Source organism: Wyeomyia smithii, chromosome 1 (genome assembly GCF_029784165.1).
Source record: "Wyeomyia smithii strain HCP4-BCI-WySm-NY-G18 chromosome 1, ASM2978416v1, whole genome shotgun sequence".
Lineage (NCBI taxonomy): Eukaryota > Metazoa > Arthropoda > Insecta > Diptera > Culicidae > Wyeomyia > Wyeomyia smithii.
In genome coordinates, this window is record NC_073694.1 from 32,411,982 (window position 1) to 32,700,339 (window position 288,358).

The 288,358-nt window shown below is 38.2% G+C and overlaps 2 protein-coding genes across 2 annotated transcripts; both read left to right on the plus strand.

Moving 5' to 3' along the window:
- The first annotated feature begins 19,754 nt into the window (after nt 1-19,754).
- LOC129717131 (uncharacterized) lies at nt 19,755-169,942 on the plus strand. The gene is made up of 5 exons (XM_055666976.1): nt 19,755-20,500; nt 135,522-135,675; nt 135,805-136,144; nt 136,279-136,564; nt 169,446-169,942. The coding sequence occupies exons 1-5, from the start codon at nt 20,419-20,421 to the stop codon at nt 169,520-169,522; spliced, it is 939 nt and encodes a 312-aa protein (XP_055522951.1). The 5' UTR covers nt 19,755-20,418; the 3' UTR covers nt 169,523-169,942.
- Nucleotides 69,086-71,067, plus strand: LOC129717130 (uncharacterized). The gene is made up of 2 exons (XM_055666974.1): nt 69,086-69,764; nt 69,821-71,067. The coding sequence occupies exons 1-2, from the start codon at nt 69,117-69,119 to the stop codon at nt 71,045-71,047; spliced, it is 1,875 nt and encodes a 624-aa protein (XP_055522949.1). The 5' UTR covers nt 69,086-69,116; the 3' UTR covers nt 71,048-71,067.
- Nucleotides 169,943-288,358: the final 118,416 nt, after the last annotated feature.

The window sequence follows — 288,358 nt, forward strand, 5'->3', positions numbered from 1 at the left end:
CACACCGCAACATAAAAACAGTTGGACAATTACTCACAAAAGTTAAAGACCCCGTCCCCCAGGAGCACCAAAACAACGTCATATACAAGATACCATGCAAAAACTGCGACGCCTGCTACGTCGGAATGACAACAAACATGCTTAAAACAAGAACCAGCGGACACCGAACGCACTACAACACTTGGGACAAACTACTACAGCAAGACTACAACGCAACAGATCCACAAATTAGTTCACTAAAGGAAAAAAAAGCACTAATGTACCACAGCATCACACAAAATCACAGATTCGATTTTCACCAAACGAAAATTATAGACAGACACGATAAACCGCACGCTCTACCGTTTATAGAAGTATGCCATATTGCCAACACAGAAAATAGTATCAACAAACGCACAGACACTGAGGGACTCAACACTATATATGCTCGTATTATACACACAATAAGAAATATCAATCACAACAAAACCGATAAACACGACAACCAATATGCAACCACAATCTAAAGTTTTAGCGTAGCTCTCCAACACACTCACAACAAACTATCAAAAAATAGTAGACTACTGGAAAAGACACAAAACCTATTGCTCTGATTAATTAAATACCGCTCGAAGTTATATAGTGTTAGAAGAAGCAGTGCTAGAAAAAAGTGATAACTGTTATACAGTATAGTGCACACAAAAATAGAGACATATGCAGTGAGTACAGTTTGTTAAGAAACAGTCGAATTTAAATTTAAGAAAATCTATTTTTACACATAGCCAAATTAAGACGCCATTTGCAATACACACCAGACAGCCTATGTTGGACACCAACACACTGAACAATAAAACGATAATCTTTTCTGTAAGTACAAACACATACAAAAAACTCAAAACAGCAACAGAAAAAGGAAAACTACACGTATTGTATATTTTTAGACTCCTTGAAAAAGGTGAAATAAAGTCACCGAAACTGTCGGATTAAGAAACAAAAAATCGTTTTTGCTTCTATACACGGACTGATTAAGCCGATAAATCTACAAAATTAAAAATTCACTTCGTATATAGAATTAGCGAAAGCCTATCGATTTTTCTATTTGAACAATCATTGTTTCTGATTGTAAATTCATTATAGTCTTAGTTAAATTACTGGTCCTATATATCCCCTCGTGAACTACATTTTTTTTAAAAAATAGCACATATTTCAATTGCAAAAACACGTCACTCCGGTTTCGATACTGATAGTTTAAGTGCTATTCGATCATTTATCAAGCATCCAGCAGAGCGAGCGTTACGCTGTGTTTCGTCGCTATGTTAGTAAATAACATTATTTTACGACCAATCTTGTAGAGTGAGCAAGAAAAAAAAAACCGGGAAGAAAATGCCAATCCGGATGGCACTGTCGACAGGACTGTTGTTTCGTGTCATGTAAGTTAGTGCACTTTGCCGCCCATATTGTGTGTTGTTTCAGAACGTTTTGATAAGTTAAAAAAGTATTGGTTGTTACGAAACTGTCATTTGTGATTGAAGCTGCTCCGTCACTATATAGTTTAAAATTTTCATAAAATTTAGTTATTTGGTTTGAGAAGCATACGAGCAATCAAAGCGAAATTTAATCTAATGTGTACATGAATTCAACAGTGGAAGTTACCAAGTGATAACTTTTCTCTGCTAGGGTAAAATGTTTGGTTTGTCACGAAATAAAGATGAAAGGAACGCTTTCTACAACTACACGATAACAACATTTTGTACAATTTATCTCAGTAAATACTCACATTGTGTTAGGAACGAATCAAAACAATTTAACAAGCTCTGCTCTTTTTACCTCAAACCGCTCAATCTGACTCCGGATGTTATCCGATAATCCAAACCCGGCGAAAATCGACCGTATACCCCGAGAAGCACACGGCAGCAGAAGGGACAGTAGCGCCAAACCGGGCCACCACGACCGATGATTAATGCCTTCCAATAAAGCTCTCCACTTGTAAGCTGCTGCAAACTTTCGACCCCCTCTCCCCTGCCCCCATTCCTTTGTGGACATGGACCCCTCTACCCTGCTTATCGTGACCATCCGGTCGGACTTTGAGAACTCTTCTCGGTAGGGCAGAGCCATACCAGGGGTATGCTTTTTCGGCCGTTTCGGCTGGTTGGCGATGGTTTTGTATTGTTCTGCTCGTCAGTCGGAATGTGCTGCTGCAATGCTGATGGCATTCGCCTCTAGAGGGCACCAGCAAGCGAACCGGCGAACGTTGCAGTGCTACGGTTTGTGTGTTTGTGTGTTCCGTCTGGGCTGGGCTGTTGAGTTCCGAACGAGCCAGAGGACCTAAAGTGTGAACTGCCACTGATGGTATGTGATGGAGTGCGGCAAATGGGGTTTTTGGTCAAATTCCGATGATTCTGATGAGTGCAGGCTGTAGTATCTTGAAATTGGTGGTGAGTATCTAGTTTTTTTCTCTATCCTGTGGTTGAACGATTCATGACGAGTAATTGAGAGCAAATTGAATATCGATAGTTGACTGTACATAATAGAATCAGCACTAAAGTTTACTGTTTTAATTTCTCTAACCATAACTGATAATATAAAATCCAACAGTGACAATACCTGTTGACCTCAGCTTTATCTACACAAACACCGACAGAAAACCAAAACAACTGGGAAACGGTTTGTGCTGATTTCGCTAAAAATACTGATAACTCTCGGGAGAATTGCTTGAATAATAACAAGCAAAAGTTAGCCTGCAAAATTTGTCCATCACTGGTTTGTACACCCGTTTGTATGCTGCCGTGTGGGGTCCGGCTTGTGTATGATGGATGTTTTTCCAGTTGCGGTTCTTTACCAAACGTAAACACAGTTTTTTCTTCTCGACGTGGGAAACATGGAAAATTGAATGAATGAATTCGTTAGTAGCGTTGTGGTTCAAATATTCTGCAGGAAGCATGAAAAAAAGAAGCTGTGCGGCATTCATGCCTTCCCACCATTTGGCGTTCGCTTAATAACAACAGACTTGTATGGCAGGACATTTTTGTCATTTTTAGCTTTGCTATATTTTTTATTATCGCCATTTCTGATATGTTTGTAATATATAATATTTTCGTAATTTGATCATTTGTTGCCAGTTTGATCGTTTCTGTCAAATTCGTCAATTTTACCAATTTTTCTAACTCTTGTATTTTTTACCTCTTTTGTGTTTCCATTCATCTCTGTTAAATTTAACTTCTTCGTAAATATTGAATTTTCAGTTGATACAGTAAATCAAAAATTGGACTGATCAAACTTAGGTAATTCAATCAATAAAAAGAGTCAAGTTATAACGATTTTTATTTGACCATAACATATGTTTATTTCTGAAACATCATTCAACTCTTTTACAAAAATATTCTAGTTTATTTCAAGACAGACAAAATTAAAATATACGATAAATATGTTTATTTCTGAAACATATTTCAACTCTTTTATAAAGTATGCTAGTTTATTTCAAGATAATGACAGACAAATTAAAATATACGATGAATGTGATTAAATTCTCCAATAAAAATGATATATTTTGTTTTGTTTGCATATTCCTAATTAATCATCATTAAATAATTGGTCATAGTTTTTGCCTTCAACCTTTTTGCTTTTCTACAATTTTGACTTTAAACCGTTTTGGTTTCTTTGCTATTTTCCGTTTTCGCTGTCTTTTTGTCTCTATTAACTTGAGTTTTTTTTTGCTCTTTTTGCTCTATTTGTCCTCTGTATAATTTTGCAGTATTTTCTTTTATTTTATTACCTTTTACCTTTTTATCTCTTTTCTTTTTTTTCTTTTCCATTCTCTATCTTCTCAACTTGGTGACATTTCTACTTTTTGAATTATTTATGTTTTTTTCCTTTTTGCCGCTTTTTCCTTAATGTTTCTTTGATTTTGTGTCCTTTGGCCTTCAGTTCAGGCTCCAGCTGTTTAGCATTTCCCCCTTTTTGCCTCTTTTATTTTAATTTTTTTTGCAATTTTTCCGGTATTTGCTCCACTTTTTAAGTTTGAAAGATCATCTTTGGCATATTTCTTTAGTTGTCTTTCGTTTTCTGGTTTTTTGGTTTTGCCATTTTATCTTTTTTGCATTTTTGCCTTGTAGTCGCTTGTTTCTGCTACACTGTCTGCTATTCTGCCTGTTTGCTGTTTATACCTGATTACCTCTTTCCTGTTTTGGCTTTTTGCTTTTTTAGCCCTTACACTATTTTGTAGTTTCTTGTTTTTGTTTGTGCTTTACTATTATAATGAGCATTTACTTTTTCGCCTTCTTATCGTTTTTACCAAGGTGACTTTTCCCGTTGTTTTTGCTTTTCCGCTATGTCGTTGAAGCTTTTGCGTCTTTTTTCCGTTTTTATCTCTCTAACACTAATTTTGCCATTTCAGCCTGTCATTCATTTTTACCATTTTTCTCTGATTACCTTCTTGCTTATGATCTCTTGGCCTTTTCATTTTTCGAGTTTTTTTTACTATCTTCCACCTTTTAGCTGTTTTTATTTTTCAAATCAATTCCTTTTTCCCTGGTTATTTTCTTGCTTTTCTAACTTGTTGGCGTTCATTCTGCTATCTGTTACTCTAATGTTGCCATTTTGCCTTGAGCCGTTTTTGCCTGTTTTTCTCTTTGTTTTTCTCTGCGCGATAATCGTTTTGCAGTTACGTTTTTTTTTTACTTTTCTTGTCTTGTTGTATTTTTGCATTTTGACCTCTTTGCTGTTTTGACTTTTTATTTCTTGTTTCTTCGCGTTCTTGCATTTTTTCTTTCTTACATTTCTTGTCTTCTACTCTTTTTGCTGTTTGTACATTTTTGCCTCTTGAATTTTGGCTTGTGTCCTGTTGGGTTTTTGCACTTTAGATTTTTTTTAATTTTGGCCTTTTAGGCGTTTAACTTTTCTAGCATTTTGCCCATATGTCTTCTTGCCTTTTTCATTTTTCGCTCTCTGGTTTCTTTCCTTTTTTTTGTTGTTTTATCTTTCCGTTTCTCCGCTTTTTTGTTTCATTATCTTGTTTGTTTGTTGTTCTTCACTGCCTTTTTGACCTTATATATTCTTGTTGTTTTAGTTTTTTCCTTTTTGGCTTCTTTGCTGTTTCCACTGTTTTGTTGTTCCGTCTTTTTTCCTTTATGATTTTTTTCTCGTTGTCTTTTTTACCTTTTGTTTTTCTTTTCAGGGTCCAGCCGTTTAGCCTTTCTTCCTTTATTTTCATTTTTTTGCAATTTTCCGGTATTTGCTGTTTCCCATTTTTGCATATTTCTTTGTTTGTCTTTCGTTTTCTGGTTTTTTCGTTTCTGCCATTTTCTGTCATTTCTCTCGTTTTGCCATTTTTTCTTTTTTGCATTTTTGCCTTATAGTCGCTTATTTTTGCTGCACTGTCTGCTATTCTGCCTTTTTGCTATTTATATCTTATCACCTCTTTCCTGCTTTTGGGTTTTTGGTTTTTATAGCCCTTCCACCTTTTTGTAGTTTCTTGTTTTTGTTTGTGCTTTACTATTATATTGCCCATCTACTTTTTCGCCTTCTGATTCTGATCGTTTTTACCACGTTGCCTTCATTCTTTGTTTTGGCTTTTCCTCTATGTCGTTGAAGCCTTTGCGTATTTTCGCCGTTTTTATCTCTTTAACTCCAATTTTGCCATTTCAGTCTGTTTTTCATTTTTACCACTCTTCTCGGATTACCTGCTTGTTTATTATTTCTTAGCCTTCTCATTTCTCGCGTTTTTTTCACTATCATGCTTTTTTGTCTTTTGTATTTATTCCCTCTTCCACCTTTTAACATTTTTTTTTCAAGTCGATTGGTTTTTTCCTGGTTATTTTTTGTTTTTCTATTTTGTTGGCGTTTTAGCCCTTACTCATTTTGCCTTCTTTTATTCTATTGTTGCCATTTTGCCTTCAGCCGTTTTTGCCTGTTTGCCTCTTCGTTTTTCTTTGCGCGATAACCGTTTTGCAGTTAAGTTTTTTGACTTTTCTTGTCTCGTTGTATTTTTGCATTTTGACCTCTTAGCTGTTTTGACTTTTTATTTCTTGTTTCTTTGCGTTCTTGCATTCTTTCTCTCCTACATTTCTTGCTTCCTACCCATTAGGCTGTTTATGAATTTTGAGCCTCTTGAATTTTGCACTTTTTTTTAAGTTTGGCCTTTTTGGCGTTCAACTTTTCTAACATTTTGCCCTTATATCTTTTTGATTTTTCGCTCTCCGGTTTCATTGCTATTTTGACTTTTTGTTGTTTTATCTTTTCGTTTCTCTGTTTTTTTGTGTCATTGTCTTTCGTTTGTGTTCTTTACTGTCTCTTATCAATTTTGTCTTTTCTTCTTCTCATTTCCCTTCTCACATTTTTTTTACTCTGCCGTCCCTCTCTGTTTTTATTTTGGTTTTTTACTTTTCTAACATTTTCGCTTTGTTGTTTTCTCGCGCTTTTTACTTTCTGGTTATTTTTTTTATTTACCTTTTTGTTGTTTTCTAATTTTCTTTTACCTCTTTGCTTTTTTGTCCCACTTCTCATTTTCGTTTATTGTACCTTTGTCGTTTTCGTATTTTCTTCTTGGCTGTTTTACCTATTTTTACTTTTTTTTCTATTTTGCCATTTTCTTTTTTTTAGTTCGGCTTTACTTCCTTTCTGTTTGCGCTATATTGCATTTTTGCTGTTTTCATTGTATTTCCTTTTCACCTCTTGCCAATTCCCATTTTCCCCTTTTTTTTTGGTTTTTTTTCCTTTTTCTTAATAAAGTCAATCACTTTTCCCCTTTCGATTTTTCTATTTTTCGGCTTTTTTTGCATCTCTGTTGAGTTTGTCGTTTTTCCATTTGGCCGTCACAGTCTGTTTTATGTTTTTTTTATGTTCTTTTTTTGCCTATGCGCCTTCTGCCTTAATGTCTTTTTATTGGTTTTGACGGTTTTACCTCTCTGTTTTTTTTCTTGGTTTACCGTTCGCCTACTGCATTTTTATCATTTTTGCTAAAAGCTAATCTTTTTTGTACTTTTTATGTCTTCGACATATTCTCAAAGACCTGTGTGCTGCCGCTACCCTTTTTTTTGTTACCGTATTTTGTTCTGATTTTTTTCCTCTTTGTCTTAATGCAGTTTTTATCTTCTCGCTCTTATATCTTTTTGCTGTTTTAATTTTTTTTTTGCTTTTTGGCTCCTCTGCTATTTTAATTTTTGTGTTGTTTCATCTTTTTTCCTTCATGATTTTTTTCTCGTTGTCTGTTTTACCTTTTGTTTCTCTTCTCATTTTCTTGACGAATTTTGCCGCTTTTCTTTGTTTTGTATTTGGCTGTTAACTTTTCTATTGGTTTCACTTTGTTATTTTTTGGCTGTTTTTACCTCTTTTCTTTTATTATTTTGCTAATTTTACGTTTTGGCCTCTTTACTTTTTTTTTTTTTTTGTTATTTATATTATTGTGGCCCTCTCTGACTGTCTTTGTTTATTTTGCTTATGAGCCATTTTGCTTGTTGCCATTTTAACCTCTTTGCATTTTGGTTCTTGCAGTAAATACGAAAATTTTGGGTTTTCTATTTTGTCTTTCTGCTTTGCTGCTATTTGACGTTATTGTCTTTTTTCCATTTTACCTTTGAGATTTCGTGTGTTTTTTTAACTACGTTGTTTCGTCTTCTTTGCATTGCACCTTCTGTCTTTATGCATTTCCATTGCTTTGAATGGTTTTGGCTTTTTATTTGTTTCCTTGCCATTTCCGCTATACTGCGTTTTTGCTGTTTTTATCTCTCTCCCTCTTCTTCTTTCGCCAATTTCATATCTTTGTCGTTTTTATCTCTCTATTTTACCTCTATTATTTGTTCTTGATAATCTCTATTAGATTTTCGTCATTTCTATTCCCTGGCCTTTGTTGCCTTATTTTTATTGTTGTGCTCATCTTTTCCTTATTCAGACGTCTTTATCTGTTTTGCCTTTTAACTTTTCACTTTTCACTTCTGTGCCATTTTTCTTCGTGCTTTTTTTTAAAGCAAAGCCTGGGTGCTACATTCCGATTCGGAACTTGACCTTCTGTTTATTTATACACAGCCTTTTTGTTTTGTTTTCTTTCTACCTCTATGTCTTTCTGTTTTTGCTTTTTTTCCTTTGAGTCTTCGTGTTTTTTTTTGTTTGCTATTTTAGTTTACGTTGTTTCCTTTTTTCATGTTTTTGGTTGTGCAGTTATATATCTTCATACATTTTTATTGTTTTTTATGGTTTTGCTGGTTTTATTGATTACCTTATTGTCTTCTGCCTATTTATCGTTTTTACTAATAGGTAAGTTTTGTCGTAGTTTTATCGTTTTCGAACTATTTTTTTCATACCTTGTCTTTTCTGTAGCGGTGCCATTTTCTCCTACATGCCTGTTTATCTTTATGCAGTATTTACTATTACGCTTGGAGGAATATTAAATGTTATTACTTTTTTCCGTTTTTTACTTTCAATGGTTTTTTGTGTGTTAGTGTCCTGCCCTTTTTGCTTTTCGTCTCGAAAGTTTCTATTTCTTTGATTTTTTTCTGTGTGACCCTCTTTTTCTGTGTGGACTCATCACTGCGACCAGAGATTAGATCTATTGTGATATTGCCCAGGTGTTTTCTGTACTCTGCACTTCATATTAATAGCAGTATCACTATTGAAGTGTGTGATACGCTTATCATTCATATCCGTGCTTGTGTGTAAGTTTTACCTTTCCGTTTCAAGCTTACTGCTCTACTATACCGAGCCTCTATCCATCCTAACAATATCGCCTAATTACAATTCCCTGTAGAGAATTTGCATTCGTTACACACACCAGTTTTATCATTATTTTTGTTAGAAGTAGAGTCAACAGGGATACTGTAGAATCCAGATTTAAGGAAGGGTACGTGTTGGGTAGCCTGAGAACAAACCCATGCTAAAGTCCTTTGACAACCAAATGGTCTGATTTTACTAAGATTCGAACCCACGACTACCCGCTTACCTTGCGACTACGGAGCTCCCCTTGTATGTGTGGTCCTTTTGTATTTTGGCTATTTTGCTGTTTTAGTTTGTGTTTAAATTAGTCATTCGGTCGAAGAATTTTCGTTATTACTAGGGGTCTCTCACTCTCTCTCTTTCTCTCTCTTTTTTATTTCAAAGGCACAAATGATTGAAAGAAAGTTTAATAATTGCTACGTGTAACTTAGACAAAACTGCTTTTGGATAAATTAAAATTAAATAGTTGAAGAGGTTGTTCATAAGTCTCGACCGCATGGTTGGCATAACGTTACGATAGCATGTCTTTTATCAACTTTTTCGTTGCAATAGGTTTGGGAATACAGTCGATTGGGCTAATCAATTTAATGGTATGAAGTGGTGAGTTTCAATCAAAATTTAACTCACACTTTTCTATTAATTGATTATTAATCTTGAAGAATAGCTTTGACGGGGAAGAAGCGTTGATTTTGAATTGCCATTTTCCGATGACACAGAACGATTCTAGTTCTCTTGTCATTCTTTGCTCCGCGCACCCTGCAAGCGAGCAAATGAGATATACCGATCATACACACGCTACCGGCCCACCCACAGCTATTAGCAGTTGCGAAATGACATATCGGATCAAAACTACTAACGTATCCAGACATGTTCAGCAATGCTGTGTAGTTCGTTGGTTGGTCCGTCTGCTGTGGAACGCTGCGATCGAATTAGTCGCTTGCTTAGCCTTTTTGTAATGAAATCAGCCGCCGCTCTGCCGGCCGAGCCGGGTTGAGTCAGTTTTCAATAAAAAGCAGCCGTCCTCTCCCGGTAGTAAACGGTTATTCAATATAGACTAAATTTCGGCATGCTAGCTTTTATACGAGACTACTGAAATTAAAAATTCCGGCTAGCCGTGTCTTTGAGTAAAGTAACAACAACAACAATTTCCGCATTTTGGTAGACGCATAGCTAATTTTCCAATCGATTGCTGTAGGAATGAAAGCAATCCGCTGGAAGCTGACGGAGTTTTAAGCATTTTAAAGTGGAAACTTTACGTGACGCTCTCGATCTTATTGGTTTTTTAATTTGTACCCCTTTTTGACATAAATATCTTTTGACGTAGCTCTACGTCAAAAGATATTTATGTCAAAACAGGAATATTCAAATCGAAACTAAAAACGATCACAATTTTCGAGTTTTTACATTACGGACATCAATCATGGACGCAGGAAGCTGTTGAATCGGTCACAAAGGGGTGAACAGAATTACGACACTCTTACCAGCAGAAAAAAACTCCACATGAAACTGCTAATTTCCATCCACCAAGAGAACCACTGCACCGAAGACTGGCTGCTTGCAAAATCGCAAGCATCCACTTAGACATTATAATTCATAATTTTGCCGACGTTGTTGGTGTTTGGTGCTTGCTGGATTTACATAGTAAGTGATAAGTGTTTGCCCGGAGAAGGATAACAAGAGGCTAATCGATTGGCGTCGGCGTCGCCACCGTTCAGATGCTAATCTAGGTGCGGGAGAGCAGTTTCACTACTCGAAGACTACTTTAAAAATGATATGTTAATGATGAGAACCTGATTGCTACTCTTAGTCTGACACTTAACTGAAACTTTAAATTTGGCTTTGCTGATCAACAGAACACTCTAATTATAAAAATAAAACTGAACACCGTTGTGTTGGTCCATATTTTGGTCAATGATTGAAAGGGCCGCAGCGAGATAAGATACCATCTCTGTACTTGCGATGGCGATGGCCACATTTTATCTTCGCCTTCGAAAGAACCGCTCTGGTGTTGGTACCAGAAGCAAAAGAGATATAAAATGTTCTCGCCAGTGTTGCATACTAAAAACGACCATGTTTTCCACCGCTCGTCTCTCTACCAGCATCTGGACTGCGCGCCTCAGTCCACCGCCGATAACAATCTAAACGCGTTTCGATCTCGTTCCTCTTCCGAGGATGGATGGGATAAGGAGCTGATTGCGAGAAGAAAAGAAAAAACCGATACGCCGAGAACAGCCCCGTCCAGCGCCATCCGAGGAAATAATGTGCAAACGATAATGGTCCATTGGATGGAGGCTGCAGTGCGGTCGGAACCAGAGGCTCCAACTGACGCAAGTACGCAAGTTGCCAGAGGAACGGAGAAGACAAACGACAGATTACTGCAGCACGTCGGAGAAGATGATGGTACCCAACTATGCTGTAGAAGAAGAAAAAAAAATCGAAAAGAATAACGGAAAAGGAAACCGGTTCGGTTAAGGTCAGCCCTGCCGCCGCAGACACATCCGCTGGGTTCCGTGGGCAGTAAAATGCCAATCGGAGAAGTTTTCGACCCTTCCTCCTCACACTCCCGAGCAAACAGAGGCTCGCGCAAGTGTGATCCGGGGAGAGCGGAGAAGACTTGGGTAATTAAGGCGTAACAAGGCTGGCATCGCAGAGATATGGGCCGAAAAGTTGGCTATCCTTTATTGCTATTCGATGCATTACAGTTTGAGTGGTGTGCTTTCGGGCTGAATAAACTTGGAATAAAGGTCGCAAGGATTTTGATGAAATCCTTGGAGGTGTTTTTTTTATTCTTCTTCTTCCTCCTCTAGCAACGGATATAATAACACGGTTTTTGGGTTGCTCGATGGACTTCGGACGCTTTTTGCGTCCGGTTTGATGGATGTACAAGGATATTATAACTTTTGGCTTCTGCGGGCTTGAAGGGTAATTTGATGGCAAGAATTTCGCGCAAGCGCTACTTTACGTAACTTTTAATCAATTTACCAGCAGCAGGAATCATCATTAAAGTGGAAATCGATTGTTGAACTTTAAAATGATGTTGTAGAAACAGATTTTAATGCTGTGCGAATTTGCGAGCCACATTAAGAGGGGGGGTTTTTAGGGTTAGAAACATAAAACAAGGGGTTAGAAACATAAAACAAACATAAAATTCTATATAGATGAAGAAAAAAAAACATAAAATTCTAGAACATGAATATTCTAGAAAAACAAACTCATCAATTTAATGCTAATTGAAGTGCAGAAAATTACGCGACTCGAAAAATTTCGTATGTATACGAACGAAACGAAAACTTCGGAAGTAAATTTAATTAAACAAAAAAAAACCTTTAGATTAGCCTAAATAAGTAAGTTCTGAACGAAGCAAAAATTTGAACGATATTTATATCAAGCAGTTTGTGGCTTTTTCAAGGGAATGTTTTTTAGGTTTTTTTTCGAAATATTACATCGCATACTAAACAGCCATATTCACAATAATTTTGGGCAATCTAGGTCATGTAGGGGCTAATGAGGAATAAAATCCACAAAAAAATAAGCAGCAAGGTGAGTTCGATAAAAATATAGATGATATATAGTATTATACCGACTTTAGGGTAAAGTAAAGGAGATCAGAAACAACATTAGTTTAAAATGAAAAAACTCTGATCTAATGTTAAATAGGGTGTCGGCTCTATTATTGTCAGGTTTTACCTATTTTCGTCTGGGGGGTTAATGAAGTCATAGAGAACTAATATTTGCAGAGAGGTACTCTGCATTATGAACAACCATCAAGCAAAAAACATACGCTCTAGAACATCATTTACCCCCCGGACGATAATAGGTAAAACCTGACGAAAATAGAGCCGGTACCCTAATGAAAAAGCACAAATGATATGAAGGAAAAATCTCCAAAACTTTTAAAAGTAAGTAGAAAAATGTAAAAGGATCGATAGACATGTAGGCGAACCGAAAAAATGTAAAAGATTAATAGGCGACCTGTTAATAGGGACCTGTCACAAAATGAAAGAGAAAAATCCGAAAAGCGAAGAAGTTGAGAAGCTTATAAAGCAGACGAGCAAAAAGGTAGAAAGGCAAAATGGCGAAAACACAAAATCGTGATAATTTTTAAAAGGTGAAAAAACACAATAGTAAAAGTCTAATAATATATGCAAAAAAAAAAAACAAAAACGAAGAAGCAAAGAGCAAAAAAATAATAAGCAGGAAATCAGAGTAAATTGCAAAAAACGAGAGTAAAAAAACTAAAAATCAAAAGGCAAATATATAAAACCAGAAGCAAATAAGAAAAATGCTACACGCGAATAGCAAAAAGTAGAAAATCAAAAAGCGCAAAACAAACAAAAACAAAAAGACATAAAAGGGAAGTGAAACGGCAAAGAGAAAAAGTACAAAACGATATGTAAATTAAAATTTATAAAAAAAGCTGAAAATAAAACAAAAAATTGCCGAAAGAACCGAGAGACAGAGAGATCGAAACACAAGGAGGCAATAAAGGTATTGTAGACAAAGGATAAAACTTAAAGAAAAACCTTCAAACCTTCAATTAAAAAGGTAAACGAGCTTGAAGGAAAAAATAACCCAAAGATGTAAAAAGGCAGAACGGAAAAATAATAGTGAAAAGAAAAGTTTCAAAGCGAAATGCGGAAAGCAAAACGCAAGAGATTAATATCAATAATAAAACATAGGAAATCAAATGCAAAAATTAACAATTCGAAAAGGCAAAAAGCGTAAACACAAAATGGACTAATTTATGAAAGAACAAGGAGACAAAAAGGCGAATTAAGAAATGGTTAACTTCAAAAAGGCATCAAGACAGAAAAATACATACCAATGAGGTAAAAACAAAAAAATCTGGAGAAAAAAAGAAAAGAGACAAGGAGATTGAAAGGCAGAAACGCAAAAAACAGGTAAACAGGTAAAAATAAAAAAAAACAAATCAAGAAAAAATGTTAAAAGAAGGAAAAGGCAAGAGCAAAACGTTAAAAACAGTTGAAAACCCAAACGGTCAAAATAGTAAAAGGATCAAAAGATATACAAACAAAAATTAACAAGCGACTATCAAAAATTAATAAGCAAGAAATGAACAAAATGCATAAAACCGGAAGGTAAAAAACAAAATGGAAAAATCGAAGAGGACATAGGTTAAAAGTCAAAGAGATAAAAAACCAACGAGGCAAAAAGTCAGAACGAAAAAAAGATAGTAAAAGTAAAAAATAAGGAGCAAACATCAAATCACCTAAAGAGTGGCACAAAAAGCAAACATCATAACAAAGCGAAAAAAAATTCTAAGAGCCAAAAAAGGTAAAATAGATCAGAAGGAAAAACGACAAAGAGACAAAAACACTAATTAAGGAAGTCAAAAAAGTTAGAAGACTGGAGAGGCAACAATAATGCATTTTACCAAGAGGAATAAAAGGTAAAATTTATAAGTGAAAGACAAACACTTTACAATGAACAGAAACAAACCAATATAAAAGCAGAGAATGAATATTTAAAATCAAAAAGCTAAGAGTACATTTGAAAAAGCAAGAGCAAAAAGTTCAAGTAGACGAGAAGGTAAAATGGCAAGCATGCAGAATAGTAAAAGAGTAAAAATATAAGTAAACAAATTATTATTAACAAAAAATAGCAAAAATTAAAAAAACAAATGTAAAATGAAGGAAAATATACAGAAGGAGTAATAAATTTAACATTTAAAAATAAAAATGCTGTAAGAAAAAGGAATATAGCGAAGGAATCAATAGCAGAGAGTTGAAAATCGAAACGCAAAGGGGTAAAACGGTAATAATGGTAGTATAGATAGAGACACAGATTGACAAAGGGGCAAAGTTGCTAAAACCAAAAAAAAAACTAATGGAGGCGAAAAGGTAAAAAGCCAAAGAGGCGAACAAGTAGAAAAGAGAAATGATAGTAAAAAGAACTTTTGCTAACAATGACTAACAATGAAGAGTAAAGAACAAAACATAAGAGGCTAATACCAATAAAATAATGGAAATAAAATGGAATTAAATAATTATAAGAGAAAAAAATCGCAAAGGTAGAATAAATCAAAATAAAAAAGAACAAGGTAACAAAGACGCAAGTTGAGGATGGGCAAACACGGAAAAAACAAAGAGGCAACAAGACAGAAAATCGTAATGGCAAAAAGCTAAAAACAGAAAAAATGTCGATAGAAAAAAAAGTAATGAAAAGTAGTCAGCAAAATTAGCCAAACAACATACAGCCAACAACAACATAAAAAAGTGAACAAATTCAACTACCTACAGATAACTGGAGCACGAATAAACATAATAAAAGCATTTGCTCCCTAATTCTATAGTGGAACTGAAACAAGCAAAAAAGGAAAAGTAAAAAGCAAAGAGCAAATATCTAAAATAAAAAAAGTAAAGAATGAAACTAAAAAAGCAAGAAGCGAAGGGCGCAAATCAAAAAGTAAAAATTTTACATTACAAAAAAAAACACATGTACAGCTGGACAAAAATAGCAAAAAAGCAAATAAAACATAAAAGCAACGAGGTTAAAAGAATAATATTTGAACAGGTAATAGTCAATAAAATAAATAATTAGAAATCAAAGCTCAAAAGAAATAAAGGTAAAAAAAGTCAATAAACACAAATAGAGACAGAAAGGGCAAGAGGAAAACACAAACAAAAGATTGAAACTGAAATGTCACAGCGGCAAGAAGGCAATATCAGACAGAAAAGATTACAAAAAGTAAAAAACCAATAGCAAAATCAAAAACGTCAGACATGAGTATTGATAGCGACTATTAGTAATATAATTGAAAAGAAAGCAACAAATCAAAGAGTTTACAGGCAAAAAAGATTAAATGCTGGAAAAACAAAAAGGCAAAAGAACAAGGAGACAAAAAGGTGAATTAAGGAAAGGCAAAAATGCAAAGAGCAAGACAATAAAGTAATTCATGAGCTTAAAGGTAAAAACGGTTAAAGAAATAGAAAAAAAATAAAACCATAGGGCACTAAGGTAAAATCGTGAAAGAAACTGCAAGGCCAAAGCAAAGCAGCAAAGGGGTAAATCAGGAAAAAAAGCCAACAACATATAAGCAAAAATAAAAGGGAAGTGAACAGAAAAAAATCAACCATTTTTCTAAAGTCTAAAGTAAAAAAAAGGAAAATATATGAAAGTTGAGGAGCAAAATGTATAAGGAAGTAAGAGAAGTAAAAAAGATGAAGAGACAGAAAGATATAAAATTAAAAAGGCAATGTGGCAAAAAGAATGAAAATGCGGAAACTTATGAAGGCGAAACCTTGAAATAAAAAAAAGGCAAAGGTAGAAATGAAATTTCAGAAAACATAATGTAACAAGCATTAAGCAAGTAACTCCGTCGTATTGGGTTCGAAGAAAGCGGTATCTGTGCCTGTGGTGAAGGTTATCACGACATAGAGCACGTTGTTTGGTCATGCCCTGTTCACCGTGACGCCAGGTCTAAACTTGTAGCTTCCCTTCAGGCCGGAGGTAGACGGCCAGCTGTTCCTGTTCGTGATGTCTTGGCGAGCCGTGACCTACCCTACATGACCCTTATATACGTTTTCCTTAAATCCATCCATGCCCCAGTCTAGCCCCGTTCCCCTCCGTCTACACCCAACAAAACGACAAGAACACGTTTGAACCTTAAGCACAAAACCAGCAACCAGACCCCGCACAATAGAACCAGGACCCAAGGACTACGAGCCTCTGTCCCAACACACGACATCGTGACTCAGCAGTACGAATCCATACATGCCATTCGACGATTATCAGACGACCATTGAACAACAAAACACAGATTGGAAATTCCATGCTAGTTTTAAGTTAGACTTAATTTCAGCTCGTAGTCGGCAGCGAGGATAAAAAATTTGCTTTAGTTTTTAAGTCATCAGATATAATTGGCGCTGTTAAACATTAAATTGTATTTGTGCCGTGTCAAATAAATGTTATGTGAAGAAAAAAAAAAAGCATTAAGCAAAACAACAAAACCTTGAAAAACATAAAGTAAAATACAAATACAAAGTAATAAACAAAAAATATCAAGTGAAAAAAAGCAAAAAGTAAGAAGGGAAAAAATATTTGAAATCAAAGATCATAAAGCAAAAGGCGAGTAGAATAAAGTAACATTTAAAATACAAAAACATAAACACATGAAGACACAAAGGTAGTATGGCAAAACGGCAAAATGCCATTACGAAAAATGATGACAAGGATACTAGGTAAAAAATATAGCAGCAACAAGGCGAGAAGTAAAAAAATGGCAAACAGTAAAAAGAAAAGTTGAATAATCTAAAAGCTAGAATATAATAAATCCAAGTACAAAATGGTAACAGGCAACAAGACAGAAAAACAAAATGGTAAAATGGAAAACAGCAAAAAACGCAAAAAATAATCAACGAAAAAGGTGAAAACGGAAAAAAGACGCAAAAAATATGGACGAATAGGAAAAGAATCCATGTAACATAAAAACAAAAAGGGTTAAAAAAAGTAAGCCAAGTGTAAATAGCAGAAAAAAAAACAAAAAGCAAGAAAGCAAAGCACTCAGCAAATAATTAATCAGGAGAGTACAAAGAAAAAGAGGAGATAAGGTAAAAAAATAATCAATGAAAACCAGAAAGGTAACAGCAAAAAGCAAATGCACAAAACACAAAATGAGAAGAATAAAGCAAGGAGTAAAGAGTAAACAAGCAACATATATAAAGCAAAAAAGTGAAAAGGTAAAAAACAAAACAGCGAAAGAAATAACTAAAAAGAAAAGAAGTAAAAATAAACAAATGGGTGAAAATGGCCAAAAGTGGAAATTCGATAATCGAGATGAAAAGTTACAAAAACAATTAGAAAAAGAAACCAAGCTATTTAAAAACGAAAAGGTTAGAATACAGAGAGCAAACAATAAACAGCAAAGAACAAGATCAAAAAGCATAATAAAACAAAGAGCAAAGCACAAATATACAACAAGCATAAAGGAAAAATGCCCAAAATTAGAAAGAAACAAAGCAACAAACAAAGGGCGAAGAATAAAAAGAAAAAAGTAAGCAGGAAAAAGCGAGAAGCGTGGAATAAAATGACGAAATAGACCTAACGGAAACCAGCAAACAATTAATAGCAAAATGCTTTAAAACGCAAGCAGCAAAAACAAACATAAAATCAAACTTCGGGAGCAAAATAAAGCACCTTGAGGAAAGGTGAAAGCTACCTACTGGAAACAAGTAAAATTGTAGGAGGCAAGAAATGGAGTAAAAGGCAGTCCTGTGGCAAAGTAGGTTAAATTTTGAACCAGTAAATCACAAATGTTTTGACTGGTTATCAAGGAATCCAAAGTTTAGATATAACATTACGTCACTTTCATTACGACCGTAGATATGTTGACCCAATAGAGGTAACGAAAATAATAAAACTAGAGAAATTAGATGGAGAGTCCCAGACGAAAGAGCTGAGAAGTTGAACATAATGTATGCGAAATATTTACGGTCAAATAATTTAAAATCTGAACAAATTACACTAAACTGATATATTATTGTCATTACTTGATATTTTTGTCTCTAGTTTGGAAAGCAAATACAACCAAAGCTCTTGAGTTTTTATCTGCTTATTTTCTTACGCAGTTGAGAAAAGAAAAAATTATAAATCTTCAAAAGTTGTACAGTTTAAAACTACATCGAATTGGAAATAAGCAGGAAATATTTTGTTTGCAATTTTTCTGACGCTTTTATTTTCTGGGAGAACAATGCCGTTGAGTATAAACAGAGAGATGAAGCTCCTAAGGTCCCAAGTTATTTCTGTGCGATCCATAATAAAAAATCCCGGATGTGGCTTTTGTGGGCAAAAATGAAAACCTGCTTTCAAAATATCTCTAAATTTTATGAAGCAGACATAATTTATCAAATATTGTTTTGATTACTGAAAAACAAGTTATTTTACCTTTTTCTTGGAAAACTATTTCTTTGACTTTAAATACATGGCACGTGAAACCCGTTCGAGGAATTCTAAAAGTGTTTGAAATAAATTTATTGCTGATAAATCCCAATTCCGTATTGAACTATTTTTTAATTTCCTCCATCTCCACATTTCCAGTTGGTCAATCACGAAAACCAATCAACCCAACACATTGATCCCCCCTTCCCCTTGTTGGATTGTAGAAAGTTCGTCTTTAAGTTTGCTCCCATTACGGGATGGCGTCTGGCCTAATTGTGCCCCATCAAAACAATGTCGGCACGTCGGCAATCGATAATTGCCAGCAAGGCACCCAGCGGGGAAGCAAACCCGCCCGTGTTGTTTCGCGCACAGATGCAAAAAGAATACATACTCTTGTTGGTTTTCCAGTTCGCAACGCGACATATCAACTCATATGCATACAAAACGCCTGTTTTGCATGAATAAGCCATTGCGGGAGAAAGTGGAAAAAACAGCAGTTTTGAACGGTGCAACCGGAACTAGAAGGGGGAAGGTGTCGTGATTTTTTTCTCTTGACTTAACTTATTCTAAAAGGAAAAACTAATTGATGCTTATCCTGCCGAATGGTTTTGAGTTCGGTCTTTCCTATCAGAAAAGCTTCATTTGGTGCACTGACTGACTGAACGACCGATTTCACTGCGCTCGAACGCCTTTGGGTTTTCTGATTTGGAGCAGCGGAGGGTGGCGTACGGTGCAGTACAGTGCAGTGCAGCGAAACAATGAAGGCCGGTTGTACGGTTCCCGTCGTGCACAATGGGGACATGTTTCAGGAAAATTTCCATCATTTCTGATTTTTCATTTCTGCTTTATTGTGCTTTACTTCCTCCGGCTCTCTCTCTCCTGCATGTGGCTTTTGTTTTTCGCTCGCTACGATGGGAAACCGGAACCAGGAATGATCTCTCCAGCTGCCGATTTTGGCCTCGTTCTCGGTGGGAGAGCTTCGAGGGATCTTCTCTCGCGGGAAGCTGATTACGTTGATGATAGTAGTGCTGATGTTGGATGCTGCTACCGATGACGGTGACGATGTCGATGATGGAGTTCTCTTCTCTACAATGACTGAGTGTTGTAATAAATGATGGATTCGCCTCCGGAGCAGCAGCGTGTGCAGATGCTGTGGATGCTCTCGTGGTTCTCAGTTGCATTCGAATCTTTGCGTATGACGGCCGGTTTTCGACTATCGGTGTGTGCTTTCCGAAAAAAGTTCCGCGTCGTTCGGGGTTGACTTGACTTGGCTGGCTGGCTGGCTGTGTCGTCATCGTTCTCATCCTTTCGCCCGCCCGTCGGTATCGGCATCCCATTTCGTCGTTGTCGCTTCCGCAGCACCGTCGCTGCCGTCGTCTTCATCGTCGTCGTCGAGGGTGTCTTTGGGATAGAACGATACTGGGTTGAGAATGAAGAAAAGTACCACGCCCCACGATTGCATGTAAGGATGAATACTGGCAGCCTTTCGATGGGTTTCGCAACGGTGTTGTAGCCAATATGGCATAGGACCATTGTGAAGCTGGCCAGCGACAAAAGTCATGAAGAATGCTCAGCTGTGAGGAACAGCTGTCAGGAGCACATTTTCTCGGATGCTTGTGGTTGTGGAACGGACGGAAACACGAAATGAGCGAAACGATGGACGTTCTTTTGCTGAAAAAAGTTTTTTTCCCGACAAGGTTTGCTTCGAAAGTGAGTGCGTTGTAGTTTGTTGTTGAGCCTGCTCGAGAGGGAATCCTGTGAAAAGAAGGATAGATTTGTGAGTGGGTTTTTTCCCTTTTTCGGACGATATACAGACCACACCGGAGCTACACAGACGGTATGATACGGACAACAACTTCAGTGACGCATCAACGCTTGCGACCTTGGATGTTCTTTTGGATTTTTGGGTTGCTAGTGGAAGGTAAGGTTCATCTGTTTTGGTACCACTACGAAACGTTGTCTCCATTTGATTTGTCAACATTAAATACAGCTCTCGGTTATGACAAATGTTGAATGCTGAATCATTTATATGATGGGGTACTGAATAAAGTATATATGTGGTAGCAAATTTACGTAATTCATGAAAACGAAGGTGATGATTGGTGAATATCATTTAAATGAAAAAGAGAAGGACTCATGAGTTTTTGAATAAAAGATTACTTGGGACGCACTATATGTGCCCATTTTGCCGGTCGGTCATACATAAGTAAACTACCAGTTTGTTTTGTTTGTCAGCTGTGGAAGGTATGCAGGGCTTATGGCTGGACACAATTGATGATCGCTAAACTTACCCAAATACGTACGGGAAGTTCAGTTATCATGTTCGATGTGGTGTTATCGATTTTATATTTATAGGTAGGTGAAATCAAATCGTTGGTATGAAATGGGTCATCACGATTAGTTTGTACGGTATCGTTGTTTCCATCGCGGGGACTTTATGCTATAAACATTGTGCTGGCCACAGTGACTTTTTAAATCATGATTAAAGTTGCACTACACTATTGAGTTTGATTTTGTTTTGTGATAATTATTGACATTTATGACGTGGGTGTTTATTTTGACTGGGGAATTTTGAAATATTTGCCAAGGCATTAATGATACAATACACGAGGTGAGGTAGGTTATTTAGAGCTGACGGGAACTAACTTCGATTTGATACGCAATGTTCGAACTACAAAAATCCAGTCATATTTTTTAAAATTTTTAAATAATTTTGTTTTAAGAACTCAATGTAGTAAACCGACAGATATAGAAAAAAATATGGGGGAGGAAGTATTTTACAATAAGAGTTACGCAAACACCCAAGCATAACAATACAAATAAATCACCTGAAATTGAAAGAAAATGCCTAAGCGGATGTTACTAGCTATGAGGCACTGAAGGCACTCAAGGTCCTAATTATTTCAAGGAATCAATGCGCTCATACACTAAAAATCACTTGATACGGATTTTACAAAGGTTATTGTTGCACAATCAGAGCACATAAAAATAAATAGAAAAATGAGCTGTTTTAAAACTATATTTTTATTTTGATGAATAAGGAGAGAGATGAAAAGGAAATAATTTTCGAATTTATTTCAGGATAATTTAGTCTGTGGTCGAAATTTTTGTAGCAATAGAGTTGGTCACACAATCACAAAAACAAAATTTAACCCATAGAAAATAATTAAATAACTGCCAGCAGATGTCAAAAATGGAGGTGACAAATCACAGTTAAAATGTGTTATGAAACTACTGGAGGAAACTCTCGACCACATAATTAACAGAGCGTAACGAACAGGGCCGGATTTAGTCGCTGGGTGGCCCGGGGGAAATATTTTCCTGGGGCCCTCTTTTCTTAAAAAAAAATTTGATATGACACGAGGGGCCCCCCTTGTCCTGGGCCAGACGTGAAGACAGGAGCGTTAAGTCATATCAATTTTTTTAAAAAAAAAGGACCCCACGAAAATATCTGCCCCGGGCCATCTAGTTCTGATCTGCCCATAATCCAAAAATTGGCTAATATGCCACAGGCATGAAATCGAGAAAAACGCATTTTAAAGTTTTTTGTCGGTACAACATATTTTGACTGTCCATGACAACTTTTTTATTGAGTGTATCACCCTTCATATATGCTGGAACCTTGCCGTTGAGTTGATGCAGAGAAATCTGCAGGAAACCCCAATCCACCACGTATTTTTAACGCAGTAGCCCTTTCTTTTCAATTATAAACGAAAGGTCAGTCGACAAACCGGTGTGCAATTTGGCTAATATCCATACGATGTGAATTATATCGTGCTCGTTGGTGATGAAAATGGTTTCAAATTTAGTAGAAAAACACGGAAGCACAAGTGAGGACGGAAAGGACGACGAGACAATTGTATCGTGCAACATTATAACAATACAACGAAAATATTATCATTCATGATAATCTCACAATCCACTTTGCTATTTTTCTTCATCAAATTTAAAATGAAATCTGACTCTTCTCTTTAATATTTCTTCTAATCAAAGAGCTAAATAGTATTTTTAAGAATGTAAAGATTTATGACAGAAGGAAACAGTCACGCGTTTTGATCATTGGGTTTCGCAGAACCGCAAATCAATTCTTGTTGCATCAAATATATTGTTCGTAAAAAAGTCAAATTTGATGCAAGGGCCTTACGATCGCTTCTCTGTCGCCAGTAACCGACAGGTTACAACACACTTTCAAAAGTTTGATGAAACAAAGTACAGTAATAATACACTGGTTCGTGAACATGCCGTAGGGACCTTGTTTAGGGTATTTACCGTCACGAGAAACTGTTTTCTCGATTTTGGTGAAAAGGGCATATTAGCCAATTTTTGAATTATGGGCAGTGATAACGAATACTAAAATTGATTATAACATTAACAGTTAAAATTGAAAAAACATTTAAGTTGTGTTATAATGTGATTGTGTGCCAAAAAATGGCCTTTGGCGAGAAATGTTATTTTTCTTATTTCGTCCAAAGAAAACGGCAACTGAAGCGCATCGGGAGTTGAAAAAAAAGGTTTACGAAAGTGCTGCTTCAAGTAAAAAAAAATAATCTACCTAGCGGTCAGACTCAGCCTTTCTCATTCAAACTTATTTTTTGTAAAAATAGATTTACATTAATGCTTAAATCCAAAAAGGTATATTCACTCTTTGGGTTCTAAAATATTGATGTTGTAATTAAAGTATAAAATATGAAATTTGACGTAATGTTAGTGCTTCAAAAATAGCGAAATATAAGAAATGACTCTTAATTTCGAACAATTTAATCACGAGCGATACCGGGAACGTTCAAATAGTACGATACCACATTTAAATCATGTTGAGGCCATATATATTGTTCAAAGCAGCTATAGTGTTGAATAGTCTTTGAATTTCTTTTCTTTACAAAACTTTTGAACAGTATATCAAATTTTTATGAAGTTTGTTATTTGTAAGTTTGAGAGATGACTCGTTTGTATGACACTAGTTATGTTCAAATAAGTCGTGTAATACTTGAGATAATAGACTTTCGTTGTGTTACAAATTAAAACATAACGGTTGCTTAAGTTTGATAACAATCAAATGAAAAGGGAACGTATGGGGGAGCCAAACTTTGAAACCACGTGTTCAATCATAATTCATCAGTTAACCCTTAACTATCCCGTTCATTCGATATCAATATTGTTCAAATCGATTGTGTAGTTTCTAAGATAATGAAGTTTCGTGATTTTCACATTTCGATACATTACAGACGAAGTTACATTCCGACTACAGCAAAATTCAATAGGGTGTTATGACGCAGCTAGACCTTTCATTTGATACTAATTCTGTGGAAATCGGGTCAACCAACTCTGAGAAAAGTGAGTGAGCTCAAGTAGTCACCAGAATATGTTTGTTTTCATAGCTGGATTTCACATTTTTAAACATAACAGGAAATGTAATAATCCGTTCGCAAAAAAAATCATTAGGGTCTTATGGAGCAACAAGACTTTCCATATGACACTGATTTTATGAAAATCGGTATAGCCATCTCTGAGAAACATGAGTGAAATTAAACAGTCTCCAGAACACGTTTCTTTCTTTAACTTCTGAACCATATGTTCAATCTTCATACAATTCAAAAGTTGAGGGTTTTTAGGTAGCCCGTTCATTTGAAACCAATTTTGTTCAAATCGGTTGTGTAGTTTCTGAGATATTGATGTTTCGTGATTTTTACATTTTGATACATAACCTCTAAACTAGAAATCAGATTACAATAAAATTCAATAGGATCTTATAGGGCATCTAGACCTTTCATTTGCAATTGACTTCATTGAAATCGATTTAGCCATCTCTGAAAAATCGAGTGAGATTGGGAGAGCGTTACACACACACATACACACATGCAGAAAATGCTCAGCTCGTCGAACAGAGTCGAGTGGTATACGACATTCGGCCCTTTTGAGCACTTTTATACCTTTAGTTTTTGTAGTGATTGCTATACCTTTCTATGAGAAAGGCAAAAAGTGAAATGATAGAAATGACTTTTAATTTCAACTTCAATCCCGAGCAAGGCCGCAAACATTGAAATAGTACAATATTAAATTTAAATGATTTTGAGGCCACATATTTTGATTGTAGCTATAGTATTAAACAGTCCGCGGGTTTCGTTTCTTTCTATAACTTTCAAACCACATGTTTAAACTTGTAAATTCATTGTTTAAGGGTTTGAAACCCATTTATTTGAATTCAACTATGTTCATAGCTTCTGAAATATAAGAGCGTTTTAGACATTCTGACGCAGCGCCAAAACTAAAAGTTTGATTACAATGAAATTCAACAGCAACCTAGGCGGCAAATAGACCCTTCATTTGGCACCAAGATAGAGAGAATCGGTCAGACCATCTCTGAGAAAAGTGAGTTCGAAAGAAAGGTGCACATACCCACGTACACACACACACACACACACAAACATATACACCTATACATGCATATATGCAGAAAATGCTCGATTCGTCGAGCTGAGTCGAGTAATATATGACATTCGGCCATTTGGATCACTTATCTACATTTTAATTAGCCAGTGATCGTTACGAGAAAGTCAATATATTTACTTTTATTATGTGATTTCACATTTTTATGAACAACGGACACAGTTACAATCCGATTGCAATGAAATTCAATAGCAACTTATGGGGCAACTAGACCTTTCATTCGACACTAATTTTGTGAAAATCGGTTTAGCCATCACTGAGAAAAATGAATGAGTTTAAACAACTTCAGGATAACTTCTCTACACATGACTTTTGAACCGTATGTTCAATCATAACGAAATTCAAAAGTTAAGGGTTCTGGGGACAGCCCAATCATTTGAAACCAGTTTTATTGAAATCGGTTGTGCGGTTTCTGAGATATTGATGTTTCATGATTTTTACATTTTGATACATAACCTCTAAACTAAAAATCCGATTACAATGAAATTCAATAGCAACCTATGGCGCAACTAGACCTTTCATTGGCAATTAATTTTATGAAAATCGGTCCAGCCATCTCTGAGAAAAGTGAGTGAGAAAAAAAAGTTGCACATAAACACACACATACACACATACACACATACATACATACATACAGAAAATGCTCAGTTCGTCGAAAGAAGTCGAGTGGTATATGACATTCGGCCATTGGGACCACTTTTATACCTTCGGTTTTTCCAGTGATTGCTATACCTTTCTAGGAGAAAGACAAAAAATAATGGGGACTGCCCGGTCATGTATCATGCGTCTGCGCCAAACACAATTTTCCAGTTTGCCGTCAATGTTTGACCGCAAGATTCTACGCTCAAAATCACGGAGAGTTCTATTTCAGTTCCATGTTCATACTTCATAGCTATAGAGGGCCACCGAGAGAATCAGTGTTTTTTTTTTTTTTATTCTAATTATTATTAATAAAATAAAGGCCCAATCGCAGAGAGCATAACGGGGCCGGAATTTCCGTTGGAGTAGGGAAAAGCTTGCTTGAGTAGAATCAATAAATATTTCTGCTCAAACAGGCATAAAAACCCTCTCATCTTTTCATATATAACAATACAATTACAAATAAATAACAAATCACAGCACTCAAAACTAGAAAATCTTCAAAAATATGATTCTTGCAGCTTTAAGAGTCCAAAATAATGAATTCAGGAGCATTCACATTCTAGTTGAGCCCGTTGAGCACATAAAATCTGAAAAGAAAACAAAAATGTACTAAATAGGATAATATATATAAGGGAAATCTAAATTTGCATATAAGGGAAATCTAAATTTGCTAAGACATCACGAACAGGGACATTAGGTTGCTTATTCCGAGCTTTAAAGAATTTTCTAAATTCGATCTAGCTTCACGATATAACGGACATGACCAAACAACATGTTCAATATCGTGGTAACCCTCCTCACAGGTGCAAAGGTGATCCTCTGTGAGTCCTATACGACGAAGGTGAGCATTGAACCAGTAATGATTGGACATAAGCTGAGACATCACACAAATGAAATCACGACCTACGTCCAATTTCTGGAACCAAGGTCTTAAAGAAACTTTAGGAATAATGGAATGACACCATCTTCCTAGTTCCCCATTGTCCCAAGAATTTTGCCAGTTCATGAGCGACCCTCGACGTATAGAACCAAAAAATTCATTAAATTGAATAGGTCTTTCATATATGTCACCATGTACCGTGCCGAACTTAGCTAATGAATCTGCCATCTCATTGCCCTCAATTAAAGAGTGAGAAGGGATCCATACTAATGTAACTTGTGATGCAATTTCGGATAAAGTACTCAAATGGTCGCGTATTCTATTTAAAAAATACGAAGAGTTCTTTAAACTTTTTATCGATCGGAGAGCTTCAACAGCACTGAGGCTGTCCGTGAAGATGAAGTAATTGTCCATAGGCAAATTTTTAACAATACTCAATGTGTATTGAATAGCAGCCAGTTCTGCGACGTAAACAGAAGCAGGGCTTTCGAGTTTGAAAGCGACGGATGAATTATTGTTATAAACACCGAAACCGGTAGATCCATTAAGAAAATATCCATCAGTATAAAATGAATTATTACAGTTTATATTTTGATATTTTTCACGAAATAGATTTGGAATCTGTTGTATACGTAGTTGATCTGGGATACTACGAATTTCATTCAACATGGATGTATCAAAAAATAAGTTAGAATCAAAAGTATCTAATGAGTGAATATTATTTGAAGAATGTGATGCAGGGTTAAAATTTTGAGACTTGTAATTGAAATATACAGTCATGAAACGAGTTTGAGATTGAAGTTCCACAAGTCTGTTTTCTTTTTTTTATTATCATTGGGTTTGAAATTTCACTTTTCACAAGAATGCGATAATTAAAAAACGTTCTTTCAAGGGGAGAACGCCCGCTAATACTTCTAAGCTCATTGTATGAGTTGAGTGCATACAACCTAAAGCAATGCGCAAACAGCGATACTGTATTCGTTCCAGTTTTATTATATGAGTTTTTGCGGCAGAACAAAAACAAAAACATCCGTATTCCAGTACTGATAGAATTGTAGTTTGATAAAGTTTAATAAGGTCCCCTGGGTGCGCTCCCCACCATGAACCAGTTATTGTGCGCAAAAAGTTAACTCTTTGTTGATATTTTTGAAATAAATATCGAATATGACTTTTCCAAGTGCATTTTGAGTCAAACCAAACACCAAGATATTTGTGAACTAAAACTTGAGCTATGGGTTCTCCCACTAACATAAGTTGGAGCTGAGCTGGTTCATGTTTTCTAGAAAAAACCACGAATGCAGTTTTTTCAACTGAAAATTCTATACCTAATTGTATCGCCCAATTGGTTAAGTTGTTCAAGGTATCTTGTAAAGGTCTTTGTAAATCGGATGCCCTGGGACCTGTGGCAGAAATCACACTATCATCAGCAAATTGTCTAATAGTACATGAATTTGCCAAACAGGCATCAATATCATTAACATACAAATTGTAAAGTAGTGGACTTAAACATGAACCCTGTGGAAGACCCATGTAACTTAATCTAAACGCTGACAAACTACCATGAGAAAAGTGCATATGTTTTTCTGATAATAGATTGTATAAAAATTATTGAATTTGGGAGGAAGTCCTTTTTGATGAAGTTTATCAGAAAGGACATTTATAGAAACATAATCAAAGGCTCCTTTAATGTCTAGGAATACAGAAGCCATTTGTTCTTTTTGAGCAAATGCAAGCTGGATTTCTGTTGAAAGTAATGCAAGACAGTCATTTGTTCCTTTAGTTCTACGAAAGCCAAACTGGGTATGTGATAATAAATTATTACTTTCGACCCACTGGTGTAAACGATATAAAATCATTTTTTCAAATAATTTACGAATACAGGAAAGCATCGCAATCGGACGATATGAATCAGGTTTTTGGATAGCAATTACCTTTACTTGTCTCCAGTCATGTGGAATGATGTTTAATTCAAAAAAATTGTTGTATAAATCTAACAACAGTTTTCTAGCATTGTCAGGTAAATTTTTCAGTAAATGAAATTTAATTTTATCTAGACCAGGGGCATTATTATTGCAAGTAAGAAGGGCAGTAGATAGTTCGGTAATTGAAAATGATAGTTCCATTACTGATTGTTCAGAAAAAACATCACGAGTAATTTTTTGAGCAGAAACAGTGCCTGGACAAACTTTTTTTGCGAAATTTAATATCCATTGATTTGAATATTCTTCATTTTCATTAGCCACAACTCGATTTCTCATTCTCCTAGCAGTGTTCCAAAGAGTACTCATGGATGTTTCTCCAGAAAGCTCATTAACAAAACGTCGCCAATAACTACGTTTTTTGGCTTTGATCAAGTTTTTGAACATGGATTCTAGCTTTGTATATCGTACAAAGTCTTCGATTTTTCCTTTTTTCCGAAAAACCTTATACACCCTAGATTATTAATGTAAATTTTTGAGCACTCTTTGTCCCACCAAGGAGTAGGAGGTCGTCTTTTAGTTGAAACGCCAAGATATTGTTTCTTTTGGGCTAGTATTGCAGAATTCAAAATTAAACCCGCAAATAAATCATATTTTTCAAGTAGCGGAAGGTGTTGTACTGCCTCTAGAGCTTCTGTAATTTTTGTTTTATAAATTTCCCAATTAATATTTAATGTAAGGTCATACGGAATGTCGACTGATGGAGTAATTTTTGGCCCTTTGGTAATTGAAATTAAAATTGGTAAATGATCACTAGCATGAGGATCGCAAACAACCTTCCAGGTGCAATCTAATCGCGATGACGTTGAACATAATGATAAATCTAATGCGCTTGGACGAGTCGGCGTTTCGGAACACGTGTCATGTCTCCATTGTTTAAAACAGTCATATTGAAATTGTCACAAAGATTATATATCAAGGTGGAGCGATTATCGTTGTAAGATGAACCCCAAGCTACACCATGTGAGTTAAAATCTCCCAATATTAAACGCGGTGAGGGTAGAAGTTCAAAAATGTCAGAGAGCATTCGTTGTCTGATTAGTGCTTTAGGAGGGATATATACAGAAGCAATGCAGAGATCTTTGTCATGTATTTTAATTTGACAAGCTACAGACTCGATGCCTTGAATTGAAGGTAAGTTAATTTTATAAAAAGAATAACATTTTTTTATCCCTAAAAGTACACCTCCATAAGGAGCATCTCGGTCTAATCGTATGATATTGTGATTATTGAAATTGAGATTGATATCTGAAGTGAGCCATGTTTCACAAATAGAAAACACATCACATTTCAAATTATTAATCATAGCTTTAAACGAATCTAGTTTTGGTATGATACTCCTGCAATTCCATTGTAAAACATGTATAAAATTATTAGTTTCGGACGATAAGTTAGTCATCGAAGGATATTAATGTTGAAATGAGGGGCCATTGAAAGGTAAGCTGCTTCAAAAATGTTTTGAAAACAGGGAGTAGTGAAAGAATAATTTTTTTAGAGGGTCCGGTATGTTTAATGATTCAAGGATCCAATTTATTACAGTAGAAAATTTCAGAATTCCTGATTTTGTTTGATTAAATGAAGGTGTGAATGAGTTCTCACAGTTTTTGGGTGATAGTGGTGGGAATTCTTGTGTTGAATTTAGGTTTAAAATTTTAGGAGGAGTTTGACTCAAATTTTCAACATCATGATTGGATTTGGGAATATTAACTTTTTTATTAAGTGTTATTTTAGGACCTTTGTTGGGAAGTTTCGGAGGAGAAAGATTTTTTCTTTTTCTAGACCCACCAGGATTAGAAAAAGAAGGACCAGCAAGAGGATTGTCACAGTCTGTCTCATCAGAGGACAATAAATCATAAATATTTGAAGAAATGAGAGTACTTGCTTCGGATTTTTTGAGGAGATAAGAATAATTACGTTTAGAGTGGTCTTTAAGAGACCGTTTCATTTTAGTTTTATGATGAATGTATAATGAACATTTCGTTAGTTCATGTTGATTTTCACCACAATAATAACAATTTTTATTCTCTTGATTGCAAGATTCATCAAGATGATTCCCCCCACATTTGCCGCATCGGCTTTTATTGCAACAGTAGGCAGAAGTATGGCCTAGCTGTTTGCAATTGATGCAGTTCATGACTCGTGGAATATATAGGCGAATAGGCACGAGGATATTGTGAATGGAGATATGAGATGGTAAAGCAGATCCAGCAAAAGTGACCCGGAATGAATCTGAAGGGGAATATATTTTCTTTCCTTCTACAAAGGATACGGATCTCAATTGTTGACAATCGAGAATTTTAACCGATGGAATTGAAGAGTTTTTGAAATACCCAAGTCCGTCTTTTAAAAGACATTCACTGGATAAGCTGGATTCGGTTACAACACCGTCAATTTCTACATCTCGTGCGGGAACATAAACATGATATTCCCTGGTAAAAAATTCTGATGTAGCAATTTTATTAGCTTGAATAAGGTCCGTAGCCACAACTCTCAACTTGTTGGGCCTGACCTTAGAAATTTCAGTGATGGACTTGAAATGAGACTCTAAGTCCTTGGATATCTGAATAATGTTTAAGGGCTTTGATTTAGGCCCTATTTTAGGTCGGAAATAAATAATGATTGAACCAGTCGATCCGTCTGGATAAAGTTTAACGCGCGGGGGAATTGAGGCAACAGAGGATAGAGGATCAGGAGGTTTTGGAGTGGCGGGAACAGGATCGTTCAAATTTTTCTCATCCACTTCCATTGTGTGTAATGCACACTATGGCAGGGCAACAAAATATGGAAATAGATTATAAATAAATGAATTAAGTCTAATACTTAGCTGTTATAAAGTTACAGAATTCTTGATTTCTATATAGCTTGATGAACTTGAGTTGTTCCTAATCTCTTGTAATCATCAAACCCCTGGAGAACTTTGAACAGGGTATCCTGAATAGCTGTGAAACTTGAATTGTTCAGGATCACTTGAAATATTCAAACTCCTCAAAAACTCTGGTCACGGTATCTTGCAGAACTGCAAATCCTGTTATTTCCGATATTGAATAATACTTTAGATCTGAAATTATAAGAGAATTTAATGACGGTAGCAGCTGTAAATAAATGCGACACTTCCCAAGCGAAGGTTGCTGAGCTTATGAATCAGTGTTTTGTAGTGTGCTAGTTTTGTACGGGTTTGCAGGCTGCGGGACCTCAGCTGGTTACGGAATCCGTAGAAGACACGGCTAACCTCATTGTAGCACGTCATCAATGTGAATAAATTCGTCGACTATTTCAAATGATTCCCCATCTATAACCACTGCAGCGCCAACAACCGACGGGCAACCACGCTCCCTATTAGCCACAATATACTTCGTTTTGGCAGAGTTTATGTAAAGCCCAATTCTCGCAGCTTTTCTCCTGAGAGATCCAAAGACCTCTTTCATTGCCCTACGGTTAATACCAATAATGTCAATATCGTCCACAAAACCTTGGAGCGTGTAAGACTTCGTCGAATTGGTGTCTCGTTTTTGCACGCCAACCCTCCGTATAGCACCTTTCAATGCAATTTATCTAGTTATTTATTTATTTATTTACTGCCAACAGACATAAAATAACATGTCTTAATGGCTACTAATGTATGCAGTAAAAAAATGGACTTTTTTCGGATGGTGATCAAAAATTACTGAGACAGATAATTGAGTTTGATAAATTTCACATGGAAGGTAATCATGTTAGGTTCCTCGAAAAAAAAATTTACGTACTTGCGTGCGGCCTTCTGGCAGTTAACTGGAACATTCCCCATGTCGAACGAAAACATGCGTGTAGGCATGTTTTTTAATTCTTTCGTCGTTTTATTTATCAATTCATTCTCAGTTTTCGCGACAAAATTGTTGGAGTAGATCCTAAGCTTTAGGCTTGGCTAGAAATTCTCGATGGGACGTAACTTGGGGACGTTGGGCGGGTTCGCTAACTTGGGTACCACATCGATATTCAGCAGCTCCATCTCCTCCAACGATCGCTTCGAGTAGTGGACCGACGCACAGTGGGGCCGTTTTGAAAAAAGACGGTCAAAAGTCTTTTCTCACTTTTCCTTACATTTTAGGGGTTTGGTGTCTTCGGAAGAATTGTTCAGAATACTGATTAGAATTATCTGACATTTTATTTAATTGCTTATTAAGCTAGTATCACACTTGGAAAAATTAACTATTTTATTTTACGAGATATTCAATTTTGGTCTTCGACAAAGTTGTAGAGCTATCGCTTTCATGAAATTTTGCCGAAGAAACAAAATTCCTATGTCTTATCTCTGAAGAAATATAACCGTTTTATTTAAAAGACTGCCTTAAAACTAGTTTTTTCACTTAAATTATATCTTAACTACTTCTGATCGACTTGAGATGTTCTAAAAAATTTTAGATAATAACAAAATAAAAAAGTTTCTAAAAAAAGAAGCTAATTCTGTTGAGCCAACTCCGAGATAGATCGATTTTAAGGTAAAATTATGTCAATTTTAAAAATCAAATTATTTAAAATTGTGAATGTTTGTGAAGTATTACTCAACTTCATTTGTTTTGGCATGTTTCGAGGTATAAGTACACATATTTTTCAAAATCGGGACTCTTCGGGAACTTCATATTTTCATAGTTTTAAAATATCGCTTTTTGACTACTTTTTTCTACTAAATACTGTCCAAATACTAGTTTTTCCTCTTAAATGATATCTTAACTATTTTTGATCAACTTATGATGTATTAGACAGATTAGAAAAAAATAATTTGATTTATGTGTAAAACATGTTGCGCCAAAAATCAAATAACTTTTGAATAGGCAGAAAGTGGCAGCTAAAGTTAGGTTTTTCGGATAGCTGTGACTGAAACCTATATGTTTAAGAAGAATATAGCGGGGGTACTCGCAGGTAAATAACTTTTTCTAGTGTCTAAAGTTAGTGAAAAATTGTGTTTTTATGTGTGTGATACGTTGTGTCCTGTCGTGACGTGGTAAGATATATTTATCTATCTAAGTTTTTTTTCCGTTAACATAACGCATATTGAAGAGATATGAAGCATAATATCATAATTTTTTGGAAAAACCAGGATTTTGTAGGGTGACAGGTATGATCGCAATATTTTTCCTAATTTTATCAAAAGTTAAACCTCAACTTTTCCTAACTCACGATGTGCTAAAACATGCAAATCGGTTGGCATTCTAGTTTCTGCAGAATATCAATTTTGAGCCTATTTCAGGAAAAAAAAATTTAGGTTTTGTCCAAGCTTTTGTATGAGGCTGCCCCAGTGTGCGACGCCAGATCCGGCCAAAACACCGCGTTTTCGGCTTTTTGGTATTTCTTGATGAACGACGCAACTTCCGGCAGGCACTTCGTACTATGAATTACCCCGTTCACGGCCAGTCCAGAGAAATTTTGACATACCTTTCTCGTTGAATGTCAGTCACAGGAGCCCTTCTTGGGGAACCTGGTGTGTGAAATAAACTTCACCTCGGTGCCCACTCCCTTCGTGGGAGAGGTAAAATGCGAATTGCCCTGCCAGTCATTGCCATCCAGGGTGAGACAGGTCTCGTCGTCCATCACCTCCGCCACGTCCTGAATTGCCGGAAAAATCGACTGACCATCTTAATCAGGCGATGCCGCTGCGTCATTGCCTGCAGCTTCGAGACTAGACTGCTGCTTCCTGACATGTATGTCTATGTTCGCCAGGTCGTTTTTTACTGTTTGGCCGGTTGCACCTGGCTGAGCGCACGCAGTGATGTAACCACTTTTCCCTCGGCCTTCCTCTTCAGCACTCCACTGTTTCTGCCATCACGGTTAAAGTTCGACTGATAGTTAGAGCTGCCATTTTTTTTCTGCTGACTCATGGGTGAATATAATTGATGCTGCATGCGCATTATCGCCAGGGCGTGTAGAGGTAAACCCGTGAAAAATCGTTGAATTTTGTCTATTTTTTTCAACGCAAACGTTAATATAAAAGTCGACGGAACAGTAGCAAAAATTCCAAGCGTATAACACTAAATAATAAATGATAATCAAAGGCTTATGATACTCTGTTGAAAGTGCGTTGTATACCAATAATGGCAGTTAATAACCGTTGAATATTCAACCATATGAACCATTGATCTCGATTTTAATACGTTGGACAATCGGACGCGGTTTATGGATACCTCGAGATAGTGATCCGAGGTAACGTTTGGTTCTCTGAACGACCTTACGTCTGTCTGTAACGTCTGAAAAGTGCCGCTCATCGATCAAAATGTGGCGACCTGAGAGCAGGCCACCCCAATTGGGTGTATCCAGGTGTGCTTACGTATTTTCCGACGTGCAAAATGGGGCTGCCGTTTTAGATATAGCTGGTGAGGCATCGCGTTTTATGCTTCAGCCGCCCATTCCGGATCAGACGCTGTTGTACGCCACCCCTAAGTAGGGAAATAGCCGCGTACGACTTCTTTTCACAGTCAGCATACGACCAAAGTTTCCAACGGAAGTTGTTTACCCGATCTCCTCTTATGTTACTCGTATCCGCATCGGTACCTCGTGGAGGTTGGGATAGAAGTTTCTGAACAGAGGTGGATGACCACAATAGGGTCTCGAGTGACACGTGCCAGCCGTTTATCAACCTTGGATAACAATCCCAATCTGAAAATTATGATACACACTGTATTTTTTCAGTTCTGGAAGGTTCAAGACGTACCATTTAATTTTTTTATTCTTTAGAAAATTTCACTTAAGATACCAAATGTCAAAGGATGTATATTTTATTTTATTTTCTAGTGAGAACTTTTTTTTTATACGTAATATATATAAATATACACTTTTTTTACTCGCTTCGTTAGTGTGCGTCGTTTTTGCTCGTAGGTTTTCGCTCGGAAATGTAGAACGACCGTCGGTTCTCGCACACAGAAAAAAAGGTCGAACAACATTCGCGCATCAAAGAGATGCACACTGTCATTAATTTGGCGAAGTTTTACAGTGCTTTTTCGATTTTATCACGCTCAAAAATAATTTTACCGTGAATTTGGCGAAACCGTGAATTCAGCGAAATGATATAAATTGATTTTTTTGTGTTGGATTCAATTGAAATTTATGGTATTCTGAGTGAAATGATGTACTTGCATAGTTGAATGGAATATAAGTTTAAGATTCAAATGAATAAACAAGAAAAGGTTAGTTTTTTAAATTTTTCTCTATTGAATTTTCGCGGACGGCTATTATACATGCACAATATACAATATCTCACGGCTATTATACATGCAAAATCAATACGATTTGTACTGCTCATTCTTTACAATAGCTAGCAGAGTATAATGCTTGTTTATTTGAAATTGTGGAACCGCTAGATTTTATTATTTTTAAAATTACGCTCTATGAGGACCGAACTGTAGGGATTTTTTAGTTGTTAACAAATCTTCTTTCTCAACTGCTCGAATAATACGTAATTTTTGCTTCAAAGTCAATGAATTACGTATTTTAAGGTTCATTTTTTTCAAAATTATGACACAAACTATTCGTAACAGATATGACACTTGGGTGCCTCAGAAAATTGATCAAATAAATTGAGTTTATAAAACTATACACATGCAAGGACACAAGGCACAAATCAAAATGATGTTTCGAATACATTTTCTGCAACTGGAAGTACATTGCTCTTGATTTGAAGTTTTGAAGTAGAATACTTCTCTCAGGAAGTTCGGCTACATAGGGATGTGAAATGAAAATCTAAAACCGAAAAAAGTGAAAAGTATGTCCAATTTCAAATGCTTATAAATCGGTTAGTATTCGATGGATTTCATTCGTTCTTGCAGCAATAGATTGGAAAATCTTCTAAGATTCTTTCCAAAAGGAGATAATAGTAATTTCATTATATACACTATTGTACTATTGAAAATAGTCAAGCCTTGTCAAAACGAAAAATTCGACCTCTGATTGGTCGTTATATGATAGCTTTCTAAGAACGGTCGACAGAATCATATACATTGCAATTGAAAATATGCTATTTGGCCTATATAAGAGGCTGGTTCAGCCGAAGCCGCTCATTATAGTTCTAGACAGCGACAACAGCAGTCATCCCTTAGTAGCAGCAGTAGCAATGCAGTGTATCCAGCGATAGCGGATATCGGCCACAGCTGTGACATAACAATGGATAGCGCACTAGTTGCAGCGGATCTCAGCATCGATAGCAGCTGGGCCAGCTAATGCAGGAGTAGCGGATACCAATGGCAGCGTATAGCGCCACAACTATGGCATGGCTACGCATAGCGTAGCAGTTGCAGCGGGTATATTTGATCATGAAGCATTTATGCAATAATTGAATGAATATTGCAATTACAGCGATCGGCCTTTTTCAAGGCTACTAAATGATTTTGGAAGAGTATAATGAATGGTTATTAATAAACTGCAACTGAGGTTTGATGCTGCTGCAAATGCATAGCAATGTGATGTTTATTACGATTTGTTGATACTGTGCTTAACAAGCGGCATATACGAAACAAATCCGATTTCAAACAGTTCGGCCCGTACTGCTCACGATGCTAAGTCCGTTTTAGAAAATTCACAACACTTTATTAACAAGGATGTAACGTCTTGAAGAAGACGGTTATAGTTTGACATCACAGCAGAATTTCGACCCTCATACTCATATCTACCATCGGCAATATCAAACACGAACAAACTGCTTCCATGCGACTCGGGGACGGGAACATTTTCTTCTTCCAAGCCGCGCAACATGACACAATACATGTTATTTCGTTACCTTTATGAGAGCTCTATCGGTCCGGCTCGACAGAATGTCCACAAGAAATCATTTTTGTACATCCGTGTTACGAAACTGAGAAAATCTGTAGGAACTGAAAATAAAGGCGGGGCCAGACTGAATGAGATGGATTTTTCGTACATTAGTATTACGACATAGTAAATAAAATTTTACGAACGTTGTAGAATGGTATAACGAGAAATAATTCAGTCACACCTATTTTTCCAGTTATACCTTTCCGCAACATTCGAAAAATTTTCTATGTCAAAGCGGATATCGCACGCTATCTGACCATGAAGCATTTATGCAATAATTGAATGAAAACTGCAATTGCAACAATCAGCTTTTTTCAAAGCTACTAAATGTATTTGGAAGAGTATACTGAATGGTTATTTATAAACTGCAACTGAGGTTTGATGCTGCTGCAAATGCACAGCAGTGTGATGTTTTTTACGATTTGTTGATACTGTGCATAACAAGCGGTATATACGGAACAAATCCGATTTCAAAATGACTGACACGCAAGCAGCCGGGTTATCTTTCTTGTAAAAGTATTCTACTTCAACCTTGCGGTCGTGGCTTTGCACACAACCCTCCTGTGTTTTTTTTTTAAAAAAAGGGTGATAAAAACGGAAAAAAACCGTGACAAAATCGAGCGAGAATTTGTCGAGTAGTGATAAAAACGACTGTTGATAAAAGCGAAAAAGCACTGTATTGGTTTATTTTTTTCTATTTTATTCTATTTCTGTTGAGAAATATTATCACAGGATCAATGATATAAGTAATTTCAAAAATCTCCGCACACAACGTGTTCAATTCTCATTTCTAGCAAAAAAAAAGTCATAATACGGTAAGCGAAAAAGCGTGGTGCCGAGTATTCGTTTACAATATTCGTTCACAAATGTATTAATACAGCGAGCCTTGCCACCGTCAGAAGTAAAAGACGACGATTGTCACAGCGGAAATTCATTCTACCGTAACCATTTTCAAGCCTGGTCAGAATCATCTGTGAAACATCATGCGTCTCCCTTAGAAAAAAAAAAGTAGGAGGGTGGTATTCAAGACACGACCGCATGACGTTGACTACCGTATTCTTAAAAAAAAAAAATATTCCATTGAAGCAAATAGTATAGGGAATTGCAACGCTTCTTTTACAAAACTTCTGTAACAAAATTTCGAGGCTCCAAAAGGTACCAGTTTCCGATTATTTTCGTCCAGAATTCCAGCCATTTTAGTATTTTGCAGTAGCCATTTATTACTAACAGCCACCAGCATAACGGGTGAAACCGGCACGAGATGACCGGTACTATTTTGTCTTTCCTCCTTTCAGCTGCTAACACCTAGCGCTGTCGTGAAATTAACATCAACATGAACATGCATTTTTGCAAGATTTTTTTTCCGCTAGCAACAGCAATTGTAAAACATAAATTTCAACTAACCGCTTCTATTATAAAACTGCGAGGCACCAAAAGGTGCCAGTTGCCGATTTCTTGTTTACTGGTTTCCGTCCAGAATTCCAGCCATTTTAGTACTTTGCAGTAGCCACCAGCATCACGGATCAAACCGGCACGAGATGACCGGTACTATTTTGTTTTTCCTCCGAGCGTCCGTATGTATCCGGTACGGTTTAATAATGAAACTGATGGGGTGAAATGTTCGAACGATACGTTTTATACCAAGGCTTCGTCAGATAAATAGAAAGAGGTGTGGGCTACATAGATGATGAAATGGCAGAGACAAATGTTTCTTGAAAGCTGCGCCGGCCGCTGTCGTAATATTAACACCAACACAAACATGCATTTTTGCAAGGTTTTTTTCCGCTAGCAGCAGCATTTGGTAAAACAGAAAATTCAATTAGCCGCTTCTGTACCAAAATTTCGAGGCACCAAAAGGTGCCAGTTGCCGATTATAGTTTCCTGGTTAGTCTGTCCAGAATTCCAGCCATTTAAGTGTTTTGCAGTAGCCATTTACTACTAAAGCCACCAGCATTACGGGTGAAACCGGCACGAGATGACCGGTACTATTTTGTATTTCCTCCTTTCAGCTGCTATCACCTAGCGTCCGCATGTCACTGGTGCGGTTTTGGAATCAGAATGATGGGGCGCCGGCCGCTGTCGTAAAATTAACACCAACAAAAAGATGCATATTTGCAAGGTTTTTTCCGCTAGCAGCAGCATAAACATCGGAAACAGAAAGTGACAACAACAATAACAACAAAGTCAGATCGATTGTATCCGTTAGTGTCGACTGTGCTTGGGAAGAGAGGTAGTGATTGGCTGCGCGGTATGATTTAGACAATCGATATTAATTACCAATTTTTCAATAGTGTATCTCAAACAATAGTTTGTTTTTGTTACATAAATTTAACCGTAAAAGAATTTCTGATCGATTGATACCAAAACCTCGAAAACCTGATTATAGATGACTGCAAAATAAGCGCTCAAAACCTGACCACTTTTCTCTGGTTTTCCCTGGTTGAATTACTAGATTTTTAAATTCAGGGGCCTAACTTCGATATAGACGTTAGTCAACGTCAAAACCTTCAGCGTTGGATTATCTTTCGTTAATAAATATTTTCCTTTGAAAGGCCCATCAATTACTTGTATTCCAGTGACAAAAAAAATTAAAGTCAGTTAATCAGCTCACACGGTACAATTTTTTATTCTCAGTGTTTTCTTAATAATGTTCTCTTTTCATGAAAAGTTGAAGTTTAAAAAATATCTTTTGATAAAAAACTCAGCACAAAGAAATGTGTGCACCGTTCTTAAAAGTTAAATTTCAGATCAATTTTTCATATCACACTTATTCAAAAATAATTATTTCCTATTTCCAATTACAGTAATCACGATTATATCACGCCCTGATTTTATCTGCCCCGATTGTATTACTGTTTTCACCCGATTTTATGATCATATAAGGGAGCATACTTAAATGACGTAGCATTTTTTTCATGATTTTCAATCCCCTCCCCCTCGTAGCATTTGGTCACAAAATCTCAACCCCCCAGAAAAAACAACGTAGGATTCGATGAGACCCCCCCTCTCGTTCTTAGAAAAACGTAAAAAAATCAAGTTATAATATTTATAAAAAACTGAATTAATCCACCAAGCGGTCAGATTCAGCCTTTCTTATTCAAACTTATTATTTGTAAAAATAAATTTACATGAGTGCTTAAATCCAATGCAAATTCTGGAACCGGTCTTTGAGGCATTGTTTACCACCAAAAGCTAAAAAAAATGAATTGTGTCAACCCTATATTCAACTAATGATATATGCGCCCTGTTTCACGATAACTTGGGAGCGATAAAAACCCTTCATACCTCAAAATCATACAAATCACAATTTTAGCTCGCAGTCATCAATTAGAAAAGAGGTTTTTTGTCTTAGAAGGAAAAGGTTGACGATTTAGGCTAAACATAGTTTATAACTTTGCCAAAGATATCCCGGTACACATGGACAAAGACGAAGTATATCAGAAATAATTATTCTTATAATAAATCGTCGATAAACCAAATTTGAAATCGGTGGTTGCAAACTTGTAGAAAAACACGTTTTTCTGATAAAATCCAAAATGGCGGTTATATCCAAGATGGCTGCGAATTCTTCAAATAAAAATTCCATCATTTTTCATTCAAACATGGTTGTAGAGGGTTTATTGACAAATTCATGAGAAAGAAAACCAATAAAAGGATCAAAATTGACTCATATTAAAACTTTTCCACGAATCGAGTCAAACGGTAGTTTTCCCATTTTTTTCACAACTTTCGATCATTTAGACACAAAAATATCCTTTTTGAAAGACCTCGTATTACTAGCTTGACGGTTACTACGGGACTTGCTCATATTTTAAAATTAGGTTTTAAAAATTTGAGTTTTTTGTGGAAATACGCCGTTTTTGTAAGTTATTCGTGATTCTTCAGCAACAAGCATAGATTACTTCTCAGACGGTAGAGATGGTCGGGTTTCGGGTTTTTTTTAGATAATGATGTCTTATCTCTTGCAACTGTAAAAATCACTAACATTTCAATATCATTCGAGGCTCAAAGCTTCAGGGCAGCCTCAAATTGGTACAAGAAGTCGACCCCCAAAAAAAATCTCTGATTCGAGTTTCACTATTTCGGGCTCAGGTCGGGTTCGGGTTCAACCGAAAAAAAAAATTCGGGTACGGGTTTGAAAAAAGTCAAACCTGACCATTTCTATCAGACAGCAAAAATATTGGATAAAAAGATCGTTATGTTCACGGTCAAGGAGATAACTGATTGTTTGCAAAAAGACTGGTTGAGTAATTCGATGGATAGAGAAAAAATTTTGAATTCTGTATGACTTGGAATCAATAACAAAAACCAACAACAAAAATTTGTGCTAAAACTCAGTTTTTTATGTTTTATTTATATTTTGGTTTGCATATTTTTTAAATTTTTAGCCAAATTTCAAAAAAAAAATGAAAACGGGTGTATTAAGGTGTATGGTTTTTTTAATATAACATCAATGGAACAAAACGATAAAAATAAAAAAAATGCTTGAAAACATAACCCTTAAAATAATTTTGTCTAAAATTTTTTCATCCTGGAATTTGACCTTAAACATTTTATTAAAAAACTAAAGAGATCTTAAAGATTTTATTAAAAAAATAAAGAGAATTTTACCTCTTCATTTTTAATTGAAAGTTAAATTTTCATTTGTATATTTTTGCTGGAAATAATTGTATTTTGTCTCAAAGCACATTTTTACGCAAAGCATTGCCAATTCCCTACAACTTATTTTAGAAAATTATTTTTGAGTTTATGGTTTTTTAGTCAGAAGCTCTTTAGTGGCATTGATAAATCTATCTGGAGAACTGAAAATAAATGAAAGCTTACAGCGTTTTCTCGTAAGCAAACGTAGAAACAACGAACCTGGCTTTACTCCGCGGCTATTTGACGCACTTACGAGCTTGTTAGGGACACTAAAATTCACCAAAACTGGTTAGAAGTTATCATCAATCATATTTTACCAGTTCGAGCTCTGGGGCAAAACCTGTGTTGCTCGGTGTAATATAGAGAGGCTCTGGTAGCACGGCTAACGTTGTGCGCATGTGAATTGTCTTCATAGTAAAAGTTTGCGTTCGAAGTGTATTTACCTTTGCTTTTTGTTAAATCGAATTTGTGATGGGTTGAGTTTTGAGCACATACCCAGTCAAAAAATGATCGACGCCCTATTCGATTGCCGCTCTGACAGCGTGTGCAGTTTTTTTTTAGTGTTTCACCTCTTTTCATTATGTTTTTCATTTTCATACATTCTTTATGCGTTTGCTTGTAGATTTAAGTGTCGTATAGGTTTTTTTTTTGTTTCCCTAAAACTATGAATTATCTCATTTCATTGTTCCCATTTGTTGGTACTTTTATCGATAACGTTTGTGGTTGTCAGCGGGCTTTGGGGTTTGGTAAGAAAGTAAATGTGTAACCGTGTGGATGATCTGTTTGGATGTCTTTGCGCGGTGAATGGTTGCAGAAGGGAGCGACATCTCTCAACAAGTGCTGCGGTCTTGAAATAATTTTTTTCGATTGATATTTTAAATGCTAAAAGTAGCATCACAACCACTGTTTCATGTCGGAAATTTATATCATAACAGTTCATTTTTTTTATTACGACACAACATAACGGACACTTTTCATATGTTTTTTTAAATTTTTCTTTTTAGTTTTTTAGCATGTTCTAAGTCAAAAATCAAAAATTAAGCTTACTTTATACATACACGATTATATCTATATTATTATATCAATCCAATTAAATCATAGTCATATCCATTAGCATAGTTAATCCTGATTAAAAATCCACCCCACACACAAAAACTTCGTTCCGTAGTCTTTGTAGTGATGCAAAGTCGGCCTCGGTCTCCGAAAAGAAAAGACTACATTTTAACATTCGTTCCATATCGTCGGTTTTGTGAAGCACTAGTGCGACTCGATGTTCATAGTGTCTAAAGAGGCGTGTTTGCGTTTAAAATTACTTTATCCATTGCCACGAACATTTTAATCATTTACTCTTCCCATTCTCACTCAACCTATTTGAGTCGATTACGAACATATCATGAGCAATTTATACGAGTAAGTAGTTAGTTTCTATCATTCTTTTTAGGATCTTTTTGATTTAAATTGCGGAGTAACGTCTACTCTTATTTTCGGTGGACTTTTTGTGAATTTTAAAATGTCTTTATTGAAATGATACCTAACCCAATCAGTCAAAACTATCAGGATTATACCCATTTGTTATAAACGTTAGATCGTATCACTGTTTGACGTAAAAACTCAGAAGTGTAAAAATTTTGAGGCGTACCGGTATTGCACGAGTCCGATAATATCCCTAACCGACAGTAAAGACGTGACCGGCGCCATTAATGGTCTGTGAAATAATGGGTCATTGATTGATGACCACTCCCAGTCGTTCTTTCAGTTGATTTATTGTGCATCTTCGGTGGCTCTAACCCATCACGAAGTAGCAACCATTCGATGGGTATGATCAGAAATAAGCTTAGCTCAAAAATCTTGAAAGATATAACGCAGTAAATCTATGCCTAAGATAGTGTTTTAATCGGCACTTGTTACTGAAAGTGCTTGTAAGTATGCCTACTAACTAAAAAATAGGTTTCAGCAGCGATAAAAGCTTTAAGTTGAGTCAGATAGATAGGGAAGGGTATATTCAAAGGCGGAAGCAAGAGAAGTACAAAAGGTTGAATAAAAAGAGCACAAATATTGAAGGATGAACGTTGCTATTAACAATAAGAAAAAAAAAGTCTGCAGAAGACTTAGCAAATCATCAGCCCCTTTAAAATGATTCTGACAAAAATTGTAACCTTCACTATTAACCTTTTGGTTTTCATTGTGCATTTGTTGGTTTCTCTTTCGTGAGCATGTTCAGACTGGTAAAATCGTCCTTTATCCACAGCATCCGAGTTGTTTACTTTAGATTAGTTGTAAACAACATTAAATGCTGGCTCGCCGTCAGAAAAAAGCGGCCTTGTTCGGTTAATTCGTAAATTTGGTATTCTTGGTAAACAAATCTGAATAACCACGTAGCTAAAAACGCACCCTTAATTGGTCAAATTTTTCACAAAAGAAAACCTCGATTTCCAATCAACTTCTTTCCACGCACTTCTCACGGAATTCCACGAGGCGGAAGGACAAATTAGCCCATCACTACTTCAAGCCGCGATTAGAGTGTGTAATCAGTGGTGAACATTTGACGAACAACGAACAGGACCGTGCTCCAGCAGCGAAAGTCCCCTCCTCGCATGTCGCAACGGACAAGCTCTTTATCGCCACCTGCTCGTTGGCTGACGACCGCGATAATAACGATTATTACGACAAGGATTCCCTCCATGTTGCTGCGTCTTGTTTCCTCGCACAGTCGGTACGGGGGTGGCCAAAATGATGAATCCGGCATTCATATCGAAAGCCACAATTCTGGCCAGTTGTTTGTCGTTTCACAAACCGCGGTTCGTTGTCGTGCTTTTTATGAGTGCAAACTCGTTCTTTTGTCTCTCGATTACGACGCCAAGAGTGGTGTGTCTGAAATAATTATCCGGAGTGTTCATCTTACTTAGCCTTAGCCTAAGGTCTGAAGGAGTGAGTGACTGCCTGGCTGACTGACTGACTGACTGACTGGTGTCACGAAGCGGCAGTTGCTAGTGGGCGGAGGGTGCAGACTGCCCACAGCACCAAACCGGTAAGGTTTCTTCGCTCTCTGTAAGAACGCTAATGAGGGATTTTCTGTGCGAAATTGGGGGAAGGTCTAGACAACCGGAAGGGGACGGTGTGGGCGTACGGAGTAGTAGGCAGGTGACAAAATGGTGATCATGATAAATCGCTTCATTCTGCGAAGGTATTCGCAAGGTGTGGGACTGGTAGTAAAAATGTGCTGATATTAGGCAGTCCCTTTATCGGCAGCCGCCGTAAAATAAGTGTAACTGGGCATCACGACGAGCTGATTCCTGCAGATAAATAACAATTACAGGTTGCGCCGGTGTGGCGTGGTTGTGTTTGCTTTACCGACAACGAGAGAGAGAGGGAGGGACGCTATTCGAACTCTAATTCCCGCGGTTTTGATGTACTTAAGCTGGCTGCCATTTCAAGTTAGGAAAGAGCGACTGGAGGTAACGGAGACAAATTGCAACCATAACTCTTCATTTAATTCATCAAGCACTTACGACCTCGGCATTCATGTGCTTGTGAGAATGATGCGTGTGTCGTGCCATTTCGGGGAAATCTACTAATGGACATAGGTTTTATTGTCCGGAAAGACAAATGTTGTTGCCCCAGAAGAAAATTAAGTTTCATCTATCACCAGGCCGTTCGGTAGCAGTGCTGGAAGAAAGGGATGTTATTGATTGGGTTGTTAGATTTTTACGACCAGTGATTTTTCAATAATAGTTGCAGAAGTGCCGCAGTAAACAAGGTGTAGAACGACAGGAACCAGTTCATTAGCGAAGTGTCTGCTGATGGCGGCTCAATCTATGATTATCAGATTTATTCAGATTAATGATGCTTTGAGTAACGGAAATAATTCCAATTCGAGAAGATAAACCATTTAAAATTCTCAAACGATTGATCAAACTGTCGAATAAACTTTCGAAAAAATGTTGCTTAAGTGCTTCACATTTTATCAAAATATGACGGCCTTCAAGATACTGCAACAGTTCATTATAACTAAAGCAATTTTTACCTTTCCGAGCTATTAGCCAGCAAAATAGAGCCCACTCATCGTTCCGTACGACCGCAAACGGAAAACCCCTTTTCACTGCAACCTTTCGCATTCAATCAAACCCCAACGGAAGCCGGCAAATTTGCTTGATCGAACAACCGGGAGCCGCTTGAACCAACGGACTCGATTCGGTTCCTGGTGCCAGCAGAGGACCTACGACAAGATGAACAACAACACAGTGAATGAAAACAGTCCGTAACTTCTTCCGATGATGACGACGATGAACGGACCGACGACGGATGGACCAACGGAAATGTGTTTGGTGTCCTCTTGCTTTGGCAGCTTAACCCCAAAGTTCAAGTGTCACTCGAAGCATTTAAACTTTTCTTCCCGTTCTGTCCGGTTTCTGGAGACTCGGTCCCACAGCATCGCAAATCAATCCGTTCCGAGTCGAACATCAGACGCAGCCCTATTTTGAAGTGCATCAAATCATAACAAAGAGACATGGGGCAAGAGAGTAAAACAAGGCAGGAACGGGGAGAGGGGTCTCACTAAGAAAGGACTTTCCGATCGGTGCTGATGATGGGAAACATACTTTACCGGATTGAAACTCTGCTGGCGTATTGCATTCTACTTCCGCCTGGTGGTGCCTGTCATCTGTTTTGCGTCTTTCACTGGGCACCTTTTCCGGGGTGACGACGACGACGATGACGGTGCAACTGAAGTATCCGCTCGAAGGAACGGTATTTATGGCTTGCTTCAAGTTTAATCAGTCAATAAGCACTGAACGAGGTTTGCTGTTTGGGTGTAAGGGTCGGGGGGATTTGTTTGCAGGAAATCTGGCACAAAGCGCCACCACCCGGGTGTGTACTAGCGGGGCGTGCAAATCTGCTGAATAAATAATCACCGCTTAAAGCGGCTTTCAGCCAGAACGTATTTCGTACTGCTGCGTCAACGGAATGTAAGCCGTTCGTAAAGATGATGTATTGAGCTGAATTGACAATTCAAGCCAAGAGCATTTATTCTGCTATAAATTGTAATTGGATGTCGATACACATTCGATGGAATTACAGATGATGAATTGATTTCTGTTTTTTTTTTTATTAAATAGTTATTTTTTAATTTTTAGCGAATTTCACAAATCTGTAATTGTTCTTAATGTCTCTGCTTCTGTAATGGAATTTTTAGTCACAGAAATTCAACTTAATTTTGATCTAATTATTTGCTTTGTACATGAACATTTTTCCATTACAGATGTTTTGAACTTTGCATTTATTTTCTAGTAGTAATACAGTAGTAAGTGTACAGGACAATTGCGGGGCTAGCGCTACGATCCTACTGACACCAACAGTTTCTCCCGAGTCAAGACTCGAACCTACGACGACTGGCTTGTTAGGCCAGCATCGTACCTCAAGACCAGCTGGAGAGGCAATTTTTTTAAATTTCTCTTACTCATTACTTATAAGCAAACTTCCTAGATTTTTCGGCGTGTGAGTAATCAAAATATTAATAAGGAACGTCTAAGAAACAAAACTTACAGAATGATAATGGTAAATTATTGAAATATTTTAGGGTTAAAAGTGGAGAAAAAACGTCAGGGCTGTAATAATGAGAAAAACCATTATAAATCATTGCGATTCAATGTTCAATTAACAGTTAAAATTCAAAAAAAAAAAAAAACTAAGGAGTGGTAAACGGTAAAAGGCCAAAAATAAAAATATAATGTGAACAAGACAACATTAAAACACTTTCCTATGTTCCTGTAGACGCCGTTGACATGAATGTTTTCAATATCAGTGCTGAGATGGTTGTTATGGTTCTTGCGAAGTTGAAGTCTTCATCTCTTGCTGGGTCAGTGGTTGTTCCATCGTGCGTGCTTAAAAAAGCATTGATGTTTTGCAAGCAATTTTCAATCTTCCAATGCAAAGTTTTTCACATTTCTGAAGTGTTCGTGTATGACACTAGTGCAGTGTACCAGTAAGGAAACGAAACGGATAATACAAACTATAGTGGAATAACTTCGCTGTTTGCTGGATCGAAGTGATTTGAGGTCATTTTAAACAAGACAATTTACCTTCTTATGCATCAGCAGTATAGACAGTAGGGTGCCAGCCAAAATGGTCATCTCGAATTTAAAAGAAAAAACCCTATACAAAATGATCACCTGCTCGAAAAAACACCCTGTACAAAATTTCAGCTCAATCGGACTTAAAATGAGGTGGCGCAAAGCGATTGAAGTTTGGCTTTCTTTCTTGAAAACCGAAAAATCACCCAAGGTGGGGGGGGGGGGGGGCGGTAGGTACGTGAAACTTCGGTTTTCGAAATTTTTTTTTGATGCCAAATGACTTAAAAACGCATGAAACGTCGAGGATAGGTGTCATCTGAAAAATAAAATTTTTTTCAAAAATTTACTCTCTGGGACTTAGTCGTTTTTTCAATTGTGGAAGGCGGAGTTCAAAATGTTTAGAATTTATCTTTTGAAATTGATCACTAGTCTCTCGAAATAGCTTGTATAATGATTCACACAATAACTAGCATCGAATACATTATGTTTCATTAGGGTGGTTCATTTATTCGGCATAGGGTGGTTCATAATATTGTGAAAAATGAGTATAAAATACAAAAAAAGCACTTCGGTTCGTTTGATTGGTGTGACGTCTTCGACAAAGTTGTAGATAACAATTATGTCTTTCCAAAAAAAATTCACTCAAAATATTATTAATTCAAAAGTTAGAAGAAAGATTAAAAACAATTATTCAAAAGGGCTCATTTTTTAAAAACTTGATTTTTTACATAAAACCTACGAAAGATTACCAAACCAATGAAACCAGTCCGATCATTTAGAAATAAAGAAAAATAAGTTATCATATTTTGAAAGAAAATATTTTTTGAAAAATAAAAAAAATTATTTAAAAGGCATATTTTATTTTTGAAAGCACAAAATATTATCTACAACTTTGCCGAAAACACTATGCCGTTTCGACTGTAGACATATTTTTAATTTCCAATAGAGCACTCTATGAGGAATCAGGAATATTTCTACGGTCAAAACGGTTTATCTGATTGGCATAGTGTAGCTGGCAAAGTTGTAAATAATAACTTCGTTCCTTAAAAATAATGTACCCTGTGAAAAGAAAATTTAAAAAATATACCTTTTTATCTGATTTCTCCACAACCGGTTTCGTTGTTCAGGTAAATTTTCGTAGTTTTTATAAAAAAAATCAGTTTTTTTAAATGGGCTGTTTTCGATAATTAATTTATAGCTTTCTTTTATTTTTTTTTAAATTAGTTATTTGTTTTTAGAGCGTATGTTTTTTTTTTGAAAAACAAAACTATTATCTACAACTTTGCCGAAGATGTCACACTTGTCAAACGAACCGTGTTGGCTCTAAAAATTTTGTGTGTGCAAATGACATGAAAGCATTTAACATTTTCTACGAAACACAATCTTAATTTTGGTTGAGATAATTTTTTTTTGCACAGAGTAGTTTGATACATTTTGTAAATTTGTTTTGTAATATTTTGCCATTTTACTAATAATTTTTCCAATTCAACATTGCCACCCTAACGACAATGATATAACAAATATAATATTTTTAGGAATTTTTCTATTCGTATTCAGTGAAAAAGTGATTTTTTTCATTTATACTCATTTTTACTCAATATTATGAACCACTCTATGTCGAATAAATGAACCACCCTAATGAAACATAATTTCGAGAGACTAGTGATCAACTACAGAAGATAAATTCTATACATTTTGAACTCCGCCTTCCACAATTGAAAAAACGACTAAGTCCCAGAGAGTAAATTTTTGCAAAAAAAAAAAAATTCAGATGACACCAATTCTCGACGTTTCATGCGTTTTTAAGTCATTTGGCATCAAAAAACAATTTTCGAAAACCGAAATTTCACGTACGGTGGGGGGGGGGGGGGTACCCAAGGGGGGCTTGGGTGATTTTTCGGTTTTCAAAAAAGCCAAACTTCAATCGCTTTGCGCCACCCCATTTTAAGTCCGATTGAGCTGAAATTTTGCACAGGGCGTTTTTTCGAGCGGGTGAACATTTTGTATAGGGTTTTTATTTTTATTTTCTGGTCACTTTTTTCCATACGATGATTGGCGCCCTAATAGACAGTAGTGCGCAAATTGATGCGATATACATATATGGACATTGAAGCTTTTGACACGGTAAACCATGAAATATTGAACGCCAAATTTCGAGGTCTCTGCTTCTCGGGTAGACTTTGTAATTAGCTGAAATCTTACTTGACAAACTGAAAAGCTAAGCTAAATCGGCAACAATCAGTCCGTAGCGTGGTGTTCCTCAAGGAAGAATTTTGGAACAAATTTTATTCGCTCTCTTTTCAACAATGCCTTTTTGATTCTACCAAAGGGGTGTGTGCTGATCTGTGCGGATGATTTGAAGGTTTACCTCGTCACCCGCAATGTAACCATCTATAAGATATGCTCGACAACTTCACAAAAGGATGTCAACTGAATCATTTTGTAATTAGTATAGCGAAGTGCTGTGTGTTCCCATATCCCCCCATTGAAGAACCCTGTTGTGTTCAATTATTCCATCGACGAAATTGTTTTAAATCGAGTCTACCATATTAGGGATTTAGGCATTAAGTTGTAAGATTACCAAGTACCTATCAAAATGCACTATTTATCTATCGTGGAGAAGATCAACCGCCAATTTTGTTTCATTTCGAAGGTTGCTGCTGACTTTTCCGATCGACTTTGCCTAAGCGCATTGTACTGTCCTTTAGGGAGATCTATTCTTGAATTATTTTCTAATGTGGATTTCCAGAATTGAATCAGTGAAGCATAAGATTGTCCGATATGCGTTACGTATTCAATCTTCAATCCGAGATTGATAGCCCCACTTGGTCAACTACAAATCTACGCACCGCACCGCACTCTAAGGTCCAGATTAGCAAGAGCCTTAACTGAATATAGCAATGAAATCCGGAAATCTAAAAGGAGATCTTGGGTTCAAATGTGTGAATCTATAGAAAGAACTCCAGTTGTTTTCAGATTACAAAAGACTCTTGCCAAAGATCATATCGTTGAGCTTGGTGCTCTAAAGCGTCTAGATGGAATCTATACTAGTGGTCCTCGTGATACCTTAAATCTAATGATGTAAACGCATTTTCTCGGTTCTATTGAAATGACGGATTCAGCCAAAATGGAGGGTAGTAAGAGTAATCTTCTTACCTAAAACTGGGAAGCGTGATAAGACGCATCCTAAATCATTCAGACCCATTAGTCTTTCTTCGGTTTTGTTGAAGACAATGGAACTTTTTCCTGAATGATTTCATTCATACATCTTACATGCAAACAAAACCGCTTTCAAAGTTCCAGTTTGCCTATCAAACTGGAAAATCCACTATCACAGCGCTTCATACGCCGCTCATGAAAATTGAAAAGTCACTTTCAGCTAAAGAAATTGCTCTGTCTAGTGCAATGAGGAAAAAAGGATTTCACACGAGTATTGTTGACTGGATTCGTACCATGCTTGCAAAAAGAGAAATCACTTCTGAGTTTGGAGGTTCGTCTATCACGATAAGGGCAACGGAAGGATGTCCGCAACGAGAAGTTCTTTCGCCACTTATGTGGTCTTTGGTGGTGGACGATCTTCTCAAAAGCTTAGAAGCAAAAGGTTTCGAAGTTGTGGGCTTTGCAGATGACATAGTCCAAGAGGTAAGAGGAAAGTTTGACAATATAGTTTCGGAAAGAATGCAAGTAGACCCAGTGTTGGTGTATAAAGGAGGGTCTTAGCATGAATCCGTCAAAAGCTGTAATCGTACTTTTAACTAGAAAGAGAAAATTCAATCTAAAAACTCTCAAGCTTGGAGGAGTAGAAATTCCATTCAGTGAACAGATTAAATACTTAGGAGTTATCCTTGATGCCAAGCTTAACTGGAATGCACATCTTGACTATGCAATCAACAAGGCGGTCAGAGCATTATGGTTGTACTCCAAAACCGTTGGAAGAAAGTGGGGTTCGAGACCGAAAACGGTGATGTGGATATTCACATCGATTATACGTCCAAAACTGACCTACGCTTCGGATGGCACCTCAGGATAATCATGATATCCCCTGCAAAACGTCACGTACAGACTGGGAAGTCGGAGTTCCTGATGTCCGTCCCGGTTCAACGATATTTTTCACAGATGGCTCGAAAATAGGTACAAAATATGGTGCAGGAATCTTCGGCCCTGGAATTAATATTTTTTAGTGGACATGGGACACTGGCCAACAGTGTTTCAAGCAAAGATTTTTGCAATCCTTGAATGTGCGTATGTTTGTCTGACTAGAAAATACAAACATGTAAATATTTGTATTTTCTCTGACAGTCAAGCAGCGCTGAAAGCACTTGATGCTTAGAAATGTACATCCAAGATTGTTCGGGAATGTATTCTCACATTTCGACATATGTGTCGAACAAACTCAGTAAATTTGTATTGGGTTCCAGGACATTGTGGCATTGGTGGGAATAAAAGGGCAGACGAACTTGCAAAACAAGGATCTAACTCACAGTTTATCGGCCCAGAACCTTTCTGTGGTATATCAAACTGTGCAGTGAAAATGGAGCTTAAACGCTAGGAGAAACAAAAAGTGATAACCAATTGGTTGGATGTCAAAAAGTGTTCCTAATCTAAAAGATTTATAACACCAAACGAAAACCATTCCAAAAAGCTCCTAGAGCTCAACAAAAGAGCTTTTTGTACATATGTCGGCCTAGTAACGTGGCACTGTCCGAGTAGATATCATTTAAAGAACATTGGCCGGGTTCAGACAGAAATCATTCTGTCGCTTTTGTAATACGGAACGCGAGACATTGGAACATCTGCTTTGCAGTTGTGGTGCATTATTTAAACGCAGATCAAGGCTTGTTGGCAGTGGCTTCTTACAGCCCAAAGAGATTTGGACTTTTTTTGGAAATCCTGGGAAGGCGATTGGCTTCATAAATCATATTTTACCTGACTGGGAGCATGTCGGTGCAGGTACCTGATCACTCACAACAATAGTGGTCATTGTATTTTGCAAAAGGACACGTACAGCAATTGACTGGGACATATAACAAAAGTTCACATCAATGGACAATGTAATCCTAATTCCCCAACAAAAAAAAGCACTGGCCGATATCGTATCGATACTTACGGTATCGATACCTTGGGGCCCAGATATCGTTATTTTTTATCGATGCAGGCGACTTCGATATCAAGCTGGATTGATACTTTCGCCCCGATATCTTTTCTATACTGAAAGGAAACTATAAAATCGGAAAATATTGTTGATTGCTAAAAATTGTCAAACGAAAAATCCTTGTAGAAGTGCGCGGAAACGATGCATTGCGTTAAAGTCTTCTACAAACAGTGCAGAAATTTGATTTGTGCTTTTTTTTTAAAAGATACCAACAGGATTGAATATACCCACTCATTTACAAGGCCATTTTTCATGCCTCTTGCGAGAAAAATTCTCCCGCATTTGATAATACTGTCTGTGCAGAGCAAAATCGGGAGCGTCGAGTTTTTGCAAAAAGGCAGACAGAAAAGAATAAGAAGCCAAATTATTCGTGCTTCCCTATATTTTGAATAAGGCCGCAGATGCGCTTATGCTATTGCATTGCATTATTGCATTGATTGATTTTTGAAATATGCAGATTTGTAGAGTCGGTGTGCAGATTTTTATTGATTCGCAGATAATTATATTTTGTCCAGAGTTTCTGCAGATTTTTGTCATAGTTTCTTCATATTTACACAGACTTTCTCAACATCTGTGAAAATTTTTGCAGACTTTCGCCTGCGCGAACGCAATTTTCTTAAATCACAGACAATTTTTTATCAGACTTCAAGCAGATTTTGTCGGTTTTTCGAGTAGTTGCTTATATTTTTCGAAATCACCTGGCATCTCTGATTTCCTGTATTAATTAAGCAAAAATGGTAGCTTTTAATATACCTGTTTCAAGCAGCAGGCAAAGTATCGATACAGCTGGTATCGATGCTCCTCTCCGATATCAGCCTGGTATCGATACCATTAAAGAAAAATTATTGATACTCGAATATCGACCCATCTGCAATTTCGGCCAATGATAGTCAGTAGAATCGTAGCGCTAGCCCCGCAATTGTCCTATACACTTTAACAGTTGGCTGCGAAGTCTGTGTATAAGAAACAGAAGGTCGAGTTCCGAATCGGAATGTAGCACCAAGGCTTTGCTTTGCAATTGGTGATAAAAGAGTTGAAAAAAAAAACACAGGAGGGTTGTGTACAAAGCCACGACCGCAAAATTGAAGTAGAATACTTTTACAAGAAAGATAGCTTTGGAAATACACTCGATTATGTTGCAGTGTACAACGCAGCAAGCAATGCAAATCGAAGTTATCGCTACATATAGCAAAGAGTTAAAAATCATTTAGTTCGAATCAAACAACCGTTGAATAAAGACATACTTTTAAATGGTTCTTCAATATATTTTAAGTCCAGTCCGATTATTCCACTTTGTCAGCCAATAGATTAGGGTTATTAATTTAATGGTGTCAAGCGGTATAATTTTTCGTATACTTTTCGTATATTATTACATGTGTATGAAGGTCGAAATTCTGCTGTAATGTCAAACTTTAACCGTCTTCTTCAAAACGTTACATCCTTGTTAATAAAGTGTTGTGAATTTTTCAAAACAGATCGTGCAGAATCGTGAGCAGAACGTGCCAAACTTTTCTGTTTGAAATCGGATTTGTTTCGTATATACCGCTTGTTAACAACAGTATCAACAAATCGTTATAAACATCACACTGCTGTGCATTTGCAGCAGCATCAAACTTTAGTTGCAGTTTATTAATAACCATTCATTATGCTCTTCCAAAAATATTTAGTAGCCTTGAAAAAGGCCAATTGCTGCAATTGCAATTTCCATTCAATCATTGCATAAATGCTTCATGGTCAGATATACTCGCTGCAACTGCTACGCTATTCGTAGCCATACCACAGTTGTGGCCGCTATACGCTGCCATTGGTAACGCTGCTTCTGCATCAGCTGGCCCAGCTGCTTTCGATGCTGAGATCCGCTGCAACTAGTGCGCTACCCATTGCTGTACCCCAGCTGTGGCCGCTGTTCGCTATCGCTGGTATCCACTGCACTGCTACTGCTGCTGCTAAGAAATGACTGCTGTTGTCGCTGTACAGAATTATTATGAGCGGCTTCGGCTGAAACAGGCCAAATAGCATGTTTTCAACTACAAGGTATATGATTCTGTCGACCGTGCTTGGGAAGCAATCATATAACGACCAGAGGTCGAATTTTTCGTTTTGATAAGGCTTGACTATTTTGAATAGTACAATAGTTTGAATAATAAAATTACAATTATCTTCATTTAGGAACAATCTTAGAAGAATTTCCAATCTATTGCGGTAATTATAAAGGAAATCCATCGAATACTAACCGATTTATTAGCATTTGAAATTGGACATATTTTTCCCTTATTTTGGTTTTAGATTTTCATTTCACATCCCTATGTAGCCGAACTTCCTGAGAAAAGTATTCTACTTCAAAATTATTTTGTCTAACCATCTCCATATATGCGCTGAATATGAATATGAATATGAATATGAATATGAATATGAATATGAATATGAATCTGAATATGAATATGAATATGAATATGAATATGAAAATGAAAATGAAAATGAATATGAATCTGAATATGAATATGAATATGAATATGAATATGAATATGAATATGAATATGAATATGAATATGAATATGAATATGAATATGAATATGAATATGAATATGAATATGAATATGAATATGAATATGAATATGAATATGAATATGAATATGAATATGAATATGAACATGAATATGAATATGAATATGAATATGAATATGAATATGAATATGAATATGAATATGAATATGAATATGAATATGAATATGAATATGAATATGAATATGAATATGAATATGAATATGAATATGAATATGAATATGAATATGAATATGAATATGAATATGAATATGAATATGAATATGAATATGAATATGAATATGAATATGAATATGAATATGAATATGAATATGAATATGAATATGAATATGAATATGAATATGAATATGAATATGAATATGAATATGAATATGAATATGAATATGAATATGAATATGAATATGAATATGAATATGAATATGAATATGAATATGAATATGAATATGAATATGAATATGAATATGAATATGAATATGAATATGAATATGAATATGAATATGAATATGAATATGAATCTGAATATGAATATGAATATGAATATGAATATGAATATGAAAACGAAAATGAAAATGAATATGAATCTGAATATGAATATGAATATGAATATGAATATGAATATGAATATGAATATGAATATGAATATGAATATGAATATGAATATGAATATGAATATGAATATGAATATGAATATGAATATGAATATGAATATGAATATGAATATGAATATGAATATGAATATGAATATGAATATGAATATGAATATGAATATGAATATGAATATGAATATGAATATGAATATGAATATGAATATGAATATGAATATGAATATGAATATGAATATGAATATGAATATGAATATGAATATGAATATGAATATGAATATGAATATGAATATGAATATGAATATGAATATGAATATGAATATGAATATGAATATGAATATGAATATGAATATGAATATGAATATGAATATGAATATGAATATGAATATGAATATGAATATGAATATGAATATGAATATGAATATGAATATGAATATGAATATGAATATGAATATGAATATGAATATGAATATGAATATGAATATGAATATGAATATGAATATGAATATGAATATGAATATGAATATGAATATGAATATGAATATGAATATGAATATGAATATGAATATGAATATGAATATGAATATGAATATGAATATGAATATGAATATGAATATGAATATGAATATGAATATGAATATGAATATGAATATGAATATGAATATGAATATGAATATGAATATGAATATGAATATGAATATGAATATGAATATGAATATGAATATGAATATGAATATGAATATGAATATGAATATGAATATGAATATGAATATGAATATGAATATGAATATGAATATGAATATGAATATGAATATGAATATGAATATGAATATGAATATGAATATGAATATGAATATGAATATGAATATGAATATGAATATGAATATGAATATGAATATGAATATGAATATGAATATGAATATGAATATGAATATGAATATGAATATGAATATGAATATGAATATGAATATGAATATGAATATGAATATGAATATGAATATGAATATGAATATGAATATGAATATGAATATGAATATGAATATGAATATGAATATGAATATGAATATGAATATGAATATGAATATGAATATGAATATGAATATGAATATGAATATGAATATGAATATGAATATGAATATGAATATGAATATGAATATGAATATGAATATGAATATGAATATGAATATGAATATGAATATGAATATGAATATGAATATGAATATGAATATGAATATGAATATGAATATGAATATGAATATGAATATGAATATGAATATGAATATGAATATGAATATGAATATGAATATGAATATGAATATGAATATGAATATGAATATGAATATGAATATGAATATGAATATGAATATGAATATGAATATGAATATGAATATGAATATGAATATGAATATGAATATGAATATGAATATGAATATGAATATGAATATGAATATGAATATGAATATGAATATGAATATGAATATGAATATGAATATGAATATGAATCTGAATATGAATATGAATATGAATATGAATATGAAAACGAAAATGAAAATGAATATGAATCTGAATATGAATATGAATATGAATATGAATATGAATATGAATATGAATATGAATATGAATATGAATATGAATATGAATATGAATATGAATTTGAATATGAATATGAATATGAATATGAATATGAATATGAATATGAATATGAATATGAATATGAATATGAATATGAATATGAATATGAATATGAATATGAATATGAATATGAATATGAATATGAATATGAATATGAATATGAATATGAATATGAATATGAATATGAATATGAATATGAATATGAATATGAATATGAATATGAATATGAATATGAATATGAATATGAATATGAATATGAATATGAATATGAATATGAATATGAATATGAATATGAATATGAATATGAATATGAATATGAATATGAATATGAATATGAATATGAATATGAATATGAATATGAATATGAATATGAATATGAATATGAATATGAATATGAATATGAATATGAATATGAATATGAATATGAATATGAATATGAATATGAATATGAATATGAATATGAATATGAATATGAATATGAATATGAATATGAATATGAATATGAATATGAATATGAATATGAATATAAATATGAATATGAATATGAATATGAATATGAATATGAATATGAATATGAATATGAATATGAAGATGAATATGAATATGAATATGAATATGAGTATGAATATGAATATGAATATGAATATGAATATGAATATGAATATGAATATGAGTATGAATATGAATATGAATATGAATATGAATATGAATATGAATATGAATATGAATATGAATATGAATATGAATGTGAATATGAATATGAATATGAATATGAATATGAATATGAATATGAATATGAATATGAATATGAATATGAATATGAATATGAATATGAATATGAATATGAATATGAATATGAATATGAATATGAATTTGAATATGAGTATGAGTATGAATATGAACATGTATATGAATATGAATACATGTCACTGGTCGGGCCAACGATTCTGATTACCAGCTTAGCACGTCCGGCATTGGATCTATTTTGTACTCTCTCTCCGAATTCATTCTACTGGCTGCAGTGTGCGTTGTTACCTTGAATTTTAAAGTTGCGTCTGCGGTCGAATTCCGACCTCTAAGTATCATCCTAGTTCCGCAAATATCCATTTTGAGTAGTATTTGGTCATTTTTGGTGGTTTCAGATGTTGGAAGTCATTATATTAAATTTGAAAATGGCGGCCTGGAGGTGATTTCTTGTTTCTCGGCATCATCTACTACTCTCATACAATAACAATTTTCTACGGTGGCGTGTAACTAATTTTCAATCATTTACCGCAAAAACGAAGGAAGTTCGTCGAAAATTAACCAAGTTATAACCATTTGAAATTGGACAAAAATATTAATAGTTTTTTTCTTAAACCTTCATTTCATACTCGCCATTTTTTCCGTGTTGGGTATTTTATCACTGCGACCAATTTTTTGATCTTTTGTGACATATGCCCTTTTTAATTTTGCTAAGTCAGGATAACGTACCACTATTGGAAGTGGCCGTCATGATATGACCAATAGCATTAGTCCAGTCTGGTATTACACTTCGCATGAAGCGAATAACCGTACTGGGAGTTGTTCTCCAGATTTCAGTGGGTTCTAACAGCCCCCTATTGAAGAACTTATGTCTTTTATTAATATTTGCCGAACATCGGCATAACAGGTGTTCCGAGTCTTCTCTTTCCATGCCACATAAGCGACACGTATCATTTTGAAGTTTTTTCATAAGCTTCCAGTGATAACGGCTCGGACAATGTGTATTCAGTATATGTGCTTAGAACTTTCTTTGAAAGCTCCAGTATTTTGCGAGTCATAGGACCGTTCGGTGACCTCTTTGACTGCCTACCAATGGAAGTATTTGTCCAGTTGGACTCCACCCTCAAAATTTCCCATTCTTCCAGCTCCATTTTAAGTGAAGAAGTGGATAAGCTATAGAAAGGTTCTGGTCCTATGAACTGATGAGACGATCCAAGTCTTGCAAGTTCATCGGCTTTTTCGTTCCCATCGATTCCACAGTGACCAGGAACCCAATATAAATTTACTTGATTATTGCAACCCAGTGTTTGAAGTGATTGAGAACACTCCCAAACAAGTTTTGATGTGCATGTTGCAGACTTCAGAGCATTTAATGCTGCTTGACTGTCGGACATGATGCAAATGTTTGAGTGTCTGTTTTTCCTGCGTAGACATATAACAGAACTTTCTAGTATAGCTTGGATTTCGGCTTGGAAAACGGTTGGCCATCGACCCATCGGAATTGATAGATCTACTCCTGAGCCTGTTACTCCTGCTCCCACTCGATCGTTCATTTTTGAACCATCTGTGTAAAAAACAATTGATCCCGGACGGAGATCGGGACCCCCGCGTTCCCAAACATCGCGCTCAGGTTTAACTATTTGATATCTTCTTTCAAAGTTGTATCTTTTCACCATCCAGTCTTCATTGTTGGTTACTAGGGGATTGATACGAATAGTTTTTAGAATATTTAGATGACCTGTTAGGTCACCTTCAAAGAGTTTTAAGAGTCTTTTAATCCTTAAAGCACTCTTCTCTGCTTCTAATTGTATAAACTGATGCAGTGGTAGCATAATGAGTAAAGCTTCCAATGCCTTGGTTGGTGTACTTCTCATTGCACCCGTTATTGAGAGAGTAGCTAGCCGTTGAAGTTTTTCCAACTTATCTTGAGCACCTCTTTCTTTTGTTTTTGGCCACCAGACCAGTGAAGCGTAGGTAATTCTGGGTCTCACAATAGCCGAATAAATCCAATGGATCATTTTCGGTTTTAGTCCCCATTGTCTACCAAAAGTTTTATTACATATCCATAGAGTATTTGTGGCTTTGCCTATAACTTGCTCTAGATGTGTATTCCAGTTAAGTTTTTTGTCAAGGAGTACCCCGAGATATTTGACGTTGTCTGAGAGTTTTAAGAGCTCAACTTCAAGCTTATATTATTTAGCATAACTTTTCTCCTTCGTGTAAATGGAACGATAGTAGTTTTTGAAGGATTTACATTTAGACCTTCCTTATCGCACCACGAGGAAACAATGTTTAGGGCAGTTTGCATTCGGTTAGCGATGATATCGTCATACTTGCCACGAACAATTATGACTATATCATCAGCGAACCCAACTATTTCAAACCCTTCATCTATCATTTTTTTAAGAAGATCATCAACTGTTAACGACCACAATAGAGGAGATATCACTCCTCCTTGCGGGCATACTTTTATTGCTTCTACACTTATGTACGAGCTTCCAAGGTTTGCTGATATTTCTCTTTTTGATAACATCTCGGTGATCCAATGAATAATGCAATCGTCGAATTGAATCATGGGATGAATTATCAAATGCACCTTCTATATCAAGCAACGCCGAAAGTGTAATTTCTTTCGCTGCAAAAGATTTTTCTAGTTTTGTAACAATAAAATGAAGTGCTGTTACAGACGATTTACCCTCCTGATATGCAAATTGATATTTGCTGAGAGGAGATTTGGAAAAATATGATGACTTGATGTGTTCACCGATTATTTTTTCCATTGTTTTGAGATGGACTGACGATAAGCTTATAGGCCTAAAGGATTTTGGTGATGTTTTGTTCCTTTTATTGATCTTGGGGATGAAAATAACCCGTACTTGTCGCCACGCTTTCGGAATATAACCTAGAATAAGGCTTGACTTAAGTGTTGTGTTAGAATAGGTATTAAAACTGGTTTACCCCTCTGTAGTAGTACTGGATAAATCCCGTCCCTACCAGGTGACTTGAAGGGCTCAAAGGAGTCTATTGCCCATTCAACTCTACTTTCAGTAAAAAATTTGTTAGCCAACGTAATTGTATCATCCCTGGTTCTATCCAGCCCAGTCGTGATATTCACTATTTCGTGAATTTCCGTCCTAGTTTCAGGAATTCCAGTTCTCGATGCAGATGTACTTTGGTCTACACGTGAGTCAATAATGGACCCGGGAAAGTGTGTTCTCATCATAAGCTCCAATGTTTCGTTAGTAGAGCTAGTATAAGAACCATCTTCTTTCTTTAAAGTACCTAGTTCATTTGAATGATTTTTTGCAAGGACTCTTTGCAGCCTGGCGGCTGCTGGAGTATTTTCGATGTTTTCACATGTATGCCTCCAATGTGTCCTCTTTGATCTTCGAATTTCCTTGTTATAGGCGGTGAGGGATTGTTTTTATTCATCCCACTGTTGAGTTCGTTTAGCCCGGTTGAACAATTTCCGGGGTTTTGAAGTAGAATACTTCTCTCAGGAAGTTCGGCTACATAGGGATGTGAAATGAAAATCTAAAACCGAAAAAAGTGAAAAATATGTCCAATTTCAAATGCTAATAAATCGGTTAGTATTCGATGGATTTCCTTCGTTCTTGCAGCAATAGATTGGAAAATCTTCTAAGATTCTTCCCAAAATAATATAATTGTAATTTTATTATTCACACTATTGTACTATTGAAAATAGTCAAGCCTTGTCAAAACGAAAAATTCGACCTCTGATTGGTCGTTATATGCTTGCTTCCCAAGCACGGTCGACAGGATCATATACCTTGCAATTGAAAACATGCTATTTGGCCTAAATAAAAGCGTGTTTCAGCCGGAGCCGTTCATAATAGTTCTAGACAGCGACAACAGCAGTCGTCCTTCCTTAGCAGCAGCACTAGCCCTGTGGTTGGTCACCACGTCTCAGGAGTAGCGCGGTTTTTCTCAGCGTGTGTCGCCAGACAGCCATTATTCCCCTCGTGTTGGGGCAGCATGAAGATTGCCATCAGGAAATCCAATTTCGGAAATCAAAATGCCTTTTCCAAGGCAAATAAACAAGTCATTGAAAGTTAATAATTTTTGTCAACGCAAGCAAGCATTCTGTGTTGCATCCTAGCAATTTAAATTTGTCGCACCCGTCTAATTTACTGAATGTGAAATAGCTTCCACAGAGCATGTTGTCCGTGTATCTTAATTCCCCCAATGTTAGGGCAGCTCAAAGGTTGTAATTAGCAACCGATTTTTAACCGCAACATGCTTTTTTCAAGGCAAATAAAAAAATAATTGAAGGTTAATAATTTTCTGGCATCAACACAAGCAGACATTCTGTGCGAGATGCAATCAAATTCAGTTGTAGTTGTCTAATTTTTACTTCATTTAGTTAACCCCCCACTGTAGGGGCAACGCAAAGGCTGCGAACGGCATAACCGACATTGAGTAATAAACTGCCCTGTTAGAACGCATTCACAAAAGCAGTTAGTTCTACTATGCAGAGCTTATATGAAGACGATTCAATCAATCTGCATAAACAGAATTTCGTCGTCTCCCAAGTCCCAGCTGCCAAGTTGCAACATGATGCAACACGCAACAGCGAGCAAACGACATCGCTTGATGTTACAAACCGCAATAAGATACGGGTTAAAACCGTTGCGTGTGTGAGAGCACCATCGGTGTTTATTCGCTGGATTCAAAAATCAAATGCGAATTGTGGAATAGCTCGTCTAAAGAACATAAGGAAATGGTTAACCTGAACTGAAAGGCGTGGCCTATTACGTAGCACCCTTCGGCTATAAAAGAGTGTTTCTGTGAAAACTAGCTACATTCATTAATCGGAAGGTGAACTGGATGGACCGTCCACAACGTTGACAGCAGTAGCAGCAGATATCGGCACTCAGCAGGAACAGACCATAGCAGCGGGTCGCGCCTGTTGCTGCCTTCTACTTAAACAAATCACTTGCTTTGTGGTTGGTCACCACGTCTCAGACCTCTGCCAGGCTGAACGCCAACGCGAGCGATCGGGCGAGATTTTTGCGGTACATCAGCCGGCATTTTCTCTAATGGAAAAGTAGGATCATTTTGTTTAGAAGAATATTACTGTTGGTAATATTACAGAGATTCGATTGCATCATATCCGATATGGAATTGAACAATTGTTCTTTTGAGGACAAATAAAACACTTAATTTGAAGAGTTAATAGCTTTGGGTACCAGTAGCAGTATGGTTACAGCCTCAGCGGTAGGTGCAGCCGGTACTTCCCTAAGGCCGATGTAATAAGGAAGTAAATGGAAGCGGCTCGGCGAAACAATTCGGGTGTTCTTAGACGCGCAACATTTTTCGTACGATAGCGGCGGTATTAGCGGTAGATGCATTTCACTTACCCCAGTAAAGCCGTGTCTAATTTTCAATGTGAAAACACCTTTCTATGGTGTTGGCCGTGCGCATTAGGCCTCTGCCAGGCTAAACGCGATAAGCGGCGCGAACCGATACGCCGGCCGTAGGTTAATTTACAGCCGTAAGTAGAGCTGTGTAAAAGTATTCTACTTCAACCTTGCGGTCGTGGCCTTGCACACAACTCCCTGTGATTTTTTCCGAAGTTTTTGTAAGGATTGATTCCACCAAGGTACCTCTCTGTTTGTAGAACGTATCTTTGTAGGACAGCAATCTAAGTATGATTGTTGGATTAAATTTGAAAGATATTTTGAGTTTATTTCCAGCTCTCTGTATGATTTGGAACATCCTTCAAAACCGTTCAAATCACCCATTAGTTTTGAGTTATATTGCTCCCAGTTAGTTTTTCTGGGATCTCTAATAAATTCAGTGTGTTGTTGATTAGCTTCGTAATCAAATAATATTTGCTTGTGATCAGATAAGGATTCTTCATCTGATACATGCCAGTTTTTTATCCTACCGGAAATAGTCGGACTGCATAATTTTAAGTCAAGAATTCCTTGTCTTATTGTATTTACAAAAGTTGGTTTATCTCCTTTATTACAAATATCTATCCCTTGTGATGATAAGAAATCTAAAAGGTACTCACCTCTAGTGTTGATGTCTGTGCTGGCCCAAACCGTGTGATGAGCGTTTGCGTCACATCCTATTATAAAGGCTTTGTTTTGTTTCTTGCAATAAGAAACCAATTTTGCGACCTCTGGAGGGGGAACTTCGCCCATGTCACCTGGAAAGTATGCTGACGCTATACATATTTCAGTCTTGCCGTGGGTTGTCGGTGCCTCCAGTATGATCGCTGTCAAATCTCTCGAAATAAATTCTGTGAGTGGAAAAAAATTAACTTTCCCGTTTACTAATATCGCAGCTCTCGGTGAGGGCTGACCGTCGTCGTATATTAGCTTACATGTATTTGTAGGAATTCCTTGTATCCTACTGTTATGTATCCATGGCTCCTGGATTAAAGCTACATCCAGTTTGCTTTTTGTGAATCTCCTCCAAAGTACAGCAGTTGCTCCCTTTGCGTGGTGCAGATTCACCTGAACGCATTTAATGTTTTTGCTGTTCATTTCTGGTTTTGTTTGAGTTTCCGCAACGTTGTGGTTCTCCCTTTCCACTGTTTGCTATGCGGTTGCCAGTGTTTGGATTTTTGTTCGCCTGCAAATTTATTTTTCTGAAGGTCGGCATTAATCCATTATTTGTCCTCGGACTATTGGTTGTATTTCTATTTACGGTGTGTGTGGTACGATCGGTCTGCTCCGAGTTACGTCTCCTATCGTTAACACCACTCGATCCTGGGATTTGGCTTTGAGTGATTTGGTTCGCTCTAGCATCTCCAGTTTCGTTGCGGGTTTTTACGATGTTGGGACCGCTGCAGAGGATGACTAGATAGCCCGATTTGAACGCACAGTGTCCAAATTTGGGTTTTAGAATCTACTTTCTTTGCTCTGCTACTCTCGAGATTATCGCATTCTGTGTGTCGTTAAGTTGCTGGGTGGTAAGTTCTGTGTTTGGATGGCCTGCTGGAAGGATACCCAGCGTAACACCATCAACAACATCTTTATACGACGGACGTACTCTTTGACTCCTAATCGCCTCGATTCGCTGCTGAACGGATCTAGTAGCCGTTGATTGAACATTTCCCGTTTGGCTTGGCAGTTTAGGGGGACGCGGATTGCCACTGCTGTTTGACCAATTTTGGTCCGAATTTCTAGGGCGTTTGGAGAGGTCTTTTGTATTTAGTGGGGTTTGAGCCAACTGGAGTGCTTCCTGTCGGTTATACCCACTTTCCCTCAGTTTCTTGAGGCGTTTTTGGCCTGCTCCACTAAGTCTCCCGTTTCGGTTCCCATTTTCGTTCGATGGGATTTTAAGTTGCTCCGTACCGGTTGGCGGCAGCTGGGTTGATTGTGAAGTTGATATGGAGGTTACGTTAATACCATCTTCGTAGTCGTCGTCATCAACGTATTCACCCTCTATAGCGGCGTCACCAGTTTTTTTTTGGAGAGTTCAAGATGGATGAAGAGCAAGAAAGTGCATCATCGACAGACTCATATTGCAGTTGAAAGTCCTCTTCGTTCCTTTCCCTGTCGATATCCATCTCCAATCCACTCAGTCTTCCCTAAGAATGGCTTTGCAGCCATTAGTAGCTTGCTGAAAAAAAAACGAAGAAAGCGATATAAATTTTGGCCAAGTGGAAAGAAAACAGAAATAAACTCGAAACTTTGTCTAACGGCATTAAAAAAAAAAATAGGAAACATGGAAACGTACTTGCAATATTGATAAGTTTGCAATTTTTTTGAGAGCAATTTGTTAATAAAAATGTTCAACCGCATTCATAACAAATAAAATCTTGTGGAAACAAAATAAAATATTCAACTTACTCCACGTTCGCTTACAGAAAAACTGATTTCAGGTCTGTAAGGACTTAAGCTCTTCCGAGCTGGCTAAGAGCATTGAAATTGACAGCACGGTTAAAAAGCCACAATTTTTCATTTAGTTTTAGTTTGAGCACCTGCGTTGGCAACTGGTTGACAAAAGCGAAAAAAATTGCCCTTAAGCTTCGATTAGAAAAAAAAAAAGAATATAGCCTTTTAACCGTTCCTGTGAATTTTGATGCTTCCAGCCAAGTCAGAAATGTCAAAAAGGACTAAGTTTGGGTTTTTTCTCTGCCTCCCCTACCACTTAGCTCTCATCTACGCTGATTTCTATAATAATTTTGCGTGACTTCCTCTTAACAAAATAGTTTCTTAGACAAAAAAATTAGACGGACGCACAACGAAACTTCTATTTGGCAGGAGGAAAGACACTCGCTAGAGTAGAGCAGTAAGTGTGGAAAAGGAAGGGTAAAATCATATTACACACAAGCACGAATAAATAATAAGCATACTGGTTCTCGATAGCGCTACTGATAATAACAGAAGTGTGGAATACAGTAGTCACCTGAGCATATTTCACAATAGATCAACGATCTGGCCGCAGAGAAGAAAAAAATTAAATGAAAGTTAAAAGTTGAATCAAAATAAAGAGAAAGTTTAGTAAAATTGAGTCGACACATGAATGAAATGCTGATAGTTGAAAAAATCCCCAATTTTATCTATCCTTTATTTTGTTTCTCGTCTTTTTAGCATTTTTTCCTAGTAACAGAATTTACCGATTATTGTTATTTTATTCGATTAAAATTATATCATTTTCATTCTCATCAATGATTTTTGTTTTCAAATTTCAATATATATTTCGTAGCGTATACCAGTAACCTATTACACCCCAGTACATTGTCTGCTGCCTAAAAATCAAACTCCTGACACGTTTCTTCAATCTGTTTGTTGTCTTGCCAGTTAGATATCGAGTATCAAAGTAGAGCGCTAAGATAATCAAAAACAAGTCGCGAAGCCCTCAAGCGTTTCTCAATATTCGCTGAGAGGTTTCTTTTGATAATAAATGAATAAAATAACAATTCTTCAAAATTTCTGACTTGACGGAGAAATATTAGAAGTTTAAAAAAAACATTTCGCGACCCCTCCCAAAGCGTAGAGTTGTAATTGAAATGGGTTAAATGCGATATAATTAAATTAAATTCAGCTAGGGATTGAGTAGATTAAATCACAAAAATGCTTGATTTAACGCAATGATTAAAGAATTTAATTCTGAACTTTTGAACATTCCAAATTCAATAATAACCCAAAATCCAAACAACCAAACGTGCATGAAATCGTCTTCGCCGGGTGACAACATACCGAAAAGCTAATAATATCAGTATTAATAATAATGCACGGGCACAAAACGGGTGTTCCTTTATTTCTGCTCTAAAGTGATATCAACCCACTCCACGTGAGATTTTTTTTTTAAATCCTAAGCTAGATTTCGCTGCATGCTGCCACCGGCAGGCAGCTCATCTACCAAACCGGCTGCCGCTGTGCAGGAATCAGCAAGAAAACCACTTCTGCCTTATGTATTAGTATTCACGTGGTGTTTGTATCTTTTCCAACCTCTTTATCGCACACGTGTTATGATAACCGTGTGTGCAGTACACAAAACCGAAGAAGGACTAAAACCCCCCGCCGAAATATCATCTGCTCCTGGCCTGCTAGGGATGTTCCAGGCTGCCGGGTTCCAACTCTCACTCACAGCCAGTGTGTGAAGTTGAGTCAAAAAAGAATATACAAGGATTAGCACTTTTTCCGCCCAAGCTACAGACACGTGTGGGGAAAAGTGACAAACCTAACCTAGATGAGACACAACTCGTTCGAATTCCTCGACATACTCGAAGTGCTTGGCAGTGATAAGTGACGGAAACACATCAAGCAGAGGAAGGCGAGGCAGGGCAGGGTACCTTCCACCGCAATGTTTCGAACCAGGAGAGCAAACCTAGAACCGAGATGGAAGCAAACCGTTCGGCGTTCCAGCGTTCTCCCAGCAAATTCATTCAAAATTTAATTTAGGAGTGGAAAAGAATGCTTAATGCATTTGCCACTGCTGCTACTGCTGTTGCTGCTGAGTGAAGTGGGTGTCTCCGGTTTTCCGGGTGGGCTTGAGGCTTGAGTATAAGCAAAATAAAATTCCATCCTGTGGAATACATACGTTTCCGATCGGCTAATGGGTAGGGTCGGGAGGAAGTGTGAGAGGAGATGCGAAGAGGGTGATACATTTCAGGATACGGCCTCAGCAAATTATTGAATTTACCCGAGTTGAGAAAGTGAATGTGGGTGATGTTTTTTCAAGGATCAATTTGATTCGGAGTGTTCGTTACAGACTTCCGTTGCGTGCGGGATAAAGCTGAAGAGTTTCGATTTTTTGGTTACAGTTTACCATCTTTTGTATCTCTTCTTAGGGTTTTTTTGTTTACATATAATGATTTTATCCGAAAGACTGTTAATCAAAAAAGGCACTTGGAAAATCCTAGCAAGCTGTAACTCCAAACTGTCGATAGATTCCAGCCAACATTTTTTTTTTTGAACCAGAAGAGCAATGATCCACGGCCATCGCTGCCACCTTCGTCATCATTCGGGTACCCACCTCGCCCCTGTCCTTCCGGGTACCTCCGCGTGCGTTAAGCTGCGCCGTTTCATCCGCTCCCAGCTGCTGGTGGACCAGGATCATCCGGAAACGAGAAACTATCTCAAGAGCAACGCCCAGATTTGCAACGAAAACAAACGTCAGGTGAGCCGTTTCCCACCGTACGTTATCCATCCGTTCAGTCGCTTCCGGAAGCACTGGGACCTGGTCATCTTTGTGGCACTGGCTTCACACATGCTGCTGCTGGCGTATGATTTCTCTTTTTTGATATTCCGGCCGGAAAGTTCCTACCGGGGGGCGATCGTGTTCGATCTGTTCCTGTGTGCCATCCTGGCGGCGGAGATCGGTTTGAGGTTTGTGACCGGATACGTCGTACAAGATACCAACGAAATCGTACTGGAGCCACACCGGATTGCGATGAATTACCTGAAGTCTTACCGGTTGGTGTACAACTTGCTTGCGGTGCTGCCATACATTGTCCTGTTGGATTACTTCAACCGAGGGTATTATCAGTACGAGGTCACTACGTATTTGCTGTTTGTCACCTACTTGTATGTGATTAACATTTTCCGGTTCCGGGAGATTTTTGCCTACTTTCAGGTTTGTTCAAAGCTAGATTCCATGACTTCAAAATAATTCTAATTTATTTCTATCAGACACTACCAAGAATGTTCCAGATTAGTGAGAAGAAAATATTGGTGATGAAGGTGGTGATGAACACCATCTACGTGCTTCACTGGAGTGCCTGCTTGCGGTACATCCTGCCGGAGCTGTCCGTCGTACCGGAACCTAGGTCGGAAGATATCCTATCACTAGGAAATCCGCTGCTGCGTACCGACAACTTCTCGGTGGGACACTTTCTGGTCGATGTACATTGGCGTCATTTTCGGAACGCGAATTTTCCCGACTACCCGGTGCAAGGGGAGCGTATTATCATCGAGCCACCGATGTACTCCGAGTATCTGCAGTTCTATTACTTTAACCGTCCGGCGGATGAGCGGCTGTACGACCGAGACTTCGTCCTGATGAAGCTGGACAGCATACGGAAGAATGCGACAGTGGCGAATCGGTATCTTGTTAGTTTGATGGCCACGATAAAGCTCAGTCTACAAGCGGGAAGAGACGACAGCGCTGGTATGCATTTCATCATCACCGCATTGTCGACATTTCTACTCGTGGGAGGATGGATTTGGTTCACGTATATTACTTTGATTATGGTTCGAATTCTCTCCTCCTCGGAAGTGTGTCAAACTAGGTTCGAAGAGTTGGTCAACGAAATAAAAGCCTATGCGTTCAACAAACGACTGAGTTCGTTTCGGGAGAAAAAAATGCTACAACACTTGGATTATCGATACAGAAAGAATTACTTCGACGAAAAAGCGATCGTGCGAATTCTGCCGGATAATTTCCGGAGAAACATTCGAATGGAAGTTCGTCGAAAGTTTCTGAAGAACATTGAACTTTTCGAAGATTTGCCGCAAGAGCTGATCGAGGACATAGTGGATTGTTTGAAGTACGAAATTTACCTGGAAAACGATATGATCATCGAGGCAGGTTCCATTGGAGATTCTTTGTACTTGTTGGCAAGCGGAACTGCGGCTGTTTATTCCCGACTGGGCACGGAACTCGGCCATTTGTTCGACGGGGCTCATTTCGGTGAGATTTCGCTACTACGATCGGATCATGAAAGGAGTGCCACCATCATCGCACTGGAGGACTGCGAAGTGTACAGGCTGACATACGAGAGTTTTCAGCAGTTGATTGAACCCAACTCGCCATTGCTGCTGAGAATGCACAAACTGGCAGAGAGAAAACTGGCGAAAGAGACCAGATTCGGGGGGAATGTATCCGAGGAAGAGATGTACGACAATTTTTTGCAGTGAAGAACTTTACTTTAGCATTAACTGGATTAATAAACTTCTTTAGTTTTTTTTTGTAATATGTAGTTCATATAAATATATTGTTATTCATAATAATTATTTGACGAGACTCAGTAATTTATTTTAGTACATTTCAGGAATTGGGAGGATTCAAGATTTGAGGGTTTGAAGTAGTATCTGGGTTTTAAGCGTCCATGGATTTCGAAATATTTGAATTTTGAATGTACTATGACTTAGAGATTTTTGTATTTTGGGATACTGAAATTTCATAGCTTAAATAGATGCGCAACTAAAGTGCTTGCTATCGAAAGGTCAATAGGTGGCGCCAGCAACAAGTGCTGGTCGATTTTAAAATATCTAAAACGTGATGAACCAAGCTGAGACATATGGTAAACGAATCTCTTTGACACGTAAGTGATTTTATTGTGGCATCATTTACTATTGATTTTGTGAAAATATCTAATTATGTTCCAAAAAATCGGTATTTGCGGGAAGTGTTGCTTTACTCATCTCATCCAATAAAAACGGCGGCTGAAGCGCATCGAGAGTTTATTTTTTTCATGGAAATAAGTGAAACAACGAGCCGTGATTGGTACCATCGGTTTGAAAACCGTAATTTTGACAACTGCCTGCGTGATGGGAGTCTAAACACCTTCGAAGACGCCAAATTCGAGAATTTGTTCGATGAGGATCCATGTCAAGCGCCACATCAAACGGCTTCGTTTCGGCTCGGCCGAATGTAAACACTGTGAAGGTTATTTGGTTACCAGCATGACAACGGTCTCACACTGCCAAAGTCGTTAAAACTTATTCTCCAGATATTGTCGTGTCCGACTCTCACTTGTTCCGCTCGATAGCACCCCTAGTAACAATTTCGGTTTTATCAAAGTTTTATAGCGCTTAATACAGCCAAAACAGCAGTATAAGACTTTGATAAAACCTGTTTTGGTACTTGGGACATGATCTGGTTGATCAGCAGTTCCGCTCATTAGGCGTCGAAAAATCAAAAGACGAACACTTTATCATAACGGTTTTCAAAATCTACCAGCAAGATGGAACAAATTTGTTATTCACGATGGACAATACTTTGAATGACTTATAGGAGACACTTGATGGGACTAAAGGATTTTAGAAATTTTAATTTTAGGATCTTGGGGTTTTAGGATTTTAATATATCAAGACAATGAGATTTTCGAATTTAAGTATATACAGTAAAATACTTTTTACACGATGGATACGACGATTGAAAAAACGTCGTAGAAAAATCGTGTAAAAAACACGTGCAAAAATTTAATTGTATAAAAAACCACCTTACTATAGTCTGTTACCGTTACTATTACTTTCTGTAGCTGTTTTACGCGAGGACACGCAAAATCGTGTAAAAAACTGTGCAAAAAAATCGCATTATTCAAAAAAATAAACGACGAAATCAAATATACCGCGTTATTTGAATCGTCGTAAAAAAGCGTGTAGAAAGACCTCACTCTGTTCTAATTTTATAGGGCTATGGGATTTGAGGACGTTAAAATTTCAGGATTTTAGAATCTCAGGAATCTGAATTTTAGGATTTCGGGGTCTCAGTTTTATAAAATTTTAAAATTTTTGCTGTCATTTTATTGTTTGACGGTCTCAGGGTCCGGAAATGAAATTTTGATTTATGAAGATTAGAATTCCAAATGTCTCAGCTTGGTTTATCAAGTTTTATGAATTCAATGAGGATTTTATGATTTTGGGACAATTAGATGATTCTAATATCTTAGGATGTTGATGTGGTAGAAACTACATCTCAATTAACCAGCACGGATTTATTCCGATCGGTTCGGGACGATCAGTAACTACTACCCTTCTAGATTTTTTGAGAAGGGAGTACAAGTAGACATTATATGCGGATCTGAAAGCAGCATTTGATTAGATCGACCATTAAATTCTGCACAAGCGAGCCTTCACGACTAGGAGCATCCTAGCAGCTTATTACAAAGTTGAATTCTTATTTGACGGGGACAGCCCTTCGGGTGCGATTTGGCTCGTGTGGCAACTCAGCTCTCATCAGTACTTCCGGGGTACCCCTAGGAAGCAACCTTACAGGGCTTTCTTCTGTTCACGTTATGCTTCAACGATAAAAGCTCTGTTGGGAGTTAGATACAAACTCATTCATGCAAATGATCTTAAACTGTATGTTATAGTTAACTCGATCGAGAATTACGTTCGTCTGCAGGCTGTGCTGAATATTTTCGTTGACTGGTGTCAATGTTAAAGCTAAGCCTTTACGCAACATTCCAATTGTGGGGCTAGCGCTACGATCCCACTGACTTTAACAGTCTCTCCCGAACCGGGGCTCGAACATACGATGACTGGCTTGTTAGGCCATCCTTGTACCAAAGTGTGCAGTGCTGACGTTCCAGTATCATGCTGACGAATTTTTGACATTATAATGTGTAGCAAGAAAAAAACACTGTAAAAAGTTCAGAGAAAAAATGTTAAAATACTCAAACGTTCATAACTTTTTTGTTTTTCATTTTACCATCACCAAATTTTGACAGATAGTAATACATATAGTCATCTTCACTGTGTAAAAACATTAAATTTTTATAGAAGGTATATTTTGAGATATTTAATTTGGAAAATTTGGCACAGAAAAAAAATCTACAGTCAACATATTTTTTCTTGAACTTCAATTTTATTACCTACAACTTTGCTGAAGACAACATTTCAATCAAACAAGCCGATTTTCTGATATAACAAATTTTATCTATCAGTCACATTTTTTCTTAGGCCCTTTTAAAACAGCAGTCGTGAGTCAACAAGAACAGTGGATATCATAAAATGACCTTATTATCAGCGGAATCGGAAATGGTCGATCAGGATCGATTTGCGCAGTACCATGGAATGACTCTCTAGGAATTCTCCTGAGCCAAAGCTGGACTTCAATCTTCACTGCTTCTATAGTATCTAAACAAAACCGACAACTGGTTTCCTGGTGATTATGATTTTAAGATTGATTTTCGGATACCATTATCATTTGATTTTATGGGACGTTAAGATTCTAAGATTGTATAATTAAGGATTTTAGGATTTGATGATATTACGAATTCAGAATTCTCAATTTCAGGATTTATTATTGCAAGAACTTGGGATTTATGAAGTTTTGGATTTTAGAATTTTGGAAAATTGTGATTTTTCATTTTCAGGATTTGAAGATTCTGGATTATGGAAGGTTCATAAGGATGTTCGGACTTTTATGTTTGAGTGTTCTAGGATTTTGGGGTTTTACTAATACGAAATACTATTCAAAATTTGTTTTGTTTTTTTTTATTCTGCGGCTGTGGAATAAGAGGATTTTATGGTTTGGGCTTTTGGGATTACTGTGTTTTCAGTATTCCATTATCTTCGTCGTTTTCCCTTATTTTAACATTTTAGCAATTGGGAAATTTCGAACTTTCAGTTTCAATGGTGTAGGATTTGGGGTAAAGTTTAGGGGTCTTGGTATAATAGGATTTTGGGATTCTTGGATACTAGGACATATGCCATTTTGAATTTTCAAATTTAGTGAGTTTAGCATGATAGGGTTTTGAAGTAGAATACTTCTCTCAGGTAGTTCGGCTACATAGGGATGTGAAATGAAAATCTAAAACCGAAAAAAGTGAAAAATATGTCCAATTTCAAATGCTAATAAATCGGTTAGTATTCGATGGATTCCCTTCGTTCTTGCAGCAATAGATTGGAAAATCTTCTAAGATTCTTCTCAAAATAAGATAATTGTAATTTTATTATTCACACTATTGTACTATTGAAAATAGTCAAGCCTTGTCAAAACCCAAAATTCGACCTCTGATTGGTCGTTATATTAGCCTTGTCAAAACCCAAAATTCGACCTCTGATTGGTCGTTATATGCTTGCTTCCCAAGCACGGTCGACAGGATCATATACCTTGCAATTGAAAACATGCTATTTGGCCTATATAAGAGCCTGCTTCAGCCGGAGCCGCTCATAATAGTTCTAGACAGCTACAACAGCAGTCGTCCTTCCTTAGCAGCAGCACTAGCCCTGTGGTTGGTCACCACGTCTTAGGAGCAGCGCGGTTTTTCTCAGCGTGTGTCGCCAGGCAGCCATTATTCCCCCCGTGTTGGGGCAGCATGAAGATTGCCATCAGGAAATCCAATTTCGAAAATCAAAATGCCTTTTTTAAAGCAAATAAACAAGCCATTGAAAGTTAATAATTTTTGTCAACGCAAGCAAGCATTCTGTGTTGCATCCTAGCAATTCAAATTTGTCGCACCCGTCTAATTTACTGAACGTGAAATAGCTTCCACAGTGCATGTTGTCCGTGTATCTTAATTCCCCTAATGTTAGGGCAGCTCAAAGGTTGTAAATAGCAACCGATTTTGTACCGCAACATGCTTTTTTCAAGACAAATAAAAAAATAATTGAAGGTTAATAATTTTCTGGCATCAACACAAGCAGACATTCTGTGCGGGATGCAATCAAATTCTGTTTTAGTTGTCTAATTTTTACTTTCACTTTATTTAGTAAACCCCCCACTGTAGGGGCAGCGCAAAGGCTGCGATCAGCATAACCGACTTTGAATAATAAACTGCCCTGTTAGACCGTATTCACAAAGACAGTTAGTTCGACTATGCAGAGCTAATATGAAGTCGATTCAATCAATCAGCAGTAACAGAATTTCGTCGTCTCCCAGTTGCCAAGTTGCAACATGATGCAACACGTAACAGCGAGCAAACGAAATCGCTTGATGTTACAAACCGCAATAAGATACGGGTTAAAACCGTTGCGTGTGTGAGAGCACCATCGGTGTTAATTCGCTGGATACACTATCTACTGTCTACTGAACGCAATAATCTGCTTACATGCGACACGGGGACGGGAACATTTTCTTCAACCAAGCTGCACAACACGACACAAAACATGTTATTTTGTTGCTTCAATGAGAGTGCTATCGGTCCGGCTCGACAGAATGTTCACAAGAAATCATTTTTGTGCATCCGTGCTACGAAACTGAGGAAAAACTTTAGAAACTGAAAAAAGAGGTGGAGCTTATCAAATGATCGCTCTGAACCAGAATGAAGTCACACATATTTTTCAAGTTATATCATTCCACCACGTACGTAAAATAATTCATTCCTATTTTCGTCCCTATATAAGAGCCTGTTTTAGTCGAAGCCGCTCATAGTAGTTCTGAACAGCGACGACAGCAGTCCTCCCTTAGCAGCAGCGGGAGCGAGCGGTGGGTACCATCGATAGCGGATAGCGGCCACAACTGTGGCATGGCTATGCATAGCGTAGCTGTTGCAGCGGGTATATCAGCATCGATAGTAGCAGGGTCAGCTGATGCAACGACACTCCCTTCACTAAAATGCTGTTTCAGTGTGGTAGCGGGAAGCATCAGCAGCAGGCTTGCATGAAGTGAATAGATCAGCCAGCAACTTTCTCTAAGGCCTCTGCCATAGTAGACGCGAAAAGCGGCGCGAACCGATTCGCTCGGCCGTGGGTTGATGTACAGCTCTACTGATGGCTGTACATTAACCTACAGCTGAGCGAATCGGTTCGCGTCGCTTTTCGCGTCTATTATGGCAGAGGCCTAATGGGAAAGTTGTATCAGTTTGTTCAGAAGAATATTATTGTCGGTAATATTACAGAGATGCGATTGCGTGAAACCGATTTTGAATTGAACAATTGTTCTTTTGAGAACAAATAACACACTTATTTGAAGAGTTTAAAGCTTTTGGTACCAATAGCAGAGTAGTGACAGCCTCAGCGGTAGATGCAGATGCAGCCGGTACTTCCCTGAGGCCGATAAAGGTAAAGGTAAATGGGAGCAGCACGGCGGAACAGTTCGGATTATGCTTAGACGCGTGTCATTTTTCGTTGTTGATATTCCCCACATGAAACGACGCGCTTTCGTATGATAGCGGTGGTATTAGCGGTAGATGCATTTGCCAACACTTCCTCCAGTAAAGCCGTGTCTAGTTTTCAATGTGAAAACACCTTGTTATTGTGTTGACCGTGCGCCTTAGTCCTCACTATCAAGGTAACACAGAGATGTAAGATAAACACTACATCCTATGATAAATTGAACAATTGTCCTTACAAGGACAACAAATGAATTAATGAAGATTTAATTTTGAATTAGAATACTTCTCTCAGGAAATTCGGCTACATAGGGATGTAAAATGAAAATCTAAAACTGAAAAAAGTGAGAAAAATTTCAAATGCTAATAAATCGGTTAGTTTTCGATGGATTTCCTTCGTTTTTGCAGCAATCGATTAGAAAATCTTCTAAGATTCCTACCAAATGCATGAAATTGCAATTTTATCATTCGAACTATTGTACTATTGAAAACTCTTAAGCCTTGTCAAAACACAAAATTCGACCTCTGATTGGTCGTTATACCGCGCTTTCCCAAGCACGGTCGGCAGAGTTATGGACCTAGTAAATTGGGAGTGCATCATTCGGCCTATATAAGAGCTTCATCAGATAATAAACAAACATTTCATCGGATATTGAATTGAACAACTGAAATTTGAAGAACACAAATGATTATTTGAAGAGTTAATATTTTCTCGTTTTGCGCTATAATCCAAAGTTAATTATCTTCATCTACATGCATACTCTGACTATTATTACGTGTTTGCGTCGCTTAGTGTTTGGCTACGGTCATGCAGAACGCAAATAACGGCGCGATGCGATTCGGCAAGACGAAATCTGTTGAAATGTATAGCTCTACTTCGCCTTAAAAAGAACTGTACATTTCACCACGGTAAGGCGAATCGCATCCGTTCCCGTTTAATGATGTCGTATTAAATGTGCATGTTACAATTCGGCAGCACTTAACTTCTCATTTGCACAAAATTTAAAAATATCCAATGAACTTCATTCAAAATATCAGACAAAAAGAAATTACAATACTGCCAATGAACGGTCAACGTTTATTTACTAGAAAAAATGACTGACACGCAAGCAGCCATCTTTCTTGTAAAAGTATTCTACTTCAACCTTGCGGTCGTGGCTTTGCATACAACCTACTTGTGATTTTTAATTTAAAAAATAGGAATGATTTTAAGGATTTCACGGTTTTGAGATTTGGGAAAATTTCCCGATTCCAGGATTTTAGGATTGCTGTTTTAGAATTTAGGAATTTGATTATTTCGAGATTTTAGGTATCTGGGATTTCGGATTAACCCTTGAATGAGCTCAACCATGCAATAAATTTCCGAAAAGCACAGAGAAGCGAAATTTTCTCCAGCAGTACACAATGGTCGAATGGTCGAAAATTAGTGTTAACGAACCGCCCGAGTATAAATCCATGCTAGTCATTAGATAACTATTTTTTACACGAGACAAAACACACGTACAAAATAACTGAGACAGGTAAAATTTTGTCAATTTTTAGAAGGCCACGGAATCTGAATCAATTTTGACGAAACAGGTTTTATTTTACCGAAAAACTATCCTAGAATCCTACAAAGGACATCGGAAATGTTACGAATGGTATGAGTGTGTGTCAAAATGTGCATTTTTGCAATGTGTAGAACCTTTTTTGACATCTTGTTTCTTCTAGGTTTATATGTTGCCAAAAAACTAGAATTCATTCCGAGTTCATTGATACCCAAAGGTTGAAAAACCGTCAAGGAACCACAACCAGATATAAATTAATTAAGTATGAGTGTTGTTTTTGGCAGTTTTTTTTCCTGCCAAATTTCACCGCCGGAATATCATTAGGTCCAGCAGAAAATAAACATTAGAGTTTCGGCTTTTTCATTATGAGACAATAGGTTTTTAGGACTAAAGTATTCTAATATTATGGGACTTTGGGATTGTACGAGTTTTCAAATTTTAGGATTTTAGAATCTTAGTATTCATGGGGTTCAGATTTTTGGGATTTTAGAGTTTCAATTTTATAGAATTCCAGGATGTTGTCATTATATTAATTTTAGATGTCATGATTTGGGTAGTTAGTGATATTTAGCTTTGAGAAGGTTAAGTTTCCAGAGTTTTATTTTTTTTAAATTTTTAGGACTCCACTATTCTAATATTTCTGGATTGTGTTATTTGAAATTTACAATGTTATGTATTACCTCAGGATTTTGGAATTCAAGTATTTTAGGGTTTAGGTGTTGTTAGTCTCACTCATAAACAGCATGCAACACCTCAAGTGAAGTTCTCGTGGCTGCCGATATCGCACACTTAAGCATTCTCCATTCGTTCTTTCTCCCTGTTTCCTTGCCCGCATTCGCTCTCTTGCGCTTTGCTTGCGTATAGTACCTTCCGCGCGAGCACAACCAGCCGAGTACAATTGATTGTTGCGGAGGGACAAAAAAAAGATTACAAATAGGGTAACGGACTAGACTGCTATAGGAAACTTACCAAATTAGTCCGATGCCCTACACGTTCCAGCAGACTTGGCAAAGCACGCACCGCACGAGGAGCGGAGACAAACAATAGCACTTGTTTCCCAGGTGAGATGCTCTCGAGCTGGGAGCTACGGTCGACGATTCGGTATGTAACACATGAAGAACAGCACCATACACAGCAAAAAACTTCGTTAGTGTTCTTTTCTAAAGTTACATGGAGCGCACGAAGCGACTCCAAGGGGCTCTTGTGGCTGTCAAACTCCATACACTTTTCATCTACTACTCATTGATTCTGGTAGCAGCGATTCTGGTACCCAATTTTTGGTTGGTTTGCCCTGAAACAACTGAAATAGAGTAAATGTCCCATAATTGTCAGTAGACTTATTCTCGAATAAATATCCTTATAGATGAAAAACATGAACTCAACGTTTGTTTTCGGTACAATGTGCGCTTTTAATGAATAAGATGGTTTTCGTAAGCATTTTTTGCTTGCCTTTTTTTGCTGTCGTGTCTCCGTCTCCTTGTGCTCCCTATTCAACAATCCACAGTGAGCGATATGGGACTTGCGCAGATAAGTCAAAACAAAAATATAAACTTAAGGTGCTTGCCGGTGACAAACCGAAGGTTACCGCACTGTAGCATATTTAGCTCTTGTATCGAGCTGGTGCTTGCTACATTTGTCACATAAAACGACAATACGCTCGTTGAGCTGGGTGCCTATAATTTGGTGATATCACCGAGCGGCTCGGAGCGGTGCTTTTACCAAGTCTGCGTTCCAGTATGCGATACTTTACAGATTCTTTTCCAATCGTTCGGATGTCGGTGCACGAAGCAAAATCGGGTAGATGAAGAAAGCATTCTTACAAAGTTTTTCAAGCACTCCTCCTAGTCGAGCAGTTCTGGTCGCATGTGTGCAAAAAAAAAAAACCGCTAGGAGGAACTCGCGTACTCTTTTACAGTCGCTGAGTAGCAATACAAAAGAGTTTTTGCGTGTCGGTGCGTGCTTGTTGCTACTCAGGGGAATGGACGAATAAGAGAGTGTCTGGCAGTGTGTAAAGCGGTGGTAAAGCGTGTGTACACTTGAGAAGTGTAGCATATGTCTCGCTCTCAAGCAGAAGGGAGGAGAAAGGTTTTGCTATGCGCTCTCTTTGCAATGTTGCCTATGAATTCGGAATTCTGAAAGTTTTGGATATTTGGATTTTTTTCCTGGCTTACAGGATCTCAAATATTTTTCATTCAAGATCTTGGGTTTTAAGAAGCTCACAAAGTAAAAATTCTAAAAATTTGGAATTATAAGACGTTGGGTTTTTTGGTTTAAATATTTTATTTCATTTTAGGGCTTGAAAATTTTATTTTGTGATTTCGAAATTTTATAATTTTAGAATTCAATGGTTCAGGATTTTGGAATCTGAAATTTTCCATTGATCCAATATCTAAAAATTTTATTGTGTTGAAATTTTAGGAATTAGGAAATTTAAGTAATTGGAATCTTGGCGTTTAGGATATTATAGGAAAACGGTGGCAAACCAGCCAGTAGCTGAAAGCTACCTTAATAAAGCAATAAAAAAAATATTTTAGGAAATATTTTAGGAAAGGTTTGATAAACTTAATAAACTGTTCGTTATTTTATAAACCTTTTAAATGATAAACTCTTGATGTGAAACAACCGGCGGAACTTCGGGAGGTTTCTGTGATAGCGGTGACGGAGTCGACGAAAGTCAACCCTTTCGAAATGATAAAACCTCTTCGTTGTTCGTAGCTTTTCCGGTAAGACGAACTGGAGTAGACCAGTCGCTGCGGAAAGCTAATTGATTGGTCTTCTCCTTTATTAAAAATTGATTCGCTTTTATAGGCAAATGCAATTACCAAAATACTTAATTCTATGTGTGTATTTACATGTATGGCCAACTTGGGCCCCCACTGGAAACAGCTGGAGTGACGAGCATTAAAATTGCAACGCTGCATTTTGCGTACTGTATGAATCAAGCACCAAGCGTTGCGGTACACGCAGCAAGGCCTGGTAGCGAGTGTGCTGTAACGCTCTGGCATAAGGCATTTAGTATGTAACGGAACTTACTTGCGCGGGTCAATAATTTAATTCTAAATTTGTTTGTTTATGGTTTACGGTGCCGTACAAAAGAGTTGGTATACGACAAAGGATTGACTTCGTTTTTGTGCATTTCTTCGACTTTAGTTAGAATCAAACGTCCCCTTAAACAACTCGCTATCCCTCCTGCCTGAAGTACCCCTCAGCTCAAACAGCTTAAACGTGATTGTAATGCAGTACAAAAAAAATCAGGCTTCTTGTAGGTTTATTAGTACTTTATACAAATTTCACGTACGGAGAGTTCAAGAGAATTTACGGCGCCACCTTCGAAGCTCCTGGGGACTCAACGGCAAAAGTAAGAACCCGAGCACTCCGAGGTGTGGAAACAACAACCCTCGATGAAGAAGATGAAATGTTTGCGAAACACTTCGCGTCAATCTTTGAACCACTACTGATGTCGATGCAGAATCTGTTGCTTCTGATACTCCTACCGCTTTTTTGGATCTACTCCTCTTCCAGGTTATTCCAGTTACGGTGCTTTTAGTAACGAATTTGCTTATTTCCTCTTGGGCCTGGGATTCTATTTTCAATGCGTCTTTGAAGCAAGTTGAATTCTCATCAATATAGAAAAAGTCATTTATGTTTTAATGTTGTTCATGTCTGCAAGACTGAAGTGTTACTAGTGTCTGTGGGAGATTATCCTGATTGAAGTTATCTTGACGCGCTTTAAAAACTACATCTCGACTGACCAGCATGTTTTTATTCCCGAACGATCCGTTCATACCTGAGCAATTCTCGCTGAAACTAGGCCACTGGGTGCACAAGGTCTTTCAAATTTGATATAAATGCCCATAGTTATTAGAAATAAAGAAAAAATGATAATGCCATTTTTGTTTGATCAACCAAGGGGTGTGATAATTTTCAGAGAAGTTGAATTTTATTAATTTTTGATGTATTATTTGAGCTATATCTCTGAAATTCGTTATGTAAAGTAATACAAGTAGCACTTTTCTGTAAAAAAAATGGTTGGGCTTTCATTTGAAGTGATCAGAATTTAGGCGGCCATCTTGAATTTGGCCAACATCTTGTATTATATCAGATAAAAAAACTTTGACCGTGTTCGCAACTAACGATTTCCGATCTGAGACCAGCATTGGAAAGCGGAGAAAAAATGCTATAAGATGCAGCATCACCCGATCAAACGATTATAACAAACGGGTAACAAAAATATATCTAAACCTAACCTAAATATATAACCCCTAAACCTACATAATTATACCAAATTCAGTTCATCTTGCGCTTGAATGTTCAAAAGTGTGTTCTTAAAGCATATTTATAACAAAATTTGTTAATAAATTAACAAAATATTGTACATTCTAACTAATTCTGATCTTTTTCTGCCTAAAACCTTACAAAACTTGCTATAATTTGTAATATTCAGTAAGTAATTTTAATAGGAATTTTGATATTTAAACTAATAACGAGTTATTTTTAATTTGGCTGAATATATATAGTACCTTATCAAAATAACATTTTTCAATAGCTTCTCAAAAATGAGTCGTGTTGAAAAAAATTAAACCAGTAACATAAAATGGCATCCTTTGCCCATAGAAACGTCTATGCAAAGTTTCAGCCAAATTATAAATGACAATTTAAATAAAATATTAAAACTGCTGGTCTCAGATCGGATATCGGGTGTTGCGAACATGGTCAAAATTGTATTTTTCTGATATAATACAAGATGGCGGCCACATTCGAGATAGCGGCCTGAATTCTAATCACTTCAAATGAAAGCCCTATCATTCCTCTTTACAAAAAAGTGCTACTTGTAGTACCTTACATGAAGAATTTAGGAGATGTAGCTCAAATAATACATCAAGAATTGCTAAAATTTAAACTTTTCTGAAAACTCTCCCACCGCTTGGTGATCAAGAGGTCAACAAATTCGATCGAACGAAGATTGCATTATCATTTTTTCTCTATTTCTAATAACTATGGGCATTTATATCAAATTTGCAATAACTATGGGCATTTATATCAAAGACCTTGTGCACCTCAAGAACGGGAGCATAAGTACACGAAGCAGCATTCGATAAGATCAAAAATAAAGATTCAAAAATACTAGCATTTCGGAATTCTAGAATTTAGGGATTTGAGGTTCTCTAAGAATTACAGGATCTTCGGGCCGGATTAATTTAAGACGTTAAGATTTAGAAAGTTAAGGAAATTAAGACTTTTAGGGAATTTAGGGAATTCCCGTTAGGCTACAAAAAAAGTTTTCTAGAATATTTATTCAAATACCACACGATACATCTTATTATTGCAACTTTTCATTTATTTTTAGAATATTACTTGTTCATCTCATAATAACTGTTATACTTTTATCCAGTAAAATTAGATTTTGAATTTCTCGTTTAAAAATTTCCAAACCCCCTCGATCCCTTTTTATCATCCTCGACCGTAAACATTAACCATCACAAGCTGAGCGCATTTCACGTGCGTGCTGTCAAATCGTGCTCAGATGTCAGCTCGGCCCAGCAAGGACATCACGGTATATATTACCCAAGCAGCACGCATTGTTGCAATGAAGCAAATACAACTCTCAATGCAGCATTCAAAGATTGTAATAAATCGCATCCGTTACTTTTATTCAACTTGTAAATAACCGAAAAAGCGCAGGAGGTGGAGCCTATATGCAACTAACAGTGCTATGTGAACCATCATCTGCATCGATAGCCGCTGCAGTATAGGAAGAAAAGAGAAGAGAAATAAAGTTAAGTTTGTTTGTTTGTTACTGTCATTTTTCTTCGGTGATGGTGTCGCGAAGTTTAATATAACTCTAGCTAAACATTTCAAAAGGTCCTATCTGCTTTCATGTTTTTTTCGGAGCGTCTTTTCATTTTGGTAATGGTGCAGCTTTGGTAACTCTCCCAAGCGTGGTTTTCGTTCATAAGGCTAGAGTGATCTCTCCGCTATCAAGCTGTGCAAATAATGTGTCATAAAAGGTGTTTAATAAGTTGTGGTGATTGAATGAAAGTGATCGATCAAAAAATCGATCAAAGCAGATAGGCCCTTTTGAAATGTTTCTCTAGAACTACATACATTATAAAAAACCTCAAATATATTGAACTTTTTCTCTACTTACGCTTCTGATAGGTATGTTATTCTACCTGCGATTCAAACTTTACCGTGCAAAAAATGTTTTTACTTCGTAATTATTCACGCGCCTTCTATAAAGTGTTGTAAAAGAAATTTTATTTTATGCAACATCATGTGACATTATCGTTATTTAAAAGCATCATGAAATATGCAGTTTGAAATAGATTGCAGAAAACTATTGAGCAATTTCTAGTTTTCAGTTACGAGAATGATACACGTAATAGCAAAATGTTGCTCAATTCTTTCATATTTCTTCAGAGTAACCGAAAAAGTTTCTTGCACCGTTAAAAAAGTTTTAAAACAACAAATATTGAGTAGTCTCATTTGAAAACATGTTGCAAGTGCTGCTTGGGTACCCAGGACAGGCCGAGTACCGGCCTCTTATATTATCTACTCTTGGCCAAGTAGCATCTCCGGCTGATTAAACCTTCGGGACTAGTATCCCCGCTCACTAAAGTGAAAAGTTAAGTGAACCATTGTTGGAACAGTGTGGACAGTGTCCCCGCCTGTGGACGCGTGAAGTGTTGGGATCCCCGGCTGGACCGTTCCGGGTTAGAAAAGGCGCTGCTGTCAACGTCCAAGGGCTGCGTACGTCAGCTGGATCCTGGGATCGTTCCGGACAAACTCCCAATTCTAACCTCGACGAGCCTATCCAAGCTGAGTGAATTGCCAGGTGCGGTGATCAGCGCCTCAGACCGTGGACGACTTGCGGAGAACGGCGGTGCTTATTCCGTCTCAGTAGTGGACCACAACCGAGCAACTCCAAAATGTCTGGTGCTATCATCGTAGTGCCGGCCACTAGGGTGGTGCGCGGCAGCATCGACAAAATGTAAAGCGGTTCGTAAATCCTGTTATATTATCCAAACCATTCCTTTCCAATTTTGTAAAAGTAATTAAAGTAAAAATAAAATGATTTTGTAGTGAAATGAACATAAGTTTAGCTTTATCTAATCAAAGGCCACGTGATTATAATCTTCCTCGTATTGATTTCTTTCGCCCTGAGTGGTTCCTAAAGGAACAAAGAGAATACTTACATAGTTTTAAAAGTCTTTGAATTTAGTATAATTGTGATTCTAGGTTCTTAGGATTTAAAAGTTCAGGATTTTTGGATCTTAGGTTCTGCAGTATTTCTGGGTCCTAATATTTAAGTTCATTGAGATTTCTGGACTTGAGAAATTGAAATACCGTGATTTCGAGATATCAAGTTATCAGGATATTAAGATTTTAAAGGGTGATTTTTTAAGAATTTGGTTTTTCTTTAAAAAAAACGCATAAAAATTACAAAACTGTTTGAAATCTTTATTTGAGCCGATGAATTGGCTTATGTCATTTACTTTTAAAAGATAATTTTATTCAAATGTTTGCCACGGCTACGTTTTAAATGGTCCATACGAAAAGTCCAATTTTGGGTCACTTTTTCGAGCATTTCGGTTTGTATCTCGCGAATAACGCGTGTAATGTTGTCTTCCATGGTTGTCTTCCAGTTGTTGGCTAATCCGCATAGACGAAAGACTTAACGTAGTCGCACAAAAAATAATGTAGCGGTGTTAAATCGCATGATCTAGACGGCCAACTCACCGGTTCATTTCGTGAGATGAATTGCTCACCGAACTCATTCCGCAATATGTCCATTGATTCGCGCGATGTGTGGCACGTTGCTCCGTCTTGCTGAAACCACATGTCAAAAAGACCCAACTCTTTCATTTCCGGCAAAAAAATCAGAAAATATCGCGCGATAGCGAGCGCCATTGACCGTAACGTTACGATTTTGATCATTCTTGAAGAAGTATGGACCAATGATGACTGCAGCGTGTAAACCGTACCAAACCGTGCATTTTTCTGGGTGCATTGGCAATTATTGAATTGCCTCTGTTTGCTCTTCGACCCTATTGCGGCAATTTTGCTTATTAACATACCCATTTAACCAGAAATGAACTTCGTCACTGAACACAATTTTTCGGTAAAAAAATGGATTTCACAGAGGACGAATTTTGGTAATAAAATTCGATTATTTGTAAGCGTTGTTCAGGCGTAAGTCTGTTCATGGTGAAATGGCAAACCAAACTGAGTACATTAGACTTTGACAGCTGTCAGAATTCCCGCGTGAACTGTCAAATCTGAATACACGAAAAACCAAATAGAAAAAAATCACCCTTTACAATTCCATTATTTAATTTAAAAAATTGGGGATTTTTAGATCTAAGTATTCCAGGATTTCGGAGTATCAGTAGCTCCGAACTTTAGGATTTTGGGTTTGAGGTTTCTAGGATATCAAAATTTCAGTATTTTAGTGTTCTGGGTTTGAAGTTATTTTATGATTTTAGAATTTGAGTATTTTCTGGTTTGCGCTGCAGTAGGGATCATTTGTTTTTCATTATTTCAGGATCTTCAATTTTTCTTTATTTTAACATTGTAGAAATAAAAAAGTTTCGGAATTTTAGTTTCAAGAGTTTAGAATTTTGGCAGATAAAAATTGGAATTTCTGTAATCAAGATTTTAGGATCGTAGAAGTTTTAGTCTAAGTGTGTTTGCCATTTTTGATATCAAGAGTTGGAGATTTATAAATTTCAATATTTCACTGGTTTAGGATTTGAAAATTTCGGAATCTCAGGATTTCCAGATCGTGGTATTGCATGATATTGGAAATTTTGTATGTTGAGTTTTTGATACACTGGAATTTTCGAATTAATTTGGAATCGGTCTCGTCTGATCGATAAATATCATGATTATTCGATGTATTTCTTTCAGAAATCCGCATCTACCGAAGGTGAGTTTAATATTCAGGATTATTAATAGACAGTAGTTAAAATTCTGGTAGTGGATGGATCCCACGCACGTCGTTCGCATAAACCGCGGTGTTTGACAAGAAAGATACACATCGTTCGATCTCGTAATGGGTTAAATTCGCGAAAAACTTTTGTTCGATTCCGTTATTTGCCACGGTAACACAAACCTTCTTTCCGTCGCAGCCGTGGAGATGCAGAGGTAATCTCGGTTTCCGAAAACAGTAACTGTTACACCTTCTATTCTTGCAAACTATTTCCTCACCTAGACGTCCGTGGGTAACTTAGCCTGCACTGTTAACGTTCTATTCAAAAAGAAAACTACTGAATTGTTGTACAATAAAAGAGGTAAACTAATCCCAAGTAGCCATCTACGTGGTTATCTGTGAAACTTGACTAGCTCAGATCCATCACGGAGGAGCAACTACGAATAAAAACAAACATTTCTTTAATTTATTCAGTACCCAACATATCAGTATTGAATGCTGGTTGCACTGTTTTAACAATGCCAGCCTCCAAAACATGCGATGATATTTTACACGTGTAGTGGTTTGGAGCTGCGTAATACATTTAAAATACGTTAAAGCATCAAATGTGTTATGTCCAATGTATGTGTTGTCCATGTGTTGTACTGGTTCCAAAATTAATCAGTAAATTCGCTAATTTCGCTCATAAATGATCTGGTTACGCGCACTCCAACTTTTGCGTGTTTCTATGCCGAGTTGAGATAATTGGGATGAAGACAAAACTTTACTTTAATTTTGACTCAATTTTATTTTTTATAGCTAGATTGCATTTTTAAATTTACTTTCAAGTAGATTCTTATTGAGCGTACCCTATTGCTTCGAAGTCTTTTCAGCGTGACTATGAAACCCGTAAATTTATTTAGCCAGAGTTTTGCCACAATATTGTTATATTTATCTTATTAATACTGCTGAATTCGTTTTTCAACTATTCAACTTCACTATGTTTTAGTTTGACATCAAGGTATTTATAGTTATATAGTCATTTAAAGCTATAAAAGCTTTTTTGGTGATGTTACACCTGTAATTTGAATTTATTTCTTTTTTTGTTTCAAATTTGAGTAACTTTATAGTTACCAAAAGAACACGAGAAAAATTTAAAAGAGACAAATATGATGATAATTACAACTTGTAAATATTCGCTTTAAAAAGCATAAAAAACTATTGCAAAACATGATTTGAAGTAAATCGCATGGAAAAATAAACCAAAAAAAGTATGCCCAGAGTTCAAAACCAAACTGTAATATTGACTAGTTGGCTAATTTATCGGTCACTGCTACGTTGGACATGAATGAATTTGACAATTTGCAGATAATCGCATGTCTGCTAAAACTTTCGATTCGATGCCCCTTTGTCGGGTACAGTTCGGTTCTGGTTTGTGTCAATGATTTTCAAAGAGCGTTAAATCCTTAGCTGAATACGGTCCAAACAAATCGATCTTGAAGAATCGAGAAAAAGAAAAAAAAAACTGCCGGAAAGATCAACCTGCTAGATAACTGCACCAATCGCCATAAACAAAGTATAACTCGATTCTAAAAATTGATTATTCATCTGACAGAATGGCTAACCCTTGGTCCCTCACTTGAGAGGGAGGAGGGGTGAAGAAAGGCCACCCCGTATGGATGACAAACTAATTTGGGTGCTGGTTCTGTTTTGATATTTTATCGCTGTTTAGAGAGCACTTTGTCGCTTTCCGAGCGGCGCGGATAAACAATGCTCAACTTTCGAAGTGTACACTCAACCGTAACCCTTTTCCACGCATCTTTGACCCAAATACTTTGGAGCTGAAGTTCACCCTCTTTTTTTCTTTCTTCACTGGGGCACATTCCTTCCAGTAAATAAACTTTGTTCACTTATCAACTCTACGGCTATCGGCTAACGATAACCACGCGACGACGGCGGTGGCTTGGGGTGACCGTGGGGGCCGTGTTTCAGTGTGATCCTAAACACACTGAGTCCTGTTATTAAGCAGCAGCAGCAGCACCACAGAAAAAAGAAATGTTTATCCATGCCGAAAGGTTCGCTGGAAGGTGTTGATTAGAGCAGAAAACGGCTCGACCACACAATTCGATGTGGCATCCTCGAAAGGATTCGTTCGGCGAAAAAAAAAAAACATCCAAAACCATACCAGTAGAGGGGGAGAAAAAAAAACAACAACGTCCACAATAACAATAACAACTCCATCAACGACATCCGCTGAGTGCAGGGAGCCGATGCTGGCAGCGAGCGTTAATAGAACCAGGGAAAAATAATAATAACCGGCGAAAGCTTTCCAAGAGAGACCCTCCCTCAAGTCAAGTGCGGTGAATCTGTTGTGGCTCTGGCTGGGAAAATAATACAACGAAATACAACGGATATTAAATATGGAATCCCTACGTTCTTTTTTCTAGCTTTAGTTGAGGGCTCAATTCGTTGCAAGTGAAAGAAATTTATGGTACAATCTTTCCAGCATGATGAAAAACAACAGAATTAAATCCGTTTACGACCTCTATTATAATATTTCCTGGAATGAAAAAAAAAAAAAAAAACTAGAGAAAAACGGTACAGTGGTATAACGGAAGTATTTACTTTTGTGTCGGTAATAATTCAGCCAATAATCACCTAATTTCATTTTCCCATACAAAGCTCCGCTTGGTCGTCCTTTTGAGCTCGTTTCAAAGCATTGCATTCATGTAGATTTCCATTAAAAAGAAAAACTCTCTAGTAACTTAAAAGGAATATAATATTCCAGTAACGAGGGAGCAGAGAACTGGCACGAAGGCACCCACGCGAAGCCCCAGCATAAAATGCAGGAAAAACTACATTTATTCATAGACACAAAGACACGAACACCTAGCCGTCGTCGTCGTCGTCGTCGTGGCGTTGGCAAGCACCAGCACCGGTATGGCTGTGAAAATCCTGCGGGAATCCGAGTAAGTATGCTCTCAATGCTCTTTGCCACCTCGCAGTACCGAGCGACATCCGAGCAGTGGCTGAATTATGCACAACATCGTTTCCTTTCTTGCGCCGGTAATTCGAGATCTCTCTGCCTGCCTCGTGCCGTCTTCTGGTCGGTTGTGGTGGGTGCTTGGGTGCATAACCCAGGCTCGCCAGGATGCCGGTTTGTTGGTGTGACACTGGCAGGAAAATTGCGTCTGCAAGTAATTTAGAACTATGGATGTCAATTTGTCTCCCAAGTGGTCTCGTCTATTGCGATAATGCAGACTGGAGAAAAAAATCACATTCAGCTTATGTTCATTAGTTCGAACTAATATTTTCTGCTGGGGCTCTAGAGTTAGCTGTACAATTGGGTTAATAAAATCATAGTTTTATTTTTTAATGTAAAGAAAATTATTTTGCTTTGTAGAAATGATCTTCAAATGAAAATAATGAAATATAAAAATTTTATCCAGTATAAAATTCGTGTTTTTTACGATGATTCGTTTCTAAATCGACGATTTCAAAACAAACCTGTGAAACATTTCAATTTTGTTGTATCAAAACATTAAAGAAAGGTACTGGCGATGGAGCTTTTGATGCCACCAGGCACGAATAATAAACCGCAGGAGTCGGTTGCTAGCTGTTAAAGTAAAAGGAGAGCCCAGTCGTCAGTAAAGTGTCACACCGCAGTACTTTTTCGAAGCCTGGCCCAGGCTTTGCAAACCTGCTGTGTTCATGTTTAACTGGAAGTTGGTTGACTCGTGGAGACGTGAGATAGGAATTTGTGAGAACCAGAGCTAGTTATACGCTCTTTCCAGATTGTCAACTTACCATTTAAAATCCAATTTAGGTTCTGAAGCTTTTGAAATTTTTAGATTGGAATTTTTAAAATTTCTAATTCCAAAATTTCAGAATCCTCAACTATTAGAATCTTAGTATAGTAAAATTTTTTGAAATATTGAAATTTTTTATCATATATTTTATTTTTTGTCTTTCCTATTATATTGGTCGGTGTTGTAATGGAAAACTTCTAAGAAAACATTAAACTGTTATGTTAATAAATTCGGCTTATTATTTATGCGCTCATTAAACCAATCTAATCTTCCAATTATGTTTGGACTATCAATTATATTTGAACATCATTCTCATGCCGCTTGTCAAAGAATAACTTCATCAGAACAAACTCACTTTCATTGATGGGAAACAACCAAAGGAGGACACAATAAGCCTTACAAATGTATCTCATTCCGATTCCGCTCGGTTGTTCAGCGCTGTGCTAAACTTTTCCCTGCAGCTTGTTTTTGATTATTCTAATTTCCAGCGGTGAAAACCAGTTAGCCACAGGGCCGGCAACTTTTATTCACCATTCGACCAACAACAGCCTCCGGTTATTTTCATTAATCAGTCGAAACAACCTTCCAAAGTGTACCATCCGGTCAGGTCTCCACCCGATTCTGACCGGCCATTACCGACCGACCGTTTCCCACCGATAAAGCGATCATCGTTGTCCTTTGGGGCTAACAAATTTGTTCGACTAACTCAAATACAAGCACGTTTCCGCCGAAGCCGCAGATAGAATAATGCAATTTATAAAGGAAACTTTTCGATCCGAAACAACAGCGAGACGACACAGTCCCTTTCCTCTTGCTTCCTACCTAGCGCAGGGCTTATCCTAATTGGACTACACTGCCCGACAGTCGACCGCTCCATCAATTTGGCCCGTCAATGTGCCCAGTGGAACCCGACACTCCCGCAGGCCACTTCATTTTCGACAAACTACTTAAGACGGGCGAAATAAAATTAGATCGAAACTTTGCCAAACTAACCTCAAAGGCTGACAGCCTAGTGCTTTGTTTCCACTCCTGCTCCCAATTGTATCTTTTTGCGTGACAGCTGAATAAACCACGGAACATTCTACGTCACACTCATACGAACAGATTAGGTTCATTGTTTTTCGATTATCCCCTGGAACAACAACAGCACGTAAAAGTGTAATGATTAAGTTCGCTAGTAAATATATGAGAAACTCGTCTCGTAATTATTCTCAATAACGAACGAAAGGCGATGGCTTTCTATGAGAACCATACAATGTTTTCTACAAATAAAGACGCATCGTTAACACAATCCGCCAGAAAGTCTGGATTGGCCGAAATTAATTGTTTCATTCCGTTTCACCGTTAGCAGTTTGGGAAGCAAACATTAGCAACTTCAAACATAGACCAGACGGTTCGATAAACCGCGCTAGTTCTGCAGCCATCGGCTTCTTTTCCTTCCGTTCCTACACCAAAGCTACGGGACGAAATTGATTGATTCCCGGCAGGAGATAAATTACACGCTTTCCGGAATTTATCTCCCTGCCTTGTCGCACCGCGTACGAGACGACATTTTTCCCATCCGGAAATCTGCTCTCTTTATCCTGCTTACACACCGACAGCCGGGCTAGTCATCAATCGGAACAAACATTCCTTTCTTCCGGCTATTCAACTTCCTTTTTACCGATGGACTACGCGGCGCTATCGCACGTTCCTACAGTCTCGTCTCGGTGCCTCTCCGTTCAAGCTGAGCTCAGCCGTTTTCGCAAAAGGTTGCTCAACTTATTTTCGGAAATGTACTTTTAGCACCCCGCCGCCCCCCGGAGTTGTGTGCCTTCGTTGATGCGTTTCTTCCAGTTTCTAAATTTGTTCATTTTTACGCTCGACCCGACGTTATTTTTCTTTTCAGTCAACATTACTTGAAAGGAAACGTGCAAAGGATTTTACTTCTAACTTTTGATGTTTGACCAAGTTTTAACATGGTTGACTGAATAGTTGTTTGATTGGGTAAATTTTTAATGTATATTATTTGGCTTTTCTAATCTTCATATTTAGAATCTAATATTTTTTACAGCTTCTGCTTTATTTCGACTTATGTTGCTTTTGACTATATTGTCGTCAATATTTTATTTTTTGTTGAGTTTAGTTTCATTTCGGGTTTTTTTGATTTTTTTAATATTGTTTTTCTCTTACTTTTTCTGACATTTTTGTTTTTCTTCATCTACGTGACATTTTTGTTGACCATGCTTTAATCTATAATGAGCGATCTCTGGTTAATTTTTTGTTAATTCGTCTTAATTTTTTCTGCCTTTTTTGAATACATTCATTTCTTTTATAACTTTCATTTAACATTTTTAAGTCTCAATACGTTACCAATTTTTTTATTCTTCCCAGTTTTTTAGCTTTATCTAAGTTTCTGATAACTTTAATTTTGAAACAAATTTTGGTTTCTATTCCTACTGGCTATTATTCTCTCTGGCTTTTATAGCACAACTCCGTTACAAATGCTATTTGAAGTTTAATACTTTGACATTTGAACCTCCAGCACCAGTTTAATAAATTCAATTTTACTTCTTCTTTGTTTTAAAGTTTATTTGACGTTTGTTTCTTGACATTAAATTATTTGTTCATTAAGCAGACAGTAGATGCAGTAGGGAAAGCGAAAAATAAGCGAACTGGAAATATGATACAGATTTGGAGAAATATACCGTATCCCGACGGGACACGAATCCACAATCTCCCTGTCTCCGGCATGATAAGTTTTGACCAATTATACCACGGGGGACGGTGGCACTGTTCCACAACCTATATCGTATCACATTCCACTGCCGACTTATTTTATTGCTCATCCCTAATTACACACATTGCTGTGCAAGCGTTATTGAACTTGTGTGTTAACGGGTAAAAGGCGTTGTTAAAAATAGAAATTTAGTTCATTATATTATTTGTTTATTATTTTTTGCCTTTCTCCTAGAAAGGTATAGCAATCACTGGAAAAACCAGAGGTATAAAAGTGCTCCAAAGTGTCGAATCTCGTATATCAATTGACTTAGTTTGACGAGCTGAGTATTTTCTGTATGTATGTGTGTGTGTGTGTGTGTGTGTGTGTAACGCTCTCCCAATCCCACTCGATTTTCTCAGAGATGGATGGAACGATCTTCATGAAATTAATTGCAAATGAGAGGTCTAGTTGCCCCATCAGACCCTATTGAATTTCATTGCAATCGGATTTTTAGTTTAGAGGTTATGTTCAAAAATGTGAAAATCACGAAACATCATTATCTCAGAAACTACCCAGCCGGTTTTAACAAAATTGGTTTTAGATGAACGGGCTACTTAAAAAACTCTTAACTTTTGAGTTTCATGAAGATTGAACGTGCGGTTCAGAAGTTATTTAAAGAAACGTGCTCTGGAGAGTGTTTAATCTCACTCATGTTTCTCAGAGATGGCTGAACCGATTTTCAAAAAATCAGTGTCAAATGGAAGGTCTAGTCTAGCTGAATTGTACAGTGATCAAACACGTGGTTCAAAAATTGTGAAAAGAAACATGTTCCGGTGACATTTCAAATTCACTCGTTTTCCCGAAAATGGCTGGACTAAATTCAACAAACTGAGTGTCAAGTGTTCACTCGTTTTCCCGAAAATGGCTGGACTAAATTCAACAATCTGAGTGTCAACATGTAAATCTATTTTTACAAATGAAGCGTTCATGTAAATCTATTTTTACAAATGATAAGTTTGAATGAGACAGGCTGGGTCCGACCGATAGGTGGATTTATTCAGGTTTTTACTATTTTTGACTTTTATTCACTATGTTCAAACCATCCGTAATACTTTCAACTTTCTTTTTCTTTCTTTAACTTTAAACTTATTTTATTTAACCTCTGACTTTCCCATGGACCGTTGAATGGAATAGTAGTTGTCACTTTTTTGATTTTTTACTTCCCTTTTATTATGTTCATTATTGTCCTCTACAATTATTTTTTCAATTATTGTATGGTAAAATTTTAATTTATATTCTTGACCTTTTTTGCCTGCTGTTTAAAATCTTTTCGCTTTTCAATGTTCTATTTTGGTCTTCACAAAAAAAAAAAAAACAAAATGTGAAAAGGCTATATCCCATTTTGCGATTTTTGTAACTTTCTTTTCAAATTTTAGACTTTATTTCGATTTCATTCATTTTTGTACCTGATCTTGCCATTTCGGAGTTCTGTTCTTTTTACTATCGATAAACACAACTTTACTGGAATTAAATTCACATTGAAGTTTCCACAATAGTTTGTTTTTTTTTGTTATTTGTTTTTTTTTTGCATATCTCTTCCTTTTTGTTGAATCTTATAGTAATTTTTTTTCTACTTGAAGGTCGTCTATAACATTTTAGCCAATTTTTCCTGACAAGAGTTCATTATCAATAGACTGTTTCTGTGTTTTTCGACTGTTTTATTATTTATTTTACGTTAATCTTTTATTTTATTCATTTTAAATATTTTAATTTTGGTTATTTATATAGAAAACATTTTTTTTAATTTATCATTTTTAAATGTCTTTAAAATTGTTTATTTAATTAAATAAAGTTACTTAAGTTATTTTCGAATTCATGATTGTGGTTTATTTTCATTTTCAAGTCGCCTTGCTTTTATCTTGAGTTGTTGTACATATCTCTACATTTTGCGTTTTTCGAATATTTTCATTGATGGAATATTTTCATTGATGGTGATTTCGATTGTTATGATGTTTTCATTTCTTCAAATATTCGAATGGTGATTTTGATTGTTATTATGTTTTCATTTCTTCAAATTTTCGAATTTTGTGTTCTTTTTACTTTGTGATTTTTTAGATTTTTGACACTTCAACTTTTGGATTTCTCAACTTTTAGACTTTTCAACTTTTTAACTTTTGGACTCATGAACTCCTGGACTCTTGAACTCTTGGTCGCTTGGTCGCTTGGACTCTTGGAATCTGTGACTCTTGAAATCCTGGACTCTTGGAATCTTGGATTTTTAGTTTCATGGACTCTTAGAATTTTGGATTCTTGGACTCTTATCCTCTCATCTCTTTCAGACTTTCAGATTCGCGGACTTCTGGACTTTTGGACTCTTGGACTTTTCGACTTTTGGACTCTTGGTTTATTAAACTCTTGCATTCTTGGACTCATGTACTCTTGGACTTTTGGACATTTGGGTTTTTGAACTCATGTACTCTTGAACACTTGGGTTTTCAGCCTCTTGGATTCCTGGACTTTCGAACTCTTTGTCTCTTGGACTATTGAACTCATGAATTCTTGGACTCTTGGACTTTTGGCCTCTTGGACACTTCGACTCTTAAATTCGTGAAATCTCGGGTTTTCTCATTCTAGTAATCCTAGTCTCTTGGATTCTTGGACTCTTGTTCAATTGGACTTTTGAACTAATGGGTTTTTGAACTCATGGACTCTTGGGCTTTTGGACTCTTTAACTCTCGAAATCTCGGACTCTTGGACTCTAGGTCTTTTGAACTCTTGGACTCTTGGATTCTGCAAGCGACTGTTGCATGCTCTGACTCTTGGGCTCTTGTACTCTTGAACATTTGGACTTTTGGACTCTTAAACTCTTGGACTCTTGGACTTTTGGACTCTTGGACTCTTGGACTTTTGGAATCTGATGGCCTCTTGGAATCTTGGACTCTTCACCACTTAGATTTTTGAACTTTAGGATTTTCTTACTCTTGAACTTTTCTACTTTCGACTTTTGGACTCTTGGATTCTTGGACACTTGTATTCTTGAACTCTTGTACTGTTGGATTTTTGGACTATTTGGTTTTTGAACTCATGGACTATTGGACTGTGGGCTCTTTGACTCTTGGTCTCTTGAACTCTTGGACCTTTGGATTCTGCTGGTGACTGTTGCATTCTTTGACTATTGGACTCTTGAACTCTTGTACTCTTGAACTTTTGTACTATTTGGTTTTTGAACTCATGGACTCTTTTACTCTTGGACTCTTGGTTTCTTTGACTCTTGGACTCTTGGACTTTCGTATTCTTGGACTCTTTACCTTTTGGACTGTTTGGTTTTCGAACTCATGGACTCTTGAACTCTTGGGCTTTTGGACTCTTAGACCCTTGAACTCTTGGACTCTTGGACTCTTGGACTTTTGGAATCTGGTGGCTACTGTTGCATGCTCGGCCTCTTGGACTCTTGGACTTTTAGACTCTTCGACACTTAGATTTTTGAAATCTAGGGTTTACTTACTCCTGGACTTTTGGACTCTAGAACTCTTGTATTCTTGAATTCTTGGACTCTTTGACTCTTGGACTCTTGGACACTTGGACTCTAGGACTCTTGGACTCTTGCACTCTTGGATTTTTGGACTCTTCGACACTTAGATTTTTGAAATCTAGGGTTTTCTTACTTCTGGGTTTTTGGACTTTTAGACTTTTGGACTCTTGGACTCTTATATATTTGAACTCTTGCACTCTTGGATTTTTGGACTATTTGTCATATGAACTCATGGACTCTTGAACTCTTGGAATATGAGACTCTTTGACTCTTGGACTTTTAAACTCTTAGACTTTTGGGTTCTTGGAATCATGAACTCTTGGTTTCGTGTACTCTTCTACTTTTGGACTCTTAAACTCTTGAATTCTTGGGTTCCTGAACTTTAGGACTCTTGGAGTTGGACTCTTGGAATCCTGGACTATTGGATGTTTGTACCCTTGAACTCTTGGACTCTTGGAATCTTAGACTTTTGAACTTTTAGACTTTTGGACTCTTGCACTCTTCGACACTTAGATTTTTGAAATCTAGGCTTTTCTTACTCCTGGATTCTTGGACTTTTCGACTTTTGAATTCTTGAACTCTTGTATTCTTGAAATCTTGTGCTCTTAAATTTTTGGACTATTTGGTTTTTGAACTCATGTACTCTTGAACCCTTGGACTCTTGGACCTATGGACTCTTGGACTCTCGGACTCTTGAAATCTTGAACTCTTGGTTTCTTGTACTCTTCTACTTTTGGACTCTTAAACACTTGAAATCTTGGCCTCCTGAACTTTTGGACTCTTGGACTTGGACTCTTGGATTTGGACTCTTGGAGTTTTGGACCCTGGGACTCTCGGACTCTTGGAATATTGGAGTTTTGGAGTCTTGGACTCTTCGACTCTTAGATTTTTGAAATCTAGGCTTTTCTTACTCCTGGACTCTTGGAATTTTCGACGTTTGGAATTTTGGGCTCTTATATTCTTGATCTCTTGTACTCATGAATTTCTGGACTATTTGGTTTTTGAAATCATGGACTCTAGGACTATTAGACTCTTGGGCTCTTGGACTCTTGGACTCTTGGACTCTTGGACTCTTGGACTCTTGGACTCTTGGACTCTTGGACTCTCGAACTCTTGGACTCTTGGACTCTTGGACTCGTGGACTCGTGGACTCTTGGACTCTTGGTCTCTTGTACTCTTGGACTTTTGGAATTTTTAACTCTTGAACTCTTGGGCTCGTGAGCTTTTGGACTCTTGGACTCTTGGACTCTTGGAGTCTTGGAGTCTTGGAGTCTTGGACTCTTGGACTCTTGGACTCTTGGATTCTTGGAACCTTGGACTCTTGGACTCTTGGACTCTTTCACTCTTGGACTCTTTGACTCTTGTACTCTTGGACTTTTCGACTCTTAGACTCTTGGACTCTTGGAATCTTGGGCTTTTGGCCTTTTGGAATCTTGGACTTTTGGACTCTTAAGCTCTTGAACTTTTGGGCTCGCGAACCTTTGGACTCTTGGACTTGGACTCTTGGACTTTTGAACTATTGGGCTCTTGGACTCTTGGACTCTCGGACTTTTAGATTCTTGGTCTTTTGGCTTCTAAGACTGTTGCATGCTTCGACTTTTGTGCTCTTAGACTCTTGTGTTATTGAATTTATAAATTTTCGAGATTCTCGCTTTTTGCTTTCTCACTTTTAACCCTTTCTCTTGTTTGACTTTCTCACTTTTTGACTTTCTTATTTTGCTTTGTTTTTGAATTTATCTCTTTCCGATGAACTCTTGGACCAATACCGGCTCTCTCATTTTTAGCCTCCTTCAAATTTTGATTTTCTTGCTTTCTCACTTTCTTATTTTTTGTCTTTCTCATTTTAAAAACACTCTCACTTTTTTAAATTTGAAATTTTTGTGACTCTCCTTTTTTGATTTTCTCACTCTTCAACTTTCTTACTTTGCGATTTTCTTATTTTTTGAATTTCTCACTTTGCGACTTTCTCACTCTACGTCTTTCTTACTTTTCGATTGTATCTCTCTTGGGCTCTTTTCGACTTTACCAACTTTTGATTTTCCCTTGTCTTGACTTTCTCTTTTTGACTTTCTAATTGGCATGTTTTCATTGACAATTTTCAAAATTTTTATTCTAGCTCTTGGACTTTTGGACTCTTAATGATTCTCTCACTTTTTGATTTTTTCTGGTTATGACTTTCACATTTTTTCCCACCTTTTAACTTGCTTATTTTTTGACTATCTTATTTTTTGACTTTCTTACATTTTGATATTCTGACTTTATGATTTTCTTACTTTTTTACTCACTTGTCGTTCGATTTTATCTCACTCAAACTCCTGAACTCTTAGACTTTTAAACTTTTCGAATTTCTTTCCATCTTTGTGACATTCACACTTTATGGCTTTCCGACTTATTAATTGGTTGATCTTTTGAATTTCTGACTTTCTGTTAAATAAAAAAAATGTTTTTTTTTTTCCATTAGTTGGTTCCCCGGTTTCATGTCTTTTTACGAAAAGGCTAACTAACTTTTTTATATTGCAAGCTCTCTAATGTTTTGACAGGTATTGCAATATTTTCGACAAATTTTGCAGCAAGTTTCTACTCTTTATAATTAATCTTGCCGTTTTTGGATTCCAAATATACCTAAGAGTTCAAGATGAAATTATTTTTTCTCATCGTAATCTTGTTCGACTTAATATTGAACTTCTTTGTTTTATAAAAAAAATTAAATTTCGATTTCATAGTCCCATTTTTTATTTATTTAACTCCTTTTTTTTGGAACTTCAATTACTGTCTTAGATTGATTTGCAATTTATCTTTTTTTTACATCTTTCCTTTCCATCTTCTTAAAATTTTAAAAACTTTAATAAAGACATCAGCAGGAACTAGAAACGTGAAACAGTCAAAATCAGATATTCCTTACTTTTCGTACTTTTTATTGTCTTTTATTTTCAATATGTTGAATATATTTGCTTTTTTTTTCCAAATTTTGTGTCTTATTCTATATTTTGTTATATTTTATCACTTAGCTGTTACCATAGCCGGATTTAGAGGGGACAGAGGGTGCACTTCTTATAACTTACGACTAAATACAAAATACTACAAGGTATACAGCCCTAGGTGTTGTATGAAATGGTAACGTAGGACAAATGTAAATATTGATTTTAACTCTCGTTTAACATACTACGCCTGTTATACAACGTGTAACTCACACAGGTATAAGGGTTCCTCTTGCTATCGTGTTAAGAATAAGAATAAAGTTGAATTTTCTACTCGCAGTCTTTTGTATCGAGTTGAGCATAGCTTTTGCATTGAAGGCGTGGCCACGCAGTTTCGTGACAGAGAAACGAAATAAAACACCTTCAATACTACTGAGTAATTTTCATAAGGACCAAAAGAAAGTTTGTGCTTTCCCGATCCGAAAGAGTACTCTCGTCCTTAGATTAACTACTTTGCGTTATTGATATTTGACCGATAACGGTGTTCGAGTGGGTACAAAGGAACAATTGAACCGGAAAATCACTTAATTTAGCAGTGGCAATTTTTGAAATGAGGGTTATATCTACATATATGACTAAGATGCATTAAGTCGTTCACTCGCTTTAGTTGTTTTAAATCTGACGCAACATTTGCCGGTTTCATTTTCAAATTTACAAAATGTAATCTGGTATAGAAAACAAAGACGAGGTCCTACGTCAAAAATAAACGTGGTAGTTTGAATTAAGTGAAGTTTTAATAAAGCCAACAAAAACATTCTATAATCTTTCTTTCAACTCATATTTCTGTATGACTAGAAGAGAGCCCCACGAAGTACTTGGCTCCGGGCTTCATTAATACTATATCTGGCCCTAGCTGTTATTCTAGCTAATATCTTCTATTTCGTTCATTCTCAAGCAGTTCTATGGCCCCCGCGTTCATTTAGTACGAAAGCTTCGGTAACGAGGAGAGCTAAGAACGGTGACTAATTACTACTCTCGAGCTTTGAGCTCCCCGATGTAACTGGCGTACGCGGACTCGATGAGATCCCGTCATATGTACCTAACCGTGGCCTACCTTTATTGTTTGTTTATTTTGTCTATCTGACGCAAACGTGCAACTGTCGTTATCTTAGCTCAAGGTGAAACTTTGTTGAAGCCATAAATATACATTTACTCAATCCTAATTATTGAAAGTATAACAGGAATTTCTTGAAGTGAGTAGTCTCTTTGCCCGAATAGTTCACCAGTCATCTGAACAAATGTCACTTCAAGTTGTACTAAGTCAGTTTGGTCACTTGCAACACTATTTTACTTGTTTCGTCTTTCTACAAGGCAGATTATCGAGTTTGTTTGCGATTTTTTCTAATCGCTTCTGATAACTCATATTTGTTATTCGTCGTTTCTTTATTTGCGCTGTTGGCTATACGCCTTCTAATTTTTTTATGTTTAAATGTGCATTTTTTAGGATAATTCTGCCAGGATTTCCTTAAAGCTTTCTATTCGTCAATTAGAACCCGTTGAGGTCGTAGTCGTCATGTTAATTCCTTAATGTCTCCTGTCCAGGTAGCTCTTCTCAGAGCTAAGGTGCTTCCGTTATTTCAACTTCTAGCGTTTGATATCGTATGTCGTTCCATATTCGTATACGACTTTTGTATAGTGACTATTATATTCGCTAGTGGTTGTGCTGCTATCTATGAAAAGAAGATTGAAATTCATTATAATTATCATAATCACGCTAAAGCTGGTTGATATGAACTTTTTGCTTATCGATTCCCATTATTATTCACTGTTGTCATATGATCCCCCTACCTGCTCTAAAACTTTTGACCTGATCCAATGGGGACGGCTTTTACTAAGACTAGATCACCTTACATGAGCTGCCAGTCATTTGATTTTTTATCATACGCCTGCTTTCGCTTTTCTTCTGATTCTCTGAGATTGGCCACACTTGATTGGCTTTTCGACTGGTTTACTTGTTGATCGTTTGATCGTTGAGTTCCATATTTTCTGACTTCGACTATTCGATTTACGACTATCCTACTTTTTGACCAAATGTTTTCTAATATGAAATCAGTGAAGCAGATTTGATGATTTTCTGGCTTTCTAACTTTCTGACTTTGTGACCCTCTGAATTTTTGGCTTCTGGATTTTCTAACTTTACTGGTTCAAATTTACTGGATTGAGATTTGTCTCATTGATTTAAGCTTATGAAATATGAAAATTTCAGCTATCTTCTTATGGAGCTTTTTTCTGTAAGTTATCGCTCTAGTGTTTTGCGTTTAAAAAGTTTTCACCGCAAAGAAGAGTAACGATTCATTTTCTATCATTTACTGATAATAAAATATAAGAATTTGAAAAGAAAAAAAGCAATAGCGGTAACGATTGTCATTACCTCTCAGTACGTACTGCATCTACAAACCCATCGCGTAGCTTAACAAGTTTTCCGTTGGGCGGAATTCCGTTCAGCGTATCGCTTTCAATACCGCTGGGCAAACCAAAAAAAGCTGACCTATTTTCGAGCATACCTCACCGCGCTTTGGTTCATGTCTCGAGACCGGATTCAACCGAACTGGATTCAGTACACAGTAGTATCGAATTCACCACACCGCCAGCAGAAATATATGTCCGGCCCGGTAGGTCAGCTCGGGCGCAACCAGCAGGAAGATGGACCCAAATATTGGATTTCGCTCACGTTTCCCACCGGTTCCCCGAGCGATGGAAGCACCAGCTGAAGTGGACCCCCAAAAGCCGTACTCGAGAAGAGACTCATCTCATCGGCGACTCTTACTGTAACTCGAGAACCGCACGTTCAAAGACCCGGCTCCACGTAGGCGATTACCGATTTCGCGTGTCCGTTTGAAGTGCGGTATAAATAGAGAAAATAAACGGCCACTCCGGCGGTAACAGATCTTCAACCGAGGACACCGGAGCGACCGTTTTTTCGTTGCAGTATGCGGTAAAGTAATGGGCAATATTACTGAACTGAGCGGTTGTCACAATAAAATTTTGCGGAAGCGAATTTATTACTGGGGATCTGTGCACAGCAAAATTTTAAATAATTGATTAATTGTTATCATTGCATACTAAACTATCTAAAAATCAAATATTCTCAGGTTAAGGGGACCTTGTGTGTATCTCAGACAGACGCTTTCAGCAATATCTTCCGCTAATAATTCACGAAAAAATCTCTTGCGATCAAGTTCAGTACGCCGGAAGCTATTATGCTATATGTGAGCAAATTTTTAATCCTCCCTGCTAGCTCATATCTTCCGGCAGATGCACATATCAATCAGTTCAATACATTTTCCCCTCCCAATGGACTGTCGCGGAATCAAAAAAAGAACTACAAGGAAAAAGAGAACGAAACACATTCAACCGTTGAAACGATTTTCGCTGCTCGATGAAATTCAAATGAAACTGTTTCGAAGCAACGGCGGAGATACAGACAGGGTAAGGCCGGGGAACACTTGAAGCACTCGCAGCAGAAAACACGAACTCGTACTCTATTTCTACTGCTCTCTTTCATTGTTGCAAATATGCGAACGTGACAATTTTTCCCGATTTTTCCCTACTCGGTTACCTGTCTGTTCGTTGTTCAGCGCACTGTGCATCGATAAAACTGAACCGTATGCTTCTCGGTAGATCACCGGCTAATGAATCGTTTTCAATCGTCCAGTTGCTGCATTGTTTGGTGAAGCGATAGTGGCGATTCTTGCTACGGCGATGTGTGACATGAATTTCAAAATTTTAGTGAGTATAAACTGTAGCAGAGTTTATTAAACAATCAATACAAAACTGCTTACTGGAAGAAAATTTTGGTTCGAACTTCGAAACAGATGAGCAGTCTCTGCTAACGACAACCAAACAAAGTACACTTCCAATTGATCATTTCAATCTAATCTATTTATTCAGATCTGTATCCCACATTCGTTTTGACAAATAATGCACACATAAACACTTTTCTGCAGCTTATCGGCATCGTTCCGTCGTCGTGTCCCGGTTGAATGCCAGAAAACTCTACGAAGAAAAATAACCGATATTGTTATGGTACTTGGGAAACTTGCTCGCCCACACGCGCCGTACCCGGCGTTGTTGTTGTTGTTGTTGTTGTTGTATTGCCAAATATGTCCGACCATGCGAAAAACGGGTTCTGCCATATTCGAGCCAAGAAAGAGAGCAAACCGATGAAAGGCGCTTGTGGAAGACCCATCGTTGTAAGAAGTTCCTCGTACTCCAGAGTGGGGAAGGACAAAGTGGTGACTTGGAACGACACACAACAAATGTTGATTATTTTTTATTTATGCACCTACACGTGTTCCGCCTGCATTGCCGGCGTTTGCCTGGGTTGCCCGCATCCGCCCGACCACTCCTTGGACCGAATAGCGGGCCTTTTCCTTTACCAAAAAGGTTACGTGAACTGGTTGAACGGGCAGTCAGTTGCTGTGCTACCTTACTTTATTCGTTGCTATTTTAAGCACCCGCTTGTTGAGCGAGAAAACAGATTGTTGAACCCAAACGTTACAGCGAGGAAATCATTTTGCATTTTAGCAAAAAAAAAAAAAATGATAAAAATAGAAAATTTCAATTTAAAATATTCTAAGGGGCCACCCACACTCCAGGTGGAAAGATTCTTGGCGAGTTTTTCAACCGTCTTAGCTTTACATAAAGTGTATAATATATTTTCAGTTGTCTTAGGTTCCAGTACCTAAGTTCTGTTAAATTTTCAAAATTGTTTTAAAATGTTACCACCAATCATTTTTTTTATGTTTCATACTCGTTCGAAATTTGCTAGAGAACCTACAGTAAGAAACTAAAAAAAAGTGCACTGCAAATATAAAAACTGTATTGTAAATGGGGAATTATGAAACTTTAATAGTTTGTAAAGAGAGGCAAAAAATCACTTTTATGTTACAGCATCTTATAACAATACTTACAGGAAGGTTATAATATTGTTTGCTTATTATGTATCTAGAAATCACTATCCGATGAATAAAAATAAAATTCTAAATAACGGCATCGGCAATAGTGCCGATTAACCGTGAATAATGTTTCTCTATTTGCTTTGATTTTCTTCAGGATATGCTGCTCATAAATAGTAGAATTAAAAATTTATGTTCAGTAAATTAGTTTGTGATATCAATACTAACAATTCTGTACCAATCTGCGGCTGAATAGTTTGGAATATTTTAAAAATTTCCGGTCACAGTAAATGAAAAACAAATGGAGAAAGTTTTGTTGCTTTTGAGCAACTTTCCAGAACTGTTTGTGGCTTATAACTGCGCATTAGACAAAGAAAACAGCAAAATGAATGACAACTACGGACTTGTAAGTGTTTCTGCAAGAAAAAAGTACAACCAAGCGCCGCAATGTAAGCGTGTCACTTACGCTTACATTGCGGTGCTTGGTTGTATTTTTTTCTTCACTCGCTGCATTTGTATTGGTGCAGGTTAATTTGAGTCTACTTTACTTACACATACGATGAATTCCTCCCGTAGCACCCCAGCCCTAAATGTCTATTTATTTTGTTCACTGAGCAGTTTCATGCAAAATGTCTCAGCTTCAATATATTTTTTAATTTGTTATTTTTGATTCTATGGGCATAAGATGCCATTTGGTGCTATTGGTTTAATTGTTTAAGCCACAAGTCGTTTTTGAGAAGCTATTCAAAATGCTATTTTGGGTAGGTATTATTGATTACAAATATTCGCAGAACCAAAACGGTTTGTTCGATCGGTGTGACATATTCAAAAATGTTGTAGAAAGTATTTTCCTTTTTTTCCAAAAAAAAAAAAAATATAACCACACTTTCAAAATATTTATTTTGAATAAATTTCAAAAAAAAAAAATTAACAATTAACTACCTATCTAAAGAAGCTCATTTTTATAAATTTATTTTTTTTATAAAAACTACAAAAAAACTTAAACTATGGAGACTGTCCGATTATGGAGATATCAGGAGAATCAAATTGCAAAACTGCAAAATCATTATACAAGTCAATATGCATTGTCTGGATAGGCATGAGTTTTGTACTATCAAAACTATCCTATCGGGAACTAGTAACATATGCAAAATGTTCGACAATACGATAACGGTGGTATTTTAGCCCACCCGGAAACATTTTACGCACCGATCTGATATGCGTCATCTGATACATTTAATGATTATTAGAAAACTATGTATGCAATATTGGAATAACATACCTAAGAATCATGCTACATTTATGAAAATATTCAAAATCATGCCAGAGTCAAACCAAAATCAAGAGTAAGTGGTAGTGTTCAAGAAAAAAGCAGATAGCTATTGCATCAAATATGTATGCTTTGAATTGTTTAATTCATTGTTGTAATAGCATACACAGGTTATTAAACTGTTTTTATACTCTAACAAGTGTTAAAAAAGTTAAAATAGTAGTTAAAGGCATGGCCGAAATATGCTTGTATCTGGCTAGAGCTGGCTTATTTCGTCCATTCCAAGAGTTGACAGCTCTTTGTTTACCATTCTGCCGTTGCGCGCTGAAAGAAGAGGTAGTTTATAGCTACTTACAGGTTATAATTGAGGATAATCAAATTACGCAAGAAAGGATGAACTTTGATTCATTTTGAAATGCTGTAACTTTGATTTCAATAATTCGAACACCAGTTAACAATGAAACCTTGAAAGTCTGGTTTTACGACCTCAAATGGGGCTAACTGGGGAGACGATTGCTTATTGGAAATATCGCGACGGATGGAGCTATCCAAGAAATTGTGAGGACTAGGCGAGCTACTGATTCCGAGAGAACTTTTATTAACTAGTGCAAGTAACAATTCAATTAAATGTGAGTATAATAAGGGTATCAAAAAAATTCGATCAGTTTCGATTTGAGTTTAGACGGCTGCATGTTTTCGGAAATGTTTTCTCTCTCATGCTCATTCAGCAACGGTAGCCGACATATGCACAGAAATGAAAAAGATATTTTATTGCCTCCACGCAATCTGAAAAATATTCATAAGAAGAGCGTAAGCAGGCGTATGATAGAAAAACAAATGACTGGCAGCCCATGCGGGGTACTTTAGTTTTGTTAAAAGCCGTCCCGAGTGGGTAAAGTCAAAAGCTTCAGAGCAAAGGCTCGAAAAATGTCCATAAATCGCCGAAAGAGACATACAGTCTTCAAATGACAATAGTCAAAGTATGACAAAAACTGGAAGTTTCCGACAAGGGACATTGATAAATTAACCCAACAAAAATGACATAAACAGGTTGCAATTGAGGAAGGAAAAAATATGAACGAAAGCGGGACATCCATGTGGAAAGTTAAGGGGGGACTCTACTCCGGAGGTTGAGGATTAATGATTTTTTGTGATTTTATTTGCAGATATTGTGAGTACGGTGAAGTGTTCGGGTAATTTGGCTGTTGATTAAGGTATACTTAAAATGTATCTTACATATCGTGGGTTAAATATAGTTAGTATTACGTTGTTGGCAGCCTTTATTACGAAATCATGTTTTTTCAATTGGTGGTAAGTTGTGCTCAGCATCTACTGAACCGATTTGACTGAAATTTTTTCTTAGTTTGTACAGTTAAATTATCCATCTTGTTACATAGCCGTTTTTCGATATATAATTTTTGAATTATTTATAATTTTCTACAAAGAGATTTTTCATGAAAAACATATTTTTTACAAAAATGACCGTCATTTTCGCAGTTTTTGGAATTTTCAAAAACGGGTATGTAACCAGTTGGCCAATCTATTTTGACATGCTAAAACAATATTTCAGCCAAATCGATTCAAGAGATGCAGAGGAAAACTTACCACTAGTGAGGTACAGATTTTGCGAGAGCATTCACGTTCCTAGCTGCCAACAGCATAATATTCGCTATATTTGCACCAATCGCATGCAACATACATCTTAAAATATACCTTATACAATAGCCAAAATACCCGAACACTGCACTTTACTCCAAACATCCAAAAAAAAAATGATAAAATTCATTATTTTTCGACCATTCAAAGTAAGGTCCCCACTCAAAACGATTAGGAGAGTGTTAAGAATGACTAACCTGACCTATTAAAACAAGGAGTGACATTTGTTCAGATGATTGTTGCACTATCCAAACGAAACCTAGGTCACGGGATGTGGGAAATTTGCAGGCACGTCAAACCTGCTAATTTTTGGATGGTTCTGGTAATGGATTGCCTGATAAAAATGCGTATTTACATTATGGGCATAGATGGGAGAATTATTTCTGAAGCGATTGATTCATCAAGATAAAAAAATCGGTCAAAAACTCATCCAGATGATGGTTCCTTTTCTTCCAGAAGATCCATACCAGAAAACCTGCAGTGAGGACATTAACATTTTTGCGAAAAAATACAGCGTGCGATCTGCGAATCTTTCCAAAGACATATATCTGATTATAGGCTGCATTGGCCACTACAGGAATGACCCGGAAAGAACCTGTAGTAGGGAACTATTAAAACTCTAGGAACTTTTTTGATGGAAATGCCAAAGATAGAGGTGTCGCACGGTATTTTTTTAAGCAAAAATACGAACACACCACGGGTTCCTTCAGGGCATCCAGGTTGTTATTGAAGTGACTCATGCAGCCTATATTCAGTTATGTGTTTTTTTTTTTTGAAAATTAATAATGAGAAATCCTGAATCTAAGAGGTGTCGTACGCTATACTTTGATGCAGGAATATAAATATCCCCACTTCAAGTTTTCTCGAGGCATCCGATTATTTCCTGAAGTGGCTAACGTCTGTGCATTATAAACAGAAGGTTGAGTTCCGGATCGGAATGTAGTGCCAAGGCTTCGCTTTTTTTGGCTAACGCAGCCTATATTTAAAAATATATCTTTTGAAAGCTTCTTGATAAAAATCCTGAAGATAAGATGTCACACGCAATATTTATGCAAAAATGTAAGTGTCCCCTACTACAGGTTCCTCTGAATGTTTCCAGATGAAACATAGACATTTCTCGATGATTTCTTGTCCGATTCGTTTTAGGAATACTTCTCCTACCTATTTCTCCTACCTAGTAAAATAAGCATTTTACTAGGTAACTCATTACCAAAACCAGCCGAAAATTAACAGGTTTGCCTTGCCTACCGAAACTTAGGAATATTTCCTACATCTGGTAACTTAGGGCACATTTTCTGTCAAAAAATGTGACCTCAAAAATTTTCCAGTTAAATGGTGTTCGGGTTATTAAAATCGAACTTTATTTGTCAAATTTATATAATTTCAAAGTTGAGCACAATTTTGCCCATCTTATTAATTTCGACTACTCCTTGTATTTCTTATATTAACTACACTCAAAGATATGAAACTAGCGGCAAATGCCTGCATAACTGCTATAAGCCCGATCTTTTCATTATCAGATGCTTAAAATTTTCGAAAACTTAGCGGCAAAAGGATGTTCTCCTCAAATAAAAAGATCGATGATGAGCTGAAAAAAAATTTCAACGAAATATCGCCATACACGGTTTTCAATATATAGTTGGGCCAAAATATAGACTTAGAGGTCTGAAATATATTTTTAGCACTTCGTAGAAATTTTGATATTTCTACGATAGTTACCAATAATTTGTTTCGTTGACCGATGTTCGTCAAAGTAGGCACTTAGATCTTAACAATGGTATGATTTAGCAGGTACTCATGTTTAAAAAATCGAGTATTTTTAACAAATTGTGTAATCACTTTCTGAAGCGGGTCAAAATACCTTCGTTACCCTATATGTGTTAATTGTTTGGTAATGAATCCATTTGCTTTTGACGTAGGGTTTCGTCTTACGGCTATAGAAGCGCAAATTCAAAAACCAAAAACGTCGAGAGCGTCACGCGGAACGTCATATTAATGAAACTCTTAGTCTTAGTCTAAATCAAACTAAAAAACCGATCACTACCTGTTGCTCGCAGCACGCCTTAAATTTCGGCTTTTATAATAAATTTTCTCCGATGTACGGTAATTAAGAGTTATTATAAAACCCCTGGTTAGATAATACTTAAAATTATAAATAGTTATTAATGTATATGAAAGAGGGGTTTACCTTCAATAATTCGACTGTGGCAACAAACGTGGGACTGAATCTGACTACGTGAATGATATTGATGAAGAAATAATCCTAAAGAGTATGTGCTGTTATATTTTTATACACCGGATAATCAAATTTTCATAAATACATATGATTTGCGGTATCTAAACTTTCAACAATTGATCTTATCACTAACTTTCACCGCTGTAAATCAAACCTTATATAGTCTATCAAATATTAAATTGAAAACGAGATTGATAATGAATATTCTGACTGCAAGAGAAGAACTGTGGAACTGTAAGAGCCTTTTTTGTCGATCTACGTCTTTTTTCTGTTTTTTCACCTGCATTTTCTTTTGCTTAACGGACAGATCCCTCCGCCACATCCCGTGGCCACAACAGTCATTCGGAGGTGATACACAACTTCACCTTCAGGTTCAGCAGTTCCACTACCAGATGGAGTAGGGCTTGATGATCGGCGTGGCGTAACTTACACTACCTTTCTCCTTCAGCACAGTCGACACTAAAGTATTCAAAAGATTTGACTTTTGCCTATTCAAGTGCACAACGACACGACCGCCAGAAGAACTATAACTCTCGGTTGTTACACACCACTTTTATATTCATTGAGTACCCATCACTGTTTTGAGAGGATGGTTTACTGGAAACTTGATCGACCAACAGCAAGCAAAGTAACTGCAAGTCGTAGCGTAGCAAGCGGTGATTTCAAATATAATATGTTCGTATGGATTTTACTGCAACACCCGCTTATCCGATCGCAGCCTTCAATAGCGAACTGACCAGTGGAGGCAAATAGTGGTCCAATAAGGCAAAAAGTGGGACATAATTCCATAGCGCCTTTCACCTTCATCCTAGCTTAAAAGTGTCTTCCGAACAATTGTTTGTATAAATGATCAACATAATTGCAAATAGTCAAAAAGTATGAAAAGTACTATATTAAGAATAAAAAAATTTACTTTTTTGTGTTAAGAGACAAAAGAATAATTTATTTAGTTGTAGAAAATTCAAAAATATGAAGCTTTGTTGAACAAAAGAAAATCCTATCTTTTTTCGGTACAAAGTTATAATACTTTATAACTACTTTATATCGAAAAAATAAACTTAAACATGCTATAAGTTTGTAAGGAAAAGTCTTGGAGATGTGTGGTTCTCAACAAAAACGTGTGTTTTGTATGATCAAATGCTTCTTTAGAACAAAGTTTTCTTATAAAATGTAGCTAACAAAAGTTAAGTGCAAAAAACTAACTTTTGAGTAACTTTTACAGAAAATACTTGGTAACTCTGGACCCAATGAAGGTAGGAATTTTGTTTGTTCAGCAATGATTCATATTTTTGCACGTTCTAAAACTTTGCCCAATAAACCATTCCTCTATCTCTTAACACAAAAAAGTTAGTATTTTTGATATATTAAAACCTACTGTAACATACGCCCGCCGTACTCAAATATTGGTTGGATTTGGACGGAACCTAAAGGAGTTTAAAGAACTCTAGCTTAACTTCATGAAAAAGTATTAACATCAACTTGCCCCTTTTTAACCTATACGTTTTTGAAATTATGGAAAAAATAAGCTGCAATATGATATAACTTTGTAAGGAAAAGTCCTGGAGATATATGTTTTTTAGCGAAAATGTGTGTTTTGTGTGCCCTAACAGTTCCTCTGAACAATACTTTCGTGTAAAATGCAACTAACAAAAGTTGAGTACAAAAATTTACTGTGAAGTAAGTTCCATGTTATATACTTTATAACTTCGTTCCAGAAAAAGGTAGGGTTTTCATTTGTTCAACAAAGTTTCATATTTTTGAGTCTTCTACAACTTTGCTAAATAAACTTTTTTTCTATCTCGCAACACAAAAAAGTTATTTCTTTTATTTTTAGTATAGTAAACTTTTCATACTTTTTGACAATTTGCGATTATGCATTCATACAAACAATTTTTATGAAGACTTTATTAAGCTAGGATGATGGTGAAAGGTGCTATGGAATCCCGAGATATAGCATTTTTACGAAAAATTAAGGTTGGCAAATGGCTGGACACGTGTAACTAGAGACCCTAATGTGGCCATTCACCTCTGTCCAGCAACTCCTATCCCAACCTCCACGTGGTGCCGACAGGAATACGAGTAACCTTAGCTGAGATCGCGTAACCAACCCCGGTGGAAACTATTGTCGTCTGCTGACTGGGAAGGAGGTCGTACGCGGCTGTATCCCCATAGGGGCGACGTACAACAGCGTCTGACCCGGAGCGGGCGGCTGAATTATGGAATGCTGTATCCCGCCAGCTACACCTAAGATGGCAGCCCCATCAGCAGGATGTAGGTATCGCGACCCTGGTAAGGTAGCATACCGAAACCTTTCATCAACCACGAACAACGAATTTAGAAATACGGAACGGATCAATCGGCAAAGACCTAGGCTACGAACACGGAAAAAGATTAAGGTAAACGATTGGAAATTGGGTACTTGTAACGTCCGATCTCTCAATGAACCGGCGCGGGCTGGCTTGCTTGATCGAGAACTACATCGGCAGGTAGTCAAAATCGCAGCGATTCAGGAGGTTCGGTGGCCAAATTCCGGAGAAAAGGAATTCCGTGCAGTAGACCCTATTGCACGCACTTCTTTCAAGTACCACATCTACTACAGTGGCGGCAAAGCAGCGGAACGGGGCGTCGGTTTCGTAGTGCTGGGAAATCAGAAAACAAGAGTCATCCGGTGGAGGCCCGTAGATGACCGTATATGCGTGTTGAGGATTAAGGGCAAATTCTTCAACTATAGTTTAATCAACAGCTACGCACCGACAACCGACAAATCCGATGAAGTCAAAGATGAGTTCTATGACAAGCTTGAGCGAATCTATGACGAGTGGCCAAAACACGACGTAAAAGTCGTCATCGGAGACGCAAACGCACAGGTTGGGAGGGAGGAATTCTTCCGTCCGGTCATTGGAAGGCATAGCCTCCACTCGTCAACCAATGAAAACGGCCTGAGGCTGATAAACTTTGCCGCGGCCAGAGGAATGGCCATATGTAGCTCCTAATTTCCACGTTTGAATATTCGGAAACACACCTGGAGGCATCCAAATGGAGAAGCCTGCTCCCAGATCGATCACGTACTGATTGACGGTCGGCACTTTTCGGATGTTACTGATGTCAGGTCTTTTCGGGGACCAAACATTGACTCTGACCATTATCTCGTCGTTTGTAAGATCCGCGCACGGTTGTCGAACGTGCTGAAGTCTCGTACAGAGAGGACGATGCGTTTCAACATTCAGCGGTTGAAAGCTGATGGCGTGGCAGCAGAATACGCCGGAGAGCTGGATCAACGGAACGCAGAACAGCAGGAGGAAGGAGTAGAAGACATAAATGGGCTGTGGAGCAGTATTCACGGCTCCGTCGAAACGACTACGAGAGAGGTGGTAGGTACGATGCGTGGAAGACAGCCTAACGGCTGGTTCGATGCCGAGTGCCAGAGAGCGACAGATGAGAAGAACCGTGCCAGGAGCCGCATGCTCACTGCGGCTACGCGTCATAACAGAGAGGGGTACAGGGTGGCAAGAGCTGCCGAAAATAGAACCCACCGTCGGAAGAAACGCGAGTACTAGGAGCAGTTGCTCGCCAGCGCAGAGGACAGCTATGCTGAAAACGACGTGCGGAGATTCTATAGAACTGTCAACAGAGTCAGAAGCAGGAATTTCCCTGTGCCGGCCATGTGTAATGACAAGGACGGCAAATGCTTACTGATAAACCGACGGTTGCAGCCAGGTGAAAGGAGCATTTTCAGGCGCTATTGAACGGTGAGGAGCCGGATGAGCAGAGCAGGAACAGGATGACGATTATGAGTGACGAACAAGCTGTGGAGCCACCAACACAGGAGGAGGTGAAAAAGGCGATTAGTGAGCTGAAAAACGGCAAAGCCGCTGGGAAAGACGGTATCCCGGCCGAACTTCTAAAAGCAGGAAGCGAGCGGCTGTACTATGTGGTCCACCAGATAATACTAAGAATCTGGGAGGACGAACAAATGCCGAACGACTGGTTGGAAGGCCTCATGTGCCCTATCTATAAGAAGGGCCATCGATTGGATTATGGCAACTATCGAGGGATAACGTTGCTCAACTCCGCATATAAAGTGCTCTCCCGTATCCTGTTCTTCAGATTGATACCGTTAACGGAATCCTTTGTTGGCGAATACCAAGCTGGTTTTCGACAAGGGCGTTCCACGACGGATCAAATTTTCACCCTGCGACAGATCCTCGATAAGTTCCGGGAGTACAACTTATCGACTCACCATCTGTTTGTGGACTTCAGGGCGGCATACGACTCAGTGAAAAAAAAAAACGAGCTGTGGCAGATCATGCTGGAACACGGTTTCTCTACGAAACTAATAAAGCTGAGTCGTATGACACTGGAGGGATCAAAATCGTGCGTGCGGATAGCTGGTGAGACATCAGCCGCTTTCGTAACGTTGAATGGACTGAAGCAGGGGGATGCGCTCTCCAACCTACTGTTTAACATCGCTCTTGAGGGTGCAGTACGAAGAGCAAACGTCGAAAGAAACGGAACGATCATCACGAAATCTCACATGCTTCTTGGTTTTGCGGACGACGTCGATATCATCGGCATCAACCGTAAGGCCGTGGAGGAGGCCTTCGTACTTTTTAAGAGAGAAGCAGCGAGATTGGGACTTGTCATTAACTCTGCCAAAACGAAGTACATGGTAGCTGGCAGAGAGCGTGGGAGTCCCCGTGGTGTTGGTGCTGAGGTGGAGATAGATGGGGAACGATTTGAAGTGGTTGACGAATTCGTTTATCTTGGTACGCTTGTGACATGTGACAATGATATGAGCCGTGAAGTGAAACGACGTGTTGCAGCTGCGAACAGGGCTTTCTACGGACTGCGTAACCAGCTGAGGTCCCGTAGTTTGCAAACTCGCACAAAACTAGCGCTGTATAGGACGCTGATACTCCCGGTGGCCCTTAACGGACATGAAGCATAGACGCTGAAGGAAGCTGATCGACGAGTGCTCGAAGTTTTTGAGCGTAAAGTACTGCCATCGATACTTGGCGGTAAATTGGAAGGTGGAGTGTGGCGCAGACGCATGAATCACGAGTTGTACCAGGTATACAAACATGCTGATATAGTGAAGGTAATACAGCGGGGCAGGCTTCAGTGGGCTGGACACTTAGCCAGGATGCCTGACGAGAGAGCCGCCAAAACTATCTTCAGTAGAGAACCAGGAAGAGGCCGTCGACTCCATGGTAGGCCTCGCACGCGGTGGATGTGCGCGGTGGAAATAGATGCACGATCTGCTGGTGTACGGGGAAACTGGAGAACGGCTGCCCAAGACAGAAGAAGCTGGACATCTCTAAATCGTTCGGCCCTAGACCGGTGAACGGTCCGTTAGCCAAAAAAGTAAAAGTAAAGTACGAAAAATTAATTACCAAATTTAGAACTATTTTCGTAAAAATGCTATATCTCGAGATTGGCTCATATTACCATCGGGTGATAAGTGTTTCTTACGTAAAATTTTCCAAGAAATACGATGAAACCATCAAATTTAAAATAAAATTAGCTGCAATTGCCGAAAAATGCAAATTTAGTTTTAAAATACGAAAATAGTCTATCTGGCAACACTTCCAATCAAAAATAATATTTTTTTCTGGATTCCTTGGACTATTTTCATCAAAATTCACCTATCAATATTTTCCGGGTGTCTTACGTCTATAAATTGTAAAAAAAAATCAACTACGAAGTTTACAACTTTTTTCGTAAAAATGTTATATCTCGAGACTGGCTCATATTACCTCGAGATGATAGTTGTTTCTTATGTAAAATTTTGCAAGGAATATGATGAAATTATCAAATTTGTAATTAAAATGGCTGCAATCGCCGAAAAATGTAAATTTAGTTTTCAAATACAAAAATTATTTATCTGGCAACACTTCCGGTCGAAACTTATATTATTAAAAACAAAATTTTGAACAAAAAATGCGTGACTTTGCAATAAACAGGGGGTTCCCACAGAGCGGGGGGTATTCCAATCGACACCAAATTTGGGAATTTTCCAAAGTGACAGTAAATGAATAATTCTCCCAACTATGAGCAAAATCTGTGATGGCCGTGTCCAAGTTTGTGCTTTTTCGTGGACACTTCGTATGGAATGACCCATATGGTGATTGCCATAGTATCTTCAGAAAAGTGGTAGATATATGCTCTGTATTTTTTTTTTTTTCAAAATATTATAACTTATTTTTTCTTCATTTCTTTATAATTGGACAGTTATTTGTATTCAGGTAATCTTTTATAATGTTCATAATAGAAAGATTTAAAAAAAGAGATTTTTCAGATAATTATTTGAAAAAAAATTCTTTAGAGTGTATATATTTTTTTATAAGACAAAATTATTATCTACAACATTGCCGAAGACGTCACACCGATCAAATAAGTCGTTATGACTCTAAAAATATTCATATCGAACGTTACTTATGGCTACATAGGGGAGAGGGAGGGGGAGGGGAGGGTCTGAAGTCTAGGTTCGCAGCGTTACGTAATTTGTGTACGACGCCTAACGTTTATACTAAACTGTTCTACGGAAGTGCATATTTGATATTAATAACTCCTATCGTTTAAGAATTTTCTAAATCAATAATTTACAATCAATTTTAACGAACAAAACGTGCAAAGTGCCTGAATGGTTATAGTAGACCAGTGTAGAGTGCAGTCCGCCCTCTTTTTTGAATTCTTTCATTCTATCACCGACGCCGCGCCGTCTGCTTGTTGCGTTAGTCCTCTCCGTAGATTTTCAAGGCAATCGCACGGGTTTTTCCATCATGCAGTTAGTACACTGGGGTCTTTTTTTACGCGGTTGGTTGTACCGCGTAGAAAAAATCCGTGTATAAAAAACCGCGTAATTTGAAAAAATCGCGTAAAAAAACTCCATTTAATAATAAGATCCGATTGAAAATAATGGCACGTGAGTAAATATAAAATTGAAAAATGATATAAAATGGTAACAAAACACACAAAATGAGTTTCTAGTGCTTCCAAAATGAAAATTCATTAAATAACAAGACAATAACTTTTTATAATGATTTTGCCATATTTTTAGGCTTTCTCTACTTAATCGGAACTCAATCGCAACGACCCTGACTTGTATCGTTATACAATTATTAATGTATTTTTATGTCTTTTTCCCGAATCAACTGAAATTGCCTATTATATGATAAGAACAGCAAATATTTTAAAAATATGCATCATCTAGATTGATATAGCAGAAAATCTTATTGTCATGAACCATAGGATTGATTTTTTACTTATTAGATTTACTTATACTAAATTTATTTGATACCTCGTAAAAATAATCTTCCAAATAATCCGCGTTATTGTAAATAATCGCGTAATAAAGCCGCGTATAAAAAACCGCATAAAAATAACCCGCGTAAAAAAAGACATCATCGTCACATCCGTTCAATCAATTTTCTAGTTATGTTATGAAGATAAACATAAAGTTCTGTTCATCTCATGCTGAGCTTCGATTCCCAGTAGGTCAAAATCATCCTCTGCTGCGTAATGGAAATTATGTGCGTTAGTGCTAGAGTACCTGTAGATCTGGTGGCTGTAAAGGAGTATCTTCCTGCAAAAGTGCTGGAGTTGGCGGGGACCGCTTTTATCCGGTGTCGCTATTGCCCAGGGAAGTATTCTGCCATATATCCAATCGATTCTGCTTGCAAAGAAAATGGGTAAAAGGTTCGAGCTTTGTTGAACCATATATTCCATTGAAGCAGAAACATAAGTTTTCAAATATAATTAGAATTTGAAATTTGACAAATCTACTTATAATCAATTCCAAATCCACTCCGAATCTGATCCAAAAGTTTTCCAGATTCACTCCAAATCCAGTGAATATTCAGTGAATATTCGTTTCAAATCAGGTCCAATTCAAGTCTAATTCCTCTTCAATTCGGCCAAAATTCAGCTCAATTTTATTTAAAATATTTTTCCACTACAGAGTTTAAATTCAGACCAAACTCAGTCCAAACCCAGCCGAATTAGAGTACAAACGTTTTATAGATGACTTTACTTCCAAGCCAGTGCGAATATTGTTCTATTCTATTTCGAATTCAGCACAATCTAATCCAATATAATTTTATTTAAATCCCATCTAATCCCGTTTTCTGAGTTTTCTGTGTTTCAGGATTTATTCAAAATTCAAGCCAACTAAGGCTAGAGTAAAAATTAATTAAATAGAAGTACAATTAGTTATAACATAAAACTTCCAAGCTAGTTCTACAATTCCTTGTCAATCGGTGCACTTCTAAGTGATGTAGCTAACGAGCATATTTCCCCACCATACATCTACACAATTTCTATCCATTCTTTCAAGTATCCGTCTTGAAGAAGTTTGCCCGCTTTGCCACCTTTCTCGTGACAATGACAAAACACGGCAATGAAATATGCAAGAATGTGAGTACATAATATAAATGCAAATGTTTGTTTGTGTGTGGGTGAGAGTAAGTGTCTTTTTCGAATGCCAACGTGGTTGCAATGTAGCTCTCGTTTTGTAACCTACATGCGAGAGGGGAAAGCCGAGAATGGCTGCGACAAGTTGCAGTTAGTGAAATGGATTGTACCGGCCGCTCTGTCCTGTCCTACGGTCGCAAAACGGCAAAAGTTTTCGCAATCCAGACGATGAAGTGCTCCTTCGGGGAAGGACAACGCGTTATTGATGACAGTTGTGTGCCCTGGTTGAGGGTCCAGGGTTGTTCCCGGCTGAATGAATTTCTTTTATTTTCACATTAAAGGCCACAATCGCCGTACAAATTTTTAAAGTGCTTATTTAAAAATCAACGACCTCAAAAAAACAACCCTTTTCTAAGCAATGACTTAGATGAGAAAGACTTTTACGACGGCTACCAACGCGACCACAAAAGGAGCGAACAAGTATGAGAAAACTTTCAGATATGGAATTTATTTTGCTCATTCTTGTCTTCATTACATGCCCAGCTCAGGTACCTTGTAGGGGAAAAAATGTGCTGTTACTTTACTGCTGTTTGAAGAATGTAAGTTTTTTCGTTGTCGTTCGCACCTTTTCTCCGGAGCGCTTCAGATACCATCCTGGGAAGATACTTCATCACCTTGGCGAATGCTCCAGGCAGTTCATCAACTAGAAACAATTAGATGTAATTACACTCCACTTACTTACTGGTGGAAGCCAGCTGCTGGACCATCGATTAAATGGCCCTGCTCAATATGACGTACGTATATTAACAGTCCGCTTCTGATTTAATGATCACTCCAAAGGTGCACTTTAGTCGCTAGACTGCAGTCGGGAAACGTGGTCGCACATGGCTGCTGCGAAAAACCACCGCTGCCATTTAATTACCCCACACTGCTGGCACCGAAACGTCGTCGCGGAAAGCACAACGCTAAACCGCATTTGTGTTAAATCCGAATGAGAAGCTGCCCGCGGAGTGTAAAGTCGAACCAGAGCGTCGTAAATTTGCCATCAAATTAGCGCTTGCTTTCACGCCACTTAAGCCCTAGCAGCGAGGACGGTCTGGAGAAGGCATCCCTTTTAGGGTTAATTTTCACCAGCTCGGTCGTCTATAGTAGTAGTTCTCCACACTGGAGATTATTTTGGGTTGTCCGCGGATAGTGTGTTCGCGATTGTAGCGCCACCTTCCTACACGCTTTGTGAACCGAACGAACTCGGATTCTGCTTTGCGGCACCAGCTAATCAGTAAACAGGTCCGGATAGAGTTACCTTATGACTGGTAGGTACAGCTCTTGAGAAGAGACCCAGACAAAGTTTGGGCAACCGAGCGAGAGCTGCTTCACTTAACGCTTCTGTAAATTTTGGCTGGTCAGTTATTTGAAAAACCATGTGTTGAGGGTGGGAAAAGCTGGTGTTTTTCGGCTCACGCTTGTTTGAAATGAATGTGAAAGTTACTGGTTTGGTTGGGTTTTAACGGCCTACGGTTGAAAAATAAACTCTTCCGGTAGATATAGGGATAATTTTGCGTTCTACAGAATTGGTTTGCGAAAATGGTGTCTAGCTATTTGAAAATAGTTGTAGCGCTACAGTCACAGATGCTGAGCTTCGTGTCTGGGTGTTACAGAAAATTCAATGATTGGTTTTTTATTTTGTCCACCAAATTTATTTGCTTGAGAGTTTCCTAGTTTAGTCCTACTGATATGTTCTTTTTTTGGTATCTCTTCAGATATCGGATAGCTAGAAATTATTCGATAATAATTAACCAAAATTCTTGTTCATGGTTTGGCTATAATAAGACTCCTTATTACTTGCTATAGCTTTAAGATTTGAAATCGCTTCGTGTTTTGGTGAAAATATAAGTTGCATAATTTAATTCCAGGTACTTTATGAATTACCATTTAAAAAATCGTTAGAGACAAAAAAAATAATTTCACGCATTCAATCGATTCTTCTCAATTAACAGTGGATACCTGCAACTTTTCCGCTCAAACTACACGGGCAAAGTCCACTGTCATCTAAGCCTGTAATCACTTTATGGTTTTCTTTCACACCAGCACCGATTACATCCTCGCTGGGCAACCAAGAATTTCACGCTTTTGCCAACCGACCGAGGACATCATTCGGAATCGGATTGTTGCTCTACGAGATCTCACCTGCCATCGAACACCAATCCGCCATGAAGCGGGTTGGCTTCTTTGTCCGTTCACCGTCCGATCGTTAGTGGGTGAGCGAAATTCGACAGTGCCTTCTAGTCCGATTGGGCTGCACCCACACACGTGCACACAGAGTATGCAACCACTCGGACTTCGTATGGACAATTGTCTACACTCTGTGGTGCCGTGAAAGCAACGCTCAAAAAACAGTTTGCAACATCTCAATTTGCACCATCCATAGAAGAAAGGCAACGGTGAAAGGATGCAATCTTTCATCGTTGTCAATTTTCGAAACATCGATGCACGGTAGCCCGTCATGCGAGCACAGTTTCCTGTACATTGTTCGAAACATGATTTAGCCTTGAGGTTGTTCCGAGAGGCAAGCACCTGCCGTTTGAGTACACAGCTTCTATCAAACAATAGAATAGTTTTCAGACTGGGTGTAACTGAAAAACGCCAACGGCCGGAAGATTGCTTCGGAGACAGTGTGCTAAATTGATGTTTGGATGCTGGGAGCTCTTTGCAGCTAGTATTTGTCTGCCAACCAGGGGCAAATAGTAAAGAGATTAAGTTCTCAATTACTTCATGCGGGTAGGTCTGTGATAGAATTGTTGCTAAAGCAGAACGCTCGCTCCATCCCATCTCTCTCTCTCTCTCTCTCTCTCTCTCTCTCTCTCTCTCTCTCTCTCAAATTCTGATGACAAAGCTTTTACGACGGAACAAACTCAGATACAATATAACGAGCTAATTCATTCGAAACAACCGAGCCGACTCGAGTGCGAAGTTGAATTCACATCATCATTAATTTTTATCATCCAACTCCCAGTGCCAACGGAGCAGATTGAAACGGAAACAACATTAACGGGAACGAGCCGCCAGTGCGTGTTAAATTCTCATAACGCAACACACCCCATTTATACGGTTGTTATGCCCGACAGCATTCCGAGACGCTTAGCAAAAGGCAACAGACAACAAAGGTGCCATTCCGACGAAATACAACAGTGGAAAAAATCACAGTAAATCCTATTCACGTGAAAAACTCTCCTATCGAAAGCGGAGAGGAGGGGTCTTTAAATCTGGTTACCACTGACAACTGGTGGCTGATGCCGGCTCGGAACGCAACTCCCAAACTGGAAGTTTGTTTTCCATAGGTAGAACCTTCCGATACACACACACACACACACACACACACACACACACACACACACACACAGACATACAGCCACAGATCCAAATTTCAATCCCATTTCGATTGGGATCTGCGCTGGGGGTTGAGCAAAAGGGATATCGTGCCGGGGAGTGAGTGGGTCTCACTCAGGCACATATCTCTGGAGGTCTATCGTTCATAAATCATACCCGTGAATAGCGAAGCTTTGTGAATCTATCGGAGAGAGCCGCATGAAAGGCTGCTAAGAAAGTGTTCTATCAATGGGTTTCGGTTATGAATGACGCACAGCTTAACACGTGCTTGAGACCGTATTTCGGAACTGGGCAGAACTGCTCAACAGGAAAGTGACTAAACTGTTTCGCGGAAGTGGAAAACTCAACTCTTGGAAGGAAGTTTTCTATGCTATTTGGCTGTTGTACTATAGAATGGATTGATGAGAGTACGACTACAAAATATTAACGCTGATGTTCTTTTATCAAAAGCATAGTCGATGGCAAAATCGGATTAAAACCTTTCATAACTTCTTAACTTCATAAATCGTGCGTATAATTGGATATTATCAAATACTAGTTTGGTTAATATTAGATAATTGAAAGTGGAGGAAATACAGTCGTTTCGAAATTTTGAGTTGAACTTTGAATGAAAATAACTTTGAACTAGAATTGAAATTTTTGCCAATGAAACTTAAATTATTAAAATCTCTCCCACTACGTATATCAAACATCAGTACCTATGATTCAGAGCAGTTTCCGATTGTTAACGCAGTCAAAACAAAAAATTAATTCGTTTCAACCCAATCCCAAATGTGGTTTCAAATTTAAAAAATTCCAAAATCCAAGTCTGAAACGGATCCGGATCCGATTTCAAATGCAAATTATATTTTTTTTTTGTAAATTTTGCAAACGCAGTCAAACCTGAATCCAGAGTAAAACTTAAATTCTTATCTACGTTAAAATAGAATCTTTTCCCAAACCCAACACCAATGCCAATCTCAAATCCAAGAGAATTGATAGAACACTAATTCGAATCCAGATTTGAAATCAACAACAAATTCAATCCCATATTCTGTATCAACTCCAAGTTCTAATTAAATTTAAAACAAATATCAAATTAGCTGAAATCCAGTTCAAGACCAGAAGAAATTCAATCCAAATTCAGTCAAAATCTAGTTTATATGCAGTTTAGGTTGAATTCGAGTCCAGTCTAAATCTAATCCTTATTCAAATGCCATTCAAATTCTTTTTAAACTTAAGTCCAGATCCAGTTGAAAAACGGTTGAATTCCATTCCAATTCCAGTAGTGATGTAGTTCTCATTTAGGCCAATTGCAATTCAATTTCTTCTATATTTATTGCAGATCCAATCCAAACTAATTCAAACCTAGTTCAACTCCAAATCATTTCAAATCTAGTCGAATTCAATTTGAATTCCGTTCTAACTCAAAACAAATGAAATCCCATTTCAAGTAATTTCAAGTCATGAACCACTTAAAATACAATCAAAACACGGTCCAAACAAAGATCAAAGCGAGATAAAATCAACTCTGAATCTAGCGTTGTATCTGAATTTATTATAAATCCATTCCTAATTCATTTCAAATCCGATCAACATTCAACAGAAAATTTCGTTCAAATCAGGTTAAAATTGAGCTCGTATGTAGTAAAAATACAGTTCCGAACCTATCTATCCCAAATACAACCGATATCCGATCAAAATCTAATTTGCAACTCAGTCCATCCGAGTACACTCCGAGTTTTATTTCAATCCGTTCCAAATCTTATCCAAATCAATCTGAACAATGCATCTAAACCATTTCAAAACAAATCCAGATCAAATCCAAATTCAATCAAAATTCAATCCAAATTAATTCTAAATCGACCTAATTCACGCATGAATCAATTTGAAACCAATCTTAATTCTGTCTGAATCTAATTTATCCTAATCTGTTTAACAATCCAATCAAAATTAAATTTATTTAAATTAAACTAAAAAATTAAGTCCCATGAAAATCAAATCAATATGCAATTAAAAGCTGTTTTTTCTTCAGTTCAAAATCCAGTCCAAAATTGTTAAAATCCTGTCATATTCAACTCAAATCTGCTTTCCAAACATAATCTTTTCAAATTCGGTCTGAATCCAAGTCCCAAAGACAATCCGAATCAAAATTACATAGAGATCGAATACAACACAAATCTAGTTTATATCAATTTCAGTTTATATTCTGTTGAAACACAAGAAGTATTTACATCACTTCCTTTTAATATCCATTTCAAGTATGATTTCTTTCGCCTCTAGTCAAATTCCAGTTCGAATGAAATCGAAATCAATATCGAATCCAGTCTGAATTTGTTCCAAATCTAGTTTAAAATAATTGCAGATCCTCTCCCGATTCGGCCTTAACCCAATCAAAATCTTTCAGAAGTCTACACCAGCGAAAATCTCATTCATATCCAATCCTAATTCATTATAAATTCTGTCATAATTTATTTTAAACTCACTTCAAATCTGGTTGAAATATATTTAAAAGCCAAATCCAGTCAAAAACTTATCAAATTCCTGCTGAGAAGCAGTGTAGACCTAATCCAATTCAAATCTACTGAATTTTTTTTAATATCAGTCAAAACCCACAAAAACTTCATTTCAAATAACATCCCGGAAAAGTTTATTTGAAATCTATTAGGCATTCAGGCTAAATGTAATTGAAGTCTATTGTGATCCCCGTAGCTCTGTGGTTAGCGATGTCGGTCGGTTAGCTCTCCCACATGGTTGTGATATCGGGTTCGATTCCCGATCGAGTCAAGGAACTTTTCGAGCTGGAAATTTTCTCGACTCAGCACTGGGGCACGGTGTATCGTTAGTAGTATCAAACACATATCAAAATTTAGAACAGTATAATAACAAACATTGTTAGAAATAGCAGGTTTTGATAAAAACGAAAAATTAGTTAGACTTGTTTCAGAGCTACTTCATTTCAGGTGTTGTTATTATAACTCATTCGGATTCAATTTTGTTATTAAAATTATATGGAAAACATGTTATGTGTATCTCGCGTTGATAGAATTTTGTATTTTTTAGTTCTGCTCTTCTGATCGGGTTGGCTGTGAAGTCTGTGTATAATAAACAGAAGGTCGAATTCCGAAACGGAATGTAGCACCAAGGCTTTGCTTTGGATGAGAGCCCGGTTGCTCTGGTTGTCAAAACGCAATGAGATTTTTCGTATATTTATATCAATACTTAACGGGGGAAATAACATATCTAAGCAAAAACCTGAATTAATCCACCTAGCGGTGAGACCCAGCCTTTCTCCTTCGAACTTATAATTTGTTAAAATCGACTTACTTCAACGCTTAAAATATACACCTTGATTATTTCTGCTGGATTTGGTTATTCATTCGAAACAACAAATTTTTCGTAGTCAACAGCACAACCGAACATTTAATATTTAACATATCATCGGCTTCGTGCAAGACTGGCAAAACTCAAAATTTTGCATTTTTATGTTTTTGATAGCAAACGATGCCAAATACTGTTAAGTTTCATCACACGAAATCCCATTTCGAAAATCACAAAAATTCCAGAGTTATGAGTAGAAGTGCCTTTGCTGCACAAATCGAAATTTTTCCTTGAAGTTAGTAAAAATAAGGTTTTAACTTGGACAACGTGAGCACGTAATATGTGCATAATAGACCCAAAGGTGTTTAATGAGGATTGGTAATCTTAAATTTTGAAGTTTCCTTGAAAATCGAAAACTAAATTTTTGACGCAAATTTTCAAACGCGTTTCTCTCGAAACTATGTTTTTTGAGTTGTGCCAGTGTTGCACGAAACCGACGATATGAATATAAATTAACACATATACATGAAAATAACATTAAATTCTTTCAACTATGTGATGCGATTTTGTTTTTGATTCAGATTCTTCAAGTCAACGTTGGTCAGTAGATTTCAAATAATGTATATTTAAGTGTTGTTCCTTATACATTAATTTGAATGATCTTATCAGTGAAATTGAAATGCTTTAACGCAGTTGATATTACTGATCGTTTCTGAGAGACATCCAATGAATGGCCAAATATCAATCAATATGGGTTCTTGAAACCTAGATTATACCCAGTGACCAGAATCCGACCCAAAACCCAATTTTCAATCCAGATGACCACTTCTGGTTGCCTGATAACCATAAAATCATAAAATCCATTATAAAATTACCGAACTGCCTAATCTGGGTATTTCTATGGCGAAGATGGTGACAGTTTCCGATCAAAAGCCTAAAGTGACAAATATCATGTAATACGATTTGGGGAAGCGGTATGATACTCTGAGGCCAGAAATCATCTTCAGACGCCATTTTAAATTTCTAGACAGTAGCTTCCGGTTTCTACCAGTCTAAAAGGGACAAACATTACCCAATGTGAGTTTTTCAGTTCCCGGGATGATGCTCAGAGACCAGGAATCAACTTCATACTTCATTTTGAAATACGAACTTGCGACACCTGTTTTCTTTAAATAAGTCGGGTAATCTTTGAAAGAAGAGATTTTCAATATTTTTACAATTTAACACATAATGGATAAAATAAAAGTCCGATTGCACTTGGCAACACAAGTGTTGCCCCGAAGGTCAAACTAAGAAAAAATGAAAAATTATAGCATTTCCTGTGAAGTTTTTTCTTTCTAGGGCAATTATTATGAGCTTTGGAGCAGCATTTCTTTCGATTTTGTCAACCAGTGTTATAATCAAATTAAATGGCTACCAATAAAGCAACAAAATCTTCAATTCAAAAATAAGATTGTTGAAATCAGTGATGCCATCTTTGGCAAAACGAGTTAATTTAACAACGTCAGCACGAACATAAATTTGTTTTTTTTCAGCCGCACTGGTGCAATATGCAACACGCAACAGCGTAATAAACTGTGGTGCTTCTGATATCACAAGAAGAATTTGATTGTTTTCCTTCCAAACCCGCAACACGATACAACGAGTTGTTTTGTTGCGTGGATGAGTCGGTCCGGTTCCATTGCTCGCCAAAATGAAGTGCGATCCATTTTTGGTCGTCGATGCTTTTTTTTGCACGAGGTATACGAAAAACCGTGCAAAAACCCGTGTTATTTGGAGAGACCGTCTAATAAAGACGTGTAAAATATCCGTCTAAGAGAGATCGTGCAAAAACAGAATCCGGTGAAGACGAAAAACTAACGCTAAGAAGAAAAACGAGATTTTATTTAAAAGTTTTTCGCGTAGCTTCTATCTCTATTAGCAATACCTTGACGAGTGACAGAAAAATTGACGGTTCCGCATCATGCGTCAGGACAGCGGGCGAATTTTCGGACGCGTTTGTAACGTTGGATGGTCTGAAGCAAGGTGACGGGCTCTCGAACTTGCTGTTCAACATAGCTTTGGAAGGTGCAATACGAAGGACAGGTGTGCAGAGGAGCGGCACCATCATCACTAAGTTTCACATGCTTCTGGGCTTTGCGGATGACATTGATATAAATGGTGTTAACCGTAGAGCAGTTGGGGAGGCCTTTACGGCTCTCAAAAAGGAAGCTGTGAGAATTGGACTCACCATAAACACTGCCAAAACGAAGTACCTGGTGGCTGGCAGAGAGCGTGGTAGTTCTACGGGTGTTGGTGCTGCGGTGGAGATGGATGGGAATACTTTAGAAGTGGTCGCCGAATTTGTTTATCTTGGTACTCTCGTGACATGTGACAACGAGGTGAGCCGCGAGGTGAAGAGGCGGACTGCGGCGGCGAATAGGGCTTATTACAAATTGCGAAGCCACCTTAGGTCCCGTATCCTACAGATCCGTACGAAATTTGCGCTCTATAGGACTCTGATCCTCCCGGTGGCACTTTACGGACATGAATCGTGGACGTGGAAGGAGGCCGATCGACGAGCGCTTGGGGTCTTCGAGCATAGAATCCTGCGATCAATACTCGGAGGCAAACTAGAGAACGGGGTGTGGCGCAGGCGTATAAATCACGAGCTGTACGAAGTATAAAAACACGCTGATATTGTCAAACTGATGAAACACGGCAGGTTACAGTGGGCTGGCCATGTAGCACGGATGGAGGATGAGAGACCGGCAAAGATAACATTTAGTAGAGAACCGGATAGTGGCGACGACTTCGAGGCAGACCGCGCACGCGCTGGATTTGTGCTGTCGACAAGGATGCCAGAGCAGCGGGTGTAAGGGGAGACTGGAGAGTAGCAGCCCAAGACCGAGTTTTGTGGAGACGTATTCTGGATTCGGCATAGGATCTTAATGATCTGTCGCCATAAAAGTGAAGTAAAGTAAGTAATAGATCCCGAGCATCGCCGGGAACGTTCAACTAGTTTCAAGTATTAACTTAGCGCTTAGTTTTGAGACTATTACCAACGTTTTGATGAGGGGTAGAAAAATGATAACTACTTCAATTGAATGATTTTAGGGTGCTTAAAAGCGCCCACATGTTCAACAGTGCTACAGGTATGCTTGTATGACGATACTTCCCACACAGACAGAGAAATCTACTTATCGCTGTGGAAGGTGATCTCAAATCACCAGTGTGGTCCACCAGTTTTATTTGTAACTTACTTATTTTACCTTACTTTTATGATGAAAGGTCGTTAACGACTCACAACTTCATTCAAAATACGTCTCCATATCACCCGAATATTCTCTACCCATTCCCGATATTCTACCCCAATAGACCCTTATACCCACGATCAGGCGTCTTCATGTACACTCCATTTCCAATTTTTCGCCAAGCTTTGAACGCAGAATCCAAGTACTTACCAGCCGGCCTTCAATATCGACCAACACTCATGGCCGTAGAGTCCCGAGAGAATCAGCGTAGGCTACCATTGTTGTCACCAAGGTACAAAAATTCGTCGACTACTTCATAAATTCTCTCATCTACAACAATCTCCGTACCAAAACTCAACGAACCTCAACGCTCTCTACCAACCACGAACTGCTTTGTTTTGGTTGAGTTGATGGTAAGTCCGAAACTCGCTGCTTCCTTCATAAAGGGCACGAATGCCTCTTCCACTGCTTTGCGGTTGATAACGACAAACCAAGGAGCCTCAATGCACCGTCCAACGTAATTTTGAACAACAGATTCGAGAGCCCGTCACCTTGCATCGGACCGTCCAAACGTTTCGCTGTGAAATCGTGTTCGAACATGATCTAGAATAACTCGTTATGCTTAACTGAATCGCATGCCGCCTTGAAGCCTATAAACAGGTGATAAATATGCAAGTTTACTTTTCACTGTGAGATTTTCAAACAAATCTTTCTACCAATTATAAATTTGGGATGTGTAGAAAATGTTTTAGAGGTTACCGTAAAATGGAATGAATAGAAACAGTGGGGCGAACAAAAACAGAACTTCTGAACTTGAAAAATGTCATTACAAGTTTCTAATAACATCAAAGAATCAAGTAAGATAATTTTCTCGGATTGTTTAATTGTAACCAAGTACTTGAAGTACTCATTTATGGGTTAAAAGCACTACCGTCAGTTAGTTAAAAAAAAAACACAAAATGGAAACTCAAGTTCAGAGCGAATCTTTGCCTATCGAAAAACTTTGCCTATGAAAGCTCTTTTGTTCTACTCTGGGCTAGTACGTGTACTGTACTGGGTCGGTAGCAACGCATTTCAAGTTTAAACGATGAAGTTGAGAATTACTGTAAGGTATTTATCAACATTTTACTTATGTTTCATGGAAAACTCCCGGTTCACAAATTTGCGAATAGAAACAACGCCACAGTGAATAGTTTCACACAAATACAAGTAGTTTTGAAAAATGAATTCATATTTTTATGTAAAATGATACCTGAATCATATTTTTTATGTAAAATGATATCTGAAACATTCTCAGCCTATTTTGGTCAGGATTGTAAGTCCTGACCAAAATAGGCTGAGAAGGTTCAAAAACGTACAAAAATCCGGATCCACTCCGCCTGATGCAATCTGCATGAATGTTACCTACATAAAAACTGTCCCTTTGTCAAGCGAAATATGAAATTAACTACCTCAGCTTCTATCAGAACCCTATTTAGCAGACAACCAAGCTAAAAGACAAAAACTTGACGAAAATTTGACAAAGGCATCAACAACCCGAATGAAACGGACCAAGATTCCAGTTCTACCAGCACGAAGTTTAACTGGATGCCGTATCTAGACAAAATACAAGTAGACCCTGAGTCGGTAGAAATGATTGACTCAATACGGAATCCTTTCGTTCCTAACTCTAGGATATATCCATACATTAAGATGACATTCATGAATATTATCAAGCATTTCCGCTATTTAAATACATTTTAATTTTTTTTTCACCTTGTATCGATAAAGATGATGCAATTGTTATTTATCTCTATACATAATGAAATTCAAATTTTCCATCAGAACAGGATAAAATGCTGGGTTGAAAAAAAGCAAACATTTTTTTCAATGAAAGACAAATCAAATTGTCAAATTGTTATTTACACCATTGATAGAGAAAGGCTAGACCCATGGTTTGAAAATTTTATATTCGTTATAAACATTACAGTATTTTTCGTACACTGCAAAATTTAGCGGAGACTGTTTCTATTCACCCCATTTTACGGTATTTTATCCAATGGTGGTTGAAAAACATGCTTCATAATTTCGTCATTTTCATATCACCTTTGTACTCTACGAGTTTCAAAGAAGCTATACTCAAAGATGTATCGTACGATTTTGACCAGAGATGTAATATGACCTAACCAATCAAATGGTGTACTCAGATCTTTTGGTGCACTTTTTTCTAAACGGTCTAGGGAGGGTCCGTGTTATATACACCCTGCTGCGCAAATCTGCTTGCTTCTGGTCGATCTAGTTTCAATTATATCATCCTCCTGTTACAGCGACCGAATAAACAAAGAAGACTTAATTTCTGCATGCTAGCGTTCGTATGTGACTACTGAGAGTTATACTTCCGGTGGGGGTGTTGTTGGACACCTGAGCGAGCAAAACAACAACAAATCCTTCACAAAGTTAAATCATTTGTATACTTTAGTGGCGGCTGTGCTAGGGACGAAAGGTCTAGTTAGCAAACCAAAGCAAAACCTTGGTGCTACATTGGGATTCAGAACTCGACCTTGTGGTTATTGTACACAGACTTCGCAGCAAACTGTTAAGTGTACTAGACAATTTCTATCCTACTGACTCTAACCTACGACGACTGGCTTGTTAGGCCAACACCTCGAGACCAGGCTGGGGAGTTTAGTCAGCATCTGGACAATATATGGGTCAGAATTCGTGAAACGGATCACTAAAAATCGCGATGTCAATTTTTTTTCAAATAAGTATTAAAAACTTCAAGAGTTTCTCTAGCAAACTTGATTTTCTAATTTTTATTGAATTTGAGAAAGTTTACAAGTTGTTATTGTCATTTGAAATTCAGATCAAAATTGTTTTTAAACAGACATAGCATTGGAAATGTTGCATCGAATGTTCTGGGGCACTGAAAAATCTGAAAAAAATCACAGGTATTTTTGACGAAATTTCGAAGCTGCCCTGAAAATTTCGTGGTGGTGTTATTTTTTTATCAAAAGATGTGGGCTTTCAAAGTTGGTGCCGAACGCCAATAACAACTTGTTAACATACTCAAATTCAATAAAAATTGGAAAATCAACTTCGCTAGTGAAACTCTTGAAGTTTTTAATACTTATTTGAAAAAAATTGACATCGCGATTTTTAGTGATCCGTTTCACGAATTCTGACCCATATGTCTGTTGGTTGGAAGCAAATAAATGACTTGATATAAGAATGAAGGAAAATCATTGGAAATTGAATGAGTTTTGAGCATGAGTAAGTGAACAATTTTTGTGACGCTCTCGATGTTTTTGGTTTTTCAATTTGCTTTCTATGTTTCCGTAAGACGTAATTCAACGCAAAAAAAGGCGGAGCCACTTACAACATGGTACTGAAATAAACATCGTGAACAGAGAGCGAGTTCGTGATTGGTCAACCGCTGCTTTTCCAAACGATTTTGGCTCCGGTGAACCGGTTTGCAATAGAAAAGATAGATTTTTTTTATACCAAAAGTATAATGCAACCTCCACCTTTCGATCAAGTCCTCTGCGTTCGAAACCCGTTAGTAGTGTCTCCAGAACTTTTTCTTACAAAGTTCTCTTATATGGGTTAATTGCGACAGATGGAACCTGTAACAGTTTGTAGAACTTCAGCTTAGCTTTGACAGAAAGTATTGACATTATGCCTCCACTTACCCCTATTTACCCTATACTCTCTTTAATTTATCGGAAAAAAGCTAATAATGCTATAACTTTGTAAAGAAGTTCTAAAAGTGTGTGACTTTTGGCAAAAATGTGTGTTTTATGTGCCTCAAAGATTCCTTAGAACAACGTTCTTTTGTAAAATGCCATTAACAAAAGTGAAATACAAAAAACTACATTTAAAGTCACCCACATTTAAAATATTTTATAACTCTGAATTCAATAAAGATATGAATTTTGTTAATTCAGAAAAGTTTCATATTTTTACATGCTCAAAAACTTTGCCGAATAAATTATTCCTCTATCTCTTAACATAGAAAAGTTTTCTATCATAGGAAGCTTGAAACAACTTTTGACACTTTGAAATTATGCGGTTCATTCATACAAACATTTGCTTCGAAGACGCTATCTAGGTAGGAGGGTAAAAATTGCTAAGGAATTAAGTTCCACTTTTTGTCAGTTGGGTTTGTGTCGTTAAACTGGTTGGAAACTCAGTCATCCAACGCTTCACTTAAATTTGTTATGAACAGCGTAGCAAACTTTATTTTAATGTGGTTTGCCATCTTTCCTAGAACCAATTTCAAATCATTATTTTTTTCAATTTGCTCGATTACCACCTGCTTCGAAGGCTCATTAAAAATATAATATCTCTCCAAAGGGAACTCCAGAACGCGAGAAAAAAAATCGTAAACATCTTACAAGCAAAAGCAAGTTTCAAAATTTAGAAAAAAAAACTTGTAGGTATTGCTATATCTATGAAAATATTTTTCTCAAATTTTAGAATATTTTATTGGAATTTTATTAAGATGGTTCACGAATAATACCTTAAGAATTTCATACAAATTGTGAATTGTTATATTTTATTTATTTTTGTTGTTTGCTTGTTCGGACATCACACGAATGGCTATTTTTGGTACAAATTTTATTTGCACTGAATTAAATCCGTACCAAAGTAGCAAATATTTGCTTTGTCTAATACCTGCTTAAAGTTTCTCCGTAAAATGTAATGGAGTTCCGAAGTTTTGTTTTAGCTGGCAAAGCTATTCTACATTTTTTTTTTCAAATTTTTCATATATGATTATGAAAAAAAAAAAAACTTGAAAAACTGACTTGTGCATATAAATGGTAAATACCTCAGCTTTTTTTCCTAACTCTATCATTATTTTTTTTTTCTGCCTGGCTCTGACGAAAGAGGTTTATTACCGAAAAATTCGTATAACTTAGTAATTCAAAATTAACTGTATGTTAGCAACTGGTATTCTTGACCTGTTTTTCAAACCACTATTAAAGTCAAATCAAAAGCTTCCTCTCTGCCAATGAGAACATTCCGAACTCATCGCGAAACGCAATCAAACGCTGCGCGCCTCCGCGCTCATTTTTGATCTGTACGCGGCAGACAGCCAGGCCGCTTTCGAGCCCAGTCTCTTCACGCTGATTGCACCTCATAAAGGATTCATCTTCATCAATAACAGATCTCTCTGCCGGGGCGAACGATAAACTCGCAATATCAATATTGAATATCTGAATATCGAGAAACCCGAGAGTAGCAGCAGCAGCAGTGGCAACGGGCTAGGGAAAGACAAACCAACAATGGATGGCCGATCATTGGTGCTGTTGTTCCGGTGGTAGACAGCGGTGCCCGCCTTTGGGGTGATGAGAACAAAAAAAAAACGGCCATATAAAAGAAGGAGCAAACCCAAGGAAAGCTGGAATTGGTTGGAATTTTCTGCTGTGTTTCCGACAGGCACTATTGCGTGACTTGTGTGTGGGTTCGACCGGCCGGTTGGTGCTTTTATTATCCGTTGATGCGAGATGAGTACCCCGCAGAAGAAGAGAAAAAGTATTGGAGCCCGAGGCCAAACGCACATTCACGCACATAGGTGTGGACTGTGGGGCGGGGGATGCGGCTGGGGGTCCGGTCTAACACCCGCACGACCGACGGGTTGTGCACTGTGTTTTCGCCTCTTTTCAATCAACTAACGCAACCATTGATGTTCAGCCTGCCAGTGAGGCTCTGGAAAGAGCTCATTAGGGCGGTGATTCGAAACGTTGCGCACGGACGGTGAGTTTCAATTAATTACGCAGGTTTTTTTCCTGCGCCCGTGTTATACACAGAATTCGGAACGGAAGAAGAAACAAACGCAATTGATTGAAATCGGGAAAGTCATTAAAAGCACAGCTGAAATTAATGCTGTTTTATGTGGCGCTTCAAATCTGCGATGAGCACATTTTAGGTCAATTCAGGTACACGAAGCATTCAGTTAGGGAATTGTTCGTATTCAATTCCAAATTCAATTTTATAACATTTTACATTTATTTGATACTTTTTTCAATCTGGGAAAAAATAGAGGAAAAAAAACCCAAATGCCTAAATGAGTAATTAATTAATCGTTAGTAAATTTATCAAATAGTATTGTTGAGAAGATTGCTTAGAATGTTTTTTTTTTACCAGCTATACAAATCGCTATTGTCCTTTAATTTGTGAATAGATAGTAGCGCTTCGCAACGGATGATTTCAATACCACAAACAATGATGACGAGGTCGATTTCACCGTTTTGTTTTGTGTGTGAGAATAGGAAAACAATAATAAACGAGCCACCGGCGGTGCATCCGAAACTGAATAAATTTCACCGCCCGGTATTTGGTCCACTCTATTGTAGGTGTATTATTTATTTTCGATCGCAAAATATGGACGCAAAAGATTGATGCTCTTCGTGCTGTGTTTGTGTTGACCCTGTTCGAAACCGACCGGGATTTTCATTAAATGTACGGAAATTGATATGTAATTCCACCAATCTGGTTGCCAGATAACCTCTGCGACAGGGGCAATTCAATGCCAAAAATAAACAAACCCGCACGTTAAATTACAAATTCCGTTCGATGCTCCGGCCATAATTACTTCTGTTTATGCTGTATTATGAAAATAAATTATAGCTGCGTTCGAATGTTTGAACATAATATTTCAAACGTGTATTCTTTATCAACCTCACTGGCACAGAAGGTGCGTTGTAATTCGGTCAGCCTCAAACCCCCCTCTCGTTTTTATTCGTGTCCCATTACAGAATGCCGCCAGGTGCTGGCCCTGCAGCTGACAGATATCACTGTTCCGGATGTAGTCGACTATCGGGCCACGGTGACGCTGTCCTGCTCGTACGACTTGGGACCCCACCAGCTAAACTCCGTCAAGTGGTACAAAGGAAATCAGGAATTTTTCAGGTAGGATCGCATTTCCAATTATTACCTACTGTCCCTCCCTTTTCCTCTTACCTTTCACTCTCTCTCTATCTCACACAACAACTGATATAATTAGCGAAACTAAAATTGCCTTCATCCGGATTCGCACAGATACGCTCCGATGCTTAGCCCCAAAATAAAAACCTTTCCGGTGGAGGGAGTCGTCCTGGCGAACGAGAACCTTTGCCACCAGCACCTGTGCCAGATTCGGTTGACCAACCTGGAGCGGCGTTCCGGTGGCGAGTATCGGTGTGAAATTTCCGGCGATGCGCCCAAATTTGCGCTCGCTAACGGCAGTCGGAACATGACGGTAGAAGTGCTGCCACAGCACGACCCCATCATCAGTGGGCTGGCCGCGACCTACTATCCGGGGGAGACGATCGAGGCGAACTGCACCTCGGACATGTCCAGTTTAGCCACGCGACTGTACTTTTTCGTCAACGAAAAAGCGGTAAGAGCGAAATGCGGAACCTTCCCCGCTATAATGTCACAATGCGCACCGTTTCGAAAAACGACGCTTTGATGCAGCACCAGTAGCAGCCTAACGAATATTGCATTTGGTTGTATCGCTTCTATTCCCCGTAGGTTCCCATCGAGTACCTTCAGCCGCTGCAGGAGACTACGCTGGAGAGCGATAGTTTCGTGATGAGATACCGCATCCTGGAAATGCACCTTCCGGTGGATCGGTTATTCCCCAAGGGGGTGGACCGCACCATCCTGCACATCAAATGCATTGCGGCGATTGATGCAGTTCGGACGGCCGGACGTGAGGCGACCGCACTGGTTGCTGTGCAAAGCCATCGCTGGTCCTGGATTATTGGCGGAATGCACAGCGGGACTCACCAGCAGCATCCAGCGCGGATTACAGCCGGTAAGTTTGTGCGATACGAGCTGACACACATTGGCAACTGACAAGCCTTGAACATCCAATCTACCAACCAACGCCGGGGTCGCCGTTTTTGGTGCGTCGATTTGCTTCCCGGTTACAGACGGCATGTGTAACACTTGACGATTCCATTAAGCGAAGACTGCACCGAACCGAACCGAAACTTCCGCAGCAATGCAAACACACTCAGGCAAATCGCAAACGAGCATTAATCAACAACATCAAGCTCATTTCATCCGGCTTGAATCCACTCGCAAGGCTACCATCTTGATCAGCTTAGGCTCCGTGATTGATCAAGCAAACAGGTTACTTTGTATCTACTACAGCAGCTACCGGTTGTCGGTTGCAAATATTGTCCTGCGTTGAGTAATTGCTTCGCTAGCAAAGAAACCGCTTGGCTCAGTGAGTGGAGCTTACTTTCCTTTTGTTTGTGATGCTAATTTGAGACACAAGTATTGTCTTCTTGCTGCTTTTGCAGCACCATGTTTCTTGTGCAAATTTCAGTCATTATTTGTTTCTAGATAATAAATCATCATGCGTCTCCATATACTGAAATTAATAAAGGGGACGCGTGGTCAATAATGTTGTCTTCGAGCGGTACAAATAAAATTCCTACGCCTATCACAGTAAATTTTCTCTCGTTATCAACTTTTCTTCTTCTGGAAGAGCTTGCTTCTGGATCTTTCACTTTTAGAAGGGTCACTTGAACAGAAGATTCGCATTCACATTCACAAGAAGAAGTCGCAGTGTTTGTTTATATTAGCACATTACAAAGTAAATCTTTCGAATTTTTATGCGTATTGGTTCGCTTTGAGCAGTAAACCTGATAAACAAAAATTTTATGTTTTGACGTGGGGTTACGTCTTTGTTTCATATACTGGTATGCATTCTGTAAAATTGGAAATATAACTGGCAAGTGTTGCGTCAGATTTCAAACTATAATAAGAGCATAACCACATGATGGATAACAATAACCAATATGTTGTTAGATAGACAAAATGATGAACAATTTTGTAATACGCTAGTAATCTTTTTTTTTTCATTACAAAGCGGTGAAAATCGATAAAAAGTGTCAAGGACAACTTTACGCGAACAATGAATCAATCACATGCGAGCATTTCTAGCACAGACGACATGAATAGATATCAACCATTCCCTGTGATATTCTCTGTATCAACATAAAAAAAATTGACAGAATTTCCCCGTCCCAATAGGTCAATTTATGTTTGCTTCCATGAACCTAGACTAATTTGATGTGTCGAAGGTAAAGAGTTTTCGAAATTGTAATTTTTTTGTCCAATTAGTAAGATCTATTCAGAATCTTTTTTTTTTTCATTTGACATTTCAACATTGTTAGATAGTATTTTTTTTATTTTTAACTTTACGTATTTTGACGCAAAAACAAATTTCGTCGAGTTTGAAGGGGCAACAGTGGAGCCATTTAGAATTTTTGAGAAATCGCAAATTCTTGATGTTTTTTCGTCGCCATTTTGTTTTGAAGCCAAAAAAAATATAAAAAAAAAATAATAAAATATAAAAAAAATATAAAAATTCCAAGAGTTTTTCCACATATTAGCATTTACTTACCCATCTTTAAAAAAAACAGAAGTTAAATTGAACGAAAACTGAGCACAAAACGGTGATTCTACGAAAACAGTTTTGGCATGGTTTTAGTATATTTCATAAAACGGCGTCAAGAAAAACATCAAAAATTTCCAATTTCTAAAAAGTTCAAAATGGTGCCCTTAAGGCTAAATGTGTTCAAACTCGGGGAAATTTGTTTCTGCGTGAAAATGCGTTAAAAAATCATACATCGTCGGGATATACGTGCCGCGTAAAAAGAAACCACGTAAAAAAATCGCGTAAATTTCGGAATCCGCGTAAAAAAACCGCGTAGATTCCAAAATCTGAAAATAACCGCGTAAACAAACCGCGTAAAAAGCGACCTCAGTGTATATATTTGAGGTGCAAGTATTGCCTTTTCTGCTAATCATTGCAATGTTCTATACCACAAATTTATTTGACAATATTTTAATCACCATCCGTTTCTTGACAGTAAATCATAATGCGTCTCCATATAATAAAATTGTAGAGGGGACGCTTGGTAAACAGTGTTGTCATCGAGGGATATTAATAAAGGCAAGATATAAATCGAAGGGAAACTATTTGATATGTCGAAGTAACAAAAAATCCAGTAGGGGTACCTGGGGTTATAAGCATTGTTGAGGCAAGATGCACCCCATCTGATTTACAATGGAGAAACATTTTAATAACAAAAAAATGATTCTATTATTTGAATCTATGTTTTCTTTAGTCACCCTGTCATTTTGGCAGCACTAAAATGTCAGAAAATGTGAATCAATACATAAAAAAGTTCTTGTTGCATACGGTCTAATTTTCTTCTCGGCTAAATTAAGTGTTTTTAGCTCTTGAATTGAGGTTTATCATCAGCGAAAAGTGTTATTGCATCGAATATATGTCGAGCAACATATTTCTGATGAAATATTGGTAAGTTTCAATGAGTATCACCGTTATGTAACCTGAAACATTCTCTTATTACGTTCGCAGAATAACGCTTCCCTAAGCTCGGGGCAAAAGGACTCTTTGTAAACAAATTTTTTGCTTACATTTCATCTCGTTTCCAGCATTGTCCGGAATTCCAATCGGCGGTCATGGATCGTTCAACAGCTACGATCGGTGCTAGAGACAATCAAAAACAGTGTTTCCCAAAACCATGCCGCTCGAGTGTATTCCATAGAAAACCTTTTTGCCTTTATTTATTGGATGACAAAATGAGTCGTACTGCCCCAATATTGTAGTGCATTCTGCTCCGTAGACGGGGTGCATTTTACCTCATTTGCTTCTCTGGTGCTTCTTGTCCCTTTGTTGCGGTGTATTTTACCCCAGGAAGAGTGCATTTTGCCTCGATTGACGACTTTTATAAAATTATTACACTCACCTAAGAAATGTGTATTAACGTGTGAGGAAAAAAATCCGAACAACTTCTAAATTAGTCTACGATTCCAAAGTGCTGCACAAATCGAAAAATCCTTTTCCACAAAATGAAGATCCACTTTTATATAACTAGTAACTCGACTAGTTGATTCTGTCAAGTGAAACTTAGTTGGGAAAAAGGCGTGGTGGGAAGAAGATCGTCGTAAATTGATTTGCAATTTTTGTGAGCGAAATAAAGAAAAAATTAATGTGAAGTGTTCCACTAATCTAAAAATCTTGGATATAGAAAAAAACATTTATATACATTATTGAAGAACTCTTCGAGAATGGAGATACCTTCAAAAGAAAATCTGGCTCCGGACGAAAATGCACTTTGCAAGAGAGCAAAGTTCGAGCGAAGTTGAGAGCGGAAACGCCTGGTCGGTCGGCGTAATCATATCGTGAGCTGGGCAAAAAATATCCGATTGATTCAAAAACGGTGAACAAGTATGTGCATGAAATGGGTTCAAAACTTTGAATATAAGTACCATAAAAATGACAAAATAGTGTTTTGGCCAGACCTTGCGGCAAGACAATATCGGGTTTATTCCGAAAGGATACAATTCTCAAAATGTACCACAGCTGCAATCTATTGAAACATTCTGAGCAAATTTGAAGAGAATGGTCTACCATGAATAGTACAGAGCAAAAAACGTCGATTGTTTGATAAAAAGTAGGAGGGTGGTATTCAAGACACGACCGCATGACGTTGACTACCGTATTCTTAAAAAAAAAATATTCCATTGAAGCAAATAGTATAGGGAATTGCAACGCTTCTTTTACAAAACTTCTGTAACAAAATTTCGAGGCTCCAAAAGGTACCAGTTTCCGATTATTTTCGTCCAGAATTCCAGCCATTTTAGTATTTTGCAGTAGCCATTTATTACTAACAGCCACCAGCATAACGGGTGAAACCGGCACGAGATGACCGGTACTATTTTGTCTTTCCTCCTTTCAGCTGCTAACACCTAGCGCTGTCGTGAAATTAACATCAACATGAACATGCATTTTTGCAAGGTTTTTTTTCCGCTAGCAACAGCAATTGTAAAACATAAAATTCAACTAACCGCTTCTATTATAAAACTGCGAGGCACCAAAAGGTGCCAGTTGCCGATTTCTTGTTTACTGGTTTCCGTCCAGAATTCCAGCCATTTTAGTACTTTGCAGTAGCCACCAGCATCACGGATCAAACCGGCACGAGATGACCGGTACTATTTTGTTTTTCCTCCGAGCGTCCGTATGTATCCGGTACGGTTTAATAATGAAACTGATGGAGTGAAATGTTCGAACGATACGTTTTATACCAAGGCTTCGTCAGATAAATAGAAAGAGGAATGGGCTAAAAAGATGATGAAATGGCAGAGACAAATGTTTCTTGAAAGCTGCGCCGGCCGCTGTCGTAATATTAACACCAACACAAACATGCATTTTTGCAAGGTTTTTTTCCGCTAGCAGCAGCATTTGGTAAAACAGAAAATTCAATTAGCCGCTTCTGTAACAAAATTTAGAGGCACCAAAAGGTGCCAGTTGCCGATTATAGTTTCCTGGTTAGTCCGTCCAGAATTCCAGCCATTTAAGTGTTTTGCAGTAGCCATTTACTACTAAAGCCACCAGCATTACGGGTGAAACCGGCACGAGATGACCGGTACTATTTTGTATTTCCTCCTTTCAGCTGCTATCACCTAGCGTCCGCATGTCACTGGTGCGGTTTTGGAATCAGAATGATGGGGCGCCGGCCGCTGTCGTAAAATTAACACCAACAAAAAGATGCATATTTACAAGGTTTTTTCCGCTAGCAGCAGCATTTCGTAACAAAACAGAAAATTCAATTAGCCGCTTCTGTAACAAAATTTCGAGGCACCAAAAGGGGCCAGGTGCCGAATATATCCATGTTTTTGGTCAGTCCGTCCAGAATTCTTTCAAGATAGCGTCCGTATGTAGCCGGTACGGTTTAGTAATGAAACTGATGGGGTGAAATGTTCGAACGGTACGTTTTATACCAAGGCTTCGTCAGATAAATTAAAAGTGGGATGGGCTACGCAAATTATGGAATGGAAGAGACAAATGTTTCTTGAAAGCTGCGCCGGCCGCTGTCATAATATTAACACCAACACAAACATGCATTTTTGCAAGGTTTTTTCCGCTAGCAGCATCATTTGGTAAAACAGAAAATTCAATTTGCCGCTTCTGTAACAAAATTTAGAGGCACCAAAAGGTGCCAGTTGCCGATTATATTTTCCTGGTTAGTCCGTCCAGAATTCCAGCCATTTAAGTGTTTTGCAGTAGCCATTTACTACTAAAGCCACCAGCATTACGGGTGAAACCGGCACGAGATGACCGGTACTATTTTGTATTTCCTCCTTTCAGCTGCTATCACCTAACGTCCGCATGTCACTGGTGCGGTTTTGGAATCAGAATGATGGGGCGCCGGCCGCTGTCGTAAAATTAACACCAACAAAAAGATGCATATTTGCAAGGTTTTTTCCGCTAGCAGCAGCATTTCGTAACAAAACAGAAAATTCAATTAGCCGCTTCTGTAACAAAATTTCGAGGCACCAAAAGGGGCCAGGTGCCGAATATATCCATGTTTTTGGTCAGTCCGTCCAGAATTCTTTCAAGATAGCGTCCGTATGTAGCCGGTACGGTTTAGTAATGAAACTGATGGGGTGAAATGTTCGAACGGTACGTTTTATACCAAGGCTTCGTCAGATAAATTAAAAGTGGGATGGGCTACGCAAATTATGGAATGGAAGAGACAAATGTTTCTTGAAAGCTGCGCCGGCCGCTGTCATAATATTAACACCAACACAAACATGCATTTTTGCAAGGTTTTTTCCGCTAGCAGCATCATTTGGTAAAACAGAAAATTCAATTTGCCGCTTCTGTAACAAAATTTAGAGGCACCAAAAGGTGCCAGTTGCCGATTATATTTTCCTGGTTAGTCCGTCCAGAATTCCAGCCATTTAAGTGTTTTGCAGTAGCCATTTACTACTAAAGCCACCAGCATTACGGGTGAAACCGGCACGAGATGACCGGTACTATTTTGTATTTCCTCCTTTCAGCTGCTATCACCTAGCGTCCGCATGTCACTGGTGCGGTTTTGGAATCAGAATGATGGGGCGCCGGCCGCTGTCGTAAAATTAACACCAACAAAAAGATGCATATTTACAAGGTTTTTTCCGCTAGCAGCAGCATTTCGTAACAAAACAGAAAATTCAATTAGCCGCTTCTGTAACAAAATTTCGAGGCACCAAAAGGGGCCAGGTGCCGAATATATCCATGTTTTTGGTCAGTCCGTCCAGAATTCTTTCAAGATAGCGTCCGTATGTAGCCGGTACGGTTTAGTAATGAAACTGATGGGGTGAAATGTTCGAACGGTACGTTTTATACCAAGGCTTCGTCAGATAAATTAAAAGTGGGATGGGCTACGCAAATTATGGAATGGAAGAGACAAATGTTTCTTGAAAGCTGCGCCGGCCGCTGTCATAATATTAACACCAACACAAACATGCATTTTTGCAAGGTTTTTTCCGCTAGCAGCATCATTTGGTAAAACAGAAAATTCAATTTGCCGCTTCTGTAACAAAATTTAGAGGCACCAAAAGGTGCCAGTTGCCGATTATAGTTTCCTGGTTAGTCCGTCCAGAATTCCAGCCATTTAAGTGTTTTGCAGTAGCCATTTACTACTAAAGCCACCAGCATTACGGGTGAAACCGGCACGAGATGACCGGTACTATTTTGTATTTCCTCCTTTCAGCTGCTATCACCTAGCGTCCGCATGTCACTGGTGCGGTTTTGGAATCAGAATGATGGGGCGCCGGCCGCTGTCGTAAAATTAACACCAACAAAAAGATGCATATTTGCAAGGTTTTTTCCGCTAGCAGCAGCATTTTGTAATAAAACAGAAAATTCAATTAGCCGCTTCTGTAACAAAATTTCGAGGCACCAAAAGGGGCCAGGTGCCGAATATATCCATTTTTTTGGTCAGTCCGTCCAGAATTCTTTCAAGATAGCGTCCGTATGTAGCCGGTACGGTTTAGTAATGAAACTGATGGGGTGAAATGTTCGAACGGTACGTTTTATACCAAGGCTTCGTCAGATAAATTAAAAGTGGGATGGGCTACGCAAATTATGGAATGGAAGAGACAAATGTTTCTTGAAAGCTGCGCCGGCCGCTGTCATAATATTAACACCAACACAAACATGCATTTTTGCAAGGTTTTTTCCGCTAGCAGCATCATTTGGTAAAACAGAAAATTCAATTTGCCGCTTCTGTAACAAAATTTAGAGGCACCAAAAGGTGCCAGTTGCCGATTATAGTTTCCTGGTTAGTCCGTCCAGAATTCCAGCCATTTAAATGTTTTGCAGTAGCCATTTACTACTAAAGCCACCAGCATTACGGGTGAAACCGGCACGAGATGACCGGTACTATTTTGTATTTCCTCCTTTCAGCTGCTATCACCTAGCGTCCGCATGTCACTGGTGCGGTTTTGGAATCAGAATGATGGGGCGCCGGCCGCTGTCGTAAAATTAACACCAACAAAAAGATGCATATTTGCAAGGTTTTTTCCGCTAGCAGCAGCATAAACATCGGAAACAGAAAGTGACAACAACAATAACAACAAAGTCAGATCGATTGTATCCGTTAGTGTCGACTGTGCTTGGGAAGAGAGGTAGTGATTGGCTGCGCGGTATGATTTAGACAATCGATATTAATTACCAATTTTTCAATAGTGTATCTCAAACAATAGTTTGTTTTTGTTACATAAATTTAACCGTAAAAGAATTTCTGATCGATTGATGCCAAAACCTCGAAAACCTGATTATAGATGACTGCAAAATAAGCGCTCAAAACCTGACCACTTTTCTCTGGTTTTCCCTGGTTGAATTACTAGATTTTTAAATTCAGGGGCCTAACTTCGATATAGACGTTAGTCAACGTCAAAAAATCAAGAAGGAGCTCAAAACAATTGAAACATCCGGAATTCAGGAAGCTATAAAGCAAGTACCCCAGAGGATCAGGAAATCAGCGCGATGTGGAACTGAGTTTTTCCTATGGGGTTTGTTAATGAGTTACATTACTTGAATAAATAAACAAGTATAGAAAAATAAGTTGCGCAAGATTTTAATTTGGAATTGAAAGTTTGTTCGGATTTTTTTCCTCATACGTTATGCATTTTCTCTAATGTTTCAGATGCGAGTTTGAACGAATAAATAAGGGTTTTTATAATTTGATCAGTATATAACATTGGTTTTATCTCTCAGCTTTAACAAAAATATACTCTGCTTTAGTTAACTGTTGCCTTTTACCCCAGGAACCCCTACTCGACAAATTTGGTTCTCTAGTTACTGTTTCCTTTTCTCTTGATTCGTTCACAATGACTTGCTTCTGGTCCTTTCAACTGAAGAAAGGTAACATAAACCAACAACTCCTCGCCTGAAATCCTTCTTGTAATAGGATACGCCGCTTATAATATTACTTTTCTTTCATGATATTATTTGCAGATTCCTTTTTCATTCTTGATAGTGTTTACTTTACTACGGTACATCAATCAATGTATTATTCTACAGTTATATATTATTTCGTGTTTTTAGTAAGCGTGCTGATGAGACTAAGTAGCATTTTTGTATACATTGTGTTTGAATTTACTCGTGTAAACGAAAGAAATTGTACAACAAATTACACTTAAAAGTATTGAGTTTTAAAACATAATTGCGATTCCTACTATTTTTTTTATTTGATTGGTTGCGATAGTATTTTTAGAACAATATTTACTTTTTAAATGGCAAGAATGCAGGAATGAATGAAACTATTTCTTTGCTATAGTACCGTCTTAAACTTATTTTTTAATTTTATGCACCCTTATAGTTTGGCCAAATTTCAAATACAGGTCGGACTCGATTATAAAGAGACTCCATTATATATTAACCTCGATTATATATGATTCGATTATATATAATTTTAGACTCGATAATATATAAAAGCAAAAAAAAAATTTCTTGAATTTAAAATATGACTTATCTACAGCTAATATATCGTAAGGGAATATCTACAAAATATGTAACGCTTGATAAAAAAAGAAAAAATAGAAAAAAAATTTAAAAGAAAATAATTTTGAAAATTGTTTTAAAAAATTTAAAAATAAAAAACTAAAAATACTTAAACAAAAATACCTGAAAAAAAATAATTTCAAAAATAAACAAAAAAATAGAAAAAAAGAAATTAAATCCAATTTTTAAATATGAGAAATTAAATACAAACAAGTTGACAAATCTACAAATACATACTTTTATAATTTTTTTAATAATTTTTCTTCACATTTGACTTTACGTTACATCAGGAATAACTATGACAGGAATATATATGTATATTTTTTGTAAGAAATGTGTTTTCTGAGTTTTAGGGGGATGAATCAAAATTGAAAATGAATCAATATGAAAAATAAATATAAAACATTTTTTTCCTCTGATTTGATCATGTATAAAATTCGATTATATATAGTGAAAAAATAACATCGGAGACTATATATAATCGAGTCCGACCTGTAATAGCGTCTTTTTAGCACTTTGATAATTTTCATTACATCGGATATGGGGTACTGTTATTATATTCGGAGTTATATTTTTTTGAAATTTAATAAGTTTCTTCCTAATCATCTAATCTTTTTGACTGTTGGCTTCTTGATAAAACTTTATAAGTTTGGCTTGTAAACTATTTTTAAATCTCAGATATTTTTACCAAAAGAAATGAGAAATTAAATAATAATATTTCGTGTACAAATCAGATTTGACATGTTTTGCTCGAAAACCTAAATTTGTACTTTCGTTTTGCTCGAAAACCTAAATTTGTACCCGCCGTTCGCGTGTATGACACAATTTAAAATTCAGTACCAATATAGGTACTTTAATCGTGAAATAGATGTTGATTCGTTGGCTGTAAAGTATGCTTTAAAAATAAAATCTTGGAAATGCTTCAAGCTGGTACTACTATGTTTACGATTAAGAAAAATGTCTACATTTTTTTATTTGTCATGTTGTGAATCAAAAAGGCTCATAGACCTGTTTTATTGCTTTGTTGAATGATTTTTTGTAGCAAAATGATAGAAAAATAATTCTTTTGGCGGTTTCAAAATAGGATGTGCAGAACTATTGTTTCAATACGACTGGCTCAGTGCGAATGTTGGCAGGTGGCGATTAATCATCTAGAATAGCGCCTCCCCAGCTGGTCTCGAGGTACGATGCTGGCCTAACAAGCCAGTCGTCGTATGTTCGAGTCTTGTCTCGGGAGAGACTGTTAGTGTCAGTAGGATCGTAGCGCTAGCCCCGCAATTGTCCTGTACACTCAACGGTTGGCTGCGAAGTCTGTGTATAGTAAACAGAAGGTCAAGTTCCGAATCGGAATGTAGCACCAAGGCTTTGCTTTTTTACAGCGCCTTAGAAGCAAACTGTATTTTATTTGCACCCAATTTTTGGTCTCTTCAAAACAAAAACGGTGTTGGTTAGCCAGACCATGCGTCATTGAATGGAAAAGATGGCAAAAGAGCGGGTCACATTTCTGCGTTTTCAGATACTTTTTCACGACGACGGAAGCATGTGCTCGAGCGTTGTCGTGCAAAAGAATCACTTTATCGTGTCTTTGCTTAGATTGTAACCGTTTTTCTTTTAACTTTTAACAATCGCATCATTTATCGTCCCCGATTTTTTCCATAGCTCTAGCACACTCTGTGTTTGCGGTTTTGCAACCATTCACGACAACTTTAATCACTTATGCAGTCTTCACCATAAGTTTCAGCAATCATTCGACGGGCTTCGGCTGCAAATGTTATCAAATCAAAACTGAACTTTCCGCAAAGGATATATTTTGGCCAATCGAAAATTGACCCAGAGAGATGTGACCATTTCTATCGACTAACAATGCAGAGGTTTCTCAGCTGGTGTCGAGGTACGATGCTGGTCAAACACGCCAATAATTTACACAATGTTAGCCAAACATTGATACATGTTTGAACTTGGAAATATAAAATATAAAAAACCTAAATTAATCCACCTAGCGGTGAGACCCAGTCTTTCTCCTTCGAACTTATAATTTGTTAACCCTCTCCCGCTCACAAGGTTCATCATAAAAAATTATAGCTTCACGAGAAAATTCAAGCTGAACACTTTGTAGACTAACCAAAATTACTGTCAACTGTAGTATTTTGTAGAAAATGCCCAGTGATGCTCTGAGGCAGAATATAAAAGTTTATGGAACAATCGTAAGCACAACAAACTATTTTATGTCAAGATATGATGATTATTATTCTTGGTGCTCTAGAGTTACCATGAGCGGGAAAGGGTTAAAATAGATTTACTCCAACACTTAAAAAATACGCCTTGATTATTTCTGCTGGATTTGTTATTCATTCTAAACAACAAATTTTTGTTAGCCAACAGCACAACTATACCGAACATTTAAAATTTAACATATCATCGGCTTCGTGCAAAACTGGCACAACTCAAAATTTTGCATTTTTGAGTTTTTGATGGCAAACGATGCCAAATACTGTTAAGTTTCATCACATGAAATCCCATTTCAAAAATCACAAAAATTCCAGAGTTATGAGTAGAAGTGCCGTTGCTGCACAAATCGAAGTTTCTCCATAAAGTTAGTAAAAATAAGGTTTTAACTTGGACAACGTGAGCACGTAATATGTGCATAATAGACCCAAAGGTGTTTAATAAGGATTGGTAATCTTAAACTTCAAAGTTTTCTTGAAAATCGAAAACTAAATTTTTGACGCAAATTTTCAAACGCGTTTTTCTCGAAACTATGTTTTTTGAGTTGTGCCAGTGTTGCACGAAACCGACGATATGAATATAAATTAACACATATACATGAAAATAACATTAAATTCTTTCAACTATGTGATGCGATTCTGTTTTTGATTGTGGCATAATCGATTTGTACTCATATACTGCCTATAAATATTCAGATTCTTCAAGTCAACGTTAGTCAGTAGATTTCAAATAATGTATATTTAAATGTTGTTCTTTATACAAAAATTTGAATGATCTTATCAGTGAAATTGAAATGCTTTAACGCAGTTGATATTACTGATCGTTTCTGAGAGGCATCCAATGAATGGCCAAATATCAATCAATATGGGTTCTTGAAACCTAGATTATACCCAGTGGCCAGAATCCGACCCAAAACCCAATTTTCAATCTAGATGACCACTTCTGGTTGCCTGATAACCATAAAATCATAAAATCCATCATAAAATTACCGAACTGCCTAATCTGGGTATTTCTATGGCAAAGATGGTGACAGTTTCCAATCAACAGCCTAAAGTGACAAATATCATCCAATACGATTTGGGGAAGCGGTATGATACCCTGAGGCCAGAAATCATCTTCAATCGCCATTTTAAATTTCTAGACAGTAGCTTCCGGTTTCTACCAGTCTAAAAGGGACAAACATTACCCAATGTAAGTTTTTCAGTACTCGGGATGATGCTCAGAGACCAAGAATCAACTTCATACTTCATTTTGAAATCCGAATTTGCGACACCTGTTTTCTTTAAATAAGTTGTGTAATCTTTGAAAGAAGAGATTTTCAATATTTTTACAATTTAACACATAATGGATAAAATAAAAGTCCGATTACAGTGGTCAACATAAGTGTCGCCCCGAAGGTCAAACTAAGAAAAAATGAAAAATTATAGCTTTTCCTGTGAATTTTTTTCTCTCTGGGGCAACTATTATGAGCTTTAGAGCAGCATTTTTTTCGATTTTGTCAACAAGTGTTATAATAAAATTAAATGGGTACCAATAAAGCAACTAAACCTTCAATTTAAAACTAAGATTGTTGAAATCAGTGAAGCCTTCTTTGGCAAAACGAGTGAATTTGATAAAGTTTTCTGGATACGTTTCTTTTCATAATCTTCGAACTACATGTTAAATCATCATAAAATTCGTTATTTAGGGGTTTTAAAGACAGCCCGTTCATTTGATACCTATTTTGTTCAAATCAGTTGTGTAGTTTCTGAGATAATGGAGTTTCATAACTTTTACATTTTGATACATAACAGACAAAGTTACAGTCCGATTATAATAGAATTCAAATGTGTTTTATCAGGCAACTAGACCTTCCCATTGCAACTTATTTTGTGAAAATCGGTCCATCCATCTCTGAGGAAAGTGGGTGAGTTCATACAGTCTTAGGATCATGTTTCTTGACATAGCCTGATTTCACATTATTATACATAACGAACAAAGTTAAAGTCCAGTAACAATAAAAATCAATGGGATCTTATGGGGCAATAAGACCTCCCATATGACACTAATTTTGTGAAAATCGGTCCAGCCATCTCTGAGAAAAGTGAGTGAGTTTAAACAGTGTTTGAAACACGTTTCTTTGCATAACTTTTGAACTACATGTCCAATCATTATAAAATTTTTTCACAAACGGTTCAAAAACAAGCCCGTTCTTTTGATACCAATTTTGTTCAAATCGGTTTTGTAGTTTCTGAGATAATGAAGTTTTGTGATTTTCACATTTTGATACATAACCTCGAAACTAAAAATCCGATTACAATAAAATACAATAGGGTCTTATGGGGCAACTAGGCCTTTCATTTGCAATAAATTTTATGAAAATCGGTCCAGCCATCTCTGAGAAAATCGAGTGAGATTGGGAGACCGTTACATACATACACACACACACACATACACACACACATACAGAAAATTCTCAGCTCGTCGAACTAAGTCGATTGATATACGAGATTCGACCCTTTGGAGCACTTTTATACCTTTGGTTTTCTCAGTGATTGCTATCACTTTCTAGGGGAAAGGCAAAAAGGCGTTTCGGGGAAGCACCAATCATTCCAGTAATATTTGGTATATCTCATAATCAAACGAATTTTGTTGTTGTTGATAAACTGTACTTTCAGAAAAATACCAATAAAAATGGTGCTTTGCCCTTAAAAATAAATTCAAACTTCCCTAATTTTCCTCGACCGAAAAGGTATATAACCCCTTAATAAATTTGAGAAAAACAGAGTGTAGGGTTCGAAATTAAACAACGCATTCTATCTGTACAATGCACCTAATTTAAATACCCTGCTACCTGCCTTTACCGGCGCGTACAGATATCTGTTGTCCCCGGTGGCGCAGCGTATTTTGCGGCACCCGATTAATCATATTGAATACTGATTTTTGCTACTATACGGAACAAGAATAAGAAGACAATTCAAACGGCACTTCGGTTGTGATCACAAAATGACGTCTACGCGTTAATCCAACACGCCTCACTGTGCGTCGACAGCGACAATGTAGTCTTCATTTAGCTTGACTGCACAGAACAGAATATCATGTTCTTCTGCACTGATAGACGACGAGTGACCAGCGCTCTATTCATACATTGCTCGGTGCAGTACTGATGCCTGTGCCAGCATGTTTTCCTTCAAGACATCAGGTTTAGTAACATTATAACGGCAGAACGTGAAACCATCTGATCTGATGGTGGAGGTGGTTACGAACTTTCCGAAAAAGCTTCACCTTCAAGACATCAAAATAGTCTAGGCTCATAGAAGCAAACATTAGTTTGACCTATTGGAACCGGAGGATTCTGTCAATTTTTTTTGCCACTGCTATACTGGATATTATAGCAGGCAGTTGGTGTCTTCTCATGAAGTCTGTGCCAGGCGTGCTCGCATGTGGTTGGTACATTGTTCGTGAAAATTCGACCTTGAAACTTTTATTCAATTTTCACTGTTCAACAATGAAGTGATAATGTTAACTGAAGAATCACAAAATTGTCCATCATTTTATCAATCCAACGAAATATTGATTATTGTGAACCATCATGTGGTTACATTAGTATTTCCGTTTGAAATCTTTCATTCCAACGTTACACCTTGGATTTAGCTTCCGCATAATGTTTCTCAATATAGTGCGGTTAGACGTAGTCTTACGTCAAAAACCGTTGCACTGTGTAATACATTTTATTATTTTCAGTCAATACTTTCATTATCATTTTTAGAGCCATAATATTTTGATATGTTCATGTTATGGAGATACGTGCCTCGTAAAATGAAATCGCGTAAAAAACGCTTTAATTCCAGAATTTGCGTAAAAAACCCGCGTGAATTCCGGAATCCGCGTGAAAACAATCGCTTAGCTTAGCTTAGCTCGACTTACTGCACATATCAATGGTTGCACTCCGTGGTTGATCCGAATCAGTAAAATTGCACAGTGAATCAACTGAATGGGGCTGGGAGTGACCGACCATTCTCATTGTACAAGTTTTAGTGACTCAATACTTTGAAGGATCAACAACGACGCCGGCCACTTCCTTGCAATCAGGATGTAGGCGTGACCTTTGCTATTCAGAGACCGTGTTAACCTCTGCATCTCCACAAAGGTCACAGGAAGGAGGTTTTGTTAGTTGGGAAGAGTTAATTGGATCAGGATTCACCTTAAGTGATGCGATCATACTTGTACTCTATACTCGTCGCTATTGGACTATAACCGGTTTATTCTACGTTAAGTCGGCTGATTAGAGATGCACATTTGTTTTGTTTATATTTGGTACCGATTTAAGTTTTGGTACCGGTTGTTAGTAATGCTGTAGGGATCACGCGTGAGTGTGTGTGGTTTAATTCACTAGTGCACAAGACTGCTCAACTTCCCGATTTCAGACCGATTCCAACCAACAAACAAACGCCCAGTGACTAGTGAGTGATATATTTCAGTGATCTGATAAATACTATGCTACAAGATGTGGTTTCAATTTATACCAATATACCACCGGAAGGCCGTTCGGATCACTCACAATTTGTGGTGTTCACTTGACTGAACAATTTGTGGTGTTCACTTGAAACTCAAGTTATCTTATTTACAAACCCTAATTGTCTGATCAGGAATAACCGTGGTGAGCAATGCGTTAGGATATATCCTAATCTCGCGGGTTATCCTAACAGTAACGGTCGAATTTATTATGTTAGGTCTTCTATTAATATCCAATCTGTCTAACTTTTTGGCATTCAAAATCCGAGAAATCTATGAAATTAAATGACATAACAATTTTTATTTAAAAGTGAGTTAATAATAAAATAGTTGCCCAAAAGTAATCACATACGACCGATATTCAGAATATGTAATGATAAAAATGATAATTATTATTGATTATTTAGTTAATTAACATATCTAATTCAACGGGATGATAATATGTGTCAAACATTGCTGTTCTGTTTGAGCTGTTCTCAAATAGACTAGGAATATTAGACTGAGGGACGGCTTGTTGTTAGGTTTGGACAGATGTAATCTCGTCCATCGTCGTTCTCCAGAGTTTAAAAAATCACTAACACTTCTATAAGGGAACAAAAGAAACTGTGTACTTATCTGTTGATAGCACCGAAACCCACGTCGCACAGCAGAGTTCAACCGGGGAAGCAGGACAGCAAGAACGATGAGCCTGCTCCATGATCTGAATGTCGGTCCTACCAAGAACTTGGATTTTGGAGAAGGATTGTGAGCCATGCACTGTGCGCTCCGCTATCCGGATAATCGAGACAGACAACAATTCCAATTATAACGATAACTGCCGGCTTATGTACGAAACAAAATCGAGAAAACGCGAAAATATAGACACTAAACTTTTTCTCAACCGTTTTTGATCCAACTCTCACACACAAGCACGGTTATAAATGAAAAGCGTATCATTTACTGCAATAGTGATACTGCCAATGATATAAAGTGCGGGGTACAGGAAACACCTGGGTAATATCATAATAGATCAAATGTCTATAGCTGCAGTGATGAGTTCATACAGAGAAAAAAATGTTACTGTTGTTGTTTTCGAACTCCTATAAAACGTTAACAAACAATTCGGTCATATCACTGTTCGTTAGCATGATAGCTAGATAGATGTGCTAAGTATTAGGCTCTAAGATCAGACTTTAATCAATGACTAAATCTATCGAAATAGTTTTGAAAAAAAAAAAAGACACACCAGGTCACAAAAACTGCACAAAGAAGGACGTAAATGTTAACTCAGACCGTTGGAGGCTCACTAATTTCTGCGACTAGTGTGTATTTCCCATTAGGGGCCGTTCAATAATTACGTAAGCATATTTTTTCACTTTTTCAATCCCCCCTCCCCCCCTTGTAAGACATCGTAAGATTTTTTGGTACCCCCCCCTTCCCCTTGTAAGATCTTACTATATATACTAAATATAGATTTTTATTATAGTTTTATCATCCTGAAGCAAGCACAATACATTTTTTCCTTTTATGTCTCTAATTCGAGTTAATCGGCCCACATAGGAGTAAATCAAGTAAAAACCTGATCAAAAGTCAAAAAAGCCATGTTCTGCATAGTCTCATTTTGAAGTGTGATACCTACTAAATCTTTTGACGGCTCATGAGCATCCAGAAGTATTGTTGACCTTTGTTACAGCTGGTTGAAATCGATAAAATTTTAGCTTTCTGTTGTTGCATTCGATACTTCCGTACCGTTCACTTATTTTCAAAACAATCAAGTACAACGTAGTCATTCATTATTAAACCAACTGTAGATTGTCAAAGAAGGTTAGTTTATTCAATTTGTAAACTTAAAAGACTTTTAAATAGTCTCTATATTGCCAGGGAACATTCTAATGAACACAAAAATTCTGTAAATGAGATTTTTTATGTGTCATATTATATGAAGTAAGTTAAGTATCAGTGAATTGCAAATCAAAGTCTGTATGTTTCTGGTCAAACTGGTGGTTTTAGATCATCCGATTCAGGCCGAACTCATGAGTTACATCATTGTGAAAATCATCGAAAAATTCCCACTTTTCAGCTTCCGGCAGTGTTGTTGCCTTAGTATAAAGAACATACATACCTCTGTCATGTAATGGATGAGTGTTCTGAGACATTCTCAACAGGTTGCTATTGAATTCGGATCATTTGATTGCGAGCTCTAAGCCAAAATCCAAGATAAACGGTCAAACTTTTTCGTCGGAAGCAATGCAAATGTTTCGAGTGAAATGTTCGTACAAGGACAATGATAAAAATACTAGTGACTCTTTAGATTCTTCTGAGTGCTCAGATTGATTAATAAACTTAACAGTTTTAACCCCGAATCTAACTGATAGTAATAGAAATGTTTCATTCATAAAGGCTCAGTCATTTATTGTAGAAAAGAAACTACTATTGAATCCGAACTACATCATCAGAAAAGTAACAAATCACTCAAAGAAGGGTTATTATACTATATTTTCGATCAATATACGTTTCCAGTCCAAAAATACTTAAAAATAATTTTGATCAGGTTTGATGTTCTAAGTACTCCACTGTGCGGCCGTCCGTAATTATTTTTTATGATTTTTACCGTCCACACTTTGAACATGGTTTTTTGAATAGCTCCATCAACAAAGTTTTTCTTACGTAAGATAATCAATTCACCCCCCTCCCTTCCCTGTAAGATAGCGTAAGAAAATTGCACACCCCCCCCCTTCCCCCCATAATTGCTTACGTAATTATTGAACGGCCCCTTACCGGAAGCACACAAATATAAAACCATACTCTACCCACTGACGGGCTGTTGCTACTAAATACATTAAAAGCTGCACCGAAAACGCATTAGATATCAAATGATAGATGTATGAATTTTTAATGCCCCTAAATGGAGCGTCGATGAGGCGAAGACGTTTCGATGTCCATGTACACTTTCGTATCGTTCTGCTTTCGCTAATCAAATATGTTCTAATGAATGTGTGAAAGGCCGAAAGCAACGACGACTTAAATTGAAGCATAGATATGCGGCACGGCAACTGCTCGGTTCAAAATAACAGCGTAAAAAACCCGCGTTGAAAAAACCGCGTAAAAAGCGACCTTAGTGTACATATTTAAGGTGCAAGTATTGCCTTTTCTGCTAATCATTAGTGCGGGGACTTTTAACCGGATATATTCGTGATCCGGTTATCCGAAGCTCGGATCACGGATGTGTAAACGAATACTATTCGGATGTCCGGATATCTGGATACGGATAATCGAATAGTCGGATATCCGGATTAATCAAGGTAACATTCTACAGTTATATATTATTTCGTGTTTTTAGTAAGCATGCTGATGAATATGTCCACAGATAGTTAAAAGAGAATAAACAGACATTGTTTTCTCTAACTATGTAAAATGAACTGAGAATGAGAAGATTTTTGTATCTCGAATTTTGGCTGAAAGAAACTGTATTTTTGTCGGCCAATTTTTGCACGTTATAGTCTCTAGTGAAACGTTTCCGGCCTTATTCGGGAAAAATGGTTTCAAAACTTAGAATTACTTTTCATGTTTTGCTGCTCATTTAGCCATCTTGACAATCAAAATGGCTTCAAGAATCATACCGTTTCCAAAAATATTTATACGGGATGGTTTTTCGTCATTTGAAGCGACTCGCCGGAAACCGAAAGTGGCAAACTCTGGTTCTAAAATGGTGGCTGTAATACGTTTTTCATTTTCTACTCGATAAACATCTTAAATTTCTTTTTATAAAAATTCAAGTTATAGTATTTTTTCTGTTTCCGTAATAAAAAAATTATTAAGGACATCCTGATTAAGTTTTACAATGTTTGTCTAGTCCTCCTGTTGAGCAGAGTTCCGGAAGAAAATTTTATTCCTTCTGCTGTCCCATCAGACCATTTACTTACGCAAAGCTTTCTTGAATCGCCAAAGTTAGATGGAGATCAAATTCTTCACCTATTTTGCAAACTCCGAGTAAACTCACAATTCACCCACATTCTCCCTGTCTGTACTTTTTGATCCCGCAGTCAGTAAAAATGGATTCTCCGAACAAAAACAACCAACAACAATTCCCACCGTTGATCCCCACCAATTTTACCTCTAAACCATAAGTAGATCATTTTAATACCACCAGTCAAAAAGTCGTTAGAACTTCACTTCTAGATACACTTTGTTCCAGGTATCTCGTGCAACTCGGACCGAATATTACTATACTAGCGACCCCACCATAACCTCTGCGAAAACCCTTCGGTGATGGTAGGGGCTACTGCTGCTACTGTAGCCGTCTAGCGAAACCGAACGTTCCGATGGTTTTGACAGCATCGCGACCGACATTTGCTCGTTCACTACAACGAATGAAGATTTTTTTTTCGCATGGTAAAGTACAAAAAATCCGCATCGATGTTATAAATTTTAAATAAACCTCGCAATGATGCGCTGCTCTCGCTTATGATGCTACACTACAGCTTTCGGGGTGGGGTTTCTACTGGCTTCATTTTTTTTTTGCTCTCCCCACATTGCTACCATTATTGGCTTGATCGCTTTCTCCGTTTGCTGCTTTCTTGAAGGCAACCCACTCAGCCCGGCCAGGGCAAGCCAGCCAGCCACAAACAGGCAGCCGTAAAAAGGGAAATTTTATCTGTGGACTTTGCGGATGGTTCATTATTTTTTGGTCAGAAGTCGGCAGATTGCAACCATTTCTCGAACTTCGCTCGTGCCCTCCTGCCTGCCTGACTGTCAGCCTGCGGTACCAAACGTTGTTATGTTGCTCGGTTGATTGCGTGGCATTTGCTGGCGCTTCCAGCGCGCGCGTGTGTGTGTATGATAAAATGAGGATTTTTTCTAATGAAATTGAATGGGTTTGGCGGTCGCAGGAATTTCAGGAGGTTTCTCCTCCGAATAGGGTAGTGATTTTTTGGGTCCTCCGAAAAACGTAAAATTTTTGGTCAAGCAAACGGAATTAATTAGTTTATCCTTAAGTAAAAGGTTTTGCTTTGCACAATGATTTTATGGTTATTAGCGGTTGTTTGGAAATGGCTTATCAACGATTTTTCCAAACAACTTGAGACACAACAGAAGAGATAAATTCACCAGTTTATAGCACTTAGCCCCGCTGCTCCCTGACTTGGCCGCCCTTTTGGTCGGTCTATTTTTATTACCTTCTCTGGGAAGTACCAGATCTGCAGAAATACAAACTAAAAAATGAACAGATGCTATAGGCCTCCATTAACTCGGGAAGCGAACCATCGATGGGTCGCCGAAATTTATTCTCCCGGACCGTTGTTGGCGCGTCAAACCGAAGCAAAAGGGGGTGCGCATTTTTCGAGGGGTGAAACTTTCTTCGACAAGGCGACCTCCTGTTTCGATGGCGACTGATTTCGCCACAAAGTGCCGATGAAAATATTGACTGTATGCCAAGGTCAGCCTTGGCAGCCGGAAGTCCGTAGCGCTCCCTACCCTCGGGTCAGCGGAAGCCGTGCTTCTCCAGTGAACCGTTTCATTGTTATGTTTATTTTCGGGTAGTTTCTTTTTTATCGGTAGATAAACATGATAACCGGGCCGACTATGACTTCTAGGGGTCAGCTTCGCTGGATCGCCACTCGAGGGGTACGATCCGTATGCCAAGGCACCCTTCGGTAGTTTTAGGTTAAAAGCAATCTGACGGACTGACGATAACGATAAGAATCGGTAAAGAGAGATTTTACAAGGCTATAAATATCCCCTCTGTAGATCCTACTGGGGGACAAGCAAGATAGCGGGCGGATTCAATATTTATCCGATTTGTTATATCGGCTGTGAAAAATATGAAAGCAGATTTACCCGCCACGGGACGTGGGCGCAAGCAAAAACAATGTGAGCTGATTTGATATTGAGGGTGAGGTGGGCCTAACAATCAAGTTATGAAACGTTTAAGAAATTTACTGTTCACTCAGCCGTGGAACAATGAAATTCGCTGGTCGATTACCTTTTGTTTATTTTCTTGTGTTTTTGAGAACAAACAAATTTTATTCCGATCACTGGCGTGCCCAGACTTCGAGAAAAAGTAATACATGGTGTTTTTTTGTCTGCCAGATTTTTTCTTAAAGTAGTGTACACATTTGTTCAGTTATTTAAGTGAACAGATTCAAAATCAATGCACGCGAAATTCATTTGGTTCCACGAGCTATCTCAATTATGGATGTGTCCAAAATAAAATAGAGTCAGAAGAATCTATATCTATCTAATAATCAGCACTAAGAAGATATCAATTTTAGGAATGGTACTTCTGAATTTCACTGTAAAATATTGTTTCAATCCCTAGCCTCAATCGAAAAATTAGCCATCGAAGCATACAATCGCTGCAAAGAGGAGACATTTTGTCAACTGCTTCAAAAATGTTCGAACTGTCGGTAGAAATACCAATAAAAGACTTTTGAGGGGATGCTGAAAATTTTAAAATCAAGCGTCTACGATATCAGAGAAATTCGATAGCCCACTTCCACTCTAGTTCAATCGAAGGCAACAGAGACAAAAAAATTAAGTTTTTGTGTTCCTGGAAGTGGTCCAAACTCCTTTCCAGAATTCAAACTTATTAACCCTGGAGAAGTTTGTTTCAAATTTGCGCACCACTTTTTTCTAGTATCCTTAATTTCACGTAGAGATATCGTCGGTTTTTTTCCTGAGAAAATCGGCGTGAGTCTGGTCAATGCCAAAAATCAGTAACTCTTCAAATGTCAGACCTGCTTCTGAGACCACAACGTTGATATCTACGATGCTAGTAGAGACGTATGCGCGATACTCTTGTGTGAAAAGTTTCAAAGCAGCAATCTCATTTGCTCGTTCCAGGGTTGCGGTAGTAACACGCAATTCTATAGAGCGAACTTTTAAAGCTTTCTTTACTGTTGTATTATGCTTTTATTGTGTGAAATTTGTATACAACTGATTGCTTTGCCTTTGAAAGAACACAACGTACGGCCCAGATGATCCCTTTCTGAGAAGTCGAGGCGAAGAGAGATTTTTTTCTTCTCCTAGACCTCCCAGGTTCAAAGAAAGTAGGTCCCTCAAGTGGATTGTTAGAATCAGATTTATGGAGTTCCTATCCGTCATAGAAGTACGATGAGATTTGCGTAGTACGAGCGGTCTCTTTGAGCATTTCAGCAAAGGCGCATATCGTTCCATAAGAAGAATCCATAGCATGTGGACACGACCATCACTTTCAAAAGTGGCCTCGAAGCTTCATTTTTGTTTTTCGAAACCACTCCCGGATTGTTAACTAAATGATTTTTTTTCACTAAATATGATTAAGAGTGGTTAACAAACAACTACCGTAAAAGAGGACAGTTTTCGAAAATATTCCCAGTTCTTTTTTCGAAACCACTCCCAAGTGATCTTTTAGAATGCAAATGGTTCTATGATTAAAACTAATTCAAAGTTATGTCTGTGATGCTATGCAACACTCTGATGGTATGTAATGATGTCACGTTGTGTAACGCTGCGACGTTACCTGAACGCTGTGACATTACGTAACGCAATTACATTACCCCATCAAGAAGTGGATTCAGAAAAACCGGTAATCTCTAGAAACAGTTTTGGGAATTGACCTTCCTTACGGTAGTTCCGGAGCTTCCGGTAAACCATCTGGTTAGTGCCCCAAACCGTATTTCGATCAAAAGATCATTTACTTTCTAGTTAATTGCGCAGAAGCAGTTTCCAAAAATCAGAAAGCTCTAGCATTACTTTTGTAAATTGTCGTTATTCACGGTAGTTCTGTACCTTCCGGTGGGCCACCTATTGGCAACTTAATCTCATCTTATTCTCATCTCAGTTAACCTCATAGGGATGATTTCAAGAAAACCGGGAAGCTTGAGGACTACTTGTGAAAATTGATCTCTTGTACTCCGCATCTTCCTAAGATTACCTGGTGGCTACCTTGAACCTAGAGGTTACCAGTCAAAAGAACATATTCCTTCTCGTTGACTCTGCAGAAACAGTTTCGAAGGAACCGGGAAGCGCTATGACCATTTTTAAAAACAGACCACTCATACGGTAAGTCCAGATCTTCCGGAGGGTTACCTGCTGACCACCTTAGTCCAGAAAAACCATCTTACTCCTAGCTGACCGCCAAAAAGCGGTTTGGAAAAAAAAACGGAGAACTTTAGGACAACCGGTTCATAAAATATTCGGTGTTAAATATTTCAGAGACAAGTACCTTAAACATAATATGAAGCAAATTAAAACTGGTTTCGAGAAACTGCTCATAAAACCTCGGTGTGATAGTTGCATTTTAGATTAAATTTCTCAAGGAACTTGGCTTGGCTTGTCGAAAAATGCAAACTTAGTTTTTAAATACAAAAATAACCATATTTTGCAACACTTTAGGTCAAAAAATATATTTTTCTGGATTCCTTGGTTTATTTTCTTTGAAAATCATCTATCAGTATTTTTCAAACATCTTACGTCTATGAATTGTAAGAAGAAAAAAAACAAAAAATTTTGAACCAAGTATGCGCTGTTTTGTAACTAAGAGAGGGTCCCACAGAGTGAGGGATATTTCAATCGGCAGTAAAATTGGAATTTTTTCATAGTGTACCTAGATATATAATATCTTAAACTTTGAGCGAACAAAATCCGTGATGGTAAATGTCAAGATTGTGCTTTTTTGTGGTCACTTCGTATGAAATGACTCATATTTAATGCTAATTTACAGACTACTTGATTTGCGGGGCATGCCGAGAGTTCAAGAGGGGCTCAAGACAATACAGATATTTCTCTACGACGCGAACAGGAACGTATACACGATACTATCGCGTAAAAAGCAACCAGCAACTTCATTTGCTTGCTTCGGGGTTGCGGCAGTAACACGCAGTCTGTTTGAGCGGACTTTTAAAATTTTCTTTACAGGATAACCCTGATCGACGAAAGCGAAAAACAATGCTGCCATAAAGCTCAAAAGAATTGTTCTACATTTCCTGTTTCCTGTTGAGTTTACGAGATTTTTTATTTTTTTGCTCCCGTGCAAATTCGTATTCCTTATGGGTCCTAATACAACTGTGTTACTTTTCAGATCTATCTGTGTAACTATTATTTTGCGCCCTATTTTTAAAGTTTCCATACGATTTTATACGGGAAAATCCACTTTTTCAAAACTTGTTCTCTAGAGCTGTACAGTTGACTCCTAAAAATATATTAATACATGATATTTGTAGGAAGTTATTCGGAAGAAATTCTCCTGTGGATCATAAGGCGCTACAATGCTTGTAGAAAAAGTTATTTCCTTCAAACCTATTGAATATCTAACGAACGGCTTACCATTGAATTTATCTAGCGCTACTGCTGCAGTTTGCTAGAATTAAATTCACAGCAATAATCAAAATGTTATAATCCTTTATTTTCTCCAGTTTGAGCTCTAGGGCCGCTCCTGTGTTGACCAGTGTAATGCTTTGCCAGATCTCGTAAAATTTGCATACAATATAATGTTTTGGGCCGAAAAAATACAACATGTAGTCCAAAAACTCCCGCGCGGTAAAGCTCCACTCTTACGGCCTGTTAATGCAAGTCAGGTTGATATCTTTCGAAGAGTTGGACGAGTACAAGTCCATCTCCTTCGTGCGGTCCGTCCATCAATGTTAAAAAAAAATCGCTCACACTGAAAGTATAGAAATAAAACTATACTTATCAGTTGATAGCACCGATTCACACGTCACACCAGTAGAGTTGCGCACGTAGAACAATGACGCGTTTGAAAAATGAATTATGTGCACAACAACGCCGCAAGACCATCTCAATCGGAGGTTCGGAACCGAATGCGTTAATATTTCTGATTTCCTCAGTTTTTTTTAAAGTTCTCTCAGTTTTTCTAGTTGTTACCACTTTATGCTGAATTTTCTCTTTAATCAATGTTTTTAAGATACGTATGACACCAAGAACGCCAAGCCGTTCAAAGTTCTCTTGAAAGGTCTCACCAACGATCAAACGGTTGATGAATGGGGAGCTGCGTAGCCGCAAGGTTATAGAGTCCGCTTTGTCAAGCAAATGGTCGTGGGTTCGAATCTTAGTAGAATCAGGCCATTCGATGTCAAAATTGGGATTTTATTTATGGGTTCATTATTAGGCTCCCCACCACTTACCCTTCCTTCACGCTGAAATCTATATAACACCTTTGCGTGACTTCCTCTTAACAAAATCATAAGTCCCTCTTATTAATAAACTGGCCAGAAGGACGCACCACGACACTTCTCCAGGAAATTATAATTGGTGTTATTTGGTAAGGAGAACAAGCATCGGTATAGTAGAACAGTGAGCGTGTGAAATTTGCGCCCTATTTTTAAAGTTTCCATACGATTTTATACGGGAAAATCCACTTTTTCAAAACTTGTTCTCTAGAGCTGTACAGTTGACTCCTAAAAATATATTAATACATGATATTTGTAGGAAGTTATTCGGAAGAAATTCTCCTGTGGATCATAAGGCGCTACAATGCTTGTAGAAAAAGTTATTTCCTTCAAACCTATTGAATATCTAACGAACGGCTTACCATTGAATTTATCTAGCGCTACTGCTGCAGTTTGCTAGAATTAAATTCACAGCAATAATCAAAATGTTATAATCCTTTATTTTCTCCAGTTTGAGCTCTAGGGCCGCTCCTGTGTTGACCAGTGTAATGCTTTGCCAGATCTCGTAAAATTTGCATACAATATAATGTTTTGGGCCGAAAAAATACAACATGTAGTCCAAAAACTCCCGCGCGGTAAAGCTCCACTCTTACGGCCTGTTAATGCAAGTCAGGTTGATATCTTTCGAAGAGTTGGACGAGTACAAGTCCATCTCCTTCGTGCGGTCCGTCCATCAATGTTAAAAAAAAATCGCTCACACTGAAAGTATAGAAATAAAACTATACTTATCAGTTGATAGCACCGATTCACACGTCACACCAGTAGAGTTGCGCACGTAGAACAATGACGCGTTTGAAAAATGAATTATGTGCACAACAACGCCGCAAGACCATCTCAATCGGAGGTTCGGAACCGAATGCGTTAATATTTCTGATTTCCTCAGTTTTTTTTAAAGTTCTCTCAGTTTTTCTAGTTGTTACCACTTTATGCTGAATTTTCTCTTTAATCAATGTTTTTAAGATACGTATGACACCAAGAACGCCAAGCCGTTCAAAGTTCTCTTGAAAGGTCTCACCAACGATCAAACGGTTGATGAATGGGGAGCTGCGTAGCCGCAAGGTTATAGAGTCCGCTTTGTCAAGCAAATGGTCGTGGGTTCGAATCTTAGTAGAATCAGGCCATTCGATGTCAAAATTGGGATTTTATTTATGGGTTCATTATTAGGCTCCCCACCACTTACCCTTCCTTCACGCTGAAATCTATATAACACCTTTGCGTGACTTCCTCTTAACAAAATCATAAGTCCCTCTTATTAATAAACTGGCCAGAAGGACGCACCACGACACTTCTCCAGGAAATTATAATTGGTGTTATTTGGTAAGGAGAACAAGCATCGGTATAGTAGAACAGTGAGCGTGTGAAAGGAAGCGTATCACATTACACACAAGCACTGATAAACAATAATAATAAGCATGCCACGTCCCAATAGCGGTATAGCTAATAATAGAAGTGCTATACAGCAGACACCCGGGCATATCTCACAATAGATCTACGATTCTGGTCGCAGTGAGGAAGTCCATTTAGGAAAAAAAAACCCAAATAATCCACCTAGCGGTCAGACCCAGCCTTTCTCATTCAAACTTATTATTTGTGAAAATAGATTTACATGGACGCTTCAATCCAACAAAAGTAAAAAAAAAATATTGATGTTGTAATTAAAGTATAAAATATGAAATTTGACGTAATGTTATTGCTTAAGAAATAGCGAAATAAAAGAAATGACTTTTAATTTCGAACAATTTCATCACGAGCGATACTGAGAACGTTCAAATAGTACGAAACCGCATTTAAATTATGTTGAGTCCACGTATATTGATCAAAGCAGGTATAGTTTTAAATAGTCTTTGAATTTCTTTTCGTTCCATAACTTTTGAACCACATATCAAGTTGTTATGAAGTTAGTTGTTCGTAAGTTTAAGAGATAACTCGTTCTTATGACGCTAGTCATGTTGAATAAGTCGTGTAATCTTTGAGACTCGTTGTTCTAACAAATTAATACATAACGGTTGCTTAAGTTCGATTATAATCGAATGAAATTGAAACGTATAGGACAGCCGAATTATGAAACCACTTGTTCAAGCATAATTCATCAGTTAACCCTTAATTAGCCCATCCATTTGATACGAATGTTGTTCAAATCGGTTGTGTAGTTTCTGAGATAATGAAGTATCCTGATTTTCACATTTTGATACATTACAGGCAAAGTCACAGACCTATTACAGTGAAATTCAATAGGGTGTTATAAGGCAGCTAGACCTTTCATTTGACACTAATTTTGTGGAAATCGATTCAGCCATCTCTGAGAAAAGTGAGTGAGTTTACGTAGTCTTCGGAATATGCTTCTTTTCATAGGTGGATTTTACATTTTAAAACATAACAGGCAAAGTAAAAGTCCGATTGCAAAAAAAAATCAATAGGGTCTTTTGGGGTACCTAGACCTTCCATATGACACTGATTTTGTGGGAATCGATCTCTGAGAAACATGAGTGAGAGTAAATACTCTCCAGAACACGTTTCTGTAAATAACTTTTGAACCACATGTCTAATCTTTATGAAATTCAAAAGTTAAGGGTTTTTCAGGTAGTCCGTTCATTTAAAACCAATTTTGTTAAAATTGGTTGGGTGGTTTCTGAATAATGATGTTTCGTTATTTTTACATTTTTAAAAATAACCCCTAAACCAAAAATCCGATTACAATAAAATTCAACAGGGTCTTATGGGGCAACTAGACCTTTCAATTGCGATTGATTTTATTAAAATCAGTCCAGCCATCTCTGAGAAACTCGAGTGAGATTGGGAGAGTATTACAAACACACACACATACACACACATACACATACACACGCATACACTTACAGAAAATGCTCAGCTCGTCGAACTGAGTCGAGTGATATACGACATTCGGTCCTTTTGAGTACTATTATACCGTTAGTTTTTGCAGTGATTACTTTTCTAGGAGAAAGCCAAAAATGTCAACAAAGAGTGAATTTTCTTCGTACTGTGACGTCACACCCGGCACAGAACCCAATGTCCCGTCACGTTGCATTAGTTAGACGGTACATTTTAGCCTAGTTCGAAAAAAAGTAAGCCTTCTGCTAAATTATATGATAACAGATAGAATGTAAACCGGAACACGGCCTTCTGCCGTCGTTCACTAAAACAAGATCATTTGTAAACAAGGCAGGAAAGATCTTGAAGAAAGATCGCGAACGGTTCCGCTATTCAAATGTTAGCGGAGCACTTTGCCTTGCGCGATAGAATGACCAGTAGAGCCACCGAGGTGTTGCATAATTCGGTATAAACAAACCTTGGCAAATACCGGTACTCAACAGCGCCCGCTAGCGCTCTCAAAGAATGTCGATGTCAGTAACCAGAGCACGTAACAGAACGTGCTCTCTTGGAAGCTCCTCAAGTGGGGAGCAGAGGTAATTATTTGTACTAATAGTTAAGCATAAAAAAGAGACAGGCTGAGGAATAGCATAGGTTAGAGTAACACAGCTAGGTATGTGGTGACCAGGGCGAAGTGGAAAAAAGCCTTTCACTCTGAGTTACCCGTAGGTCAGTATTTAAACTTTTATAAAAATAAAGAATGCTAATTGTCTGCTTAAGTCTTGAGTATTAATTACGTGCCGAAGGCACGTACAGGATTTTTCCGAAAGTCCTGGTAGGGGTCCAACCTCTACAGTACGATAACCGGATTATGGTGGGGAGTCCACCCAGGGGACCTTATAGGACTTCACCAAACAACGATATTAACTATTTCTGCTTCCGCTCCGCAGCAAACACACATTTGATCAAACTGGAGCGAATACTATATCGTTGTTTGCGTATCGCCTTGGGTTGCATGCAATCGACCAATACGATGAGTTTGGAGGTCTTAGCTGGAGTACTACCATTGAAAAACCGCTTCTGGAGCCTGCCTTCTCGTATTCTTATCAAATGTGAGGTCTTGAACCATCCTGTGATTAAAAATTTTGAAAGGTTAATCGAACTCAATTCTTAAACCCATTAAATGACATTGTATTTCAATCACATGTCCCAGGATATTACCCCTTCTTCGATTATTCCAAATCCTGTCAACTTATCAAATACTTCTGATTCTACTGTGATTTCTGATACATCCATGATAGAAGAAACTCGTATAATCCCGGATCATTTACGCGTGCAGCAGATCCCCAAAATTTTTTCCAATAAATATAGAGATAAAATGTTCTACACTGACAGATCGCTTCTCGATGGGTCCACTGGCTTCGGCGCCGTTAAACATTAAATTGTATTTGTGCCGTGTCAAAAAAATGATATGAGAAAAAAAGCAGCCTGAGCCCAACCAACGCCAAAATTCAGCAGATCCTCAAATGTCAGACCTTCGATTTCTACGACACGCGCGTGGGGTCGTATCGTAACGCTCCAGGGCTGCAGCAGTAACACATGATTCACTTGGGCGGAGTTTCAACACTTTCTACTGCTGAAAAATGCTTTGCCATATCCAGTAAAATTGGTATACAGTTTAATGCTTGAGTCGGACAAACACAACGTACGGCCCAGACGATCCCTTCCTGAAAAGTCGAGGAGAAGAAAGATTTTTTTCCTAGATTTCCCAGGTTCGGTAAAAGAACTTGATCGTTAGAATCAGATGCATTGACTGAGTGTGCGTCATTGGAGCTCGATAAGATTAGTGCATCCTGAACGCTTCTTTAAAGACCTCTTGTCCTGCGGGAGATGCCGAGAATTTCAAGATGTGTACCCTCACAATAGAGACAGTTTTCAATGCCCCTATTATAGACACAAAATGAGCGTGTTGTGAGAGAAAAGTGGAAGAAGAACGAAACCACCGGGAGCATCGAATGGACATGGAGAATGATTTTCGTGCCTATGAACTACAAAAAGAAAACATTTACTGCAGAAAGCGTTGCATGTTGGCTGTATTAGAAACCTTAGATTCATTCAATTTCACTTGAAAACATATCAGTTTAAATTAATTTGTCTAAATCAACTTGTTTTTCCTTGAGTTTAACTACGCACTGCAAACGATCAAGAAACGCACCTCATGAGGCTCGCAGGTGCCATTATGATATTTTATCCCAGGCAGCAGACTTCGGCATCTAACATACCTAGATGGAAAAGTCTAGCGAAAATACAAGAAATTCAACAAACATAAAAGGGAGTAGCATAAAAGAATGAAAATAAAAATTAAAGCGAAATTTTCTCATATTTTTAACTATCGTTGATATTGTTTTTCAAATTTATCTTTCTTTCCATATATCGGTACTCTAAATTTTCTATTTACTTGTCTTCTTGTCTTCTTTTTTATGATATCTTCTAATTAATTTTTTTCAATTTTCTGAAGAAATTCTTCAAGTTCGTTGTATGAGTTTTCCATTTTTTTATTTTTTTTTTTGATGTTTTATTCGCTGAAATATTTTTATTATTATTCTTAACACTTTCTTTGAATTTTTTTTCTCTTTGTTTTCTTCTTATTGTACTTTAGCGTGCTCCATCCTGAACAAGCAAATGTTTCCAATAAAAGCAAGTCCATGCAAAAAAAATCATAATATGCTTCATCAGCATAACCATCAACCTCAGGCACAACCGCTTTTCATTATACGAGATAAAAGCTTCTCAATTGAAAGTAGCGATCATTTTTATGTGTGCATCAAATGTGTAATAAGCATATTGCCTAACTTGTTCGCATACTGCTTGATTGACAATGTGCGGCGGAAAAGAAAATTGATTTCCGAAAATCTGATCGGTGCGACAAGTTGGCAAAGTAGGCTCCCAACCTAACAATCGAACATTAAACTTCTAAGCCCCTCGTAAAAGTAGCAACGATAATCCGACCCTGTTTCCGAAAGATTTTCCAGCTCCACACACTGACGCAAAACGCACTGACCAAACAATAATAGGCACTTGCCGAAGACGAGCTTCGGAAGCGTTTTGCTGGCAATGCGCTTTCACTGCTTTTTATGACTAAATTTTATCGCCCAAACAGAGAAAAACGCCAATTGAACCCGTCCGCCCGTGCTCCCCTGTCCGTGCCGCCACCACTTCGCTTGATCCTTCGATTTATTCGGGCTTACGGCAGTACGGGCGAAACATAAAAGATATAAAGCGAATGAAATTTGATACCAGTTATAAATCAAATCAAATTTTTATTCATTATTGATACAATAATTCCCGAGTGTTGCTGCAGCTGTGCTGCGTTCGAATTTGGTTGGATTGCTGCTGCTGCTGCAGTGGAGGGATTCAGGGGCTTTTTTTGTGTTTTGTTTTACTGCTTGCCCCACGACGACTGGCAGGATGGAAGCACAATTGTAAAAATGATGATATTTTAACAGAGTCCTCCATATGCTGCTCTCTTTGTTGGTTATTCTATACGAGGCGAAGGGCATTTAGCGAAAGTCGGCTTTTGTATGACGCATTACAGTCGATCAAGTGGAAAAGTTTTACGGTAATGGATTTCGGTGGGAACGTAGGCGGCGGCTAGCATTTTCGGCTTAATTTAATACTCCATCAGACAGAAATGGAAAAAGGCAATTTCAATACCAGAACATTGAAAAGAATCAAAACTCCAAAATATTTTAACTTCAAAAAAATATAAGTGTTAGTATGTGTTTAAATTTATTGGTCGGATTTCGCGCTAATTGGATTCTGAATATTCGTAATAAATTTTGTGGCGACTGAGGACTAATTCACGACCCATAATAAAGCTACTGTTTTCTGGGTGAAAGCTCAACATCACGCAACCTAATTATTATTCCACCGAGTTCCGCAACCATCCATCATGCTGCTGGGAAAGAGCGCCGGGATTTTCCGCCCTGATTAGCTCCTATTAACATCCACCAATAGTATAAAACTGTTGTTGTCAACAATCGTAAAACTTGCCCTGATTCGCGTGTGATATACGATCGAAACTTTTCGCCCCGGATGATAATTGCTACAAATCTTTCTCTTTTCAGCCTATCTACCGCTGCTGCTTTTCACCATCAACTTACTCGGCCTCTTCACTCGCACATCCTTTCCGTTTGGCTTCTAGTGTGCTCTGCGTGCGGATGATGGCAGCAGTACCAGGCAGCCCGCGAAATTCCCGGAATCAGCATACCTTATCCAGACCGACACCAACACAAAAGTACGCGTGTGTTGTGAAGTACCACCCCCTCTCGCGTTCGTCCTCCGGCTGCGGAAAGCGCCAATGGTTCTCCAAAACAGCAGCTAATTTAATCCAGTTCCGGGAGGTAAAAAGTTTACATCGGCACATAATGTTCATGTCTACACGGATGACTTTTATCGGTAGTTAAAAAAAATGTGCGGTTTCATCGCGGAGGAAACCGACAGCGATCGACGGGTGTTCGAAATTGGCATGGCAAAATAAGCACTTTTAGATTTTTTTTTTTCTGTTGTTTACATTACCATAATAATGTTAATAAAGAAATATTTTTAAAATTGTGAAAATAAATCCCAACACTTTTGACCTCCGCTGCGCGTGATTGCTACAACTGTGCCGAGATCTATTTAAGTGAACGTGAATATTCATGAAATACGTGATTTTCACCCTTTTGGGTTAATTATTTACATGATAATCAGCTGAGCGGAAACAGGAAATGAGCAGGGATTAGCCGAGCGTGCAGCGGTGTGTGTGTGACGGGTCTGTTTCTCCACTCATTTTTTCCGCGAAAAAAATTCAAGACAACTCGTGTAGCTGTACAATAGCTTAATTCGCAGGAAACAGAGTAGGTGAAAGGCGATAAAAAGCACCCATTCTAAGTGTTAAAAAACATCAGATTCAAAAATGTTCAAAGTTGTAATTATAATGAGCTGCTGCACAATTTAGATTTGGTTGTTTCAGTTATCACAATGTTGCATACCCTGGGAGCACATTTTCCTTAATATGTGAAAATTACACTAGAAAACTTTCGACAGGAACGTGCAGCAGAAAGAAAAGTTTTAATACAGTTACCTACTAGAGGGATTGGAATGGAACAGAAAAAAACGTGATGAGCCGAAATATTGTAAATATTGATTTGTTCCAGCTCGCAGCTACTCAGTAGGAAGCTAGGCTAATGGCCACCTCTCGGTCCGGGTCGAACGGTGAGTCGATGACATTTTGGATGAGCAAAAAATATCCGACTCGGTTAGGAAAAGACAGACAAAAATTACAAAACATAAATAGCTTCTGCTAGCTGTAATAGAAACTTTTAAGTTTATCCACGTTCGCGCTCGGGTTCTTGTTTGCACAGCCTCGGAAAGTGTGTGTGTGTGTGTGAATCGAAAGCACGCTCGGAAAAGTTTTTTCTTTGCCATTTTTTTCCTAGAAAGAAATTGCCCTTCGGAGGTTTGTACTTCAAGTTCGCTGCTCTGATCGGTGTGGGGGAAAGTATGATGAGGAAGGATGGTTCTTTCGTTCGATTCGAAGCTGTTTCTGACGTCAACGATGTGCGAAACAAGACGCTCGTTTCGTTCTGTTTGTTTGGATTGAAAGAAAAAGGACAGTGTCGCATTTGTTTCATTCTGTTGTGGTCAGGCTTGTAAACGGTCAGCATTTTCATTGATTTCGCTTCCTTAGCGTGCAATACTGACAGTCGGCTTACGCTCGTAAATGTAAAATAATCGTCGCCCCTCAAACAAATAACATGCACATTTAGTCTACTTGGTTCTATTTATGTTGCGAATTTAATTACTAGATCAATGATATGAATAATTTCCAAAATATCCGCAAACAATGTGCCTAATTCTCATTTATAGAAAAAATGCTAAAATATGTTTGAGGAAAAAACGTTATGGTGGCTCGTTTGACATGTTTGTTAAAGAATTTATTAAGACAGCGAGCCTTGGTAGCATCAGGGAAAGAAGAAGACGATTATCGCAGCGAAAAGCAGTTCTGCCATGACGATTTCGAAGCCTGGTTGTGGTTTCCTTTTCTAGTTTGAAAAGAATTGGAAGAAAGAAGAGCACTAATAGTGTGAGGGTCGTCATGGCATATTTCCTTCGAAAAGGGTGTATTCCTAAATTGTGCGTTTCATGGATTGTTTATGAAAAAAATATTGCTTTTCCTGTTGCCAAAAATATATTTTTAATAATCTCTCTAGAAATAACTTTGATTTAAATTTAAATCTAGACCAACTAAATCTCAACTTCATCCTTGATTTTAACTTTGTTCTCAAAATCTATTTTTCGAACTAAATTTCTATTTTTTTACAACGGCTTCTACCCGTTAACACACAAGTTCATTCAGCAGACAGTATATGCAGTAGGGAAAGCGAAAAATAAGCGAACTGGAAATATGATACAGATTTGGAAAAATATACCACATCCCGACGGGACCGTCCCGTCCGTTTTAACAACAGCTTTCACCCGTTAACACACAAGTTCGTTAACACAAGTTCACACAAGGGAGATTTCGGATTCAAGTTCCGTCGGGATGCAGTATATTTTTCCAAATCTGTATCATATTTCCAGTTCGCTTATTTTTCGCTTTCCCTACTGCCTATACTGTCTGCTTAATGAACTTGTGTGTTAACGAGTTAAAGCCGTTGTTAAAAATAGGAATTTAGTTCGAAAAATTTAGCCCTACGGAGCCCCTCCATTGTTGTGTCGCACTTGCAAGCACGACTCAGACTGGCTTTGGCTTCAACCACACAGGTCTATAAGAGTTATCAGCATCAGCTGACTCTTCTGTGTGTGATGAGACATCCCTTTCAGTATTTAAATAACCCTTGCACAGCAGTGTGTGTAGGTAGGGATGAGCAATAATAAGTCGGCAGTGGAAATCAAAATCTAACTTCAATTTTTATTTCAACCTTGGGCCTCAGTAGCTTTACCCAAGGCTGCGACCTAAATCATGGCACTTCTTGAGTCTCGAACAGGGTCACAATTAGTATAGCCCTCGTCTCGATTAAATTTTGATCTTGACCTACACTTAAACCTAGGTTGAACTTGATGTCATCTTTACTTCGAACGAAGTCTCGATTTATTTTAATCTTGAGCTCGACCTCGGCCCCGAATTTGACCTTAGTACAGTAACTCAGTATTCTTTGAGTATTTCATCCCAGATTTTCTAAATAAATGTTTTGAGCTGTTTAAAGTTGAAAATATTGTCTATTGCTGCTGTCCTTATTTGGTCGTTTCGTGCATTGTGTGGCTGCTTCATAACAAATAACTTTTTATAAGAAATAATGAGTTCGTACCATGAAATAATTCTGCGATCGATACTTGGCGGTAAACTGGAAGACGGAGTGTGGCGCAGACGCATGAATCACGAGTTGTACCAGGTGTACAAACATGCTGATATAGTGAAGGTAATACAGCGGGGCAGGCTGCAGTGGGCTGGACATGTAGCCAGGATGCCTGACGAGAGAGCCGCCAAAACTATCTTCAGTAGAGAACCAGGAAGAGGCCGTTGACTCCGTGGTAGGCCTCGCACGCGGTGGATGTGCGCGGTGGAAGAAGATGCACGATCTGCTGGTGTACGGGGAGACTGGAGAACGGCTGCTCAAGACAGAAGAAGATGGACATCTCTAATTCGTTCGGCCCTGGACCGGTGAACGGTCCGTTAGCCAAAAAAGTAAAGTAAGTACCATGAAAGAATCGTTTTCGCACTATCGAGCCACTTTTTTTTAAAGGATTTGGACACGCCGTGAACTTTACGCTTCTCGTAGGCCTTACATCCACGGTCAGTTGCCAAAATATTGTGGACAAATCCAATAACTATATTTTAGCCGGTACCTAGTTTTCGAACTGAGCGTAGCCTTTTCGCTGCATATGCTCCCTCATAACTATAACGACTGGCGGAGGTCTCCTTGTACTATTAGATGCTTCCAAAAGCGAAAACTCGGCTCGGACTTCAATCTTAACCTTGATTCCGACCACAACCAGATATCTTACTCCGACCTCGACCTACAAAGATCGTGACTCCGATATTGATCTGAACCTCTACCTCGAGCTGAACCTTGACCACGAGTTCGAACTCGACTCCGATCTTGATGTCAATTTTAATTACAGTCTCATCTTTGTCCTTTATTTAATCTAAATCTTAACCTCGACCTTAACGAGAAATTTTACTCCCACTTTGAACTCGGTCCGGATATTGCTTCCGATCTTGACCTCAACCTCGGCTTTGACATTGATCGCGAATTCAATTCCGATCTCGATCTAGATTACAACCTCGCTACTTGATTTTGGTTTTGACCTTGACTTCGACCTTGATCTCGACCTCGAGTTTAACTAAGATCTCAACTTTGACCTTATCTCAATCCTAATCTTAACCTCAACCCTAATCAGAAATTTGGCTCTGACCTTGACCACGACCTTGCCTTCGACCTTGACTTCGACTTCGACCAAATAATTTACTCCAAATAGACTTCGACCTGGATTTTGACTCCAATCTGTACCTTGATCTAGACCTAGACCCTAACTTCGACTTCAACTACAATCTCGACCTTTAACTCAATCATACCCTTAGCCCTGACCATAACCATAAAGTGTACTACGACCTCTTCCTCGGCATAAATCTAGATTCCGATGTTAAGGCTGTGCCACCTCTACCAGGACTTTCGGATCCTGTACGCGCAGTCGGCGCGGAATTAATACTCAAGACTTGAGTGGTAATTCTCTCCCGCATCCTGTTCCACAGTCTGAGGCCGTTGCAGGAGACCTTTGTTGGCGAGTACCAATGCGGTTTTCGAGGGGGACGCTCCACGACGGACCAAATGTTTACCTTGCGACAAATCCTCGATAAATTTCGAAAATTCAACTTGCAGACGCATCATCTGTTCATAGACTCCAGGGCAGCGTTCGATTCAGTCAAGTGAAATGAGTTATGGCAGATTAGGCTGCTGATTAGGCTGATACGTGCCACCCTTGAAGGTTCTACATCAAGCGTCAGGATAGCCGGTGAGATATCGGACTCGTTCGTGACGTTAGATGGTTTGAAGCAGGGTGACGGACTGTCGAACTTATTGTTCAACATCGCATTGGAAGGTGCTATACGGAGGGCTGGTGGGCAGAGAAGCAGCACCATCATTACGAAGTCGCACATGCTTCTCGGTTTTGCGGACGATATCGACATCATTGGTATCAACCGTAAAGCTGTGGAAGAGGCCTTCGGATCTCTCAGGAGGGAAGCTGCGAGATTAGGGCTTGTCATAAACTCTGCCGAAACAAAATACATGGTGGCTGGCAGAGTGCGTGGTAGTCCGTCGGAGGTTGGTGCTGCAGTGGTGCTAGATGGGGAAACATTTAAAGTAGTCGACGAATTCATTTACCTGGGAACATTAGTGACATGTGACAACGAGGTTAGCCGTGAGATAAAGAGGCGGATAGCAACCGCAAACAGGCCTTTTACGGATTACGTAGCCAGCTAAGGTCCCGCAGTCTGCAAATCCGTACTAAACTTGCACTCTATAAAACATTGATTCTTCCGGTGGCTCTCTACGGCCATGAATCATGGACGCTGAAAGAGGCTGATCGGCGAGCTCTAGGTGTTTTTGAGTGTAGGATTTTGCATTCAATCCTTGGCGGCAAACTAGAAAATGGTGTTTGACGCAGACGCATGAACCATGAAGTGTACCAGGCATACAAATCGGCGGATATAGTCAAGCGGATAAAACACGGCAGGCTTCAGTGGGCTGGGCATGTAGCGAGAATGCCGGATGAGCGTCAAGCGAAGGCTATATTTAGCAGGAATCCCGATAGAGGTCGTCGACTTCGGGGTAGACCCCGAACTTGTTGGATTTGTGCTGTCGACGAGGATGCACGCGAAATAGGTGTTAGGGGCGATTGGAGGATAGCAGCGCAAGACCGAGGGACATGGTGACGTATTCTGGATTCGGCACTGGATCGATAATCGGTCTGTCACCTTAAAAGTAAAGTAAAGTAAGTACTTGAGTGGTAGATTAAACTTACTTTATTTACACAAAAGCCTAAATAGTAACTCAGAGCGAAAGGCTTTATCCCTTCGATCCGGTCACCGGTGTTTATTACCGAGTTATGCAATGCCACGGTGGCTTTAGTGACTATTCATCGCGGAAGGCTTTCTTTGCAAATGATCTTGTTTTGGTGGACAACGGCAGAAGGCCGCGTCCCGGTTTACACTCTACCTGTTTTCATTACATTCAACAGAAGGCTTACTTTCTCCCGGACTAAAATGTACCGTATGACAAAATCCTACGTGACGGAACATTTAGGTATTTCTGTGCGGGGTGTGACGTCACACCAATGTTGACCTCAACCTTGATCCTCACCCTGATCCCAATTCCGACAGCGATCATGACCACAACCATGCGACTATGACTTTGACTTCAATCATGACTTCGACCTGAACCTTTACCTCGACCTCGACCTCGATCTCGACCTTGACCACGATCTCTATCTTGAGGGGTAATATCTACCAAAAAAATTTATTTCGCCGTTTTTTTTCATTGACCTAAATCATGCTAAAACTATACAAGAATCAAAATCTACATCGCCCAAGTACAGATCTAAACTCAAAGTTTGTAAACTAGCAGAAGTTACCTATTTCCCTTTGTTTAGTCGATCAGCCGTTCTCGTTGTGTACATTTTTTATTTGAGTTTTTCTATACTTTTTAACTGTGAGTCATATTTAAAAGTACTTAAATATGAGTGGCAAGTTTGAGTTTTGCGTGGGATCGGGCGCCAACTGTGTCAAAGTCGCTAAGCATCACATGTCCGACATCGCGAAAAAGGCTAGGCGCAGCCATACATCAGATGACAAAAAGGAAGAAGTGGAAAATAAAACCCAGGAAGGACAATTTTACGGCGCAGGGATAGCTGACTGAAGGTAAAAAAATTATTAGGGGCTTTGTTGTTGCGATTCTTGAGATTTATAGCAATTTGAAACTTTAAAAGCGTTTTTCTCAAAACCATGTTTTCAAAATCGGCGAGCAGTAGAACTGAAAAAATTAACATCCGATTGACTTGAAATTTTAACTGTAGCTTCTGCATTAGATTATCTAGTGAAGTACACACGATTTTAGCGATTGATTAACAACAACTAAAGTTATAAACGATCAAAGTTGATTTTTTTTGTCGAAACAGAACTTTTTTTTTCAAACCGTTGCCATTTTGCGAAGAAAAATTCCAAAAATATAATCATGTGTACCGTGCTGGATCGAAACCCGTACAGTATCGGAATCCGTACACCTTGATGTGTTTCTTCAGTTTTAAGCATTACAAAGGTGAAAATTCATATGATAGTTACATGTACATATCCGTTGTTGGCCTCCTGTTAAATTAAACTATGCGCTAGTAGGCCATGAAATAAAAATATTAAAAGTGAAAAATCAATCGTGTATCGGTTTCAGTTGTCATTTCGTTGTATCGTTAGAGAATTTACTAAGGAAGCGTTCTTCAGATAAAAACGATTTTCAAGTGGGATATAAGTGTTTTACTCTGTGAATCTTTTTAAAATTGATGGAAAAGGTAAGTCTTTGTCATTTTCGAGCTGTATATTGTCTAATAAATAGTGTAAGTTGTATTTATTCAACAAAAACTGTGCCGTACGGATTTTGATTCTTGTTATTTGCTTGAATCGAAATCCGTACAGCGTGTGTATCATGCATATATTGTTGAACTTTCTTCTTGTTTTCAGCATATAATGGAAGAAAACAAGTATAAATATACGGCAAACAATTTTAAACGAGCTGTGACTGAGGTGCGCAAGGGAAAGTCGTACCGGGAAGCTTCGAGAGGTTCCGGCTTGCCGGTTACTACGAAACGCTACGAAAATTGCACTAATTCAGCTGATATAAAAAATTAGAAACCGTGTGAAACTTTAGGAGCCAGTTGATCCTCAAAATATACTTATTCGGTAATTTGAAGATAGATTATAAATAAAAGATGTAATGAACATCTTTGTACTTCTTCATCTATACGGAGTTTGATTTATTGTTGTATGGACTTTGATCCAGTCTATATAGCGTGTGTGCGGATTTCGATTCAAAAGTGTACGGGTTTTGATTCAGACAAAAAACTGTGTACGGATTTCGATTCAAAACATGTTCTATTTAAACATGATTTTTTCGAGTTTCGGAGTGATTTTAATCATTTTGCTGGAAAATAGTGATAAAATATAAGTAGACCTATAACTAAACATGTCAGTTTAAAGCAATATGTGATTTCTTGATTTTATATTGACCGTCGAAGATTATCATGTGCTTAGATGTACGGATTTCGATCCAGCACGGTACTTCACTAGCGACACTTATGTAGATAATGAGAAAATTTTTGTTTCGGTTATAGGTGGAGTTGGGCACGACTTCTACTGCTCGCCGCGGAACAACTTTTAAAAAAAGCGGTTCACGGCAATCGCTGCACAGCCGCCATTTTGTAGCCAAAAATAGCAATAACAATATTTTTTCTATTTTGCAAGAGTTGCTCCATTCAATGATATATTATTTATATACCTTACATTTCAAATGTCCTGTAAAAAAATTCATGGAAAAAGCCTTGTTTTTTTGAGCATTTGGTAGATATAACCCCTTAATACATTGAAAGTCCTTAAGTTTGAATATTGAAATAGTTGCGCTTTGATAATATTGGTACCGTAAACTGGGGTGACTTTGCTCACTCTACCACTTTTTCGAATTTGTGATAAAAAAAACTCTCGTGGAGCTTGAGATTTGTCGTAATTTTCACTGATGGTGTTTAGATATGTCTAAATTGCTACTATTTATTTATTTCTTGCTATAAAGTAAAAAGGGCAAGTGGAATCATGATGTCAATACTTTTTCTCGAAGTTTGCATTGAGTGCTCAAAACTGCTATAAGTTCAATCCGTCGCAATCCACCTAATCTTTATTCTATACGTTGTTAAAGTTATCGAAAAAATATGCAAAAATGTGCTACAACTTTGTAAGGAAAAGTCCTGGAGATGTGTAGTCTTCAACAAAAACGTGTGTTTTGTATATCCAAATGATTCTTTAAAACAACGTTTCCTTGTAAAATGCAACTAACAACAGTTAAGTGCAAAAAATTAAATTTTAAGTAACTTTTATGGAAAATACTCTGTAACTCTGTACCCCTGAAGATAGGAATTTTGTTTGTTCAGCAAAATTTCATGTTTGCACGTTCTAAAACATTGCCGAATAAACCATTCTTAACATAGATAAGTTAGTATTTTATATATATGAAAACCTACTGTAATATATGCTCGCCGTACTCTAATATGGGTATGGATATGGGAACCTGAAAGAGTTTATAGTACTTCAGCTTAATTTCAAGGAAAAGTATTGATATCATGATTCCACTTGCCCCTTATTAACCTAAACGTTCTTGAAGTCATCCAAAAATAAGCTGATGATATAACTTTGTAACGAACAGTCCTGAAGATGTATAGTCTTTGGCAAAAATGAGTGTTTTGTGTGCTCTAGCAATTCTTCCGAACTACACTTTCGTGTAAAATGCAACTAACACAAGTTAAGTACAAAAAAATTACTTTTAAATAAGATCCATGTAATAAACTTTATAACTTTGTACCGAAAAAAGATAGGATTTTCATTTGTTCAACAAAGTTTCATATGTTTGAATTTTCTACAACTTTGCCGAATAAACTATTCTTCTGTCTCTTAACACAAAAAGTATATTTTTTTTAGTATAATAGAGCAAGATCGCACGAAATGACCTATGGTCGAATATCGAGCATTTTTTATTTGAATGAAACTTTGCACACGTGTTTGACGTAGCATACTGAGCATTTTTCACAGATGGAGAGATTTTTTACACCCTTGAGTTACATTCTAAAAGGGCGTATGCCTTTTGGCATAGGTTTTATTCGAAGCATTGTAGCCCAGAAACCGTTGGTTGTATAGAAAAACTGTCTGAGAATGAGTTGTAGGGAATTAGAAATGCACCATAGAAAAAAATATACACTGTACAACAAAAATTTTTTTTGATAAAAAAAAATTAAAAATAAACATTAAATTTCAATTTAAAAAAAAATTGAATCTTTTTTATTTTTTTTTTTCAAGAAACTTGACGTTAATACGCAACTTTAAAAAAAAAGTCCAGGATGGAGAAATGAAAAATAATTTTTTTATGGTAGATTAATTTTTTTATGAAAATTCTAATTCAAACATTTTTCAAAATATTTGTATTCTGATGATTTTAAAAGATGCAGAGAGTCATTTTGAATCAAAAAGCTCTGGATAGTCAACATTCTAAAGGCATAGGTTTTCGAGTTATTTTAAATTTAAGCTCAATAAATTATTAATATTTCGAAAAATACACGTTTTTTTAAATTTGTCCATGGTTCTCTAGAAAAAACCATACGTTCATGGGAATGCTTGATCAAAAATATACAATTCATTCTTTGACAACAAAACGATTGGATAAATAACTCAAGCGCTAAACCTTAGCCTACCTACACGTTCTCCCTTGCCGAATGTTTTATAAGAAAATATGTTTGTCGTGCAACACTACCTACTTGTTTACTAATAATAACTGTTTGTAAAGTACGCAACCAATCACTACTGGGTTACCTATAATATCTGTTTTCGTATATAAATACGATTGCACTACTCCAGATGTGTTAGTAACAGTTGGCATTTTGTGAAGATGAATAAAGTGAAAATGGAATACACCAAACCCAAATGTTGTAAACCTTTTCCTGATTATCGGTGCTCATCAAGCTTACGCAAATTAAACGAAAACGTTATTGCAAAATTAAAAATATTGAACAGTCAAGCTCATTTTAATACGTCTTTATCAATTTGTGATTCGTGTAGTTATTGGAATGATAGTCAAGCCACCATTCAGGTTCAGGTGTTCATTGCCAAATTAATGAGTTTTTTTGAAAACAACAATAGAGTTGAAAAAAGCGATATTAATGTCTGATGGAGTTGCCTCACAATATAAAAATAGAAAAAACTTTGCAAGTTCAAAACAAAATATAACGTCGATGCAGAGTGGCATTTTTTTGCGACTTCTCATGTTAAAGGCCCATGCGATGCAATTGGTGGCATATTAGAACGAATGGCAGGAAATGCAAGTTTAGCTGAAGAACATGAACATCCCATTACAAGCGCAAAAGAATTGTATGATTGTAATAAAAATTCATCAAAAATGTCATTTAGTTGGGTATAATATGAAGAATATGAACAAGGAGTAACAGAATGGAGCAATATTTTCAAACAATCTATGATAATAGCTGCCACACAAAAGTATTACTCTTTTGTTCCGATTTCAGAAAATAAGATACAAACGAAGCTGTTTTCAAAAGATGACGAATCATTTACTTATGATGTATATAAAATATAAGGTGGAACTAGTTCTGTAAGGACATAAAGACATAGTTACTATGTCATAAAAAATATGTTCCTAAGATAATAAAACTCGAAAATAAATATTTGATTCTTATATATATTTATATCACTTAGAACATTTAACTCTTTTCTTGAGAACCGTTCGCCCAATCGTTTTGTTGTCAGAGATTGAATTGTATATTTTTGATCAAGCATTCCAATGAACGTATGGTTTTTGCTGGAGAACCATGGACAAATTAAAAACATGTGTATTTTCCTAAATAATTATAATTTTTCGAGCTTAAATTAGAAATAACTCGAAAACCAATGCCTTTAGAATGTTTATTATCAAGAGCTTTTTGATTCAAAATGACTCTCTGCATCTTTTAAAATCTTCAGAATACAAATATTTTGAAAAATGTTTGAATTAGAATTTTCATAAAAAAATTAATCTACCATAAAAAAATATTTTTCATTTCTCCATCCTGGACTTTTTTTTAAAAGTTGCGTATTAACGTCAAGTTTCTTTAAAAAAAATAAAAAAAAATCAATTTTTTTTTTCTAAATTGAAATTTAATGTTTATTTTTAATATTTCTTGGTCAGAAATTTTTTTTTGTACAGTATATATTTTCTTTATGGTGCATTTTTAATTTCCAACAACTCATTCTCAGACGGTTTTTCTATACAACCAACGGTTTCTGGGCTACAATGCTTCGAATAAAACCTATGCCAAAAGGCATACGCCCTTTCAGAATGTAACTCATGGGTGTAAAAAATCTCTCCACCTGTGAAAAATGCCCAGTTATCTAAGTTTCATTCAAATCAAAAATGGTCGATTAAATTTTCGCGTATTTCCAGGCGATTTGAAATGATTTTGCTCAATAAACTTTTCATATTTTTTGACAATTCGCGATTATGCGAGTCATTCATACAAATAATCGCTCCGAAGACACTATTAAGCTAGGATGCAGGTGAAAGGCGCTATGGAATTAAGTTCCACTTTTTGCCTTATTGGACCGCTGTGCACTGTTCTTGTGCTAATCACCGACACCCGGGGAAGCGACTCCACCCAGGACTTTAACTTACGACCAGTTTATTAACGGACCGGCGCTACACCAGTTGTGTTGATTGTGAGTGGATCACGCCACCCCACAACCATCGACACCTAGGTCAGCGTTGATATTCGAACCTAGGCCATTAGCATGGTGGGCGGAGACGTTACCAACTACACTAGCCCCCCCCCCCCCCGCTGATATTCAAACTTTGATACTTTTGAATTTCCTAATCTTGTTTTTTCTTGACTTCGTAAGCGGCTAAATAAAGTCTCACTAAAACAGTTAAGCCGTCATAATCGAACGATAAAAGCGGTGCATTTCGAGCTAACGGGAGTGGATTTACCGAGTGTTTTCATTCTTTTTTTTTGCCCCCAGAAAACCGAGATACCGCCTACGAAGTCGGAAGCGGCTCCCCCGGCCAAAAGGTGGGATGCGATGGTTACTCTTACCAAGCGTGAAAATACTCCAATGGTTTATTCCATAAATTCTCTAATGAACGAAAAGCTTTCGTGTAATGAAGGGGATTAGTTATGCAAATGAAACACGCCGGAAACGAGACTCTTCTGACCCGAAGGTTTTATTCTCTTTTCCCGTCCAGTTTTCCTACCTCCTCATTTTCAGCGCTTTATAATGATTATTTCGAAGGTTTGTTTTCGCGAGCCGGCGGGTAACCGAGGAAACCGTTTCTGCACATTAATTAATGGAATGGATTTTTTTTCCTTAAACGCATATTTTAATAGTGTAGAATATTTTCCCAATACTGACTAGAGCTCCGTTACGGTGGATTCCTGATCTAAAATCCTCTGAATTCCTAGTGGGCACTCATCGAGAGTTCTCAGCTTACTGAATTTATAATTATAATTTAGCTAGTGCATTTTGAATCAGAGATATTTATTTTCCAATTATTTCTCAGAAAGTTACATTTGAGGGAAATTAGAGCTTGTAGCTGATTCAAACCAACATAATTGAGTTTCGTTTTGCTGTTTTCCGTGTACGAGTATGCTAAACAGTCAAACATTAACCTATCAGCAGCAGCTCTGCTGCCAGTCACTTTTGCCATCCGATAAAACTGCATGCCACAGGATCGTGTCATACTTGCTAACCCGAAACAGTTGACCTCAGCGCCAGGCAAACGATGAGCTAGAAAATTGAAACCATCTCCTGGGCTGCAATTGTCACTGCTGTTCGCAGTACAATAATTACCTCACTCATTGCGGTCTGTAATTGGCAGATTCATTAAACTTTTGCTCCTCGTCTTTCAACTCTGCTCCAGTCGCTCGAACAGGCAATCTCGCCGTCGCCCACGCATTGTGCAACGAAGTTCAGACGCAAATAATGCCCACGTTCGCTCTGCGTGGACGAAGTTTAGCCGCAAGGATTGTCCCGCTTTGTCAACAGAAGCCAAACCAAACTTCATCAGTAGCGGGAATTGGAAAGCAAACTTTTCTCACACTCCCGCTCTTAGTCAGGGAGACACAGAGTAGGGTGTAGGGTAGGATTCTATATTTTAGGATTGAGGTTAGGGAATGGAAGCAAGGCACCGACATTGGCAATCACACTCTACCTATACATCGGATAGCTCCATTATCGTTGCTCGCCACGGGAAACAAATCAACAACCGGTACGGGCGCTCCGACAAAGCGTAAAAAGACCGACCGACGTAAAGAGGATGCTGTGTGGCGTGTCCCAGGAGCTTGCAGAGTTATTTTCAAAATTGCATAATTGTGTTCCGGTGATTATTATTTTCATCCTTTCCCGGTTGCCACAACCAGGAACACAAACTGGGTACGTTGTTAGGGGTGATGAGGCGAAGGCGGAAAAACAATACAAAATGAGCCACAGGGAATCGGAAACTGGGACTACTAAAACAAGTTCCGTTCCGTAGCATTCGCGTACGGTTACACTCCTACCCAGGCTCTGCTATCACAATAACTCGACAAAACTCTCATTAAAATTTATCGATTGATATATTAGTTTCAAACCTGATTGAACAATTACTGAATTCAGTCCGTACTGTGTTAACTACAGCTCTTTGAATGCAACATAACCATCTCAGTGAAGACAAACAAACCAGAGGAGTGTGAAATGTGCAAACAAACCAGTGTGATGAAAATAAACCCAAGACGAGCAACCCAAGAACACTGCTAACTGGCGAAACCATAATATTTTTCAAGCCTCTCCCCGAAGGTTTCTAACCGAGCCGAGCTCGAGCCGCGCGGTGGTAATTTATTACCCTAAACAGTGTCTCTAGAGTAACAACACAGTCGAACGAAACCTCTCCTGCAGCCTGGTGTTGTATAACCAATCCGCAATCGGTAGACATTATTTGCAACTGGCAGCTATTTTCAAATGAAACAATTTCGAATTTCGAAAGCATGCTACTTAACAGTAATAGATTTAAATCGCCTGGCTAGAGCAACCAATTATGGGCGGCGGCGCCGGGGTGGTGACGGGGACACCAAAAGGTGTTTTGATTGCGAGAGAAAGCTTTGATTGCTTAATTACGCTTCAGCCACAGATGATTTACACTTCAAATGATAGAAAGAGCAGCGTTGCTATTAGGTGTGCATGTGGAAACACTTCTTCGTTGCTCAGCTTTGAGTTATAAATTATTTGTTCTAGCCCAAATTTTGCTTTGTGATTTTCATTTTAAATTTAATAAAATTTTCTCTGCTTATAGATGAAAATTGATTTTTTGTTAACGTTCTGAACTAATTTATAATCTACTAGCTGACCCGACAAACTTCGTCCCGCCCATTTTTGTGTTTAACTGAATAATTTTAAACATTCCAAATTCATTGATTCCTTGCGGTTTGTTTACAGTCAGCAAATGCGCGACGAATCGGCCATAGGATATAATGAAAGTCAAAAGACAAATCGTTTGAAATGATTGGTTTTATCGGAATGACAACATCCCCAACTTTTGGCTTCTGTAAATCACCTTTATTCTGAAAATATCCATATTAGTTGTATTCGGTCAATTTCAGCTGTATTTCTGGCATCAATCAATTCCGGAAATACCCATATGGGGTGGTTTTCAGTTATTTTGGTTGCGGTCATCTTTGAATTCAAAATGGTGTCCAGGGTCTCAATTACGGAAATGTCCATATTGAGCAGTATTTAGTCATTTTTGGCTGTTTCCCAGAAGTTGCCATATTACCATACAAAATGGTGTCTGAGGTCAATTTTTAGCATCATTCTGGTTCCGGAGATACTCATATTGGAGATATTTGGTCACTTTAGGCTGTTTTGCAGGGGACCGAGACACTAGGCGTATGGACGCTAGGCATAATGGATGTGAGGCATAATGGATACGAGGCATACTGCCACAAGACATAACGAATGCGAGGTCGAACACGATGTTATATGATCGCATGAGATCCTATTAACGTGACTATGTGTTTCGAATTTGCAACAATCATTTCGCATCAGAATGTCGATTTGAAAAAATGTCACGCGTTTTATGATAAACAAAAAGCGTCACTCAGCAACAATTCCTGGCTACTGCGCCATTCTGGTTCAAAAAACACCCATATTGGATGTTATTCGGTCATTTTCGGCTGTTTTACAGAAACCGGAAATTGCCATCTTAGAATTCAATCTGGTGTCTGTGGTCGATTTTGACTCCTGTGTATCATTCTGGTTCCCGATATAATCATATTGGGTGAAAATCGGCCATTTTCGGCTTTTCTAGAAACCGGAAGTTGCAATCTTGGATTCCAAAATGGATTTTTGAGACATTTTCTGATCTCTGGGTGTCATTCTGGTTCCGAAAATACCCAAATTAGAAACCGGAAGTTTCCATCCTTAATTTAAAAAAAGGCGACTGGGGTTCAGTTTTAGCTCGTGTGCATCGACCTGACCCTTTTAGGCTGTTTTCCGGAAAACCTGGTTGAAATATCTGTTCAATTTGCATGGGAGACCTACTTCCCCTTTCAAAGTACGGAGGAGTGTCAAACCACCATAGAAATTTATTGGTTTCATTTACTCGATTAGTTCTTGAGTTGTGAATAAATTGAGGTTTCATTTGTATGAGCCCTCTCTTCCAGAAGAGGGAGGAGTGTCGAACCACCTTGAAAATTTTGCTTGCTCTCAAAAAACCTCAACATATTAAACTTGGTTCCATTTATGGGAATTGTGGGTAAAATAAACAGGAGTGGCAAAATGGACACCTGCTTAAATCTCGACTATTACGTTGAAAAGATGTACAAACTCCATTGGCACCTTATCTTAGATGCACGACAAGCTATTCAAGACAAACTATGCGACATGAAACAGCCAAACTACGAAAATAATAAACAGAAACGAAATACGCGTACACATTTGTGGTAGTGATGTTATTTTTGGCTCACAAGAAATAACCTTTTTTCGATGTAAAACAGTTTTTCGTAAAGACTTTTGTGCATATATCTGTACTCAGACTCCTAACCACCAGAAATCATCAAAGGTTAGTAATTGTTTGAATGATTTTTTCAATATTTTTGAGTATTTTCAAAAATACGTACTGTGCGGGTAAAATGGACAGCCCATAGTATTTGTAGAAAAATTGTGCAAATTTCCCTTTAAAATTGTAGATGCTTTGTGTTTGTATCGGAAAACGCAAAATGAAACCCGGACCGATAAACAGATGGCAGCGGCTAATCGTGCCGTTGAATGCGGCATGTCCATAAAACAAACTTCCACCATTTCCCAGTCTCTTGCGGATAAGGTCATATATTGTTATTAATTCTATGACAAACGGAGAAAATTGAACCGTAGGTGAATACATAACTGTGTCACGTGTAATCGAACAACATTTTGCTATCAATAAAGCGATAATTAACGTCCTTGTCCAAAATGGTCATATTACCACCACTCTATGTTCATTTTACCCACACGTGTCCATTTTACCCCCAAAAACCTGTTTTTGAAAAAGCTCAAGAAAACTTCGAAAAATACTATATTAGAGTATCTCTACCTATTTTTTGCAGAAACCATTAGTTGCTCAGTTGATGTGCACGATCGACTCATGGTTTTAGTGTTTAATTGTAGAGAAGATGGAGAAATAGCATAGGGTTTCCATTTTATAACCCCTTCCCCTACTTGGTTAGTTCTCGAGATGTGCAGAAATATTTGTTACATTTGTATGAAACCCTTTTTTTCCAGAAGAAGGAGGGGAGCCGAACCGTTATTGGCATATTTGTTACCCCTAAAAACATTCACATGCCAAATTTTGTTGTGTTTGCTTGACTGGTTCCCGAACTATGCAGAAATTTATGTGTCATTTGTATGGGATCCCTTCCCTTCCAGAGAAGGGAGAGGTCTCAAACCATCATAGAAACCTTTCTCGGCACCAAAAACCCCACATACAAATTTTCAAGTCGACCGGTTCGGTAGTTTCCGAGCCTATACGGATCAGATAGACAGAAAGAGAGACAGACAGACTGGACTGCATTTTTATATGTATAAATTTAAACCTTTTCTGGTCTTGAGAAACATTTTTCAATGATTTTAGCCTTAGGAATCATTCAAAAACTTTGGACCCTAACTTAGAATCAGCGCTCTCGATAGTCTCAACTTAATGTTAAGTTTTTCGACGTAAAGCTACGTCTTTTAGGAAGTTTGGCTACTACATAGGGATGCAAAATGAAAATCTAGTACCGGAAAAAGCGAAAAATATGTCCAATTTCAAATGCTAATAAATCGGTTACTTTCGATGGATTCCCTTCGTTCTTGCAACAATCGATTGGAAAATCTTGATTACTTTCCCAAGCACGGTCGACAGAATTATAGACCTTGTAATTCAGAATGTATTAGGGTAACCGCTCCTATATTCAGCTCAGTACCTATACTCATCTCATCACGCCTTTTTGATCAATGTATCGTCAAATTTTACCATATTTTCAACGCAAAACTGTTAACCACCGAGAAGCAAATAGAATTACCCTCAAAAATTTGTAGAAATTTGACGGTAAATTGGACAAATGAGAGAAATAAGATGACTATAGGTGCAGCTAACCGTTGAGATGAATAATGGATAATGGAGCGATTACCCTATTTGGCCTACATAAGAGCTTGTTTTAACCGAAACCGCTTTTGGTAGTTTCAGACAGCGACGACAACTTAGCAGCAGCAGCAACAGCAGCGGATAGCAGCAGCAGTTGCTGTGGGAGTTACAACAGCGATAGTGGCAGGGCCAGCTGGTGCAGCTGCACTTCCTCTAGTGAAAAGCTGCCTTTGTGCAGTAGCGGGTAGCATCATTAGTAGGTACATTAGCCGGCCCTTTTTCTAATGAAAAGTTGCCATATTTTTACAACACACAAACATTTTATTTTAATCTGCATATATTCTGACTGTTGAAACTTACTGAGGTTGTATAGGGTCTGTTCCATTCCTGTTAGCATTTCGGTAGCACTTCAACTCCTCTTTTGAACCAAATTTTAAACATTTTCAATACTAGTAGGTTATGTAACAAACATCTCTCTGTAGTTCTACGTCAACCTTGCGGTCGTGGCTTTACATACAACCCTTGTGATTTTTTGATTTGGTTTTCTCCAGTCAGAATTAGAATTTTTTGTTGATTTTAATCTTAATTTAGGATCATTTTAGTTCAAAATTTTGCTAACTCAGGCTTTTAAATATTTCCAATTTGAATATGTTTAAACTTAAAAAGCGTATTTAAGTATAAGTCATTTTTCTTTGTTGATTTTTCACGCCAATACGAAGGTGTATTTCGGTGATTTTAAGCAGAACTTGCGCTTCATGTTTTGGACTACTTTGGCCACTGAAGGAATTTACAACGATTTTGAGCCCAATTTCGTATCATTCACTAGCATAATATTTCTCAGCCTTTAAGAAACCCTTCTACACCGATGAAAGGCCCGATTATACTGTATTTCATTTGAAAAATTATTTTTTAGCGATTTAGAGCTCGATATGGGGTCATTTTGCGGTTATTTAGGGGCTTCAGGAACGTTATTCTGATATTCTGAACCAGGGATGTTACGTATGTGATTTTTAAGACATCTTCAGATGCGGATGCGGATGCGGATATGTGATTACGGATGAAGATGTTGATGCGGATGTCAACTTTTATGCGGATGCGGATATCCGTTACATCCCTGTTCTGAAACTATTTTCTGATTATTTTATAGACCTTTTTAAACCTTTATTCCCCTCCCAGTTGGCTTCGAGGTACGATGGTGGCCTAACAAGCCAGTTGTCGTAGGTTCGAGTCTCGGCTCGGGAGAGACTGTTAGTGTTAGTAGGATCGTAGCGCTAGCCCCGCAATTGTCCTGTACACTAAACAGTTAGCTGCGAAGTCTGTGTATAATAAACAGAAGGCCAAGTTCCGAATCGGAATGTAGCACCCAAGGCTTTGCTTGCTTAGACTTTTAATCATTTTAGCTATTTGAAACGATTCCGAGCGTCCTTAGGATGTTATTGTGTGCTTAAGTGGATCTTCTCATCAGTCGGAAAATTTTTTTAAATTTTTTTTCGAGCTTAAAGGAAAAATAACACGGGATAATGAATATTGCAATAATTCAAAATTATGTTCGGGCATGCGAAAAATAAACTCGATAAAACAAACTAGCGGACCTATAAATACTATCACATTGTACTGGATAAGCATGCCAATTACATTTCCTTAATAAAAATACGGAGTGATTCCACCACAGCCGGAATAAATGGTTTATCGATGTTTTTCAACACATTTGTTGAAAAAAAGTGGTATCGAAACTAAAATACCTATTGACAATTGATTCCATATTTATTTTTCGAAAAACTTTGACATAAAAACTTGATAATATGCAGAAGGTCTTCCAAACATGGAATTATTTTGTGTGTTACAGATGAAAAAAAGGCCAAACCGTGCACGTTTTTTGAGCTGTCAGTGATTTGCCGCCTATAAGATCATTAATAATTTCGCCATTTTGGTTATTTAAAAATAAATTCTCATGTTCAAACATAGCTTTAAGTAAATGCAATGAATTACTCTGTGTTACTTTTTTCACATTGAAAAGTAATCTAAAAAAAAACTTTCTTATTTAAAACCTAATAAAAAGGCTTCTTTAAAAATATGTTTTCTAGCAAACTGAGTTTATCTTGCATCATTTGATATTTTTGTGTCTTGAAGAGAGCCATATCCATCAAAATTTGAGCTCGGTTTTAGATGTTAATTTGGCCTATTGCAGTTTTTGTAATGTTTTTCAGCGATTCTGAACGTTTTAAATCATACTATTGTGACCCAAAAAACTTTTAAAAACGGTTTTCAGCAGACCATGGAACATAGGTAAAAACAAAATTTTTTTTTTGGCATGTCATTTCACTGAAACTTTTCACAATTGTTAGTTTTTGATAAAGAGGTCATTTATGATATTGTTTTTAACGGATTTTAACTCATTTATGATGTAATTTCTTCATGTAGACTCGCGACTGCTGCTTCAAAAGGGCCTATTCAAAATGGTGACTGATAGATAAAAATTTCTACATCAGAAAAACGATTTATTTGATTTAAATGTTGTCTCCAGCAAAATTGTAGGTAATAAAACAACTTTTCCCAATTGTCAAAAAATATTAAATATCTCAAAAAGTACCTTCTATAAAAAACTTATTTTTTTACACATTGAAGATGACAATATGTACTACTATCTGTCAAAATTTGGTGATGGTAAAAAGAAAAGGTTATGGATGTTTGAGTATTTGACATATTCACTCTGAATGTTTTTAGAGCGATTTTTTTTCTAGTCATTCATAAAAATGTTGAAAATTTATCGCTAAGAGCATGATACCAATTCAACGCGTTGTTTTTGTACCATAATCGAACATTTTTATACTGGCCCTGTTGAAATTGAATATGCGTAATTCATCGGCGAACCCTGTTATCAGAAGGTTGTTAAAATAAGACGAACACACAAGGTAACCAATTTATACAGTGCGTGTTTATATCAAGTAAATTCAGATTTAGAGAACCGCAAACTGGGATATTGAGCAGAGACAGGTTTCGCTATTAAAGGTGCGTCTGATGCAGTCTGTCTGATTGAGTCAGTTGAGTCTGATGGTCCATGGCGGTTCAGAACAATCTTGACGTTCCATATAAGGTGATCGAAACCAATCGCCACATGTGGAGTAGGGATAGTCCTACACTTCCATCAGGCATCACGTGTTTCTATACAGATGGGTTAAAATTGGATTCAACACTGACTCCAGAGTCTACGGGCCCGGCGGTGTTAAGGAAACTTTTCCAATGTGTGTATGGACCACCATATTTCATGCAGAATTATATGTCATACTCGTCTGCGCCAAAATGTGTCATAAACGTAATTACAGGTATGCGAAAATTGGCATATTCTCGAACAGCCAAAGCCAAAAAACTATGCCATGCATTCAAACCGTTTTGGCCGTAGAAATATTTTTATTTTCCAATGGAGCACTCTATTGGGTATCAAAAATATTTTTACAGTCAAAACGGTTTTCTTTATTGGTTTAGTCTTTTTGGCAAAGTTGTAGATAAGTATTTTGACAAGACTGGTTGCATTGTTCAGGTTATCTTTTGTAGTTTTTATAAAAAAATTAGATTTTTGAAAAAGTGAGCTTTTTCAGATAATTGATTTTTAATTTTTCTTTTAACTAACTTTTAATTTAAAAAAATTTTCTTCAGTATGTATTTTTTTCGGAAAGACTAAATTATTATCTACAATTTTGCCAAAGACGTCACACCGATGATACAAACCGTTTTAATCCTGAAAACATTGATAATCATTAATACCTTCCCAAAATAGCATTTTTAAATAGCGTATTCCAAAAAAATCTGTTGCCTATAGAAACGTCTATGCAAAGTTTCAGCCAAATCAAAAATGGCAATGTAGAAAACACAATAATACTGTGACATTTTTTGTGCAACTGCTTTTAATTTTAACTCATTTTTTGCTTAGAACCTTTCGGGCCTGAAGAACGTTTTCCAGCGATTCTGAGTTCAAATTGAGGTTGTCTTCTTGATTTGAGATTATTTTCTATTTTGTCCTTTTCTGTCCTTTACTGATTTTAGGTTTTCCTTTACTCTTCTGAACAAACCAAAGTGGTCATACATGTGTGACCGATCACTTCGTGTTTGTTAATTTTAGCGATGTGCCTCAAGGAAGCAAGTTGAGGCCGTTAATGTTTCACTGGAACAAGCAGCATATAATGTTTGAAAATCGAAAGGTTCGAACAGACAAATCATTTTGAGCGTGATACTCGATCAAAAAACTTTCCTTTGACAGTCTCTGATCCGTCGACATTGCTAAGGCTTATAGTCAGCAAGGGTTTGAATGCAACAGTGTTAAAAATTTCTAGGAGCCGGCTTTTTTTTATATATTTCTCTGGCAATATATTTCTCTGGCAAAGTGTAAACTGTCTTTAATAAAATTAATAATAATAATAGTAATATTTCTCTAGTAATGGGTCCATCTTAGACAATGCTTTACTAGTTTGAGCTCCAAAACAACTGAACTAGATCTACGAATCGAAAATTACAAAACGAATCACCTGATTTGCTCTGAAAAACTTGTCATGGTTTGACGTTCGGAGATCGATGCAATCGTTCACCATTTCCAGCAAAATGTTTAAAGTAGGCAGTTGGGTAGTGTCAGTTCAACAAGATGGATGAAATTGGATGTATATTTGGATAATTAGGGACGAATGACCGTTTAGGGTTAAAGTCCTTTCAAAAAAAATAAATCAATCAATTTTTGGATAATCTTAAACTTTTAAAATCCTTCACACTCGCTTGTCCGTTTTTGTGGCAATTGATATGATTATCATCAAATTCGGTGGCAAAATGGATTCTGCTGAGTAATTTATGCTTCTCTCGAGATGAGCACCACTAAGAGCAACATCATCAAGTCTAGTCTCGAGCGCTGGTGATTTGGCAATATAACAGATGCATTTAGCAACCAGGGCCGCACATATTCCTTCTTTTGAATATCCTCAGGGTTCGAGTAATACAACTCTATGTCTCAGTTTGTGACACTGTTGTGCTGAGTTCTTAATAGTACTGATACGAAATAGCTTTATCATTCAGTGTAGAATTTTTGATGAAGATGTCTCAGGATTATATTCATAATCCCAAAATTCGTCCTCACTGTAAACCTATTTGGGAAAACAGGCATCTTACTAGGCTCAAGCGTGTTCGTAAATCAACCCTGCGTGCCTTTCAAAGAAACAAGCTTTTCTTCTCAAATTTAGAAAATCTATAACGAGCGTCTTAGCAGAGTGACTGCTCTTTTCTTTGTGCATTAGTCATGTTACTAAAGTTCTGGCAACTGGCACACGATTATTGTACGCAGATGATATTTAAATATTCCAAATTATTGAAAACCATGATGATTGTTATAGACTTCAAACGCAACTCGATTCGTTCACCGACTAGTGCCTACACAACTAGGGTTTCATACACAACATCTTCAACTTTTTCTCTGAAATATTTTAAGTGAAACTTAATTTTTGATTTTTCTTTTCGTTAGCTACAATTTAGCCAAAATAATCTTTTTAGCGAACATATACTAACAACAGGATCTTATCACGGCCATAGTTAGGTTTACTAAAAAAAGCTGTTCGAAATTTAAACGCAATACCATTTTTTCCGTTAGCTGGTTTTTTTTCATCCAGTTTTTCTTCAATAGTAATTATGTTTCAATCGTTCTGAGCCTATCATTTTTCATGCAGAGTTTTCTTTTTATTATTACATGGAGCCCCATTCGAGTTCAGTTTCTATTTTGCCTAATTTGACCTTCAGATGTTTTTAGCGATTCTGTGCTAATTCAAAATTATTTTCCGTTTCGGTCCCTACTGGCCTTTCCAGTGATTTTCAATAACGCATTCTTATCGTTTTTTCTTCTTGCTAAAAACTTTTCTTTCTAGAAACTTTTTTCAGAAATTTTAACTTTATCAGGGATAATTTTTTTATTTGAGTCATTTCTCGGGAATCGACAGAGAAATAGAAGATAGTACAAGTGTTCAAAACCTTGCGATATTTTCTGTGCAGCCGTTTTTAAATTTTGATTAAAACCCCATACCTTCCTGTAAGGTGTAGTTCAAACTTTTCGAAATTCTATTTCTTTTATTTTAGCTAAAATAATTTTTGTTTCAATAGCTGGATTTCATCCGATAGCGTGTTAATACAGTTTAAATCGCTTAAACCCATTAGTTTTTGTGACACTGACGTAGGTCGAAAATTAGCAACCTATTATTAGTCGTATTCCAGCTTCCTTAAATAGAATAATGCGATTCTAAGTACATTTTAAGATAATTTTCTTTTTCGGTAGTGTTTGGCACTCACATAGAAGAAATTTTAGTGATTCTCAGCTATGCTTGGGATCATTTTATATATCGGATATTATGAACTAAATTTCAATTGTTAATTGCAGTTTATTTTAATTCAACAGTATAATAATGATTCAAAAATGTTCACTTGTCACAAAGTTCACAAAGCTCACATCGTTCAAAACTTATCATCTTTTCGTGACACTCACGCGAACCTAGATATTTAGTTCGTGATAACATAACATAATGCAGAGCTACACGTACCGCTTTTAACTGTTTACCCCCATCATTACCTCAAAATGTCATTGCCGCACGGTAAATTGAACTAAGATAATAACAGCGCAGTAGAATATCGCTTCACAAGCCTCATATCGCACGAGTACCATAATTACTCAATGACCATAATTCGACGATTTAAACATCAGTCATCGGAGCGAGCTCGAATCGGATTTCCAATCTAATCTGATAGGATACACTCAGATGCTTCACCTAATACAATTCACTCACGTACGCTGGTCATTTGAGGAGCCGTGCCTTCGTGCAACGCGGAGTGTTGTCACTTTGTTCTATTATTGTGTTGTAATTACCTCGTATTATGTTACACCTTCCCTGTACGTCCGTGAAATTTCGATCAAAATGGTGATATACCTTCCTACACTGAAAAACTTTTCACAGTCTGGTTTTAAATCGAAGGAAATTCAACCACGCTTTAAGTTCGCCTCCACAAAACGTATCACGTACCTAATTCGTAACCCTTTTGTTTTCCCACTAACCGAGTTTCGTTGTACGACTCACAGTGCCTGCCACGTGGGTGCAACATGGAATTGATGTCTCGTCTCGGCTCTCGAGAAAGTGTCACTGTTAGAGAACTACGCACGTAACGCAGACAGAACTGTCGTCGGTCTCCCACACTGATTTGTGACAAAGAAAATGAGCAACACAGGGGGAAGAATTTAGAGACCAGCTGGAGGAGGGGGGGGGGGGGAGGGGATGAAACGGTTGTAATTGTAATCCGTAATGGGAAACGTGATTACGGTTCATTATGGGATGATTAATGTTTAGTCGTCGGTTTGATTGTTGGCACGGCAGAAATTGGAAAGCACTGGAACCGAGGCGAAATGAATTAATTAGTTTAGGCAGATCTGTGTCAATCTGGAAAGGAAAGCGCAATAGATTGAAAGCTTATCTAACTTATTGGAGATATCTTAAAGAGGGACAATGATTTGAACAGCTTATGGTTTATGTTTAAATTAAGCTGACTTCATCTCAAACCCTACTGAGCAAGTGACTTCATTGTCTTCCGATTAGAAGTATAGTCTGACGCGTTTCCCTGAAAGATAATGCAAATTCCACACTATCTAAGAAGACTACCAACGCAGATATATATGCAAATCGACGGTGTTGTTTTGTTTTTCCGGCATCGTTGAAACCATTCGCGGAAAAATATTGTTTCACCGTGGAAGGCAAAAGTTTTGCTACTCTTATCCCCGCCCGTTGAAACCGCCAGTTTATCCCATTCTCATTCGCTTTTTTTTGCAGTCAGATTTTTACTCTACGAGCAGCAGAACAAAGACTTGTCGCTCCGTGGGAGGGTGGCAAAGTTCCGACTTCAGAACTCGGTCGACCGCGGTCGCGCGCGCCAAACAAGGACTCTTGAAAAGTGCGACGGAAACATTGTTTACAGCTACTCTCCGATGAGATGGTTAGAGGTGCATAATGGAATGAAAGCGATTAAGGGTTTCTTTCGCTCGTTGTTCTGTTCTTGTATTTGATTTGCTGTAGTAGGAAATAACACACTTGCAGCATTAACCCCTTAGGTAACTGAATCGAAAGAAGTATAGTTTGAGTTCCCTTCCAAACTCAAAAGTTGGATAACCTTCAAACTAGAAAAGTATGTAGATTCTCCAAGGTTTCTCATCTTAAAGGTTATAATTGGAATTTTTTATTGGAAAAAATGAGGTATATTAGAAAGGTAATGGAAACAACCGCGCTTAACTAAATCGTACGCTGCATTGAAATGTATGAATAGATTTTAAATTTGCAAGAAAACTTCTCTGAACGTGTAATGAATTGGTAAGAAAGGTGAACATTCGATTCGCTCTGGATGCTCTTTCTCTAAAACCAAGCCGCTACTTTTCAACCTAAACTTTCTGCAATGCCCTCAGTTTGTGTAACACAATGCGAGTGAAAATTCAAAACTCGATCTTCACTTGAAGGAACTTTTTCGGATAAGATTTTAGTCACTAGAAAAGAGGTTATACCCTGACATTTTCATTAAATTTTTGTGTTATACAACAGCAAAAATCTCAAAAGGAAAATTTGTTCTCAGTCATCTAATTCCGGTGGAATTTTACCCCTGGCGTACCTCGTAGCCTTGATCGGAGGTATTTTTCCGCTACACATGTTTAATCAACCAACCGTCCAGGAATGGCAATGAGTTGCGTATATACCAATTATTTCCTAGCTGTGTTGAATAACTCATTTATAATTTTATTCGAGCATCCAAAAGGGAAAATATTAAATTTATGTACATACCTAGTGCTTGGCTGTGCGAAGATAAATCTGCCGGTGCGGTGCCTATACGGAGTGAGTCCTCAAAGTGGTGGGTGTGAGTAAGTCACAACCAGAGAGCAGGCAATATGCGTGCAAAGTTTCACGCTGGGATCCATTTCGGGGGCCAGCCTCGGCAAAAGAAGGATGTTTTTGATGGACGATTCTCCTATACTGGGAATCAGTCTGCGGTTCCGGGATGAGGGTACATATTTTATGAGTTTTCCGAAATTACAGTAGCTTCGCAGTCCAAGATACGAGTGCACACATAGACTCTTACACGTGCAGACATACAGCCGAGCGCACCAAGCGGAAATTATAACTGTTGAGCATCGAATGATTAGCGACATATTCAAGATGAAAACTCGAGCAATCTTGGAAGAACAAAAAAAAAAAAACGGCGCCAGGATTATTTATGTATCGCTAGCATTTTGTAATGTATAGTCTCCACCAGAGGCAGCAGTCTGACGCTGTTGCTGATTTTTATTCAAACAAATACTGTGAATCATTCGTCGATAGCCTTACCGGTGGACTTGTGCTCACTGCTAGTGATCAGTGCCGGATTTGGTTACCGAAAATCAATTATTTTTTAGTAACCAGTTGTGAGCTTTAGAGAATAAATTTACATCTATTCATCCCAGAAAACCAGAAAACTATTTACGTTGTAGGAAATAGATAATTTCTCGAACCACACCTGAATTCAAATCTGTTTTCCAACGAAGAAAACAAAGCGAAAATTTACCGGAAACCCGCAACTTGTTCGTATAGAAGAGCAACTCTGAGAGTGCTACTAACCAAAACCGTCCGACGGCCAACGGTGTATTGTTGTAGAGGATTAACGGACGCCGGAGTGTACCGGCCGTTATTGGCGCTCTTTGGGACCACAGCAGGCCCAATCCAGTGCAGGAAGGCAAATGAAATATTTTCTTTCCTTGGTAATATTTCAAATTTCATGCTTCTACCGGTAGCAGGCTCCTCGGAACGAAGGGCGGGCCCGCACTTACCAGACTGAACCGGACGCGAACAAGCCCGCTGTAAATCATACCGATTTCAATTACTCCTAGAATGAGTAATCGACAAATTGGATTGATTTGTTTTGTCTGCGATGAAGGGGGAGCACAGCGGGAGTATGGATTTCCATTATGAATGGTCGGTTTGATCTGCTTGGAGGTTACGTACCAAAAATAGCAATCCGTGGGTTTGATTTCAATTTTAGAATCAATTTTTTCCCGATTCATTCTTTCTAGTGAGAATTATGTTGCATAATGATGATCAAGAAAATTTATCGAATGGAAAGTGAAAGTTAAATTATTTATTGCCCCTTACTCGTAGTTCATAGATAAGGAGAAGCAAAACACATATGTTTCGAAATCTAAGTTGTAGAAGACCAATTTTTTGACACAAATTGCACCTAATTTTGGAGATGGTGAAAAATACTTTCGGCACCGGCATGATTTTAGTAGCGCGCAAATAATCGTGTTAAGATCAATTAAGGGATAATTTCCCACAGTTTTGCAATCTGTATTATTTTGAGTATGCATTTGTAAGAGCCCATCGCTTCCAACTGCGGGATAGGAGTCGATTCAGAGAAACGAGTATCCCCGTAACTCGAGAGCGAAGCATCTGGGTGACATAAATACCACTCACTAAAAAAAACTTCCTATTTCTAAGATTATCTAAGCATTAAAATAACAAATTTGAACTTATTTAGGTAAGGTATCTATCTTAATCTTGACTTCATAAGATTAGGATAAAAAATTCGTTTTCCATGCTTGACCCCAGCTCAAAAATTTCTTAGAAAAGGCAAGAGAGACGATTCAAAAAAAAAAATTACTTGAATAACAGTAAATCTAAATTTCATATAGTTAAAAGATATTTTCCAATTAAAAAGTCGCGATATCGACAATTTCATGAACTACTGTGTTTTTTTTATTATTCAAAAAAGCGGTCAAAGAGACCGCTTTGAGGTACGTGTTCCCCAGGTCAGTTTGAGCTTGAATTTTGCATTGGGTCTTCTTTTGAAAAGACGGAACTGTTGAGCTCTACTTCTAAATGAAATTCGAAAAACAATTTTCATTGCCATCCTAGACGAAAATAATGGAATGTTCGTTGCGAACAACCTTCAAATATATTGAAACTATTCTGAACTTTTCTACAGCGCATAATCTTTGACAATGTTTGAAACCAAAAAAATGACAAACTAAACCAACAATTACACAGTTTTTAAGACTAGTTTAGGCCGTTACAAATTTTATTTTCATTTTATTGCAACCCCCAACCCCCCCCCTTCAAAAATCTTGAATATTGGAAGGGGAAGAAAAAAAAAGCACAAACCGATTTGTTAATTTTATTGGTTTTCCGACAGCATAAATGCTTAATTTAGCAATAAACAAGTCCAGTGACAGCGAGAGTGTCGTCAAAAGGCAAGCGAAATAAATAATAATAATAATAATAATAAAGTGTTATTTTTCAACATTTATTTGAATGCAAGTTACAAACGTCATACCTTGCATACAAACTTTGATCAAAGAAATTTTATTTCGTCTCGGTGTTATTTATTTTTTACCACCCCCTTTGCTAATTTTGATAACCTTGGACATAAAAATAATTCGAAATTTGCATCAGCCTCATTAAAAAAAAAAATAGTACTTTGGTCGCATAAATACGTCTAACTAAAGTATCCCACATTTTTTATTATTGAATTATTGACGTATAAGTTGACTAAAAACTAATGAAAAAAAAGGCACATCGTTCGTCTGTATACCTCGATGTGTGCAACGCAGTCCGTACTCTTTTTTGAATTCCCTCATTTTATCATTTACGTCGCTTCGCCTACGTTGTGGCGATAGTCCTTTCCGTAGCTGTTTAAAACGATCAAGCGGGTTTTTTTCATCTTGTAGGTAGCAATTTATTCATCATCATATTGCTATTCCGTTCAACCGAAATTATTATTGTATCGTTTGGATCTAACGCTTTTCCAAATCGACGAAAAGTTTGATAACAAATAAGAATTTTGAGAATATTGGATAGAGAGTAGCCTAACTCAACGACTATCATTTAGCAAAATTGGGTTGGAAAAACAGTGGTTTGGCTGCTAACATCACTAACTCTAAATACTGTTTGCGTTGGAAATAACTTAGCGATACTGCTTACGGTGCAGCGCACGGGCTGCACAACACGTTTCCTTGTTTAGCCAAAGGTCAGTTCGAGAACTACATTCGAATTGCTGTTTATCGCATGATAAAAATTGTAGTGTGCCAATGGAAATCGCCTTTTCGTATTTTGTTTAACAATAAGCATTAAAAGTTTTGTTTTCTTGAAAAAAGTTCCCATGAAAATTGCAGCTCAATCTTACAGCAGCCTCCATTGCACAACCAGGTGTAGTCACGCAATTGCATTCAAACAGACAGATAGATATTCTAAACAGCCTTTTGTTGGGTAATCTCAGAAGATATTTTTTTGATATTCCTTCACTGCTGATACTAGACACCTTGTTTCCCGAAGGTGAAACAACGACAAGTCTTTGGCAAAGGTCATGAATTAACATTGCCTTTGAATTGGTCCTTGGAAATCTTGTCCCAAATCCATCGAATATTTCATTCAAAATATCTTGAAAATGAATAAATCGTCGAACTCTGGTGCTGTCACCAGAAAGTTTTCTTTCAAGAATCGACATTGAGGAGTCAGAAAGTTTTAAAGCTGAAAGGCTTTCTTGGGAAGTCGTTTTTCGAGTATTTTTTGATGAAATACTTGATTCTGAACTCTCAAAAATATTCAATAACTCTTGCAACTTTTGACAGTCAGATAAATCTTCAACAACAACAAAAATCTTCAAATCATTTGACGTAGGACTACGTCTATTTGGAAGTTAGGTACCTGAATTTGAAAATTTAGTGATTCAACCAGGGAAATCAGAGAAAAAAGGGTCAGAATTTGAGTGCTTATATTTCGGTCATTTATAATCAGGTCATGGAGGTTCTGGCATTAATCGATCAGAAATTCTTTTACGGTTAAATTTATGTAACAAAAACAACCTATTATTCGAGATGCACTATTGAAAAATTGGTAAATAACATCGATTGTCTAAATCATACCCACCGGCCAATCACTACCTCTCTTTCCAAGCACAGCCGACACTAACGGATACAATTGATCGGACTTTGTAAACGATTTGTTGTTGTTGTTGTTGTCACTTTCTATTTCCGATGCTTTTTACTTCCCTTGCCATTCTCTTCGCTTCATAACTCCGCCCTCTTTCCAACTTACTGACGAAACCTTGATATAAAAGGTACATTCGAACAATTCACCCCATCATTTGCATTCTCAAACCGTACCAGTGACGTACGGACGCTATGTGCTAGCGGTTGGAAGGAGGAAAGCAAAGTAGTACCGGTCATCTCGTGGCGGGTTTAAACGTAATGCTGGCGGCTGTTAGTAGTATACATGGCTACTGCAAAAGTATTAAAATGGCTGGAAATCTGGCCGTAATAATCAGAGTACAAGAATCATCGGCAAAATCGTTTAAAATCTGCCAACGTGGTATTTGGATGGCCCCTTAGTCTACTTTCTTCTCAACACTATTTTCCAAAATACATTTCTTTCGGCTGAAAAATTTCGACAAATCAATTTCTTGTTGCTTTTCACTGCTATTTTTTCTACCCGCATTTCGTTTTCTCTCTCTCTAAATTAGTACTATATTTTTTGTTTTCATTTTTTCAATTTAGAAGGATGGTTTCGTCTACAAATTTGTTCATTATCCAATAATATGAAAGTCTTCCAAAGTCACAACTATTTAAGAAGGCATCGTGTATGAGATATTGATTTTTTTGGGCAAAATGAATAAAAAACTGTTATTTTCATTTTATTATTTTTTTTCTAAGTGTACTAACAAACTTCATGAGTTTCTTACCATAAATCCTTTAAACTTCGATCTTTGCCGCAGAATTACCATGGCTATGGCATGTATTTTTTGAATTTTTTGATTTTCTTCAAAATGTCATATCTCCATTAGCGCACAATGGCGCTACCTGAAACTCTCAGGGTTGCAAGAATATTAAACTAGGTACCTGTAGACAAAATTTCAGCCCGGAGCTCCTTGGAGTTTTTACCCTGTGAGTAATTTTGTAAAATTCTTCAAAATTATAAAAAAAAGTGCTATTTTGTTTCCAACATCATGCCCAATGTCTTCAGAGATGTTAAAGAGAATTAAATATGCACTCTTTTAGCCTAAAAATATGTTTGTCTACAGGCACCTTATTTAATATTCTTTCAACCCTGAGAGTTTCAGGTTGTGCTTTTGTGCGCTAATGGAAATATGACATTTTAAAAAATTCATCGAAATTTTAGTTTTTTAGATATCTTAAAAACTACAGGCCAAGGGCATCCTATTTCTGCGGCAAAGTTCAAAATTTGAAAAATTTATAATTAGAAACTCATAAAGTTCGTTAGTACACTTAAAAAAAAAATAAAAGCTTTCGTCTATTTTGTCCAGAAAATATCAATATCTCATACACTATGGCTTCTTGAATAGATATGACTTTGGAAGAGTTTCATATTATAGGTTAATGATCAACTTTGTAAAATAAACCATCCTTCTAAATTGAAAAAATGAAGACAAAAAAAAAGTACTTGTTTAGTACCCGTTTAGTACAAATATTTTCATAAAAAAATATTCCTTGATGATTTTCATGAACATTGCCGAAAACACTGTCTCAAAGAACCAACACGATCGGGAGTCATTAATTTTGTTCCGCTAGATTGCATTCCTGGACCACTGTGCTCTGTACGCGTTAAAAATTGTCAAACCTTGTTGAAACCCAGATTTCCCAAACACAGTCGACAGAAATATACCAAGTTAACCAAGACTGCACTCTATATCAGGGCCTGCTTCTGCTTAAACCAATCATTTGACTAGTGGATGGCCACTAAGATGGTCTTAACTCAGCTGCAGCGGGTAGCAGCATTAGCGGCAGAGAATAGCAGTGGTAGTAGCATCAGCACATTTATTCCTTTAGCAAAAAGCTGTCTTTGTGCGGTAGAAGCAGCATCAGCGGTAGGTGTCTTGACCAGAACTTCCTCCAGTGAAAAGCTCTGCCGTATTTTGGCAACACGCAAACGGGAATGTTGGCAATCGAAATCTGTCGGCCGTCAACATTTAAGTGTGCGAGCAGCTTTTCACTGTATTAACGTTTTCGGAAAAAAAATTGACAAAAATTGCCGATTTTTCATGGGTTTACCATTAATCGCACTGACAAAACTACTCATGCATCATCAATCATAGTAACCCATGATTTAGTAAAAAAAATTTGACAGCTCTATCAGTCAAACTCTAACTGTGATGGTGAAAAAAGTTAAGCTCCTCCGTTCAGAAGTGTGCGCGTTCAATGAACGGTACCCCACCGTGTCAAAAATGGACATCGTGCGGCACTTTGTGGATGCCGGGTATGCTCGTTCCGGCATCTACAACATCTTGATACTATTGGACAACGATCAAAGCATCGAAAGAAAGCCCGGTTCCGGCTGGCCAACGACCCTGAGCGACATGAAGCTTCAACGGATGCTGAAGAGGAAGATCGAGGGAAAAGTGGCTAATTCGCTGCGTGCACTTGGCCGGGAGGTTGGTAGAGCAAGCAAAGCAAAAAGCAAAGCCTTAGTGCTACATTCCGATTCGGAACTTGACCTTCTGTTTGTTATACACAGACTCCGCAGCCAACTGTTTAGTGTACAGGACAATTGCGGGGCTAGCGCTACGATCCTACTGACACTAACAGTCTCTCCCGAGCCGAGACTCGAACCTACGACAACTGGCTTGTTAGGCCAGCATCGTACCTCGAGACCATCTGGGAGGTTGGTGCATACGGTAAAACAGTGAAAAAGTATCTGGAGAACATGGACATACATGTCGGGAAGCGGCAAACCTATCTCACCCTGGAATGCAACGACTGGCAGGGTACTTCGTATTTCACTTCTCCGACGAAGGAAGTGAGCTCCGAGGGGAAATTTATTTCACACACCAAGTTCCCCAAGAAGATGCTGCTGTGGCAGACAACCAGCGAGAAGGGGATGTCAAAGCCGCTCTTCTTTTGCTCCGGACTGGCTGTGAACGGGGAAATTTATAGCACGAAGTGCATGCCAGAAGTTGCGTCGTTCATCAAAAAATACCATAAGGGCGAAAACACGCTGTTCTGGCTAGATTTGAAGTCAGGCCACTACTCGAAGCGATCGTTGGAGGAGCTGGAGCGGCTGAATATCGGTGTGGTACCGAGGTCGGCGAATCCGCCCAACGTTCCCCAGCTGCGTCCCATTGAGAAGCGCAAGACCTATTCCAACAATTTTGTCGCCACTCCCGATATTTCGTTTGGGTTCTCTTCTCCCCATTCGCTCTTTTGTATTTTTCCGCACCGAAAAAATGCGACTGAGTATTTTTTGTGCATTTGCCAAAATGTGCGACACCACACATTGTGTTTTACTTTGTGTGTTGCTTGGGGCAATGATTATCGGATTTGACAAACGAACGATTATAGTATTAAATTTTTTTTTTTGGTTTTTGCTCTTCATTTGACTCCTACTGGAATAATTTCGTTTAGAAGTAGGGCTCAATAGTTTCGTCTTCGAAAAAGTTCCCATACTAAACTTCAGCTTAATCTGAATTCGGGAACACGAAAGCATTATTTTGTGACCAATGAAAAAAATGCACAGGTAGTTCATAAATTTCTGAATATCAAAAAATTCTGATGCCAAATGTCCTAAAAATGCATGAAACATCGAGATCTGGTGTTACCAAAATAAAAAATGAAAAAAATCGATCGGTTCAAGTTTCACTTTTCGACTGAACGAATTTCTAAATGCGACGAAAGACAATTTTTTTCCATACAAGTCATTACCACCCTAATGAACGGTATCAGTAGTGAATGCATGTAGCGATTGTATATGAATACCGGGACAGAAACACGTCTGGACGTGCGTAATATGTCCTAAGAAACACGTCCACGCCATTGAGAATCGTGTTTAAATAAATTCTCAAAAATGTATGTAAAATGGTCCATTCTTGGTTCCTTTTCTCTGCTATTTTTCTACCCGCAACGCAACGCAAACTGCTCAAACTGAAGCTCTTTATTCTCACGCAATGTATCACAAAAAGCAGCACAAAGTGTTGTTCCGTTCTCCCTCTCTTGAAATATTTCTTACATTTCGGTTTCGCTCTTTCTCTTTGTTGTCAAAATGTGTAGGTACCGTTCTCGTTGTGCCTTGACGTAAAATTAACACACTGAGCGCAATGAGTGTGCGAATGACAGCACTGCTGCTCGGTGAACTTTGCCTGTCGTCTATTTTCTAGTTTTAATAACAGAAGGGTTGTGTGCAAAGCCGCAACCGTAAGGTTGACGTAGAACTACATGGAGCTGTTCGTTGCAGTACTTGTATTGTTGAATTCGAGAGTGACCGCGAAATCTTTGAATGATATACGCTAAGATTAAATAATGAAATGATATGGTAGCTCTGAATAGTTTTTAAATGGCAACTCGGGTCGATTTACGACCTAATAATATCATCCCGGTTTCGGCAATGCTCATAATAGCTGGTATTTGAGCATCTTTCTTTTATTTTTATTTTTTCATGCTTTGTATGCGTCTTGACCTGATTTTATATACACTAGGTGACTGTGCTTAATCATTACATAAGCAGACTCAGTCAAGACGTTCAATATAACGATATTGTGATTGTGCCCAGTATGATTATTAGAAGTTTATTATACAGAGTGCTTGTTACAGAGTCATTTTTGAAGCCAATTAAAATGTCATTATGTGAATAAAACTGTTATTGGAAGCGATATATCGATTCTTGCCATTCACTTATTAGAGATTACTTCAAGCAAATGTTGACCTCGGCAACGTTTCAAAGAGTCCATATGGACGACCCAATTTCGAACGACTTTTACTAGTATTTCTGTTGTCACAAAGTGACCAATTTACATGGCCGAAACAGGAGATAGATGAGTAATCTAAAACTAAATTGTTTTTTTTTTTTTAAATACAAAAATAAAATTATAGTCGAAGCATTTTTGAGTTTTTTTTCGGTTCATTGTATTGATAGAGTTTTTGTTCCTTTAGAAGTACCGTGGAATGGGGTGAAATTGATCAGTGGGGCGAAATTGATCATCTGAAAATTCGTGATAAAAAATACTAATCAAAAGATATTGCTCTTACAACACTAGTCAATGTTAGCGTGTCCTTAAACGCAACTTTTGCATGATTCACATACCTGTCAAAGTTAACCCTAAGTTTTGAATTTACTTAAAGTAATCTTAGTTGAGGGTAATTTTCAACAATGATCATTCCATACCATTAAAAAAAATACCGATGAATTCGCAGGAAAAGATTTTAATTTCAGAGCTAGTTTTCGAGCTTTTGCAACAAACCGAATTGAAATCGGTCTAACGACGATCAAATAAGAGCAAATTTGGCAACAAGCAGCTCGTGAACCAAAATAAACAAATTTTAACCTCAAATATCGTTATTTTCGTTTCCAAACTAGCTGTAAATGATATTTTTCAGTTCAGAAATCATCATTTATTTTAAGCATATCGAAAAAAAGCGCATTGCCAAAAGAATGTATAGATTTCAATGGTGATCAATTTCACCCCAATTTAGCTCATAGTACCTTATAGAATTATCGAATTTATTTCTTGAAGTAGACGATAGAAATTCAACCAATAGCCATAGAGGTTTACTGGAGCACATACCAGTACTTGTTTTTAAATTATACTATTTCGGGTAAAACGTACATGAAGCTAGTTAATTGGAAATTGTTATACAAATTGATCAATTTCACCCCGTTCCATGGTAAGTTTATTGACTCGGTTTAACTTTTTAATGAAATTGAAAGGATTAATGGTAGGAGAGTAGATAATATTTAATATAACGAATTTTGGCTACTGACTAAGAAACTCCGAACTACGAAAACGAAAAAAAAAACAGACAAGTTCAATTCGTATGATTAAACCTGACCATTGTTGTGAGCAAAATACAGTAAATAAAATAACTCGTGTTCTACGCTATTCACAGCAAAGTTTTCGACAATCGAATTGAACATCTTCTCCACAATTACATTACAAAACAATTTCCACAATTTACCTAATGGGGCATCCTTCGTTCCTCTATTTCTTCACCACTACAGGTAGTCATTACAAATACACCTCGTGGGCGGCGCAAGAAAACAACAATTTCTGTTAATGGTTAATTAACGTTTTCAAAACGCCATTAGTGTTGTAGCTTGGAACGCGGTTTCTGCTGAAACTCGAAGGTCGTTAAGTTTATTGGGCTCTGCAGATATGTTTGTCGGTTGCCTAGCCTCGAAGGGGCGGGTGTATTCTGCGGTCTCACCTCCGAAATGCGGCAGCAATTTAACGTTTACGATGCGTACGGTACGTGACGATGACAAATTCAAAAAAAAAAAAAAGAAAAGTTTAAATTGCTGCGGATGTTGCTTACTGCATCCTAGCAGAATTTTCAATGGCAAACAAGGTGGATTTCTTCTCAACCAAAGTTTACAGTGCTGCAAACCATAGAGAAGACATTGACATTGATTCCTCGAAAGCCGATGTGCATGACATGCAGATTAGAGCATATTGTAATCACATTTAAATAGCTTATCTCGGGCTTAGAATGAGCAACAGTTTGTGTGTGTGTATGTTTGGGGAATGGGGAAAAGTCCTCGGACGGCTAGTAGACCACTTTATCAGAGTACAGGGTCTAACAAGGTTTAATGTGCCTAACCCTCGTCACAAGTTCAATATGTCGAACGACTGATCAGAGAGATATACTGAGTGAGGAGGGGATTCTTTTATGTCTTCACAAACAACTCGTATCATTCCTGATTAGAATTCTACTGCGAGTATGTGTGTAAAAAAATGTGAAGGTTTTCTTCCGATGTACGGAATTTACATTCGATTTCTGTTCGAATCGGTTCGGGCAAATAAGAAAATACCCCCAAGGTACGAGAAACAGCAATTTCAAATTAATTTTAAGAAGCTCTTCCAACAGTGTGGGGATTAGTTCTAGTGTGGTTTCATATAAATAGAAATGAGTAGTAAATATTGAAGTGAACGGGAGAAGGACAACATTAGAAGACCGAATGGATGATGGGATTGCTGATTCCTGGCAGTTTACTCCCGTTCGATGGAGAATTTCTAATTTCTGAAATGGAAGAAAGGCAATGCCTGATTAGACAGGTCCGATTAAACCCGGATATTGACAGCTTAGGGGTTCTGAAAATGGTTTACTATAGGACTGTCATAGATATAACTAGAAATGTAAAGAGAGATTGTAGGATTATTTCAAGGTTACCTCAACTGTAACATTTATGCCACGTTTGTCTTCTTTTCTTCAGAATGACTAACCAGTTTTATTTCTAGTTCAGTAATAAAGTTTTTCTCTGTCATCTTCTCACTTCCATTCGCTACATTACTCCACCATACGAATGTGCGAAAAACTCCAACCAACTCATTGCCATTCCTCCCTGTCTCCCCGCTTACAAGGTTCAAGCTTTCATTGAATCAATTTGAGTGGATTCAAATTCGGTAAAACTCAATAAAGTCCGTCTTCCATTTCCATTTCCCCCGGTAAGCCAATTTTCCGCAGAATAACGTAAACCAATCGCTGTGCATGCATACTGTATATCCAGCACCGGGACAGCGGAAATGTACGGCGGATATGTCGCTTTCAAGTAAACTTTTCGCCGGAATTGAATTGGAAAATGTGACTGCTAATTCGTTACTGCTTGGCATGTTCGACGACGGCACCGGGATCGGTTCTGGTCACGGTGCTGTCTGTGGATGATGATCCACCGAGGATGGGATAGAACAATCGAACATATTTCGTTGCTAGGAAATTAGCATTTCTAAATCGATCGGAAAATTTTGAATGACCCTTTAGACAAAATTAATATGCTGGTTTATTCATAAAGTTTATTTGTGTAGAAGATAACTTCAACTCAATAAACTGGGAGTAGCATTCTGTTTGTAATTTTAATACAAAATTTCATCCTCTGTGGGGTGCGCAAATTTTGGCAGATCCACCATTTCATCATTCAATCAACTTATTTTTCTATTTTCATTTTAGAATAAAAGACTCATTCAAACAAGGTACGTCTGTTCGACTTGTTGTCCTTTCTTTATGTGAAGATGGGGACTTCTAAGTCTTTGGACTTCGAAATTGCAACTTTTATAAAATGGAGAAGAATTTATGAAACAACTTTACTGAAAACACTACAGCTCATTCAATTTGTTCGAGTCAAAACAATTTCGATCACGTTTTTGCAGCATTTAAAATAGTATGCCTCGAGACCAGCTGAGAAGGTTTATTGCCAGTGTAATTCGTGAATATTTTTTTTTTTATAGATGTTATTGATATTTATTTCTAGCATCCTCGACAAAGAAGCTGTTTTTGTATGCTGTAACGTCAATCCTATTAACTTCTAGCACAAACCGGTTATCGACCGATACACTTCGTGCCGCATTCAACCATAAAATTTTACTACACATTCTAGTAATCACACTAAATGGATCTGCTAATGTTCACAGTTTGTTATTTTGCAACTTTCAATCCCTCAGGCGCCAACAACTAGCAAGTCGACAAATATTTAATATGATTTCCCATACTGCTTCCATCGGCTGCTGGCATCACACGAGAACACAGCGAAAACCTGGTACGGGAATCGTTCGCAGCTTCTTCCCAGAAGTCGTAAAATTGTTATCGGAAAGCTTAACTTTTTGCATTGCCATTCTGCCCTTTTCCATCTCAACTCCTGTCGGTCTGTGTTGCTGTCGTTGCAGAGAGACTCGTCTCGGCAAACGAACAGCACTGATATCTCCAGCCAGTCGGCTTCTCAATTACTTGGGTCATAAAATAAAGTTTCTGTTCGCTACCCGTCATCAATCGGATTCGAACCAAATTGAAACACTTCTTCGATTTCAATCAAATCTACTGTTCTGTCTTCCGACATTCCCATAAATTACTTACCCCAACCCCCACTCAACCCACAATTCCATTTTCGAGTTCACTCTCAAAGTTCGATGAAGTTTGCGAAAGTTCCCCGGTTGATGCACTTCCGTCATGTCTCTCTCTCGCTATTACTTACTACTGCTTCAGTGGTTCGACTTTGGCAGCGCTTTAAGACAGAGTTGTGTCTGCCGCAGAGGCAGCACCACACGAAATTCTGACACAACCGTTCTTTTGTCCGTCAATCAGGCAGTCAATCATTTTCACTTCCTGCCCCGGGTTCCTGTTGGCGGGAAGCTAACTCTTTCCGAAAACAAACCGACAGCCGGCTCTTGACAAAGGGGAGAAAACCACACCCGAACTGGAACTGGCATCTACAAACACACACGCACTCATACACACTTAGTAAGGGAGAAGGGAGGCAATTGATCTGCCATGGGTCGCAGGAAGGCAGCCATTTGCGTAAGTGATTGCTTTTTGTTTAGTTTAGAGAATCTGCGTTTCAGGAATTGAACTAATACTTCAAATTGAACGAATACATTATTTGAATTTACAATTCATTATTCATACATTTTGGAAATAAAAGAAGCTGCTGTGTGTAAATTGCAACAGTTCTAATTTACAATGTCCGTTGACGAAGACTTGAAGTTTGGAGAATCGCAAAAGTTCGCACAATTTTTGGTCTGATTTTGCACAACGGATGTGCGAAAAGCATTACGCAATATTTGTTTACTGAATATTATTGACGAAATTTCATTGGAACCTTAATATTTCTTTCCCCGGTACATCCGCTAATTTATTTAGTGAAATATCCCGGTTTGTTCGGTTGTAGGACACAGCATCGATGCTGAACAGTTTTTCGTCGGAAAAGATGATTATCAGTTCAACAGAAGAGTTAATCTCTTCGAAAGAGTCACTCGTGGCTCCTTTGCCCGTAATGTAGTGACGTTTTGCTCTAACATCGATTGCAGCACTTGGAAATAAACGAAGCCCAATACGCTATCATCAGAATAAGTCGTAAGTTACGTGAATTAACCCAATATTGAAGTTTAAGCATTTTCGCACTTTTTCCTGCCGCACCCTGTATATCACATACACAAAAATCATGATGTTTCGGTAAGCTTCGGCTTCGGGTGAACAATCAGTATTGAAGCGCTCAAAAAATCGTAGTTTATTTCCGGAAGCCGGTTCATACACGCAAAACTTTTTCTTATTACTTTAGAAGCAATAGCGCAAAATTACCTTTTAGATAACAAATCCATTACTTAAAAAGCAATAAAATTCTTCCCCAGTCAAGTAACAACACATACTGTCATATATTTAGCACGTGTTATGAGAGTACGGCTATCTAATAATGGTCGTTTCAACCACATGCAACGTTTTTTCTGTCGAAAAATGCTCCCTCTCCACCTCAAGTCAAAAAAAATCATACACCGTCGCATAAGTTGCACATGTTACAAGTTTTTTCAATCTCCAATTCATCCGGTGGGCGTGTATTAGTTCGCTCGTTGTATGCATACGGAGCAGCGAAAAAATATGACAAGAGCTGCCAAGCAACATTTTCCCCGTCATAGAGTATGCAAACGTTGATGATTTCAAAGACTTGAAATGCGCTTTAAAATGACATCACGATCTGTAAACTGCGTTAGAGAAAAATAAAAACATTCGCTTTCTTGCAAGCTATTTACAGCACATAATCATTGGTTCATGAAAACTCATTTGGACAATACAAAAACAATTTGAATATACAAAACTCGTGCCCATCCAGAACAATATTCGCAACTTCGGCAACTCTGGTCAGACAGTATTACATATTTCCATTTCAAGTAAACACTGGGGGACGAAACGAAAGTGTTTCTAATTGGACATTTGAGGTTGACGGTTGAGATTCTGATTGTGTGTGGATGAAGGGAGACAAAAATGAACCAGATCGTTGCATCAATACAAATGCAGCGAGTGAAGTCTTGCCAACACATGCATTTCGGTGCTTGGCTGTATGTTCTCCTGCAGAAACACATACAAGCGTGTGGCCGTCATAATCTTTATTACTTTTTGTTTGTTACTTTTTGTGTATAATGCGCAGTCATAAGACATAAAAAGTAATAAAAAATTCCCCAAAAGTAATAAAATATTCCCCGTTTGCGTTGGGTGTACACGCGAAAATTCAAGTTTACATCAACCGATGTGTCCTCTCAAAACGCGCTTTAAATGCTCTAGCTTTGCACAACAAATGTGTCAAAAGGATAACGCAACAGTTGCGTCATGAATACATTGACAGAGATCGAAATCAGAATATGTATAATACACACAAAGTCGTAATGTTTCGATAGATTTCGGTTTTTGGGCAAACAATCAGTTTTGGAACGCTCAAAAACCCGCTGGTTACTTTCGCGAGTCAGCGCGTATCAAGGGCTCGTGCATCCCTAATCACCGTCAGCAACCGAAACAGCCAATAGCGAGTCTTGTTGCAACAGAATTTACTGACGCTGGTGCCAGTAACGTGGAACCATTCGTTAATCAGTTTCAACACTCGGGTCCACGGGTCGGCGCGCGGCAACCGTCGAGGGTATCCTTAGTTTAAGTGACCAATGTAACTATCAGTGGCATAATCCTCACGGAAACAGGGCCGTCCAAAGGTTCAGAAACTGGGCCGGAAGCATTTCTGATGGAGCGAGTACTACCGCTTCCATCACCAAATTTCACTAACTCACCCATTGAGACCGACGCCAATGGGGTCCTAAAGTTTTAAACGATTTTCTGATTTTTATATATCAGCTGGAAGAGTGCAATTTTCTGAGCAAAACGTGATTTAAAAAAAAAATGTTTATCATTTTTCTTTGATTTCTAAATGAAGGATAAAAATCTGCTCGAAATGCCTTAAATGACAGTTCTCTCATATACCGTACATGAGCGAAACGACATCTAAGACCTTTCGAGCAGTATTTTCATTCTTCAGTTAAAAATCAAAGGAAAACGATAGACGTTTTTTTTTTTAAATCACGTTTTGCTCAGAAAACGCGGCTTTTTCAAAAGATATTTTAAAACCGGTATAGCTTTAGGACCCAATTATAACAACGGGTGGCAAAGGAAACGGGTATGGCTTTTAACAATGTACCACGAAGTCGTATGATAACGACATGAAACGGTGAAACGCTATCCGAAGCGGGGGACTCCGTCCAGGCAGGCCCTTCAGTACGTTTCTAGTCCATTGCTTGGTGGGAATCCGGCAGAAGTAGGATATTTGTTCCTGACTTACGCTGGTCTGGGGCGACATAGGTGTCCATAAGGAGCAATGGCGGCAAACCCTAGCCATGAACTCCCTACTTCCATGGGACTATATATGTGATTCCTCCATTATGGATAAGGATGGCGGCTGGAAGGGGGGCCTATTTAACTAAAAATGAATGTGAATAAAAACTAGTGATGGGTGTATTAGTGGGGGTTACCCTACACACTAATAAAATAGCTAACTGCAGAGGGCAGCTAGCTACTTTTCGGGTTGCTTTGTTTTGCCCGGCAGACCCTATGTTACAGGGCGGCGTGTACCTCTATCGGACTTTCGGATCCTTGCTAGAACACTAAGAGGAAAACAAAATAAATAAACCAAAAACTTATCGCGTTTATTCCTTCCTTCCTCTAGCTGTTGATGGTGGCAGCACTCCTGGGGTGGTTGTTGTCCAAGCTGCTCCGGCAGGTCAGACAGCGGCATAATCCAACCACTTCTGCTTCAACGGTCCTCAGCGGGGTGGTGTCTTCTCTGCTCCTTTACACTTAGCCAGGGGTAGCTAATCGCTTTGCTCTCCCTGTCCGGCGAGCAAACACCAACATTTGTAGCACTCGAATCCCGGGCCAGTGGAACAACCTTCACTGGACTTGGCAGTGGAACAACCTTCACTGCAAACAACACAAAAACGGGACACTAACGAGATCGAGGCTCAACTGACTCTTCCCGCGATGGATGCCTCTGTTGCCGACCACAACAAACCCGCCGTGACGTCGAAGTCAGCATTCAGCACACCACTTTTCCACAGCTAGAGGGAAATTCCGACCTATCTAACCCTAAACATTAATTCACAAACATAGAATAAAAATTATCGGCCCTACTAAACGCGACAATATCGTTCACAAACGAAAAAACGAAAGACTTTAAACAAATTTACGTGAACGATATTCAGCGCAAGTGGCGAGAACTGTCATAACAAGTACACGCTGCTGCGGGAGTGTCCAAATGCAGGTAATTTTCACTTATACACTCTCGCAGCAGTACCCAAAGTTAGGGTTATTTTAACGCGTACACGCTCTTGCAGCGTTACACATAATTAAGTAAATTTTCCACTCGATGCTAAAATTGTAACCGCACAGGTTACAGGTGTTGACGGACTATGAAACTCCTTTGCGCGTGGGGGCATCCAGCGATCTCAGCAGAAAAAGGTGGAATTCGAAGTCGATCCCCAAGGCCGTTGAAAAATCGATGGACACGAGGGCGACTGTGGTCGCGGCATCCGAACAGCTCGATGCGATGCCAGTGACCTGAAACAGAGCCTCCTCCTACTTCGCGACATCATAGAGCTCGAGCGGATTTTGCCTAGGACCAGAAAGGCGACTGCATTCGCCATGTCGCCATGCGAACGAGGCAGTCCTTAGGGAAAGCATCTTAACCAGAGGGCTCAGATCTTATTGCAAGCTCCACCAAAACTCAACTTAGATCTGGCTAACGTTAGGACCAAGTGTACATATAGCAGAAAAGGAGCAGAGCTGATCATTGACGTGACATTCCCCAATCCAGGGCTGATCACTACCTGGGAGGTAGACGATAACTGCACCGATAGCGACCACCATCCGCGAGTGGAAGACATCGAATTTCGATGTCGAGGTATTCGAAGAGGCAATGAAAAAGGAAGCGCGAGGCAGGCAGCTGGCTTCCCTGAGTCCTGTCCTGTTTGATGCTACACTATCGCAGATGTGTGACGTCACCATGAACCGATCAAAAGTAGCTTTCACATCCGTATAGCCAGTATCAATCTGAAGGCTTCGGTCCATACCGCGGAGGCAAAAAGAGGTGAGCTCCAACAAATTAGTAGATACAGATCTACCCGGGAGAAACCCGTGCTGGGCAGTAGAAATGTAGTTTTTTACGCTGAACATGAGATAATGGTGATTTATAGCTTCAACAACTTTGGAGAAAGCGCACAAACACGGGATCCCACCATAATTCTCCACATTCCGTTTGTCACCTTTTTTAAACACCGGCAACATCAATGATACTTTCCAGCCACGAGGGAAATGATGTCTGAACAAGGAGAGATTAAAAATGGCGGCTAGCGATAATTCTAAACTTCCAGCACATTTATTCAGGAGTACAGCAGGATTAACATCAGGTCCAGGAGAGAAGGACTGTTTCAGGTTTCTAATGGCGTTGGCAACTTCTTCGTTAGTAATCGTGAGGATTCCGGTATTGATTACGTCGGCCGGAACAGGAGCCAAAACTGTGGCAATCTCATTGGGTGAAGCACACCGCGTACTAAACACGCTAGCGAAGTGCTTGGCAAACAAGTCACATTTACTGTCATTCATTGAAGCTTCATTGTTCAGCAAAAACATACTGGAAGGTAACCCTTCCTCTTTACGCTTCGAATTAACAAAGTTCCAGAAGCTTTTCGGATTTAAACGTAAGTTGTGTTCCGTCTTGCGCACGTGCATTGTGTACAGAGTTCTATTCAGTGCTTTGTATGAACGGCTGGCAGAAGTAAACCGGATCCGATTGATAGGGTTTCCTTTTTTTGATAGGCGCGCAAAGCAGACTTTCGAACTCGATTAAGTTTAGGGAGTTGCCTGTTTCCCCGAACAGGTTTGCAACGAGGACGAACTTTTGGAACATGTCGATGTATAAGTTCCTGAATTGTTTCAGTTATTCCAGACACGGCCTGATCCAAGTTAACACACCGTTTAATGAAGGTCCAAACGATATCATTTGAAGCTGCGTTGATTGCATCAAAGTTTCCACGCCGAAAATCAAAACTGGACGGATCGAACTAGTCCACGAACTGAGCCTTAACGGACCGATTAAAAGTAACCATCAATGATGGATGGTGAACGTCGATGTAGCGACACGCAACGGGGGCAAGGGTGGTTTACGGCTTCGTGCCGCACATATCCTGTCCATGCAAATCGAGTTTACTCCACTTCACTAGTCACGTGTCTGCAAACCCGTTTCTATAAATAAAATTCCGGGTCCTAATTGGGCACACACGTAGGAAATATGTTGGAGTTCACTCTTTCATTAATTTGGCATTCCTTAATGGCATAGCCTGATAAACAAAGTTTCTCCAATTCACTCGGTTATTGGCTGTTGCTCTCCAATCCTTAGGACACCATGTACTCTCCGCCAGATCTCGCTCCATCTGGTCTACCCATCTTGCTCGCTGCGCCCTTGGTCGTTTTCTTCCTGCCGGATTTGAGGCAAACACCATCTTCGCAGAGTAGTTGTCCGACATTCTTGCAACGTGCCCTGCCCAGCGTATCCGTCCTGCTTTGGCCACCTTTTGAATACTGGGTTCGCCGTAGAGTTGCGCGAGCTCATGGTTCATCCTCCGTCTCCATATTCCATTCTCCTGCACGCCGCCAAAGATTGTCCTTAGTAACCGTCGTTCGGGAGCTATGTTAGAGTCATAGCTATTGGTTTATTTGGCAATTCTTATTTGCATTTGCTCATGGGTATACCTGATTTGGTTTTCACACAGTCTCAAGCTGCTTTCGATCTTCTGGTAGAAATCTTTTATTTTAACTAACACTTTGTAAAATCAAACTATTATTCGCAGGCCGTAGGTACTTTTTTCTCGAATGCTAGCACAAGTGTAATAAAACTCTTCTCTCGGTTCAGCTCAGTAAAAAGCAAAGCCTTGGTGCTACATTCCGTATCAGAATTCAACCTTCTGTTTTACTATCCACAGACTTCGCAGCCGACTGTTAAGTGTACAGGAAAATTGCGGGGCTACCGCTGCGATCCTACTGACACTAACAGTCGCTCCCGAGCAGGGACTCGAACATACGACGACTGGTTAGTTAGGCTGGGGGAGCTGGGGGAGAATTCAGCTTCAGCTCAGTAGCTTGCCTAAATAACCCACTTTTGCCAACTAATTTTTCCTTTAGCCTGGAGCATTTTTTATTTTTGGCAACCCAAGGGGGGAGGGGTGCATTTTAGTCAGCAGTATATTCTTATTACATTACAAATTAAATAAGCAATCTTCTACAATCAATTTTGGAGAAGCAAAATGAGTAAAGTTCCTCAAAGGTAACAGTGTCAAGGTTGAGGAGAGAGCAAGGGTTACGAATGAGGAATTTATCATTATTGCCAACTCCTTAAGAACCGGGACCGGGGCCCGGAATCGATCCCGGTATTAAGGACGGCAATAAAAAAGCCCCCAGGGCTGTTCCGGGTAGCAGAGTTATGGGGTCAAAATAAGTAAGATAGTCAAAATTTTGATGAAATTTAAAATGCTGAAGCTTTGCCCTCCCAGTTGGTCTCGGGGTACGATGCTGGCCTAAAAGCCAGTCGTCGTAGATTAGAGTCCTGGCGCGGGAGAGACTGTTAGTGTCATTACGATCGTAGCGCTAGCCCCGTAATTGTCATGTACACTTAAGACTGCGAAGTCTGTGTATAAATTAAACAGAGGCTCGAGTTCCGATGTAAAATGTAGCACCAAGCCTTTGCTTTGCTTTTAGCTTTGCCAAATAGAGGGTGTCCACAATGAAATTGCCACACACAAAATTGATTCGCAAAATTCGAGTTTTCCCGATTGCCTTAAAATTTTCAGGGATTGAAAAATAACTAGTAAACTTCATTTTACCATTTTACTCGTATTTTATTTACAGTTCATACGCAAATGCCCGCACCTTGGCCTTAACCCCGGCCAGAATATTGTGCACAACCTGTGGATCAACCGTTTTGTGCATGTGAACCCATCCTTTCTTCAGTTCCTCGACTGTCTTCACTACCTTAGGTTGTTTAAGAAAGTGCTGCTTCATAATCGCCCAGTACTTTTCGATGGGGCGTTGCTCCGGAGTGTTGGGAGGGTTGAACATTTTCGGCACGAAACTGACCTTATTGTCCGCATACCACTTCAGCACGTCCTTGGAGTAGTGGCATGAGGCCAAATCCGGCCAGAAGATTGTTGGGACGTTGTGGGCCTTCAGGAGAGGAAGCATCTACACATGTCCGTTCATCGTGTCCTGGGTCACGAAAGGTGCACTCCGCTTCCCGCACGTGCAGATGGCTTGCCAAACCAGGAGCTTCTTCGCAAATTTGGACATCTTCTGAGTGCGGACATGCTCCGGAACGCTGAACTTATCCTTGGCCGTGAAAAACAGGTTGCCGGGGATCTGTTTGAAGTCGGCCTTCAAATATGTTTCGTCGTCCATGATGCAGCATTCAACTTCGTCAGCATGTTGAGGTACAACTTCCTGGCACGGGTTTTGGCGGACTTGTTCTGCTTCTCGTCGTGATTAGGGGCCTTTTGTACCTTGAACGTTCGAAGCCCAGCCTTAGTTTTGGCCTTCTGGACAAAACTTCGGCTTAGGTGCAGCTTCTTAGCCACATCCCGAACGGAGGCGTGCGGGTTTCGGTTGAAGGCCCCAACTACGCGGTTGTGATTTATGATGTTGTACGAAATACTTTTTCCTTCACTTCTGGGCTTCCGATCGGTGGTCAATCGTTCCTCGAACCGCTTAATCCATCCGCATTTTGGCGATGGAACGATGCGAGCGATCCTTGTTCTCGTGATGAAAGCGCAAGATTTTATCACGCACGAGCTGTTCTTTCGACTCCATTTTCGCGAGTTTTGATCACAGGACTTCAAAACTTGCAGGATGTAAATAATGCACTATGAACTAAATCCACCCAAATTTTCATTAAATTCCAACGGTTAAAAAGTTAGAGCAATTTCATGGTGTGGCAATTTCATCGTGGACACCCTTTATTATTCGATTTTAATAATTCTAACACCATTAAACTTGAAAACTTTTAAAGATTCATTTTCTGATTATAAATGTGGCCTAGGTCACCGGATGTAGGAAATATAGGCATGTCAACCCTGCTATTTTTTTTATAGATTTGGTAATGGGTTACCTGATAAAAATGCTCATTTGCATCATCGGCATAGATGATAAAGCCATTTCTGAAGCGAATGGTTCATCAAGATCCGGAATCGGTCAAGAAATCATTGACAAATTGGCTATTTTTCACCCGGAAGTCCCCAGAGCAACCTGTAGTAGGGGACATTTATATTTTTGCTCTATGCGTGTGATATCTCTATATTCAGGATTTTTCATCAGGAATCTTTTGAAAGACATATTTTTGAACATAGGCTGCAACCCGGATGCCCCGAAAAAAAAAACACAGTGAAAGAATTTACATTTCTGCATCAAAATATAGCATGCGGCACCTGTATCTCCAGCATTTTTCATCAGGCGTTGGCCACTTCGAAGTGTCCGGAATTTCTACGAGGAATCTTCGCAAGGTATGGAGCTTGTGAAAAGTTGGTTACTGAGAGCGAAACACAAATAACTAGTGGTCCATTTGAATAATACTATAAATTGGTGTTGAGAACAGCTCCTTCCGATCCGCAATCAAACGGCCTTGCTTAGCGGTTTGTTGACAATTTTAGGAGGTCACGAATCCAAGATTCTACGGTCATGAAGATATTAATAAAAACAATATGGTAAATGCATCTCATCCAAAATATGATCTGATTTACATCTATATTTATTTGCTTGTCCGCAAAAACCATTGTTTTAATCTCAATTTGTTAAAACATAAATGAGTAGAAAACTAAGGTCATTTTCAGAATTGAGAACATTCGAATTTTTTTTTCTATCAAACCAAAGCGTATAATTTCTTTTTGGATGTCTCAATTTGTATATTTTGAATAATATTCAGCTCATTCAATTCACAGCAACTTTAGCAAAGCATCGAGAATTGATAACCCCGTGGGTGAAAATTTGCTCCCCTGCCAAGCTGCATCAAATTGATTTGGGTAAAACGTATTTGCATTGGTTGCTTACTGAGTTGTTTATACACTCTCGAAAGCATCATCAGGTAATGCGATTCATTTCAGATGTTTGTTGATTGGTGCAAAATATTTGCAAACCTAATTCCATTCTACTGTAGACAGGGTTTGAAGTTTGCGTAAGGTTTCTTTTCTACTTTCAGAGAGCTTCGATCAGTGCAGTGCTGTGAACTAAAACCGACCCCAAATAAGTGCTCAACCCAACCGTGTGCGTGTGAATGCGTTTGAATGAATATTCAAACTTCCTGCTAACAAACGAAATCAATTAGACCCAAAATGGGGCATGAATTGTACTGTGAATTCGGTAGATGTACCGCCTAAATTTGGCGCTGGTGGCGCGTGGTAACGGAAAATATATATTTATATTTCATATCGTTAACAGCAATATAACGCCCCTGTGGGGCGGAGATGAAAATAATACTGCATCGGTATGCACGAGAGAGTACCGCTAATGCATTTCAAAATCTAAAAAGACGGGTTGCATTCGAGGTTGAGCGTGATGAAATGTTGAAACTAATCAAGTGTTGCCATCCCAACCAAACAAATAATAACCCACTAGAGCAGTAATAATCGACTGCTTCGCAGTAGAGGTTTTTGTTTTATTGGTTCGCGAGTGCCAGGTCTGTCTATCTATGACCGAACTGCATACTGCAATGTAAAAACCACTATTCACGGTTCGAGTTCATTTCCGATTTAATTGAAACCGGTTCGCGGGAATTGTTGGTAGTGCTCACCTAGGGCTATTTTGCAGCTCTGTTAAAGTTACCCGACCGGAGGCCGGTCGGCTATTGAGAAATAGAAAACTGGATTATTTAATTCCTAGAATGGATAATTTGCACAGTATATTTGAGAGTTGATAGACTATTGGGTTCCTGAAATTAGCTGTGCTCTCCGCTAAATGATATTCAATCTCGTGTTTTCCATCCGTTTCATGTACCATTAATTGCGTCACATTTTTTTGACAAAAAGTAATATCACTTATCGAAAAAGTAATTCCAAGTAACAAAAGTGGTTTAATCAAGGTTTTATAGCGCTGTTTTGGCTGTATTAAGCGCTATAACACTTTGATAACACCAATATTGGTACTAGGGATATCACTGAGCGTTTCTGTTGAATTTCGATTTACACTAGGATTATTTTTATTGCCGATTTATTCGACATGAATAAAATTATCGTTATTTTAAAAAATATATGGGGTTATTTGAGTGTTGCCCAAATTGATTAAATTTATCTTCAACTTTTTGCCAGTCGGTTTTCGAAAAAAGTTGAGGAGGTTGTTTATAAGACACGACCGCAGAGGTAACGTAGAATACGACAGCTTGTCTTATGCCAATGTATTTCTTGGAATAGGTTTGGGAATACACTGAATTGGGGTTAATTCTTCAGATAAACTTTGAGGTTAATTGTGTTTGTCAATGCCATTTATTGACAAGTGAATATTTTTTCAACATGGCAAATTTTTTATTTAGTTTTGAATGATTCACAGTGTTAATTAAATTCTACATGAGGTGATCTGTTAGCAACTACACTACCCGTCATAAGTTTGGAATCGCTTTACTGAGTATTGCAACACCCAGTTTGAATATTGCAACACCTCCCGAAAAGTCTAGCATCACCTGGAATAGACGGATATCTCGTGTTTTTGACAACCTATAAAGTTGCGGTTTTCAGCAAACTTGTTCCGAAGGTCAAAGGCTTCTGTATGGTGGCCAATTCAGTATGAAATTTTCCCGCTATGTGGTGCTAGTGGGCACACAATGAGTCGTATTTTGAACTTAACTAATCTCACGATTCCGACCTGCCAGAAAGTTGCGGTGTTCAGCAAACTTGTTCAGAAGGCTAAAGGCTTCTACATGGTAGACAATTTAATACTGAATTACCCCGCTATGTGGCGCTAGGGTGCATGCAGTTTTTCATATTTAGACTTCAACTTATCGCGTGATCATTACTACCCACAAAGTTGCGGTGTTCGGCTTGTGCCACCAGTTCTGGTCAAGCATATTACAGTTACAGTTACAGAAATTTGCCCATTCTGAGTGATGCTAAACTTTTCGGGGTGTTGCAATATTCAAACTGGGTGTTGCAATACTCAGTAAAGCGATTCCAAACTTATGACGGGTAGTGTATATATGAAAATTTCAACCGCTATACTGCTAGCCACGCACGCTATATAGCAAGCCACACGCGCTACAGGCATGCAAACAAAACGATATCGCACGCTTAGCCTTGGAGCTTATAGCGGTCTCGATCAACTAGATTAGTTGAGAGATTTCGTTATCGATATTGTTTTTTTGGCACATTTTGCATGTGTAGGATAAGTACAACGATACACCGTGCCCCAGTGCTGAGTCGAGAAAATTTCCAGCTCGAAAAGATCCTCGACTCGATCGGGAATCGAACCCGATATCAACTTCCCCGTGTGGGAGAGCTAGCCGACCGACATCGCTAACCACAGAGCCACGGGGATCACCGCTACAGGTAGCATACACGCCATAAACATACACACACGCTTTAAAGCAAGCCACACACCTTATATATTAGGGACATACGCTTCAAATATTCACACAAGTTATGTGCATACACCCTGTATATACATACGCTGGATGATGGTGGCTTCTCAATTCACCTGGCGGTGCGAGTCTCTTTCAGTTTCGGGTTGTATTTGCCCGACGATATCTGAATCGGATTACCGCTGGTGGGGTCCAACTCAGATCGAAGGGGTGCCGAACTGAAAGAGGTATGACTGCAGATAACCACTACCACCGCCGTTGTTGCCCGCTTCTGATCCCATCGCCTACTGCCATCGGTGTTGATGTTCGCTGTTGTTGCCTGCTCCTAGTGAACTGATTTGCTTGAGGAGAAACAGTCTCTTATATAGCCCGAAGAGTGCATTCCCGGCTAACTAGGTACTCTATTCTGTCGTCCAATTCAGGGAAAGGCAGCAAGCGACCAATCAAAAATCGACATTTGCGTTTCGACATTGTTCAACAATTTTCAATATTACAATAGTTTGAACAATCAGATTACAATTTTCTGCATTTGGACGGGTGCTTAAATGAGTTTCCAATCGATTGCTGCAAAAATGACAGAAATCGGTTGGAAACTGACTGGGTTTAAAACGTTTGAAATTGGACAATTTTTGTGACGCTCTCGATGTTTTCGGTTTTGAGATTGGATCCCTGTATTGAAATTGGGTCACTGTAATTGTTGCCGTAAGACGTATTCTGCGTCAAAAATGTCATTTATTCAAAAAAAAAATTTTTTTGAACTTCATCTCTTTTCAAATGTTGCAAATTTGCTTAGTTCAGTAAGCATTTGTGTAATACAGACTATCTTATACAATTTCAACACAAATTCAGTCTAAATTTCTATAAAGAAACCCCGCCATAACAATCTGCTCACACAACGACAGCATCATGATAACAACAACGCATTCACGCAGTCTTCCCTTGGGGTCCGTTGGCAGTTTGAAAGCCAAACAAAGAAATTATGGCACCGCAAATATGGCGTTCGTCCCGTGTGATGACGGAACAGTTGAGGTGTTCACTAACACGTTTGCCGTGCAACGGTTTGTGGAACTGAGGTCGTTATGTTATTTGTGCATTTCATGCAGAGTTTGTCCATTTGCCTGCTGCTGTGCCTTTTTACAGCAGCAGCAGCAAACCGAGCGTCCAGGGAAATCGATCCCATTCCTGGCACATACAACACAAACATGGATGGACGGCCAAAAAACCGGGCGTCTGGCGGGGGGAGGTGGGGAAAGCTAACATCCAGCGCTTAAATGACAATGAAAACGAGTACGTCTACATTGTTTGCGCTGGAAATTACTCCAAATAGCGGCAACAAAAAATCCTGAACGAACTTTGCCTTACGTTCACTTGTTTGCTCTTCATAACGAGCGCGGGGCGAAACCGATTGAAACATTTCCATGCTCGCGTTTCGCAAATATCCAATCCACCCAGGGCAGGGTGGGTAATCTGATGCTGCATGATGTCACAAAAAGTGGCACCGACGTTAGCGAATAAGCCCAGATAACCGAGGGAAGGAAGCAACAGGAAAAAAAAATGAATAAATGTTTTAATGACAGGAAATGTGAGTTCCCGCTTGCCAGGTTTGCGGTTTTGGCAGTTTGTTTTAGAGAAGATAATTGAACGGTTGATCGAAATTTCCGAAGGCCACCAGATGGGATGCGCAACCCGTGCTACCCATGGGAGGTTGGTTTGAGAGCCGTAGTTTGTGCGAGGTAGCAGAGTAAATGCAGGAAATTAATGGCCATCGTTTTCGAAGAGTAAAGTGTTGAGCGAATTTGAACTTGTAAGTTGTTTTTTTACAAGAAAGCTTAATTTGCTTGTTTATTTGTTTATATTAAATATTATTTATTTCCTTCGGTGATTCCAGTAATCGCAAAACATTAAAAACTCAGCGTCAAAAACAGCGTCCCGAGAACCATCCAAAAGTTCAGATCACGACGATCTTCAAACTTAACCGAAGACGGTACGACGTCTTCACGAATTAATAACTTTCACAAAACTCCGTAACTTATGTAACACTCACAAACGTCTGACTAAAATATCTTGCATTCCACGAATCATCCTGGACCCCAGATCATGATGATTACAGACTTAGAGAAATACACGAAAAGCCGATGAAGTCTAGAAATAAGTAATAATTGGGTTTAATGGACCCATCGCAATCAGATCTAACCAGAACCAATTGAAATTTGAATTCAGCTATATGTGAGACAGTTTCTTGAATTTTCTTTCTTGGATATTATCAACATTTCTTTTGAAATCAGTTATTCGAACATAATTAAGAAAATAACAGCTAGTATGAGAAAATAATTTAGTAAATTTATTTTCGATGTTGCGTCACTTGTTCGTGTTTATTTACACATTCAATCCATAAAATGCTCACAAAACTAACTTTTTGGTAGATTCACGCGAAAAAAAGTATTATTCTATTAGAGGCCGAGCGTTGTCGTTCAGCTAATTCACTTTTTTGTGCCTCAGTTCATTCTGTGGTCGTTTTTCGTGCAGTGCTTGACTTAATTGCAGTGATGGCATAAATTCATGCAAAGTTGAACTGAGTTACTTTTTCCAGATTTGAATTCAAACTAATTTCATCAATTGAAGTCAAAAACCGTTCCCCAGTATTGATTTCCATCGGTTTCAACCATTTATAATAGATAACACCGACCTGGTTTCCCCGAATACAGACATAACCTTCGCAACGTCCGACAATTTTCTTTTCATTATGTTGCTGGAATAAATCCATGTTTCATCACCCGTCACGAAGCTATGAAACAAACCCTTTCCTTTTTGCCGCTGAAGCCGAAAAAAATGACGCTCAACGTTCCTTGGCTTCATAATGAGGTAAGTAACTGCTAATCCCGAAGTGAGCTGTTCCTGCGTAGGGCATGGATCCTCTTCGAGCCATTCCTTCAATGCAGCGTTTCGAAGGTTTATGGCATTCCTTCCTGCGGACAGTCGTCAAAATCGAAATTACCGTCTTCAAAGCGATAGCACCAGTCACTGCACGTTCTTTCACTTAGACCCTCATTTTCAAGAACACGGCACTCTTCTAAACTAATGAAATAATATTAATTTTTTTTATTTCAGTTGACCCGCTGAGTCTCTATCAGGATCACCGCAAGCCTCTTGAAAAAAAAAAGCGTTTCGGGGAAACGGCCATTACTCCAGTAATAATTGGTATATCTCAAAATCAAACGTATTTTTTTGTTGTTGATAAACTGTACATTCAGAAAAATACCACTTTGATGCAGTAAAAATGGCGCTTTTCATTTAAAAATAAATTCAAACTTACCTCATTTTTATCGACCAAACAAAATAGTCCCTTAAGTTGAGGTCGGTAAAGTTAAGCTGGAGTTAGAGTCCAGGTCGAGGTCAAGGCTTAGGCCATAATCGATCGGGGTCGTAGCCGTGAATGGTTCAAGGTCCACATCAAGGTCGAAATATCGAATGTAAGATCAAAATTGAAAGCGTGGTTTACTCACAGTTGAGGTCGATGTTGTGATCGGGACTAAGTCGAAGACGACTCTGAAGTTGCAATCTCGACCAAGATCAAAACCTAAAAATAGGTTTGAGATCAAGTCCAAAACCAATTTTAAGTCAAGCTTAAGGTGAAGGTCAAAAACAGGATTGGAATGGAGTTAAATCGAAGTCGAATTCAAGACCCAAGTCCAGGTCAAGACCGGTGGTAAATTTCTGGTCGTGAGAGAGGTAGAGTTCAAGATCAAAATCGAGGCCGAGATCGAGGTCAAGATTAAGATCGTAGAAAAATTCGCGACCGAGGTCGAGGTAGAGTCATGGTTGATGCCGAACACGAGGTCAATATTGAGATTGAACTTGAGGTGGATTATTGAGAATAGGTTATGTTTCCATTTAATTCTACTACAAAAACTGACACTCCCGAGCCACGACGACTGACTTGTACCATCGTACCTCGGGACCAGCTGGCCGTGTGTACTTATACTAACCTTGATAAACCGAACTATGGAGATAATAACACGGTGCTGAAATGGAAAAAAGGAAGAACTTCTGATATGACTTAGTGTAGGTTGCAGGACTTGTTAAGTATATCTCTCGCTAGTAAGGGCATCTTTAGCGGTGGTCCAAATCGTTGTTTTGTTCTATTCTTTTGGAACAAACTCAAATTCACTGCTGCACCGGTGGTGTAAATTTTGTTTTATACCAGCTCCAAATTGAAAAAAATTGAAACTGGTATACGTTTTGGTCTATTTTTTTTGTCACTTTTTGGAACAAGAAATAGATCGTTCTAAAACTCTCTGTACGCTACCAAAAAAAAAATGAAAAAAGTCATATTTTAATTGAATACCTCGTTTTTAGCTTTTTAAACTGAAAACGTTCAAAATGCAGGCTTGTTTCAATATCCTCAAAACCGAACCCAAGTTTGAAGAACTGCAAGGTTCTGAAAGATTGAAGAGACGAAAACGGAAGATGAACGTCTACGCGATCAAATATTTTTCGCTATTCTCCGAAGCCCTACTTGTAGCAAAAATTTTGCGATCATACCAATCCATCCTGAGAAATGTCACTGACGCTCGGGTCAAACCGTCCAATCCATAAAGTCTTGTGGATATAAAGTGTCTTGCCTAATAGCATAGTGTATTGAATTGTTGACAGTGTGACAGATGTCAGCGGCTTAAAACAACGAGATATACAACATCGGTGCGGAGAGCTAAAAAATGGTCTATATTAGCTGGCGCTATTCAGGTTTCGCTAGTGTAAATTTAGAATAAAGTTGTTTCAAAAATAGACCACCGCTGAAGTTGTTAGAAATTTCTAACATGTGAATATATCTTTTTTGGACCTTGGCTCATACATATACAAATATTTCTTTTTTACTGAATTCAAATTTCCCTCACCGACTTTGAATGAATCACCAGTACTTTAAAACTACTATTTTATATTTGCCCGAATGTTTTTAACTGGTTAATTGTGTATTCAGTCCTTATGTAGGTCCAATTGTAACGTAAAATGTTCCATATATTACAGACCCTGAAAATAGTTCCATACAAGAACCGAAACGTCGGTGATGAGCGAATAGCAACCAAAGCATTTTGTAAGACCGCAATTCCAAATTCCAGTCAATGACATTCGAAAATAAATTCAGTAAGTAGGGTAGGGAACATATTCTAAGCAGCTCTAGGAACCGCCTGTGTATTCAGACGAAATACTCGAAATGTGTTGGGTGAAACTCAAACAGTAGAGAATCAATCTGTTCTCTTTAGTTTTCTCTGTCAGAACATGTTTACAGATTGTAAAACTAAGTTGGCAAACTTTAACAATCATCAATCAAAGTTACCAATCGAGGGACAGTATTCCAATCACCCCGAACCTATGTAAGCAGTTTCCATCTGTTTTGCCGGAGTTTTTTTTTCAGCACCCGAAGTGGCTCCTGAATGGCTGCAATATAGGTCGATTTGTTTCAATTGCAATTTTTCACAGATTTCTTTGTGATTAACGGTATTTCTTATATTCGTAAGACAGCTAGACAATCAAAGTTTTCGTTTCCATTATTGAAATTGTTGATATTGATCAAAATGCAAGAGTTTGAGGCCTGTTACCTTCGACTGATTAAAATAGGCGCTACTGCTTAAGTCGTTCCCTACCCTATAAAATAGAAGTTATTCTATAAACATCGGCTTATATTTGGCTGAATTATATTTTTCTTAAGAATGCAGGATATTTGGCTTTTATCGCACAATTAATTTTAAACTGTTCAGTTACGATGCTACAAATGGGAAAATATACAAGAGCTTATGATGTGACCCAGTGTATGTAGGTTGTAGCTCTGGTTGACTGTTACTTCAGCTCAGAATCACCGAAAAGTGCTTCTAAGAGCTAGAAAAAGCTGAAATAGAAAATTATCCCAAATTAAGCTCAGAATCGCAAAAAAATGCATCTAAAAGCACTTGGCTGAACCCGATAATGATCCCAAACTCAGATAATAAACGTCTAAAAGTGCTTTTAAGTGCCAGAAAATTTTAGAATAGAAAATGATCCCAAATTGAACTCAGATTCGCCGAAGAATATTTCTAAATAACAGAAAAGGTCCATATACAGAATGATCCCAAATTGAGCTCAGAAACATCGAAAAATAATTCTAAAACTGGAAAATGACCCCAAATTGAGCTCAGGTTTGTCGAAAAATGTTTCTGAAAGCTAAAATGAAAAATGATCGCAAATTGAGCTCAAAAACGCTGAAAAGTGTTTATAAAGGACAGAAAAGACCGAAATAGAAAATGATCCCAAATGGAGCTTAGAAACGCCGAAAAGTGCTTCTGAGTCTGCGTAGCTATTCTCTGAATCTTCTACATAATAAGCAAATGTTCACTATGAATACCCCCACGTAAGCAACCTATGAGCAGAAGGACTAGAGAACTGCATAATAGGCTCTACAAAGTTTCCTTACTGCAGCTATTGAAGCGAGTCTACGCCCTTATGATCATCTAACCCACCCACCCTTAGGGGTCTGTATTACAGGAACAGCGGCCCGAACAGCGTCTGTACTCCAAAGGAGCAGCTGAAGTACGAAACGCGGTATTTCGAAAGTTACATTCCAGACGAAAACCGAAATACAAAAGGCAATGACCTTGACGATGAGAAATAAGGGTTTGCAGTCTCGGAAAGGTTTTCCGGGGATCCCAGAAATAGAAATATTGATTCTCGGAATTCGCGAACTCCTCGGAAAATTTCTCATGATAGTTTTTTTTCATACACCAGTGCCCTTAAACAAAAACGTCAAGCTGAAGACATCAAGCTGTGTAACAGCATTACCACTTGGTTCGAAGCTGTACGGCGAAGAACAGCTAATGCATGATTCGCACAGCTATCAGGGAGACCGCAACGGCGACACAAGGAGTGGAGGCACCAATCGGCATGCACAAAACGTGAATATGAGGAGCTCGAGCAGCTGAGATGGACTGCCCAGCAGGCTTTTCAAGTATGGTAGAGAAGTGCTGAGCCATTTTAAAGATTTGGAAGGAGAGATAGCTATCAGACGAGTGGATGGAAAGAGTCGTCTGCCTCATTTACAAAAAGGGCGGCACTCCAGGGTGCGGAAACTACAGCGGCATCTTACTCATCAATGCCGCTCACAAAATAACCTCGCAAACCCTGTTCCGTCGTTTATCACCTATAACCAGGAGGTTCGTGGGCTAGTACTAAGCGGGTTTCATAGAAGCCCGCGCTTCGCATTTTCACTGACATCACGGCGGCCTACAATCCAGTCGATCGAGAACAGCTATTACAAGATTGGTCAAGACCACCTTGGTGCGAGTGATGGGATACTCTTTTAATCTGGCAGAGGTGATGGATTTTCTTGTTCACCATCGCCCTTGAAGAAGTGATCCAGAGGTCAGGCATTGACATGAGAGGCACGTGTTTCACAAAGTCGGTTCTGTTTCTGGATTTTGTGTATTACAATAGTGAATAGCACGTAACTTTGCGATGGCGGAGGAAATCTACACCCGACTGAAAGCTGAAGTCAGAAGAATCGGACTGCGGATAAATGCGTCGAAAATTAAATACATGCATGCGCGAGGCTTCAAGGAGAATAACAGCAGCTTCCCAACTTGAATCTCTGTAGACTGCTTTGAGCTTTTGGTACGTGTGCGATATTTATAATGCATTAAACAATATTTTATATTTTTACTAAAACTATGTTTGCTCCTTATATTAGATTTTGGAGCTTCGTCGATGATGGTCTAAAGGTGATGTTGCAGACGGAACACCCGTGAAATCGTTTTTGTTTCCAGCAAACGTACCGGCTTTTGGGGTAGACCGTCACAAATTGGTCAATCAAAGATGTATATGATGTATATGAATCATTTTTCATGGCCTTTCAAAATCCTACTTGAAAACCCTAGATCCAGTACAGGACAAAAACAACCACAACATTTAATTACCTAACTTCAATTTAGTATTTTTCCGCCTACCTACTTCTACCTACACTAGGGTGCCAGCACAGAACGGAAGGTCATCTGTGATACGAAAACTGCTATGTGCTCAGTGAATTTTGCAGGGCTCCCTAGGGGTGGAAAGAACGCTTTTTACACGGAAAATAAACAAAATTTATACTACTTTTATCGAAATCAATCAAACACACTGGTATAAATCTGTCGGCGAAAACACTACAAGTTAACCCTGCTAAGCATCTGTAAGAAGGAAAACACATTATTTCTAGGGACTTGACAACTTTATTTCATGAAAAATATTTCGGTAATGGTTGATATATGTATTAATATCTATCATTTATTCATCACATTAACTTCCCAACCATAGCGTATAGGACATGGTGAAACGGTTTGATCAACAAGTAGGCACGAGCGGGGAAGCGTTTTTTTATTTTGTACGGTTGAAGACGAGGCATCACCAAGCGACAGCAAATAACTTTTTCTACTTGTTAGTAGATTCTTACTAACTAAGCAAATGAAAATCGCAAATTCATGTGTTTCAAGTTGTGAATTGCTTCTAAAATGAATGAATATCAGTAGCAAGGTATGTAGCTTTACCGGATTTATAATTTGAATGCATCGAAATAGTATATTATAAGATGCGATGAATTTTGGTCATCGGTTGTTTTAATAAACAACTTTAGTCTTTGGCATTTTTTTTGCAATATAGCCGGTTGTACTTTTGACATACCGTTTTACTATGTTTCTATACATCAACATCACAACAACGATAATATGACTTCAAAGAGTTTTGATGTAACTAGAGGAGTGTCTGAAAAGGCAACGATAAACACTTAGTAACAATGAATACAATCGAATTTTGCTCGTTGCACTAAATTCGTAGCCCAACTAGTGAAGGACTTTCACGCATTGGGTTGAGATATCCAGGTTGCAAGATGACACCGGTTGTTTCTTTTTGTTAGGATTACTAATCACCTATTGGGTTACGCAGTGTCTTGCCCCTAGCATTCTTCAAAACAGCTGACTCAGATACCGGCATAGATGATTGTAGAACTGTTCCTTTATTGTTTTTCAGTAATCTACTCCTTTTAACTGTGAAAATAATCAGATTATTAACACGAGTTACATAAAGTGAGAGTCGCATCTTTTGTTTTGAGTCTCTAATTACCATCTCGTTTAGAGTCCTCTTCAAGAATATTCGTATATTACGTAACGTGAAATTTGGCAATTTTCAAAACCCCCATCAACTAAGTAACGCAAATTTGCATGGTGGTCTTATGCAGTGTAAAACTTCGCTGGATACCTTTCCTCCACCTCTCCCCTGAGCGCGTTATGTATTATACAAATGTTTCCATATATAAACGAACGCTAGAGGTAAGGCACTATTGATATACAATGGTGATTCGCTTACCGGTTGCTCCTTAGTCGGGGGTTTGTTGGTTGGGCCCTCATCAATCTAAAAAGCGCTCTTATGTCAAAATGGAACGACATTCAAATGCATGCAAGAAACCCGAAAAGTGAATAAATAATAAAATAAATTTTTACTACTCGTACTTGAGTTTATTTGTCATTGATTGTTGATGGTTACCTTTGATTACTCGAAAAAAATGACATTGATTACTTCGGAGTATTCTCAGGTTACGACGCATTCCGAAACCCCTTGAAACGAACCTCTTGGGATCCTTTTTAGTGTTCTGTAAGGTTGTCACTTTCGGTTGTCAGCAAAGATACCAGATTTGTCAGCAAAACGATGATTTGTTTTGAATAGCAGGTATGTGCGGTTTTTTTCAATCTCCATCCCGCATAATCAATAACCATAAACGGATGATAATCCATATGGTTTAACGATACCCCATACAGTCGAAACTATATCCCCAACTAGTTGTTAGGCACGTTTTATGGTTATTGATTATGCGGGAAGGTTAACTACATTTTTTTTCCCTATGACTTTCTCAAAATGTGTGCAGATTTTTACTGATTTCTGCCTACTCGAGCGCATTTCTTCGAATCACGATTAGATTTTTATCAGATTTAAAAAAAAGACTGCACAATGAAACCGGTACCTCTTACAATCGTATATTCGTTGCTCTAGAAGCTAACCTGATTTTAATTAACCTTATTCAGCTTATTTTTATTTAAATGGCATGTCGCATGTCACATCAATGAGTAGAAAATCTATATTCTCCAGAATGGACTAGAGTCAATTGGCAAAACATTTAATATAATCTTAAAAGAGGATAAAAATAGTTTATGAATTTCATTTTCGAATAAAAATGCGATTCATTTATTATAAATATTCGGAAAATTTGCGTTAAAAAATCCATCTGTGCCATGATTTTTAAAAACTCAGAGTACTTTCTTTAGTTGAAAAAAAAAAAACTCACGAGCTGCATTTTAAATTTTAACAATTTTCAAAAATAGCCGTCTATGACACATGGTACAATTGTAAATGGAAGAATTGCAACATTATCGTTTTAAAACGCACGATTTTTCAATAACATTGATTGTTGTTCGTGTTTCAAATCAACATTTGTCGATTACAATACCTTCGTTACACTATTGTAATATGACAAACTCCACAAATGTTAATAATTGCGAATTTTACCCAAAACGTTTTTGCATCGAACGTAATAGATTGTATTAAACGGGTTAAACTGTTGAAATAACCGTCAATTCAAAACATCGAATAAATTACGTGAAATTTCGGTTTTCGAAATTTTTTTTTGATGCCAAATGACTTAAAAACGCATCAAACGTCGAGAATTGATGTCACCTGAAAACAAAATTTTTTTTGCAAAAATTTACTCTCTGGGACTTAGTCGTTTTTTCAATTGTGGAAGGCGGAGTTCAAAATGTTTAGAATTTATCTTTTGAAATTGATCACTAGTCTCTCGAAATAGCTTGTATAATGATACACACTATAACTAGCATCGAATACATTATGTTTCATTAGGGTGGTTCATTTGTTCGGCATATGGTGGTTCATAATATTGTGAAAAATGAGCATAAAATTAAAAAAAGCACTTCGGTTCGTTTGATTGGTGTGACTTCTTCGACAAAGTTGTAGATAATAATTCGGCCTTTCCAAAAAAATACACTCAAAAAATTATTTGTTCAAAAGTTAGAAGAAAGATTAAAAATTAATTATTCAGAAGGGCTCATTTTTTAAAAGCTTGATTTTTTAAATAAAACCTACGAAAGATTACCAAAACAATGAAACCAGTCCAATCATATAGAAATCAAGAAAAATAAGTTATAATTTTTTGAAAAAAAATATTTTTTGAAAAAAAAAAAATATTTTTGATTATTTTTTTTAAAAGGCATATTTTTTTGAAAGGACAAAACCTTATCTACAACTTTGCCGACGGTTCATTTGATTGGCATAGTGTATCTGGCAAAGTTGTAAATAATAACTTCGTTTCTCCAAAAAAAATGTACCCTGTGAAAAAAAAATAAATTTAAAATATATAACTTTTTTTCTCCATGGCCGGTTTCGTTGCTCAGGACCTCAGGAACTTTCGTAGTTTTTATAAGAAAAAATCGGTTTTTTTAAATGGGCTGTTTTCGATAATTAATTTATTACTTTCTTTTATTTGTTTTAAATTAGTAATTTGTTTTCAGAGTGTATATTTTTTTTTTAAAACAAAACTATTAGACTGTGCTACAGCCATGCTTGTCTTTTCTCCTCAGTAAACCTCTAGAGTGCAGGAGAACATCTTGCACTGCGGAGACAACTGCCGTCACACTAAAGAGCAAATCAATACGCTCATGCTATAAAAGAGCGACAAACGATTTTTTCTGTTGAGCTGCCTGAACGCGGTGCGGTGAAATCTGCAATCACTCTCTCGCAAGACAATGAACTAAGGTGTACTTTCTCCCACGTGTGTACTTCACGCACAATAATTACACTGCAGAGCTATCTGCGGTGCGTTTCACAGTTGGTTTCTTGAGCATGGCAGAAGAGGAAAAGAGATTGGGAGAAAAAAAATAGACTGCGTTGCTCGTGCCGCTCGTGCCGGTCGAACTTGCTCTGGTGAAATTCGTTCGTAGCTTCACGAGGACTACATTTTTCCCGGTAGGTTTTTTTTCACCTTCCGGACTACTCGCCAGTGGACACTCTTGTGCTTCTCTGCGTTTTCTCTGTAGAGTGATTGACCCCTCTTGTTTTTATCAGATGTGGGGTGAGCTGGAAGTGTGTTTGTCTCTCTGTAAGCTGGTTGAGACACTTTGGAGTGAGTAAGAAGCAGTGTGGTGAAAGCATTTGCTACTCGCAGGCACATACTGGAAGGGAAGTGCGCGGTTAATTTTTTTCTCCTCTCCTTTCACATGCTGAGGAGAATGACAAGCATGGCTACAGAGATTTAGAACTTCTGAAGTGACCTAGTGTAGGTTGTTGGTCTTGTTGAGTATAACATTAGCTTATACTAAAAATTTTCCAAACACCCTCGAAATCTGAAGTAATGGTCAAGATACAGTTTTTTAGACCTCAGCGCATATAATATTTTTTAACTCAGTCATTTATCAACCGATTTTCAATATTTAAGCACTTTTAGAAAGGCGACAAATAGAACTTTCAAAATATATACAGTTTTTACTAATATCAATAAAACATGTTAAGTTATTTGAGTTAAAGTCTAAGTTTTTAGACTTTTTCCCGCAATTTTTCAATTTAATTTTAAATTTGCCGTCTATTTTTGTGAGAAACAGACCACAAATATACTGGAATTTTGAAAGTATATTCTTTTCCAAATCAATTGAAAGTAGTTTTGTGAAAATCGGTTGATATATGGCTAAGTATATATTTTTTAAGAAAACAAGAATTTTCGGCTTCTATCGCACAATTATTTCACGGAGCTACAAATGATGAAAAAATGCAAGAACTTTTGATGTGACTTAGTGTGGGTTGTAGCTTTAGTCAAATGTTACTTGCGCGTTTACTTGAAGTTTTTCGAATACCCTAAAAATTATTAGTTATGGTCAAAACCCTGTTTTTTTTACCTTTACTTATAATTTTTCCAATTAAACATTGCCACCCTAACGACAATATAACAAATATTATATTTTCAGAAAGTTTTCTGTTAGTACTCAGTGAAAAGTGATTTTTTTCCTTTATACTCATTTTTACACAATGTTATGAACCACCCTTTGCCGAACAAATGAACCACCCTGATGAAACATAATGTATTCGATGCTAGTTATAGTGTGTATCATTATACAAGCTATTTCGAGAGACTAGTGATCAATGTCAAAAGATAAATTCTAAACATTTTGAAATCCGCCTCCCACAATTGAAAAAACGACTAAGTCCCAGAGAGTAAATTTTTGCAAAAAAATTTTTTTCAGATGACATCAATTCTCGACGCTTCATGCGTTTTTAAGTCATTTGGCATCAAAAAAAAATTTCGAAAACCGAAATTTCACGTGCCCCCCCTTGGGCGATTTCAAAAAAGGCAAACTTCAATCGCTTTGCGCCACCCCATTTTAGGTCCGATTGGGCTAAAATTTTGCACAGGGTGGTTTTTCAAGCAGGTGAACATTTTGTATAGCGTTTTTTTTTTGAAATTTTCTGGTCACTTTTTTTCCATACGATGATTGGCGCCCTTATATACATAGTTGCTAATAAATCACCTCAGGTAGAATTTGATTATCACTGTAAATTATCCAAAACTAAATAAAAAATTTTCCAAGTTGAAAAAATATTCCCTTGTCAATAAATGGCATTGACAAACACAATTAACCTCAAAGTTTATCTGAAGAATTTCTGAGCTAGTGAGCCTGAATCACATAATTTTTCGCGCAAGTCTTACTAATTGCAGCAATCAGTTGTGAAATTATCTACGCTATCGTAAAATGCAGAAAATTGTTATTTGAACTGTTATATCATAGATGGAGAATGCACTATTTGTCCTTGTCTATAGCCTCTTCGTAGCCACTGTCTAAATTAAGATATCTTAGTGCAACTTGATACAAAAGACAGCCACAAAACAATTCAATTTCACTTTTGTTTTGGATACGGCAGCAAGTGAAAGCGTGGTGCCGGCTACAGAGCTAAACGTCATCTAGAGCAAAGAGACTATTTATTTAATTAACCCCAATTGAGTGTATTCCCAAACCTATGCCAAGAAAGACATTGACACAAGACAGGTTGTCGTATTCTACGTTACCTCTGCGGTCGTGTCTTATAAACAACCTCCTCCACTTTTATCTCTTTTTTTCGGTTTGAGCTTTTGGAGTGCACTTTTTGTCATTCGGTCGACCAGTGTAACCGTTAAACATTAATTAAATTTTGAATATCCGGTAATGCCATACGGAGTGTAGAATACTCGCCATTTGCTTTCTCTATCAATTCCAGTCCCAAATAGCAGACGTGTTGAATCCTTTTGTTTACTTCTCCTTAACAGTTTCAACCAATAGTTTAAAAATTTTGGTGTTCTGTCCGGACCATTTTTGTGACAGTTTTTTTTTATTCTCGTTTATAGTTCCGTCTAGTTCCACCATTGTTGTTATGCCGATCACCGACTCCACCCAGGACTTTAACTTGCGAAAATAGAAATAAATGTTTGAATTATGAGAACTAAGATAGAACTTACCGTTTGGATTGGAATAGAGCCTAAAAGAATATTAAATAATGATTTTGGACATAACAACTTGAAATTAAAAAACGTTCTATTTTATTTTAAATATGTATCAAAACTTTGACCTGAATATTAATTGGTTAGCAAGCCAATTTGATTACTGAATAATACTAACTTTGTTCCATGTTGTTTGTCGTTAACAGCCACGGTGATCATCAAATTGCATACCTCTCTAAGATCGAATTACCTAAGTATTCGATTTTTCACTTCTTATTATTAATTTGTTCAATATAATATAATGCAACTCGATACTGAGAAGTCCCTACCTATTATTTTACTCTCTCGACGGAAACATCAAAACACTGCCGTTTCCCGTTTGCCTATCCTAAGATTTGAAAGAATTCTAATAAAAGGTGAAACCGATAGCTAACGTAGGCCCATCAGTATCATTTCTCTTCACGGATGAAGCCAGCGATTGACATTATCACAGTGGTGATGATAGCGCGAAACGCCACACCAAGCATTGTCGTTCCAGCTCCATGTTACCCTACGTCGCCACACTCTGCTCGCTCTCCTGCGTCCCAGTTTGATGTAAGCACCCTCGGCACATTATTGCTTCCCATCATCGGTGATGCGTGCAATAAGCTTTTCAGGATCAGGCGCGTCAAGTGCGAAAATTTACTTCCAATCGTTAAATTCCATTTGCTGCCAAGCTTCCTCCTCGACAGTACCGGTGGCTCCGGTGCCGCTTGATGGCTCTTTGATATCCACTTTGGCAAGTGAGTTTCCCCCTCCCAGAAAAAAAGGCGTTCAGGTTAAACTGCAGAAATAAATCCCCACCGATGAAAATGTGTACAAGGGTTAGTGGATTATCTGTTCGAGTGGGAAGCCGAACACCGAATAGGAGTTCAAGTGGAAGACCAAAGTTGGCACTCGCTCTGCGTTAACTGTTTTAGTGCTCTAGTCTACAGATAACATTTGAAAAAAAAATCAGTATTACGAACGTTAAAATAGGCAGATGAGGCAGGAAAAAGTTTGGAGAATTGAAAATTACCAACTGAAGAGTAGACAATTTGCATGTCAGTAAAATTATTTGCAATTCTATCACTCAGATCACGTCTATAACGAACAGCTGTAATCCCTACAAGCAAAACAAATTATTCACCCTTTCCCATGTTCACTATTAGCAAACAACCTTCTGAAAGAGTACATCTCACAACACGTAAATGCTAGTTAAATTTGCATCCCAAAGGAACACGTTCACCCGACAATGATGGTATGCAATGTCTTGTTTGTGATGATAGCAAGAACGATTTTGCTGAATTAACCTATTTCACGTGAGTCATAATACTCGAGCGTTTACCCAGCTGCTTCCAACAGATTGATTTGATTTTGCCTGAAGCTAGAGAAACTTTTCAGTTCATCGCACAACTACACCAACTTGGAATGCAGCTGTCAATGTTCCCATTTGTAATAGAATCGGAGCTCTGAAACCATAATTCGTATCGAACGAAATGATAATACTGGTCATATTAATTTTCTGCTGTGATTCACCAAACCTGTTAAGTCTAGTTGAAAAGAGTTGACAACTGAAACTGGTGGAAGCAGCTTGGCAAGTCAGACAAACAAGACAACCTGGCCGCCTGGGGTTTCTGTAATCGATTGCAAAATGGCTATTTATGCTGCGGCCATCCTACCTCGTACCCTTCGAGGCCGGTATGACCCAAACAGGTGTTCACGGTTCTCACTTGATCACAACTCTAGTGTAACAGTCATTAGGCTGTTGAATTGCGATTGAGAATTGGTTCGAACCGTGGGAACATTCATTAGGCATGCGAAGTTGGAAACCCATTAGTAACAGATTGCTTCACAGGAATGATAAATGCAGACATCTACTCTAGGGATTTGCTGTTGATGTTTTGCTGTAGTCCGTTATTGAATTTGATTTTGAAACGACAATAACCATAATGGAAATAGGCCATACATTTTATTTTCATGTGTAGACATAGCAACCCAAGTAACACATGCAACATCTTTTACGAAAAAAAGGAAAGGAAAAAGTTATAAATAAGTCATAAATAAGTTACAGGGAAAACATTGGTGTTTAATTCACTCGCATTGATGTTTTAAATCGGAATGATGTTTTAAATCGAAATAACAAGTTGAAGTTGTAAATACATTACGAATTGCTGTAAAAACTGATTTATAACATGTTTATAACTAGTTTTTTTCTTGAGAATGCAAGAGAGACAACAGTGGTGAAAATGTGTTTGACAGCAAAACGTATAGTGGAGACAAAATTTAAAAATGGCCGCAAAAGTTGTAGTTCAGTTTTAAATCAGTTGTAAATGTGATTTTATGGTGTGAACTATTTCTTCTTCATCAAATACAGTGCAGATCAAAAATACTGTTATAACATTCAAAAATATATAAAATATTTAAACACCCAGGGAATTTATGTTTGATTAAACATAAATAATAAATTTGACAGTAAATTATATTTAATAAATTTATCATTCAATTTACTTAAAACAAGAAAATCGTTTGCTCTGATCGGCCATGATTTGTTTCAATTCTCTTTTTTGTCTTGTTCAACGATCTTCGGTTTTATTATTATTATTTCGATCATCGTTAATAACCTCAGATCAATGTTTGAATATTTCTGTTTTACTTAAATTTCAAAATATATTACTTAATCCGTGGTTTAGTTAGGAGAATTTTTATATTATTTTCTCTACTAAAATAATCAAGATGATGACGGCGATTTTTTTTATAGGTTGTAGTAGCTTTATATAGCCTTGCTTAATTGGTTTCACGATTCCATCTCCAAATTGTGGCAGAAATTATTCCTCGTTTGGTTTACCAAAAGAGTAAGAAAGTTCAAATAATTAGTACATAGTGCATGACATCTTAGCTCACCTTGATGTTTCAATGTACATTTTTTTCAATTATTTTGCGAACCTTATGGATAGTGGTAATATGACGGACAAAATCTTTGGGCAACCGGTGTACCCATTCAACGAATGCTAATAATCAACATGGCTGCCTCGTTAGCGCAAGCGGCGTGCTAAAATAATATTCAACACCATTTTTCTGTGCTAAAGGCACGTTTCATAATATAATCCTATCGAAAATATATACCTGTATATATTTATATACATTTCTCTAGAGTTCATCTGTCACTTTTTTCTTTATTTCAAATTTAAAAAAGCGGGGGCCTAGTGTGGTTGGTAACGTCTCCGCCAACGACGCTCGACGCCTGGGTTCGAATCCCACCGCCGACATAGGTGTCGACGGTTGTGAGGTGGCGTGATCCACTCACAACCAACCCAACTGGTCTAGATTCAATCCTAGCCGACACCGGGAGATTTTCTGAGGCGAAAAATCTCTGGGATCACGCCTTCCATCGCATGAGGAAGTGAAGCCGTTGGCGCCGGTCCGTTAATAAACGGGTCGTGAGTTAGGATCCTGGGTGTGGAGTCGCCTCCCTGGGCGTCGGTGATTGGCCACAACAGTGGCGGAACTAGACCGACGGAAAATAAGCGAGAATAAAAAAACACGTATCGTGTTGAGTTGCTGCTTGGAAGTAAGACAATCAAATTGTGCTCGTGTCGAATTGAATCAGATACCAAAAGTACAACTGTTGCGTGTTGCATATTGCTAGATTGAGACTGGGTAAAAATTCTGTTCGTTACCAGATGGCAGACGAGAGTATGAAAATGCGCTTGAACAGAACAGTTCATGGTCCATTCCAATTTTGATGTTTACAATCATAGAGTTATTTTTAACACTATTTCGAACGAAGAAATTCTTTTATTTTGTTGAAATGTCGAGTCGGTTGGAAAATATGTAAAAAAAAAGTCAAGTGATGAAGAGTTTTCAGGTGGTAGTGATAACGAATATGTTCGAAGTCACAGTTTTAAATGGATAATCTAGAAGTTGCACGGAGAAGACGATTCGAATATAATGTGTTTTCCATATTTCATTATTATTTTCATGGGCTGTCATACAAAATATACATGGGTTGAAAAAGAACCGTTAACGTCAGATTAGCCATATTCTTTCAACGTAGGTCTACGGTTAAAATACAACTAAGAAAATTATTGCTTGCCTATTTCGTAAATCGACGGAAAATAAGCGAGAATTAAAAAAAAAAATAAAAAATAGTACGAGGGTGGTATCCAAGACACGACCGCATGTTTGACGTAGGACTACGATAGTTTTATATTTCATTTAGAGAATTTAGACTTTGTTCGATTTGACCACGTTTCACTTTCGACACGGTTCGACTTTGGCACACATTAGCCAAAAACGATCGGTTATGTTTAATCATAATTTATAATTTTCTTGTTTTGCTTCCAACCAATTTAAACTCATCAACCACCAAAAGAATGCCATTTTGTTCATTATGTTGCCGCAACCGAAACCAAAATAGACATGATCAAAGCAGTACTTAATACCGTGCTATACCTCTAATCACTCGGAAGGGTCATATCAAGTGTCTAGGTCGTTGAAGGCTTCATGCGTTGAAGGCTTCAGATTATTGAGCTTAAATCCATCAAGCGACACCTCTAACAACTTACAATTCTAAAACTAGTTCATTGATGGCCACATATTGTTGAGGTCATATGCCACCAGAAAGTCATAAAAAGAAAAGCGTTTACTTTTAACATGGTCCGATTTTGACAACTGAAAAAATTCTGATTATTTATTTAAGGACATCTATTTGAGAAGAAAAAAATACTGTTTTTAACATTGATGAATACCTTTCATTCTAATGCTTGAATTTATATGTTTAGTAATAGTTTCTTGCAGATGCTGATGTAATATTTTTGTAATTGAAAAATACGAATATGAATGTTTAAAACCTAACGTCAAGATGCATATAATTTGGGTTTTCTCTATACCACAACCGCGTAATGCAACTAGGATTGTCAAATTGAATTTAATTTATTTAACTGGAAACATATAACCATCAGTACAGCTTAAACGAGCTATCTGAACTATCTGTTTAAAAATCTTTACGAAGCATATTGGTTCTCTATTGTCTTTTAAATAGCCTATAGTTGGTCATTTAAATAAATCTGAGAAAAACAGAGTGTAGAATTCTAAAAGACAGCAACCCAATGCAACTTCTAATTTTAGGAGATTGAAAAAAGTTTTTATCATTAAACATGGACATGAAAACCACTACGGTTGCAGTTCAAATGCCATCTACTCTTCACGACAACCAAAACGAAACGAGCAACGGGGTAGCAAGCTTCTGATTAGTAGAATGTTCACGATTTTTAACTCAACTTTTGTTTAAGAGATATTTTAATTATTGTATAACAATCTTTCGTAATATTCTACCTGTCGATTAAGACATCGGTGTTTGAAATCTGTTCAGGGGTAGTTATACAATAAGCACTTTAAAACGATGAGAAAACATCTGTTGCAGATATATAAAGCGAGCTCGTGATTGGTTGAAAGCTGCAAAACTGAACTAGAAAAAATGGATTTCAACTGAACTTTTTACTAATTTACTGTTCAATGTACAATGTACAATGATATGTCAATTATTGTATCACATGCTTTGAAAACCGTCGTCGTTCGATCAAAGCATTGGTGGTCAAAATCCGTTCAGTTGTAATCACATATTGGATGCAACATCCAACATCGTGATATACTGTTGCGTACAGAATTATTTTATCCCCGGCCGCACAGCGTAGTGTGCGAACACGCACCACTGTACGTCGACAGCAGCTACATTGTTTCCACTTGGCTTGACTGCACATAAATGGCAATCGAGTGCTACTGCACTGACGACGAGCGACCGTCTTCTCATACATGGCTCGGTGCAGTACTGTTGCCTGTGTCAGCATGTTTTCCTTCAAGACATCAGTTTTAATAACATTCTCACAGCAGATCGTTTAGTTGTCTGATAAAGGAGGTTGTTACGAACTTTCCGAAAAAGCTTCTCTTTCAAGACATCAAAATAGTCTAGGTTCATGAAGGCAAATATTAGTTGACCTATTGGGACGGGGAGACTCTGTCAATTTTTTTTTTGCCACTGAATAGAGGTTGTCCAAATTGTCCATCGTTTTATCAATCCAACGACATGTTGATTATTGTGATCCATCATGTGGTTACATAAATATTACCGTTTGAAATCTTTCATTCCGACGTTACATCTTGGTTTTTAGTTTCCTCAGTATGTATCTCGATATAGTGCGGTTAGACGTAGTCCTACGTCAAAATATGATATTGATTACTATCATATTGTGGTATTATCGAAGCGCGTAAATTTTAACGAAGTACAAGGCAAATATTCACGACAAATCTGAAATCGCACGTGGATTTATTGTATTCAATCACTATACCAACACCCTATTCTATCAATGGATTGTCTTGATAATTTCTGAAATGAAGAGCCATGATTATTTTCGTGGGTCATCTGTTTTGAATGTATTAGAAACAATCATCAGCGAGTGAAATTTAAACTCATTTGTGCAATTTGTTTATGACCTATTAATAACAGGCCACCATTTGTTGGTACTGGAAATGTAAGAGTGGTGGTTAAAGTCGTTATAAAGTTGTTTTATATAAGTCGTGTGAACAATTCATTTGAAGTTGAATATATGTTTATATTGGCTCCGCCCCTTGCGCTTTTTGAGTTGTTAACAAGTTGTATATAAGTTGATACGTTATTGTTATACCCTAGTAACAATATTGGTTTTATCAAAGTTTTATAGCGCTCAATAAAGCCAAAACAGCGCTATAAAACTTTGATAAAACCCGTTTTGATACTTGGGTAGTGACGAGATTTGTTATATATCAATTACCTAAACTTATTAAAGACTAACCGTGTTACTTGGGAAACGAGTTGACGGCTAAAGCAAATTTGCTACCACATCATGTTCAAAAATCGTTTAGTGCATAACATTGTCAAAAAAAAACCTAACTTCAAAATTGTAAATCATAACTGGTCGAAGATAAAGTTGCATTGAATAAAGGATTTAAAAAAAATAGAAGAGAAAAATGTATTGTTTATGAATTCAAAGCGGTGTGCATTTACCATACATTTTAAAAAAGTGTGTTATAAATGTTCAAATTGTAATATGTTAAAAATATATTCTTTTTTGTAGTTGTAAACAAGAAATTCGATATAAAAATTAAAAAAAAAATGTTTTTAATCTTCAATATAGCCTGTGTTTTTATATAATTAAAATTAATTCTACAACATTATAGATTTACAGTAAGTATCCGACAGATAAAATCGTGCACGTTGCACGTCTGAGGAGCTGGTCGAGTCGTTAGTAAAACTATTGTGAGCTGGGAATCCTACAGCAAGACTCGGAATGACTTTCTAGCAAGACGCAATGATCTAATACAGCTTCTTCCGGATAGACCTCGATTATTTTCCAAAGCGCAAAGTCCAATACATCCTGCCCATCGATATTACAGCTTAAGACAGTTCATCTGGAGCTGATCTATTCAGCGTTGATCGGTAGATTTGCAGTGGACGGTAAATAGAGTTACCAGAAACGCAAGGCCAAATTTTTCATGAACTATGGCGGGACTTTGACCGCTGATGCTCAAGCTCTACATGCTGAATCAAAGTTTGCCACATCCACGCAGACCGATAGACATGGCTCTCATCACTGACTTCATCCGGCAGGACAGTAAGTACTGTACGTTGGTTAACAGAAACGTTGTTTTAAAGCTGGACTAAGGCAATTACAAAATCCTCGTCAGGTTTTGCTAGAGGATCGATGAGACTCAACAGGATGTCCGCATAAATGACGTTCTGCATAGCGATGTGCATGATGTCAAAATCGTATGACAGAATTACGAGAGCCCATCATTACAGGAGGTTAGTTGTGTGAAGTTGCCTGTCTCGATTTTTGATCGGTATGTCTGGAAATTACTGTCTAAATGTTGTGCTCAAGGAAACATTTCATAGATTGAAAAGTTCGATGGTGTCGATACCCGAAAAAATATGTTTTTACGTTAGTAACAAACAGTTTATCTGAACGATGAACTCATCTTAACGTAACGTTACATTCTATCTCTGTGATTAGCGGTGAGGCGCGGTATCATTTACAGAAAGGAGACACTGGAGTGCTGCTTCAACTTAGCCACAGTCTCTTCAAATAAAAACCTCGTATTCTTTTCGGAAGAATTTGGTTCATGTATTCCTCATGTGTGGCATCACTGAGCTTACGGAGTCTTCAGGGGTACTACATCGACTCGAAAAATATTTTTATGACGGCCGTAGAAGTTGTCGAATGTGAAGTTAGATGTGGGATCGCAGTGGAGTCATGAAATTGGCAAGAAATCCAACGAGGCTTTGTCGAAGAGAGTCCTACGGTAGCCGAACATGATTAGCAAATATTCCAAGAAGGAGGCGATGACTCTGTCAGTGGTGCGATCAATCGCTAAATAAAACTGATTAGCTTTGACGAAACCCAGATGTTCTTCCGTAAGATATGCACGACATAACTTGCACTGAGACTTGTTTCTGACCAGTGTTATGAAAATGACTGCAAGACAATGACAGCAAATTTTTAACTGATCCGGCTCTCATTGCATTGCACAGCTCTCTCTATTTCCCAAACGTTCGGTAAACAGTCAAACAGCAACTTACGACAGCACACATGCAACTCCATACGGGCTGTTTGTTTTCATCTCCTTATGTCTTTTGGTTATTCCAAGCTGTCGTAAATGACAGCCTATAATCTTCCGACATCCTTCAGCACGAATCCGAGTGGGATGTCAGGTGATTATGATACACGACAGTAAGGCCGATGAAAGAATGAAAGAGAGATAGTACGAAGCACGTTTTTTCTTACGTGGGGAATAATATCAACAATGGCAACGGTTTGCTTTGTATTCAATATGCCACCGGCCTGTGAAAAAGGAGAAACGAAAAAATGCGAGTCGATGACAGCCGCAGCCGATCAGCAGACTGTCACACTGAGCAAACTAGGCTGTCATGTCCGAAAGAACAAAATACATGCGCAAGAATGAGCTGTCGTACGCAACACAAGACAGTTTCTTTGCCTTGTGTAAGCTGTAGCTGTATGTGATTCTCATGGACAGCTCATGCATGAGGCTGTTAGAGTGAAAAGAGAGAAAAGTCGTCAGTATAGTGTCGCTCTCCAGTCATTCTCCTAAGCTTGCTTCTGACCGAGCATTCATAACTTCAACTGCGATAACATCAGATGAGGTGAATGTTCCGGGATAGTGGTCTTTCTTCTTTTTCCGGAAGCAAAGCAGGGTTGCTATCTCGTAGCTGTCTCCAGACTTCATCCACTCTTGTGATTTCTGCTCACATTTCCTCCTTTACTTATCAAACGCCTTGGGGAACTAAACTTTCTCTTACACAAAGTGAGTAACTAACTACATTGAGTTGAGAGTATTTCAGTCGCAAAGTTCATTTTTACTCACAATCATCGCGTGCGATGGGTGAACAATGTAAGAGGGAGTAGTTTTCGTTACCTGCTCAGTTACTTAAAGAATAGTTGGCCAAAGAACAGAACATGTAGGATCATACTGGAACCACATCCTAACAAATTTTGAATTTAATTCAAAACTCACCATGGCACATAGGGGTATTTTGATTGAAAAGTTGGAAAAAATTATTTTCCTGCACAATAACGCTGAAATTTTCATATTAAGCAGTTTCTATGTCTTTAATATGAAAATTATAATTGAAAGATAAATAATATCTACGTAGCAGTGATAAATAACTTTTCTTACTACACAATAAAGAATACAATACACTTTTTATCCACTTTCACTATTTATTTCTATCACTTTTCACTTATCACTTGCATATACGTATTTCAACACTTACTTAGTGCCTTCGTCAGTGCTTATTTGGACTGTGGACACATAATTGCGATTAATTGGGCCATTTTTTGAGTAGTTAGTTCTGTGAGAGTTTTCCGAAAATATTTTCCGATTTCTTAATTGACGACTGGGTGCATAGAAATTTAGTAGCAATAATAATTTAGAAGATGGCACGCGTTGAGAAATAATGTCATTGATAAAATGAAGCATTGAAAGTTCGCGGTGTTCTTTAAGTGCTTGTATGTCTATAAGCATGCAGCGTGCTTCATATGATTGTAAGGGAAATGCTGTCCAATTTAGCTTACGAAGCGCGTACAAAAGGAATTGTTTTTGGACAGATTCAATGCGTTCTTTATGTGTTACACAATATAGGGATTCTATACAATGCTACAGTATTCCAGAATTGGTCGGACGTTTGTAATATATAATAGTTTGATTGTATATGGGTCTTTAAAATTATGGCCGAAGCGTTTTATAAAGCCCAGCATACTATTTGCTTTGTTGATTATTGTGTAATAATGTTCTATGAATGTAAGTTTGGAGTCTAAGACTACGCCCAGGTCCCTTACGATCGTAGTACTAGCCTCGCAATTGACCTGTACACCAAACAGTTGACCGCGAAGTAATGATTAATAATAACAAACAAAAATTCGAGATTCGAATCGGAATGTAGTTCTGAAGTTTTGCTTTTATGCAGACAGTTTCAATACAGACTGCACAAAAATGAACCATTGCACAAGAACAGATTTAGCTGGAATTATATTCTTATTTATATTTGATTTTTATACAGTTAAACGAAGTTATATACAAAAACGTTTATTTATCAGACTCATCCTAAAAATCGTACCCAAATGTTACAACGACCTCCTTAGAGGAATTGACTTGTTCTGGAACCAAGAGACTCAAAGTATCATTCATTGTAAAGAAGCGGATTTTGTGTCGATTAGATGCTGTCCACGTGCGCATGATATCTGCTTTAATAACACTGATTCGCTGTTTAAGCATGTTTCGCGTCTTTCATTATTTTGAAAAACTTCGCCTCCGAAAAACTAAATTTTTCATTCCATGGTGTGGCAGAGGATTCTTGAAGCCATTTTCAAAGAAGTTTTCCTCTGAAAGTTTTTTTCGGTGTCTGAAAACATGTCGCGATTTCAAAAAAACAACTCATAAATTAAAAAAAAAACATTGCATAGGGTTGCGTAAAATCATGATATATCCTAAACGCGCGAACATGCGCAAGTTTTTTTTTCTGGACGTGTTTAAGGACACTCGTATCTACTTAAAAATGAGTTTGTTTGTGCACAGAAACGTCCAGAACATAGAAAAAAACAATTTCGAAGTTCAATTCGAAAGGTAAAATATCCATAATTGGCAATGCAAAATATACAGTCAACAAGACACCAAACCCTTCATCTAAAATGTTCAAAACCTAATGTATACCTCTCATTTGAAGATCCATATTCGAAACAGGCCGAATAAAATCACCAGTATTATAAATACCACCGAAAAAATCACAAAACTTCGTATTCAAAATCTGCTTTGCTTTTACCTTCTGGTTTGACAGCTGTTGTGAGCCAAAAACAAAACAAATTAAAGCAAAATAGTTCCCATGGGATACCCCCACTATCTATGAATCTAGTGGTATTAATTATGGGGGTTCAATAATAATTTTGAGTTTTGCAATTTATTCCAACTTTTGCACTCAAATACCCCTATGTGCATGTGTGCGTATTCTGCACAACGGTCGATTTTATACTGTTTTTGCCGCACCCCAGAGTGATGAGAACAATAACGCAATTCTCAGATGTTCGCAGGAGCAATTTTTCTTAACTTGCGTGTGCGAATGAGCTATTTACAAGAGTTTCACTGTTCTGTCAAATAAGAAGCGTTTATTCATCAGAGAAACTATTACTCTGCGTTCTCTTTACAACAGATGGTGAAATGAATGTAATATCACAGTTGTTGAGAGGGGAGAAAATTGTGTTCTCTTTAATATTAAGATGAGCAAAACGAAACCAGCTTCTACATTTTGACTTGGATAAGAAATCGATCTAATTAACTTTTGAACTCTATTGAGCTCAGTTATATTGCATTCCAATTTCAATGCTTCTGGTAAGGCGTTGTATCGGAGGTTGCCATAGCTCAATCCGTACAAACGGCACGTTTGTGATCTTTAAAAGAAATTCATACTCGTACGGAGAATATTGTCTGTAAACGGTAAGGAATGTTGACAAAGTGTCGAAAAGGTGAAACTCAGAGCCAGGGCCGGCGGTTGATGTGAGTAGTGTGGGTAGTAGTACCCACTCGGAAAATGTCTCTATGGGTACTTACCCACACGGAATTATCGGACAAAACCAAAAAACTGTAATGTTTCCTAAGTTGTTATCTTCAAAATGCCGCGCGCATGTGGGAGCGACAGATTTTTTGAATATCGTAGTGCGAGAGGTTATAAAACTACAGATTTATGTACAGTTGTGAAGTTCAGTTAGTCTGATCAGTCTGATTAGTCATGACAATACCAGGCTTGTTATAATGAAAGAATTTTTTTTCTGATTGGCTCCTAAACAAAAATTATTAAAAACTGCAATTGTTCAGAATAACCCCCCAATTTCTTATTACCCACTCGGGAAAACATGTGACGCCGGCCCTGGTCAGAGTTTTATATAAACTTTTGTCAATTGTCAAAAAGTGGTTCGTTAGGAATAAAAAGAGCAAACCCGAAAAAAAAATTTACGATCTAGTTTGCGGTAAGAACAGTAAACGGACAATGTGTAACCATAGAAAACACGGAATTTTTACTGCAAGCTTGCAAACGATTATTGTCAATACCATGTTTTAACAACGTTTTTTGTTGTTGAATCTACCACCGACAATAATTTTACCATGAAAAACATTGTCAGTAACTTCTTAAAGAATGGGAAAAATGCCTGAAAAAATGCTGTTAAGATACATAACACCCCCTTTTTCCATGGTAAAAATGGCAAAAATGATGTTTTTTATTGTTCTGGACAATGATAATTAATGTAAAATTGATGTATTTACAAAGAAAAACACAGTTAAATTATGGTATAACTATGTACAATTACAGCAACTTTTGAGGTATTTTTAATGTTATTTTTTTTTCGGGAAACCTTGGTGCTACATTCCGATTCGAAACTTGATCTACTGTTTATTTATACACAGACTGCGCAGCCGACTGTTTAGTGTACAGGACAATTGCGGGGCCACGATCCTTCTGATACTAACAGTCTCTCCCGAGTCAAGACTCGAACATACGACGACTGGCTTGTTAGGCCAGCATCGTACCTCGAGTCCATCTGGAAGATGTTAGGAATATTCTTCATTAAAATGGTAATTTATCGAGAACCAAAACAGATAGAGTGTTGCTGTCAAAGAAGGAACTGTAGAGCGCTTTTAAACATTCAATGTGGGCTGAAAAATAATATTGTTGACCACGTTTTTTTTTCTGTGAGAAAACATCAAAATACGTTTAAAATAGTACTATTTTTAAACATTCTTTATTTACGTTTGTAAAAGTTGCATCTACTAGTACATTTTTTAACTTTCAAATGAAACCAACAGAATGGCTCTAAATGTATGCCACATTCGAAGTTAGAGCAGCTTGAAGGAAGGATTTTGAATAAGCTTAGAAGTTGAATAACTTTAAGTAGATTAACGGTAGGACACATGCGTAGAAGAGTTTTTTTCTATCAAATGTGGTCCTCTTTTAGCCCCTGAAAAACACATAAATTATATCATGGTCACTTTTGACTTTTATTTTCTGAATTAGTTGATATAAAGATAAAAGAAATGACTGCGCTAGAATATGGTTCCAGAGTTGCGTATATATGTGGTTTACCATTCACGAAGCAGAGAAGCGACCTTATGCAGTTTTCGCAGCAGCTCTCCAAATAGCGATTAATTGATGAACCCGAGTTGCTCTCTTTTGGAACTTCAATCAAAATTACTTTTTTGGAGTTTTCGAGGCCGTTATAAGAGACATACTGTTTTCGGTTAATAGCTCTAGGGCGGAGCATTATCCAGTCTACATTTTTATACGCATAAATATGTTTCGTTTGAAATATCCGTACTCACATACATCATACAAACTCACATAAGATACGCAAAAATAGCATATGCGTACTGTTTTGTAGGCGATATAAGTACTGAGGAATAATAGTAGGGGAAAATTGGTAAAAACGGACACCTTAATATTTAACCTAAATAATTACTCAGGTATTGCTATTTAGATCGCAGTAGTCATACAAACTGGAACTTCTGAGATCATTTGTCGTCATAATTATTTTTGGTATTAGTGAACTTCCTCCAAGTTTTATGTGTTTTGGGTCTTAAAAAGAGAGAAGTATTCTACTTCAATATGACTACAAATTGATGTTTTTTGACATGGTTGGGAAAGACGGACACCTGGGGTGGGTAATATGGACACTGCGATGGTAAAAGATTATACTTACAAAAAAGATGTAGTACGTTACGTATTCTTATAATTTATGGGCTTAGTGATGGCCATACACTACTCTACGTTATTAGAGTCCATCTATACATCACGTGAACAGTTTGGGAGAGCAGGTTAGGATGAAGGCAAAAATTCACGACGTATATGGCCGGCTCTAACTGCTAAGTGATTATTATCTGCTGGTTTCTCTCGTGGGCGTACTTTGTAAACATCTGTAGTACACAACCAATATTACATGTGAAAATTCTTGGAAAATCCGTGTGTCCATCTTTCCCTACCTTAGTGTGTCCGTCTTGCCCGACCAGGCTGTAAATTTGACGAACAATTATAGCTCTCTATCGGAACATCAAAAATCTACTGGATTTCCACTAGAAAACCGAGGACAGGCTAATTGAACACTTTACTATCGGGAACAAATGAAAACACATAAGTTTTCCACTATTTGCCGTGGAATGAAAATTACATCATATAGCGCGTTCACGAAAATATTCTTTGTTTTATTTACAAATTTGACAGTTGGCTTGCTGAAAACCGACAAAGCATCTCAAAAGTGTCAACACACTACAGAGGAGGTATTCTCATCACTCAACTATCATAATACATTCTAGTTTGTGAAATATTAAAAGTGTCCATTTTACACACAGTGTCCGTCTATACCTACTTTCACCTATGCATTTCAATGATATAAGTATCGATCTACGACTGAATGTGATTTATTTGATATTATCTAACGATTCTACGCCTAAAATTGTGGATCAGTCAGCTTCCGGCAGAATAAATGACAAAAACCTAACTCCTGCGCATGATAACAAACATTGTACACGATTTCGACTTCGTTAAGATATATTTACGATAATTTTCATTCATTGATATACGATTTGTGGTTGACTCGGTAGCTATGCCCTGGACTTCACTTTGTTGGCCGACGAACTAGTCAGCGCGGAGCAAATTAGAGGGGTCCAGCTTCTTTTGTTATGGGTTCTTCAGTCACCTCGTACACCAACAAATCGTGCATCTTTTTTCATCGCGCACATCCAGCGCGTGGGAGTGCGAGGCCTGGATCTCTACTTTTGATGGCACTCTCGTCAGGCATTCTGGCTACATACCCAATCCACTGAAGCCTGCCTCGCTTTATTACCTTTACTATATCAGCATGTTTGTATACCTGTTACATTTCGGGATAATTGCGTCTGTGCTACACTCTATCTTCGAGTTTACCGCCAAGTATCAATCGCTCAAAAACTCCAAGCACTCGTCGATCAGCTTCCTTTAGCTTCCATGTTTCATGTCCGTAAAGGGCCACCGGGAGGATAAGCGTCCTACACAGCACTAGTTTTGTGCGAGTTTGTAAGCTACGGGACCTTAGCTGGTTACGTAATCCGTAAAAGGCCTTGTTCGCAGCTGCAACTCGTCGTTTCACCATGTACAGTGGAATTTCGATTTTAATACGGTCAAAAAAAAAACTATCCCTTAAATCTAGCGAAACTTTGTATTCAAGGAAATAATGGAGGTGAGTATTTTTTGTTGAATAGCAGTGAAATCTAACGAAAAGTACTAAATTTTATCGTTTCACAATTCCACAGTTTTGTTGGATTCACGGGAGGATATTTTTTTGGCCGTGATAAAATCGAAATTCCCCTGTACATTGTTTTGGCAAAGTTAATAGTGAGTTCCAACCTCACCGCTTCCTTCTTAAAAGGCCTTAAGGCCTTCTTCCCGGCCCTACGGTCGATACCGATGTTATAATTGTCGTCCGCAAAACCAAGGAGTATGTGAGGTTTCGTGTTGATCTTACCGTTTGCTTCTCGTACTGCACCTTCCAGGACGATGTTAAACAGTTTTTTGAAGAGCACCTCCCCCAGTTTCAGTCCATCTAGCGTTACGAACGTGACTGATGTCTCACCAGCTGCTATCCGCACGCATGATTTGCATCCCCCCAGCGTCATACGACTCAGCCTTAATAATTTCGTAGTAATTATAAAATGGTTTGTATTTCATAATCTGTCACAGCTCGCTTCTTTTGACTGCGTATGCTGCCTGAAAATCTACAAACAGAGGGTGAATTTGCAAGTTATACTCCCGGAACTTTTCGAGGATCTGTCGCAGGGTGGACATTTGATCTGTCGTTCAACGCCCCTTTCGAAAACCAGCCTGGTATTCGGTAACGAAGGGTTCCGTTAACGGTCTCAATCTGAAGAACTGGAGAGTACGTTGTATACTGCATAGATATACGGTAGCCGCTCGCTTCCCGGTCTTAGAAGTTCGACCGGGATACCATTCGTTTTTTAGCTCACTAATTGCCTTTTATACCTCCTCCTGCGTTGAAGGTTCCACAGCTGGTTCGTCGCTCATAATCCTCATCCTGTTCCTGTTTCGCTCATCTTGCTCCTCACCGTCCAGTAGCGCTTGAAAGTGCTCCTTCCACTACAATCTGTAAAGAGGTTGCCGTTCGTGTCATTACACATTACCGGCACAGGAAAATTCCTGCTTCTGACTCTGTTGACGGTTTTTTAAAAGCATTGCACTACGTTTCTAGGAAAATAGTCTTCTGCACTAGTAATCACTCACTCTCCGTGCTCGCGTTTCTCCCGACGGTGGACACTCTCTGTTTTGACGCGTGGCCGCAGTAAGGGCGTCTTCCACGCGTTGTACAAATTACCTTGCAGTCATTTCAATGGCACCATGAATACTAATCCACAGCTCATATCTTGCACTCGTTCTTCCTACTGTTCTGCGTTTTGTTGATCCAGTTGTCTGTAGTATTCTTCTTCTGTATGTTGAAACGCATCGTCTCTGTGTGAGATTTCAGCACGTCCGACAGCCGTGCGCGGATCTAACAAACGACGAGTTAATGGGTAACATCCGGAAAGTGTCGACCATCAATCAGAACGTGATCGATCTGGGAGCAGGCTTCTCCATTTGGATGTATCCAGGTGTATTTCCGCAGCAAAGTTTATCAGCCTAAGGTCGTTTTCATTGCTTGACGAGTGCAGTCTATGCCTTCCATTGACCGGTTGGAAGAAGTCCTCAGTCCCAAACTGTGCGTTTGCATCCTCGATGACGATTTTTGTGCCGTGTTTCTGGCACTCGTCTTGGGTTCATTCAATAGCTTTGTAGTCTAGGTCTTTACCGTATTTCTAATTCCGTTGTTAGTGGTTAGGAGAGGTTACGGTATGCTACCTAATTAGGGTCGCGATACCTACTACTTGCCATCTTAGGTGTAGCTGACGGAATACAGTATTTAAGGATTCAGCCTCCGCTCCGGATCAGACGCTGTTGTACGCCGCCTCTAACATAAGGACTCAGCCGTGTACGACCAAATTTCCTAGTGAGCATACGACCAAACTAACCTGAGTTCTCCTAAGGTTACTCGCAGCTCGGTTGGAACCTCGTGACGGTTGGGATAGGAGTTGCCTGTCAGAGGTGGATGGCCGCATTAGGTTCGCAAATTACACGTATCCAGTTGAAAAGTGAATTGATATTTGTCTTTCATTGTTTTCAGCGAGATCGACGGTAAGCTCATGGGTCTGTAAGTTTTGGGGTTAGTCCAATCGCTATTACCCGTATTTGGTATGAAGACAACCCGCACTAACCTCCAATCCTTTTTTTTTAAATATAGGTAAATCTGAGCCATGTCTTACAATATTGAAGCATCGCTGGTAATATTTTGTAAACAACTGCAGACTTGTAGAGCTAAAAAGATTTCCGCTCTACCTTTGAAACATCTTTTATTTCAGACTCCGACTGAATCTCCAAAGGGTTGTTTTGTACACCACCATCTTCCGACACATCAGCCTAGCCCGAAAAATTAGTTTTCATCATTAAGTTAAGCGTGTCAACGGGAGTTAAGATGAAGGTACCGCTCTGATATTACTGGCTACTAAGCTCAGTAATATGGTTCAAGGCAAAGATGTGATGTGATATCTGCGTTTCGTCAAAATGGAAATATAGAATAAAGTTACGCTTGGTTAGAGTCCGTATCGACTTTTTTCCACATGTAGTGCCCATTAGGCATGTCTTTTAGCATCGGTTAGGTTTCTAAGAGGCTTCTAAACATTTAATCACTGAAATCTGCACCAAAGGGGAAGAACGCATAAAATACTTGTCTTCCATGACATTCAGTTCTACACAATGCTTCAGCCATAAGATGGTTTTTTGTCCTTCCCTTGAAGAACCAGATAACCGCTTTCTATGGCCGAATTTTGTAAATTTTGTGTTGTAAATTTTGTGTCTCCTCTGCTTTTCGATCCTGAGAAGAACCGCATCATGTATAGCGTTTGGGTTCGCTGTTGTCATTTAGTTGCCGGGAAACCCGCTGAGAACTTTCAGGTTAGTTACATCCCTGAAGGAATGATCATCACAATGAAAATCAAACCTTTCGATAGAGTCCTAATTTATTTAAGGTTTTTCACAGAGCAGGTACTTTCATAACTAGCTTAAAAGTGTTGAATTTGGTAAAATATTCATGCAATTATACTCAAAAAACTCAATAATTCAAAATCCTACACGCAAAAGTTGCAGTGTGCGTAACTAGATCATTTATGAGTGAAGTTAGCGCATTTACTGATTAAAATTGGAACCAGTACAACGCATGTGCGTTGGGCATAACGCATTTGATGCTCTAGCGTATTTTGAATGTATTGCGTAGCTCCAAACCACTACACTTATAAAGCATCAGCCGATGTTCAGAAGGTTGGCATCGTAAAAACAGTGTGAACAGCAATCAATACTGTTAAGTTGGGTACTGACTCCATTGAAGAAATTATTGTCTGATCGATTCACTTTCATGAATCAGGTCATTTGAAAACATCATTCAATCATTAACAATGAACAAAAACATGAGATTAGTCCAAAACATTTTCCATTTAATTATGTACCAGCGTCAATAACTTCCGCGGCAACAAGGCTCGCTATTGGCTGTTTCGGTTGCTGACGATTTTTAGGGATGCACGAGCCGTTGATACGCACCGGCTCGCGAAAGTAAAGAACGGTTTTTTGAGCGCCTCGAAACTGATCGTTCGCCCAAAGCCGAAGTTTACCGAGAAATTACGATTTTTGTGTATATGATACATATTCTGATTTTGATCTCTGTCAATGTATTCCTTGTACAACTTTTGCGTTATGCGTATCACGCATTGGTTGTGCGAAGTCGGAGCAAATTCTGTGCGAATTGAAAGGACACGTTGAATGATTAAAGCTTGAACTTTTGCGTGTAGCTCCGTAAATAGTTTGTCACATTAGAAGTAGATTTGTCTGATAACCAATCATAGATTTTCGTTCGATAGTGAAACTCTTTCAACATTACCCTTTTAACGAATTTTCGGAACAATAGCTTTATGTAGTAGATATTTACCAGCGAAATTTCCAAAATCTCAAATTCCAACCAAAGCTGTTTTTTCTGTGTTCAAGATATTGAAAATTTCTGAAACAATTTTCATAAACACATAAGACATGCTCATATTTATTTCATTCAATTGGAGGCAATTTCTACAATACTAATTCCAGGTATGCTATATAATTAGGACGAGTAATAATTTAAATAGTAGGAGGGTGGTATCCAAGACACGACCGCATAGTTGACGTAGGACCACAATAATTTTATATTTTTATTTCGAAGCTATGCTTGAATTAAGCTCGTTTTTCTTTTGTAGTTTGCTTGATTTATTTTAACCGACTTAAGCTCAACATCTTCCAAAAGGAAAGTATTTTGGTTCGGGTGGTAATATCAAGTATCTAGGTCATCAGCCCAAATTTATCAAGTGACACCTCAAACGACTTGGAGCTAATACTAGTTCATTGATGGCCATTTCTACTGTTAAGGTCGTTTTTGACCACTTAAAAAGTCAAAAAAGTCATGAAAAAAGAACCGTTCATTATAAGCATAGTTTGGCAACGGAACAAATTCTGGCGTATTGCCAAAATCGAATGGAGTCTGTATGTATTTTGATTATTTCTTTGCAGCACTCTATCTTAGAAGAAAAAATATTCTCTTCATCATTCACAATGGTCCAGAAACCAAATTTCGAGCGGAAATTTGGGTCTAGAGCTCTATAGCAATGTTTTAGAGAAAAACTTTTTTTTACAAAATTATTGGAGCTATAAAATTGTAGAACAAGGTTTTCTATCTATAAAAATAAAAAAATTAGATACTTGATAGCATCGAAAATTTTGGTCACCCTAATTTTTGATACTTTTTCAATAAGCGCTTTATCGTATGTTACAACTTTGTAGAAGAAAGTTTTTCTCTAAAATATTGCTATAGAGCTATAGACCCAAATTTCCCCCTAAAAATCAGGGTGGTCAGCAAACCGGGAGAACCAGGAAAATAGTAGGAGGGTGGTATTCAAGACACGACCGCATAGTTGACGTAGGACTACAAGAATTATATATATATATATATATATATATATATATATATATATATATATATATATATATATATATATATATATATATATATATATATATATATATATATATATATATATATATATATATATATATATATATATATATATATATATATATATATATATAAATATATATATATTTTTTTTTTGAAGCTATGTTTGATTTGAGCTCGTTTTCAACCAATTTAAGCTCAACATCTTCCAAACGGAAAGTATTTTGTATTTTGGTTCGGGTGGTAATATCAAGTATCTAGGTCGTCAGCCCAAATTCATCAAGCGACACCTCAAACGACATGGAGCTAAAACTAGTTCATTGGTGGCCATTTCTACTTTAAGGTCGTCTTTGACCACTTGAAAAGTCAAAAAAATCATGAAAAAAGAACCGTTCATTATTGGCATGGTTCGATTTTGGCAACAGGAAAAATTTTGGCGTGTTGCCAAAATCGAACGGGGTCTGTATTTTGACTATTTCTTTGCAGCACTCTATCCTATAAGAAAAATATTCTCTTTAACATTCACAATAGTCCAGAAACCAAATTTAGGGGGCAATTTGGGTTTAGATCTCTAGCAATGTTTAAGAAAAAAACTTTTTTTTTTACAAAGTTACTTAAAATTATTGGAGCTTTAAAATTGTAGAACAAGGTTTTCTATCTACAAACATGAAAAAGTTAGATACTGATAGCATCGAAAATTTTGATCATTCTAATTTTTGATACTTTTTCAATAAGCGCATTATCATATGTAACAACTTTATAGAAGAAAGTTTTCTATAAAATATTGCTATAGAGCTCTAGACCCAAATTTCCCCCTAAATTTGGTTTCTAGAACATTGATGAATACCTTTCATTCTAATACAGCGAATTTTCTTTAATACGCGAAAAGGTAACCTTCTACGAAATATTTATTTGAGTACGATTTAGTAGAAAATAAACTTCCTTCTATATCTATTTGTCTCGTTGAAGTTGGCTCACTCACCGATCACCATGCGGCAAAGATATCCCATAAGTTTTTTTCCTGCAGTTACAAGCTCGTGGAAAAAATATCGATAACGAATTACAGTTTCAGTAGAAAATGTACATTCACAGAAAATTTGAAATTGACATTTTATGAACATGTTAACATTCAATTCAGCTCAATTTAAACATTTTATTAGTATACAGAATCAATCAGAAAAGATTTTATCAGTTTCAAGATACCAAAGAAAAACGAAGATACCATATTTGAAAGTCATTATGTCTTAAATAAACTGAGCTAGAGTGATGCACAACATTAGCCTCAGCAAATAATGTTTGCATAGCGTTGTTCAATTACAAGTAAGGTTATGGAAAGTAATATTTTCTTGCAAATGCTAATTTAAAAAAAAATTCAATTGAAAAATACAAATACTAATGTCGGAACTCTAATATCAAGATGAAATGAATTTGGTTTTTCTCTAAACCGCCACCGCGGGATGCAACTAGTATTGTCATATTGGACTATATTCATTTAGCTAGTAAAATATAATCATCAGAACACCTCGTTTAACTACCTATTCAAAGATCTGTACGGAGCATTTTGGTTTTCTATTGTCTTTTAAATACTCTATATTCAGTTATTTGAATAAATCTGAAAAAAGCAGAGCGTAGAGTTCAAAAATAAACAACGCATTTTGTTGTTCCCGGCGGTGCAGCGTATTTTACGGCACCCGAAAAATCATATTGACTTCTGATGTTTGCTGCTATACGAAACAATAAGAAGAAGAAGACAATTCAAACGGCAATTCGATTGTGTTCCACGCCCTACTGTGCGTCAACAGCGGCAATGTCTGCACAAAAACGAATATCGAGTTCTTCTGCACTGATAGACGACGGGTAACCCACGCTCTGTTCATACATTGCTCGGTGCAGTACTTTTGCCTGTGCCATCATATTCTCCTTCAAGACATCAGTTTTATTAACATTAACATATTTATTAACAACAGAACGTAAAACTGTCTGATAGTGGAGGTGGTTACGAACTTTCCGAAAAAGCTTCACCTTCAAGACATCAAAATAGTCTAGGCTCATGGAAGCTAACATAAGTTGACCTATTGGGACGGGGAGATTCTGTCAAATTTTTTTTGCCACTGCTATACAGGATATTCCAGCAGGCAGTTGGTGTCTATTCTTGAAGTCTGTGCCAGGCGTGCTCGCATATGATTGGTGCATTGTTGGTGAAAATTCGACCTTGAAACTTTTATTCAATTTTCACTGTTTAACAATGTAGTGATAATGAAAATTGAAGAATCGCAAAATTGTCCATCTTTTTATCAATCCAACGATATATTGATTATTGTGATCCATCATGTGGTTACATCAGTATAACCGTTTGAAATCTTTCATTCCGACGTTACATCTTGGTTTTAGTTTTCGCGGAATGTATCTCGATATAGTGCGGTTAGACGTAGTCCTACGTCAAAACAATTCGAGAAAGTCATTCTAAACGGCAACAATCATCCATCCTGTCAAACCACTCTCTTCTCTTCCTATCAAAATCCCCCTCCGAGAATAGCCACAAACAGCCCCTGCGTCACAGCTTGCTGACGTTATCTGAGCGAGTGCATCTTCAGCATCCATGTTGCCTGCCGCACTCGACACGCAAAGGTGAAACGTTTTGATAGGGCTTCACGTGCTATTCGCTCTTTCCGTGCGATGAACGTGCCAAAATTACCATATAAATAATAATTTGCCACTCAATTTTCCAAGCGCGTCAGCCATCGTCTCATTTGCAAAACTCATCCGGACGTGCGGGTAGACGAGGGACGGGCAGAGAGAATACAAGACCTGTGCGCTCTGCACTTTGAAAAATAAACGAGAACATTTACGATAATCATCCTATTAGCGCTAATCACCTCTCGTAAATTTCCACTGACCGTCCTCTCCAGTGGTGGATGGAGGAGGGAAGGACCACCGCCACTGCCGGTGAAACCGAAAGGCTTAGAGGAATCAGGCGGAGGAGCAACAGAAAAAAAAATACAAGATATAAAGCGAGTGGTAAGCAACTGAAATTAACCTTACAAATGAATAAACATTACTCTCTTCCACGACATCCACACTGGAGCGGGAGTTTATTTGTGGTTATTTTCGTTTTTAGCTATAAAAAGGCTGTAATGAAGAGGCTCATTCGAAAAAGATGTTGGCTATAGAATCGAAAACGAACAAACACGTTCCATTGTTTAATAGGGGCTCAATTTCTGACAAGAACGGGACTTTTAGTTATTCTAATTGAGCTTCACAGAATTAGTTTTATTTTCAATCCATGCTTAAAAACCACGCATTTAAAGTTCGAACCAATGAACATTAAGGTGGCACCGTACGGAGTTACTTATGGGAAAAGGACTCGAATACGATCCCCCGTTCGGTGTGTAGAAAGTGTAAATAATTTAATTCTTAATTTATTCCGTACCGACCGTGGTATCAACTGAAAGCGCAATAAAGCAGTTGATCCGAGAAAGAGACGCAAAAAAAACAAACCCTTGCTTCCGAACATTCCAGTTCAGAGTGGAGCTGAATTTTAGGAACAGTTAATAATTTAGCAGGCACTTTGTTTTGACTGGTCAATGCGAAAGCAGATCTAGCTTACTAATTTATAATAAATTAAGTATTCACTTGTAAATTCTTAAGAGGAATATTTCAATTCGTTAACATTCCTTCTGATTAATTTCTGTTTTGACTCAATTGTAAAGAGAGATTTTGACATCTTCTTTCATTAGTTCTACAAGTTTTTTCAGGAGAACCTGAACCTTTTAGAACTTCCTAGCAACAGCTCAGGCTATCCAGGGTACAATTTCAAGCCAGATTTTTTGCGTGACTCTGGTCGTTAACTGGTCCACAAAACGAGACCATCGCTCTCAAGCTGTTAGTGGGCAATTCCCCGTTAAGACTAGTGTTTAGAACAGTATAAACCTGACCTAAAACATCCCCATTTTTGCACGTTTCTTTTACGACACCTTAAAACCGCTCCAGAAAAAAAACGGACGATAATTTCGCTCCCCGAAACTGAATCGACACTCTGATAAAAAGGACCTTCCTCCCCGCTGCAGGGTCCCCTTCAGGATGCACCGAACTAAAAGCTCATCCCGCTAGTTGGCCTTCGCTGACTGGCTGGTTTCTACGTAGCGCTAAACCGAAAGCGGCATTCTAACAAGATTTACGATGACATATCAGCGCACCATAAAGTTTACCCATGCATAGTTCATAAGGGGAAGAAACATTACTCCGGGCCCGGCGGGTCGGTCGCTGCTGCCTCGAGAGTCTGGCTCGGGGCTCGCGATGGCTTTTCGGCTGCCACTATCGCTTCACCAGTAGTAACACACAAAGTGCATGTAGCATTTTGCATTGCAGCGTGTTTCAATATGCACCAGATTCATTGCAGGCAGGCAGGCAGGACTGAAGTGAACTCGCGTGTGTGTGTGTGTTAGTCGTTTTTCTTTGACTTGTCGGCTGAGTCACTGCACTTGCACTGGCTGCTAGGGTAACGGGCTGCTCTGTAGGATCGAGAGCAAAATTGACACCGGAATGCGCGCCCTGGTATCATCCGGATGCGAAGTATCTTGTCATATCACTAGCGCTAAATCAATCACTCAATTTCAGTCTACCTAAAGCAGACGGGACTCTTGGTTAACTAGAAATTTATGGTTTTGTTTTCTTGTTGCGTTTTTCATCTCAGTCCAGTACCTGAACTGTCGATCCCCTTGAATGGTATTATTTATTAAAGATTTTTTTTTTCAATTAGCTTCATGTAAATCATGCTGATGAGTTCCCGTTCGTCGTGGATTTTGATTGATTATCATAAAGAAATCGATTTGGAAGAGTTAATAGCAGACACCCATGGTTACTAGTTTTAAATTACAAAATAACAAAGAAAAATTGCAGAAGCTTGTGACACAAAATTCTCATAAATGAGGAAGGAACGTAATGGAATCTTTGATTCCAGTGATCGTGTGCTACTCATTTTTTCGCGAGTAAAGTACATGCTGTTGGGAGCTCAGTTGCAAACTATACAGATTTTTTTGAGAGTTTGAACTGCTTCACCAACGATCATGACCAGCAAACGATCATGTCGTCCACGTAGATTATTATATAGCTGGTGAGTTGACAACTTGAAAGGAGCGTTAAACTTAGCTCCGGTCCTCACAAGTTCCTCCACGAGTCATATGATACAATAAAATACCAGTTGAAACATGGACACAACAGGTTGGCGTTGCCTGGGCAATGTTGTCATCCGACAATAGCTAAGTGAGAAGGTGCCAAGCGATCGTTGGCGCGGTAACCATATATCGGCGGTAGAAGAAATGCTTCGCCAACCTGAGCGTCTGTTCACCAAGATGGTGCGGCTCAAAACAGCGTCTAATCTCCATGTTAGGAGCGGCTGATCAATGTCCTGGTGTCAGCGTGGGACTCTAAACAGAGCTGACATGATGGTCTTCCGGCGAGACAGGAGGTTGGGGAAGGCCCAACAAGGCGCCCCGCAAAACACCAAACGTTGCAAATCGGAACAATCGGCACAGACCTAGGCGACGAAATAAAGACTACGATTAAAAACTCGGTACATGGAACTGCAGATCGTTAGAAGCTGGACAGTTTCCGCAAAAGCTATGTGCCACAAGCCGACATGTGCAGGGACCTGGACGGCAATCTTCTCACGAACAAGTTTGAGGTGATTGACAGGTGTAAGCAGTACTACGATGACCACCTTAATGGCGATGTAGCAGAGGACAACGACGGAGTGGTAGTAGATCTCGGTGTACGCGCAGATGACTACAGAATCCCAGCCCCTGACCTCCAAAAGGATGGAGAGGACATCGGCCGGCTGAAAAACAATAAAGCCGCTGGAGCTGACCAACTCCCCAGCGAGCTGTTAAAACACGGTGGTGAATCACTGGCTAAGGCGCTACACTGGGTTATTGCCATGATTTGGGAGAAGAGGTAGTACCGAAGGAATGGATGGAGGGTAGAGTGTGCCCCATCTACAAAAAAGGCGACAAGTTTGATTGCTGCAACTACCGCGCAATCACGTTGCTGAACGCCGCCTACAAGGTACTCTCTCAAATTCTGTGCTGTCGACTATCACCGTTTGCGAGGGAATTCGTGGGGAAATACCAAGCGGGATTCATGGGTGCCCGCGCCACTACGGACCAAATATTCGCGGTACGGCAGGTCGTACAGAAGTGGCGTGAGTATAACGTACCCAAACATCATTTGTTCATCGATTTTAAATCGGCATACGACACAATCGTTCGAGATCAGCTATGGCAGATCATGCACGATTACGGTTTTTCGGATAAACTGACACGGTTGGACAAGTCGACGATGGATCGGGTGATGTGCGTAGTTCGAGTTTCGGGGACACTCTCGAGTCTTTTCGAATCTCGAAGAGGGTTACGGTAAGGTGATGGATTATCGTGCTTGCTATTCACCATCGCTTTGGAAGGTGTGATACGTAGGGCTGGTATCGACACGAGTGGCACGATTTTTAGAAGGTCTCTTCAGCTTTTTGGCTTCGCCGATGACATTAATATTGTAGCACGAACCCTTGAGAAGAGGACGGAGACGTACATCAGACTGAAAGCTGAAGCCGGACGAATTGGACAAGCCATGAACGCATCGAAGACTAAGTACATGAGAGGAAGAGGTTCCAGAGAAGACAGTGTAAAGCTTTCACCATGAATTCATATTAGCGGTGATGAAATCGAGGTGGTAGACGAATTCATGTACCTGGGCTAACTAATGACTGCTGACAACGACACCAGCAGAGAAATTCGTCGACGTCTAAAGGCAGGAAATCGTGCCTACTTTGGACTCCAGGGGCCGCTCCGCTCGAATAAAATCCGCCGCCGCACGAAGTTAACCATCTACAAAACACTGATCAGACCGGTAGTCCTCTACGGTCACGAAACCTGAACCATACTCGCGGAGGATTTCGAACGGAAGGTGCAGCGTACCATCTGTGGTGGAGTGCAGATGGAAGATAAATCATGGCGGAGGCAGATGAACCACGAGTTGCATCAGCTGTTGGGAGAACCACTCATTGTTCAAACGGCGAAAATCGGGAGACTACGGTGGGCTGGGCATGTCGTTAGGATGTCGGACAACCCGATTAAATTGGTTCTTGATAACAACCCAACTGGAACAAGGCGATGGGGCGCGCAGCGAGCAAGGTGGTTCGATCTAGTGGAAGACGACCTGCGGGGCCTCCGCAGGCGACATGGCTGGCGAGCTGCAGCCTTGGACCGAATTGAATTGAGACGACTTCTTCGAACAGCAAAGGACACTTCGGCCTGGAGCTGACTGGTAAGGTAAGCGTGGATTGACGATCAACGGGAGCGAAAACTTCATCGTAGTCCGTCCCATATTTATGCGTAAAGCTCTTTCTTGAAGGTCCATTTGCATCCTACGAGGTTCCTTCCAGGTGGTAGAGTCACTAGCTCCCACGTTGCTCTGGGTTGACTGGGTTGCCCGGCATCGTCGTCATTGTTACCATCCGAATCGCCACCTACAACAGTATTGTAGCTTTCATCGTAGTGGTCCCTTTCCTCTTGTTGGCTTCAGGCAGCAGGGGAATTAAACCGTGTTCTTCTCCTGAACGCTTTTGATAGGCTCGTTTAGTTTACTTATGAAAAAACTTGGCGTCTTTTTTAATATAAATTTCCTGGATGGTGTTGACCAGGAAACGGTATGCAATGTAGTGTTGGGAATATCACACGAATGTCAGCTTTGATGTGAGACTCAACTTTCAATGATGGTCTTGCAGCGCTTTCCACACTCCTTACTTCGATTGACGAATCAGCAACTCGAAAGTCGCCCTGGCCTTGACATGTCCAGTGGTCCAAACTCAGGGATCGGCCTCAGGGATCAATTTTACACCTGGTTCCACTTAATGCCACAAATCTTCCCGAACCATTAGGGTTTCCACCTTGAAGGGCCAGCTTCCATAGTTGGAAGTGTTCAGCTTCGGTAGATTGAATCGATTTTCGTCCATCTTCCAGGAACATCGTAATAAAACCTTCAGTCTTGCAGGAAACTCGTTTGTTTTGGATACATTTGTCAAGGACAAAGTTATTTTTCGAAAGTGACGTGTAAACAGCTTTGTGTGAGTTTTCATTCTAGATTGATTGATTGAATTTTTTCTTCTTTTTTTTGGTTGAAAAAAAATTAATCGAAAATCCGAAATAATTTTGGAATCACTTTAAAATCATCTCAGAATCACGTTAGGATAGTTTTTGAATCATTTTATTCCAAAGCAACTCCAGGATCATTTTAGAAACATTTCAAAATGATTTTGGAATCGTTTGAGAATTTTTTGGAGTCAATCTGGAATCTTATCAAAATTATTTGAGAATCGGTTTGGAGTCATGTCATATACATTTTTGGATTCAGAATAATATTTTGGATCAATGTATTATTATTTTAGGAACATTTTAAAACAGCTGTAGGAATATTTTAAATCATTTAAGAAAGATTTTATAACCTTTCCAGAATCTTCAAAAAAATAATTTTATAATAAATAGAAAACCATGTCAGAATCACTCCAAAACGTGTCGGAGATCGCATTTGAACCACGTTAAAATAATTTTAAGGTCACATAAGGAATACTTTGGAGTCACTCTAGAATCGTTTTAGAATCTCTTTAAAACTATCCAAAAATCCCTTGGAGTAATTCAAGCGGGGAAACTGCTCCATTATTCATCTCAGTCCGTATATTCATCTCATACAACATGAAAACACAATTAAAAACAGAAAAAATGCATATTTTCTAACTAAACCAATCTGCTATTCCATGCATGGATTCTTTTTTGTTCACTTTCGATTTCTCATAAAGTATAATCATGGAAAACTCACTTAAAAGCACTAAATTTGATATTATAGTCGAGCATCTGCACTCGAAAACTCATTTAATTCAATAACCTACCTCAGAAAACAAAATCCGTACATTGTTCTACACGGCTACAGCGGGACTCGTTCAGTAGCCAACCGAAGTTTTTTTATCACTAGCGGACCACTTTTTATTTTAATCAGTAAACAAAATCACTCACTACACTAAGTATACCTAAATCTTTAGAATTTCAACTTAAAGTTCCAAAAACAAGTTTGAATTAGCAGAAATAAATGAGATGAATTTCTATAATTCCTAAATTTCAACTGTATGGATTTTCATCTGTTTTCATTGCGTTCAAGAAAATCAAAAGTTGCCAAATCAATTCCTGTTAATACGAAAATATCATACTGAAAATGTTGAAATATTCCGACAAAATTGACATAAATCGACAGCACTGCAGTGGTTACAAAGGTTACCAATTTTGCACGTAAACAACTACAGCGGATAACCAGGTAACCTTACACGACTGGCTGCGGCTACGTTCATTCATGATAATGTGATTCATTTATGACTAACAGTGTGATGAATACGGGGGCGTCGTGAGATGAATAATTGAGCAGTGATTTAAGTTTTGAAATGGATATGGAAGCGTTGTAAAAAATGGTTTGTTTCACAAAGTTCAGGATAAATCTAGCTAAGTTCACTAAATATACAATGCTGAACGATTCCATAAGAGCACGTAAGCGTATTTTGTTTATTTATTCAATGATTTCGTGAGATCAAGACTTCGGGAGTTCAATATTGATCATTCTTCAAGAGTCCTAGAGTCCAGGGATGGAAGACTTTATGAATTTAAGTGGTGCATAATCCAAGAACTCCTCTCCCAGCTGGTCTTGCCTAACAAGTCAGCCGTCACAGGTTAGAGTCTTGGCTCGTGAGAGACTGTTAGTGTCAGTAGGATCGTAGCGCTAGAGCCGCAACTGACCTGTACATTGAATAGTTGGCTGCGAAGTCTGTGTATAATAAACAAAAGGATGAGTTCCGAATTGGGGTGTAGCACCAAGGCTGTACTTGGTTTTGTATTCCACGAATTCTTTGGTTCAGGATTCTACTATTCTATCAAAACATCTGAAACTCGAAAACTACGAGAGATAGGTTCCTTGAAACCATGATTACAGGAGTCCTAAAAATCACGAGTCCGAAAGCCCATATTTTATTAGAGAAAAATCATTATTATTAAATTATTATTACATCAACTTCGAGAGTTTTAAGAGCTCAAAAATTTCAAGTGTCGGGCTGCTGAAACCCCTTTAATTGTTATTCTGTTTCAAGTTGTTCTTACCATACTGGTAAAAACGGTATTTTTTGCATCTTTCAGTACGGAAAACCGCCTATTTTGAATAACCAGAAAATTTCTAGAGCTGTTTAATAAAATTGTTTCGCGTGTTCTATTGAAAAAAAAAGGGATATCGTGCTTTTCTAACTTACCCTTACAGAAAGAAAATGTGCTCGAAACTTCCAGCGCAAAACACAATCAGTCTGAAAAAAATTCTGGATTCCAGATTAAGTTCGGGCTTCGTGGAATCCGAAGGATCAGGATTCAAGGCATAAATTTCGAGTTTTAGGAATGCAATACCCGGAAACCAAAACTATACCTCTAGGATTCCTAGGTAAACCTACTAAATTTCAAGAGTGCAGTAGTTTTTGAGTTCCGAAAGACTCTTGAAATGAGGGAGTCGACAATTTAGAGTTCAAGTAACCAGTATTCAAGTGTTCCCCTTTTTTCGAAAGTCGTGCAACAGAATAGTTTAGAAAAATTGGGGTTAGCAGGTCACAAATTATAAAATCTGGGTTTTAAGGCTTCAAAGTGTAGCACAGCACTTTCGAAACCCAAGAAGTCCAGATGTCAAAAAAGCCATGAGTCCACGAGGTACATAAGTTCAAGGAATTTAGATTTCTCGTAGATCAGAAGCGCAAAGTTTGAGTAATCTGGGAGTTCAAAATTCCATGCGTCCATGAGGTCAAAGCCCGGGAAGGTAATGGGCTTAACATTCAAATTTCTTGATTCCCTCCGAAAACCCGGGAGTCCAGGAATCCAAGAGCTTAGATTATCAAGAACTCAACAGTTGAATAAATAAAAGAAGCGAGAAGTCCAGGAAAAAAAGGAGATCCACTTCCAGTATCCACTAAGAGAAGAATTCAAGGACTCGAAGATAACAAGAGTCCTAAATTCTAGAAATTAAAGAAGCTGGGAGCGTAAGAGTCTAAAAGTACAAGATTCCACAAGATTAAAAGTTTTTAAGAATCCCGGAGCACAAGAACTAGTGATTCAATGAATCAAGGAGGTCAGGATTTCAAGAGTCCAACGGTGCAGGATTGTAATGTTCTATAAAAGCAAACTTCTAAGACTTTGATAGAAGAAAACCGCAGAAATTCATTTTCAGTTCAAAATTCCAGGAGTTTCAGTTCAGGTAGCCATCGAATATGGATTCAAACGGTCCAAAAGTATTTGGTTTCATTTGATTTCGGCTTTGTGGAATCTGAAAGAGTACGATATAAACATTTACAGAGTTCTTGCACCTAAAAATCCAATTGTCTAGAACTCCAAAAGCCTAAACAAAGAAACGAGGAGTCCTGGAAACGGTCAGGATTTCAAAAGTCGAAGAGTAAAAAAAGCTTTCTGGATTCCTGCAATTTAAGAGTGCGAAATTTCAAAAGTCTAGGAGTCAATAGGTTCACGGGGTTAAGAATTTTTTGGTATACCGGAGAACCATAGACCCCATGAATCTAGAAAGTCATAGTTGCAAAAATTCAACGGTCCAGGATTTTGATGTTCCATAAGAGAAAAGTTTAAGAACTATAAAGGAAGATGAGGATGTCAGAAGTCTGGATTCTCATGAGATTTTGGGAATCCAAAAGTCCGAGCCAAGTTCAAGACTGGCTCCGTACAGTAGATACGGATTACAACTGCCCAGAAATTCTTGATTTCTTGATAATTTTTAAAATAATCGATTCGAACCGATACTTACCTTAGTTTATTCATGCGGCAAGTGGGAGAGAACCGGTGCAAAACGCCGTATCTGTACGCGTTTGCGTTCGTAGGAGAAAATAGAGCGGTCGTGCTCCGGCTTAAGCGCGTCTTCAACCTGGGTGAGTTTTGCTTATCTAAGGGTTTTCGGGATATAGACTTTGCGAGGTATACCAAAATATTTATTAATGTTTTAAGGTGACCGCTTAGCCGGAGATTACTCACCCATTGCTTTCATATAAGCATGTCGCAGAATGGAGTAGGTGTCGTTCGCTTGATAAATATCGTCATTAATCTAATGACTACGTAACGGATACTTTTCAACGAGCCGCGTCTTCCGACACTTAAGTACTCCTGGGACTAGCCGGATTAAAATATCCTGATATCCAACCTCGGTTATCCGACGAGTATTCAAGGGTGGGGGTTTGTGAAAAAATTCATTTTTCGTGCTACGTTTCCGAATATTCAGAATAGTATTCGTTTACCCATCCGTGATAACCAGATTATGAATATATCCGGCTAAAAGTGTCAGCACTATGTGAAAGCTTTCAGTGGTGGATGTTCTACGCGCACCGCTCGCATAGATTGGCGGTGTTTGATAACAAATTAAATTCACTCGCAATAATGTTCGATTTCGTCACTTACCATGGTGACTCAACTTTTCCTTTCCGTCGCAGTCGTGGAGACGCAGAGGTAAATTCGGTTTCCCGTAGCAACGATTGTTACACCTTCTTGCCTACAATCTCCATCCTCACACTAACGACCGTAGGGACGTAGCCGGCGCCATTATCGATCTATACAAAGGCTACAAAAGTGGCTGCTGAATTGTTGCACAATGAAAATGGTAAACTAATCCCAAGTAGCCATATACGCGGTTCTCTATGCAACTTAACTGGCTATGGCTCAGACCCATCGTGGAGGAGCAACTACGAAACGTGTGGCCGTCAAATTTTTGTAGTAACATTTAATAAGCATATTTGAATCATTTCAAAACAATAAAATAGTAGGAGGGTGGTTTTCAAGACACGACCGCATGACATTGACTACCGTATTCTTATAAAAAAAAAATATTCCATTGAAGCAAATAGTAGAGGGAATTGCAACGCTTCTTTTACAAAACTTCTGTAACAAAATTTAGAGGCACCAAAAGGTACCAGCGTCCGCATGTCACTGGTGCGGTTTTGGAATCAGAATGATGGGTCGCCGGCCGCTGTCGTAAAATTAACACCAACAAAAAAATGCATATTTGCAAGGTTTTTTCCGCTAGCAGCAGCATAAACATCGGAAACAGAAAGTGACAACAACAATAACAACAAAGTCAGATCGATTGTATCCGTTAGTGTCGACTGTGCTTGGGAAGAGAGGTAGTGATTGGCTGCGCGGTATGATTTAGACAATCGATATTAATTACCAATTTTTCAATAGTGTATCTCAAACAAAAGTTTGTTTTTGTTACATAAATTTAACCGTAAAAGAATTTCTGATCGATTGATGCCAAAACCTCGAAAACCTGATTATAGATGACTGCAAAATAAGCGCTCAAAACCTGACCACTTTTCTCTGATTTTCCCTGGTTGAATTACTAGATTTTCAAATTCAGGGGCCTAACTTCGATATAGACGTTAGTCAACGTCAAAAAATCAGAATTGTGAGTAGAAATGCTTTTGCTGCTAGAGCCAAAATTTCGTGATTAAGGTAGTTAAAATTAGAACACGGTTGAAACTACTGCAACGTGCTCATAATATGTACACAATAGACACAGAAAGTTGAATGACGATTGATAATTTTGAAATCGAGTTTCCTTTTAAGTTTGAACGAAACTTTCAAAGATAACTTTCCAACGCGTTTTCCTCAAAATTATAATTTTTGAGTTGTGGGTTATTATCAGTAAAGTTTATGAACAATGGATGGCATAATACACTTTATAGTAACTCTATAATTTAGTTAGGCCTCTGTCATAGTAGCCGTGAAAAGCGGCGCGAACCGATTCGCCCGGCCGTCAAAAATATCAGGATCATAACAAATCTTGATATATTGTAACGCACTTTTCGCATCAACTTGTGTTCTAAATTTGGTCTCGTTAATAGTTAAAATATCAAAATTTCTATCAAAATCATTTACTGATTATAACAAATTATAGCACATTCTGTGCCGAACATGCATCAGTACTGGACGTGTTTGGTGATCGGTCCGATAGAGCATAAAACAAAAGACGTGTGAACAAGTGTTGGCATTGTTTGCCTGGTCGAGTGAAATAAATCCGGGTTCAAGGTCGTTCCTTTGTGCAACTGTTTCGCATCGTGACTGCCAGCTGGTGCGTAAGCCGATTTGGCTGCTGGCTGGATTGTGCTACAGCAGTGGACGAGACACAAACGAGGAAAAAGAAGAAGCCATCAGTGTCAGCGAGTTGTATCGCTGTGTGGAGTGATCTCACACCTGGCTCGCTGCTGGTGGCTGTTTGGTGCTGCTGTATTGGTGCTGCTGGCTGTAACGGCTGCTACTTCGAACGATCGGACAACCAACCTTACTGGAAGGGAGAAATTAAAAGGTACGTGTTCTTGTCAGCGCTAGTGCGCTAAGCTTAGCGCGATGGATGTAGATCCCTCGCCTCCCGCGCCACCATCCCCGAACCCCTCTGACCCTGACCCTTCTGTTACCCCCTCCCCTGTTCATTTTTCAGTCCCCCCTCGCCCCAGGCTTTACCCAGACGGAGCCCAGGGCAGCTATACTGTTTATTTTCGGCCAAAGGCAGGACCGAAATCGAAAAAGTTGAACCTCTTGCAGATTTCTAAAGACCTGCCAAAGGGTGCTTTAAGAACAAAACGTGTCCCGAAGTAAAGGTGCTCGACTGCAAGCAATTGCGGTCAGCATCGATCATCGGTGGCAAAACAGTATACACTCCGTCAGACTCGTTTCGAGTTACGTTCGCCGGGTCTGCACTACCAAGCCACGTCTCGATCCACCGGGTTCGTCTCCCTGTGAGGCTCTACGTGCCCCGCGTCATGAACTGCCTGAATTGCAAGCAGTTAGGCCATACAGCCGCCTACTGCTGCAATAAGGCACGTTGTGGCAAGTGTGGGGAGTCTCATGCGGAAGATTCTTGCAGTGTTAACGCTGAAAAGTGTATTCACTGCGGAGAAAATCTGCATGAGCTCTCGACATGTGCGGTGTACATGCAGCGCAGGGATAAAATAAAACGGTCTCTCAAAGAGCGTTCAAAGCGTTCCTACGCTGACATGCTGAAGAAGACCGTTACCACTTCTCCCGTTACTTCGAACCACTTCGATCTGTTGCCCTCTGAGGAAACCGATTCTGACGATTCACCAGCGGGAGCATCTTACGCCAATCCTGGGGAGTCTAGAAAGAGGAAAAATATTTCCTCTCCTAAACTTCCCAGAAAAGGTCCTAAGATTTCTCAAAGTGAAATGAAAGTTACAAACAAACCAAACAGTGCTGCGGAAAAACCGAAGCAAACTCCTCCTGGGCTGGCAAATTTAAAGTCCCAGAAGGAGTTCCCAGCACTGCCAGGAACATCTAAAACCCCAGTTGCTCCTTTTACACTCCCAGTTGATGAAACAAACTCTGGATTAGTGAAATTTTCTGACATTGTGGACTGGATTTTTGAGACTTTCAATGTACCCGATCCAATTAAAATTTTTCTTACAGCATTCCTCCCAACAGTTAGATCATTTTTGAAGCAGTTGACTGCCCAATGGCCTCTCCTTGCAGCGATTGTATCCTTCGATGCCTAATTCAACTGCGTATATGAAGGATTCTATCTCTGTCTTACAGTGGAATTGTAGAAGTATTTTACCAAAAATTGATTCGTTTAAAGTTTTGATAAATAAAAACAAATGCGATGCATTTTCCCTTTGTGAAACTTGGCTTACTTCAAATATTGATCTCAACTTCCATGATTTTAATATTATTCGCCTTGATCGAGACACCCCATATGGAGGAGTACTTTTAGGGATTAAAAAGTGCTATTCTTTCTATCGTATTAACCTCCCCTCGATTCCAGGCATCGAAGTTGTCGCATGTCAAATGACAATACAAGGTAAAGAGCTTTGTATTGCCTCAATATATATTCCCCCCAGAGCACAGGTTGGGCAACGGCTGCTCTTTGATTTAATAGAACTTCTTCCCTCGCCACGTTTGATTTTGGGAGACTTCAACTCTCATGGCGTGGCTTGGGGTTCCCCATACAATGATAACCGCTCCTCTTTAATCTATAACCTTTGCGATGACTTCGACATGACTATTTTAAACAACGGTGAAATGACACGTATCCCAAAACCTCCAGCGCGCCCAAGCGCTTTGGATCTATCCTTATGTTCGACGTCGCTACGGTTGGATTGCACATGGAAGGTAATCCTCGATCCTCACGGTAGCGACCATCTGCCTATTCTTATTTCAATTACTAACGGGTCAACTCGCATGCGACCAATTGACATTCCGTATGACCTCACACGAAATGTCGATTGGAAGTTATACGAGGAAATGATTTCAAAAGCGGTCGAGTCGATTCAACATCATTCACCACTTGAAGAATACAACCTCCTCGCGGGCTTGATTCTCGACGCCGCGTTGCAAGCCCAAACGAAGAAATATCCCGGCGTAACGATCAAAGAACGGCCTCCCACTCCGTGGTGGGACCAAGAGTGCTCCGATGTCTACACGCAAAGATCCGACGCGTTTAAGGCCTACCAGACGGGAGGTATACCTGGCGACTATTTACGGTATTCGGAGCTTGATACCAAGCTTAAAAGCTTGGCTAAAGCAAAGAAACGTGGATATTGGCGTCGGTTCGTGAACGAGACGTCGAGGGAGACATCGATGAGCACTCTTTGGAACACAGCCCGAAGAATGCGGAATCGCGTAACGGTCAACGAAAGCGAGGAGTCTTCAAGTAGGTGGATATTTGATTTTGCCAGGAAAGTATGTCCGGACTCTGTTCCTGAGCAAAATATTGTTCGCGATGCGTCTCCGGGCCACGACGCGATAGAATCACCTTTTACGATGGCAGAACTTTCAGTTGCCCTCCTGTCCTGTAACAATAACGCGCCTGGATTAGATAGAATCAAATTCAACTTGTTGAAGAATCTACCCGGCAATGCCAAGAGGCGCTTGTTGAACTTGTTCAATAAGTTCCTGGAGCAAAACATTGTACCGCAGGATTGGAGGCAAGTGAAGGTGATCGCCATCCAAAAACCAGGGAAACCAGCTTCTAATCACAACTCTTATAGGCCGATTGCAATGCTATCCTGTATCCGGAAATTGATGGAAAAAATGATACTCCGTCGTTTAGACCACTGGGTCGAATCAAATGATCTACTATCAGAAACTCAATTTGGCTTCCGCCGTGCCAAAGGGACGAATGATTGTCTTGCGTTGCTTTCAACAGATATTCAGCTGGCGTATGCTCGTAAAGAACAAATGGCGTCTGCGTTCTTGGACATTAAGGGGGCTTTTGATTCCGTTTCTATTGACATTCTTTCGGGTAAACTTCACCGACAAGGATTTTCTCCAATTTTGAACAATTTTTTGCACAATTTGTTGTCCGAAAAGCACATGCATTTTACGCATGGCGATTTGGCAACTTTTCGCATTAGCTACATGGGTCTTCCCCAGGGCTCATGTTTAAGCCCCCTTCTTTACAACTTTTATGTAAATGACATCGACGAATGTCTGGCAAATTCATGCACGATAAGACAACTTGCAGACGACAGTGTAATCTCTGTTACAGGAGCCAAAGCTGCCGATTTGCAAGGACCATTGCAAGATACCTTGGACAATTTGTCTGCTTGGGCTTTACAGCTAGGTATCGAATTCTCTCCGGAGAAGACTGAGATAGTAGTTTTTTCTAGGAAGCATGAACCTGCTCAGCTTCAAACACAATTAATGGGTAAAACGATTTCTCAGGTTTTGGTACACAAATATCTTGGTGTCTGGTTCGACTCTAAAGGCACCTGGGGTTGTCACGTGAGGTATCTGATGAAAAAATGTCAACAAAGAGTGAATTTTCTTCGTACAATAACCGGACAATGGTGGGGAGCCCATCCAGGAGACCTTATAAGGCTTTACCAAACAACGATATTGTCTGTTATTGAATACGGGTGTTTCTGCTTCCGCTCCGCAGCAAACACACATTTGATCAAACTGGAGCGAATACAATATCGTTGTTTGCGTATCGCCTTAGGTTGCATGCAGTCGACCCATACGATGAGTTTGGAGGTTTTAGATGGAGTACTACCATTGAAAAACCGCTTCTGGAGCCTGTCTTCTCGTATTCTAATCAAATGTGAGGTCTTGAACCGTCCCGTGATTGAAAATTTTGAAAGGTTAATCGAACTTAATTCTCAAACCCGTTTTATGACATTGTATTTCAATCACATGTCCCAAAATATTAACCCTTCTTCGAATATTCCAAATCGTGTCGACTTATCAAATACTTCTGATTCTACTGTGTTTTTCGATACATCCATGATAGAAGAAACTCGTGGAATCCCGGATCATTTACGCGTGCAGCAGATCCCTAAAATTTTTTCCAATAAATATCGAAACATCAACTGCGACAATATGTACTACACTGACGGATCACTTCTTGATGGGTCCACTGGCTTCGGTATCTTCAATAACAATTTAACCGTCTCCCATAAGCTCGATAATCCTGCTTCTGTTTACGTCGCAGAATTAGCTGCAATTCAGTACACCCTAGGGATTATCGAAAAAATGCCCACGGACCATTATTTCATCTTTACGGACAGTCTCAGTTCCATTGAGGCTCTCCGATCGATGAAAGATGTTAAGCACTCTCCGTATTTCCTGGGGAAAATACGGGAACATCTGAGTGCTTTATCCGAAAAATCTACTCAGATTACCTTAGCGTGGGTCCCTTCTCACTGCTCGATACCGGGTAATGAGAAAGCGGACTCTTTGGCTAAGGTGGGCGCAACAAACGGTGATATTTATGAAAGACCAATTGCCTTTAATGAATTTTTCGCACTTGTACGTCAGAATACGATCATCAGTTGGCAAAATGCTTGGACCAGAGGGGAATTGGGAAGGTGGTTACATTCCATAATCCCCAAAGTATCGACGAACCCGTGGTTCAAGGGGTTGGATATAGGTCGGGATTTCATTTGCGTGATGTCCCGGCTTATGTCCAATCACTATAGATTTGACGCGCTCCTCCGTCGTGTTGGGCTCGGGGAAAGTGGTATCTGTGCCTGTGGTGAAGGTTATCACGACATAGAGCATGTGGTTTGGTCATGCCCTGTACACCGTGACGCCAGGTCTAAATTAATAGCTTCCCTGCAGGCCGAGGGTAGACAGCCGGCTGTTCCTGTTCGTGATGTCTTGGCGAGCCGTGACCTATCCTACATGTCCCTTATATACGTTTTCCTGAAATCCATCCACGCCCCAGTCTAGTCCCGTTCCCCTCCGTCTACACCCAACAAAACGACAAGAACACGTTTGAACCTTAAGCACAAAACCAGCAACCAGACCCCGCACAATAGAACCAGGACCCAAGGACTACGAGCCTCTGTCCCAACTCACGACATCGTGGCTCAGCAGAACGAATCCATACATGCCATTCGACGATTATCAGACGACCATTGAACAACAAAACACTGATTGGAAATCCCATGCTAGTTTTAAGTTAGACTTAATTTCAGCTCGTAGTCGGCAGCGAGGATAAAAAATTTGCTTTAGTTTTTAAGTCATCAGATATAATTGGCGCCGTTAAACATTAAATTGTATTTGTGCCGTGTCAAATAAATGTTATGTGAAGAAAAAAAAAAAAAAAAAACAAATTATAGCAAGTTTTGTAGATTTTCGGCAGAAAAAGATCAGAATTAGTTAGAATGTACAATATTTTCTTGATTGAATAACAAGTTTTGTTTTAAATATGCTTTAGAAAAACACACTTTTGAACATTCAAGTGTATGGTAACAGAATTTGATATAATTTTGTACTTTTTACCATTCTGGCATATCAAAAATATTACAGGCTTTGTTATTTCTATCAAGTTCAGATATGTTTGTGTTACCCGTTTGTTATAATCGTTTCATCGGGTAGGCCAATGTACAGCCGTAAGTAGAGCTATACATTACTGTCTTACTGTGAACAAGAGGTACAAAAACCGAGTATAATAAAGATATTATCAAATTTATATGCTTGAAAACATGTTATAACAGCGACAAGTATATGCAGTTGTGAAAACTTGCTGACCTCATTATAAACTGAATTGAATTTCCTACCTCGAGTCGAAGGTCCTTCTCCAGCGTCCCAATCAGTTGAAAGCGTATTACCTTTAACCTCTAGCATGTCGTCTTGATCTCGTTCTTGCCCAGCAATCGTTCTTCGTACCTTCGGAGAAATCGTCTTCTGCCGATCCTTCGCACGCTTCCGAGAATTGCGCTTATAGATCATGTTCATGTGTCGAGACATTGCGAAGATTCTCAATATGTTCGTTTTAGCACTAGACGAAACTGCTAGCAAATTACTATAGCTGTAAACCTTTATAACAAAAATCCGTATCGTCCGTATGTCACTGGTGCGGTTTTGGAATCAAAATGATGGGGTGAAATGTTCGAACGGTACGTTTTATACCAAAGCTTCGTCAGATAAATAAAAAGAAGGAGGGGCTACATAGGTGATGGAATGGTAAGGAAAAATTTTTCTTGAAAGCTGCGCTGGCCGCTGTCGTAATATTAACACCAACACAAACATGCATTTATGCAAGGTTTTTTCCGCTTGCAGCAGCATTTGGTAAAACAGAAAATTCAATTAGCCGCTTCTGTAACAAAATTTCGAGGCACCAAAAGGGGCAAGGTGCCGAATATATTTTTGTTTTTGGTTAGTCCGTCCAGAATTCCAGCCATTTTAGTATTTTGCAGTGCCATTTATTACTAACAGCCACCAGCATAACGAGTAAAACCGGCACGAGATGACCGGTACTCTTGTCTTTCCTCCTTTCAGCTGCTATCACCTAGCGTCCGCATGTCGCTGGTGCAGTTTTGGAATCAAAATGATGGGGCGCCGGCCGCTGTCGTAAAATTAACACCAACAAAAAGATGCATATTTGCAAGGTTTTATCCGCTTGCAGCAGCATTTTGTAATAAAACAGAAAATTCAATCAGCCGCTTCTGTAACAAAATTTCGAGGCACCAAAAGGGCCAGGTGCCGAATATATCCATGTTTTTGGTCAGTCCGTCCAGAATTCTTTCAAGATAGCGTCCGTATGTAGCCGGTACGGTTTAGTAATGAAACTGATGGGGTGAAATGTTCGAACGGTACGTTTTATACCAAGGCTTCGTCAGATAAATAAAAAGAAGGTGGGGCAACATAGGTGATGGAATGGTAAGGAAAAATTTTTCTTGAAAGCTGCGCCGGCCGCTGTCGTAATATTAACACCAACACAAACATGCATTTATGCAAGGTTTTTTCCGCTTGCAGCAGCATTTGGTAAAACAGAAAATTTAATTATAATTAGCCGCTTCTGTAACAAAATTTCAAGGCTCCAAAAGGTGCCAGTTGCCGATTATAGTTTCCTGGTTAGTCCGTCCAGAATTCCAACCATTTAAGTATTTTGCAGTAGCCATTTACTACTAAAGCCACCAGCATAACGGGTGAAACCGGCACGAGATGACCGGTACTATTTTGTCTTTCCTCCTTTCAGCTGCTAACACCGAGCGTCCGTATGTATCCGGTACGGTTTAGTAATGAAACTGATGGGGTGAAATGTTCGAACGGTACGTTTTATACCAAGGCTTCGTCAGATAAATAAAAAGAAGGTGGGGCTACATAGATGATGGAATGGTAGAGACAAATGTTTCTTGAAAGCTGCGCCGGCCGCTGTCGTAATATTAACACCAACACAAACATGCATTTTTGCAAGGTTTTTTCCGCTTGCAGCAGCATTTGGTAAAACAGAAAATTCAATTAGCCGCTTCTGTACCAAAATTTCGTGGCACCAAAAGGGGCCAGGTGCCGAATATATCCATGTTTTTGGTCAGTCCGTCCAGAATTCTTTCAAGATAGCGTCCGTATGTAGCCGGTACGGTTTAGTAATGAAACTGATGGGGTGAAATGTTCGAACGGTACGTTTTATACCAAGGCTTCGTCAGATACATAAAAAGAAGGTGGGGCTACATAGGTGATGGAATGGTAAGGAAAAATTTTTCTTGAAAGCTGCGCCGGCCGCTGTCGTAATATTAACACCAACACAAACATGCATTTATGCAAGGTTTTTTCCGCTTGCAGCAGCATTTGGTAAAACAGAAAATTCAATTAGCCGCTTCTGTACCAGAATTTCGAGGCAACAAAAGGTGCCAGATGCCGATTATAGTTTCCTGGTTAGTCCGTCCAGAATTCCAGCCATTTAAGTGTTTTGCAGTAGCCATTTACTACTAAAGCCACCAGCATTACGGGTGAAACCGGCACGAGATGACCGGTACTATTTTGTATTTCCTCCTTTCAGCTGCTATCACCTAGCGTCCGCATGTCACTGGTGCGGTTTTGGAATCAGAATTATGGGGCGCCGGCCGCTGTCGTAATATTAACACCAACAAAAAAATGCATATCTGCAAGGTTTTTTCCGCTAGCAGCAGCATAAACATCGGAAACAGAAAGTGACAACAACAATAACAACAAAGTCAGATCGATTGTATCCGTTAGTGTCGACTGTGCTTGGGAAGAGAGGTAGTGATTGGCTGCGCGGTATGATGTAGACAATCGATATTAATTACCAATTTTTCAATAGTGTATCTCAAACAAAAGTTTGTTTTTGTTACATAAATTTAACCGTAAAAGAATTTCTGATCGATTGATGCCAAAACCTCGAAAACCTGATTATAGATGACTGCAAAATAAGCGCTCGTAACCTGACCACTTGTCTCTGCTTTTCTCTGGTTGAATTACTAGATTTTCAAATTCAGGGGCCTAACTTCGATATAGACGTTAGTCAACGTCAAAAATCATGCAAGATCAGTTTAAGTTATATTACATCATTTATTTTAGGCTAGAAACTTTTTCGAAATAATTTTAGAACCCAAGTAATCCAAAAACAGAACCAAACACCACTGTTTTCATCATCGGTCGAGCGGGGCTGCCTGGTGCGACGAAAATCCTAATACACTCTCTAACTTCACCAAACTGAACTGCTGCCGATGCAGTTCGCTGTCTGTCCTCGCTGCTGCTTGGTCCTGCTCAAAGAATCCCTTTCATCTTGGCAAGTGCAAAGTCTTATTTCTTGCTAACTTGCCCGGAGACGTCTCGTGTAGCACTACGGCGTACAGAGCGTAATAGTAGAAGATAAAAAAGCAGCCAAGACTCTCACAGAAAGTCATCAGGACTCACTCGTGGAAAGCACAAAAACTTCACATGGTTTGGCTTGGCTTGCGATGGAAAGAATATTCAATTTGTTGCCTAATTTAGTGCGATAGTTCCGGACTGTCGGTTTTAAGTGGTCTTCTTCAGAAAGTTGTCGGAATTGGAGATTGGTGCAGTTTGGGTGTGTACACACAGTAATTGATATACGGTGGGCAGGTTTGACAGTTTCCGGCTGCAGCCTACCGTACTCTGCCAATGCAGAGTTCGGTTTGGGGACAGTAATTACGTTGGTTCCAATTTCACTCGAGCTCTAGTTTTGGACACCACCCAACCGCAATAGGGCGGCTCAGGTGTATGAATTGATTGCACCAACTGGAAGGCCGGTCCACAAAATAATATGTTGGCAAACCTAAAGATTTGAGGCAATTGACAGTGATTCTGTGGAACACGAGAAGAATGTTCCACCCTAAACCGCAGAACGCATAAAGCCTAACTTATTTTCTGTAACACCTTTATACTAACACCAGGCACCAAAAGCCGCCCGTACCATAAGCGGTAGCTTTGCCAGGCTCTGCGGAAAGCTTGTATTTTATTGAAAGGATTACTCCGAGACAGTAAACGGTCGGATGGGAAAAGCTTATTTTTATTTAACGGCAATTGTAGCTTCCGCTGCAACTACACGGTTTTCTCGTGCTCGAAGATATTCTCTGCTTTCCTTCCTGGAACTGGAAACTGGAAGCGCCAATCACCCCGCTATCGATGTCTAGGTTCGAATCGATCGGTACAAATCCATGGCTGCGTAAAAAGTAGCTGGAAGTTGCAATGGTTCCCAGTAAGTCGGATTTGTTTCCATCTGTTTATAATTTAAGTTATATTTTTTACATGGAGCTGTAAATGACATTCTTCTGAAATCCGATCAAACCTCTGTCACTGCGTTGCTGGGAACCGTTCTCAACAACTGCAGCCCGACAATTGTAGTTTCGAGACAGAACGGGGATGGCAGATTTTTATGTCCACACCATACACACTAGCAATTGTTAGTAATATTGCAACAGGGAAATCCAAACAGTCAGTCCGTGTTTCTATCCGGGCAGCCAGGACAGTGCACAGAACAGAGAGAAGAAAACATTGTCCCAGCCCAGTATATCTGGCCGGCTTTATGTTGCACTACTGTCTTGCTCCTCTCTTTTCGAGAGTCATTTCGAATTCTACTATAATTTAACACGGATTTAGTGGCCGCATCCATGCCGAGCCACTGACGTGGGAAAACTGTAACTTTTGCCACACGACTTTGCCTCTTATATTTTAGCACCAGCATAAAGTTGCACATTTTATGGTTTGCTGCTATGTGGGTGGGGGCAGCCCTAGTGCTGCTTAAATTTGAGCGACTGCCGCGCTAAAAGACATTGGAAAAGTTACCCCACCCCCCCCCTTCCTTTTAATGTCAGAAGAACGTGTTAAATGGCTGGAAATCGATTCACTCCGCGACCGATATCTGCTGCTCACAGGAAGATACTTCCCCAAAAAGCGCGACAGCCGTGAATATTACTTTAGTCTCCGACAGAAATCGGTGTCCGCAATTTGCATACATTTCCGATCGGTTGGGGTAGGTCGGGGTGATAATGGTACTACTGCTGCCCGGAAGGACGTAAATCTTTTTCATTTTCAGAGATCCGATTGATAGGTCACATGTTACCCCTACTCCGGGCGAATCAATCGGCAAGTAGCGTTGTTTGAAAAGATGGAAGAACATTGTGTCGACGTTAAAATTGCTTCCCAAGCAACAACTGAAACATAATTAAAAAAAAAATTGTGATCATTTGTTGCACTAATGAAATTCCGAGGTTTTAAGAAACATTTTTTGTTACTACGATGAAATTGTAAAGAAACAAGTAACAACTAAAGTTGCATCGCTGCTTCAAAAATCTTCACACCAACAACGTAATTCGCGAGGTTGGATTTGTTGTTGAAACGTGTAAACGGTATTTGAAAACCTAACCTTCACTGAATAGATCTGATGCTTGCGAGATACAAAAAACAAACACACAAAAATACTTTTAAAAGTTGCTGTCATGTTCTGAAGCCATGTAACAGCAACTTTTGCTCGATCGTTCGCCTTATATTTGTTTTTGAGATGAGGTTATTTACTGCGTTGTAACTTTTGGGTACTTGGACTTGAAGTCGTCTAAAAAATGTGAGTCTGTAAAACGAAATGTGATAAATTGCTTTGAAATTTTATTATCACGCTGAGGTACTGATGAATTGAAGAAGCGAAATTAAAACTGGTAATGACCAGCATGATAAGGGAAGCAATATTTAAAACTGAGCCATGAACTTGCAAGTGTTTCTACAGTAAACGACGTAAATAGTACAAACGAGAAAAGTGAATAGAAATTGATAACTGGAGTTGAATCCTCAAATTTCTGGAAATAACCAAAGATAAATCGCTATATAGACAATCTCTTTCCATTCTGATCATTTGCCATTTTACAATCTTACCACAACGCCATGAAGTTTCTATTGCGCCCTAGTTGCTGCTACGATGCATCTTCACAGCTGAAATTTTACCATGCAGCATTTACCATGTTGTTAACAAATTCTATGCATTAGTTCATACACATTGCTGTTTCATTCTTGAAACTTGCGTTGAAACAACGAAAATGTTGCAATTGGCTCCACCTCCTGCGCTTTTTTTGTCATTGTATAGGGAACTGAGATGTAACTGGAACTCAATTTCGCATCAGAATTTGTTGCTGTGATGCATAAAGTTCATAATCGAAACAAATTTTGCTGCTTGGGTTGTCAAAGGAGGATGGAAAGTATTATCTGTGAAGCTCTGTGATGTTTATGAAATGTTATATGGCCTCTTGAATCCTAGTCTATATCGACATCGCTGTAGCCAACCAACTCAGTGGTTTCTCACTTCTCTGTCGATGCTTCCTCCAAATAGCGGATTCTTTATGGCTTCCCACTGTTGGCGACCTGGACTGGCACTGGACTCGCACTGAAATTTCTGAAATGACAGATGGCATTTACTGCAAACGCAGTATCCAGAAGAGTCATCTACGACCTTCTCGAAAGGAATTGTCTTCATCTCCTCGACCTCGTTCGGTTGAAGCTACAAACGATCTACTTCGAGCAACTACTCCGAATCTTCAAGGGTACAAAACTCGGTATTAGTTAATTCGTCATCTGCGAAAACGCTATTACATGTTTGCTGTGGTGAAACAAACCTAAAATAGCGTTTTAACAGGGAACGCAGTGACTATTTCCGAGTCTTGTGCTTTGGAAATTCGAAGTGGTGGCTCGAAGTCGGCTATTTGTAACTTCAACACCGTTTCAACTTAAAAGACATCGGTTTTCCCTGGCCATGCCAGTGATACAGAACGGTACTTAGATGGTGATGATGCCCGCGACACGAAAGTCGGCACTTGCTGGTTTCTTACTGCGCAAGTGAGTACAGCTTTCCTCAATCATCCACAGAATTAGAGCTCAATCGTTCACAATCACCTGAAACTTCGGGGTTGTTGTGGTATCTCCACCTGTAGGACATCTTCAAAATCAATTCCTGCTTTCCAAGAACTAAAGGTTGTCTCGAACCCATGGTCGTGAATGCAAAAAATGCTTATCCAAACACTTTGCACAGTACATGAGATACACGTTGGATTCTCAGCTTTGCAAAAGAAGTGGTATTGTGGAAGAAATACCGTGCAAACATTAAGGAACGTATTCAATCTCCACGAAGGATGGAACAAAGACACTACACTGCTTCTGCGATGCCTCGCAGAAGGGTTACAGATGCTGCATCTACAACGTATCGGTAGCCCACGTCTAAATCTCATGTCTTTGTGAACAGTTCATTGCACGTTTAAGCACGCACATCAGATGAATTTGAGATGGAAGGAACTTGTAACATGTGCAAAATATGCTATAGTATGTGTTGTTTGTTGACTAGAGGAGAATGTGATTACTATTTAAATAATAAATTCAGTACAAAGAGGAGCAGAACCGGGTGAGGGTTTTGTGCTTCATAATAGGGAGAAATGAATCTCTACTAGCGAGAAAAAATCGGCTCATATCTTTGAATTATGAAGTTTTATCATGCGATACTACTATTAAAGTTCACCAGAATGGACAAAAACTCTACCCTGCTCTTCTCTATTCTATTCCATTTCTGACACATTAGATACGAATTACTCAATGTTTACTCTACTTCTAGTTCTACTTCTACTTCTACTTCTTCCTCTACTTTTACTTCTGCTTCTGTTTCAACCTCCACCTTAATTTCTACAGCTACTTACATTTACTTCTACTTTTTCATCTACTTCTACTCCTACTCTACTCCTACTCTACTCATGCTTTACCCCTACTAAACTTTTACACTAGTCCGACTCTACTCCTCATTCGTTTTTAATTTACTCTTTCTCTACTCCTACTCTACTCCTACTCTACTCCTACTTTACTCCTACTAGACTTGTACTCTAGGAGAACAGGAGCTACTCCTAATTTACTTTTACTCTACTCCTTCACTACTCCTTTCTTGTTCCTACTCTATTCCCACTCCACCCCTCCACTACTTTTACTCTACTTCTACTTTACTTCTACTTTTCTCCAACTCTACTCCTACTCTACTTCTTCTCTACCCCTGCTGTACTTCTACTCTACTCCTGATGTACTCCTACTTCCCTCCTACTCTATTTCTACTCTACTTCCAAGCTACTTCTACTCTATTCCTACCTAATACTACTCTCCCCCTGCTCTATTCCTTTGATGATGATGATGATGATGGTCCCGCCACATACCCCTACAAAGGTTGGAGCTGGACGATTTATCTATAGATAATTAATGTAGTCACATTTAAATTAGTTATACAAAAACTGATTTTACCTCCAGATATAAACTTCTTCAAAAACTGATTACTTGATTCACATCGGTAAGAATGTGAAGAGCTATAGAACTACACAAAACTAGCACAGGGTTTTCATGACCTTCAGCCAGACTAACCACAACTACTTCATGATTTTTCTCTAAGCATTGTTAAAGAATCCATTTATATCTGAATTCCTCGCTCGAGGCTCAAACTTATGTAGTCACTTTCTATTATTTTTTAAAGCTACAACAACATCCTACTTTACTCCTACTCCTACTCAGCTCATAATTCACTCCTACTCTATTTATATTCTCTTCCTACTCTACTCCTGTGTTCCTTCTCTGTTCCGTTTCTACTCGTACACTACTCCTGTTCTACTCTTTCTTTACGTCTGCCCTACTCCTACTCTACTTCTGCTCTACTCCTACTCTACTCCTACTTTACTCCAACTCTACTTCTTCTCTACCCCTACTCTACTACTACTCTACTCCTACTGCACTTTTACTCTATTTCTACTCTACTCATACCTGATACTACCCTTCCCCTGCTGTATTTCTACTTTACTCCTACTCTCACTCTACTCATACTTCACTCCTATTCTACTTCTACTCTATCCCGTCTCAACTCCCTCTCTGTTCCTTCTTAACTCCTACACTACACCTACTCTACTCATACTCTACTCTTATTCTACTCCTATTCTACTCCTACTCTACGCCTATTGTAATCCATCTCTACTTCTACTCTACTCCTACTCCTATTCTATTTCTTCTCTGCTGCTTCTCAATTCTTTCTTTACTCTTACTGAATATATAGAACTAAATATATAGATAATAGAGGCCCAGTACAACTCTTTGAACGCAAAATGTTTTCGTGATTACATTCATCGCATTGAAAATGACGTTAAAGCTGACCCTAAATCGTTTTGGAAATACATCAACAATCGGAAATCAACGAAAGGAATTCCTCAGAGCACTCGTTACCAGGGAGTGAGTGCCTTTACGCCACTGGATTCTGCGAATATGTTCTCGTCTTTCTTTCAGAGTGTGACAAGTAATAACTCACCACCTTTGACTGAAACATACTTGAGTAGTATTCCGCAGTTCGACTCAAAAATTATGCAAGCGCTCTAGCCTTGCCTGTAAGTATACTCTTCAACCGTTCTTTGAGTGAAAAATGCTTTCCCACCGTTTGGAAATCCGCTTCGATCATACCGATTCATAAATCAGGTTCACTCAACGATGTAGAAAAATTATCGCGGAATTTCTTCAATCTGTTAAACACGTTATCTCAGCTAATCAGCACGGATTTGTTCAGAGGCGATCTACTACGACAAATTTGATGAGTTATGTTTCGACCCTTGTAAATCGGATGGAAAAACGGCAGCAAATTGACGCGATTTACATTGACTTTGCCAAAGTATTCGACAAGGTGCCACATACTTTAGCTGTTGAAAAGTTTAAGCAGATAGGACTTCCAGAGTGGCGGACACAATGGATTTACTCGTACCTTACCGGACGTAATTCTTCGGTGAAGGTAGGTGAAACGTATTCTACACCTTTTGAGATTCTTTCAGGAGTACCTCAAGGCAGTATTCTGGGCACTCTGTTGTTCATACTGTTTATAAACGATCTCTGCACGAAGCTGAAATCTCCAAAATTATTGTACGCTGGCGACCTCAAGTTTTACCGTGTAGTCACAACGGAGGCTGACTGTTGTGCGCTCCAAATGGATATCGACATGCTTCTGGAATGGTGTGGCTTGAACGGAATGGAAGCCAATGCGACCAAATGTTGCGTGATGATGACACCCCGTTAAGCATACAGACGCGAGGCATACGGACGCGAGGCATAGTACCCTAGGCATAATGGACGGCAGGCATACGGACACGAGGCATATGGACGCGAGGCCGAATGGATGCGAGGCCGAATGGACGCGAGGCCGAATGGACGCGAGGCCGAATGGACGCGAGGCCGAATGGACGCGAGGCCGAATGGACGCGAGGCCGAATGGACGCGAGGCCGAATGGACGCGAGGCCGAATGGACACGAGGCCGAATGGACGCGAGGCCGAATGGACGCGAGGCCGAATGGATGCGAGGCCGAATGGATACATGGCCGAATGGATACAAGGCCGAATGGACACAAGGCTAAGGGGAAGACATGCGAAATATTTTATTATCGTCATCATCATCACAGACCTCTTTCAATAACATGTATTTCGTTTTAAAGTGACATTTGGAGAGCAATACACTCGCGGCCTTCGGCCGACTCGCTGTTCGAGCGAATGCTGTCCTTACTCGCTACCGCTCGTTCGGACTTAACTAAGGGAAGAAAACTCTGTTTGAGTAGACCTAGCAAACCAGTAGATCAGTCGTTTGGGTGCGAGAGGCCGCCGCTTCCGACGGCGGGTCGGCGGCCGGCTCGGACTGCGGAAACCACGGCGGCTTAGTGCCGCCTTGTTTCCTTGCCCTCGATTATGCGTCTTCGCCGCATGATTTCAAGAAAAGTATTATACCCAACTTAAACTCTTTAGGAATATATTTACACCTGAACTACATAATTGGATCTCATGCGATCGTACAACATCGCATTCGGCCTCGCGTTCATTCGGCCTTTCGTCCATTCGGCCTCGCGTCCATTCGGCCTCGCGTCCATTCGGCCTCGCGTCCATTCGGCCTCGCGTCCATTCGGCCTCGCGTCCATTCGGCCTTGTGTCCATTCGGCCTCGCGTCCGTTATGCCTTGTGGCAATATGCCTCGTATCCATTATGCCTCACATCCATTATGCCTCGCGTCTGTATGCCTAGCATACTATGCCTAACATCCATATGCCTAGCGTCCATATGCCT

Excerpts from the sequence above, each read along its gene's own strand:
- LOC129717130 (XM_055666974.1), top strand. The coding sequence starts at position 69,117 with ATGATCCACGGCCATCGCTGCCACCTTCGTCATCATTCGGGTACCCAC. Across the intron at positions 69,765-69,820 it reads AGATTTTTGCCTACTTTCAG|ACACTACCAAGAATGTTCCA; the intron begins GTTTGTTCAAAG and ends TATTTCTATCAG.
- LOC129717131 (XM_055666976.1), top strand. The coding sequence starts at position 20,419 with ATGATACGGACAACAACTTCAGTGACGCATCAACGCTTGCGACCTTGG. Across the intron at positions 20,501-135,521 it reads TTTTGGGTTGCTAGTGGAAG|AATGCCGCCAGGTGCTGGCC; the intron begins GTAAGGTTCATC and ends GTCCCATTACAG. Across the intron at positions 136,145-136,278 it reads TTTTCGTCAACGAAAAAGCG|GTTCCCATCGAGTACCTTCA; the intron begins GTAAGAGCGAAA and ends TATTCCCCGTAG.